This window comes from Mesocricetus auratus, unplaced genomic scaffold (genome assembly GCF_017639785.1).
Source record: "Mesocricetus auratus isolate SY011 unplaced genomic scaffold, BCM_Maur_2.0 Super-Scaffold_100676, whole genome shotgun sequence".
NCBI lineage: Eukaryota > Metazoa > Chordata > Mammalia > Rodentia > Cricetidae > Mesocricetus > Mesocricetus auratus.
The window spans coordinates 21,045,725-21,317,808 of NW_024429266.1; the positions used below are offsets into that span (position 1 = coordinate 21,045,725).

Below are 272,084 nucleotides of genomic sequence, written 5' to 3' on the forward strand. Positions count from 1 at the left end.
GGGAGAAAAAAAAGAAGAGGGGATGGGGCTGCTTGCAAAAGATTCAGACCGCGGACAGAAACGAACAGTACTTTATAGGTTGGTGGAGTGGTCTGAGGTCTGGAAGTTTTTGTTAGTCATAAGGATGGTATTTTTAATACTTAGCTGGGTGTGGTGGTAATACCTACTATCCGAGCAGTCCCAGGCAAGTGAACGATACTGGCTCAGAAAAACAAACCAAAACAAAAATTCTATTTATGAAGCACATCTTTAATCCTAACACTAGGGAGGCAGGTATCTGTGAGTTCTAGGACAGCCAGAAGTACACAGTGAGACCCTGCCTCAAAAAGAAATAAAAATAAGCAAAACCTCTATTTATGGTTTAATTTGACTTCCCCATGTAAGATAAAGATCCTTGCAAATACCATGGAGACATTTTGTCCTTGGGTTTTTTCCTCTTGAGATAAAGAACCAAGTACATTCCACACATTGTTGGCAAGGAGGGAAAGACATTTGCTGACTAACAGACTGTGGATTAAGGCAGGTGAACCGGTGTCTCTCTCCTCGATAGTTCTCGTTTCTACACTGGGTCTTATTCCAGGGTGCCTAAGGTCCTTATTCCTACTTAATGGGTCTAATCAAACGAGAAGCTCTCCAGGTGTGGCGGTCCACACCAGCAATCACCGCCGAACTACACAGCAAGATAGCAAGTCTCTTTTTCTTGTTTTTTTAAGACAGGGTTTCTCTGTGTAGCCCTGTTGCTCTGTAGACCAGGCTGATCTGGAACTCACAGTATGAGTGTTTTGAGCCATCTATCTAACCGCTTTTGTTTTCTGTAGGTAGGGACGAGTATATGTGGGGGGGGTCAGTGCATACATGTGTTGGGTCCCAGTACACACGGATTTCTGTGCACTGCTTGTCAGCTGATAACTACAGTTGCATCCTGTTCTCTAGTCCTGGCTTACAGCCCACCTGACATCAATATCTAGTATGAGGAAAACATGAGCTCTTACACCTGGGGTTTCTCCACTGTGCTGTAAATCTGTATAAAAGGCTGCTCATTCCTCACAGCACACACACAGGCAGACACACAGATGTGGCACATATACACACGCATTCTCCTGGCAATAAAGGCAGCAGACACATTCTCTTAGTACAAACAACCGGACGTCTTGGCTATCATTTCCCGATATCTCGGACTTGCTGGTGGCACGGACGCCACACCCATGCCCACCCCATAGGCCAGAGGACACTGGGCATCTTCCCCTGTCAAACTCTTTTTTTTTTTTGGTTTTTGGAGGTAGGGTTTCTCTGTGGCTTTGGAGGCTGTCCTGGAACTAGCTCTTGTAGACCAGGCTGGTCTCCAACTCACAAAGATCTACCTACCTCTGCCTCCCAAGTACTGGGATTAAAGGCATGCGCCACCACCGCCCAGGAACATCTGGCTTCTTGTGTGGACTCAGGATTCAAACTTAGATTAGATCCTTGTGTTTGCCCAGTCAGCAGTCTTAACCCACTGATCCCCATCTCCCACCCCAATTTTTTTTTCACCTAATTTCACCTTTCATTTTTTAGGCTGTTTTGTTTTGAGAAAATGTCTCAAGTAGCCCAGGCTGACTTCAAACTTGCTGTTTAGCTAAGGATGACCTTGAGCCTCTACCTCTAAAAGGCTGGGACCACACCTGATTTTATGCAGTGCTAAGGATCCAACCCAGGGCTTCAGGCATGCTAGGCAAGCCCTTTAGTAACTTAGCTGTAGCTCCAGTCCAGGAGTCCCAATTCTTGTACTGTAGAACTTCAGGATTTAAACAAAATCAATGTGAAAATAAACATTTATTACAAAAATTAAGTTTTGACACTGTAAAATGAAAGCAGACATGGCGTTTCCAAGGGATGTTGTAACCAGGCGAAGTGAACTCCAAGAGTGTTAACTGATCCAAAGCCCCTCAAGGGGTGAAGTGGCAACGAATCACCTCGGGTCCTTTAATCTATTCTTACCCTCCCGCCATCCCACCTCCAACCATGACAACAAACTGAAACATACCTGAAAAGGTCTTATCCTTACTGAGTTGGTTCAAGTTTTGCTGTTATTGATCAATTGGATTTTTTTTTTTTTGGTTTTACGAGACAGGGTTTCTCTGTATTGTTTTGGAGGCTGTCGGTCCAGCCTGGCCTCAAACTCACAGAGATCCGCCTGCCTCTGCCTCCCGAGTGCTGGGATTAAAGGCGTGCGCCACTACCGGCCGGCGATCAATTGGATTTTATTTCCTTCAGAAAACTCTTTATTGGTGCAAGACCCTTAGGTGAGTGCTTGGTTTCCAAAGGCTGAAAGTGGCCCAAATGAAAGAAAAGCAATGACCACCAGACTCATCTTGCTAATTCCTGCTGTCTCAAACATTTAAAGTAGTTCTTCAAATGACCAGGGGGACCCCCCTTAGAAGCCTGAGGGGTGTCCATTATCCATGGGGGGGAACAATAGATGGGCACTTTGTCCCCCCACTTGACTAAATGGTGGAGTAGCCCACCCACTTCTCCCAGCACAGCACCAGCTTCACCCTAGCAGGAGGAGGCTGTTCACTCACTTCTGATTTCACAAGTGTCACCTTGAGCTAAGAAAATACTCCTGGGGGCCAGCAGGGAAACAGAAGTTCCCGACATTTTCCTGTTTATACAAAGGAGCCCCGAGTCCCTTAAAGATCTGTCCCCAATTTCCAACAGAAACAAGTTTCACAAACCAAATTTTTATTTCCAACAACATCTAATATAAACACACAGAAATACAATCTTGCCACAAGAGCTGGGAAGCCCTTAGTTCTCATTCTCTCTCTCTCCTCTCTCTCTCTCTCTCTCTCACACACACACACACACACACACACACACACACACACACACACACACACACACACAGTCCACCACAGAGCCAAGACTATAATACACACATCTCCACAACCCATACACATCTTACAAGGGTCTTGTGCAGTTGTTCCAGTGAAGGGAAGAGTGATTGCCAGCCACCAGTCCCAACCTTTTCTTTAGATCAGTAGTTTAAATCTTTCTTACTCCAAGTGTCTTGGTTGATACTAAACTCTCCCACCTCGTGAGGATGCGGTGTCAATTTGCTTGTATCCAGGAGAATCCCAGTGGCACATTTTGTGGGGACAAAAGGCTCCAGAGACTGAAGAGCTGAGGTCACCAAACAATTCAGCCCCTCCTTTCTCCAGTCCCCACTCTAGAGAAGCTGGCACCCATCCTCACCAGGGGCGGAGAAAGCTGGGGAATTAGGCTTAAAGTCCTTATTCAGTGCAGTCATTTCTGCTGTCTAGTCTAGGACTCTCGTCCAATCCCACAGGGAATGAAACTTTGTAACTAGTCTCAAGCCACCCAGTGGTGGTAGGCAGGAAAAAGGAAGGAAAAAATAGCTGGTATTGAAATCACATCCTAGCTAAAATAAAAGGGGTCCTGTGGGACCTAGAAGACTTTGAAGGCATCCTGTGCAGCTACAGCCAGCAGGGGCTGGAACCTGTAGCACCCAAGTAAGGCAAGAGGAGCAGAGATGAGCCCCAGCAGGTCACACCAGGAATGATGAGGTCTGTTTGAACTCCCCCTAGGGAAACAAAACATCCAGTCAACTCCAGTCTCATTTTGCCATCAACATGCAAACTGGCTAGAAACTTCTACTTGATATGGAAGGCTCCCCCTCCTCAGGGGAGGCGCACTCACCTCACTTCGAGCACTTGGCTGGCTGTAAATCACCTTTTTACCTGGTGCAGTCCTGAGGGAAAACCAGAAATGGGAGACACTCAGGCCCTGGAAATTAATGTATCCTTGCCCATATAAGGGACCAGAATGTAAAACTTTGCAGACAAACTGAGTGCAAGGTGAAGTTATCATTCCCTCCAACACCACTGCTTGCACGCCACACCCAGGGCTCAGCTCAGCTCCAAACCACACACATCCATGCTTTTATGAGAACCCCGGGACGGCATCGCGCTCACCCTTTCTTTGTTCCTGAAAAAGAAAAGCAAGAGAAAGAAAGAGACCATGATTACTATCAGAATAGAATGTAGCGTGGCATGGGAACTAGGGGCAAGGAGTATGTGGTTTTTGACATGAGCTATATCAAGCCATCCATGCTCCCTGGGAAGATGGCGCCAGCACATGGAGCATGCGTGGTATCAGGGTCCATACTCAGACGGCACCCACAAACTATGCAAGGACAAAGAACTTCCGGCTGGGTACAGCAAGTAGCACTTGCTCCTGTGTTCAGCACTTAAAAGGTTGAGACAGGAGGATCAAGGCGAGTTGGAGGGCAAAGCTTCAGGTCAGCCTGGGCTATCACAAACAAACAAGCTTCTAAGGTGGAAATACTTACTTTCAAAGTATCCTCGGCTATAGGCGAACCAGACGCCAAAAACCAGAAGTCCAAGGAGAATCAGTGTTACCAGGACAGCTGCCACGATGCCCCCCACATTCAGCTCCACTGTTGAGACACAAACGAGAGGTCAGGTGTATCGATACGCAACGGTGCTGCTGACAATGCTATCGATAACCACTTGAAAACTCAGCCTCTGGGAGCCAGGCGTTTGTGGCGCACACCTTTAATCCCAGGGCTTGGGAAGCAGAGGCAGGCAGATCTCTGTGTGTTTGAGACCAGCCTGGTCTACAAGAACTAGTACCAGGACAGCCTCCAAAGTCACAGAAAAACCCCGTCTCAAAAAAAAAAAAAAAAAAGCCTCTGATCACACCCCAGCTCTGATCTCAGGCTGCGGCCACACTCTTACTCACCAGCATCCATGCGCACAGCCTCCGACCTCGTGGCTGTCCCAAACCCATTCTGGGCTTGACAGTAGTATTCGCCACTGTCAAAGGCTGTTACAGGATCAAAGATCTAGTAGAGGGAAGAGAATAAGTTGGCCTCTTGCTCGAACTGAGTCGAGCACCTATCCTGTAGTTCTGACGCTGTTAGCCCTGATGTTCGGGGATCTATGGCTGCCCCCCCTCCACCTTTCACCTCTCCCATTTCGTACCAGGTCCCCCGACTTTGGATCAACCGTGTATGAAGAATTGATGAAGGCACGGGTTTTCTTGGAGTCCGTAAGCATATCTATCCCATCCCTGAACCAGGAATACTCAGAGGGCGGGGAGCCATCTTGTTCGGAGCAGGTCAGCACTGCCCTGTTCCCAATGGTGAGCGAGGAGGGGATATTGACCGTCGGCTTGGATGGAGGCACTAGGGAGGGGACAAGAAAAAGGTGCTGAATACAAGGGCAAAAGGGTTACATGAGTGCAGGTAACAAACTAGGATGCCTCTCTCAACCAATCAGCTACAAGTGCCACCCGTATGCCCTTAGTTCCCATCAAAGGGGGCGGGTGTGTGTGTGTGTGTGTGTGTGTGTGTGTGTGTGTGTGTGTGTGTGTGTGATTACCCCCTCTATATCCTCAGCACCGCAAGGCCTAAAGCGTAGCAGTCTACTATCAGGTTTTAAGCCTACACGAGGTTACACGGCACATACCAAGCACGGTGAGCTGGATGCTGACCTCCCCATAGTTCTGGCCACCGTCCTCAGAAACCATACAAGTATATTCTCCAGTGTCTTTCCGGGTCACAGACTTGAATGTGATGCCACTGGATGAGAAGGTAACACGGTCTGCATAGGGCGCTACCAGGAGATGGGAGAGGAGACAAAGTAAACCGGGCAGCAAAGAGCAGATGAAGGCGACACCCAGGGTGCATCCTCCACCCTCCACTAAAGGGAAGGAAATACTGAGAGCCCTGAGCTCCAGGAGTCCAGGCGGGGCAGTGTCAATGACTCCACAGTCTTCACAATTAAGACAACTTACCCGTGATCTGGCTGTTATAGCAAACAAGCGTGGTAGTGCCACCCTGGACGAACTTCCATTCCACTCGGGGATTAGAGAAGCCAGAGTAGGTACAGGACAACTTGATGGCTGCAGACAGGATCAAAGTGAGAGAGAGAGAGAGTGAAAGAGAGAGAGAGAGAGAGAGAGGGAGGGAGGGAGGGAGGGAGGGAGGGAGGGAGGCAGCCCCAAACCACAAGCCATGGCCTCCCAGCCCCCACCCTGATGCCCTCCACAGCTCTGCCCCACTCACGGTTATTCTCGGGAACTTGGACGTCTGTTTGAGAAGTGTACACTGAACCCTTGCCTTGTACCAAAGAGCCTGGGAAGAGAAAGACAGGGTTCCCATCAGAAGACAGAGCTGCAGAGAGAAGGAAGACCAGAGCTGGGAGACGAGGGTGCAAGGTGAACGGAGAGTCAAGCAGGCTTGTTGGGATATTTTCTTTGGGTTCTGGCAAATAAAGCTTGTCTGGAGAACAGGGGCGGGGCTTAGAATCACGCTTCACTGGCCAGTGTCCAAACTATGTGTTCTGTTACAACGTTGGGCAGGACAGTACTACTATCAATGGAAGTGAAACATCCCTTTCAAATACAACTTTATTTTTAGTGGTTTCCTATATGGCTCCCAATACTCCTAATTACATTCCTACTCCTACTGGTCAAAAGGGAACTTGCAGAATGCCATTTCATGATTCAGAGAAAACTCCACAAAACACTGCAGCCACTTGTCCAAACAATCCTGGAAGGAAGCCAGTGAGCTAGAGGCAAGTCAGGCAGGGGAAGGAAGGGTGGGCAGTGGGGATAAAACCACTACTTGACATTTGTAGAACATTAGCTGTTTCTAAAAGTGTTTTCAGAGATGGTACATTGTTTGATTCTTGAAACAAGCAGGGTAATAGCAAGAGTTATTACCTGATTTTCACATGAGGAACTGAGACTACAAGTAAAGGCAGGTGCACAAAAACACTTAGCTGGCTGCTTGTTGAGACTGCGAAAGGACTAGAACTGAGCTCAGATCGCCTCATCAGAGTCACATAATTGCCAAATGGAGAAAGAACAGAAAAGGTAGTGTGGGTTGGGGGAGAGACATGAAGAAGCTAATTAAATAACACAGGAGCAGGGGAATTAACAGGGTTCACAGGAAAGTCCCCAAACTAGTGGCAAGAGTACTCTGTGGATGGGCGTGAGCACAAACACACACAGACACACTACAGACACAAACACACACAGACACACTACAGACACAGACACACACAGACACATACTACAGACACACACACACCTTTGTGTTTTCAAAGTTCAAATTTACAAAGACTGTGTTTACTTTTAGCTCTAAGTCAGAGTCCCTAGGTAAGTGCAGAAAGACACACAGTGTGAGCATGTCTACTGCATCCAAGTATGCTCACTCTCCTTTAATTACATACCCACAGAACCCCTGAGGTCTCATTCCTTGTGTGAAATGTAAGAATTTGAACTAGACAGTCTCCAAAGCCCTGTTTTTCTCCATACTCTCTGACATCACTGGTTAAAGTACTCTGTTTCTGCAATGCTGCAGATCAAAGACAGGGCCCCGTGCATTACTACCAACCCACGCTCTCAGCTGGGTCTACAGAATACTTTATATGTATTGATTTCAATCAGACAATTAGCACAGATACTTTTTTTTGCTGAGTTTTGTTTTGAGAAAGGATCCCACTGTAAACCAAACTGGCCTTGAACTTGTCTATCATCCTGTCCTTACTTCCCAAGGGGACTCTGTTTCAAATCTCCCTGTACAGTAGGCAACTCTCCCTCTGCCAGGCCTCATACCCTTCTCTTTTCCACAGGTGTGCATCCCAAGAGCACTCCCGAGTAAATGACATCTCAGACAGATGAGTGTTTTGCCTGCATGGATGTATGTGTACTGTGCCAGGTCAGAAGAAAGTATCAGATCCCCCCGAACCAGAGTTACAGACAGCTGTGTGCTACAGAATAACCCTTTTGTACACTGTGTAAATATACATAGCTAAGATTGGTTTATAAACAAGCTGACTGGCCAATAGCTGAACAGGTTAAAGTTAGGTGGGAGAGCCAATCTGAGAATGATGGGCGGAGTCGGGGGAGTCAAGAAGTCATCAGCCAGACGCAGAGAGAGCAAAACGGACATGCTGGACTGAGAAAAGGTACTGCCACATGGCCGAGTGTAAATGCCAAATATGGGTTAATTTAAATAAGAGTTAGCTAGTAACAAGCCCAAGCTATCAGCCCAGCGTTTATAATTCATACTCAGCGTCTGAGTTGGTTATCTGGGAATGGAGCCTGGGTCCTTTGAAAGAGCTCTTAGCCTCCAAGCAATCTCTCCAGTCCCTCAGATGCTACCCTTATTTCTAACACTATCACTTTACATATTTTTAATTATAGGCTTCATGTTTGTCTGTTTTTTGAGACAGGGTTTCTCCCCTATAACAGCTCTGACTGTGTTGGGACTCATTATATAGACCAGACTGGCCTTGAACTCACAGGGATCCACCTGCCTCTGCCTCCCTAGTGCTAGGATTGAAGGCGTGCGCCACCACCTGGCTCATTATAGTTTTAATGTTGAATTCATACTCAAGTGTAACAACAGATCTGGAGATTAAATCAAATAGCACTCACTAAACTGGAACGTCTTCCAGGGGATGTGATTAAAAGCTCAGGGTTAGGCCGGGTGTTGGTGGCGCATGCCTTTAATCCCAGCACTCGGGAGGCAGAGGCAGTCGGATCCCTGTGAGTTCAAGGCCGGGCTGGACCAACAGCCTCCAAAACAATACAATTTCTTGTAAAAACCAAGAAAAAAATTTTTTAATCCATCTGTAATCACAACATTGGGGAGGCAAAGACAAGAAACCTAATGCAAGTTCCAGGCCAGCCTGGTCTACACAGTGAGTTCCAGGCCAGGGTCTGGTGGCCCACAAGTCATCCCTGGCTGAATGCTGGGAATCTTGTTCTACAAAGGCTCTAAGGCTTTGCAATTTTCCTTCTGTGATGTACACTGCCATGCCTGGACCAGGCATCTCATTAGGAATGAAGAACTCATTGCCCCAGTGGCTGGCAGTACTCCCAAAAGAAGGCCCACAGGCTCATAACTACAGAACACTACCCTGCCCCGGGACCTGCTTACCATCGGGGTAGGGGCCACCAGAAACCAATTACTTGACAATGACAGGAGGGGAATGATGGAAAGCCCCGAGTCTACTCCCCAACTCTCCAAAGCGCCCTGAGTAGCAGGCAGACATGTCAGTGCCCCTCACCCCTCCCTCTTCCCAATCCTGTGTCCTGCCCCTACTCTCCATAGGTGTGTCTTGTGATAATTGATACCTCAGCTTCCAAAGAACCCAACCTATGATACCACCCAAATTATGAGCAAACATCTAATTAAAATGAAATGCAGTCTCTGAAATTCATGCACCTGCGTGCACACACGCACACAAACTACAATGTGTGTTAGCTACTCCTCACTACTTTCAATGCTGAAAAAAACTAATTAATCAACTAACTAATTAGGAGTGTGTGTGCACGTGGCGTGGTAAGAATGCAGCGGAGGTTAATAAACAACTTTTTGGAAACCATTTCTCTCCTTCCACCTTGCAGACAACATTTCTCGTCTGCCACTGTGCTGTTTTTCCAGGCTAACTGGCCAAATCTGGCTTTTTACATGGGTCTGACCACTGAACTCAGGTCAGGTTAAGTTCAAAACAAACAATAACGAACTCCCAAAGTGCCTAGTGAATGGTAACAGAGTTTCAAACCAAAACAGCCCAATTGCAAGGCAGCTCTATTCTATTCCCTCTCTACACTCTACAGCCCGGCGCCCAAAGGTAGATCCAATCCTACCTCCTCTTTTTGAAGATTCTACCCTGCCTAGGTGGCAAAAAGCAATTTTCAGCAAGAAAATCCCAGCACTATCTGTGATAAGCTTCCCATTTTTCACTCACTCTCCTGTTGCAACTGGCCCACTGACAACACAAAACCACTTCCCAGCTGTTTGCCAATCCTTGCCTTTGCTCAAGCCATTTCTGCTATGTGAAACACCCTTTCCCCTCTTTGTCTGGTTGGCACCTGTCCCTTCACTTCCCCCACTCCCACCCCCGCCCCGAAATGACCCACCACACCCCAGCGCTCTTAGAGCCTCTTTCCTGGCTGAGCTTTTTATTAGCCGCTGCACAAACACCATTGAAGCATTTCCCGAATTATGTGCTATTCCATATAAGCACTCCCATGTCTCTCCAGGACATGGCTAGACAGCAAAGACCATGCCCCATTTGTACTGCTCAACTCCTAGGCTAGTGCTTGATACTATGTACCAGATATTTGCTGAGAGGCACAGAACTCAAAACAAATTAGGTCATGGCAGAACATTCACTTTAATACCCACTTGTTGAGGGTTATCTTCAAAGTCCAGTTTTTAAATGGGCAGGACAGACAGCAGTATGGCCAAACAAAGAAAAAACAAACTTGTTTCAAAATCCAATCTCTGTAATATTTTAATACTAACACAATTCTTTTTTTAAATTCTAGTTTGGGGCAGGAAGAAAACTAAAATTATTTATTTGTTATTTTGTTTGGGACAGGGTCTCATGTAGCCCAAGCTAGCCAATTTCTGTTTTTCCTGCCTTCACCTCCTGAAAGCTAGGGTTAAAAGAGTACTCCATCATGCATGGTTTTCTGCATCACTGGGGATTGAATCTAAGACTTCATACATGTTAGGCAAGCATTCTACCAATTGAACTACACTCTCAGCTCCTAAAACCTAGTTTTGTTTTTTGCTTGTAAGATTTTATTTGTATTTATATGTGTGTATATGCACATGCGTGAAGGTGTCCACCAAGGCCAGGAGAGTGCAGCAGATCCCCTGGAGCTAGAGTTGCAGATGGTTGTGAACCTCCCACTGCTGGTACTAGGAACCAAATTCAGCTCTTAACTGCCAAACCCTCTTCAAGTCCTAAAACTTAGTTCTCTATTTTACAAACAAAGGGGTTTTTGGCTTTAATTTGATGTTTTATTTTCTGAGATAGAATTTCACTATATAGCCCAGACTGACTGTTCTTGAATTGGCTGTCTAGAACAGGCTGGCTTTAAACTTATGGAAACCCTCTTGCCCTTGCCTTTTGAGTGAGTGCTGGAATTATGAGTGAATGCTTGAGATTACATGCTTGCTCCACCACTCCAGGTTTTAAATTTAGTTGTCTTGAAACAATGTTTGAGTTCGCTTCCCGTAATTCCCACTTACTGTTTTGTAAATGGGACTGAGTTCTGCAACTAGGATGAAGTGTGTCTGCAGGTGTTCCAGACACAGTGGCAGATGCATCTAAGTTGTGTACATTGGTGCCTGCAGACCTCTAGGGAAAGAACAAAGAGCCAGAGAAACCTCTGATGCTAGGTCTAAAATAGCAAGCGGTGGGAGAAGCCCCTGTGACTGGCTGTCTCAAGTCAGGGGAAAAAGAGAAGGGAAGGGTGAGGCTTAGGAGAGTGCTGGAGAAGTCACCAAGGACTCAGAGCATTCGGAGTCAGACTTGGTCATTCAGGTAAAGCCATTACCAGTAAGTCACATGATCACCCTCACTCATTTGTGGTTCTAAGTCAAGTGAAAGCCAGTCACACTTGTAATTAAAAAAGAAAAAAAAAAAGGAGAGATGCCATTCCACAGAGTTCAAGTGGATCAAGTGGATTTTTTTGCTTTTAATTCGGGAAGGGATCATAAAAAGGGGAAAGGGGAGAGGGGAGACCAGTCTCTGGGGACAGGAGCAGTGGGAGAAGAAAGAGAGGCAGAGAGGCTGGGCGTTGGTGGCGCACAACTTTAATCCCAGCACTCGGGAGGCAGAGGCAGGTGGATCTCTGTGAGTTCAAGGCCAGCCTGGTCTACAGAGTGAGTTCAGGACAGCCTCCAAAACAATACAGAGAAACCTTGTCTCAAAAAAACAACAACAACAAAAAAGAGGCAGAGAGAGCGGGTGGGGAGGATGGGAGGTAGGCAGGGCCCTTTTAAAAGAGAATGTAGTAACTGCACAGGTGCACTACAGCCAAAAGCATATCCTATCAGAACCCCAGGGGCAGGCCAGTACAGATGCCTGAGAATATTAACACTGACACACCTGTAATCAGGTACTCGGGATAGAGGTGAAAAGATAAAGAGTTCAAGGTCAGCCTTAGCTACTTGGTAAATCTGAAGCCAGCCTGCACTTCCTGGGGCCTAGACTCAAAGACTACAAAACACAAATGAGAACTTTTGCTTTCCTACTCCCAAGGGATATGTCTTCACGACTTCAAAAATGGGTGTTACTTGGGGGAAAAATAGCAGAAAGAGGTGAATCCATTCCCAACACCTTCATTATTTTCATGACCACAACAACAACAAAAAGTTTATGTAAGCTCAAGTCAACAGAATAGGAAACTGTAACTGTTGGCCAGTCCATTGCTTTTGAGGTCAGCTCCAAAAAGGTTTGTGTTGTGATGGGCTGTGCTGTTTCCCCCAAATTCTCATACTTATGTCCCAAGTCCAACACCTCGGGATGTATTTGGAGATAGGACCGTTAGCAAGACAGTGAGGATGTTTCAATCCAACCCAGACAGCAAAGGAGAGAGCAATCTGCCAGTCAAAGAGAGGTCTCACAGCGAACAAACCCAGCCAGTAGTTCATTGTAGACTTCCAGCATCCAGAACTGCGAGAAAACTTTTGGCAAGCTATCCAACCCATGGTGTCTGTTAGAGTGGCCCTAGCAAACTGACACAATGGCCCTCTGGAGTCTATGTGTACCCACACCAGCATACCACATAGGTAAAATGGCCCTCTGGAGTCTATGTGTACCCACACCAGCATACCACATAGGTAAAATGGCCCTCTGGAGTCTATGTGCACCCACACCAGCATACCACATAGGTAAAAGAAGGCGTGAGGACACATCTGCACAAGGAGTCAGCTTGTCCTGTGCGAATTCATCACACACTGTAGGATCAAGAAAGCCACTGGACGGGGCTGGAGAGATGGCTCAGAGGTTAAGAGCACTGGCTGCTCTTCCAGAGGTCCTGAGTTCGATTCCCAGCAACCACATGGTGGCTCACAACCATCTGCAATTCAATCTGGCGCCCTCTTCTGGCATGAAGAAAGCCACTGGACGAAGCCAGCCTGGTCTACAGAGAGAGAGTTCCAGGACAGCCTCCAAAACAATACAGAGAAACCCTGCCTTGAAAAAAAAAAAAAAAAAAAAGCCACTGGTATCCCAGGACTCAGGAGGCAGAGGCAGGAGGATCTCTGTGAGTTGGGAGACCAGCCTGGTCTACAAGAGCTAGTTCCAGGACAGCCTCCAAAGCCACAGAGAAACCCTGTCTTGAAAAACCAAAAAAAAAAAAAAAAAAAAGCCACTGGCAAATATAACAATGATCACTAACCCCTTTTTTTGAATATTCACTATGTGCAAGATACTCCAAGTCCTTTAGTGATTTAATTCATTTAATCTTAGACTAATGCTATGAGACGATACAATTATACCTCTCATCTTTTATAATGAGTGGGGCACAGAAACTAATTTGTTCAAGGTCACAAAACTAGTGAGTGGCAAAGCTAAATCTGTAACTCACATGATATGGTTCTAGAACATAAAACTGAATCAATTAAATGCTGTAATACCGTATTCTGCCCCCATGTATATTTACTCTGCTCTGCTTCCAATATGTGATCCCAGAAACCAAACCTAAACTGACAGGCACAGCTGTAAGCATCTTCACCTACTAACCCATCTTGCTGGCACTTTTGTTTTGGAGACAAAATCTCACATAGAACCATGGACGGCCTGAAACTCCTCTGTATGACTCATGTTTTGGAGAGAAAGATAAATCTTAAAATTGGCCTCCCTTTCTTCTGCAAATGAAAACAATAAACGAAGTGGCAAATGTAAAAAAAAAAAACCATAAACATGCCAGGCATAATGGCACACACCTGTAACCACAGCACTTGGGAGTAGAAATGGGAGTATCACGAGTTCAAGGTCACCCGTCTTCATCTACATAGTTACAGGCAAATCTGGGCTACATAAACTCCCACCCTTAAGAAAAACAAATACGACCCGGGCGTTGGTGGCGCACGCCTTTAATCCCAGCACTCGGGAGGCAGAGGCAGGCGGATCTCTGTGAGTTCCAGGCCAGCCTGGTCTACAGAGCGAGTGCCAGGACAGCCTCCAAAACTACGCAGAGAAACCCTGTCCCGGAAAAAACAAAAAACAAAAACAAAAACAAATACGTTGCCATCCCCAAAGCCAATTTAAGTCAATCTGAACTGGTACAGAAATATTTCCAGAACATAAAGTTAATATATAAATTGGTACCCACAGCCTTTTTGAGTCTCACTATGCCTGACCTGAACTTGCCATGTAGATAGACGAGGCAAGCTCTGCCTTGAATTCACAGAGATCAGTCTTCCTGAGGCTTCTGAGTGCTACCATTAAAAGCATGCTTCAATCTATATAAATAATTTTTTAAAAATAAATAAAATTTACAAATAATAAAAATAGCCCAAGCACATATATTTTAAAATCTTTAAGAATGACTCCACTTGGCAGTCTCTATTATCTCCCCCACCCCATACCCTGTAGTTCTGTAATAAACAGGTGTATCTGAAATACCGTAACTTAGAGGAAAGAGGAGCGGTCACATTTGCAGTGTCAGAGCGTGGAAAGTCAAGCAGAAGGTGTGAGGTAAGGCCAGTCTGGACTACAGAGTGAAACCCTGTCTCAAAGCAACACGAGGGAAGTGGGCGTGGAGATCAGATAAACTACAAGAAGAAACATGGCCAAATAAAGAGGAGAGGAAAACACGGAGCCCGAAACTAGAGGGCACGGGCGGGGAGCCCAGCCCAGGGAGCGGAGCACACGGCTCTGGCTCCCACACTCAGCACGACAAGAGGAGAGAAGAGAAAAGCAGGAGGGGGAAGTAGTGGGTACCAGTTAGCAGTGGTCACCTGTATCAGAAAGCGAAGAATGCTCAAATAAACGGTAAGGTGAACTGAGGTAACAGCGGAGGAAGGCGTGAGCTGCTGGGAAGCCTACGTGAGCGGGGAACAGAGCAGCAGAGCACAGATGTCCTGGAGGCAGGAGGACATGCACAGGAGAACAGGAAATGGTTAAAATAACCACAAGATATTAACCACTGAGTCAGTCAGTCTCCACATATTTTCATAAGAGCTATGACTTCTTTTGCCCCCCCTTCCCCCAATACACTGAGTTTTTGGAGACAGGGTCTCGGTACATTGGCTTGTCTGAAATCAGTAAGTATATCACTCTAGTCTCGAACTTTGGTAATCCTGCCTCTGTTTCTAGAGTACTGTTATCATAGGCATGTGCCACCAGGCTGGGCCTAAGAGACTTTTTTCAAGAGAGCTGGTGGGCACTCGAGAGGCTAGCGGATCTCTGTGAGTTTGAGGCCAGCCTGGTCTACAGAGCAAGTTCCAGAACAGCCCCAAACAATACAGAGAAACCCTATCTCGGGGGAGGCAGGGGGGGGGGGAATGATTAGCCTGTAGGCAAGCCTGAGGAGCATTTGCAACACAGTAGTGACGCATGCCTTTAATCCCAGCACTCAGGAGGCAGAGGCAGGTGGATCTCTATAAGTGCGAAGTTAGTCTGAGTTCCGGGACAGGCTCCAAAGCTACAAAGGAACCCTGTCTCAAAAAAAAAAAGATTTGTCTCCCTCAGCCAGAAAACACTGAAAGTGTGTGGCTGCAGACTCAAAAAAAAAAAAAAAAAAAAAAAAGCCAGGTAAGCACACACATACTCTCTAAAAAGGTACAATATGCTTTGAAAGGAGCCGGCGGTGGTGGCGCACGCCGTTAATCCCAGCACTCAGGAGGCAGAGGCAGGCGGATCTCTGTGAGTTCGAGGCCAGGCTGGACCGACAGCCTCCAAAACAATACAGAGAAACCCTGTCACGTAAAAAATCAAAAAATAAAAATAAAAAATAAAAAAATAAAGACTTTAAAGAAGGAGTTAAGTAATATTAAAAATATGAGTCACATAAGGATAGGAAATATAACACGGGGAAGGAGTTTGGACCTTATATGGTGCTTCGTTAATTTTGAATTTTTGAATGCTAATGAACAGAGAATGAGAGCCATTGAGAGACACTGGATTGCAAAAGGGACTGCTAAATTAAACCAACCCATATACTTTAGAGATGTCTTGACTTTCAAAATGGAAGTTGAGAAATGTGTTGCATTAGGGGAGAGGTTGTGTTTTGTTTTGTTTTCCAGAGGAAACAAAAAGCAATGGATTCCTTCATAATTAATAAAGATCAGATGTAAACGGGGGAGACCTCCTGAGGATCTTGGCTACAGACATGAGGAAAAAAGCCAAGAAAGACCACAGGACAGGTGACGTATATGCTGATCCCTCAACATGGGAACAACTCTGATACTGGATGAGACATGAAAAATCTTGTTGGTTACAGGGTCCTCACAACTTATTACTGCTTGGATAAGTAGTCCAAACAGACAGCTGACAGATGTCTTTTACCTACTCAAACATAACACACACAGCCGGGCGTTGGTGGCGCATGCGTTTAATCCCAGCACTTGGGAGGCAGAGGCAGGCGGATCTCTGTGAGTTCGAGGCCAGCCTGGTCTACAAGAGCTAGTTCCAGGACAGCCTCCAAAGCCACAGAGAAACCCTGTCTCGAAAAACCAAAAAAAAAAACATAACACACACACAAAAGAATCATCTGCTGACTTGTGCCCACCACACATTCCACACTTGTGTTAATATAGATATGTTACCTTTGAAAGTGTATTTTCAGAAATTAAAAAAAAAGGACCATGTGCCAATAAAGACAAGTAGCCCAGGTGATCCACTCTCTCAGAATACCTGTCACAGTTTCCTAATTGTATCCAGAACAACTTCAAAGCTGCTGGCTGAGATCGTCCAGCCTCACAGACTATTCCAGGCAAGACTTCAGATAAGCTCTACACTTTCCCATCACACAGACTGGACAACAAATGATACAGCTAGCTCTCCCAAGACTTGATCATTATCCCAGTTTTCTCAGGGTTCCCTAAGGATGCCATTGCCCCCAGACAAAATGAAGCAGTCTAGAGAACACAAATTCCCACATCCCCAAGACGTGGGACAGGTGGTTTCTGACCAATGAATGTTTATCATTGCTGGGGGGGGGGGATATTAGCTTTCTCTGAGCGATACCTTGGTATGCCATCAAAGGAAGAAAGCACTTACCAGGTAACTAATACAAAAATAACAACAAAAGAAAAGGGCACTTTTTTTCATCATAAAGATTAGGTTGAGGCCGGGCAGTGCTGGCACACGCCTTTAATCCCAGCACTCGAGAGGCAGAGGCAGGCAGATCTCTGTGAGTTCAAGGCTGAGCTGGACCAACAGCCTCCAAAACAATACAGAGAAACCCTGTCTCGTAAAACCAAAAAAAAAAAAAAAAAAAAAAAAAAAAAAGGATGATTCAAGAACCTCCATAAGGAGTTTGCTTTCAATGTGGCAAAGCTAGCCATCTGGGCAAGAAACAGCCCTTGTTTCAACTGTTGACAGGATGCTATCCAAATTTGACAAGCAGGACACAAAGACGGCAACTGCCACACTTTACCAAGACAGGGTAGGATAGCCCTTCAAAAATCCCTGCTTTACAGAAAAGTCTGTCAAGTATTCCAGGACTCTAGGCCGAAGATGGATGCCCCAACATTACAGAGGAACCTCGGGTGACTGTCCAGGCAGCCAGCTGTCTCTATTGTTTCTATAATTTTGGAAGTTGTTTGCTCTGCACTTCCTGTTTACTCCTCAGATCTTTGACAGGGTTGAAGATCTGTTATAGTTAACAGTTTTCCTTGTTACCAAACTCAGAAAAGAACTCAAAAAAAGAGGTTTAAAATGTATAAGGTTGAGAGATATAAAAGCTTGAGTTGTTTATCTAAGAAAATGCCTTAAGGTCTAAAAAGATATTTTTAGGTTTGTAATACAAGCTATGATAGAAGTGGCTTAGGGCCAGGCATTGGTGTTGCACGCCTTTAATACCAGCATTCAGGAGGCAGAGGCAGACAGATCTCTGTGAGTTCAAGGCCAGCCTGGTCTACAGAGAGTGCCAGGATAGGCTCCAAAGCTACACAGAGAAACCCTGTCTCAAAAAAACAAAAACATAGCAAAACAAAAAAAAAGTTGTTTAGGTATAAACTTTGGGTTCACTAATAAGAGAATACAGTACTTTCTCCAAATTTGCCAAATGCAAAGGGACTGGACACTGTGAATGTAATTCTTACCTGATAATTGTTCTTATTGTAGATAGTTTTCCTGTGTTAAAGAGTTAAAAACCTTCCTTTTATTTGCACAAAAAGGGGGAAATGTTGTGTGGTATTTGTACACTGTGAAAAAAATGTATTGCTGTGATTGGTGTGATAAAAAGCCGAACGGCAAACAGCTAGGGAGGAGGGTTAGGTGGGACTTCCCAGAACAGAGAATTCTGGGAAGAAAGGTGGAGTCACCAGCCGGACATAGGAAGGAAACAGGAGATGGAAGAGAGATAATGTCATGTGGCAGAGTGTGTATTAATATAAATGGATTAAGCTAAGGCGGAGCTTTCAAAATTACTAATAAGTCTCTGAGTCACTATTTGTGAGCTGGTAGCCAGCCCAAAGGAAAATCCGACCACAGGTATCACTCTGTGTTGTTTCTGCTTTGAAAGTGAGTCACTTTGTAGCCCAGACAGAACTCCAACTCAGGAATTACCACAACCAACTGTATCTCTATCACTTTAGCATGGTTTTCATCTTTTTCTTCCTTCCTTCCTCCCCTCCCCCACCCCTACAAGTTTAGGAACGAGAGAGACTGTTAGGAGAACTTACTGCTCCTGCAGAGGACCCAAGTTCAGTTCCCAGCACCCAATCAGATGGTTCACAACTGGCTGTATTTCCAGCTTCAGGAGATCAATGATGCCCCCTTCTAGCCGCCTTGGGGACTCAAACATATATGTTAATAAACACATACATGGGGCTGGAGAGGTGGCTCCAAGGTTAAGAGCACTGACTGCTCTTCCAAAGGTCCTGAGTTCAATTCCCAGCAACCACATGGTGGCTCACAACCATCTACAATTCAATCTGGTGTATATGTAATAAAAAAACCTTAAAAAAAAGAAATGCATTTAAAAAATAAATAAACACATACATATATACATAAATAAAATAATTTAAAAAACTGAACAGAGGTTCACCACAAAAAAATGGATAGTACTCATCCCAGAAGCCATGGGTTATTTTTTTTTCTTTCTTTTTTTTTTCTTTTTTGGTTTTTCGAGATAGGGTTTCTCTGTGGCTTTGGAGACTGTCCTGGAACTCGCTTTGTAGACCAGGCTGGCCTCGAACTCACAGAGATCCGCCTGCCTCTGCCTCCCGAGTGCTGGGATTAAAGGCTAGAAGCCATGGGTTATTAAATAAAAATAAAAATAAAAAAATCAGGCAATGAAATTTAATCCCACCACTCAGGAGGCAGAGGCGGGTGCATCTCTGTGAACCTGATCTACAAACCAAGTTCCAAACAGTCAGGACTGTAACACAGAGAAACTCTGTCTCCAAAAACCAAAACCAAACAAAGAAAGAAAAAGAAAACAATCTCGGTGCCAAGTGTAGGATACTTCCTTATGAATGCTGGTCAGAGACCCTAGAACATACAGGATGTTTCCATTTCTCTTAGCTGCCTACCTGTAACAGACTTTCTTTTGGGCCACCAACCAACTCTCATCTTATGCTCATTTCTTACTAGTTCTTATAATTTATATTAACCTGTTTCTCTTCATCTACACTTTGGCTGGCTGGCTGCCTGGCCCCAGATGTCTCCCTCTCTTTCTCCCTCATTCTCTCCTCGTGTTGTTCTCTCTGTGTGCCTGACAGCCCTGCCTATCCCTCTATTGCTAACTACTGGCTATCCAACCTTCTATTAGACCTAACAGGTGCCTTAGGCAGGCAAGGTGAAACAGCAACACATCCTGACATAATTAACAAATGAAGCACAAACAAATGTAACACACCTTTACACAGTTAAAGTAACAGTCCACAACACCTACCAGAACTAAACGGTAAGATACAACTGTTAAAGATACAACATACTGCCGGGCATTGGTGGTGCACGCCTTTAATCCCAGTACTCGGGAGGCAGAGGCAGGCGGATCTCTGTGAGTTCGAGGCCAGCCTGGTCTACAGAGCTAGCTCCAGAACAGCCTCCAAAACAATGCAGAGAAACCTGTCTCAGAAAAAAAAAAAAAAGACACAACATACTTTAGCTGTAGTATACACAGAAATCAAGCTGGAGCTAAGCTAGAAGCTTCCTCCTTGCTAGCTAATTTTCACAGTTCTGAAAGGTGTTATCTAGACAACTGAAAAGCAAAGTAATCAGTGGTGTTACACAGCTGGGGATCTTACGTGCTATCATACCAACATGCCAAACAAACCATGCCCACCGGGCAATAGAGGCATAACTGTTATAGGAATAACCAGCTGCAATCTGGGTAGACAGGCCCACTCCACTGGAGGGGAATTCTGGGTAGACAGGCCCACTCCACTGGAGGGGATTTATGGCAAGTACCAGGGACCTGGTCAAAAGCATGGCCTGGGGAGATTGGAGGTTATATATAGGTCACAGGCCATGAGCCCTGCCGCTTCATTTTGCTAAGCGGACATGCTACTCAATTGCCTTCTAAATATTTATATTAGTCAAACAAGTTTCCTTGTTGCACATGGTGGTTAATGACTTATAAACGATCAAGATGATGAAAACAAATGATTATTGAACGTTCATGCCTACATGGGACATCTGTATCACCCCCTCCAAGGCTCTGAGAACATCACAAAAGGGGAGTAGAAGGAATGTAAAAACTGATAGGCTGGAGAGATGGCTCAGCCTGTAAAGGCGCTTTCTGCTGAGCCTAAGGACCTAAATTCAATCCCCAAGTCCCACATGATAGGAAGTCAAAAGCAACTCCCAACTGTCACAGATTAAGCAGCTCGGGTGTGGGTTCACAGGGGTCTGTGAATTTAGCCATTTCAACTGCAGGGAACATAAGCTTCGAGGAACTGCCTACGTTCGGGGCATTTTTATTTTTCTCTATATTTACAGTTTAGCCAGTTGATTACCATATCTTAGAACAACTTGAATGAGGCTTCCAAAAAGACAATGCCATGTGCAAAGACTTGATTATAGGTACTACAGTTTTCCTGAACCAAGTTTTGCTTAGGCCTTTGTCTCCTTGGGAAATTCCCAAACAGGTTCTCTAAGAGGGACAAAAGGCATCAGGCTGGGTGCTAGCTATCTGGAGCCTGGCCAGGGCACTCAATGGTTCCTATCGCTGCCATCACTTCGGCGCCAGGTCAGCAGGATGTCACTACCCCCCACTAGGTGGTCTCTAACCTCCATACAGCACACATATACATACAGATTACGATAAATAAATACAATCTTACAAATTGGTTTTTAAAGACTAGCAGCCAGACAGTGTGGAGGCTAAGAAAGACTGTCTTCTGGGCATGGCACAGCTATTTCGGTCATAACCTGAGCAGCTGTGGTTGCCTGACAAGACCAGACCCATTGCAATTTAGTCAGGGCTGGAAGAGGGGCTTCTGGGCCCCCCCCCAGCAGCTACTGGCAAGTGATAGCCATTGGGGAAGCAGGGAGTCACTGCTATAGTGGTGTAGCCACAGCTGAGTTACTCAAGAACCACTAGTTCTGGGGGGTTTTGGGGGGTGGTTTTTGTTTACTTTGGTTTGGGATTTTTGAGACGGGGTTTCTCTGTAGTTTGGAGCCTGTCCAGGAACTTGTTCTGTAGACCAGGCTGGCCTTGAACTCTGGGAGATCTGCCTGCCTCTGCCTCCTGAGTGATGGAATTAAAGGCATGCGACACCATCACCCAGCAAGGGCCAGTAACACCACACCCAAGGTCTTGGTTAAACTCAGTGGGTCACAAAACAAAAGCAAAGCAGAGGGCCAGCGAGATGGTTCAGCCTGCCTCCAAGCGTGCCGACTGCAGTTCAATCCCACGGTAGGAGAGCCAATTCATACAGATTCTTCCCTGACTTCACACACACACCACACACACACACACACCACACACACACACACACCACAAATAAGATTCAAAAAACTTAGTCCTAGCCGGGCGTTGGTGTGCACACCTTTAATCCCAGCACTCAGGAGGCAGAGGCAGACATCTCTGTGAGTTCGAGGCCAGTCTGATTCACAAAGTGAGTTCCAGGACGGCCAGGAATGTTACACATAGAAACACCATCTCGAAAAACCAAACCAAAATAAATAATAATAATAACAGTAATAAAATGAAAGGAAAGATGTGTAAGTGGGAAGGAAACTTGTTGAAAGGAAAGGAGATCATTAAGAGGGGACACAGGTGTGTGTGAGGTATGATCAGAATGTATTGTATCCAATGGCACTGTCAAAGAATTATTTGAGAAGTCCTGCCTCAGCATCAGTCCTGGCATTACTGACACATGCCACCACACCCAGCACAAAAGTCACTGCCTGCCTTTTGCTCCCAAAACATTCTGTGCTTTGTTGATGGTTGTCTGGTAAATTCCAGCTGGGACACATGCTTGCAGCTCCTGAAAACAAGGACAACCAGCTGGCTTCAATCTTCCCAGTCCCTGGCTGTGGATGTTCCCTGAGCCTCCGAGAAGCTATTGCCATATGAAGTTGACACACACAATGGTGACCCCAGACACTGGACAGAGCCCCCCCAACAACCTATGTTTCTGAACATGAGGGTCCAGCCCACAGCAGAACAGCTACTTCCTTCTTCTGTTTAAATCGGAAGCCCTTTGTTTTCTCTTTATACACATCCTGTTAGCTGTCAGAATATTCCTCAAGATGCCTTTATGCCATTAGTTTGATTTTTAAAAAGGAAGGAAGGACCAAGACAGCCTCCAAAGCCACAGAGAAACCCTGTCTCGAAAAACCAAAAAAAAAAAAAAAAAAAAAAAAAAGGAAGGAAGGAACAGGAGGGAGGCCAGCCAGCCGGGTCTGCTTTTCTCTAAGAACACAGCACTTCCCATCTGGGTGTAGGAACTTCAGAAGACACTCTGCACATAATGAACAAAAGCTTTCTGGAGGTTGAGGCGATGGGATACAGAATGCCTGGGCAATAGGAAGGCTGTGTGGGTCCTGCTACAGAGCAGGCTCAAACCTCTGCCGATGGAAGGAATGGGTGATGGCAGCGGAAGGAGGGGGCTTTCCCTCCACGGCTCCCTCCTGCCCTCTTCCACTTTCCAGTTTTACCTGTTCCGTCCCCTCCCCCACTGCAAAGGACAGTCACTCCTGTCAGGACAGAATTCACCCCAGAGACCTGGCATCAGCTTCCTGCCAGCCAGCTGCTTCCTCTAACCCCACCCCCACACTGTAAAACAAATGACACAAGCTGGACTTTGGACAGAAACTCTGCTTATCAGGGAGTCCCAGGCAGACAAACTCCAGGGTTTCAATGTCTGGAAAATCCCAACATGCATCTGTCCATACTGCTTCCCACAGCCTCCTCCCAATTCCGAGAAACTTCTTTCTCACCATTTGCTTTGGTCACCTAGCGAAACCTGTGAAGCGGAAATAGGTATGAACTCTTGAGATTTCCTAGTCTCAACGCCAACAGATGTGAGAACCAAGCCCCACTGTTTCCTGATTTGCCACATAAAATGTGTGTAGTATTTCAATCTATCTGTGACTGTTGGGAGGGGTCATGTCAGCACCCTCCCCCTTAAATCCCAGCCATGTGTGGAGGTTGGGCAAATCCAAACAGCCAAGGCCACAGCCCCTATAATACCAGCATGGGGAAAAAAACAAGAGCTCTGTGAGTTCAAAACTACTAGCAAATTTCAGGCCAGTTAAGGCTACACAGTGAGACCCAGTCTCAAAACAACAACAAAATGAGAGCGAGAGAGAGACAGAGACAGAGAGACAGAGACAGAGAGACAGAGAGAGAGCGCGATTACTTCCCAGACTATATTAAGCAAATAACTAAGATATAATCTAATGCATACTCTAAGCCTCTTTAGTGTAAGAAAACGGTGAGAAAGCAAATATACATTAGTACACATGTGTACTTAACAAAACACTAGAAAGACAGACATAAGAAACCGCCAGGGACAGCTTCCGCAAGAGCAGAGTGGGGTGAGCCACTCCACCCCTCCCAGGTATTTTGAATCTCAAATCCTGTCAACCAATGCACTTTGAATAAACAATTTTTGGAATCACAGCATCTCTGCCTAAAGCAGAACTAGGCTGGAGGCACTGGCCAAGCCCGGGTCTGAAGAAGCGGCCTATCACAGGTGAAAGCATTCCAGAGCTAAACCTAGCCTGCTGGAGGCTGGCCATCACTCATTTCCTCCTAGCAACTAGTTTCAAGAGAATAATTAGTTTCCCGGGAGGAAGCAGTGGGCATGTCTCACCGATCCACAGTTTTGAGCGAAGTCTGCCCCCTGAACAGCACTTGGGAAATATTCAAAAGGGACTTCCTCAGAAACACCAGCAGGAACATCGGGGCTCTCACCAAAAGCCATGGTGTCGTCCACCCCCAAGTAAGAAGAGGCAGAAAAAAAGTCAGCATTCCAACCCTGGCTTACTTTCCTTCCTTCTGGATACAATAAAAACTGCTAGTAGCTGAACTTTCCCAAGTCCAGGTTCTCAAGAGAAGGGCATGCAGCATTCGGGCTCCCTAACCTCACATTCCCCAAGCTCAGCTCAGCACGCCTGTGTGTCCCTTAGGCTGGAGCTATCTTCCGCTCACCTAGCTCATACTTAACTACCTTGCCCTTCCTTCTCCCTCCCTGGCAGATGAGCCCATGATGGCGAGTGACTCAAGAACAGGACCACAGTGACAATGTTTATGATTCCGACCAGATGGCCCTCAGAGAGCCCCTTCCTTAAAAGTTAATAATAGCAAAATAAAGCCTCGCCATTGGGATTTTCCTGCTTCCTTTGACCTACTCTTATAAGAACAGCCTTCTTGTACCCAAAGGGGTAATAGCTGTGTAGTTGTAATCCCTTCATGTCCATGTGATGTAGCTATTACCTCCATTGATCCTCACGGCAAAGGCAGGACCAGTGTTATTACTCCTGTTTATAGCCAAAGAGACTGAGCCACTAGCTTAAGGTCACAAGACAGAGAAAAAAGGCAAAGCCAGGAAGACTGGCAGGGTGGCCAGGCTACCATTTCATTTGCACTGACCAAGCCACTCCCCTCCCCCAGGTCTACTTTGATTTCAAAGTTGCTCAGTCCATTCCTCCACCCCCCACCCCAACATTAATCCCTAGGAGCTACTGCCCCCCAGGCATATGCAACAGCACCCCAGACTCCCGTGAATGGTGGTAGCTAGCTCAAAATACCATTGTCACAATCCATTCAGAAGTAGTGTGCCTTAGAACCAATACAGGAAATTAGGGGAAAAGAAAAGGAAGGAGGGAAGGAGTCAGAAGGAAGCAGCTCCAGGAAGTTATAAACCTAACAAGTGCTGTCGATGATCCAGAAGACACTGTACACAACACAGGAATATGGGCGTGGCTAACATTTCTAAGACAAGAACAAAAATCAAATAAGTAATGGCTGGGCCAAGAAAGGAAGATGAGGAAAGCAGAACTGGACGAGTACAGTGCAGAAGAAAAGAGAAAGGAAGAGTCGTGGAAGATCTGTTTTTAATAAGACAGCAGCAGCGCAAATAGTTCCAGCGCCTGCCTGCCTCAAGCCGGAGACACTGGATCTCCAGGAGGCAGGACAGAGGACTCTGGTTCCATCCCCAGCTTCTACCCCCTTGTAAACTGGAAAAGTCATTTCCTCTCAAGACTCATGTCCTTATCTGTACAATGGAGAGAAGTGGGATCACTTATTGTCTAGTCCACCCCAAGGGTTTATGGTTCTGTGACGAGACAAAGGCGTCATCTAGCCACCTTGGGTGCTTTTCCCAAAATCCATCACAACGAACTGCCTTTAGAATACACCACTACTGACTGTAATGTTCCATTTCCTTTATCCCTGGGAAACGGAGTCAGAGAACACGGTCCGACAAAACTACCAACAGTAGTGTATGCACACCCAAGTCCCTGGTTTTGGTCCTCAGCTCTGCAGGGTGGTGGCGGGAAAAATCAGACAGATAAATATACAGGTGCTGACACACAATGACCAAGGCACAAACCAACCAACCTCACTCTCAGCCTCACACAAACACACCTCGAGACAGTCATGCCCCAGCATGCGAGCCTGGTTGTTTCTCAGGAAAGGGAGTCTACAAAGAAACAAAAAAACTCTCTTTCCGGACAAGGGGGAGGGCAGAGTTCTGGCTCTGAGGAGATCCAGCCAACCAATAGGCCCAGGCTCCCCCAGGGAATCGTCACTCAGTCAACAACCTTAATTGGGGACTCCTCGCTATTTATTCAAGAAAGGAATTCTGAAAGCTATGATCTGAGACATTTTTTAGAGGTTTCATTTCTTCCTCAGACGCTGAACCCCGCCATTAACCCCAAAAGGTCCACAATGTAACAAGAGCGAGAGACCCCTTCTGGAAAAGCCAGGAAGCATTCCCTACCCCCACCTCCACTGCATTTCCTCCTGGGACACTTGAGCCAAGGGAGTCCGGGTGAGAGGCTCTGAGTCCTCTGAGATATCGGAGGACGACCTCCCAGGTGCATATGGAGGGGAACGGGTAGCTTACGAGTTGGGTGTGGAAGGGGTCCTCGGACCTGAAAGGAAGACCCAGAACCGTGGACCCTCCGCGTTAAATTTTAATGCTCCCTCCCGGCCACGGTGTAGAAGGTGGGGGTCACAGATCACCCTCTTGGGGGAAGGGAGCCAGCCAGCCTCCATATGGGGGAGGGGAAAGTATAGTGACCAGATCGGGACGGAAAAGTGGACTCCAAGGGCGAGGCAAGCGAGCGAGCAGGTTTCTGGGCTCCTCCCTTCCCGTTGGCGCGTGGGGTGCGCCTTCGTCCAACCTCTGACCGGACCCATCTAATCCTCCAAAAACTCCGGGAACTCACCAAGGATCACGGACGTGAAGAGAAACAATAGTTTCCTCCCGACTTTCCCCTCGGTGCCCATTACAGTTACAATTACCACGCGACGAGCGAGCCACTGGGCTGGGAAGAGCTTCGCAATCCACCGCGCTGGGACTGGACTCCAGCCGCCAGGTTGAGCCCTGCCCGCCTTTCTCTCCACGCCCAGTGGGCGGCGCCCGGCTGTCCCGTGTTCCCATTGGTGAAGAGAGAGGGCGCTCCGCCGACGGACTCACCGTACGCAGGTGCAGCCCGACTTTCCTCCTTCTTGAGTCCGATTGGTGCCATTCTTTCCTAGAGACCTCTGGTTGGCCCAGGAGACAGTCGCTTAAAGAAGCCAAAGCCGGCTTCTCAACAGGTAAGGGCATCCGGATTGGCAGCGGGGTTTGCAGCTACAGCCTTTCTGACTGGCCCGGCTCTTGATAGGTATCTCGGTCACAGGACTCTAAAAAGCAGAAATTTGCTTGGTCGATTTTTCTCCTTTTACTTTTAAATTGCTTAATGCTGCAGAATCCCTCCCCCGACCCCCAACCCTTGGTAAGTGAAAAACACCTTAAAATGAGAAGGTGTAGGGAGAGGTTTGGGAGAATAACCCAAAGTGGGTTACTCTGTCCTGGTTACAGTCTCCCCAAAAGAAACCTAATACACAGACACAGAAAACATCCAGATTCTAAAGCTGACCCACAGTTCCCTCGATGACTGGGCTCATGCCTTTTACACGGATACGATCTGTCAGCTCTTTTGCTGGGCCTTACATTCGGCTTGGCTTTTGTTTTCTTAGACCAGGGCTGGCTATGTAGCTGAGGCTGGCCTCAAACTGTGGATCTTCCTATAGAATGGGCTATCCCACACCTTAGCACATGCCTGTGATTCCAGCATCCAAGAGGTAAATGCAGGAATATTGGGGGTTCAAGGCCAGTCTTAGGTACCTAGAGAGTTGTAGACAGCCTGGGCTTCATGAGACCCTGTCTCAAAATTAGAAGAAGAGGAGAACGAGAAGGAAGGGCAGAAGGAGGAGCAGAAGGCAGAGGGAAGGAAATAAACCAAACCCATAGTGCCTGTAGTCCAGCACTTTAAAGACAGAGGTGGGAGAATTAGAGTTTAAGGCTATCCTTGACAAGGTAGCAAATCCGACAATAGCCAGGGTTAATAGAGACCCCATTTCAAAACTGAACGCCAGGCTGGAGATTGCTTAGCAGTACAGAGTGCCTGCTGCACTGGGCATTGTGACCACACTGGCAGGTGGGTAGCTCTGTTGAACAAAATGCCCGCCTGACCTACATAGTAAATTCCAGTACATCCAGAGCCAGTAATAATAACAACAATAGCAACAACATGTCTACAAGCATCTACTAGGTGAGACAGGGAAGTACAAATAAATAAAAACAGCAGTTCTGCTAAAAACAAACAAACAAAAATTCTGACTTCAAGGCTGGCAAGCTACAGTAGAGTACACAGGACCATATATAACCAAGAGAGAAACTTTTTTTAACTTTATTTTTATTTTAGGCGTGTTGGTATTTTGTCTATGTCTGTGTGAAGGTGTCAGAAATCTTAATCACAGTTGTGAGCTGCTATGTGGGTGCTGGGAATTGAACCTGGATCCTCTGGAAGAGCAGACAGTACTCTTAACTGCTGAACCATCTCCTCAACCCCAAGACAGAAACTTCGTACTACTAAATTGAAACAAATATCTGCGTACCTGCCAGGTTCAAACTTGTTATTCACTCTGGAATCTAAAGTCCTAAAGAGAAAGACTTATACACAGTTTTTTTTTTTTTTGGTTGTTTGGGATAGTCTCACTGTAGCCCAGGTTGTTCTAAAACTCACTAAGTAGCACAAAATGTCTTTGAACTCCCTAAATACCAAGATTATAGTGTGAACTATACTTAATAAATATGTGAATTTTTGAAATTTTCCAGCCACTATGCTCTGGTATCCCTGGTAGTCTTTCCTTAAAAAAGAAAAAAAAAAAAGGCCAGGTGGTGCACGCCTTTAATCCCAGCACTAGGGAGGCAGAGGCAGGTGGATCTCTGTGAGTTCAAGACCAAGCCTGGTCTACCGATCAAGTTCCAGGACAGCCTCCAAAACAATACAGAGAAACCCTGCCTCAAAAAAAAAAAAAAAAAAAAAAGAAAGAAAGGAAGAAAGAAAGAAAGAAAGAAAGAAAGAAAGAAAGAAAGAAAAAGTCTGGCAGTGGTGACACACACATTTAATCCCAGCACTCTGGAGGCAGAGACAGGAGTATTCAAGGCCCGGTCTACAGAGCTAGCTCCAGGACAGCCAGAGCTACACAGAGAAACCCTGTCTCAAGTAAATAAATAAATAAAACCACTAAACCACTGTTCTATTGGGGAGGCAGAGGCAGGCTGTTCTCTGTGAGCTCAAGGCCAGCCTGGTCTTGAGTTCCAGTACAGCCTCCAAAGCTACAGAGAAACCTTGACTCAAAAAAACAAACAAAAAAATTTACTTTATGTATGAGTGCCCTATCTGCATGTACGCCTTTATGCCAGAAGAGGGCATCAGATCCCACTAGAGATGGTTGTGAGCCACCACATGGTTGGTGGGAATTGAACTCAGGGCTAGTCCTTTTAACTGCCTAGCCATGTCTTCAGCACATCAGCTTAATTCTTTTGGGTCCTTTCTGAGTTACCTTAAATTGTGGCAGTTGGCAATGGCTGGAGTGTATTCAAAAGCAAAGTCATATCTCAAGCCAGGATGCAGAGACTGGGTAGGGTTTCCCTGTGACAACCTCCAAAAACCATTAAGCAGTCATACAAGAAACTCCTGAATCTCTTTTGAGGATCTTCTGTCAGCCCCTCCCCCCATGTATATGCTTGCTTGTGTGCAGGAGTCCGTGTACTGACATGCTGAGTCAGAGGAGGATACCAGTGTCCTGCCCTGTCACTCTCTACCCCGTTCTCTTGAAATAGAGTCTCTCACTGAACTTGACGCCAGACTAGTAGCCCGCCAGCCCTAGGATCTCCTTCTCCACATACCACAGCACTGAAGTTACAGGCACACACAACTAATCCTGACTTTTTAATGTGTGCTCTGGGAACTTGAACTCAGCACTTATAAAGAAGTGAAGACAAAGCCGGGCGTTGGTGGCGCACGCCTTTAATCCCAGCACTCGGGAGGCAGAGGCAGGCAGATCTCTGTGAGTTCGAGACCAGCCTGGACTACCAAGCGAGTTCCAGGACAGCCTCCAAAGCCACAGAGAAACCCTGTCTCGAAAAACCAAAAAAAAAAAAAAAAAAAAAAAAAAAAAAAGAAGTGAAGACAGGTGGATCTCTGAGTTTGAGGCCAGACTGGTCTGCAGAGCAAGTTCAAGGATATCCAGGGCTACATAGAGAATCCCTGTCTCAACAAACAAAACTAAATTAAATAAAGACAGTTTCCCTATTTAGTCCTGGCTGGCCTTGAACTTGCTCTGTAGACCAGTCTGGTTTCAAACTCAGAGATTCACCTGCCTCTGGATCCCAAGTTCTAAGATTAAAGACATCCACCACAACACCCGGCCCTAATTCTTAAAGACCTGTAGAACCTTCAGTCACCTACCCTGGTGACCAAGTCCAACACGTGGCCCATTAGGGCACTCCCAAACCTTATACAAACTGTAGCAGGATAATTGTCTTTTTTTTTTTTTTCTTTTTTGGTTTTTCGAGACAGGGTTTCTCTGTGGCTTTTGAAGGCTGTCCTGGAACTAGCTCTGTAGGCCAGGCTGATCTAGAACTCACAGAGATCCACCTGCTTCTGCCTCCCGAGTGCTGGGACTAAAGGCGTGCGCCATCACCTCCCAGCAGTCTTTTTCTTTATATAGTAAATGAATTAGCCCTCCTATGTATACTATCAGTTAAATTTCCCACTGCTGTTCCTCCTGATTTGTGTCTATGGCATGTTTACCAGTGCAGCCATATAACATGTAGAAGACTTTGCTTGGCTGTTTAGATTTACTTCATCAGATTTTTGTTTTGTTTTTTGGGCAGTTGGTTGGTTGTTGGTGGTTGTTGTGGTTTTTGAGACAGGGTTTCTTTGTGTCCCCTGGTTCTCCTGGAACTCACTCTGTAGACCAGGCTGGTCTCAAACTCAAGGGTCTGCCTCCCTGGGCCTCTGACCACCGCACCACATTTAGGTTTTGAGAAAATTTCACTACAAAGACTAAGTCGGACTCAAACTCATTCCCCTGCCTCAGCCTACTGAGTGCTGGCATTAAAGGTATGCATCACCACGCCTGGCATCATCAGCTTTTTCTATGGCTTCTAGTGTTGAGTCATAGTCATAGGGCTGTCTTTACCTCTTTAAGGTAATAAATGGTTCTTGGTAGTTTCCGTATTTTCAACCTTTGATCCATAGAAGCATATATCATATATTACATGAAGTATGGAACTTGCTTGTTTATCCACTTGCACTGTAGTACGTAGTGCAGGACTTTTCCTGTTGCTGTGACAGAATACCAGACTAGAGAAATCTAAGGAAGGAAAGGTTTATTTATTTATTTTATGTATACACTCTTCTGTCTGCATGTGCTCTGTAGGCCAGCAGAGGGCACCAGACCTCATTCAAGGTGGTTGTGAGCTGGGCTTTGGTGGCGCACGCCTTTAATCCCAGCACTCGGGAGGCAGAGGCAGGCGGATCTCTGTGAGTTCGAGACCAGCCTGGACTACCACGTGAGTTCCAGGACAGCCTCCAAAGCCACAGAGAAAAACCAAAAAAAAAAAAAGGTGGTTGTGAGCCACCATGTGGTTGCTGGGAGTTGAACTCAGGATCTCTGGAAGAGCAGCTAGTGTTCTTAACCTCTGAGCCCGGAAGGAAAGGTTTATTTTGACTTGCAGTTTGAGTCAGACTATTGTGCTGGGGAAAGCATGGTACAGAGAACAACTTCAGCTGTGACAGCAGGTGTGCAAGGCAGAGAAAGATGAATGCCGGTACTCAGCTTGCCTTTTCCTCGTCGTTCGCTCCTGGACCCCAGCCAAGGGGTCCACGTTTAGGGACCTCAATTAAGCTTCCCAATTAAGTCTCACAGATGTACCTAGAGGTATGTCTCCCATATGACTTTTTTTTTCCCCGAGACAGAGTTTCTCTGTATTGTTTTGGAGGCTGTTGGTCCAGCCTGGCCTCGAACTCACAGATATCCACCTGCCTCTGCCTCCCGAGTGCTGGGATTAAAGGCGTGCGCCACCACTGCCCGGCTCCCATATGACTTTTTAAGTCGAGTTAACATCAAGATTAATCATCGATGGCACCCTTCTTGAAACAGGAATTCTGTAGGTACCCCAGGCTAGCCTTGAATTCATTATTCTCCTGCCTCAGGCTCCCCACTGCTAGAATCACAGGTGTGTGTCACTGTACCTGACAACATATCCCTTTTAAGTAGTCGTGGATGATGAACAAAAATTCACCACAAGGCAAGGCTCACCTTGTTTTATGAAATCATACAGTGTATATTGTCTGTCCCAAACAGTACGAGTCAAATGAGTACATCCATTTGTAAAACTTTATCATCTGCATGTGTGTGATGCCTTTTGTTTTTCTCTGTGTAGCCCTGGCTGTCCTGTAGATAAAGCCGACCTTGAACTCAGAGATCCTCCTGCCTCTGCCTCACTGGTGCTAGGATTAAAGGCGTGCGCCACCACTGCCTGGCCACTTTTTTTTGGGGGGGGAAGGGGCGGTCAAGACAGGTTTCTCTGTAGCTTTGGAGCCTGTCCTGGAACTTGCTCTGTAGACCAGGCTGGCCTCGAACTCTTAGAGATCCACCTATTTCTGTCTCCTGAGTGCTGGGATTAAAGGCATTTGCCGCCACCACCTGGCTAAATCCATATGTTCTATGTGAGATACTTCATAGGGATTAAACTCTCAGGACAAGCGACAGAGGAAAATTTGCTATAGTTGAGGCTGGCCTTGAACTCATGGCAATCTTTCTGCCTCAGCCTCCCAAGTGCTGGGATTATACACATGAGCCTTCATACCCAGTATGGCCATAAATCTTGTAATTCCCATTTTACAAATAATGAAAGAGATGAAATAGTTGAAAGTGACTTGTGATAACTACTCCGTTATGGTTAGCCAGACCTAGAACCCAACATTCCCTTCCACAAGAAACTGCTGCCACTCATTAATATTTCCAACTTTCCCCCTAGAAATTCCTAAGCTCCCTTACTGAATGTATGCTATGTTCTGGTTTCATGGTTAGCTTATAACAATGAAATAAAGAGCCCTCTCTGTAAAGAGCTAAGTCTGGGGTGGGCTGGCAAGATAACTCAGCGATTAAGAGCACTGACTGCTCTTCCAGAGGTCCAAGTTTCAATTTCCAGCTCCCACATGGCAGCCCACACCTTTCTGTGACTCCAAGATTGACACCCGCACCCTCACACGCATCCTGCGGGCAGAACAGCAAATGCAGACAAAATTAAAATAAATAAATTAGACTTTTTTTTAAAAGCTAAGCCTAAATAGAAAAAAAGCAAGTGATTATGCTTCAGCTGTGACCGCAGGTCTATGCTTTGTGTACTTCAGGGAATCCAGTTATACATATTCATCTGCTATTTTTCATCCTTCCTGAGTTCAAAAACCCTCTTGAGGAGAACCGCAAAACTCCTGCCAAGTACATTCTCCTAATTCTTATGAAATCCAGAGGGTTTGAAGGTCTGGAAGCTTCCCAAGCAGAAGAAATGAGTGAAGGCCAGGGTCAAAAAGAACTACAGTGTTTGGGTCACTGAGGACACCAGGCTGGTGGGAGTAAGCCCCGGCAGGACAGTTTGATAAGGCAGGGTGAAGCCAACTCTGAACCACAGACTGTTCCAAGAGTCAGGATGAGACATGTCCTAGTCACTAGGCAGCAAAGGCCTGCGGTAAATGATCAACTCTGACTGATAAAAAAAAAAAAAAAAGTTGGACAGCCGGGCTGTGGTGGCACATGCCTTTAATCCCAGCACTGGAGGGAGGGGGCGTGGAGGCAGGTGGATCTCTGTGAGTTCGAGGCCACCCTGGTCTACAGAGTAAGTTCCAGTGGGTGGAGGTCAGAGGACACTTGCAAGAGTTGCTTCTCTTCTTTTACCCTGTGTGTCTTGGGACTTGAACTCAGGTTGTCTCGGCAGCAAGTGACTTTATCCTCTGAAGCAGTCTACCAGCCAACAATGCTTTCTAAAACAACCTTTGGGCCGGGCGTTGGTGGCACACGCCTTTAATCCCAGCACTCAGGAGGCAGAGGCAGGCGGATCTCTGTGAGTTCGAGGCCAGCCTGGTCTACAAAGTGAGTTCCAGGACAGCCTCCAAAGCCACAGAGAAACCCTGTCCTGAAAAAAAAAAAAACCAAAAACAAAACAACAACAACAACAACAACAACAAAAAACAACCTTTGGGGGCAGGTGGTGATGGCACATGCAGGGGAATCTCTCCAAATTCCACCTGGGCTACAGATCCAGCTCCAGTCAGGGCTACACAGAGAAACCCTGTCTCGGAAAAAAAAAATTATGTCTCACTGAAGGGATCAGACCCACACCTAGCCCCCTGAGCCCCCTGCTTTGGCAGCCATGACAGACTGCAGAACACATATGCTTAGTTTCTGGCCTTCTGACCTTGCAGGAGCTGCCCTACTTACTAGGAGGTCAGATACCTGCCACATGGCAGGGAAGTTAGCTGGCGGGCTCTGGATGTGCTTTATGGTAAAAGTGGTGTAAAACAGTGACATGCAGAGCATAGCGACCGCCCTGGGAAGGCCTATTCGCCATAGCAACCAGTTGACTGATAGACACAGGACAGGTCGGCCAAGCCGGAAAGCGCACCAATCCTGAGGCTGTTGCGTATCCCTAGACACTCCCCTTGCTCATCCCAATGAATTCCTGCCTTGAAGTTTCTCCAGGCCCTTTTCACTCCACCAGCAGTGATGAACAGATGAGTGGCCTGAGTTAAAGCAGTTAACTCGTTAAATAATAAGACTCCTTGCACTGGGTGGCGGCGGCGCATGCCTTTCATCCCAGCACTCTGGCAGAGGCAGGTGGATCTCTGTGAGTTCCAGGCCAGCTGGGTCTTCAAAGAGAGTTCCAGGTATTCTGGAAGAAGAGCTTTTAATTGCTTAGGAGCTCAGTGCTCTTAATTGCTGAACAATTAATTTCTCCAACCCCAAGGACTATTTTATGCGTTTTATAAAAATGCATTATATTTATTTTGTGTGTTTGTGTATGGGCACAGGTCACATGTGTAAGGTCAGAGAATTACGTGCAGAGTTGGTCTGTCTTTCCTTCCACCTTATGGATCCTGGGTCATAAAGCCTAGTGGCAAGAGCCTTTAATTGTTGACCCACCTCACCAGCCCATGTGTGAGTTTTTGTTCATCTTCTGATTGGTTTTTCAGATAGGGTCTCACTACGTAGCCCTGGCTGACCTAGAACTCACCATGCAGACCAAGCCGGCCTCAAACTCATAGATCGAACTTCCTCTGCCTCCCAGTCCTGGAATTAAAGGTGTGTGCCACCACAACCAACAGCTTTTTTTTTCCTTTGGGACAGGGTCTTGCTACGGTGTCATGGCTGCATGGAAATCATGTAGCCAGGTTAGCCCAGAATTCGGTGTAGCCCAGCCCAGGCTAGAACCTAAAGAAATCCTGCTGCCACTACCTCTACCCAAGAGCAGGACTTACAGGTGTGTACCACCACACCTGGCTAAAATATTTTTGCATTAGAACCGGGAAAGGTCTTGTTGCAATCCTGAGGACCTGCATTTGAATCCCCAGGTAAAAAGCCAGGGTTGAGGGCATGTGCCTGTAACTCTAGCCTTTGGGGGACAAAGACAGGTGAATTCCTGAAGCTCAGTGGCCAGCCAATAGACCACCGCCCGGCTCGAAAGTTGCTTTTTTAAAATAAAGATTTTTGGCCAGGCAGTGGTGGCGCACGCCTTTAATCCCAGCACTCAGGAGACAGAGACAGAGGCAGGCGGATCTCTGTGAGTTCGAGACCAAGCCTGGCTTGGTCTACCGAGTGAGTTCTAGGACAGGCTCCAAAACAATACAGAGAAACCCTGTCTCATAAAAGCCAAAAAAAAAAAAAAAAAAAAGAAGATTTCGGTGTGTGAATATCTTGCTTGTATATATGTGCACCTTGTACAATCCTGGGTCTCAAGGGAGTCAGAAGGCATCGGGAACTAGAGTTTCACAGGTTGTGAGCTACTGTCCATTTGGGTGCTGGGAACCAAATGCAGGTCCTCTGCAAGAACAAGCGCTCTTATGTTTTGTTGTTTTTCGAGACAGGGTTTCTATGTATTGCTTTGGAGGTTGTCCTGGAACTTATTATATAGACCAGGCTGGCCTTGAACTCACAGAGATCTGCTTGCCTTTGCCTTCTGAGCGCTGGGATCAAAGGCATGCGCCACCACCTGGGCCAGAGCAGGCTCTTCATGTTACCCAGACTGGTCAGGAACTGAACTCCTAGGTTCAGCCTCCCTACTTGCTGGGACTGAACACACCTAGCTCCAAGATTTTTTTTAAAGCTATCAGGTGATTATCTGATATGCATTCTGGGCTGGAAACTGCTGTCCTAGGTCACCTTCAATTGGGTGGTGGGGAACAGATGGACAAGGATCCTGAGAAAACACTGAGAACTAGATTCATACTGGAACCATTTTTTGTTGTTGTTCACCTGGCAAATTAAATGCTTCTAATGCTTGATTAAATGCTCTTTATTTGAGGTTTTTTTTTTATGTGCACAGCACAACAAGGACTTGTCCAACCCAGCCAGGTGGGCATGAGAAGGATCACAACCACTAAGCCTTCTACCTAGCTCTCTTTCTCCAGCCATTCCTTATAGGCCCCAGCATAGTTTCGAGCCCTGTGGAGAAAAAGAATATTGAAGAACAGGTCCAGTAGGCAGTCCCCAGTCAGTTCCCAGTTAGCAGGCCTTACACCTTTCATACCCTGTGTACCCAAGACTTTGTGCCAGCTGTGTGGCCTGGAATCCCCGCTTGCCCATCTGACAGAAGAAAATAAGATTCTTGTCTTCAAGCTTTGGCTTCTCAGCACTGTACAAAGCATGGAAAGCAGCTGGGTCCATGGTCAAGGCGGCTTCCAACTCAGACACTGAGAGGACAAAATGGAGAGCCAGTGGCACATTGGGGTTCACAATATGGGCCTAAAAGAGCGGAGTCCTGGCCACTCTGCCCAAATTGTCCAAACACATGGTGGTCACCCTATACCCCACACCGACCTCCAAGACAAGCAGTCGCCTACCAGTGCAGGGAGTTAGACCAACAATGCAGCCAGCCACTTTGAGTCCTAAGGAGGCAGTAGAGGACTAGGTGGCTTAGGGAATCCAGCTTCAGGCAAGTCAAGTATACAGCCGCTGATCTGCCCCTCTGGCTGCCTGTTATCCCCTCAGACTGGATAAGCTAGTTCCACTGCCAGGAGTCTCCATTCAGCTTTTCTCTAGGGAACCTGAGGACTGGCTGAGCAAATAGAAGGCCACCCCTATTGTCTCTACCCTTTAGCTGAGACCATCATGGACTGCCCCTTTGCCAACACAAGAAATCCTATACCAGGGATGTTGAGTGCCCCAGGGATGGTACCAGCTTCTGCCTCCTCCCGAGATCGAACATCGAAGAGCCGGGCCCTGCCTGAGGCTAGGAGTGAGCGTAGTTCAGGGAACGAGACTGTAGGCACTGAGAAACAGGGCATGAAAGAATTGAGAGCTGGGGCCACAAAACACCTGTGGCCTGTTCCCTCCCCAGGAGAGCTGTTTACCAGGACCACATCCACACCCCTGTGCTTCTCTCTCCACAAACAACTCCACCCAGGAGAGCAGCACACACAGGCTCACCCCCACATGCTTCTCAGGTACCTCCACAAACTCCACCCAGCGGAGCAGCACACACAGGCTCACCCCCACATCCTTCTCAGGTACCTCCACAAACTCCACCCAGGGGAGCAGCACACACAGGCTCACCCCCACATCCTTCTCAGGTACCTCCAGTCATGGTGCCAGCAGCAGCAATTGTGTGACTGAGACGCAGGAGTGCAACCCGAAGCATCTCCCTTTCCTCCCGGAGCCCAACCAGGGAAGCCGGAAACGGAAGCAAAGGTGTGGCCCTGGCTGGCACACACCCAGAGCCCCGTAACACCTGTTGGTGATACTTTAACACCAGCCCAGAGTTGAAACCTTTAAAATTGCCCAGTGAAGGCCAGAAATGACATCCAGGTTTGGCACAGGTACCAGGACTCTGGGTAATGAGTATAGGAATAGTAGCACCCCACCCAAAGGTTGACCCAGCCCTTACTGGTCAAAGGGTAATATGCATCTTCCCTTCCCCCAGAGCCCCACAAAAGAAGGAAAGCAGACAACTGTGGCTCTAAACAATTTTTATCTTAAAAAACAAAAAGGAAAGAAAGAAAAGAAATAAAAAGAACCATCCCCAGAAGGGAAAGCTCTCAGTGAGCCCCTGCCTATCTTTCGCCCTGGCGTCAGAGACTTCTGCAGAGGCCCCAGCTGCTCACTGGCCTCTCTACTGCTTATGGGATAGCAGCCACCCAGCACCCTTCCCCACCTCTTGAATAAGCCTGCTCCCAGAGTAACCCGGTGTGTATCTTAACCTCTGCTCCAGGGAAGGGAGGAACCGGTGGAGTGCTAGACCCACAGAGTGTCCACAGACCTCTGCTGGGCACTCTGTGCAAGCACAGGGCAAGTGTCCAGTGTCCATGGATACAGCACATGAATGTGCGAAAGGAGCACACGGGCCCAGGGCCACACAGTGGGAGCAGGCAGAACGTCAGTACCGTCCGCTTCTGTCTCCCAGCACTCACTGCAGACTGCCAACTACAGGGCTCAGTTCAAGGACACGCGTGCCAAACCCCCAGTCCCATGCCAGAAGCAGGCAGTGAGGGAAAGGGGCGTGGGGTTATTAGTCTGTTGCTCCTGGGATATCTGCAGTTCTAGGGCCGGAGGCCCCTGGATCCCCACAGTTAGTTGCTGTCATTCTTGATGACGACTTCTAGTCCATGGTGCCGTAACTGAGCTCGCAGCAGCAGGTTCTTGTTTTTAAGATCTTCCACCTGCACAGAGAGGAGGAGGCAGTAAGGAAAATGACAGGGAAAAAAAATTGATATTGCTAAGCCACGAACTTAAGTCACACACCCAGTGCTGAGGACAATGTGGAGTGTTTTCTAGGGAATTCAAACTGGGTCAGTGTCTACAGGGCTGCCAAGGGGGCCTGCCTGGCATTTGTCTGACCTGCTGTCGAAGCACATCATTGTCTAGCTGCAGCTGATCTAAGCCCTGCAATTCTTCAGACAACCGGTGGTTGCTCTGCCGCAGCTCCTGGATATAATCGCAGGCTTTGGATAGGATTCCACCTTTACTCTGCAAGGCAAAGTCAACAACATGAGGACAAAGGCTTAAACCCCGATACCTTCCAAGAGCACTTTCAGTTTCAGCCTGTTTCCCCTCAGAATCGGGACACGGTATCTCAGAGAGTACTGCGAAAAAGAACGTCATGAACACTGCTCGCCACCGTTTCTGAAAACAGTGCCAGGAGACACAACTCTAGCCCCTCCCTACACCGGGGTCTCCCATGACCTGGCCTGACTTGGTGCTCTCCATAGAGCAGTCTGGGATGATTTTGGAGAGCTGCACAATCCAGTTGTTGATCTTGTCTCGGCGACGGCGCTCCACTGTGGGACAAATGGAGGACAAAGTGACTCCGAGAATGATGAGCAGCGCTTCCTGCCCTCACACATCACCACAGCTCCCAAATCTACCCCGTTCCTCCTGGCTTCACGCCTGGATGTCCCTACCTTCATTGTGTTGAGCCCTTCGTTTCTCATCTCGAGTTGTCCTGGGAGCCTCTGACTTCCTGACAGGAGAGTACAGGGTGACCAGACCAAGGAAAAGACAAAAAGCAAAAAAGACTGTTTAGGGTGAAGAATTACACAAGACTTAGCAGGCATTAAAATCACTCAAAATAACTAGGAGATAAAGCCACTCACGGGGAATAAGGGTGGGTCCTGGGGGCAATTGAACGCTGGCTTCCTCCCTGCAATACTTCTTGTGGTGACATCATCACAAAGAACTGGCCTGCGAAGATGAGTTAGGTTTTTGTCAGGACTTGGGACTAGGAACCTCACCAAAACCTTAGGACCCATTTGAGAACATGCTCCCATCTGCTGGTACAGCAGCTCAGACCCACTATATGCCCTGATTCTTTTTTTGGGGGGGGGGGGGGGGTTAAGGTGTTGGACATTGTTTTTCTGTAAAGCCTTGGCTGAACTGCAATTCCCTCTGTAGATCAGGCTGGCCCCAAACTCGAGAACAGTCTGCCTCTGTCTCCTGCGTGCTTGGATTCACTGACACCACCACCGCCCAGCATACCCTGATCTTAATAACAACTAAAAGTCAAGCACTAAGTTCCAGAGCCCCCACCCCACCCCACCCCACCCCCGCCACGTCCCCCAGTCTAGCTCTCCTAGCTCCCGCCCTTCTACAGTATCTTACCAGTGCTGGGAGGGGTTGCCTGCCCCAGCAGTGCCTCCGAGCCCTGGGTGGTAACAACAGCAGTTGTACTTCCAGATGTGGTTCCCCCTGCCCCATCTCCCACCGCGGTGCTGGGAAAGTAAGTGTAATGCGTTTCAGCAGCTGTTCCCTCCGAGTCAACTGCATCATCACTGGTGAAAGCACCCTGGATCACTGCCTGAGAAGGGAATTGAGAACAGACTCCAGTCAGCCAGGGACATATTCCTACGCCGCCCCCCCCTGAAGTTTCCATCCCTTACCAGAAGGGAGGGGAAACACTGAGAACCGTGTGGCCAATGACAGCTATGAGTGTGACCCAGCACAAAACTAAACTCACTCAAAATATTAGTTGGGCTTTTAAGTTCAATTGTGGGGAGTTTTTAGATTTATTTTTATACATGAGTATTTTGCCTGCATGTATGCATGTGCCTATGTGTGTGCCTACTGCCTAAGGAGGCGTGAGGAGGTTATTTGATAACCTGAAACCAGATGGCTGTGATTCACCATCTAGATATTAGGACCTGAACTCAGGTCCTCTGTAAGAGCAAAAAGTGCTCATTAATCTCTCCAGCCCCAACCACGCATGGTTCATGGGCATCTCTGTAGATGACAGTATCATGCCTCAATGACAAGAGGTTGAATACATCTGAACTTCGTGCTTTGAGTTAAAGCCACCCAAGATGCACCCCACTATTCCTAATCCCACCCCTCCTTCCCATTGGCTCCCTAGTTTTTCTTATTGCTAAAAGCTCTCTAGTCCTCTCACAGCCTACCCCCTGTACCTGGGTCATAGACTGAGTGGCAGGGTAGCCACTGATGGCACCAGTGCCCTCTGTCTGGCCATCCAGCTGCCCCTCAGACACCTGGATCACCCTGTACATCACCTAGAAGCAATGAAGAGGGGGGAGGGGTGGAAAGAGAAGACAAGAGTTAGTGCCCAGAATTCTAGGCCCTCTCAGAAAGTGCCTCTTGGAGTCTCCCAAAAACAGAATCAGTTATCTCTCCCTTTTTCCCCATTTTGAGTCTTTAACACACCCAGCCCCACACCAATTACTGCTACTTTTAGTGCCTCTTATTAGCATTTCATCCCAACAGTACACAGTTTCATCTCATTATTCAAGCCACAGCTCCCCGGAATATGTTCAGGCACCTCCCTTGATCCCAGCCCCAGGTGACATCTGCCGCCACCTGGCCCCTCCCTTACCTGGCCCCCATTCTCAGTTCGGAAGACGTACTTGACGTTGGGATCAGGGAAAGTAGCAGCTGACTGGATGCTGGCGATAGCTACACTAGTTGGGTCCTCTCCAGTAGCTACTGCACCTAAATTAGAAGAGGCACAGAAAGCTCTGACTTAACTGCCTTTCTCCCTGTTCTACTTGCATGCCATTTAAAAGACACATGGTATACAGAAGATGGGCCAGTCGGCTGAGGAAGGAGGGAGGCTGACGGGCTCTTGGTCTTGATTTTAGCATTCACCTTCCTGAATCTGCACTGTCCCCTCTTCGGTTTCAGCTGTTTTCTGCTGCCTATTTGTGGTAAAAACAGAACACAAAGGGAAGATGTGAGAAGCTCACTGGCTTAGTAACATGGTTCCCAAACTCACTGGCATTCAGGACACACATAGGTTCTGTTGGATAATGACAGTGCTTTACTGCCAGTAAACAACAGATAATTACTGTCAGTCATGGTGGTGTATGCCTTTAATCTTGGCACTACAGAGGCAGAGGCAAGTGGATCTCTGTGATATTTGAGGCCAACCTGGCCTATACAGTTAGTTCCTGGTCTACATAGCCAGGGCTATATACAGATATATTCTGCCTCATAAATAAATAAATAAAACAAAGACTAGTAAACTAAGTGTTTACCATGTACACAGACATTAGGTTATAAGCACTTTTTTCCTTCCTGTCATCTTGGCTATCCTGGAACTTATTCTGCAGATCAGGCTGGCCTCAAACTCAAGAGATCATCAGCCTGCTTTTCTCTCCTAAGTGCTGAGATTAAAGGCATGCATCACCACCACCTGGCATACTATCTTTTTTTTTTTTTTTTGAGACAGGGTTTCTCTGTATTGTTTTGGAGGCTGTCGGTCCAGCCCGGCCTCGAACTCACAGAGATCCATCTGCCTCTGCCTCCCGAGTGCTGGGATTAAAGGCATGCACCACCAATGCCCGGCTGCATACTATCTTGATACTAATAATGACACATGAAATCAATAGGGCTATTTTATAGATAAGGAAACCAAATCACATGGCTATAAGTGATGGAGCTGGGGGACCCAAATCCAGTTCTGCCTGTGTTTAACTCTTACGCATTTTGCATTCTCCAAGGCCATCCCTCTCTCATCCCAGGGACCACTTCTTCACTCACCCCTTCATCTCTCTGTGAGGGGGCTCATCCGAGGAACTGGTCTTCTTTTGGAGGTCTTCGTATCTCCTGATTCAAAGGCCTGAGTGCTAAATCCTGGTGGAAATGATAGAGTTTACAGTGAGGCCAGGCAACTGAACAGCTTTACAAGTTCTGGAACATAGGCTCCAAGAAGACAAAGCCAGGAAGATAAACCAATCATCTGCAAAGGTCGATCAACTTGCCCAATTCTAGCGGCAAGGGCTGGCCCACAGTGCCTGAAAAGCAACTCTTCATGAGACATGGTGGCTTGCTCCTGGAATCCTAATGCTCAAGGGACTGAGACAGGAGGACAGGGGCATGTTTGAGGCTAGTTTTGGCTACAGAATGAGACCTTGGAGAGAAAAAGAACCAGGTGTGCTTGCCCACGCCTGTAATCCCAATCCCTCCGAGGTAGAGGCAAAAGAATTGGGAATTTAAGGCCATCCTGGGTTGCAAAGCAAGTCTTAGACCAGGCTGGGTTACAAGAACTTGTCACGAAAACCAACAAACAAACAAAACCCAAGATCAACTGGGGAGATGACTCAGGGGCAAAAGCTCTAGAATGGAAGCCTGACACCTGAGTTCTAAAGCCTGCACAAGAAAGGGATGCAGTATGAGGGTACCTGTAAGTCACAGTACACCTCGATGGACAGATGAGCAGCAGAGATAAGAGAACCTCGGGAAGCTGGGTGGCAAATACAGCAATGAAGACTGTCTCCAATAAGGTAGAAAGGCAAGGACTGACTCACCAACGTTGTCCTCTAAGCAAGAGAGAAAAATCAGGCTATTAAGATAGCTCAGAAAACTGAGCAGTAGCAGTGCACGCCTTTAATCCCAGCACTGGGAAGATAAAGGCAGGCAGGATTTCTCTGAGTTCAAGGCCAGCCTGGACTACAAGGCCAAGTGTTGTGGAATATTACTTTAACTAGGCAAAGATGTGTTACATTCGTTTATGTTGCATTTGTTTAATTATGTAAAGATGTGTTATATTTGCTTATGTTGCATTTAACTATGTAAAGATGTGTTGCTGTTTCATCTTGCCTGCCTCAGGCACCTGACTGGTCTAGTAAAAAGCTGAACAGTCAATAGCTAAGCAGTAGAGGGACAGGCAGGCTTTTGGCCAGATAGAATAAGGAGGAGGAGGGACTCTAGGCTTAGAGAAGAGAGAACAAGGGAGAAAGGGAGGGACAGCCCAGGGCCAGAAGCCAGGCACTGCCAGACAGACACAGAGGAAACAGGAAAGTAAGACATACAGAATGAAAGAAAGATGAAAAGCCCCTAGGCAAAACATAGATGAAAAGAGACAGGTTAATAAATTATAAGAGCTAGCAAGAAACAAGCACAACCCCAACATGCACCCCCATCCATGATCTGCTGGAGCATGTGAAGACCTGACCCCAGACCCAAAGCTGCAGGATCTCACAGCACAGGGCAACAGCAGGATAATCAAGAGGAGTCCAGGGAGCACCCAGCATCAAGTGTAGCAGAAACCAGAGGCCTCAAACCAGACCAATGACTCTTTGCAATGAACACTTGCAAGTAAACATATATGGAAAAGGGGTAGCCGGGCGTTGGTGGCACACGCCTTTAACCCCAGCACTCGGGAGGCAGAGGCAGGCAGATCACTGTGAGTTTGAGACCAGCCTGGTCTACAAGAGCAAGTTCCAGGACAGCCTCCAAAGCCACAGGGAAACCCTGTCTCGAAAAACCAAAAAAAAAAAAAAAAAGAAAAAGAAAAAGAAAAAGGGGTTTATGCCTGATACACTGAAGCTTCCTTGATGATATATATATATATGTGTATATATATATATATATATATATATATATATATATATATATATAGTTTTTATGAGACAGGGTTTCTCTGTATTGTTTTGGAGGCTGTCGGTCCAGCCCGGCCTCGAACTTACAGAGATCTGCCTGCCTCTGCCTCCCGAGTGCTGGGATTAAAGGCGTGCGCCACCACTGCCCGGCCCTTGATGATATTTTTAACCCCCCCTTTTTTCTGTGAAATTTTATTTTATTTGGGGAGGGGTGCAGGGTGGATGTGAAGGGATAGGGAGATGAATGGGATCAAGATACATGATGTAAAAGATACATAGGATAAATAAAAAGAAAGTAAAAACAAGTATAAGGCCAAACAGTCATAACGTTAAGTTTTAAATTTCTGTGTCATGATTTGGGGGCTGGTGGTCAAAGAAAGCCTGCTACAATCTAGAGCTACAGAGAAACCTTGTGGGGGGGGTGGGAGAAAGAAAAAGAAAACCAACTCCTGGATGCTGTCCTCTGACCTCCACAGGTACCCAGCCCACATGCACGTATGCACACACCATAAAGTGTTTGGGTTTTTTGGGTTTTGTTTTGTTTGTTTGTTTGTTTTCAAGACAGGGTTTCTCTGTGGCTTTGGAAGCCATCTTGCAACTAGCTCTTGTAGACCAGGTTGGTCTCGAACTCACAAAGATCCGCCTGCCTCTGCCTCCCAAGAGCTGGGATTAAAGGTGTGCAGTACCACCGCCCGGCCACCAGAACATTTTTTAAAATCATTTTTTTTTTTTTTTTTTTTTTTTGGTTTTTCGAGACAGGGTTTCTCTGTGGCTTTGGTAGTCCAGGCTGGTCTCGAACTTACAGAGATCCGCCTGCCTCTGCCTCCCGAGTGCTGGGATTAAAGGCGTGCACCACCAACGCCCGGCTTAAAATCAGTTTTTTAAATAATGTTCTTTACTCCTTATTTATTTATTTGTTTTGGTTTTGAATGGGTTTCTCTGTGTAGCTCTGGATGTCCTGGAACTCACTTGTAGACCAGGCTGGCCTCCAACTCCGAGATCCTGCTTGCTTCTGCCTCCCTGAGTGTTGGGATTAAAGGCTCGCACTGCCACCACCTGGCTGTTCCTCTGTATTCATTCCACCTCCAAGAGGGGAAGGAGATAATTATACTAGAAGGCCAAGAAATAACGTCGCAAGGTGGATTATTGAAGCAATTATAGGTTATTACTAAAGCTATTATAGTTTCATAGGAATAGCTAGAGCCATGTTTAGACCACCACTATCAAATAACACCCACCATGGTCCCTGATGCTCCTTCCCCCCTTCTTAGACACAAACTGTGCAATAAGTAATTCTAAGCAGGCGGTGGTGGCAGATAGAGAGGAGACAGAGACAGGCAGATCTCTGAGCTAAAGACCAGCCTGGTCTACAGGGTGAGTTCCAGGACTACACTGAGAAACGCTGTCTTGAAAAAACAAAGAAAGAAATTCTAGTCTTCACCAGGAGTTTTGGTCCGTTAGTCCCAACACTCAGGAGGCAGAAACAGGTGTATCTCTGAATTCCAGGCCAGCCTGGTCTACATACTGAGTTCTAAGACTGCCAGGGCTGTGTATAGGGAGATCCTGTCTCAAAATAAAATAAAACAATAACAACAAAAAAGAAATTCCAGTCCTCAATCTCAAAAGGGAAAAGCTGGAGCCCTCTTTTTGCCATTGGAAAACCATCACTAACCACAAAACCTAGATTTGGCTCTTGGGCACGACTCTACTGCCACGGATCTTGTTTTGGAGGGGGGGTGTCCAGATTTACAGCATCTGTTACAAACTCAAAGCTCAAGTGCATCATATTCAAGTCTCCTTTATTTTATTCATCAAGGCTTCCTGTAGAGAAACACAGTTGCTAAAATGTTGCCATGACAACTCCAAATCAACTAAGCCTCAGGAGGAAGGGGGAAAAAATCCAGGCTCAGGGTTCTGGAGGAGAAAAGACAATGGGGGAGGAATCCATCTACAATGTTTCTGCCTTAGGACTCTTGACACCCCGCCAGAGACCAGAAAAACAAAGAACTGAGCAGACAGATGCCTCCAGAAAGAAACGGCTGCACAGTACAAAGCAATAAAATAATCTCAACAAGAAAGGGCAAGATTTTTGTAAAATTTTCACCCATAAGATCCTCCAAACCTTTCTAATGCCAAGAAAATCGTAGTTTAGGGAATAAAAAGCCTTGGAAAGCCCGCGAGCAAAGAAAATGGTAACAAAAATAACAACAAAAAGGAACCGAAAGTGAAACTGACCGTTCAAAGTAATGTTGCAAAGGGAGGCAGCACCAGAGTTTGGGGACCACCTAAGTCTCTAAACTCCAACGCAGGAGGAAGAGCCCCTCCGAAGCTTGTTGCACGGCCTTCAGGAGCAGGCAAGGAAGAGAAGCAACTGCATAACCCACAGCTGTCAAACAGAGCAACTTCTGAGGCCACCCAGCAACGGCGTTAGGCTACTTACTCAAATCTTGGTTGTACATCCGGAAGCGTTTCCTGAGCATTAAGGCTATGTGACACGGAAATCAGCATAGGATGTTGTGGTTTGCACGCGCAAAAGGAGGGCCAAGCAAACACCCTCGTCAAGCACGGACGCAGAGGCAAAAAAAGAGATCAAGTTCTGAAAGAATGCAGGCGCTCGGACCTTGCCTGAGAACGAGGCGTCTCCCTGCAGGCCCACCAACTAGCAGGAGGCGCTCGGGGAGCTGAGCACCCGCCAGGCGCGAGCCCCGAAGCCCACGCGGTGACCCCGTCGGCCCCAGCTGCTCCGCAAAGGAGACAGGAAAGGACGCCGGGATCCTCCCCAGGCCCGCGGCTGGCAGCTGCGGCCCGCGGCGGGACAGCTCGGGAGGGTGGGACGTGTGCACCCCGGCCGGGGAGCGAGCTCGGCCCACAAAGCAGGGCTGGAGATAAAGAGCCAGGCACGGCCCCCTCCCCCAAAACAAAGGCTTCGTGCCCCGGCGTTGCCTGCCCGGAGAAGACGAAGCAAAGCCAAGCTGCCCCGCCTCGCCGCTCCACCTCGTCTCCAGACCCCGGCTGGCTCCCGCGCACTCACCGACCCAGGCCGCTACAGTCGCCGATTTCCCCCGGCTGCGTTCTCCCTCTTTGGAGCTAGGTCTCTCCATAGACAGCTGCTCATGCGCAATCGCAGCCTGCGGACATGTTGGTGAAGGGCGGAAGTGTCTCCTCGACCCGCCCTGCCTACTGACGGCCCCAGAACCGCCCCATTTCCGTTCGCTTCAAACTTGGATGCGCGCTAAAGCCGACGTGGGTATGTGAGTTTTTACAGGCCCCGAAGAGAAACGGACGTCGCTGGAGTTCTAGCTGTTTTCAGCAAGAACCAGAAAAAAAAAAAAACACGACTAAATAGTACTTCCATCTTGGTGCTAGGCGAAGCCTTTTTAGTTCCACTAAAAGGATGTAGGGGCCGTCTTTAACAAGGGCAATTTGGGACGCCATCTTGGATCAGGGCATTTTTGAGAGGTTTCTAAGTGAACATTGGGATATTTCTGGCCATATGTAGATCTGGGTATATTCCTTTGTACTAGCGTCAGCAATCCCCAAAGACCTCATATCTTCCAGTTTTTCTGAGGCTCATGTGTGACAATTTTGATTACCATTTTTCTCATTTAGGGTATATACCCATAATGGTTCTGGAATAGTGAAGAATAAATAGCTAGAATTCAGACTCTGAAACCATTCAGACACCGATCTTAAATCCACAACTGACATTTTTTTTTGGAGACAGGATCACTATGTAGTTAGTTCTTAACTGTCTTATGTAGATCAGGCTGTCCCTGAAGTCACATGGATTACCACCCCCCACCACCATTACCCCCTACACACACATAAACGTACACACCGACCATGGCCTCTACCTCCTGAGAGCTAGGATTAAAGGACCTGTGCTACCAAGCCCCGGAAACTGCCACTTCCTAACTCTGAGATCTTTGATAAGCATTTTTACTTAATTACATCTTATTTCTCATCTGTAAAATGGAAATACTAATACCAACTTCACCAAATTAAGTGGACTAAATAAATCCAAGGGAAAAGTCTTTATGCACACTCCAATTCCTGGCATTAGATGAACATTATGTAAATACAGGTTTCTCTTCCCCATTTCTTGACCACCACAAACCCAGTTCTACTTTCTAGCTACAGGTTTCCATGACAACTAAGGAAGAAACTCTAAACAAGATACATACTTTTTGGCAAAATTCAAATGTGATACCTTTCCCCCAAATAAATAAATAAGAGTAAGTCTATACACTTATTTCAGTGTCAAACAATCAACTTTATTATCAAACAGTTATCATTGCTAAACGGGGTCTGTAGCCTCCACCTATGCAGAGAAGCAGTGCCAGGGCCGGAGTGATGACCAGACATCCTCTTTTTTGAAATGGGAGGAGGTTATTCTAATGGGAAAAAGAAAGACCAGAGAGATCTGTACAGGACCTCTTCTGCAAAATAATAGAAGACAGAGGATGTCATCTATTTCCTTCAGTGAGTATTGAGGACTTTAAGAGCTTCTTGGACATGTTTCTCCTAATTGAGCTAAAAGGGTCAGGAGACAGCCAAGGATCTGGGAGCAAATCAGGGATGAGCAATTCTTTTTTTTTTCAAGACAGGGTTTTTCTGTGGCTTTGGAGGCTGTCCTGGAACTCACTCTGTAGACCAGGCTGGCCTCGAACTCACAGAGATCCACCTGCCTCTGCCTCCCGAGTGCTGGGATTAAAGTCGTGCGCCACCACCGCCCAGCAGGGATGAGCAATTCTATATCTAGCCCTGTGTTCTTCACATCTACCCTAGGCTTCTATGAGGAGAAGTTCACAGCCTCAGAAGAGGGCAGGAGTTTGGCTGGAATTCCCCCTCTGTATTTAAATTCAAGAAAAAAAAAACGCATAAGTTTCTACCTACCCTATGTTTCATTAATAATCACAACTTCCTGGGTAACAATGCCTTCCTATATTTCTTAAGACTCTGCTAAGAGATAAGTGCTTTGTGTCTAACACAAACTCAAGGTGAACCCACCAAGGCAGTGCCCCCATGGTCAAAACAGGTAGCTGGAGGACCCAAACCTGTGGGACAAAGCACTTCAGCTACTGAGGGTGCAAAGACAGTTAGGCAGGGATTCCAGAGACTGGTGACCATTTCTGGTTCCTCTTGTCCCATCCTAATCACAGCCCTTCTTCTTTCCCACGGTTAGTCTGTGTTTCAAATGCATATGTCTGTCGCTGAGGGGACGTAAGAGGGACAAGAGGCTGAAGCTCTCTAGGTGGCAAACTAAACCGACTCCTAGGCTCAGACCCTTCTGTGCCTTCAGGTGGGAGTTCCAGACAGCTAAGGGGCCGGGAAGAATGGGCAGGAGTCATGCTGAGAGGAGAGGTTCTAGAGTGGAGGCTATAATCACCACCCCCAGTACAAGTCTGGGTTCGTCGAACTCCCTGAGCCTCAGTTCTCTGTCGTTCCCGGGCCAGGGCCACAGCAGCATCAAAGGAAAGACTACCCCCATTCCTCCAAGAAGCACGAGACCCCCAAGCCCTTTCTCCAGGAGTCCCATCAAGCCTACCAGGTCTAGGACACGGGCTTGCAGGTGCTACATGGATCTTACTACACATTGCACTGGGCATCTTGGCAAACTGTGGTTTGGGGGGCACTACAGGAACAGAGCGGACCTGTTGGACCTGAACTAGGGTGGAAGCCAGACGCATGCCTACACCACCAGTTGAACCACAGGGACAAGAATAGAGGTCACATGCCTCAGGACTGAGCTGTTCCTCAGCCTCCATCCCCTCTGGCTCAGATGGCTGTGGAGGGCCTTGTTCCATCTCAAAAGACTGTTCATTGACTTCTGTACTGTCAACCTCCAGGAGCTCTACACCTGACCTGTCAGAGAAGGCCCCCTCTTCCGAGTGCTCACCGACAGCTCTCTTGCCTTCAGTCTCTATATCTATACTTTTTCGTTCCTTGCTGACCTCCCCTCCCTCCCCATCATCTTCTTCTGGACTTCCACTAGCTTCACCATGTCCTTGGTCTTCTCTTGACTTGGTGTCACTATTCCCCCTCAGTCCTTTGATCTCATCCTTTTTGCCTTTCTCGGCCTCTTGTGTGTGTACATCTTCCCAGCTCTCCCCACGAAGCAGGTTTTCCTGGACCGGATGTTCTGGATCCATTCCAGATTCTACAGGGATGTCCTCTCCTTTCTCAGTTCCTTCTTTTCTCCCAATCTCACTTTCCTTCTCGTGTTTATCCTCTTCTCCTCTTGTTTCCTCCATATCCTTAGTCTCTATACTTTCAACCCCCTGACCTTTGGAATTCTCTTCCATGGTCTCTATCTCTTCACCACTGCCTTCTTCAGAACTACCCATCACCTTTTGGCTTATTTCAGCCTCCCCTCCTCCCTCATCAGCCTTTCCGGCTTCCATATCAGTCTCTGGAATTGCCTCTGCATCTTCCCTGTTATCTGATGTGCTTCCAGGTTCAGCCTCCTTGTCCTCTTCAGCTTCCCAGCATACCTGTTTCTCTTCAGCCTGTATTGGAGGTTGTTTCCCACACCTTGCTGCCTCTTCCTCCAGACTCCCTACACCCTCCCAGTTCATGGGTCTAGGTCCCAGAAGGGGACTCAGATCATCATAGGCACTCAAGAAGACTTCTTCCCCATTTTCCTCTTCCACTTCAGGTGTGGGGCCGTCAGAATCGGGGGAACAGCAGCTAGGAGCCAGGACGTACTGTGCATCATCCAGAGACAGATCATCCAGGGGTGGTTCCACAGAGAACTCTTCCACCTGTAGGCATAGCAATGGGTAAGGACCAGGTAGCCCTATCCACTCTCTAAGCTACACACTACCCTCATACCCAGCATGGCTCCTCCTTACCTGAGGCCCAACTCCCAGGAGCTCCTCCAGGTAGCCCATCCCAGGGTCGTCCTCCCCAAGGGAGAAAGCTGCTGCTCCTGCTGCTCCTGAGGCTCCTGCCTTGGTCACTTCCCTAGCCTCTACCCCCACCCACTCAGGCTCTGAGCTGCTCAAGTCCTCTAGGAAGGAGAAGGAATCCTGCACCTCCTGGGACAAGGAGTCTTCCAGGGCAGGGGTCGTGTCTTCTGGGCTTGAGTCAGTCAGGGGGCCTGGGACTGATCTTGCCTCCGACTTCTCATCTGTTGAAGGAAAGGTAGTTCCAGAAATCCAAAAGTCAAGGTCAGCCCCAACCCTTTCTGATATGGGTATTCCTCATAGTCATATGCTAGGGGCCCAACACTCCCAGTACTTAATAGTCACCCTGGTCTAAGAGGATGAGCCAGGTGGACTAACTACTTACAGACCTCTTTATTAATCCTCCCTCAAGGGCCAAGCATTGTGGATTGTTTGTGTATTTCTTTGGTTCTTGGGGATTTTGTTTGTTTGTTTTTCCAGGCAAGGTGTCACTACCCAGCACTACTTGACATGGAACTGACTAGATAAGCCAGGCTGACCTCAACTCACAGAGATCAATCTATCTCTGCCCCCTAAATGTTGAGATAAAGACATGCACCACCAGCACTTGGGAGGCAGAGGCAGGTGGATCTCTGTGAGTTCGAGACCAGCCTGATCTACCGAGCGAGTTCCAGGACAGGCTCCAAGACAATACAGAGAAACCCTGTCTAAAAAAAAAAAAAAAAGACATGCACCACCATGACCCAAGACAATACAGAGAAACCCTGTCTCAAAAAAAAAAAAAAAAAAAAAGACATGCACCACCATGACCAGCTCTAAGATTATATATATTGGTCTTTTGAAACAGGGTTTCTCTGTGTAACTTTGTAACTCAGGCTGGACTCAAACTCACAGAGCTCCGCCTGCCTCTGCTTCTCAGGTGCTGGGATTGAAGGCGTGCGCCACTGCCGCCGCTGCCGCTGCCACCACCACCACCTGGCTTTGTGTTTTATATTTTTATATTGAATTTTTGTATTTTCCCTACAGAATAAAATGTTATAAGGAGAAGTTGGATAGATGGTTTGGTTCATAAAGTGACTGTATGTAAATATGAGGACCTGAGTTTGGTCCCCAGAGTTCCTGTAAAATAACTCTGGGAAAGTTGGTATACTTTCGTAATCCCAGTGCTGAAAAATGGGGACAGGTTGGTCCATGGAGTTAGTTGACCAACCACCCTAGCCTACTTAACAAGTTCCAGGCCAGTGAAAAAAATGTCATAGAAAAAAATGTGGACATCATCTAAGAACAGCATCTAAGGTTGTCCTCTGGTCCCTACATTCATGTGCACACATGGACGTGCAATTCCCTTACACAGAAATACACTCAAAAAATAAAGACAACAGAAATTGAGGCTCTCCTGAACTCGTGGCAGGGTGGGATAGATTTCCAAATATACAGACCCCGACACTAAATCCCTTGTGTATCTGGCACAGACCCCTATTCTTGGGGCAAAGCCTGGCAGAGATACCTTCTCCATTCACTTCATATAACATAATGATATTACCGGATCCCCAGACCCCAAATCTAGGCAGTCAGGGTAAAGGGCTGAAGCCTCTGACCTTCCAAGGCTATGTCCTCAGCAACAGAGCTTCAACCTAAAATTCTAGATCCCCTTCCAGCCCTAGGCGATCTGCAAGTTCTCACCTGGGGGGCCAGGGCCTGGGCTGGGACCTGAGGCAGGGTTTGGCCTGGGATGTAGAGCAGGGCACTCAAGGCCACGGGTAAGCCTGACCAAGGAGACGTTAGAGATGATGTTTGGAGGTACACTGAGGATAGAGGTTATGTGTAGAGGGAGGTTGACGTTGTAGGGGTCTGAGATATGGACACCAGCACAGCGCTCTGCACGACTGCTCCCTGAGACCCGAATAGCTGATCGCCCAGCTCGTGGAGTTCCTGGCTCAGAATTTGCACTGCCCGATGCCTCTAACTCAGGCTCCTGTTCACTCTCTGCTGCTTCCATAGAACTATTCTCCAAGCTCTCAGACACCAGTGAGCTTGGCTGAGAACTGCTGGTTCCTGCCAGTCCCTCGGGCTCTGCAGAAGAGAAACAGGGTCACGTAGTTAGTAGCCTCAGCTCCAAAGGGCGTTGACAGCTCCTAAGTAACGCTCAACAGCTCTGTTTTCTTAGGTTTTAGTGGTAGGATGACTGGAAGGTACCAGACTGAGCTTCCTTTGGCCACTACTGCAAATTATCCATCCTGTCAGCAGGTCAAAGGTCACACATACCTGACCTCTCCATAGATACCATCACTAGCTACCAGTAACGTCTGTGTGTGTGTGTGTGTGTGTGCACGCGCGCGCGCTTATAGCCTCCTACACACATACTCGAGAGTCTCCAAGTACAAATACTCATGAATTTACCCACAGATTAGGCAATAGGCTAATCTATTGTAAAACTTGGTATCTGTCTTCAAGACTGGTATATAATTATTCATTGATTGTTAATTATGGACACAGTTGGCCACATTTGTAGACACACAAGCCTGCATTGTTATGGTCACAGAACGTACACATACACATTACCACTAACACCTGTACTCACCGTCAATGGCCCCAGCTGCAGCACTCAGTGAGTCCATGCTCTTAGCAGGCCGCAGTGTCCCCTTACTGGATTTTTCTTCTAGAAATAGGAATGTACATAGCACCAAGACCTTGCACACCCTCAGCAGAGCCCAATTCCCTCATTATCGCAGACCTACCCCTGTCCTCAGCCCTCAGTGGAAGTTTACGTTTTGTCTCATGGCCAGAGCGACCCAAATTGAAGATAGATCGCCATTTCCTGACCTTCAAAGATCCCTTTCGCCTGTAGATAATGGAGATACAATTAGGAGTGGAGTCTGGGTGATCAGTGCAAGGAAAGCGATGTCCAAAAGGAGGCCTTACTTGTGTTCTGCGATCTCAATGATCGTATGGTAGGGCCGGATCTGTGGAGGTCCATCGCCAGCTTGCAAGATGCTGGGCAAATGGTAGGGAAGAGACCTGGGCATGATATCTTCAGAACTGCCTGATGCCCGGGCCCCTGGAAATGATTTCCACCCACTCTCCAAATCTGCACCAGCTAGGAAAACAAAAAGAATTGACCAGCCAATAACAGAGCCAAGTCCCCAGTCCATCCACCCTCACCAACTACCAAGCTAAGGCTCTTGGAGCTAGACCCTTTTTTTTTTTTTTGGTTTTTCAAGACAGGGTTTCTCTGTATTGTTTTGGAGACTGTCCTGGAACTTGCTCTGTAGACCAGGCTGGCCTTGAACTCACAGAGATCTGCCTGCCTCTGCCTCCCGAGTGCTGGCATTAAAGGCATGTGCCACCAACACCCAGCTTGGAGATAGACCGTCTCTATCCATTTCATAAGGGTATTCTCAAGAATGAAGAGAGCCAGGAGATCCCAAGACATTAGTCTTGGCATCGAAGGTGATGATACAGAGACCAGGCGCTGTGCCTGAATGCTGATAGAAGAGGCCTGCTCAAGCCTCAGCTGTACTGATATTTCTCCAGTGTTCTCTGCATGTGATTATCACATACCTCCCTCTGTGAGAGACACAGTCTTCCTTCCCACAAAATGAGAAAACTGGTCTTAGTCCAAACCATAAAACAACTAAAGCTCACCCCAGCAGAGAGCAGTGGCTGGTAATGGGCAGAAAGGACACTAACCAGAGAGGGAAGCACCCCCAAAGAGCTGGTCCACATGGGTGAGGATGAACTCCACAACAATGGACTGCACACGCACCTCCATGAATGCTGCTGTCCCATTGAAGCCTGAGGCCTCTATGTCCTTAGACCTGCAAATGTGTGGAGTTAGTCCCTCCCAAGTCTCAAAACACTTTCCCATCTAAAGTCTTCTGAAAACACACACACACACACACACACACACACACGAGTTCGTGGATGACAGACAAGGTCTCATTATATAGCTGTGGCTGTAACTGGACTAGAACTATCTGGGTATACACACAAAGATCCACCATGAACTCACAAAGATCCACCTGCCTCTGACTCCTGGGTGCAGGTGTTAAAACCGTGTTACAAAATGCCTAGCCTCTGAAACACTCTATACGCTCTGCTCCTAGTCCTCACTTCCATTTTTACCTCTTAAACCACAGGTATTATTTAAGTTCAAATATCACCTCCCCCAAAAAACCATCTTAGACACCCTCAAATAATCTCTACTTTCTTTTTTGTTTGCTTATTTCTTTTGTTTTTCGACACATGGTTTCTCTGTGTAACATCTCTGGCTGTCCTAGAACTAGCTCTGTGAACCAGGCTGGCCTTAAAGTCACAGAGATCTTTACTTTCTTTCATAGTTGTTATAATTATGAGAATTGTTTATAATTAATAATGCTTTGTGTCACAGTGAGTGATACACAGCCTAGTTCTTGAATAGATCGTGAGATGTTTGCTCAGGAAATGTTTTGCAAAGACCAATATTCTGTCTCCAAAGTCCACAGTACAATGTAAGGAACAAAGGCCTTGCTCTTAAGAAATTCACTTGGTCTCAGAAGGCCCATGTTGATGGACTTTTTTTTTTTTTTTTTTTTTTTTACGAGACAGGGTTTCTCTATATTGCTTTGGAGGCTGTCGGTCCAGCCCGGCCTCGAACTCACAGAGATCCTCCTGCCTCTGCCTCCGGCGTGCTGGGATTAAAGGCGTGCGCCACCACCGCCCAGCGTTGATGGACTTTATAGGACCTGACTACGCTACTGCTGAACCATTCTGTCTTGCTGAGTTGACACGATCCCCACACAACGGCATCCACTTGGATAATATCTTTCTACAACAAGGTAAGTCTCCCAGCAGCTACACACTGCTCACGCACGCACCCACCTCAGCAGGTTGGGGGCCCACACAATCGCCAGATTTCGGGCATGCATGTTGGTTTGGGCACTAAATGAGGCCATGTGGACCAAGTGCCTCATAAGGAACTCCAGCGTCCTGCAGAAACGAAAAAAAGAATCACCTAAAAAACAATAGAGGCAGGGATGGGCTGAGACCTGAAAGCTGAGAGAGACCAGCAAGTCCTGGGCCATAGGTGGGGTGGGAGGGGCAGCGTCTCTGGAATACAGAGGGTGGAACCCCACACACCTGTAGTTTGGGGCAGGGAGTTCTTGAAGCACTTCAAGGATCTTGATCAAGCGTTCTGGCTCTAGCTGTACTGCCACTGCCTCCTAGTTGGGGACAAGGGTATAAGGAGACATTGACTCAGAGATGACCCCCTTGCTCCTCAGAGGTCCAAATTACACTCAGGGACAATCTACAGCTGCGTTCCACAGTGGGCTCACCTAGATCTTCAAGGCATCGTAAAATAGTGGAGACACCTCAGGCTGAGCATGGTAGCACATACCTATGACCCCAGCACTCTGGAGGCAGAGAACAAGGGCTGGGATGCAGCCCAGTGGTAGGGTGCTGCCTAGCATGCACAAGACCATTGGTTTGATCCCCAGAATCACAGAAAGAAAGCTTAGGATCTTCGGGCCCACAAATGACGGCTGAATCTTGTGGATACACTTAATAGTCTGTCTTGTGACCTTGAGCAACTCACTGCAATTCCCCTGCCCCAGTGTCTACTTTGTCTGCTTCAGTGTCCACCTTGGTACAGCTCTGGAACTAGACCCTTGAAAGGTGTCTGGGAAAGTGACCCACCCAAGTTAGTCTGGATGGACTGAGTAGGCGATGGTTGTTATTCAGAGTCTCAGTGTTGTTGCACTCGGTAAAATGCAAGCTCTTTTGGCAAGTAGACAGGATTTTGCTATGTTGCCCAGTCTAGGCTCAAACTCTAGGCTCCAGCAATCCTTCTGCCTCAACCTCCCAAGTAGCTAGCTACAACTTTACTTTAAAAGTATTACTCAAATCAGGACACCATTTTTGTCATATGCTTTCACCTCCGGAGCTGTTTAAGATACAGTTACATTTGACGGAGGGACATTCCTGAAAGTATTTCTGTTATATAACCAGCATTTTGTTCTCTTAAGTGTAGGGAAACTCTGAGGGAGGTGCTTTCCAAGGCTCCCAGCTCTGAGACCTGCCCTCTAGCTCCCAAGCCTCACCGCGGTGCTGCTTGCGGTCTTCAGGGTTAGGGGAAATACACCCTAGGGAGAAGACAAGAGGGACAGGGCTTGGCAGAGGTGGCAGGGCCCTGAAGAGGTCTGGGAAGGAGGGCTCTTCTTCTCAGTGACGCTTTGCTGTCACTCAGGATCACTAGGCTGGCGTATGACACCCATGGGATGTCAAAATTGAAGTGGTGGCCCTTGAACCCTGTCTTCCACCCCTCCCTCTGCCTCTCAACTCACAGCAAATTTGTCATAGAGCCGGTAAGTGAGGAGGGGGTCTGGCAGTTCTCTGAAATAGGCCTTGCACAAGGAAGAGACGCAGTGAATGTCCTGGAGGTAAACGTCCCGCCGAAGATCCGGCTTCCGCTCTGCCTCGAATTCCTGCCTGGGGAGGTGCAGAGTGGTCAGGAGTGGTAAAGGTCAGACAGAGGATGTGCAGGGAGAAGTAGGACCTATGCAGGTCGGCTGCAGGCAGGGTCATGGTCTAACATGTGTGAGACTTGGAAGGAGAATATTGGAATGTACAAATATACACATGTACATAATAATATACATACATACATACATATTCACTGGCCTACTTACATATAATTCCTATGTATGCCAAGAAATATTGCCTGGCATGGTGGCACACACTTTTAATCCCAGCACTTGGGAGGCAGAGGCAGGAGTATCTCTGTGAGTTCAAGACCAGTGTGGTCTACAGAGTGAGTTCCAGGACAGCCTCCAAAACAATACAGAGAAACCGTGTCTCGAAAAACCAAAAAAAAAAAAAAAAAAAAAAAAAAAAAAAAAAAGAAAGAAAGAAAGAAAAAGAAAAAGAAAGAAGAAAAATTAGGAACTTTATATGTGGATATGTAGATGTGAATGTAAAGATGGGTGTAGAGACAGGTAAGTGGATCTGTGCATGACTAACCAGAGATATACGACTAGCAGCAGACAGGTATGTAGGAATTAGTAGTAGACACAGGCAATGGACTTAAACGTGCCTTTCATTTTTTGAGAAAGGGTCCCACTACATAGCTGTGGGTGGCTGGACCAAGTTGACTTCTGACTCACAGAGATCCAGATCCATCTGCCTCTGCCTCCAAAATGCTGGCACCCAAAGCATATGTCACTATGCCTAGCCTGGGTGTGATGCTTAAAACAAACATGGTAAGTCTTAATAGTCTTAATTAGATTAGCCAGCAGTTGCTAAAGTACCAATAACCAAAAGAAGAAGATAGATAAATTGATGATGCAAATTCTCCTGAGAAAGGAGAATTTCCATGAATTTGGGATTAGCCTATGCTATATAATAAATTCAAGACTAGTCTGAGTTTAAGAGTAAGATTGGGAGCCGGGCGTTGGTGGTGCACGCCTTTAATCCCAGCACTCGGGAGGCAGAGGCAGGTGGATCTCTGTGAGTTCGAGGCCAGCCTGGTCTACAGAGTGAGTTCCAGGACAACCTCCAAAGCCACAGAGAAACCCTGTCTCGAAAAACCAAAAAAAAAAAAAAAAAAAAAAAAAAAAAAAAAGAGAGAGAGTAAGATTGGGGGAGAGGGTGGCAGGGAGACACTCAGTTAATAAAGTGCTTGCCCTGTAGGCATAAGGATCTGAGTTTGGATCCCCAGCACCCACAGAAAAAGCCAGACACGGCAGCAGAGCTCAACACTGGGGGAATCCCAGGAGCTTGCTGGCCAGTCTGTCTAGCCAAATCTGAAAGCTGCAAGTTCAGAAGATACACCGTCTCAAACAACAATAATAATGGAGAGGGGACTGGAAAGATGCTCAGTGGCTAAGAGCACTGACTGCTATTGCAAAAGATCTAGGTTCCCTTCCCAGCACCCACATGGTGCCTTACAGCCATTTGTAACTCCAGTTCTGGGCCTCGTCTTGCCTCTGTGGGTGCTAGGCACACACATGATACACAGGCATGCAAGCAGACAAAACAACCATACACACAAAATTAAGATATCTTAATAAAAATGAATTAATTTTAAAAATAAGATGATTGAGGAAAATAAACAGCATTGACTTCTGGCCTCCACACAAATGCGCGTAACCACACAAACATATACAGGCATATGCCACACACAAAAGAAGAAAAGAAAAAGAACGTTTGTCAAAAGACACTATGAATAAAATGAATAAAAGAAGAAGAGGAGGAGGAGAACAACCCACAAACCCCAAATGGGGAGGGGGAAACACTGCTCATCACACATCTGATTAAAATTTAGTACTCAGCCAGACTGTGATGGCACACTTTAATCCCAGCACTCAGGCTGAGGCAGGCAGATCTCTGTGGCCAACCTGGTCTACAGAGTGAATTCATCCAGGATAGCCATGGCTACACAGAGAAACCTGGTCTCAAAAAATCTAATATTCAGAACATATAATCTTATTACAACTCAAAAATATTAATTAAAAGGCTAAAATCTGAATAGGCATTTCCCAAAAGACGTACATGAAAGGTGTTCAACCTCATCTGTAGCTGAGGAAATGCATACATAAATCACAATGACATATCATTACACACCCACCCGGATTGCTACAATCAGAAAGACAGTAATAAAGGTTGGCAGGGCTTTGGAGGAATTGGAACGATCATACATTGCTGGCAGGGATGTAAATGATACAGCTGTTATGGAAAACAGTTTGGCAGTTATTTTAAAAAGTTCAACATGAAGTTACAATACAGTTCAGCCATTCCACTCAGGTATACATTGGCAATAACTGAAAATACAGCCATAAAACTTTTGCACCTAATAACCAAAGGTGGAAACAACCTGAATAGCCATCAACTGGTAAATGGGGGGAGGAGGAGCATGTTATATAGCTATGCTGGAGAATTGTATTCATCTATAGAAAGCAATAAAATACTAGTACATGCCACAGAATGCATGAACCTTGAAAGAACTCAGTGAAGAGCCAGACTTACAAAAACATGTATCATTTGGTTTATATGAGATGTCCAGAACAGACAGATCCATACAGACAGAAAGTCAAGTTAGGTGAAGGGGAAATATAGAGTGTTTTTGGAGAATGGTGCCATGTTCTGGAATTAATGGTGATGGTTGCAGTGTTGTGGATATACTAAAAATTAACTGATGCAAACATTTTTAAATGGTGAATTTTATAGTATGCAAATCATGTATGTGTATGTGTGTATGTGTGTGTGTCTTAAAAACAGACTGTATATGTGGGAATGGAGAAAGTTGTGTGTTCTGGGGGAGTAAGCTTGGGATCCCCACCTTACCCGACTGGACTTTAGGGCCTCTCCCTGGAATAGTACCTAATGTCTGTGCTTCCTTCTCCCACTTCCCCTTACCCCTCCTCCAGCCTTCCCCAGCAGCTTCTACCACGGCTCCCTGCCCACAGAGGCTGTCCGCTCTGTCTGACTCACCGGAGCTTCTGGATGTTAGAGGAGACCCCTGAGAGGCGGTAGATTCCATCCACCACGCCATACTCTTGCACAAACTCTGCACAGCTCCTTAGCACCTGGGGCACTGGGGACACAGATAGGCAGAATAAAGAAAATCTGAAAAGCCAGAGACTGTAAGGGGGTCTGAGAAATGGGAACATCCAGAAAGAGGGGTCACTGAGATTAAGGGCAAAGCTTATGAAATGAAAAAACTCATTAGAAAGGTTCTTATAGGTGATCAGACCCAGCCTACCTATCTATGTATAATATTTTCATCCCATGGTCCTGGAGTCTCAGCATAAACCCCTGTACCAAAGAGGAATTCACTGCTATTCAATGTTAACTTCAGTTCTATCTCTTTTTCAAAGAGTAAAAAATTAAAATTATGTGTGTGTTTGTTCAAAGGAATTTGCATAGTGCTGGTGCCTACAGAGGCCAGAGGCATCAGATATCCCTGTAGCTGGAGTTGTAGGACCTTGTGAGGTGTCCAACATTGGTGCTGGGAACTGAATTTGGATCCTCTGCAAGAGTGGTAAGCAGTTTTAAGCACTGAGCCATTCCTTCAGTCCTACCTCTGTAACAGGCTCTCTTTGGCCACCAATCAGCTCCCAAGTCGTGACACAGAGATTTATTAGCTATGAATGCTCCGCCTTATCTTATGCTCGTCCCACCTCATTACTAAATTTCATGCGTTTCTCTTCATCTACATTTTGTCTTGGGGCTTTTCACGTCTCTTTCATTCTGTATGCCATACTCTGTGTCTGACTAACTGGCCCTGGGTGTCTTTCTCTTTTCCTCCCTTATTCTCTCCTTCTCTCTCTCTTCTCCAACTTATTCTCTCTGTCTACCAGCCCTGTTTGTTCCTCTACTGTCTATCTATTGGCTGTTCAGCTTTTTGCTAGGCCAATCAGGTGTCTTAGGCAGGCAAGGTGAAACAGTAACACATCTTTGCATGTTGAACAAATGCAGCATAAACAAATGTAACATCTTTGCATCATTAAACAAATGCAGCATAAACAAATGCAACACATCTTTACATGGTTAAAAATGCACCAGAAACAAATGTAACACATTGTTGCCCAGTTAAAGTAATAGTCCCTAACACAGTTCTACCTCTGCTTGTTCATTTGTTTGCTTTGCAACAGGGCCTCATCCATCTTGGGCTGGCCTTCACCTTACTATGTAGTTGAGGAAGACCTTGAATTTCTAATCCTCCTGCCTATACTTCGTGAGTGCTGGGATTATAGGTGTGTACCATCACATTCAATTTGTTTGTTCTTGAGAGTCTCACCGAAGCCAGGATAAATTTGTTGTGTAGTTGAAGGTGACTTTGAATTCCTGATTCTCTGCTTCTGCTTCCTGAAAGCTGAGATGATAAGCATGTGTCCTATACTGGCTTTATGTGATACTGGGATCAAACCCAGGGCCTGGGTATGCTAGGCAAGCACTCTGCCAACAAAGCTACATACTCAGTCCCCCTTTTTGTGATATACTCAGTAGTATCTTGTTTATTATATAAGATTTACTCAGAAAATGATGGGCTAGGGTTGTAGAACGACAAACCATTTGCTACAATAACCTTACATTCTGTTTTCACAGTTTATATATATTTAACCTCTTATATATAAACCCAGATGACAGGCAGTGTGTTGGTGGCACACACCTTTAATCCTAGCACTTGGGAGGCAGAGGCAGGTGGATCTCTATGAGTTCGAGGCCAGCCTGGTCTACAGAGCAAGTTCCAGGACAACCTCCAAAGCCACAGAGAAACCCTGTCTCAAAAAAACCAATAAATAAATAAATAAATAAATAAACCTAGATGACAAAACCTTAAAAATTAGTTAGCTTAAAGATAAATAATTAAGCTGGGCATGGTGACTCAAGCCTTTAATCCTAGCACTTGGGAGGCAGAGGCAGGTGGATCTCTGTGAGTTCCAGGCCAACCTGGTTTACAGAGAGAGTTTCAGAACAGCCAGGATTGTTACACAGAAAAACCCTGTCTTGAAACAACCTCCCCAGTTCCCCTCAAAAAAGAAACACACATAAAAGAAAACCACCTCAATGCAACTTTAAATATCACTATCTATATTACAAGAAAATAAACCGGGCAGTGGTGGCACATGCCTTTTGTCCCAGCATTTGGGAGGCAGAGGCAGGTGGATCTCTGTGAGTTTGAGGCCAGCCTGATCTACAGAGCAAGTTCCAAAGCTACACAGAGAAAATCGGTCTCAAAAAACAAAACAAAAAAAAGAAGAAGAAAATAAAAATAAAATTATTAGGCCAAATCACAACATAAAATGGAGATGATAAACTATATTTATTCGTTTGTCTGTTTTGTTTTTCAAAACAGAGTTTCCCTGTGTAGCCCTGGCCTCCTGAGGGCGGAAATTAAAGGTATGTGTCACCATTGCCCAGCTAAATAAATGGTATCTCGTTAATAGTTGTGTGTGTGTGTGTGTGTGTGTGTGTGTGTTTACAGAGGTATCCCAGGATCCCTGAAGGGCTGGAATTACAGGCAGTTGTGAGCTGCCCAACATGAGTGCTGGGAACCAAACTTGGTCCTCTGCAAGAGTAGTATGTGTTCTTAACGACTGAGTCATCCTTCCAGCCTTGCATTCAGCTTTCAATGCTATAGTTATGGGAAGAATAGATCTCAACTTTGGAACTGAAACTTCTCTTTGTCATCAGCTGTCACCCCAGAATTTTTAAAGGGGCAGCAATTTTCTGGGGCCGGGGAGGCAGAGTAAAAGACTGGTTCCAATATTGTGTTTATGTAACACTCCACCAGCTGTGATAAAAAGAACCCTGGTTATCCCAACTGAAACAGAGCCCAGCTGAAGGCGGCTACTTGAGGCGCTTTCTTTGGTAAGAAAGCTTGCAGTTATGTATAACACTGGAAAGTACTATGCCTGATCACACCGTCAGGCATAGGAAGAGAGAACTGATTTCCACAAGTTGTCCTTTGACCTCTGCATGCCCTTCATGGCACCTGTGTGCCCACACTGTATACACAAAAAATAAACAGTTTTTTAGCAGGGCAGCGGTGGCGCACGCCTTGAATCCCAGCACTTAGGAGGCAGAGACAGGCAGATCTCTGTAAATTCGAGACCAGTCTGGCTTACTGAGAGTGTTCCAGGACAGGCAAGGCTACACAGAGAAACCCTGTCTCGAAAAACCCAAAAAAAATCTCTGTATTGTTTTGGAGGCTGTCGGTCCAGCCCAGCCTTGAACTCACAGAGATCCGTTTGCCTCTGCCTCCCCAGTGCTGGGATTAAAGGCGTGTGCCACCACCGCTCGGCCAAAAAAACTTTTTTAAGTGCAAAAACTCGTATTATCTCTCCCAATCTTAGGCCACCACTGTGGTGCTAGATTAATCCCCTTAAAGATAATATCATGGTATTTCTCATATTATCTTGATGTAGTATCAACTGTGATACAGTCTCAAAAACAAGTATTGAATTCCATAGAGAAAGTCCTGCAGCCAGGTGGTGATGGCTCATGCCTTAAATCACAGCACTCAGGAGGCAGAGGCTGGCAGATCTCCCTGAGTTCAAGGCCAGCCTGGTCTACAGAGCTAGTTGCAGGACAGCCAAGGCTACACAAAGAAACTCTGCCTTGAAGAAAAAAAAAGAAAGAAAAAAAAAAAGTCACGCAGCCAAAGATAGCTGTGAATGTAACCTAAGTTAAAATTATAAACTGACACCCTTTCTGCACTTTAAATCCTAGGCTACGCCGGGCGTTGGTGGCGCACGCCTTTAATCCCAGCACTGGGGAGGCAGAGGCAGGCAGATCTCTGTGAGTTTGAGACCAGCCTGGACTACCAAGCGAGTTCCAGGACAGCCTCCAAAGCCACAGAGAAACCCTGTCTCGAAAAACCAAAAAAAAAAAAAAATCCTAGGCTACATAAACACCCACCCAGCCTACCCTACCCAAATACACATTGCTTATCTTACAGATACAGAATAAAATATGAGCTCCTCAGTCTGAAATATAAGACCTTCACAAACCAGGTCCAGACAAAGTCTATAACTAAGCCAAGCCCTTTGCCAGTCCATAAAGTCCATAAGCAAGCTTGGGTACCATTATTCATTGATGTGGCTTGGATATACTTTTACTCTCAAAGGTTCACGCCCTGGAAGCCTGGTTCCAATGTGGTGATGTTGAGATGGAAAACAGTTAAGGAAACACCCAGTGAATGATAATTAGAGAATGGGGCTCTCTCCTCATGAATAAATTGTTACTGTCTCTTGGATTTTGTGGGGGTTTGGCTATTTTTTTAAAAGATTTATTTATTTATTGTGAATATAATACCTTGCCTCCATGTATGCCTGCAAGCCAGAAGAGGTCACCAGATCTCATATATAGTAGTGAGCCACCAGCTAGTTGCTGGGAATTGAACTCAGGACCTCTGGAAGAGCTCTTAACCTCTGAGCCATCTCTTGAGCCTTTGGCTTTTTTTTTTTTTTTAATGCACGTCACTATCCTGGTGACTGACCGTGCCAGAAAGTCCACAGCCAGTGAATAAGGTCAGCAGTTATTCTTCGAGGACTCTAGCACACTAAGACAACAACCAATACCTGAATGTGACTCTAGCCTCGGACGCTTTTTTTTTTTAACTGTATGCATGTTCTTGTCCATTGAGACATGGTCTTTATTACTAGTTCAGGCTAGCCTTTGAAGACGCTCCTATACTCCTCAAGTACTGAGATTACAAACATGTGCCAGCAAGCTTACAGTGCTACACCTCTTTGGGTTGGAGTGGGTCTTGTGTGACTGGATCAGAGGGTGGGTTATCACAAGCAATGCCACCCCATACTCCTGGTCCCTTCTGTATGCAGAAGGTTCTCGTTCCACCTCACCATATTGTAACATATCCAGGGGTCCCTTACCAGGATGCCAACATATGCTCTCTGAAACCCCAGTCACTACAGTCATGAGCAAAAATCAACTCTTCATAGTTTCTCCATTCAAGGTATTTTGCTGGAGCAGAACAAATCTGACTAAGGCACTTGCTTTATTCTCCTGTCTGGAAATACCTTCCCCTCCAATTGCCTGGTAAACTACTGCTCAAAGCATCTCAAGCATTACCTCCTAGCTGGGTAAAGTAGCACATGCCTGTAGTCCTAGCTCCTTGGGAGGCTGAGGCAGGAGAATTACTTGAGCCTTGGAATTCAGGGCCAACTACAACATAATGAGACCATCCTAAAAAATAAAATAAAAATAAAAAAACAGGGGCTAGAGAGATGGCTCAGAGGTTAAGAGCACCGACTGTTCTTCCAGAGGTCCTGAATTCAATTCCCAGCAACCACATGGTGGCTCACAACCATCCATAATGAGATCTGGTGCCCTCTTCTGGTGTGCAGGCATACATGGAGGCAGGATGCTGTATTCATAATAAATAAATAAATAATAAACAACCTAAACAAGAGCTCAGCAGTCAAGAGTGCTTCCCTGGAAAGCAAGAGGACTGGGGTTCAGATCCCCAGAACCCATGTGAATTCATGTAAATGCATTCCAGCATTCCATGCCATTCCAGGCTCACAAGGTAGAGACAGGAGATGCCCCAGAGCAATCAGGCTGGAGATATTAGCCATCTTGGTTGGCAAACTGGGTTTGATTGAGAGACACTGCCAAAAATAATGTGGTTGAGAGCAATGGAGTATGATCCCAAATATCAACCTCAAATTACCACACACATGTACACACACACACACACACACACACACACACACACACACACGGGGAGAATAAGACAAAAATATATTTAAAAGATCACTATTGGTCCTCCTGAACCTTTTTTTTTAATTTATTTATTTTTTGAGACTGGGTTTCTCTGTAGCTCTGGAACTAGCTCTTGTAGACCAGGCTGGCCTTGAACTCACAGAGATCCACCTTCCTCTGCCTCCCGAGTGTTGGGATTAAAGATGTGCACCACCAACGCCTGGCAAGTCCTGAACCCTTTTCATATATCTGTATTACAGTTCCCATAGTCCTTTGCTCACCTCAACATTTTTTAAAGATGTATTTAATTTGTATGTGTATATGCGTAATCCTGTATGTGTACCATGTGCATGCAGGCACCTGAGAATTCCAGAAGAGGGCGTCAGATTAAGGTGGAAGTGGAGTTACAGGCAGATGTGAGCTACACTATGTGGGTGCTGACAACTAACCCCAGGTCCTCTGCAAGAACAACAAATGCTCTCAACTATTGAACCATCTCTCCAGGCCCAGTATTATAGTACTTACCACACTTTATTGTAAGTGGTTGTACCTACACCTCCCGACAAATGGCACTCTCTTGTTAGAGAATCGTATCCCTCACTGTGGTGAAACATGAAGTATTCAAATATTCGTTAGAATTTACACAATGAATCGATTCAGAATTCGGTGAGAATCACCGAAGTCCCTTAGAGATTTGATAAAGGGCATTACCTTTGACAAAACACTTAGTCCTATTGACGGGAACTCACCAGTGAAATTCCTCGCCTATGTCAGTGTCAGGGAAAGCTGTGTTTCTTCTCAGCTACCTATTTTTTGTTCCCTAAAAGCCTTGTGAGTTTCATATGACCTTAACTGCTGTGCAGTTCAAGGCCCACCCCTAGCAGCCACATAGAACTATCTGATAAGCATTTCTGGGTCCTATTCTTGATTTCTCTTCAATCCAGTTTTCTTAGTTATTTATTTGTTCATTGTGTTGGGTATCAGAAGTCACCCCAAGATTTTTGTTTGCTGTTTTGTTTTGTTTTGTTGTTTTGTTTTGAGACAGGGTTTCTTTGTATAACAGTCCTGGCTATCCAGTCACTCTGTGGACCAGGCTAGCCTCAAACTCACAGAGATCCACCTGCCTTCCCAAGCTCTTTGTGGAGCAAATACAGCAGAAAACCAGGGTAAACCATATAGATAATGATCCCACCAAACACCGGTTTTCATTTCCTGTGACCTGGTTTTCAGATTCTTTGCATTTTTGCTCATAACCAGACTTGAGTAGGACAACAAAAGGAAAATGGAAGGTAAAAAGTCTTTTTTTTGGGGGGGGGTTATGAGACAGGGTTTCTCTGTATTGTTTTGGAGGCTGCCGGTCCAGCCTGGCCTCGAACTCACAGAGATCCGCCTGCCTCTGCCTCCCGAGTGCTGGGATTAAAAGGTAAAAAGTCTTAAGGAAGTCCTTCTTAACACATGCACACCCTTACAATGAGGGACCTTCGAAGTTTGTACAATGTCCCTGGAGTGAACGGTTCCTAAATCACTCTGGTGTCAGCCTTGTGGATTATGGTTCATGCCTTTATAACCTGCTCCTGTCTTTCCATGGTCCCCCAGTCCTTGGTTCTCTGCCCTGAATGCAGAGATGAGGCAGTCCTCCTTGTTGACGCTGCTGCTCTGCCATTGCGTGCCTACTGCTGTGTCAATGCAGAGGTGAGGCAGTCCTCCTTGTTGAAGCTGCTGCTCTGCCATTGCGTGCCTACTGCTGTGTCAATTTTCCCCACCACATTTACTCTGCTGATTCATAAATAGTCTGCTGGCGGAGACTCGTTATTGCACACTTGTAGTCCCAGCACTCAGAGCTACATAGCAAGACCATATCTCAAAATAAAATAAACAAATGCCAATATCCCACCTTCATCTAAACTCCCAGGTTTAATATAAGCCAGGTTTTCCCTGCCCTGGTCTTTCCAGCTGGTTTTGAGCCTCGTTAGCAGGTCTTTACGGAGACGGAAGACCTTAAGGAGCCTGAGCCATAAAGGAAATGGGCTGAGAGATAAGAGGGTCAGAGAGATGGTGGAACTGCAGGTAGGAACCAGAGAAATGAAGTCAGAGATGCAATCTAGAGACAAGAGTGGAGTGATGGCGTCACCATGATGTGAAGGATGTGGGTGGAGTCAAAGAAGAAGGACCTACAGTGAATCAGAAACTGAAGCAAGGGATCAAAGTATATGTAGGGCTTAGGGGAAAGAAAAGATCCATGTTGGGGATGAGGTCTGAAGTCGAGCAAGGGCATAAAGATGGAGAAAACCAAGATGATCAGGTGAGGGAGGGTGTATCAGTTCATCAGAGCGGATGACCTCTCTGGCCTGGGCCTTCATTTTCTTGCTGGGTCCTGGGATATGGAGAGAAGCTGTCATCAGCCAGCCCCACGTATCCCCAACACTTTCCACCTCTCTATACCAGGATGCTTTGTGAAAGGGTAATGGTATCGAAGATCCATCTCTCAAGCCTAGGGCTCAGGTGAAGTTCTGGCAAGGGACAGAAGGTATTTCTCAACTGCTCTGGGATTCACCTGCAATGAGGAGCCACTGGCCTTTCATTATCCCTGGATGTCTAGAGAGAATCCCTTCACCTGCTGGGAATGGTGGGTCTGGTAATCACAGAAGGGGAGTCTGGGCTGTCTGTAGCTGATGGCAGTCACAGGAAAGGGCTGAACCAGGATAAGGAGGCCAAACTGAGGGCTTGCCAGGAGCTACAAGAACATCATTCCCAATTAAGTCATATGGTTCTCTGTCAAGAATCATTATCTAGTGCTGACTAGATGGCTCATCACTTAAGAGAATTGACTGTTCTTCCAGAGCACCCACCCACACAGCAGCTAATACTTGTAACTCCAGTTCCAATGAGAATCCGATGCCCTCTTCTGGCCTCCATGGGCACTGCACACACATGGAACACAGACATTCCCACAGGCAAAACACTCATGCATAGAAAATAAAAATAATAAATCTCAAAAATTTTTTTGATCATTTAGTGCTGCTGAGATGGCTTGGAGGGTAAAAGATGCTTGCCACCAAGCCCTAAAGCCTCATGGGACCCACATGGTAGAAAGAAAAAACGTGCTTCCAAAAGTTGTCATCTGACTTCTACATATGCACCATGGTACATGTGCCCCCCCATACACACACTATTAGTAATAATAATAAATATGGCCTGCCAGACAGTGGTGGTGCACACCTTTAATCCCAGCACTCAGGAAGCAGAGGCAGGCGGATCTCCATGATTTGAGGCCAGCCTGGTCTACACAGCAAGTTTCAGGACGGCCAGGGCTGCACAGAGAAACTCTGTCTCAAAACACAACAACAAAATATGGCCTGTTAGGTGGCATAGTGGTTAAAGGAACTTGCCACCAAACCTGATGACTTGAGTTTGATCTCTGGGACCCACATGATGAAGGAGAAAACAGATTCCCTCAAGCCATCCTCTGACCTTCACACCTGCGCTGGGACTAGTGTGCCCTTCCCCAACATGCCTACAAAAGATGTAGATAAATGGTGCGATAGTTTTTTGTTTTAAAGAATCCTTATTGAGAGTGGAATGGTTATAAAGGAGCCAGGCTTGCTCAGTGAGAAGAGGAAGGCCCAGAACACTCTTTCTTGGGGCCTGGGATTTCCCTTAATGGAGGCTGGTAGGGATGGGGCCCTCTGATGGGAGAAAAGGGGAAGGAGGTGTCTGGGGACACAAGGGCGGGGCTAAGAGCAGGAAATGAGCTGGGAACCACCATCACCCTCCAGTGCAGGCACCACAACCAGAGAAGGGGACAAAGAGGAAATGACAGATTGGGGTGGGGTGGGGTGGGGGGGCAGAATCATGCCCTTTTTTTGTAAGTCACTCAGTGCTGACAACAAGCTGGGCAGTGTAGTCCAGATAGCTCAGGGTCAAATCAAATTAAGACATGGTTCTGAATGCGTGCTGGGCAGAGTGGGGAGCCAGGGCTGACTTCCAAGCCCACTGCAAAGTAAGCCAGGGAAGGAACTGAGGAAGCTCCACACCCCAATATCGCAGCTTCTACTCCCAACTTCAAACCAGGGCTTGAGCTAACTCCTTCACTTTCCCTGTGCTCCCCACATTGGCAACTTCTCCCCTTGCCTTCTACCGCAAACCTGATTCTTCTTTGCAAGGGACCTAAAGAAGAGAGCCCCTCCTTCCCCCACACCCTCCTGTGACCCAGCCAAGGTGCGGAAGGCCCAGGTCCTCATCCTTTGGTGCTCTTCTCCAGTTAGTATGTCTCCCTGCTCTCTCCCCAAGCTATATCCTCAGGCCCGCTGGGCCCATTCCCTCCTATGTCTCCATTTATTCTCCTACCAACGATCCCTTCCCTGCTCTTCTGACACAGGATCTCCATTCCCACCCTCTGTCCCTGTCTTTATCCCCTAACCTGATTCATTCGCATCTCTAGACTTTCCAAAGTCACCATCCCCCTCTCAGCCACCTGTCCCCTGACTATTACAGAGGCCAGCTGCTCTGCCTTCACTGAGTTGGAGTTCGCATCCTGGCCCTCTCAGCCACCTGTCCCCTAACTATTACAGAGGCCAGCGGCTGCCTTCACTGACTCACATTTCCTGTCTTGCCTGTGCACAGGTTTCACGGACGGTGATCCTGGGCCACTGGGCCCTAGAAGCTGATTCTGCCCAACAGACCAAATCAAGCTGGAGAAGACAAGCGTGGTGACTTCGTGGCAGTCCGGTCACCCACCCACCAGCTGCCCCCTGCTCCAGTTAGCCTCCTTACCGTCCTGGCCTGAGTGCTGCAGATGCTCCTGTAAGTCACACCCAAACACTCGCTCCTTGGAGTAACCCTTCTTCTTTCCTTTCTGCCGAGACTTCATGGCCAGAGCCCCAGGGATCTGGCCCCGACAGCTCTGTCCCCCCAAGACCTTTGACCTACCAGTCCCCCATGGAATCCCAGTCAGTAGTTGGGTTTGGCCCAACCCCAGAGGGGCAGGGCTCCAAACTGGAGGTGGACGGTGGCCTGGGCAACAGACAGTAGCACTTGCCTCTGGGGTCCCCAGGGCCACACGGAAGTGGATATAGAAGAGGAAGCTACCAGAACCCTGGCATGAAGCTGTGTCTCGTGGCCAAGCAGAGCACTAGCCCTTCTCGCCCTGTGCAGCTCTAGGGGGGCCGGAAGCTGTGCAGCTCCTCAAACCCGCTTCCTGTTAGAGCATCTCTGCAACCACAGGGCCTGGGGTGGGGGAGGTAGCTGACATTCACATCCTCATCATGGCTGGGACTCCATCCATTGGTCACAAAGGGAGGTGATGTCAGAACGCTTGGGTGGAGTAATGGTGCCTGGGGTGTGAGCAGGTGGCTGGCATTTCTAGAGACCAAAATTCTTGGGTGGGACAGAGACCTGCGGCTTGCCGGTGAGCAAGGCAAGAAAGTAGCGTGCAGAATATACTCAGGATGGAGGATGGCCATCTTTTGTCAAGCCACATTACGTCACCGAACCTTAGTTGCCATACCTTTGAAAATGAGGACACAGACCAACTGGCCTTTGAGTTTCAGTTTCTTTGTCTGTAAAAGGGTACATGGCTGTCCCGCTCACACAGCTGCTGGAAGTTTCCATTACAGTCAAATTTGAAACACTTTGCAAACGAAGGCACTGGCTTCCCCTAAAGGAGGTCATGCTTACCCTCTCCTACCTGAGGGCACTCAGAAATGGCTAAAAGTATTTTGAAAGCTATTTGCTTCCTTCTCAGCTGCAAGTATCTGGGTCCTCACTCTGCCTGGGAGCAAAGAAAGAATGACACAGAGACTGCGTGGCATTGGTGACTTACCCAGTTCAAGGGGCAAGACAGGAGTCAGACGGAAAAGGTTTTATCTGTTTATTTAAAAACAGAATATCATTTTATATACAAATTTACATATATTTACATGAAATATACACACTAGGACCCCAGATCCTCAGGGTCCACAAGTCCTGGGTTGGTTGGGGACAGCATGAGAGCCTCTCCTTTAGACCAGATTGCAGGACACACAAGGTTTGGATACCAAGTCTCAGTACTCAGACTGAGTAGGTTTTGGCAGGCTAAAGAAAACAAACTCCTAACCCCAGGCCCCACACATAGAAAGTGCCAGAAGAGCCCCAAATTAATGATTCGGAAAACCCTGGGGAAAGGAGCTATTGTCACCCTCACCCTCAGCAGCTGTTTCTCCTCACCTGAATGTCCACTGTCCCTCGCTACCCTCTGCCCTCTACACAACTGAACCAGGGCCCTTGACACCAAGTCCCAGCTCCGTGAAGGCACAAAGAACTGCAGACACAACTAGGGGCGGGTTTGCAGACCATGGGAGCCAAGCACCCAGTCTCTCTCCTCCTCTCCCAGTGTTTATACCTCACAGCACTGGTTCCAGACTCCTCCAGCTGTCAGCTTCCTCTGCAGAGCCTCTTTGGGTGAAGGTGCCCTAGGAGGAGAACTTTCCAGAACCATGGGAATTAGCCCCTGCTGGGGGGTCTGCTAAACAGTTGGGCTGGCCTCGCTTACACAAGCCCAGTAAAAAGCATACATATAAATCGAAAAGGGTTTTTTTGTTTGTTTGTTTGTTTGTTTGTTTGCTTGTTAAGTTTCTTTTTCTTGGCCAGGCATTGGTGGTACATATCTTTAATCCCAGCACTCGGGAGGCAGAGGCAGGCAGATCTCTGTGAGTTCGAGGCCAGCCTGGTCTATAGATCGAGTTCCAGGACAGCCTCCAAAACTATACAGAGAAACCCTGTCTCAAAAAACCAAAAAAAAAAAAAAAAAAAAAGAAAGAAAGAAAGAAAAAGAAAAAGAAAAAAAAGTTTCTTTTTCTCGAGTTAAAGGAGACTGAGCAGAACTCAGGAGGCTCCTTGGAGGTTAATGTACAGAAGGTATGTATGTCCATGCAGCAGGTAGCCCACAGGCCACCAGAGGGTAGAGGGCTTCTGTAACAGTTCAAGCCTCTGGCAGACCCCTGGGTGTCTGTTTCACACTTGCTCCCAAAGGGTGGGAACACAGCTCCCCCACTTTGGAGGTCAGACTCTAGCTCCAGCTATGCCCGCACACCTGGATCTGGCCCACAGCCTCCACGCCTCACTTCCAACCTCTGCATCACTAATACTGCTCTGGGGTCTGAGGAAAATACCTGCATCTGCAGGCAGAGGTCACACATGAACACACATGAAGCACACTACTAACAGGCTACACCCAATCAATGTTCAGCACACAGCCACAAATCCTGTGGCACACACACCATTCACGTGGGCTCTTAACATGACGGCACAATGCACACCATATGCCATGGACAGTCATGCCTCCGTGCACATACAGTGGAGTGCCATGCACGCTCACACGCACACACACACACACACACACACACACACACAACGGTGGGAGGCACTCAGCCAGTGGAGCCCTCCTGATGAACAGAAGGATTGGAGGTAAAAGTGGAGCAGTCAGTGGGTGGGAAGTATCTGCCTAAAGAAACGCAGGCATGCTAAGGAGGGTTGCCCTAAGAAGAGTTGAAATCTCCCATGGAAGCAGAGGAGAGCAGGCCCGGGGACGGAGGCCAGCCGGGGTCAGACCAAGTGCCCTCGCCCGTTGATGTAGATGCCATTGCCTGTGGGTTTGGCCCTCAGGGTCCCGTTCTCCTGAACAAAATGGTTCATGGCCTGTTTGATGCCTTCATCCTGATCCTCCTCCTCTGTCTGCCCAGAGCCTGGAGACAGTAGTTCAGTCTGTGTTTCAATCTCTCTCACTGTAGTCAACGTGGAGTAGCTACGGCCCTCTGGCTCTTCACTCTGGAGACCAAGGGCAGAGGATAGGTCAGGAGTGGAGAGCAAACAGGCAGACACAGTGGGGTAGGGCTGGGTTGTGATGGGGTCAGAGGTCAGGTAAGGCATGGACAATGGCTGTCCCAGAGGCATGGCATGGGGCTTGGGGGTTGGGGGTGGGGAGGGCAAGGATGAGTGTTATACATAGGGGTGGAGAGACAGCGGACAAAGGCACAGCAGAAATGGGGGGCAGGGATCGCATGTGAGTCAGGGACAAGATGCAGGGACTGGCGTAGGGGGCTGCTGTCACACCACATCGGGGGTTAGGAGAGGGGCCTGAGGAGAGTGTTGGGGACACCGGTGGGGCCGGGGGGGCCTCACCATCACAGAGCAGCTACTGTTGTCCTTGAGACTATCAGGGTGGCCCTCCGCTCTCAGCCCTACACTCTCCTCCGGCTGCAGGGGCCCAGACATAGGGGAGGAGTTAGAAGAAAGCTCTGCCTCCTCCCCTCAGCCTCCTCCCTGATCACCTTTACCCCAACCCATAGGTCCATGTGTTTCTGACACAATCATCTTCCTCCCCTCATCGACTCCCCCAAGGCCACCCTGGCACCACCAGGGTGGTGGATTCCTAGAGCAGCCCCCAACCCAGTGCTAACAGGGCCTTGCATGGAGGAGTCCCAGCAGCCCCAAAGCATCTAGCCCCGGCTAATGGTCCAGCCTCGGCTCAGCTCCAGCTGTGAGTAAGCAGCCAGACCTGGGAAAGGGGCTACACTCCTAGCTACAGAGGCACCCAGAGCCAAGCAAATCCGTGTCCACGCCCCACACGTGCGCCCAACCTTAGCACACACCTGGCTCCTCGGGTCCGTGTGATGAGAATGCAGCCTCCGGATGGAATTCTCCCTGGTCAAAGTCAGCTCCTCCTCACTGGGAAAGACATCCCCTTGTCAGGAACTGAGGGCAGTGGCAGCCTCCTAAGGTGAGTCTAGCCTGGGTGAGCCTGAGTACCACGGCTGGAGGGTACAACTGCCAAACTATGTCTGCAACTGAGTTTATGGTTGCAGACCAAATGTGGCTAGAAAGCGTGGGTGAGCCACGAAGTGCATGGTAGAGGATGCCTGGGGAGTATGAATCTGTGCTTCTCTCAGGCACGCCTCTGCCCATGCAGCTGTGGTCCAGGTCCCAGGCTTCCCTCACTTTCCCAAAGACACCAGCCGTTAGGCTACCCAGTCTCCTTTCTCCTCGGTTCAGGTTCACCTCCCGCTCCGCCCACTCCCGCTCCGCCCACTCCCGCTCCGCCCACTCCCGCTCCGCCCACTCCCGCTCCGCCCACTCCCGCTCCGCCCACTCCCGCTCCGCCCACTCAGTGTAGCCAGTACTCACTATTTCTGGGTCATCTGCTGTGCTTTCCGCCGATGGTATCGGGACATGAGCACCACCACCACCACCAGCAGGCAGAACAAGAGCGCGGCAATCACACCCACGACCACCACTGAGGCCGACACTAGGTCCACTTGTTTTCCTGGATCTTGAGGGTCTGCTGGAGACAGGCCAAGTTCTGAGGCGTGTGCCCAGGACCTTTCTGGATCCGCCCTAGGCCCCATTGCTACCCAAATGTTATCCTCACAGAACACATCCACGGCTACCTACTCAGCTTAACCCTCTCCAAAAATACACGCTCCATCATCCCCAAAAACATTCTTTCCCATTTCTCTCTCTGCCTTGCTTCCTGTTGTCCACCCCCAGCTCAGGATTCAGCATCTCCATCATCTCAGGACTCAGTATCCCCATCATCTCAGGACTCAGCATCCCCATCATCTCAGGACTCAGTATCCCCATCATCTCAGGACTCAGTATCCCCATCATCTCAGGACTCAGTATCCCCATCATCTCAGGACTCAGCACCCCCATCATCTCAGGACTCAGCATCCCCATCATCTCAGGACTCAGTATCCCCATCATCTCAGGACTCAGCACCCCCATCATCTCAGGACTCAGCACCCCCATCATCTCAGGACTCAGCACCCCCATCATCTCAGGACTCAGCATCCCCATCATCTTAGGACTCAGTATCCCCATCATCTTAGGACTCAGTATCCCCATCATCTCAGGATTCAGCATCTCCATCATCTCAGGATTCAGTAACCCCATCTTTGTTCCCAGCCACTGTGTTTACCAAGAACTTCCACGGTGACCTGAGAATCCCTCGAAGCAAGATCATTGCTGACGCGGCAGACATAGATGCCACTGTGCTCCGTAGTCAGCGCCGGGAAGCCCAGAGTGTCCCCTTTCACTCGCACCCCACTGGGCAGAGGTCCATCCAGCCTGAAGGACAGGGAAGCTGAAGGGTGCTGGCTGGGGCAGGCTAAGGCGCCACCACCCAACATGCCCAGGCAGCTCTTCACCCCCCTCCCCATGACGTCATCCAGAGCCCCAGGCTGTTCCCACGGTGCCCCTCCCTACCCTAGGCAGGTCTAGGCAGAGGCCCTTTCTCCCTGCCGCCCAGCCTGACCCGGGCACCCCCACACACACTTGGGGAAGATCCACACGCCTGCCATCCCACATGCTACCACAGGCATCACGTCATCCAGCACCAGGTAACAGGTATACATGCTACAAAGTCCACACAACAGGACTCTCCACTCCTAGCTGGGCTCAGAGGTACTTGGAAACTGTGACTGCATGCTCCAACACCTATGGTAGCGCATGGTGGAGTAAACAAACCCAGCCCCAGGCACAAGGCCTCATGTATTGTTCATACATCATGTGAGAACATGACTATCATAGGCTCGCATACATGGATATCCTACCCCTTCCCAATTCTCTGGGGGGAAAAGGCAAGAAGTCTTGAAGGAGCTGGTGGAAAAGTGTGGTTGTCTCTGAGGGGCTGACAACAGGATGGTCATAAGGAGTGTTGGTATAACATAAGGAGTGTTGGTATAACAGCGTGTCTTTGTCTCACACACTTTTAGCACTCATAAATACATAAAAGATTAGTGTTTAATATAGCTCAAAGTTAGTTACATTTCATAGTTTAAAGTTAGTTTAAAAAAGAAAAAGTAAAGAAGATATCTACATATCCCCTGTGGTAACCACGCATTCCCTTGAACAAGCCAGTAAAGTTTGCTGACTGTGCAAATTTTTATATTGTTCAGAATATGTGGTCCTAGCTCCCAATGAGCTCATCCTGGTCCTGGAAAGGAAATGATGCTAGTCCCAAAGTAGGCCTTTCTCCAGGCAGAGGTCCTTACCGCGTCCAGTTGTATGAGGGCGGGGGCTGTCCTTCACTCAGGCATTTGAGTGTAGCTCCTTCTCGGCCAACATGCCATAAGTTTTGGTCCTCAAGGCCCCTCACAGAGGCCTCTGCAAGGACTGGAGTGGGGGGGTTGAAGATGAGAAGATGCCTCAGTTCAGGATTCTCTGAAGACCCTCTGTCTACGGATATCCTCACCCACGGCTCCTGGCCACACTGTTCCCCCTCCCCCATCTCAGAGGCATGAGCCAGCAAGTCCCTTGGGGTAATGGAGTTTCACACTCTTTCTGAATCTCCTATGACACTAGCATAGTGCTACTCACAAAACTCAGCTAATGCCTAACAACCCAACGAGCTTGTTCATTTTCCTAACAAACATTTGTCCATTTCTAACAAGATTAAGTAACTGTTGGTAAATAGCAGAATGGTGACTTGTCCCAAGTCTGTCTCCAAACCCTTAACTGTATTTTTTGCAAACACCTTCAACTCCATATTTTATTCTCCCATCAACTCTGTAAAAATAAGGCAGTCTTTTCCATAAAGCTCACAGAGATAGCAGGTGGCGGTGTCACACGCCTTTAATCCCAGGACCCAGAAGGCAGAGGCAGGCAGATCTCTGTGAGTGTGAGGCCAGCCTGGTCTCCAGAGTGAGTTCCAGGACCACACAGCAAAACCTTGCTTCAAAACAAAACACCAAACAAACAAACAAAAGCTCACAGTGATTTTCCCAGGACATCTAGGTTGGCCAAGTGGTCTGCCTTTGGATTAGACTGTGAACTCCAAGACTCAGGTTCAGGGTCACAGTGTCTTAGCACTATTTTCAGAACGTAGGGACATCTTACCCATATGTCCCAATACTCACAGGCCACTTGGAGGGTGTGGGTGATCCTCCGGTCCTGGAGCAGGCCAGGGTGAGACACCACACAGGTCAGCGGCTGCCCGTTCATGCTTCGGCTGGGCACCAGGTGAAACTCTGAAGTGACGGCAGCTGATCGAGAGTGCTTGAAGGAGCGGTTGGACTGTGTGCCCTTGACCTCTGTGTCCCAGGTGACAATGGGAGCTGGGCTGCCCTCAGCAGTGCAAGAGGCTGCCAACGTCAGGCCCTGGCCCTCTTCTAGTGGTGGGCCCGGGTTCAGTGAGGGCAGGGGAGGTACTGTGGGGAGGGAGGGGCGTGTGAAAGAGCTGCACGGTCTGTCAGGAGGCCACTCCCAGTCTTACCCAGTTGCAAACTTCAGTCCCCTTTCCTCTCTTTCTCTTTATTATTATACTGTGTTCTGTCTGCATGTCTCCCTGCAGGCCAGAAGAGGGCAGCAGATCTCATTACAGATGGTTGAGAGCCATCATGTGGTTGCTGGGATTTGAACTCAGGACCAGCTAATGTTCTTAACCACTGAGCCATCTCTCCAGGCACACTTTTTTTTTTTTTTTTTTTTTTTTTGGTTTTTCGAGACAGGGTTTCTCTGTATTGCTTTGGAGGTTGTCCTGGAACTCGCTCTGTAGACCAGGCTGGCCTCAAAATCACAGAGATCTGCCTACCTCTGCCTCCCAAGTGCTGGGATTAAAGGTGTGAACCACTAGCCCGGCTGAAGCAGGGTTTCTCTGTGTAACAGTTCTGGCTGTCCTGGAACTCACTCTGTAAACCAGGCTGTCCTTAAAGGCACAGCAATCTGTTTGAGAACAGCCTGCCTCTGCCTCCCAAGTGCTGAGATTGAAGATATGTACAACCGCAGCCCAGCATAGGTCATTGTTTAAAAACATAAAAATAATTTTAGAACTAATTGGATAGTATCTATGTAATAATAGCAATAATAATCACTACTTACTATGTGTCAACTATTATGCTAAATACTTTGCATACATTATCTCATTTAATTTTGCCAACAAACTAGTGAGGTGAGCATTATTATGCCTGTTTTTCAGATGAGGAAACCAAAGTTCAGGGAGGGCCAGTGATATGTTCCAGGTCGTCAGCTCTTGAGTGACAAAACCTAGAGTCACAGATTTTCTTTAGGGGTGTGTGTGTGTTGGTCTTAAATTTTCCATCCTCCTGACTCAGCTTCTGGAGCAGTGTAAGTATAAATATGTATCACTATGCCAGCTTTTTTTTTTCCAGACAGGGTTTCTCTGTATTGTTTTGGAGGCTGTCCTGGACCTTGCTCTGTAGACCAGGCTGGCCTGGAAATCACAGAGATCTGCCTTCCTCTGTCTTCTGAGTGCTGGGATTAAAGGCATGCGCCGGACCCCCCTTCTCCCCCTCCCCCTCCACTTTTTTTTAAAGAAACATTTTAATGACTTATTTTTATTTTATGTGTATTAGTGTCTTGTCTGCTTGTATGTCTGTGGAGTGTCAGATCCTCTGGAACAGAAGTTACAGACAGTTGTGAGCTGCCATGTGGGTGCTGGGAACTGAACCCAGGACCTCTTCACAGCTGGGCCAACTCTTCAGCCCTATGCCAGCTTTTTTATTTTCTTTCTTTCTTTTTTTTTACACTCAGGTTTTGTTTTGTTTTTTCCCTCCAGTGTTGATGTTTCTAACTTCCACCCAGAGCAAAACCATGAAGACTTTTAATTCTAGCTTCAAAACAGCCCGAAGCACAAAACTAAAAAGAGAATTTGACCATAGGTCCAGGTTGGCTAGCACCACTGTCTATGGCCTCTGTCTTAGACCACATTCACTGAAGGCCCAGTCAAGGACTGTCTTACCCCGGTTGCTCACAGATAGCCACATCACAGCTGGACCTCACGTCCACGTTTGGGACTCCCACATTTTAAAACTATAGCGCCTGGGATGGTGAAGGAGGCTTTGCATTGGTGTCTTTCAGTTAAGTGCAGCTTGGAAAAGGGGATTTAAGTAGAGTCTGGCTAAGGTTCTCTACTCTTTGAAAAACTGTTCAGAAGAACAAGCCCATGCCCCAGAAGCACAAAGGTGCACAGAGTGAAATTCGGACCATCAGGACAAGCTTTCTAAAATATGTATCATTCACCAGTGCTTTGGGAGAGAATTTATGGGTTGGGTGGGAGGGGCCGGGTAATCTTCCCTCACCCCTACAGGGCCTTATCTTTTTTTTTTAAGATTTATTTATTTATTATGTGTACAGTGTTCTGCCTGCATGTATCCCTGCAGGTCAGAAGAGAGCACCGGATCTTATTTCAGACGGTTGTGAGCCATGATATGGTTGCTGGGAATTGAACCTCTGGAAGACCAGCTAGTGTTCTTAACTACTGAGCTATCTCTCCAGCCCCGGTCCTTATCTTTTATATCTGCCTATTCTGCCTCTGCCCCAAGGTTCTCTTCAGTCTTATCCTGCCCTCACTTACGAATCCTGATCATGCCCAGCTGGTCCTACTTACCCAGAACGCGGAGCCGCATCCGTGCCTGGAAGCTGCCGGCCGGGAAAGTGCTGACTCTGCACTCGTACTCGCCCTCATCTGCTTGCACAGCGTTGCGCAGGAGCACAGAGCCGTCCAGAGGGTCTCGTGGGGGCGGGGGTTGCTCCACGCGGTCCTCATAGGCGGGACTCACATGAAGCCCGTATTTGGAGTGCAGTAAGGCCAGCTCCCGAGTGCCCTCGTTTGGGTCCACCCGAGCCCATGCCACTTGCCCCACCTGCTCGTCCGGATCCCCTCGGTAGAAGCAGGGCAATTTTGCGTCCTGGCCCAACACCACGGTCACTAAGTCGGAGGTCTCCAGCTCCCCCGCCGGGCATCGGCCTGCAGGGGGCAAACAGAAGCGGTCAGGATGAGGGGGACTGCCTGGACCAAGGGAACGCAATCAAAATGATGACAACAAAGGCCGCCGGAACTGCCTTTGTGCTTGCAAAGCGCATTCACTCTATTACCTCATTAGATCCACACAACATTCCCAAGAGGTGGGCGTTATTATCGCCATTTAACAGAGGAGGAAACTGAGATCCAGAGGGAAGTGGCTTGCCTAAGGCCACACAGATGATTTATGGAAGACTCACCCTTTTGCAGTCTGGGATTCTATCTGAGCAAAGAAACTATAACAGGACCAGAGTCCTAGCTCTGGTCATCAAGGAGCTGACAACCTATCAGGAAACGACGAAATCTCTGCACATAGAACCAGGAAACCAGGGACAAATTTCACAGGATGCTCAACCTACCAAGCAGGGTAAAAGTAAAAGTGAACGCTTTGGGAATGAATGGTGAGGAGCAGCTGAAAAAGTTCAGATGTTTGGTGCCTGGCGTGAGGCATTTGGGGAGGGTGTCCATCCTGACAGGCCCTTGGGAACATTTTTCACATGGTTTGAAGATGAGAGACCTGGAATCCCAGAGAGAAGGAGGTATCCCATGTGGGAGGAATGGCATGAACTGAGGTTTAGGGGCAGGGACCAGCAAGTCACTGAAGACAGAGAGCCCCCAGGTCAGGGGCCTGGAGAAATGAGGTCAGGGCAGGCACACAGCAATTGGATCAGAATGTTGAGACAGGATCAGATGACCAGGGATGAAGGACTAGTGTTTTGATAATCGATGAGCAGCTATACAAAGCATTTGGAAATTTTGAAATTAGATACATCCATTATACAACCTCATTGGCAAATAAATATCCATTTCCTGCCCTCACGGAACCCAAGGTCTGTTTAGGAGGAACAAATACAAATGGTAGACATCTATCCATCCATCCATCCATCCATCCACCCATCCATCCATCTGCCATCTATCTACTAACAGATAGGTATGGAATCACGCAATGACAATTTCTTTTTCCTCTCTCTCTCTCTCTCTCTCTCTCCTCCTCTTCTTTCCTTTTAAGACAGGGTCTATCTATGCAGCCTGCCAGGCTGGCTTCAAACTCACTGTTCTCCTTCATCAGCCTTCAGAGTGATTGGATTCCGGGATACGTCACCACACCTAACTTGTAATGGTAGTTTCTGACTTAGTGTTTGGTGGCTTGTTGTCGGTTGTTTGAGGCATGTGGGAGTCACAGGGAGGGCTTCATGTATGAGTTGGGTGGGATCAGGAGGCCTGGGAAACCTAGAAAGGCATTGTGGGTACAGGAGCAAGGTAAGCAAACACTAGGAAGTGGAGAGGCTGGCTGCTGGTTCAGGAAGCAAAGAGAAGAGGACCCAGCCTAAGGGAGGGTGTGGGGGGGGGAAGGGGGAGAGGGTGTGTGTGTGGAGCAGCAGTGGAAATACAGCTGGGGTAGGGTGGGTCCAAATAGCCCAGGATGTCATGCCAGGAAAAGGAATTCAAATTTGGTCAAGAGGAAATGGAGTCACCAAAGTCTCTCCAGCCAGCCAGTGGCATGAAGCAGGTGACAGCATGCAGTCTGACCAGAAAACAGGTCACGGAAAAAGACCAAGGCAGATACCATGAGGCTGTAGCTGCCTCCCTGGCAAGGTGGTGCTGGGCAGACGAGAAGGGACATTTGCTGGGTCACGGACTGGAGAGAGGTGAGGAACAGGAGAACTTCAAAGATAACTGGATGTCTGCAATGAGTAGCTTATAAAGGAGGTTGGACCTGGGAATGCTTATTGTTATGAAAATATAAATAATACCCAGGGCCAAGCGCTGGGCCAAGGCAGAAGAGCTCTCTGGGAGAGCAAGAGCTCCAACTTAGAACATCCAACTGCTTCTAATCCCCGCCTCTAGCCAGTACCCACACCCCCTGTCACCTTTGCACACACTATACCCCTGCCTGGAATGCTCTCCTCCCTGTGTCTGGCTGCTCCTACTCATCACTGTCTGGAGCACTCCTACTCATGCCTGAAGACTCTGCTTAGGTATCATTTCCTCCTGAGTCCTCCCTCCCTTCCCCCCTCAAGCAGCTTCTTTGGGTGCTCTGCCCTGTGCTTCCTCAGCTCTCCGCTTTAACCCAATCATAGCCCTTCAGCCTATAGATCGGGTCTTCCATTTTCTCGACCTCCTTCCCCAAGGCCTCGAACTCTATGAGAATCCAAAGAGGGTCATGTATCACATAGCAAAAACACGGTTTCTGATTTCATGCTCAGTCAGTGGTATGTGGCCCCCTTCCTGTCACTTAATTGGACCTTGATGAATGTCTATTGACTGACTGACTGAATGAATGAATGAGTGAGTGAATGAGTGAATGAATGAATGAATGAATGAATGAAGCCAGGCATGGTAGCCCATACCTCCTAATTCCAACACTTGGGAAGGTTCAGGCAAGAAGATCTAGGGTTCAACGCCATCCTGGGCAAGAGGGAGACAATGTCTCAATCCCCACCCCTCAGAAACAAAAAGAATATACAAATGAGTGAACAGATGCATGGAAGAGATAGGCAACAGGAAGAAAGTAGACTCAAGAGGAATGTACAGTCCCTTAGTCGGACTAGGCAGGGAAAGTGTTGGCACGGCAACCTTGAAGTGGGGGTTCACTGTCTGGGTTCACTGCCAAAGGGAGTGTCTCTGGACCAGACAAAGGAAGAAGGGAGGAGGAAATGAAGCATGGAGGAGGGCCCGAGGGTCCCAGGGAAACAAGCGAATGGGTCTTGTGGCCCAGATAGGAGAAGCAGGGGGGACGGGTGCTGCTTCTGGGAGTTGGGAGGGCCCCAGACCGGACGGGACAGACCTGCAGGGCCAGATACCAGGGCCCTGACCTGCCTAAGCTGACATTGGTCCCACCCAGCCCAGCCTGGGAGTCCAGCTAACCACTTGCACCCCTCCCAGGTGCCTCCTCCTAGCACTAAAGGGAGTAAGATTGTCAAGGAAGGCTGGGGGTGAGGTGCCATATGGGCTCTTCAGCTCACTCTGCTACAAAACACTAATGTAGATTTAAGTCACAATAATGTGGATGCAGGTCCTGGCCCACTAGGAGACACAATCCTTCCAAAGACTATTTCTGTGATACTGTCACATCTGACATTTCCACCCTTGAATTTTACTTTTATTTTATGTGTATGGATGTTTTGCTTGTATATATGTATACTATTGCTTGGTGCCCATGTAGGTTAGAAGAGAGCATCAGATGCCTTGGAAGTGGAGTTACAGGTGGCTGTTAACTACCATGTGGCTGCTGGGAATTGAACCCAGGTCCTCTGCAAGAACAAGCACTCTTAAATGCCATATCTCAAGCCTGTATATTTCCATCCTCATCCCTACACTGGTCCCTGCCCCGCCTATAAATCACCCATGTTCTGTCTCCCCAAATACCTCCTTAGGGCACAGTAAGATATGGGTACCCATCATATACTTGAGTCTCCATCCTCAATGTCCCTAACCCATGAGACCAAGATCCTCATCCTGAAGGTACAAGCCCCAGTTTTGCAGACTGAGGAACTCAGCAGAACAGAAAAGTTCCTTTGGAATTGTCCCTACAAAACTCACACTGTCCTACAGCCGCTATTTAGTGGAAGTATCTCAAGCTTAGAATCTCCACTTCCAATGGCCTTCAGCTCATCTTCTAAATCAAAAGAGATGAGTTAAGAGAACTTGGGCCCAAGTGTCCTTGTCCTGGGTTAAATGGACCCAGGAACCCAGGCTTCCAAGCCAGGGCAGGCCAGGCTTGTCTCCTCCTCTCCCCCACCCAAAGCCTGCCTGGCGTCAGCATGATGATGTCACCAGACTGAAGGAGACACACCGCCTGCCCGGTGAGGTCACCTCATGGGCATGTAGTAGCCAGGCTGGGCCAAGCCCACAGACCCCTCTGCTGCTGCACGTTGTTTGCTGAGGCTGGTGGCCTCCAGCTTCTGGGGCACTCCTCCTCCTCCTCCCAACTCTCCCCACCCCTCCTCTCAAGGAGCACCAGGACGCTGGTCAGGAGCCTTAGTGACTCAGAAGCTGCCACACAGCAGCAGGCCTAGCCACAGCCACTACCACCTTGCGCAAGGGAGAGAACAGGCCCAACTGGCCAGACGGGATCCCTGCCCTCAGCCTCCCCCACCCCTGGCCAGGCCCCCTCAGGCCTCTTTGGGGCCCTGCCCTTTGTGTACCCCGCCTGCTCCCAGACAGGTCCTCCATTCCTGGCTTGGGCTAGCTGGCTACACCCTACTCTGTTCTTTGGCTCCAACTTTCCTTTCTGTGTAAGGCTTGGCCTCTGAGCTCAAAAGGGGAAACTGAGGCTGACCCTCACAGATACTCAGTTATAGCAACATGTTCAAGAGCAACATCTTTTCTCTCGAGGGACTTTTCTTCATCAGTATCTTCTGCTGGTATGTAAAAGAATATACACATATAGGGGTCCTCGAGGTGTCTGTGTGACAAAGGCAGTAACTGCTGAGACTTTTGTGTCTGAATGTCTGGTATCTTTGGATGAGGGCTAGGCCACTTTTTCTAGTTCATGTGCATATGAAGCTATTTTCTTGCAAGAACTTCATACGTATGTGTGTTCATATCTCTGTTCGGGGAAATACACATCCTAACTTTTCTATACCCAAAGCCGGGTGTCGGTGGCGCACGCCTTTAATCCCAGCACTCAGGAGGCAGAGACAGGCAGATCTCTGTGAGTTCGAGACCAGCCTGGTCTATAAGAGCTAGTTCCAGGGCAGCCTCCAAAGCCACAGAGAAACCCTGTCTTGAAAAACCAAAAAAAAAAAAAAAAAAAAAAAAAAACCAAAAACAAAAAACAAAGAAAAAAAACACCTTTTCTATACCCAGAAGGGAGAGCTATGTGTTAGCACATGAACATATATGCACGCACCATTACATATGCATCGCACCCTCTGAACACACAGTCCACATTCCCGTCCTGCAGAACTCCACACACATAGTAAATATTTTGATATCGTTTATCTTGGCTTCCGTATGTCTGGCTCAGCTGCCTTTGGTCAGTGTGTAGCTCTGGGCTTCTGCCCATTCTAATGTTGCCCCTGGCATCCCTCCTCATCTCACCCCAAGACTTCAGGGCAGATTCATCTCAGGCACATGGTGGAGGCAACCAGAGATGAGGTCACTGTTCCTCCAGGTGATGGGAAATTGCCACCAAGCCTCCCTGACAAACAAAACAAAGGTTCCCTCTCTCTTGCTCTTTGGGTTCTTATGAAGAGACTCCCACCCTTTTTGCCCCCTATGGCCACACCCCCGGGCCCCCCAGTACTTCTGGCCCCCCAAGCAGAGATTCTTCCCTGGGAATCTCTGTCAGGGCTTTGCTGCTTGCCACCACCAGAAAAACCAGCTCTGGCTCTAGGCCTGGGGTAAGAGCTGTCTGGTGGGAAGCAGTTGGGGGGGGTTGCCGGGGGCTAGGGGGAGGGGTCCAAGCTGTCTAGGGTCTCATTCTTTTTGTTAACTCTTGCCTCCCTTCACCAGCTTCACCAGAGGAGGCTGGCATAGGTGTGTTAGTTTGAGGTAAGGAAGACATGATAGGGAAGCATCTAGACCCCCATCCACCCAGGACAGGTGACATAAACAAAGCAAAACGGGTTTGGTCCTTTCCCTTCCCATAACCTTGGCCTTGGAATTGAGGAACTTTGGAAACCAAAACTTTCCCTCTGCCTTCACCCACCTCCCTCACTTACCCCCCACTTTTCCTAAGCCCCCCAGCTTAATGAGAGCTTCCCAAGCCGGGCAAAGCGCCCACCCACAGATTAATGGAGGGGGGGCACCCAAGTAAGAGGGTAAGAACAATGGGGAGGACGGCCCATGAGGCAGCCGACTCTGCCTTAGACACAGCTCTCAGCACAGATAAGTCCCCTAAACCCCCCGGAGCCAGAGTCTGAGCCCTGCTGAGTCACCACTGTGGGTGGGAGACCTAGAATTCAACTTCTCTCAAACTCCTGAGACCTAACCTCCCCCCAGTTCTGCCTACCCCTCCTCCGTTGTGGCTAGCTCTGCCTCATTTCACATCACAGCTGCAACCTTAGCCTTCAGAGCAGTTTTAGGGAGACCTGCTGGGGTGGCGGTGGCATGGAAGGCCATGGGAACAGCTCCTCAGACCACAGGCACCATGTTGGCGCCTGTTCCAGTGAAAGAATGGAGTGTGATACCTCCATTCCCCTCCGGAAAGCAGGTGGGCGACTTCCCATCTAAAACTTAATTGTTTTACATTCTGTACCCAGATCTAGACCCCAAAGTTCCTCTGCTCTCTGTGATCCATTTTCACTTCCAGCCATTCTCTGCCTCATCTTTTGGATCAGTGTAAGTTTTGGAGACCAGATTATGCAGGTATTCCCTCCTTACAGGGCTTGCTCCCCTCTGGCTGGTACCCATTCACTTTTCTGGAGGACCCCTGGATTCTGAGGTTATGATGCTCTAGAAGATGACACTGAACACACTAAACTCCTCATTGCCCAGCTTCGTGCACCACCACAAAACACTAGGATGGAACCAGGGTCACTGGGGCCAAGGGCTTCCCTGGGATTCTCCTAGTTCTCCACATTTGGGCGGGGAAGCAAGCCTCCCTTTCTGGCTTCTCTGGGTTTGGGGTAGGTCCTACAGGAAAGGGCCTGCCCACCTCTGTCATCAGGATGGGGCCCCTCCCTTTCTAGGAAATTAATCTCAACAGAAAGTTGATCTAACCTTCAGAAGACAGAGTTTAGAACTCACAGAACAGCTTACTCCTAGGTTCTGAAGGACCGGAGGAGTTAGAGACTATTGGAAAGTAGTTTGCAGATTCAGGCCCCTCAGCCCCAGGGCAAAAGATGGGGGAGGGAGGAGGGATGGGACCTCACCCGGAAACTCATCCCATTAAGGAGAAACAAAGAGCTGTGGTGTTGGAGGCGCCTCCCAAGCCTGGGCTCCTCTCCCTGTCAGGGGTGGGGCAGGGCCCTAGGGCTCAGTGTTCTAATGGTCCTGAAGTTGGGGGGCAGGTGTCACTTTGCAATTGTGCCAAGAAGGCTGTGTCCTTGGGTCCTTTCAGCCAGCCACAGGGAAACTGATCAATTCTTCCAACACCACAAAGACCCCACTTCAAGCTGGACAATCACAGTGGCATACTATTTCAGAGTTCAGAAGGTCTGCAGAGACCATCAGTCCTTCTGGGTCTCCTGAAGTACTCTCTCAGCTGTTCAAAATTCCTAACAAATTAATGGAAGAAATGGGATCAGAATTCAAGGCTCCTGATTTCCAAATCTGCGGGGTGCTCAGAGACAAAAATTAGCCTAGGCCCCTAGGGCCACTAGGGAGATGCCTACACATACACAAAGGAGAGCCAGAATGGAGGGGATGGAGCTGTCTAGTTCTTGGGCTGTGATGCTGCAGTCCAAGTGTCCAGGAGTCCCCAGGAATAGCCTTCATCTCTGTGCAGGTCATAGCAGCAGAAGTACAGTGACACCCGATTAGTTACTAGCTTCCGGGGCAATCCTGGAGACAGCCTTTCTCCTTGGCATAGCTTCTCTCAGACCTCTGTGAAGTCTGGGGTCATTTTCTAGCCAGGAGTTCTTTATCTCCTCTCTGGGCTTCTATTAGCAAGAACAGTTTTGCATCATGGAAAAGGAAGGCAGGGATAGTATCCTTACCATTGTCTTGCCAACATCTAGTACCATAAGCACTCAACTATGCTGTTTTTTTTTTTCTTTTTTCAACAAGGAGTCAGGTGACCAAGACACTAACCCTGGTTCTGCTTCTTACACTGAATAATCTTACAGATCTCGCCTGCCTATCTGTTTCTCTCAGTTTTCCCATCTGTAAAATGAACGAGTTGGATCTCTTTGATCCTACCCAAGATCTGAGACAGCATGACTCCAATCTTCAGGTGTGGGTAGATTCTCCAGGAAAGTGTCTGTTGGGTTCCCTGGCCCAGCAGGAGGCCCGCCCTTTCAGTTTAAACAAGTGAAAAGGGCTTTCTGGAAGATGGGAATTAAGAGCAGGGGTTGGGGGTAAGGGGGAAGTGGCAGAGGTTAAAGTTTAGAATCCTGAGATTAGAGAGTGGACCACTGCCCCTTCTGTTACAAGACCAGAGTGAGGACACCCTTGAATGCTGCCAGCCCTGGCATCTACGCCTGGCCTGGTTCGCCTCTTGCTCTTCAGCTGAGATTGGGGGTGGGGAGAGAGAGTCACCCAGCGCTGCTGAACAACTGACAGTCCCTTGCTACTGTTTCTTGGGCTGGGGATCCTACTGTCCTCTGCAGACAGGGCCCTGTCTTTCTAAGAAAGAGTTCTCAGTTCCTCACTCCCCAGTAACAGCCAGTGGCATCTTACTGTGGTCCCATTATGTGCATATTCCCTCCCTCTTGCCCTGAAAAAACGATACATTCCGATGATTTATATGTGCTCTGATATATTAGGCAGGCAGAACGTATACGTATTGTATAGGCATCCTACAGAGGAAATGGAGAGATAATAAATGAATAAAAGTGGGTCATATCCCATCTAGAGGGCCCTTTACCTTCTAGCCTCCCCCTGGTCATGTAAGAAACACATAACACTATTCTCCACCTATTAATATGTGTGCCAGGGAAGGAAAGGGGCTAGGGAGAGAGGAGTTTCCTGGCTTTCCTGTAATCCCTCAAGGAACAGGTCAATCCTGCTGCTCAGAAAATTATCACGAGAGGAGAAGGAGGCAGAAATGCTCACCCACTCTCCAGGCACCAGTTTTCTGCACCTTGTGAACACTGAGGCAGTTCTGAAGCCTAGGCCACAAGGCCTTCAGGGAGCCCTGGGATGAGCAGGGTCCTTGGGTTCCACCTTTGAGCCCACTTGCACTGTATGCGTGAGTGTGTGTGTGTGTGTGTGTGTGTGTGTGCGCGTGCGTGTGCCTGTGTGCGTGCGCGTGAAGCAAAGCTTAGCAGAGGTAGTTAGGGACTGCAGACATTAGGGACTTGGCCTTGGGGCAGAGAGGGGACTTGAGAAGAAAACGACATTGGTTCTTCTGAGGGCACTGATGGCAAGTGGAATGAACAGAGTCCAAGGAAAGAGAACTTTTGCTTATGTGCTGAGTTCGTGTGTGAGTTTGCACGCGCGTGTGTATGCGTGTGTGTGTGCGCGCGCGTGCGCGTGCGCGCTCCTGTCTCTGCTAGGTAGGGCTCAGAAGCAAGAGTCCTGATGGTTCAGGCAAGTCCTACCTGTAAGCGATGCCAGGAACAGCAGCAGCAGCAGCCAGGCTTCAGGGCCCCACATCTCGGCTCCCAGGGACAGGGGCATTGGCTGAAAGGCAGACCTCCCCAGTGACTTTGAAGTTCCACCGAGTTCTCCCTGGGAGCCGGTTCTGGAGCTGGGTAAAGCTCTGACCCAGAAGGCAGGAAGTCACGGAGTCCCCAGGCACTAACGTACCTGTCCCACTTGGGTCTCCACTAGGGGACCCAGGCCCCAGTTCTACCCACCCAGCCGTGGCTACCCCCAAGAAGCCGTGATCGGGAGCCCTGAGCTCCCCCAGCTCTGCTTCCCACGCCGTGGCCAACAACGAAGGCAGAAACCTGGGAACCTGCTAAGCAGGTCAGAACAGGTGCGTCTCCGGGGGCCGGGCCTGGCACAGAGAGGAGACTCCGCAGCCACCGCCCCCACGGCCTGTGCTAGCTAATGGGCGCCAGGGAGGGAGGGAAGAAGGGAAGGATCTGGGTGGGGGCAGTGGGATCTCATCAGCAACAGGGGCTTTACCTGTGAGGGTATTGACGGGTCTATGACACGGAACCACTAGTAGGGGTGTGGTACAAGGAAGCCAGGGTGTCTTAGAGAGGGAAGCGCCAGACGTGTGAGAAAAGGAACGAACCCCTCTCATATGTCAGCCAGGTCAGCTGTTTTCTGGGGTCCTTGACAAGTTCCTCAAACTCGCAAAGGGCTCCGCTTTGGTGCCACAGAATCAGAGGAGAGCTGAAGAGGTCCCTACCTGGCAGAGGCAATGCTAGATGATGTAGTCAAGTTAGCTTAGTGGTTTTCTGGAAGCAGAAAACTAGTTCAGAGACCCCCTGAAAAGAGCTTTCCTCTGGTCCATCCCTGCATGGGAGAGGCGAAGGGACTGGCAGGGAATTGGCCCTGTGGATTCCTGGTTTTCCTCTCGGGAACTCCGTCTCCACAACTTGACTCCTGACCAGGAGTTTTAATAGTGCATTAGCAGAGCCTGAGGTGGGTCGTGGGGGACGATGAGCCTAGACTCTGCAAGGATGGTACTAATTTCACGCTATCCTTGCACCCCTATGACACATACTCATCTGATCACATAGTTCTAAGGGACAGCTGGGGAGTCAAAAGAAGGGGTACCTACACATCAAGCCCCTGAAAGACAGAGGCAGACATTTCAAAGGCAGGTAAAAGCCAGACATGCTGGTGCCTATCTGTGGTCCCAGCCCTGGGGAGGTGAAGGCAGGAGCATCAAGATTTCTAAGACAGTTTAGGCTACGTAGAAATCTGGGTTATCCTGGGCTATATGAGGATCTACCTCAAACAGCAACAACAACTTTTCAAAGGCACATACATGCGGAGATACCCCGGGGAAAGAAACTATAGAGATTACATGGGGGGATTATCAATGTCTTCCATTTTCCATCTCTATGCCACCAGCTCTACCTGTTCAGGATTTTTGTTTGTTTGCTATTTGTTTTTTTTAGGTGGAGGCCTAAAGCCAGCACTATGTGCTTACAAGCTCTCTGCCCACTGAGCCTCTTCCGCAGTCCCCTTACCTGTCCATCTTGCTCATCTCTCAAAACGGACCTCAAAGTCCACATCTCCAAAGTCCACATCTCCAAAGTCCACATCTCCCAGCCTTCTCAGCTCCTCCCACTTGAAATTAACCTTTCTCCTCTTCTTCCTCCGTTCTTGACAGTTTCTTTATTATAGCTTGTGCACTCGTAATTTGTGCACATCTTATCTCCTTAACTAAATTGTAAGCTTTGATTCAAGAGCCATTGATTGAGGCCTTTTGCATGATAGAGACTCTGTAGGCTTGTTAAGCTGAGGGAAAGGACAGCAGCTGTCCGCTGTGAAGTACTTGAAAGTTGGGCTTGTTTTATAATTTTGCCCAATCAACCATGCTAGGGCAGTTCACAATCCCTAATGGGAACTGAGTGCATTTTTGTTTTGTTTTGTTTTGTTTTTGAAGCCCTGCCTTTCTGAATCAACCAGTGTCAGTATGGAGAAGATGGGGAGGAAGGGTCAGGTCGGTAGGCGGAGATCTCAAATGATCATGTTACCATCCTGAACCTGGGTTGCAATCTGGCCTCTAACACGGCCCATAGAGCAGCAGACCCCTCTCTGGACACCACCTCTCAGCAGTGATTGTGATAGTGACCTCTTCCTCAAGGGCTATTTCCTGGGTCAGGCAGATTCATGGTTCAGGCTAGATGCCAAATCTCCTTAATTTCTCTCCACCTCCGCCTTGGCAAACCCCTTCCCCTCTTCAGGACTCAGGTCCCCACCTATGCCAGGGGAACAGCCCCACCCCGATGCTGCTTTGAGATCCAGTGTGGCTGGGGTGGGGTAGGGCCAGGGGGGTGGGAGGGGGAGTATCCTGTGTTATAATTATAATTATCACACTTTGGATCCTATCACATGCTTTCAGCGGAGCTCTTTGCTTCCCACGGATTCAGCCCTCTAGGTACAGGAAACCACAGGAGAAACTGAGGCATGGGGGTGAGAAAGCAGCTAGATCACAAATTCAGTATCCAGTCTGCTTTGGCATTTTCATTCAAAGTGCTACCAGGCAGAATATCTCTGAGCCCCTGGATGGTGGGACCCTAAACCACTTGTAGGGAACCCTGAAAGGGAACAGAATTTCTCTGAGGGGGAATTAGGTAATGAACACACTCACATCTTTATGGATATGGTCAGGCCCTGGTAAAGAACCTTAAAATGGGGGTTGCAGGTGCAACTGGCCAGAAAGAAGAAGGCAGCATTCACACCTGTAAGTGAGTTAGGGATTTTTCTTTCCTCATCTAATAAATATTCATCTTCAAGTCCTCTCTTTTCCCTCAGTCCCTTAGTCCTATAAAGTCTCATGTGAACCACACTCCTGAGGAATATGCTTTATACTCAGGCCCTTTCTATCCGCTTCTGAGATGAATCCCAGGGAAGTCATATTTCAGGTCAAGGGCAATTCTAAAATAATGGTTATGAAGGCCTTTCAAGGGCGATGCCTATATTCAGAGCTCAATTCTTTCTTCAACACTGACTCCCCATTCCCCTCATGCCTCACAACCTACCCTCCTCCCACTTCCACTCTGAGCTCTGAGAATGGGGACAATTCAAGTTGTGATAGATGGCACCCTTAGCATATGCATCTGTCTGTGGGGTGTCACTGGGCATGACGGCACGTGCACACTCACTCAGCAGAAAATCACTGTGTCAGGCTCAAGGGAGGCGACAGAGATACAGGACACATGATCCTTGCCCTGAAGGGCCCCTCAGTCAGGAGAAGACAGATACATATGTATGTATGTATGTATGTATGTATGTATGTATGTATATATGCAACAAATTATATCTCACCAGCACGCATTTCCTGTGTGTCTGTGTGTCACTAATACACAGGAGGCTGCCTCTGTCCACATCCATGTGGGTATTATCTGCATGTGTCCAAGCATCCACTTAAACTGGTCTCAGTCCCCATGGAAGGCTGCACACCTAAGCCAAACCGGTTGGAGAGGGTTATGCTGAAATTTCTGTTTGTGACAATGGGACCTGAGGTGAGTCAGGGAGGGACAAGGCCGGGTGGAGTGGTGTGGGGGAAGAACAGTGAGAGTGAGGGTCAGATTGAGCGATCAGAGGGAGGGAGGGGCCACAGTGGGAAGGGGTGGGTGGGGTGCCAGGAGAATGGGCCTGGGGTAGGAGGAAATGAGACAGCTCTTCAGTGACTGATAGCCTGTTTGTCTGCAGTGAGATTCCAGGTCAGAGAACAGACATGAGCTTGAAGAGAAACCCTGGTGTTGGGAGAGGAGGGTGAATAATAAATCAGAACGCAACTGGGCAGAAGCTTGGGTGTGGATGAAATGTTGTCGCCGTTTCTGCGTGGCTTTGATAAGCTGTCCCTCATTTATTCATTCTCCGGCTTCCTGCAGCGTTTCAACAGAAAGCCGCGGGTGCTGACTGGCATAGTAGAAGAATTCTGATCGTTGGACTTGATTCTATCCCCGGGACTGAGGCTACAGCGGGTGGCTTCACACTCACTTCTACTGCTCCTCCATAGGATGCTTCTCCACTTCCGGAGATTTAGAGACATTCCCCCTGTCCCCCAATACATAACACAGGGCCTCCAGGAGCCCTTCCTACATTGAAAATGCCTTTGCTCCCCCACCCCCAGCTTAAAACCTCAGTGTGCTCAACATTGGAATGGTGGCATCTGTTTTCCAAGCTATTCCATCTAAATGTTGATATGTGCTGGGCTGTTCTTATCTGCCAATCATGCAGTCTCGATACTAGGCTCATCTCTGAATGACGACCGCACTTCCTGGTTGCCTAACAACATCGCTCCAGCTCAGGGGGCTGGGCCTACTCGTTCCTCAAGGGCTCTAAAGCTGGGGTAAGCCACCCAGGAAAAGAGAGGGTTGAACACAAGGCATATCTGGGTCCTGTTTCTCAACAGAGCGGGTTGAATGCAGAGCCCTCCTCTTTGCTCTGGCTCAGCTCTTATAAACACACTTCCGCAACATCAGGGGCAAGAGCACGGGTTAAGGGACAAAAGCCTTTATTATTTTACCCCGTGTTTATGGATGGGCTGCCACTTTTAGAAGGCTGTTGGATTGTTGGATAGGCCCTGGCTGGCACTGGATGAGAATAGGAACGCTCATGGAAATTGGGCTTCTGAGTGGTGACAATAGCAGCAGATGTAAGGGCTGGGTAAGGGCGGGGTGGGGGTGGGGAGGGTGTTAAGGAAGCCAGAGCCAAGGGAAGAGGGAAGCCTGAGAATTTCGTGAGAAAACGGATTCCAGCAAGGACCTTGGCTGTGTTCTCTCTGTCTCCACTATCCATCATAGAAAGAGCTAGTTTCCGCCTGGGGAGCGCACTGTGTACGGAGGCAGACCCCAGAGGTGAGTCTAGTCTTCCTTCCAGGTTTACCTTGAGGTCTTCCTGAGCTGGTTTCTCCTTCATTTCCAGAAGCAGCAAAAAGCATAAAAGGGTTAGGCATCAAGAATGCCCACTGCCACTGATAACTAGCAAGGTCAGCAGCATCCATCCGTCTAGGAGCTGTAAGAAAGGGTAGAGGAGCAAGGTCTGGCATCTAGCCTCCCTTGCCAGTGCTTCCCTCCCTGCAGCTAGGCTTACACTCTGGGCTCTTCTCTGGCGAGACTGTATGCCTGGAAAGTCCTACGGGTGCTCACTCAGGTCTCAGCGATCACCAAGGTCTTTTTTTTTTTTTTTTTTTTTTTTTTTGGTTTTTCGAGACAGGGTTTCTCTGTGGCTTTGGAGGCTGTCCTGGAACTCGCTTGGTAGTCCAGGCTGGCCTCGAACTCACAGAGATCCTCCTGCCTCTGCCTCCCGAGTGCTGGGATTAAAGGCGTGCGCCACCAACGCCCGGCCACCAAGGTCTTAAGACTGTGCCGAGGGGTTCCACACTGTGGTGTAGTTCTAAGATGCAGCTAAAGGGAATATGTCTAGTCATTCCTGGGGAAGTCAGGCAGTGGCTCCATTCGACAGAGAGGAAAAGGCAGAATCCTAAAAGGAAATCAAGTGAAAACAGAGACAGATGCACAGTAGCAGAAAAAAGTTAGCACTGGGAAGAAAGAGAAAGTAAACAGGCCTTGGATCTGGCATACCCAGGAGGCTGGGGCATTTTTCAGTGAAGGGAAGTCTTCTGCAGGGCCCATGTTCTATATGGGAGTCCCAAACTCAAGCTGTTTCAAAACATTTTTTTTTGAGGGTTGACAAAGGCCAGGAATGGTAGCACATATCTGTAATTGTAGCAAAGGCATGGGGAATGTCCTAAGTTCAAGGCCACCCTGATCTACACAATGAGTTTCCAGCCAACCAGAGTTACATAGCAAGAACCTCTCAAATATGTGTGTGTGTGTGTGTGTGTGTGTGTGTGTGTGTATGTAGGGGGGTGTGCAGTTCCCAGCAATGGAGCTCAAGAGTTAGAGTGCCTGTCTAGGACCTAGAGTCCATTCCTAGGTTTTGGTTTGGGCTTATAAGACAGAGTTTCTTTGTGTAGCCTTGGCTGTCCTAGGATTAGTGGCAGGTCTCTTTATTTAATGAGCCATCTTGCCAGCTCCCCAAAAAAGAATTTTAAAAGCAAAAGCCACGCCTTTAATCCCAGCACTCTAGAGGCAGACGCAGGCGGATCTCTGACTTTGAGGTCAGCCTGGTCTACAAATCAAGTTCCAGGATGACTAGGGCTGGGCTGCACAGGAAAACCCTGTCTCAAAAAACAGAAAAGCAGAAGACAATCACTAAAGAATGGAAATTACGTTTTTTCATTGTGAGGGTTGGAGGTGGGGTGGGTGGAGATGGTTCATACAATGGCCCTCATTGGAGCTCAGAGGACAGCTTGCAGAAGTCAGTTCTCTCCTTCTGTCGTGCGGGATGGGAGCATCAAACAGCTCATCAGGCTCAGCTGCAAACAAACACCTTTCCCTGGTGAGCTATCCATCTTACCAGCTCCTAGAGAGGAAATTCAGAAACAAGATCTGAATGAGAGAAAGCCATTAAGAGAAAATTCTGGATGCCGACTGCCCACTGGTGGGATGTATTAATTAGCCACTCACAATGTTTGCTGTCAGTTCCCATATTCAGGGGCTGGTGATGCTCTCCTGTTAGACATTGCTTTCCTCAAGAACACAAGTCCCTTCTCGTAGCCCCTTTATCATTATTCTCTAACTTGCCTGATCCCCACTCTTCTCCATCCTAAATGTGCTTACAATTTTATCTTTCTTTCAGATAGTTCCTTTGTTTGTTTTTCAGAACAGTGTTTCTCTCTGTAACCCTGGCTCTCCTGGAACTCACTCTGTAGACCAGGCTGGCCTCAGAGACCCATCTGCCTCTGCCAACCAAGCGCTGGGATTAAAGGTATGGGCCACTACTGTCTGGCTTCTCTCAGATACTTTCTAGATCATGTCCCATCAAAGGAGCTCTCAAGCTCTGGCCTCACGAAATTTATTTTCTTGGCTACCCCTGTGATCTCGCTTGTTCATGTCTTCTTTGTCTTTGTGCTAGGAACACAGCTTGGTGCCAGGCTAGCTTGAGGTCATTGAGGTCAAGTGTCCAGAATGGGCTGCAGGAAATACGTAGACAGACCAGGGACAATAGAGGACAGCTAGAGAGAGGGGCTGACAGGTGAGGCGGCCTAGAGGACACTGGGGGAGTCCTGGGAGTGTGACAGAGACTCCCTGGTCTGAGTGTTGACTTTTTGCGTGCACTGAACATTCCCAAGGACCAGAAATGACTCAAGGGTCAGAAAATGACTCAGGGCCAGACATGGAGGTACATGCCTGTAATCCTAACAGTCAGGAGGCTAAGGAAGGATTGTTGTGAGTTTAAGGTCTGCCTGGGGTACCAAGCAATGTGCTGTCTCAAAAGAGAAAAGAGCATGGGAAAGAGGCAAAGAGAAGATTTAAGTCAAGGCTTCGGTTTAGCGCTGGGACAGACATCTCGGCCTGGACAGCATAGGCCACCTCAAGCGCCATGGCCGGTCCCCGTCACACAAATGTAGACTAGCTGTGCCCACTTCCTCCTGTCAGCCCTCTGCTTTCCTGCCTTCTTTCCTGCTTCCTTGGTTGGTTTAGAATAATCAGGAGAAATGGAAATCCTACACAATGCCTCTCTTGGGTCTAGAGTTATTACAGAACTGTAGTGCAAACAGCTCAAGTGTGTGTGAGGCTTAGGCTACATAGCCAGGTTCGATGCAAAGCACTCGGCATTAGAGTCCAAGCTAGAAGAAAAAGAAACAAAGCAGGGAGAAACTGGAAAGGCCCCTGGGATGGGGAGTTACTATTTCTCATAAGGAAAGGCAGAAAACCAGCTCAGCTAAAAACAGGCAAAAACAAGATCCTAAAATGAATAGCAGACCGATGAGGTTTAAGTAAAAACGATCCTAACCACTCTCATCAGCGCCTCATCGAATCCAAGGAGTGTGTGGGATCCACGCCCTGCTGTTGGGAAGTGAGGCAGTGAGAAGTCTTAGGAAGGTTAGTTCTCAACTACAGATACAAGAAGTGTCTTTATTTAACTTTTTGTTTATTTGTTTTTCGAGACAGGGTTTCTCTGTATTGTTTTGGAGTCTGTCCTGGAACTCGCTCTGTAGACCAGGCTGGCCTCGAACTCACAGAGATCCACTTGCCTCAGCCTCCTGTGTGTTGGGATTAAAGGCGTTCGCCACCAATACCCAGCTTATTTAACTTTTTTTTTAAAGCTAGGACCTTTCCCTGTAGTCTTGATTAGCTTCGTTCTGTGTAGCTTGGGCTAGCCATCCTTCTACATCAGCTTCCCAAGCACTGAAATCAAAGGTGCCATGTATTCATGTGTGGGTGCCAGAGGACAATCTCAGGTGCTATTTCTTTTTTTTAAGATGTATTTATTTATTACAAACAACACCCTGCCCCCATGTACGTCTACACATCAGAAGAGGGCATCAGATCTCATTACAGATGGTTGTGAGCCACAATGTGGTTGCTGGGAATTGAACTCATGACCTCTGGAAGAGCATTCACTGCTCTTAACCTCTGAGCCATCTCTCCAGCCCCCATCAGGTGCTATTTCTTGGATGCTGTCCACTAGTATTTTGAGACAGATCTCTGACTGACCTGGAGCTCACCTACCAAGCCCTAGGGATCCACCGTCTCTGCCTGCCAGCCCTGGGATGCTCTGCCCAGGTATTTTCATGAGGGTTCTGATGAGGAAACTCGGGTCCTGGGACTTGCATCGCTGAGATATCTCTCTCTAGCTTTTGATGTTTGTTTTAGAAGAGAATTTTACTGTAACCTTGGAAAACCGAGGCTCTGACTTGTCAAATATGGGAAATGATAATTGGATGGGTAAAGACATGAAACTGTTGTTGAATTTCAGCTTAGCACACAGGTGGGAACAGGCCTGGTGGGCAGGCCTGTAATCTTAGCTATTCAGGAGGCTGAGGCAAAGATTACCTGAGCTACAAAATGAGTTCAAGGCCGTCCTGGGAAACTTATCAGGACCCTAACTCAAAGTTAAAAAAAAAAAAGGTTGGAGATACATCGAAGTAGTGGAGTGTTTGCCTAGCAACACACTAGGTTTGATGCTTAGTACCACACATTTTAAAAAAGGGAGGGAGGAAGAAACCAGCAATGTAGTCAGTCCACGACTGTGCCTTCCTGTGCCCGCGCCCCGCCCCCCCGTACTTTTCTCTCGAGATCTAATTGGGATGAAGGGCAGATGCCCAGTGTGCTCCTGGTCCCCTGGGTCACATGGCCACCCATTCCCACTGAAATCTTGGACACTATCTGTGGGGGAGCAAGCTCATGTTTGGAAACCAAAGGTCAAAGACACAGCTGTCTTTCCCACATAAAGCCCAGCCTGAGGGACACACACGTTTCTGCTCCTCCCCAGCTGGGCTAGGATTAGAAATCTACAGCTGAAACCAGTCAGCCTTGATCTGGGCCTCTTCAATCTGCACTGGGTCCTGTGGGGACAGCGTTAATGCCTTCAGTAACTCGGCTGGAATAAGAGAAAAGGGCAGGGAGGGGTAGGAGTGGGTCTCCTCCTCGTCTCACCCCCACCCACAGGACACTATCAGGAGAAACTCCCTGCCCTACCTTAATCCTGAGTCTCACAGTGCCTCGCTCTGCACGTGTCATATGATTCTAAAGAGACGAGGAGAAATAATCATTCTTCCCAGGACTCAGTAGTGAAAAGTCGCCCGAGATATGCCTAAGCTATTTTTCCTCCCCCACTTCACGCACTCCAACCCATCTCCTCCTCCCCCACGTCTCTTTTCTTTCCACGGCCACCCATCACTACCTTTCCGGCCCCACCTTTTCTCCTGCCTCTTCTCTCGGAGACTTGACTCTACTGCCCTCTAGTGGCCAGAGGTGAAGAGACAGTTACATAAATGGGAACGCTGGAGGAAGTCTACCCAAATCTCTGACCCCCAAGCCACTTAGTCCACGTTCATTCCCTCAACCTCTGACCTGTGACTTCTTTCTTACCTCATCTCTACAGGGCGCCATGGTCTGCCTCCACAACATCTGCACCCTCCCCCCCAAGTGTCACAATCACAAACTCATTTACCACTATTAGGTTTGTCTTTTTCTTTCTTTTTTGGTTTTTCCGATTTCTCTGTGACTTTGGAGGCTGTCCTGGAACTTGCTCTTGTAGACCAGGCTGATCTCGAATTCACAGAGATCCACCTGCCTCTGCCTCTGCCTCTGTGCTGTGATTAAGGGCGTGAGCCACCACCGCCCTTCAAGGAAACTGTCAGCTCCCAGCCTTTTAGGATATTTACTGGCTTTCCCCACATCTCGTTGCCCTGGCAACATCACTGCAAGATCGCGGTAGCGAACCAGGTCTCCTGTTTCCACGGTAACAGGCGCTTTGCGACTTCCTGTTTGCAGCGGTCGCACTGCACGCCCCGCAGTGGTTGCTGGGCGACAGCAGTAGAGAGAAGGGATATCTTGAGTAAGGACCTGGTGTGGTCTTGGAGGAGAAGCTAGCCCATGCCTGGAGGAAGTGCCGGGCCCCGCGTGAAGGGGTGTAGTCTAAAGCGACCCAACTGCTCTCCCCTCTGCTGGGCCTATGGCTGGGGCGGAGTCTCCGGGTCGAGTCAGGGGCTCGGCCTGGACGTGGCGGCCAGTGGCACGGGACGCGCTTCTGGCTCGTGCCTTCCATTCATGCACCGAACTGCAGGGACGGTTCTATCTGGTAGGGGGTCTCCTAGAAGGTGGTGCAAGAATGCCCAGCAGCGATACTGTAATCTTTGACCCAACTAGGGGCCAAGCGGTACAACTGCCAGCCCAGGGTCCCCTTCGCAGTCACCACGACGCGGCACTGGTGGGAGGCCGTTGGTTATGCGTGGTGGGTGGCTGGGACGGGTCACGTCGCTTAGCCACGGTGTCCGTTCTGGACACGGAGAGCGGCGTTTGGGAGGTATGGAAAGCGAACCCTAGCAGCTGCCCTCCTGCTGGCCTCAGCAGTCACACCTGCACTCGCCTGTCAGACCGAGAGCTGCGAGTGTCCGGCAGAGAGGGTGGTACCCGCACCCAGCGACGCTATGGAAGCATCTACACGTTAAAGTTGGACCACAGCACCCGAACTTACTGGTACAGCAACCTTTGTCCCAAACGTTTGTTTTCTCTATACCCCACAAAGACAAAATTTAAAAAAACGTACTGGTAATTGATTCTTGCCCTCCCCCAGCACCTCCCATCTTGGAATCTACCATTTCCAAGATGACTTAAAGCTGTCTGCTCCAAGCCTGACTTTTCTCTCCCACAAGGGCACTCTGGCAAAGCTGGAAAACATTCGAATCGTTTCAGAAAACCCAACTTAGGCCTGAATTTCTGTGTGCCAACAGCTACAAGGAAGAAGGCTACCACACGGTCTCACGATCGGGTCACTCTGCTGCCCTGCTGCCAACTACTGGACCCCACCCGGGTCATCAGCTATTGCTCTTTGGGGGCTGCAACTCTGTTGAACCCGAAGTAGCAGGGCAATGGAGCCATGGGAAAATTAAGGTATTCACCATTTCAGAGTAGAAAGGGACTAAGTGAGATGAGCAAACCCTTCAAACAATCCCCTTTTCTCCCCAAAGGAGGAAACCCCTGTCGCCCCTCGTTTGGTGGAACAGCTTGCAAGGCTTGTGAGCAGTGGGCAGGGGTTGCAGCAGGGACCCCAGAGCCTGCGACATCATTCCTGTTCGGTGGTGGGACCTTTTGCTGTTCTGTTTGGTGGTGAGACTCTGACCAGAGCTAGAGACACAATCTGCAATGACCTCTACATCTATGACACCCGTGAGAGCCACACTAATGTTTGGAGGAAGGGAGGATGGAGAGGTGGAGGACAAATTAGCTGACAAGAGTTAAAGAAATGCAGACTGGGTGTGGTGGTGTATGCAGGAGAAGCAGAGGCAGGAGGGTTTCTGAATTCTACACAGTGAGTTCCAAGGACAGCCAGAGCTACAGAGACCCTGTCTAAAACAAGAAAAAGAAGATCAGAAAGATAGCTCAGGACCCAAGCCATCAAACAAAATATACAGAGCCAGGTATGGTGGCTGTCACCTTTTACCTCGGCACTTAGGAGGCAGAAGTCAGGCAGATCTATGTAGTTCAAAGCCAGCTTGGGCCAGGCAGTGGTATCTTATGCCTTTAGTCCCAGCACTTGGGAGGCAGAGGCAGGTGAGTTCAAGACCAGCCTTGGTCTACAAGAGCTAGTTTCAGGACAGGTTCCAAAGCTATAAAAGGAAACCTTGTCTCCAAGAGGAGGAAAAAAAAAAAAAAAAAAAGGCAAGCCAGCCGGTCTATAAAGTGTTGTGGCAAGGATGTTACATTTGTTTATGCTGCTCAACAATGTAAAGATGTGTTGCTTTGTGTATGATACCTGATTGGTCAATAAAAAGCTGAATGGCCAATAGTTAGACAAAGGAGGGATGGGTGGGGGCTGGTGGCAGAGAGTAAATAGGAAGCTAGGGTAGAGGGGAAGAAAATGAGGGGAGACAGAGGGAGATGCCTGGGGCCAACCAAGCAGCTGCCAGCCAGACACCGAGCAGGACATACATAACGAAAGGAAACCCCCAGGGAAATACAGGTGAAGAGAGACAGGTTAATAGTTTATAAGAACCAGCCGGGCATTGGCGACGCACGCCTTTAATCCCAGCACTCGGGAGGCAGAGGCAGGTGGATCTCTGTGAGTTCAAGGCCAGCCTGGTCTACAGAGCGAGTTCCAGGACAGCCTGGAACAAAACAATACAGAGAAACCCTGTCTAGGAAAAAAAACAAAAAAGTTATAAGAACTAACGAGACAAGCATAAGATAAGGCCGAGCATTCATAACCAATAATTCTCCATGTTTTTATTTGAGAGCTAGTTGGTGGCCCAAAAGAAAGCCTGTTCCAATATAGTGAGTTCCAGGTCAGCCAGGGCTACACAGAGAAACCTTGTCTTGAAAACAAACAAAAAACAGAACCAAGCATGGTGGTTCACACCTTTAATCCCAGCACTTGGGAGGCAGAAGCAGGCAGATCTCTGGGAGTCTCCAGCCTGGTCTACATAGAGTTTGAGACCAGCCAGGGTAAACATAGCGAGACACTGTTTCAAGAAACAAAAAATAAAATAGACAGCATACACAGAATATTTGAAAAGGTCAACAAATCAAAGGAGGAGAAAAAGAACAGGCAAGCATTTGACGTGTTGAAGCGAACGAAGTGTACCCTCTAATAACCACCCTCTGCTCTCCACCCAACAGGCACATCCCCACCCCAATGGTTCCACTTCCCCTGCCCAGACCGTGGACTGAAGCGTGTGGGCCATCGCACTTGCCTTTGGAACGACCAGCTTTACTTGGTTGGGGGTTTTGGTGAGGACGGCAGGACAGCTAGCCCACAGGTTTGCATCCTGGAACTCTTTGTCTAAAGAACAGCAGAAAGGCACATGGCCAAGCCTCTGTGTTGGCAAAGCCACACGGAGTTCTCATCAGAGCTACTGCCCCACTTCAAATACTTATTAAATTCCAATCTGAGAATCAACATTTGATCTCTGAATCCTTTTTAGGAGGGCACTTAATAAGTAGACATCTTTACTTGCAAGAGAAAGGCCAAAATATAAGAGAAAGGCCTTTCTGATACTGGCAGCCATTGACCTGGCAGAAACAAAACCTGCAAATCACATACTATCTTCTTGTTTTGTTTGAAACATGGACTCACTATACGTAGTCTTGGATAGCCTGAGACTCCTTATGTAGATCAGGCTGGCCTGGAACTCAGATCTGCCTCCTGTTGTATCCCAAGCACTAAATATAGGGCACATGGGCCACCATGCCCAGCTTATGCTATCTTTTGCCCTTAATGTGGCTGGCCCTAAAGAAGAGGAAGTTTCAGGCTACCACTAAGCATTCTGACTAAAACTTTTTTTTATTTTTTTGGTTTTTTTTCGAGACAGGGTTTCTCTGTATTGTTTTGGAGGCTGTCCTGGAACTCGCTCTGTAGACCAGGCTGGTCTCGAACTCACAGAGATCCACCTACCTCTGCCTCCCGAATGCTGGGATTAAAGGCGCGTGCCAACCCTCCCCCCCCCCCTGACTAAAACATTTAATTAACAAAAAAATATTACAATAGCAGAGACAATAATAATAATAATAACAACAATAAAAAGAAATTAGAGGTGGGAATCAGGGAAAAAATGCAGAGACTTTAGTTCCTAGGAGACCAGCACTCCTGCTGAGCCGGACTTCGCCCCAGCCCCTTCTGAGTTTTCCTTGGCTGCTGGCTTCTCATCTTCCCCCATAAGACGAATGTTGTGCTTTTCCCGAAATTCATTGAGTTCTTTCCCCTTTGCCTGAAGCTGCTGTGACAGTGTCTCAATGATCTTCTGTATCTAGAAGGTAAGGAAAAGAGGTTATAGAAGGATTGCACGTCTCCCTACCCGACCTAGAATGGACGATGATCAGAGGAAGTGAAACAAGGTAATACTCAGCCTTACCTTTACCCAAGAGTTAACAAAGCCCAGACTCTCAAGAGATTTCTCAAACACAGTATCTTATACAAGGGAATCACCTGAGCTACTTTTGTTATTTATTCTTTGACAATTTCATAAATGTATATAATATATTCTAACCACACTGTTTTATCCACCTCTCCCATGAGTCCCCCATCTCATAATCATATCTCTGCTTTGTTTTGTAACTGATTGTGTTTAACCAGAACCATCCTTGTGGGCATGGGTCTGAGCTGTCCATCAGAGCAACTTACCAGGGCCTGCATCACTGAAGACAATGACAACCCCCCAACCTTTAATTGTCAACAGCTCCCCAGGGAGAGTGAGCTGCTTATTTTTAAAATATCATTTATTCATTATACTATGGTTTCTTCTCTTAGGTTACATTTTTTAAAACATGGATTTATAGCTAGCTGGAGTTGGCTTCAAACCCAAGATTCCCTTGACTCATCATAGCAATCACCAATGTATGCCACCCCAGTCAGTATACTCCTTCTCCTTTTAAAATGTCTCTCATGGTATCTTTAAGGGTCTGGTTCAGTTATCCAAAGAGAGCCTAAGAAGTTGCATTTTAAACTGATTCTTGGTATAGCTCAGTGGCAGAGTTCTTGGCCCATTATGCATAAGGCCCTGAATTTGATCTGCAGCACTGTTAAACAAGTTCTTCAGGTGATTTTGGTTCTGGTATCCATGGACTACACTGTGAGAAACATTGTTCTACCCATCCTCCTCCTAGCTCAACCACATCAAAGAGACTATGGAAAGGGCACACAGCCAACAACTCGTCATGTAAGGAGTTGGGACTCTGCAATTGTACAGAGCGCACAGACTAACAGACTGTATACTATCTTCAACAGGAATTTCTGCCTGGACTTTCCTCCCTCACATCCCCTAAGTCCCTGGTCACCCGTTTAAGCTCTTGGTTACGCAAACACCTACTTGGGCATCCTTGCTCACCTGCTCTTTGTTACCCTCCAAGGCAGGCAGCACCTCTTTGACAGTCCGTTCTACCAGCACACCTCCAACCATTCGGAAGCACTTGCGGGTCTCATCCACTTCCTTCAGGGTATCAATCACTAGGCTAGGGGAGGAGAACAAGACCTCAAATTCCAGCACCCTCCCTCAAAGAGGCCCATCCAACTGTTCTGCTGTTTCTCTGACTGTCTTACCTGTGTTCGTTCAATTCCATCTCCAGCTCAGCAGCTTTGGATGCCAAGCCCCTCTGTTCCTGCCGAAGGCGATTAAAGCCAGCAATTACCTAAGAGCACGAGAGAGCAAAATGAGAGATGAGACAGTAAAAATGCCAGAAAGGCAAGGCAGCCCACAGGACAGCAAGTTTTACACAGTTGCAGTAGTGAATACCTATCTTAGGGAAGGAATAGAATACAAGTTTGCAATTGCTTAGTCTGTGAAATCCCTTTCCCAGTAGGCATTTACTCAGTGCCTATGTGTGAGACATTTGCTAGGTATGAAGACATTTAACAATAGATCTGAATAGGGGGGTGGGGTGGGGTGGGTGCTGCTGGAATACCTACAAGAGACTGAGTCATCTTGCCAGTTTCCACCCACCCCCAAGATGTTTTTATTTTTAACTATATGGATATGTGTGTGTGTACGCACACAGAGACCAGAAGACGGGGTTGGATTCTGAGGAATTGGAGTTGCAGGCCTGATATGGGTGCTGGGAATCAAACCTGGGTCCTCTACAAGAACAGTATGTACTCTTTATTTTTTTTTAAGATTTATTTATTTATTACATATACAATGTTCTGCCTACGTACCAGAAGAGGACACCAGATTGAATTGTAGATGGTTGTGAGCCACCATGTGGTTGCTGGGAATTGAACTCAGAGCAGTCAGCGCTCTTAACCTCTAAGCCATCTCTCCAGCCCCCCCGAACAGTATGTACTCTTAAGCACCAAGTCATCTTTTCAATCTTTGCCCTCTTTTTTTTTTTTCTGAGACAGGGTTTCTCTGTAGCTTTGGAGGCTGTCCTGGAACTAGCTCTTGTATACCAGGCTGGTCTCGAACTCAGAGATCCACCTGCCTCTGCCTCCCAAGTGCTGGAATTAAAGGCATGGGCCACCACCACCCAGCTTATCCATGCCTTTTTTGTTTTGTTTTGTTTTTTCGAGACAGGGTTTCTCTGTGGCTTTGGAGGCTGTCCTGGAACTAGCTCTTATAGACCAGGCTGGTCTTGAACTCACAGAGATCTGCCTGCCTCTGCCTCCCGAGTGCTGGGATTAAAGGCGTGCGCCACCAATGCCCGGCTCATCCATGCCCTTTTTTAAGACTTAAAAGTTTTACTTTTGGGCTTGAGAGATGGTTCAGCAGTTAAGAGCATGGTCTGCCCTTCTAGAGGTCCTGAGTTCAATTCCCAGCAACCATATGGTGGCTCACAACCATCTACAGTGGGATCAGATGCCCTCTTCTGCCATAAAGGCAATAGAGCACTCAAGATACATAAAATAAATAAATCTTGAAAAAGAAAGTTTTACTTTTATATGTATGTGTGTGCGCCTGTATGTGTACACGTAGGGAGCCAGAAGAGGGTGCCAGATTCACGTGGAGCTACAGTTCCAGGTAGACATGAGCTTCTGGGTGTGGGCACTGAACTCCGGAAAGAAAGGACAACTCCGGGAGGTCCATTCTCTCCTCCAACTGCGAGTTCCAGGGACCAAACCCCAGTGGCCAGGGTTATGCAGCAAGTGCTTTACCCACTAAGGCACATAAGCCTTTTAATAACAGTTCAGGGCTGGAGCTACAACTCTGTGAGAGGTGCCTGAGCATGCAAGAGGCGCTGGGTACACTCCAGCACCACTGCCCACAACAAAAAGTGACTCGTTACATGGTACGCTATCCCCCATCCTCCTCTTTAACTTGGTTAAAAGGGTTTCTGCGGGCAGCCAATCACAGAACCCGTGCCCCCTAGACCCTACAGGTTAGTAATCTATGCCAGCTGTTCTCAGATATTTGAGTTGTGGGTAGAGACAAAGGAATAATGAAAGCAGTTGGAGCTACAATACTGTGCTTACAAAGAGGTGACTTTCCGCTTCTATTCCTGGGTTCTTGAACTTTAGTCTAATTAGCCCCTTTGTGCTCAATTTTCGCAATAATGTCGCTCTTCAAAAACACTCATTAAAATGTTTTAAGGTATGACTACTCACACCTGTAATCTCAGCACTCCCAGACATCATGTTAAGTTCCAGGACAGTAATAAACTGTCCTGAAAAACTAGGAAGAAAAAAAAAAGGACAAACAAGTTGTTTAAAAAAAAAAAAAAGAGCTTGGCCTAGAGCCTCAAGCCCATAATCTCAGTACTGAGGAAGCTAAGGCAGGAGGATCATGAGTTCAAAGCCATCTGGGATAGAAACCCTGTCTTTAAAAGGAGGAGGCGAGGAAGCCAGCGGGGAGAGGATAACAGAGGAAGAGAAGATGTGAGAAAAAAATAAATGGAAAAAAGGTGGTGTGTGTGTGTGTGTGTGTAAGCAAATCCTGGTACTAAACCAGACTCTAAATGCTCTCCCAGCACCAAATGGCGCATCTTCTGGATATGTGTGGCGCCACACTCTAGCCAACATCCTTACTAACAGCAACCTGAGTCCTTCACATACACATCTCCACCCTTCACTGCAGTACCAGAGACAAGGCCGAGGGCTTGGAGTATGCCAAGAAGGCGTCCACCAGTGAGGTATCCCAGCCCCTATCCAATTCCGTATTCTAGTATAATATGAACTGCTTTCTGTTGTTGTCTCTCAGAATATGAACTAAAACAAATCTACTGACATGTGTGAATTATCCCCAGTTGTAGAAAAATTCAGCTGTAACTACAGTTAAATCGCCGTTAACTTCAACAGAACTCTAAGTGGGATGCACAATCTGCCAATTTGAGGCTGCCGTCTCTGGGGTCTCCAGGAAATGAAAACAGTCTAGCTCCATTCCCACTCCTCAGAATCCCCATTGTTCCTTTTAAAATGCAAATTTTCTAGTGATCTTCTCCTCTATGCCTGTATCTAATTCTTCTCTTTCCCTTATTCCCTATTGTTTTTTTTTGTTTGTTTTGTTTTGTTTTTTTCAAGACAGGGTTTCTCTGTATTGTTTTGGAGGCTGTCCTAGAACTCGCTCTGTAGACCAGGCTGGCCTCGAACTCACAGAGATCTGCCTGCCTCTGCCTCCCAAGTGCTGGGATTAAAGGCGTGTGCCACCAACGCCCGGCCTCCCTATTGGTTTTTTAAGATTTATTTATTTCATGTATGAATGCTCTATCTGCATGTACAACTTTAAGCCAGAAGAGGGCATTTGATCCCACTATAGACAGTTGTGAGCTATGTGGTTGCCAGGAATTGAACCTAGGGCCTCTGGAAAAGCAGCCAATGTTCTCAACCACTGAGCCACCTCTCCAGCATCTATAAAATATTTAAAAAAAATTTTAGATTGACTTTATGTGATTTTGTTGTTGGGTTAGTTTTTTGGGGTTTTTCTTTGGGGGGGTTCATGACAGGGTTTTTCAGTGTAGCCTTGGCTGTCCTGGAACTTGTGCTGATGAGGCTGACCTTGAACTCAGAGAGTGCTGGGATGAAAGGCATGAGCCACCACCACCCAGGACCATCAACATAGCTTTTTTTTTTTCCTTTTTAAACACAAAATCTTTTCTATTTCTTTTCTTTACTTTTTTGTCCCATATAGTCCGAGATGACCTCAAATTTTCTACGTAGCCAAGGATGACTTGAACTTCTGATCCTCTTGCCACTACCTCTCAAGTCCTGCTAAGAATCCAGAGTACTCATTATACCGAGCATGAGATTCAATGCTAGGTATTCAACCCAAGGCCTCTTGAATAGAAGGCAAGCACTCTACCAACTGGGCTACACCTCCAATCCCAAAACTTCTCTATTTATATTGGTGTTATTTGCCACTATACACCCTGCCTTCTTTGCTGTTACCTCTCAGAAAAATTTAAATATGCAAATATAGCTTATTTGTAAACAATTAACCCCTTCATGACCCTACAACTGCTTTCCACAGTGTGGAAAGTTAAGAACACCTACTGTGAATGGTAGCCTAGATGCTCTGCATCACTTATTTCTAACAAATGAAAACAGATTGCGGTACAGCTCAGCGGTACAGCACTTGCCCTTTGTATGTCAATTTACAGCCCGGTGGGGGGGACACAACTGTAAAACATGTACCTTAATTTATGAATCCAGAGCCCAATGCCCTGGGTGGAAGGAGGTGGTTTTCAGAGTGAACTGCAGAGCAGGCACTTAAATACAGGCTTCTCAGGCCGGGCGTTGGTGGCGCACGCCTTTAATCCCAGCACTTGGGAGGCAGAGGCAGGTGAATCTCTGTGAGTTCGAGGCCAGCCTGGTCTACAAGAGCTAGTTCCAGGACAGCCTCCAAAGCCACAGAGAAACTCTGTCTCGAAAAGCCAAAAAAAAAAAACAAAAACAAAAACAAAAAACAGGCTTCCCTAAAACAAAGAACCTTTTCTATTACTATGTTGTTTCTGGCTATGTTACATGCTCATTTCTTCTTGACTGGATACTGGAAAATCAAATAGGGAGAGAATTCTAACTTAATGCATCTGAAACATATTTCCCCAGGACTGCTCCCTGCCTTTCCTTTCCAGCATCCATCCTTCCTTGGTTTTTATGGTTTGTGAGACAGAGTCTCAGGTGGCCAGGCTGCCCTACTACTGCCACATAATCAAAGGTGACCTTGAACTCCTGAGCCTCCCACCTCCTCCTGGATGCTGAGATTACTGGTTTCAGTGACCTCCTTATAATAAAGGTAGCTAACTACCAAAGAAAACCTTTTTTTTTTTGGTTTTTCGAGACAGGGTTTCTCTGTGTAGTTTTGGAGGCTGTCCTGGTACTCGCTCTATAGACCAGGCTGGCCTCGAACTCACAGAGATCCGCCTGCCTCTGCCTCCTAAATGCTGGGATTAAAGGCGTGCACCACCAAGGCCCGGCTCAAGAAAACCTTTTTGATCTTACCACTCTATCCCTTCTCTTCAAACTTTGAGGACCAGTCTATACTCATTGCCTCCAATTTACTTTAAATTATGTTGTCTTTTGTGTGGTACTATTGCTCACCAAAGTATTTTCCCCAAGATCTCGAATAGCCTACTCTGTAACTGCATAATCCAACTGTCTTTTGTCAAGGCTCACTCTGCTTCTTTAACACACAGCCAGACGGTGGTGGTATACGCCTTTAGTTCCAGCACTTGGATCTCTGTGAGTTCGAGACCAGCTTCGTCTACAAGAGCTAGTTCCAGGACAGTCACAAAGAAACCCTGTCTTGGGAAAAAAAAAACTCAAAAAAACTAACAGACAAAAGCCAGTGATGGTAGTGCCTTCAGTCCCAGCACTTGAAAGGTCAGGCAGCTACCAGCTCCCTAATAGTACAGCAATGGCCAAGTACACTGTCTTTCTGGGAAAGCTGCAGGCATCTCATGTACCTCTAGCCCAAGAGCACGAAGCATGGTCTGAGCCCAGCAAACTCAAGTGGATTTGCGTTGGAGGCCAGAACAGGGCACTGGATTCCCTTGAGCCAAGGTGATAGGGAGTTGTGAGACAACCAGCGTGGGTGCTGGGAATCAAACTTGGGCCTCCGCAAAAGCCACCTCCCGAGGCCTTTACTGGCGTTTGTTTGGTTGTTTATTTCTCTGTATAGTTTTGGCTGTCCTGAAACTAAACTAGCTCTGTAGACAGGCTGGCCTCAAACTCAGAGATTCTCTGGCCTCTGCTTCCCAAGTGCTAAGACAAAAGGTGTGCACCACCACCACCAGGCCCATAAAATGTTGTTTTTAACTCTCACTGTTCTTTCTGTCTTGTTTGTTTTTGTGACTGTTTCATTCTGTAGCCCAGGCTAGCCTGGAGTGGACATGGTAATCCAGTGGGATTACAGGTATGAGCCATCACACTCGGCTGTCTTGTATTTCTAGGGAGTCTTTGACCAAGTTGAAGATAAGGTCTGTTTCATTTACCAGTTTTTCTGTGTTCAGCAGAGTCTAACACAAGACAGACCCTCAAAAAAGCATTAGGTTCTTGTCCTTTTTTTTCCCACTATGTTGGAGGCTACCTCCAAATTTCACTGCATTTTACTTCTCTTAGAACATGTATTTTCTGCCTCGAAGTAGAATTATGAAAAGCCCCCTTTTGTCCCAACAGATATACTCTTTGATAGGACAGGTTTTAAACTCTTTATTCAGATACTGTTACCTGCCTGTATTGATTATTCAACAATTAATTAACAAATGTACCTATGGTTGAAATAACTGTTCAATACACACACATACCCCGGCCCCTGAGCCTCCAACTCCCTGAACACCCTCCCATATCCTACACTTCAGGGCTTTCCCATTTGGCCCACTAAGCTAAACCCCTAGCCCCAATTCTTTTCATTGCAATTGTGTGTGTTTTCCCCTAATATCGATTAACAAAGCACGGTTCCCATACCACAAAGGGCGTTCTGATTAGTCAGATGCATTCCGATGTTATGTAGGGCAGGGGAGGCAAACTTAGATTAGAAAAGGGTTCCCGGTCTCTTCTGAAAAGTCAATCTACACTCCGAGAACACAGTGAGCAAGTTCGAGGCCAGCCTGGGATACTTAGTGAGACCATCCTGGCCCAGCTTAGTGGTATACGTTATTAACCCCAGAATTTGAGAGGCAGGAGCAGGGACAAGTGGATCTCTAAGTTCCAAGCCAGCCTGGTCTACACAGGTCGCAACCTCCACCCCCGACCCCAAGACCAAAAAACAAGCAAACCAAACCAAACCACAAAGCCAATCTACTAAAGACTCCTTAGTTAAAATAGTTACAGAAGGCCACAGAGAAACCCTGTCTCGAAAAACCAAAAAAAAAAAAAAAATAGTTACAGAAGACTAAAGTGGTCGAGCCTGAGTCACGTGGTTTTGCAGAGTGGGTGAGCGCGGTTTCAGGGTCACAGACTAAACAATTCATTGACTAATAACCCTCTGGGGCTCGTTACTAGATGCCAACGCCAAACCATACCCGCTTTATAGTACCTCGGAGAAGGGAAAAAAGGCGACCCATCACCTTGGGGACCCGGACACCCTCCCAGACCCCACTGGGCTCACCCTCCAGCCTTTCGGACGTGGCTCTCCTCTACATGCCCACCTACTCATGCCTCAGGGGGGGTCCTGATCACCTCCGAGGACCTCCCGCCCCCGGGTGTGACCACCGAGAACGTGGAAGGGGCTGAAGGCCGTACAAACCGCAAACCCTACTTCCTGCACGAACTCGACACGAACCAAGCTGCCCTCAGCGCTCGCGGATTCTCACCTGTTCGGCAGACACCGCCCCCTTCCCGGTGCTGCTCCCGCTGGTCTTGTTCACACGACCGCTGCTGTCCGCCATCTTCGCCACCTGAAAGCTTTCCGGCCTGCGCACTCGCACTGCGTCACATCCGGTCTGGTAGTTACCACCCACTTGCCCCTGCGCTTCTGGCTCCCAGGAAGCTCCTCAGATCGACCCTGCGAATGGTTTTGGCCGTGTCTTCATGTAGGACCTACTCCCCAACCCTGCCCGCTGCGGTGAATTCCACCTACGATGCTTTAACTTGTGCAACAGAGATTCTTGCCCCAGGGAGAGGCGGGGAAGGACGCGCTAATCAGAGGGCGGGGTCTAGGGTTGGGATCTGGTCCTGTGCCCCCTACCCGCCCCGAGATGGTGGCGATCTAGGGAGCGTGAATTCCTTTCGCGGTACTGGTGTAAGGGGAAAGATGTGTTGAGCCTATAAAGCTGTGCAGGTGGCACAGCCGAGAAGAGAGGATTGGGGAAACGAGGAAGGTTCCATGAGATGACTTGAACCGCGGAAACCTTTGGCAGAGGAAAGGGGCTTCAGTTTTAATGTGAGATCACTGGAAGTGGAGGTATTGAGGCACGGATCATAGTCTTCTCTCCCAGCTTCCCATTTTTCGGTTTCTTTCCATAGCTAATAGTGAGGGGGCAAAGCTTTTGAAGCCTTGGGGGAGGGGATTACTGGCCAGGCCTGGAAATGGCAGACAATTCTAGAAACTTACTACATGAAGGAAGGTTAGGTGTTCTGATTTCTCACCTTCAGGCTGGGCTGCATCACCAGGCCACCTCGACAACTCCTATCCCTTTTGTGTACCGGAAACCGGTTGCCTCGAATCTCAGTACTTTGTACTCAACCCAGGTAACATATTTTCTTGTTCTCTGCCTGGCTCATTGCTGCTCAGTCCGTGTTTATGACTTCAGGGTGGGGAGACAAATGTGTCTGCCACCCACCAAACATTTAATAAGTGAACACCAGTAGCTCTGGAGCTATTGTGCTCTGAGAGAATGGAAGGAAGTTGCTAGGGATGGTGGGACACAGGCTGGAGGAGGAACAATCGGGAGTTTAGGGTCATCCTCAGCCACATAACAAGGCCTGTCTGGGCTACAGAACACCTTGTCTTAAAAAAGAAAAAAGTCTAGGTTTGCGGCCCCATCGCATTTGAGCCTCTGGGCTTCTCCATGGTAGCAAATCTGAGGACACTGCCTGTGTCATTCACAGGCTTAGAGCCATGGCCCGGTCCTCCTCAACTTCCTGGGAGCTGCCCATGGTGGCTGTGTGCCAGGTAACATCAACACCAAACAAGCAAGAGAACTTTAAAACATGTGCTGAGCTGGTTCTAGAGGCGGCCAGACTGGGTGCCTGCCTGGCTTTTCTGCCTGAGGCATTTGACTTCATTGCACGAAATCCTGCCGAGACGTTACAGCTGTCTGAGCCACTGGATGGGGACCTTTTGGGACGATATAGCCAGCTTGCCAGGTACAAGGGTGGGAGGGAAGTAGCATCGTTACTGGGCACTGTTCCTGGATTGCCACATAGAGGGGGTAGAGCCTTGAGTTGTCAGTGTCCCCTCCCCCCAGGGAATGTGGAATCTGGCTGTCCTTGGGTGGTTTCCATGAGCGTGGCCAAGACTGGGAGCAGACTCAGAAAATCTACAATTGTCATGTGCTTCTGAACAACAAGGGTGAGACTTAATATTTTAGCTTGTCTCTTTCCAGGCTTTTCTACCTACAACTCAGATGCTTCAGCATTATTTTCTCAACTATTTAGCTTTAGTGGGTTTTGTACTTCTGATCTTACAAATGACTCTTTGGGAGGAGAACTAAGCTGGGCTCCTAGAGTGTCTGAGTATTTTCTCTCTATCTCTTACTCTAGGATCAGTAGTGGCCAGGTACAGGAAGACACATCTATGTGATGTAGAGATCCCAGGTCAGGGACCCATGAGGGAAAGCAACTCTACCTTGCCTGGGACCACTCTTGAGCCGCCCATCAGCACACCAGCAGGCAAGGTGGGATTTGAAAAGGAAATAGGAAATCATTAAAAAGTGGTAACATCCCCCTTAGGAGTTGAATGATGAAGGTACTGGGTGTTATGATGAACGGGGCAGGGAAGGTTGAGTGGATTGTTTTTCATTTCAGGTTGGTCTGGCAATCTGTTATGACATGCGGTTCCCTGAACTTTCTCTGAAATTGGCTCAAGCTGGGGCAGAAATACTGACTTATCCTTCAGCCTTTGGATCTGTCACAGGCCCTGCCCACTGGGAGGTAAGAGAATGCCTCCTCAAAACATAAGGACTCCTTTTAATCTTATTCTTAGTAGAGTGGCGACACAAAGCTAAACTCCAGCACTCTAGAGGTTTGCCACAGGTTCAAGGCCATCATGCTCTACATAGTGATACCTTGACTCAAAACACAAAAATAGAAGCCAGGCAATGGTGGCACACACCTACAAGCAGAGGCAAGGGGATCTCTGTGAGTTCAAGGCCAGGCTGGTCTACAGAGCAAGTTCCAGGACAACAAAGGCTACAAAGAAACCCTGTCTCGAAAAACAGAACAGAACACACTGGGGCTTGATGGAGCATGCCTTTTATCCTAGCACTTGTGAGGCACTGGCAGGAAGACCTCTAGGTTCAGGCCAACCGGGGTTACACAGTGAGACCTTACCTCAAAACAAAACAAAACAAAGCAACCAAACCTTACTCTCCTCTGTTCTTCTTACTTGAAAGCTTTTTTCTTCCCTTCCCATCCAGTGGGGAAATTCACTCCTCAGATAGGTGTGTCATGTTAATGTAGTCACATCTTCCAGTTGACTAGCAGAATGCTCAGAGTAGATTGGCCTGGAGATTGTCACTTGCCTGTTAATTGCTACATGTACCTGAATGAACACTTCTTATTCTCAGGTGCTGCTGCGAGCCCGTGCCATCGAATCCCAGTGCTACGTCATAGCAGCAGCACAGTGTGGACGCCACCATGAGACAAGAGCGAGTTATGGGCACAGCATGGTGGTGGACCCCTGGGGCACAGTGGTGGCCCGCTGCTCCGAGGGACCAGGCCTCTGCCTTGCCAGAATTGATCTCAACTTCCTACAGCAGATGCGCCAACACCTGCCTGTGTTCCAGCATCGCAGATCTGACCTGTATGGCAATCTGGGTCAACCACTGTCTTAATTAAGCCTTTTAACTTTTGCTGGTTTGCTGGGGTTGAGACACACACACAGACACATGCACAACTGGGAGATGATGCTACTGTGACTTGTAGGCAGGACCCAAGCACAGTTCCTTTCACTTGCAGAACCTTAAACTCTTAATGGAACACAGGTTCAAGTTCGTGGGAAAGAAGAAAATTTGACCTCACCTCAGATTTCAGTTTCAGAAAAGTAAAATTTTATATAGTCAGTGTTTATTTCATGAAAACTGAAGTTATGCTGAGGGCTGAGCAGCACTGGCATTGAAAAAAATATATAATAATCATAATGTCTGTCTGGGCATCTCCTTTGGGGACTGGGAGGGGCGGTGGTATGGTACCTGCTTAAATAGGCTCCACTGGTAAGCCTCCTGGCTCCAACATACCTCCCTGCCTAAAAAGTGCAACAACGCTCAGTGCGTGTCCATTCCATCCTCCGGAGGAGGAGTTGGTACTGAATACCTCACTTTCAAGCCAGAAGGAAGCGAGGGCAAGGGGCTTGGGGTAGGTTAAGAGTTTGACACATCCCACTCCCTCCTCTTCCTTCCTCTTTTCAGGGAAGCTGCACTTTAGCCCGCAGCTTCCCCTCTGTCCATCCTGTGCATCGGTCACACAGGCGTCACAGGTGACAGGAGTACGAGGCTGGCCCCATGGTCTATGCTGGGGAGGACCTGACAAAGGGGGAGCCACACCAGGCAGCGGTTTCAAGCCGTGGAATGAAAGAAAGGCAGAGAGGAGCAGCACCAGAGGCCAGGAGAGAGTGGAGAGGGCCACAGCTTCTTTGTTTTTAAAAAATTCTATAATTTGGAAGAAGGTGGTAATTAATTTCCAAAATACACTTCAGAGTCCCACCTTCCACATAGCTCCTTTACTCACAGCCCTTTGGTTTTTCAGACAAAATTTAAGAGCCCTCATAAAGCCATAAGTATTGATTACCCCTCAATGCACCTGAAAGCAACATTCAGTCCCTTACAAAGGCTATGCTCCATAGACTGTCCCTATACACTGTCTTACGGCTCAGTGGTAACGTGGCTGCAGAGACACATAGGGGTAAGTGGCAACAGGAAACAGAGGGGAAGCCCAGGCACATGGGTGCAGGGAGGGGTAGGGAACACCATTTCCACTTTCCTTTGTCTTTTCCTTTAAAAAAAAAAAAAAAAAAAAAAAAAAAAAAAGGTGGTGTGATTGGTTGGAGGGTAGAGAACAAACCCAGAACAGAATGTAAGCTCCAGCGGCGATGGAGCCAGCAGCCCCCAGAGAGGTGGGAAGGGTAGGTCAGGGCAATGCTTGCAGCATCAAGTTCCTCAGGAGTTTCTGTCGGCCCAGCTCATAGTCCTCCTCATCCACGTTCACCAGCAGCTTGATGGCCTCATGGCCCACAGCTTGCTTGAGAGAGTCTGTGATGAAGACACCTTTCAGTGCCTCTAATAATGAGCCATTGATGTAGTCGCGCCAGAATGCGTCGAGGTAGGTGAGCTCAGAGAACTTGATGTCACAGATGATTGAGCCCAGGTCCCGGGACTTGAGGATAGTGTTGGCCTGGTTAAAGCGCTCAAACTGGCGCTCAAGTGGGTCCTGCTTATTGGAGAAGACATTGCCTTGCAGAGCAGTCTCATGCTGGCAGTATTCCGCCCGAACGCGAAGCCTGATGTCTGTGAGAGATTTAAGGAGAATGGCTTACAGTAAGGATGTGTTTACGTCCAAAGCTAGAAAAGCAAGCAAAACCAGCAGAGTAGAAACCCTCTTCTCAGCTTCTCCATCCCTTCCCAGAACAATGCTTCACTGTGTCCCCAAAGCCCACGTCTCAATGATGGAGCTTCCCCACAGGAAATATGCTCAGGGCACTCACAAACAGCATCTTGCTTATATCAAGTATTTTATTAAAAATGTGCAGAAGCGTATCCGAGCAGTCTTCTCTAGCGGATACCCCACAATAAAAAAAAAAAAATGTGCAGAAGTGCCGGGCGGTGGTGGCACACGTCTTTAATCCCAGCACTCGGGAGGCAGAGGCAGGCAGATCTCTGTGAGTTCAAGGCCAGGCTGGACCGACAGCCTCAAAAACAATACAGAGAAACCCTGTCTCGTAAAACCAAAAAAAAAATAAGTGCAGAAGTTTATTTTAATTGTGTCTTGACTTGGTTTGTCCTGTAATATCGGAATTCCTTTGACTTAGTAGTAACTAAAAAGAATTGTTATATAACATGGCCAAGAAGATAATAGTTCTCATAAAAACCACACCGACCAACAACAGCAATCAAAGAGTGGCCCGCACTGAACAACACATTGTCCATTATCCCAGAAGCTTTTTTGCATTTTCCCTCAAGTCTACATCTCTAGATTCTTTGGATTTCCTTACCGCATGTCTGCTTTTCCTTGGGATCTGGTGTCACTGACTTCCGGCGTTTTCGCTGGCTCCCAAGTGTGGCTCTCCCTCTGGCTGGCCGCTTACTACACATCTGAGATCCTGAAGTGGGGCAGCACACCACAGGATAGTGGGGAGGCACTGACCAGAGAGTAAACGGAAAACACAACAAGGTTTTAAAAGCACAACTTAAAATACTTTCCTTGGAATATGCAAGCGAATCGTTTACACAAATAAAAGCAGTATTGATGATGTCACCTGAAGGCTGAGGGGTATAGCTCAGTGATCAAACGTCTGCCAGCATTAATGAAGATCTGGGCTCAGCCCTAACATGGGGAAGGAATACTAAGTATGGTGGCAGAAATCAGTCATCACAGCACTTAAGAATAAAGGAAGGAAGTTGGGCAGTGGTGGTGGACACCTTTGATCCCAGCACTCAGGAGCTACAGACAGGCAGATCTCTGAGTTCGAGGCCAGCCTGGTGTGCAGAGTTCCAGAACCCTGTCTCAAACAAAGGAAGGACGATGAAGTTCAAGACTAGCCTGGGACTACACACAGTTCTACAGTTCTACAATTACCTGGGCTTAAAAAGAAAAGTATTCGGAGGAGGTCAGGCAGTGGTGGTTCACGCCTTTAATCCCAACACTTGGGAGGCAGAGGCAGGCAGATCTCTGTGAATTCAAGGCCAGCCTGGTCGACAAATTGAGTTCCAGGACAGCCAGGACTGTTATACAGAGAAACTCTGTCTTGCGGGGCGAGGGGAGTTGGGAGAGATGGCTCAGTGGTTAAGAGCCACATGGTGGCTCACAACCACCTTGAATGAGATCTGGTGCCCTCCGCTGGCATGCAGGCAGAAGACTTTATACACAATAAATAAATAAAAATATTTTTAAAAAACTATTTTATAAAAGAAAAAGAGAGACCTAAAAGGGGGATCTGATGTGAGAGCCAACATTGGACCGAGACAAAGCATACCTCATCTGATTTGTGTGTCCATGTTCACAAGATGTGCTCAACAAGGGTGTGACTTCAAAGGCCAAAGGTGAACCTGGCCATCTTCCTCATTACTTTTTAGACAGGGCCTTTCACTGAACCTTGAGTTCCCCTATGTGCTGCAGCTGGCTGGCTGGCTGGTGAGCTCCAGAGATCTGCCTCTCTGTCTCTCGTTTTGTTTTTGGTTGCCCAGCTTTTTCTATGTAGGTGCTGGGACTCTGAACTCAGGTCCTCATTGCTGATGCAACAAGCACGTTACAGACCGAGCCATCTCCCCAGCCTCTGAGTTTTTCAATGGGTAGATGAAGAGGGACTACATCCTTTCATCCATGTTGGCCCAACCAGGCATGTGATGGGATCAATATCGTCTTGCTTATGAAAATTACAGGTAATACCTTCTCACCTGTTTTAGAGGACTGGGGAGGCCTCGGTTCTGGATCACTGAGGGCTCTGGGGGTCACATAGCGAATTGATGTTTCCTCCAGATACTTGTCTACAAGATCAGGGCACACTGCAGGAGGAGAAGGAGGCACTCAAGAAAAAGATACACATCTGCCTTCTCCCAAAGGGTCTCACCGCTTCTTCCCTAGGTCAAGACCACCTCCCTTTTAGACTCCTGTGCTGCTCACTCCGTCCTCCCACAAGTCATCTTGTATCCAGCGCTCCCAGACCCCAGTGCCCTCACCAGCCCGTCTCTTCTTGAGAGTGACATAGGGCAGCAAGTCATGGCGAGTGATGATGCGCAGCAGCTGCAGCACCTGGCGAAAGTTACTCTCATCACAGCGGCCCTGGCGCTCCAGCGCCAGTAAGAAGTCACGTCCGTTTCGGATGAGTCCACGCTCATGATCATCAATAACATCGACGAAGAGGAAAGAAAGCACACGAACATCTCTGTGCGTTAGGTGGGTGCCCACGATGTCAAACATCCGGTGGAGGCTGTAGAGCCCATGTTCCTGCTCACCCTGCTCTTCGGGCCACGCCTGGCTTGCCCGCCGCTTCAGGCCCGCCATGCTAGAGGCTCAAGGACAGAGCGCTTTCCAGAATCTCTGCTCAGCAGCTGCAATCTCCAGTGTCCTGTAAGACAGGACAAGAACCCATGAGCAAGCCACACACTGGTAGCAACTAATTTTATTTCTGTATTGTCTTAACATGTCACTAACAGTACACTGCTTAACGTTCATCAAATATCACATGTTTACTGAAAGAAATAAACCCATGCTGGATGTGTGGCACATACTTTCATCTCAACCAATACCAATACAGGAGACAGACACAAACAAATCACAGCGTTCAGGACAGTCAAACAGTCAAAACTACAAAGAGACTTACTCTCGGAAAAAAAAGGCAAAACAAAAACAACCCCAAAGCTCCTTATACCCAGCAGATGACACCCTAAGTCTAGATCCCAATGGAGGGATACAGTTACTTCCTAGCATGAGAATATTTTGTGCAATTTTAGTGTGAGCGCAGACACCTGTAATTACAGCACTCAGGAGGCAAAGGCAGAAGGATTGCCCTAAGTTTGAAGCCATTCTTGTCTGCACAACAAGTTGCAGTTCACCAGGGATACATAGGTAGACTGCATCTCAGACAAAACCAGCCAGTGTGGTAAAGCATGCCTAACATCCTAGCACTTGAGAGGTGGAGGAGGCAAGAGAGTCAGTTTAAGGCCATCCTCCGCCAGAGCACAACTACAAGAAACTATCTCAAATTTTGTTGTTTTATTTCATGTTATCCAGATTGTTCCTCTTGCTCCCCCCAAACTCTGCTTTTGGTCCCTTGAAACCCTGATTTGCTGGGCATGGAGACATCCTGTAACTAGCAGTGAGGAGGCTGAAACACTAGGATCTTATTCCAGACCAACCTGTCTACTTACTGAAACCCTATCTTATAGAAACAACAAAAAATACGGTAAGAGAATAACATCTGGGTGTGGCAGTGTGGCCCTTTGATCCCAGAACTCAGGAAGATCTCTGTGAGTTTGAAGCCACCTAATGGTCTACAGACAGAGTTCTTCTAGGCCAGACAGGGCTAAACAAGTACAATCCTGTTTCAAAGAGAGACAGGGGAGGGTTGGGTTTTTTATTGTTTTTTGTTTGTTTTTTTGTTTTTGTTTTTCGAGGCAGGGTTTCTCTGTATTGTTTTGGAGGCTGTCCTGGAACTCACTCTGTAGACCAGGCTGGTCTTGAACTCACAGAGATCTGCCTGCCTCTGCCTCCCAAGTGCTGGGATTAAAGGCATGTGCCACCAACGCCCGGCCTTGGAGAGGGTTGTTAATGGTTAACAGCACTAGCTAGTCTTCAGATGCCTGAGTTCAATCCCCAGCACCCACATAAATAGGCTACATCCACTTGTAACTCCAGCTGTAAGGGGGATCTGATGCCTCTGACCTCCAATGACACCTGCTGTCACACACACAGAATTAAATAAAAATGAAAATTATCTTTTTTTGAGTGGTGGGGTACACCTTTAATCCCAGTACTCGGCAGGCAGAGGCAGGAGGATCTATGAGTTCCAGGCCAGCCAAAACTACACAGTGAGAGTGTCTCAAACCAACCAAACAAACAAACATTTTAAATCTTTTCTAAAAAGCAACAAACTCAGTGATCGGCCTGCCTCTGCCTCCTGAGTGCTGGGATTAAATAGAAACTGCTTCAGATGAACAGTTATAAGTCACTAGCTAGAACTAGTTTAAATTCTGTCATTACAAACTCTAGCTGTGACTTTAAGCATGTCCCTTAACTTCAAAGTCTCCGTGGCTAAAGTGTGTGTAGCGGCACAAGCCATATTCCAAGCACTGTGAGAGCCTCATGCAACAGGAGGATTGAGAGTTTGAATCCACTCTGGGTCACTGGATCTCAAAGACAGAATAATAAAACAAACAGAACAAACATATCATCAACCAACCATCTAGCTTCATCTCCACTTTATAGTTATTTACACTGATTGTCTTTCAAGACAGTACTATTGAGTACTGTCCGACCCTGACCAAGACCTCCAACCATACAGTCAGTTTTGGGTTTTTTTGTTTTTTTGTTTTTTTTGTTTTGGCTTTTTCGAGACAAGGTTTCTCTGGGTAGCTTTGCAGACCAGGCTGGCATCAAAATCAGAGAGATCCATCTGCCTCTGCCTCCCAAGTGCTGGGATTAAAGGTGCGCGCCACCACCGCCTGGCTATGCAGTCAGTTCTTAATTCCTACTGTACAATGCAAAATATTTCTTAAATGTGCTCTTCCTTTTACTGCTAATACCATTACCATGGTTCAGATTCCAATCATCGTCTCACCTGTACTACTGCAACTGACTCCATTTTTTTCATTTGTATATTTGTGTGTGTGTGTGTGCGTGCGCGCGCGCACGCATATACACATGTAGGCATATGGCCACAGTGTACCTTTCAGGGGCCAGTTCTCTCTTTCCACCAAATAGGTCTCCAAGATGGAAGTCAGTTTGTCAAGCTTGGTAACACATGCCTTAACCTGCTGAGCCATTTCACCAGCCCCTGCAAATGACTCTTTCAAGAAGTCTCTGTTCTCGAGGATCTCAGTGAGTTCGAGGCCAGCCTGGTCTACAGAGCTAGTTCCAGGATAGCCTCCAAAACAATACAGAGAAACCCTGTCTCGAAAAAAAAAAAACCAAAAAAAGAAGATGTAAAAGAAGTCTCTGTTCTCCAAATCTTTTTTCTTTTTCTTTTTTGGACACAAGGCCTCAAGGTGTAGCCCAGACTAGCCTTGAACTTGCTATGTAACCTAGATAAGCAATGAACTTTCAATAATCCTACCTTAGCCTTCTGAATGCTAGGATTTCAGGCATGTGCTACCACGATCAACACTAGGGGGAAGTGGAGGTTTTTTTGAGACAAGGTCTCTCTATGTATTCCTGGCTGTAGACCAGACTGACCAACTTGAAGATCCTCCTGCCTCTGCCTTCAGAGCACTGGGGTTAAGGGCATGTGCCACCACACCTAACCTGCTACCATCCATCTCTTTATCTTGTGGTTTGTTTGTTTTTGTTTTTGTTTTTTTGCTTTTTTCGAGACAGTGTTTCTCTGTATTGCTTTGGAGGCTGTCCTGGAACTAGCTCTTGTAGACCAGGCTGGCCTCGAACTCACAGAGATCCACCTGTCTCTACCTTCCGAGTGCTGGGGTTAAAAGGCTCCTGCTACCACCACCTGGCTCCATCACTCATCTTTATATCCTAATACCTAGTAGTAGACATCTGTAGGAGCAACCTGCTGAGAACTGAACTCAATTTCTAAGAGGTCAACAACACAAGCAATAGCAGTTAAGAAACAAACTTACAAAGTCCAAGAGTGAGAGGGGACCCCACCAAAAAGACACAAGTAAACCAGGCATGTGCCTGCCTATAATCCCAGAATTAGGGAGGCTGAGACAGACAACAAATTCAAGGCCAGTCTAAGTCAAACAGCAAAACCTGTCTTGGAATGGGGCCGCTGGGGACTGTACACAACTGCCCATGCAGCCGTCAGTAACCAAGCACATACCCTAGTTAGCCAGAGCTGCCGCCATACTGTAAAACCTACCCACACCAAACAACCCTACTCAGCAAGGTGGCATCTGACCATGGCTAAACTTCAAGACACAAGATGAGAAGCTGTGGTAGAGAGATGCTCAGCCCTCACCAGGCCTTGAATCCCATTTCTAGCACCAAAAGGAAGAGAATGGTAAGCTACTTCAGAAGAACCATGGTGGCTGGGTTAGCTGAAAAGCAATAGAACCTGGTCCTTTCTTCTCAGTGAGCCAACAAGGAAAGTGCAGGGAGACTCCTTCCCTTAAAAAAAAATCCCAGCACTCCAGAGATAGGCAGGACAGCCTGGTCTACAAAGCAAGTTCCAGGACGAACAGTCAGGGCTACAACGAGAAACCCCATCTCAAGAAACTAAAGATAAACAAATAAATTTTAAAAAAAGGAGAAATCAAAGTAAAAAGGCAATGTAACCCATATGTAGTTTTGAGAACCCAGGTATCCCATCCAGAGTGTGGGAAGCAGCTGAGAAATTATTCACTACAGACTGCTTTCCTCGTCTTTTCCCCTTGTTCCAGCTGCTGTCACTGGGCACAGATGGGGCTGCTGAGGAAAAATAGCGCCCTACTCTAGTAGACAGCAGGAGAAAACCGAGCTTCCTCAGAGCCCCTACAACTTTCTCTGGTCCCTACCCCACCTGTTCCCTTGGCCAGCTGCTGACTATAAGGATCCCGGAGGAAACAGATGGGCAGGGTTCACGTCCAACCAATCAGAGGAGCAGCTCGTTCCTTGGGTCCCTAATTCAAAGTGTCCTGAAACCCAAGCAATTAAGAAAAACCACCCCCACATACTCTGTCCCTGGAAAATGAGGCAAAACAAAGGAAAACAGTATAGCCCTAATTATATAATCAATGTAATTCTACAGCAGGCCTCAATCCTCTGAGGTTAACTCCCTTCACTTGAGAGGAGGGGAAAAGAATCACTTTTAAGTCCTAGAGCATCTCAGGTACTAGGGATTAGGAATCATCAGAACATCTAAGTCAGTGGTTCCCAACCAGGAGCAATTTGCCCCCTCAGGGAACATTTGGCAATGACTGGGCCAGTTATGATTGTCAAGCTTGGTGAAGACTACACTAGCAGCATACAATAAAGCTAAGGTGCTGTTATACATCCTATAAAGCATGCGACAATCACTACACTAACAACAAAATTTTATCTGGACCAAAATGTCTATAGTACTAAGGCTGTGAAATTCTATAAGTGTAACATGATGAATGGCCAAAAGGATGCATGTCGCCGGGTGTTGGTGGCGCACGCCTTTAATCCCAGCACTTGGGAGGCAGAGGCAGGCGGATCTCTGTGAGTTCAAGGCCAGCCTGGTCTACAGAGTGAGTTCCAGGACATGGTCTACAAGAGCTAGTTCCAGGACATGGTCTATAAGAGCTAGTTCCAGGACAGCCCCCAAAGCCACAGAGAAACCCTGTCTCAAAAAACCAAAAAAAAAAAAAAGCCGGGTGTTGGTGGCACACGCCTTTAATCCCAGCACTCGGGAGGCAGAGGCAGGCGGATCTCTGAGTTCGAGGCCAGCCTGGTCTACAAAGTGAGTTCCAGGACAGCCTCCAAAGCTACAGAGAAACCCTGTCTCGAAAAAACAAAAACAAAAAAACAAAACAAACAAACAAACAAAGGATGCATGTCACTTTCCTTATTAGATCTAGAGAAAGAAGCTATTAGGTCTCTTCAATCCCAAACAATCCAATCACATTCTAGAAGAAAGGGAAGGCCGGGCAGACATAGCTCATTTAACTCATAAATCCAACTAGCACAAAGGAGTTTCATCTCACTCCAGCAATGCCTCCTCTGTCACCTGCTGTTGCCATTCAGGTGAATAGCAGGTGGTAGAGACATACTCCCTTCTGGTCCATTCCAGGAGGTCTACTTTGACCTAGTTCAATCTGGAATTGTGTAGGAATAAGAAAATGTCATCCTCTTCAAGACTAACACAAATGATCCTGATCTTTAGCCTCAGTGCCATTTATGAAGTCCTGAAACAAGACTAAATAGCAGGCCCTTTCTTGTTCACTAACCAGACTTATACTAGTCAAGGAAGCAAAACACAGAAGCAAGCATTTCCCAAGGTATGTCTTCCAGAGTAATAGCAAGAGGTTGGCATGCAGGTCGGTAGGCAGCTCTCCCCACTTAATTATCATCTAGGATTGTAAGTTAACTCAGCATCCAAGCCTGGGTGTCTTAAGAATCAAACTTCAGGATAAAAAGAATGTCACCAACTTCCTCTTAATCCAAATTATACTCGGCTTTCAGTGACAAAGGAGCTCAGCCTAGACAGAGCTCCTAGATGGAAGACATTAGTGACTAGAACACACTCCTCCAAACAGAAGATTAGAAAGAACTCTTGTGTTGGTATCTAAGATACGGCTAACTACCAAGAGACAGAAAGCAACAGGCAGCCAAGCACTGTGGCACACCTTTAATCCCAGCACCTGGGGGGCAGGGGTGGATGGATCTTAAAATTCACAGTGAGACCCTACATAGAAACAAAAAAACCACAGCTATAAACAAATGTACTGATCCACTGAATGATCTTGCTATATTTCAGACACTAACATCCCCCTTTTTTTGTACTAGGAATCAAACCTTGGGGCCTTGGGCCTAAGTAGGTAAGTTCTCTACCACTGAGCTACATCCCTAGCACAGAATAATTCTAGATTCGTGTGAACCCCTGAATTTCCTTGGGTTCTAGTTTGTTTTCCTTTAGGGAGGTCTGAAATTACCAAGAGCCAATCAGAGTCTATATGTACCTAGACATTTCTTCCTGATAGATTATTTTCTATTGGGTTCCCATGCCCAAGCAGTCTAGACTCTTTGATCCAGAAATGACAACCTAACGTTTTAAAGTACTTTGAGTTATCGGAAGCAAAGAATATGTAGAAGAAATATCTTGAAATGAAATGGTAGATCCTTCCTAACAGAAATAGCATCTATATTTTCATAAGAGAAAAAGAAATATTTGACTCAGAAGTCCTTAGAAGAAAGTCATGTGGAAGAACTTTAAAAAAAAGTGACAATAGTCAGGTGTGGTGGCAAATCCTTTTAACCCCCACACTTGGGAGACAGGGGTGGATGGATCTCTGTGAGAATGAAGCCAGCCTGGTTTACACAGCAAATCATGGGCCAGCCAGAACTGCACAGTGCAAACCTGTCTAGAAAAAAAGAATGGCTTGCCAGGCAGTGGTAGCACACGCCTTTAGTCCCAGCACTCAGAAGGCAGAGGCAGATGGATCTCTGTGAATCTGGGGCCAGCCTAGTTTACAAACAGAGTTCCAGCCAGACTGTTACACAAAGAAACCGTGTCTGGGGGATGTGGGGGGATGGCTTGAACCCTGAAACTACAACATTACATGAAAAATCTTCAAGGCAGTTAAGAGTAAGTTATTGAAGAGCTTTCCTGCTGGTGGAACTAGGAAAACATAACCAAATATATCTGGAAGGCAGAATTACACAGTATGTTCTCAAAAAATCCCAAGAACTCTCAACAGCTGGGAGAGACAGTAAACTAGAAGCAAAAGCCTTCCCACTAAAGTACCTGAGCCACCCTCCAAGAGAAATACTTTGTAGATAATGTACAGGAGCACAGCTTTCCATATGTCAAAGGTCTGTCACTCAGGGATGATCAGAAGGCAAGACAACAGCAAACCAAAGCTGGGACCCTGTCCCCAGACACTTAGTATCCGTTTTCCCTCCTATCTATCTCCAGTTACCACTGCGACAAAACTTAATGAACTCAGATGAGAGAGTGAAACTCATTCTCCCTAGCATCTACCTCATTAATTAGGCTCAATCCCGATGCTTTTCATACCATCTCCATTCCCTTCCAGTGTTTGAAAACAATAAATAGTTCCAGACTTACCTTTTCAAGAAATTTAATTTCCCAGGTCTCTTCCTAGCACAAGTTTCAAAGCCAGCAGAAAAACAGAAACAAAAACAAATAAGGGGGGAAAAGAATAAAATTTCAAGCTTTATTTTGAAACTTCCAAGGTCCACAGTTAGTCAATGTCCATGGCAAAAAAAAAAGTCATTGGAGCTTAAAGTCATTTCACTGAACGAACTACTGCACGCTAAAGAACTCAAACATTACAAAGACCGGAAGGTTCCCTCTCGGATTGTCAACTCACAATATAGTATCAAACCCAAGAGCTTCCAGTCTCAGTGGCTCTCATAGCAAGGACAGTCCCAGCTCAACAACCTCTGGGAAAAGCCATTGCCCTGATACTGTCACACTTTTCTCCCCAATTCCTTATTCCATCTATTTTCTTACAACACGAGTGCTTGGAAGGGAAAAAGTTACAGCTCAAGAAAGTACTTCCTTTGCATCACTTCACTCATCAGACCAGAATCAATTTCGAACTTCACCTTTTCCTTTAAGCACACAATGAGAACAAAATAGCCACTAAGGCAGCATTCACTCATGCCTACGCTTCAGGAAGAAACATGCTTCTAAATATGCATATTGACCCCTCCTTCCCTCCTAGAACCTGAAGAGCAAAAGAAGGGTCTGTAAGAGAAAGCATATTTAATTAGCCTGATTACCTAAATGCCAGCCTGTCTCTTTATATCCTCCTCAGGCTTCCAGAACCTCCACCTCGGTAATATAGGCTCCAGCCATGTCTCTCTCCTCATCTTGTATGGCTAATTGCAAAAAAACCTAGAAAAGTGCTTTACTCATCTCCCTATTTGTAACCAGGAAAAACAAGGAAGCAGTAAGCAAGCGAGTGTTTTGGAAAGCAAATCCGGTTGAACCCTCATTCAACCCCAATTCTCCAAACCCACATGACCATTTCTTTCTGCCCTTCCCACCCTATTAAAAGCTAAGCGCCTGGCAATTAAAATTGGCTGCAACTGATACTGCTTAACTCTGCTGTCTTTCCACAGGGGAAAGGGAAACCCCCAAACCTCTATCCTCCGTGCAGATCCACTGCCCTATCTCCCTTTCCTTCCAAACTTTCCTCCGGGTCTCTCACTTCCTACCTTACCTCGTCACGTCTACACTCTCCCCATCCCCAAGCCCTCCTCTCCCTTTCCACCCAAATTCTCCCCAAGGCCCTTCCGCTTCCACTTCCAATTCTAACACTTTGAGAACCTCCCTTCACAAAATGTCTTAAGTCCAATTCTCCCCCTCTCCCACGTCCTCACAACAGCGCTCCCGGGAGTCCAGTGCTTCCAGCAGCCGCATGCCACAAGCCCCTTCCCCTTCACACCCTCAGCCTCTCCCCGCTGCTCCTACCCCTCTCAAGGCGCTGGATCGCAGCCCCACTCCCCACCTCGGCCTCTTTACTACCCCTGGCCTGGCCCAGCCTGGGCCCTTGTTTACGCCCCTCCCCATGCTCGCACTCCTGCGCCGCGACCCCTGCCCTCTCCCACAGTTGCCACCTCCCCTGCACGCCCCCCTCGGCTGCTCCCCTCCCCCACCTCGCAGCGTCCCGTCACCTCCCTCTCTGGAGGTTCTCAGGCTGGACGTCGCCACCGCCTCCCCCTTCACTTTCCTTCCCCGAGCCCTTCGCGGCCCCGCCCGGCCCCGCCCCGTCCCGCTCGACTCCCCCTCCCCACTCCGGCCGCCCCGCCGCCTCACTCTCGGCTCAGGTTCGGCGCCGCCATGTTGGATCCATCCGCGCTGCTCTCCCGGGCCTGTCTCACGGCGCCGCATCCGGGCTCCAGCCGCCACCGCCTCCGCCGCCGCCGCCGCCGCCGCGGGCGTGGGGGAGGGGAGAGACGGGCGGGGGAGGCTGCATCCTGAACAGCGCCTCCCGGAACCTGGCCGGTTAGTGTCGGCTTCGAGACCATAACGAGGCATGAGCGGAGTAGCCATACTAGGTGAGGGCAGCCTGGCAGCGGCATTGAGCAGGGAATGGATAGCTTCACGGTGAGAAGAGAGAATGGAGACTGGCAGCCATCTTGCTTTGGGGCAAGCTGGCAACGCAGCGTTTTCCCAACGGCGGTTTCGGGGCGGTTCTAAGAAGCGGAGAGAGTAACGTGCTTGAAAGTGGAAGCCTCGGTGGCGCCGGAGCTGGCTGGTATCGGACTTCAAGGCCCATTGGGAGACTGGGACTAGCAGCCATGACACGTAAGGGCGGAATAGGACAGGAGTTGGACGGCCCGGTGAACTTGGGTGAAAGTTCAAGATCTGGATTTAACCTTTGCTTTGAACTTCCTGTCACCCGGCCCTTGCCGCGCTTCGCAGAGCCTCTCTCGGGATTCACCCCTTCAGTATTTTCCTTTTGAGCTCCCACGTCCTATCGAAAGGGTGTCAAGCTGAAGGACTGTTGAGAATTGAATTAGGTGGGGGCGGAGGGGGGTCACTTTATTCTGAAGCTGCCAGCAGCCTAATGTGGCTGAAGAAAAGGTAATACATAAGGTCTGTGAGATAGGGAGGGGCCTGATGACGCAAGACATTGTAAATTTATTTTATCCTAAGGGCCATGAAGAGAATTTGAAGGGTCTAAGCAGGGTGTGAGCAATTATATTTGTATTGTAGAAAGATCACTGCTTGCCAGCCTGGGCATGTCAGTGCCGGCCTGGAGCCTGAGGGAGGAAGATTGTTTGAGCTCTGGTGGAGATGTCGACCAGTTGGGGCTTAATTTAAGCGACGAAGATCACTAGGATATTAGCTCAGAGGTAGAATGCTGTCTTAGCACAGGTAAGCCTGGTGTTCAGTCCCCAGGGAGTGGGGCTGAGTAGAGAGATCACCGGTTGCCGTGTAAAGGATCGTTTGGGAAAGTAGACGAGGGAACAATTATGAAGACAAGGAAGAGACAGTGGTGATGGGTGGATAGGTAAATAAACGTATATATATATCAGTGTTCTAACGTGAAGAACTGGGTTACATGATTTTTAATTCCAAAGGAGGTATGTGGAGACAAGGGAGATGCTTTTAGACAAGTAAATATTAAATAATGTGGGTTGGAAACCAAGAAAATTTAAAGTGTGCGTCTGTGCATCTGGATACTTCGTGGATCCACAAAAGAAAATAATGGCCTAGAGAGGAAGATTAATGCGTTTGAGGGACGAGATGAGGGAAGGAAGCTTAAAAGAGGACAGGAAGAAGGGGCAGAGAGGAAGAAAGGAGAACAGGAGGAAAGTGCCGGGTAAACTTGTTTAAAGTATTAAACATAACAGATCAAGTAAGATGTTGACTAAACTATGTCATTTAGACTTGGAAGAAGAAAGTCACTAAATAAAAGCCGTTGCATAGATATGTGGGATAAGAACCAGATTGAGATTGGAAGATAATTATGTACAGAAATATTTTTGTGTCTAGGCGTGGTAATCCCAGCACCCAAAAAGCTGAAGGATATGATTTGAGGCAAAGCTAGACCTATGTAACAAGTAACAGATGAGCCAGATGTTGCAGGATATTGGATCACGCTGTGAACCCCAAGACTGAATTGTGTTTTCCTTTGGCACAGCCGCTGCACCTGAATCTACTACTGTCTTAGGCAGTAATTGCAACTCTGCTTTTTCCGGCCCATTTCTCAGGCAGTGGCCCTAGCAGGACTTTTACTTCCTGCTGTATCTGCCTCCTGCTGCTGCTACCAAATGGAGTTCTTAACTAAATCTCTAGTGTTCTATTTGTCAGTAGACTCGGGAGTCAGAGGCTGAGGTAAAATCCTGCTAGCTCAGAGAGGTTGAGGAGCAACTAGCTTACTCTTTGCCAGAATCTCAGAAAGAGAACATCCTTCTGCTCTGCCAAACCAAAAAAGACTGTCAAACTCAAAGTCCCTCCCTACTACTTCAGGTTCCTCTCTCTGCACATCTTCCAGACTCCTCCTAACTCTCTGACTACTTTCTATCAACTAGTTGCTGGCTCTGCCTCCTGACCCAAGATTGGTTTTATTTAATTAATACAAAAGCAAATTCAGTGTGATCAAATATCCCACAGTATTTCCCCCTTTTTGTTTAGATAAAAAGAAGTAAAACTAAGTACAACAAAAACAATTGCCAGGCCAGGTAGTGGTGGCACAAGCCGTTAATCTCAGCACAAGAGGCAGAAGCAGATGGATCTCTCTAAATCTGAGACCAGCCTGGTCTACACAGTGAGTTCCAGGACAGGCTCCAAAGCTACAAAGAAGCCCTATCCTGAAAAACAAACAAAAAAAAGCAATTGTCAGGTAAGAATTGCATTCACAATGTTACTCCATTTGTATTTGGCAACTTTGGAGAAGATACTGTATTGTCTATCCTATCTTGGTGGATCCAAAGTTTTATACATAAACAACTTTTTTATTATAATTTGTATTACCAACCTAAAAATATCTTTTAGACCTTATAGTTTCTTAATTTAATCAATTAAGCTTTTATATTTATCAACCTTATAAGCTTTGCTTCTCTTTTGTAAGTCTCTTTTCTGAATTTGCTAACAAGTAAAACTGTAAACCTCCCAACTATCTAGTCTTCAATTCCATCAGAGACCCAAGAAAGATAAAATATTACCTGAGTAAACAGGAAGTGCAGAGCAAATAAACTTCCAAAACTATACAAATGACATAGACAGCTGACTGCCTGGATAATCACCCCAAGTTCCTCTGCAATGTTGAGGCATTCATCTTGGGCTTACAAGCCTAGTGTATCTGACAGACTTTGCTGTAAAACTGGAATTTTAAAGGACTGTCCTATCTTGTCTTGGCAAAGTTTGACAGTCACTTTCTTTTGTGTCCTGCTTGTCCAATTTGGACAGTATACTGTCAGAATTTGAGGCAAGGGCAGTTTTTTGCACAGTGGTTACCTTTGCAACATTGTATGACGTAAATATCCATCCTTGTAACTGTTTAGTCTTCCCAGCTGGGTCCTGTTGCCACTTTCAGCCCCCAAATAACACACAATATATTAATTATGAAGCTGTTGGCTGTTTGCTTGGTTTCTTATCGGCTAGTTCTGACTTGATTACTAACCCATAATTACTAACATATATTTTATAAGGACTTATCCTTTTGAGGACACACTCCTGAGCGCTTGTTGCTCCTGGGAGATCACATGGTGACCACACTCTTCACTACATTTCCCAGAATCCTCTTAGACTCCTAGTCCCACCTGTCTTGCTTCCCTATTGGCCAACAGTGCTTTATTGACATATACATGGAAGGACTTTCCCATCATCTCCTCTTTTCTGTCTAAATAAAAAGAAAGGTTTTAACTTTAACATAGTCAAATTATATATAACAAAACAGTTATCAAGTAAGAACTATAGCTACAATATTTTGTCCATTAACGTTTAGTAAGATTTAAAGAAAATATTATCTATCCTATTTGTGTGAGTCTAAAGTCTTATATGGAGCTTATCTTTTATCATAACTAAGGAAAACTAATTATCTGTCTTCAACTACATCAAAGACCACAGAAGGATAATATATAAACATTAGAATTGACAGAGACATCTCGATACCTGGACAGTCACCTCTGTAATGTTGAGGCATCCATCTTCAGCCCATAGGCCACAATGTGTCTGGAAGACTTCTCAGCAAACCAGGAAATTTCAAACTGTCCATCTGCATTGGCAGTCTGTCAGTCGTTTTCTGTGTCCTGCAGAAAGTCTCGTAGACTCTTCCATGAAGCAGGAACCCTTTATGACTGTCCAAGTTCAGCAGTCACTTTCCTGTGGGTCCTGTATGTCCAGTTTATACAGCAACAGTCAAGCAGTCCAGGCAAGAGCAGTTTCTTGCCCAAATGGCTAATCTTGCCAGGTTGAAAGCAGACTCCACAATGAGTTTCTTTGATGCCCATCTTCCTCTCAGACATAATTGATGTGCCAGGGGCAGACATTTCTCATTGTCGAGAAAAACCCTAAACCACTTTAAATGCCATTTTCTGAAGGTCTTTGAAAGGTTTGAAGACTATGTATTTCAAATATATCTGTATATCTAGGAAACCTAACTTACTTAACTATAAGTTCTGACTATTATAGGTAACTATAATTTGTATTTATTTAGACACAATACCTAAACAAGAGGAGAAATATACATGTCACAAAACTGACCTTAAATTTGTATCAACAAATGAAAAACCATACCAATACACAGTATTCATTTCCATACCATGCATCCTAAAATATCTTTTCTTTGCGTAAGAGTCCCTGTGGGTGAATGGTACAAGGTAAAACAAGAGTACAGTCAAACTCTGGACTCAGTTGGCCCACATGTACATCCTGTAATGATTTTTCCACCAGAGCCAGTTCTCTCAGCTTCACCTGATAATTTTCTTGGACTTTTTAAGTCATTACTATTGTAGGATATTTGGCCACACTATGACACTCTGAGACTGTTAATAAAGTTAACTTTGAATGGGGGGCAGAGACAATAGCTAACTGAATGGAGTTAGCCATAGAGAAGCCTGGATTATACATGGAGAAGATGCATAGGAAGGAAGAGGGAGGGACTTGGATTTTGTGCAGTCTCTTTGATCTGGGAAGTGTGGAGAGGTCAACTGGCCACTCCACCACCACTTCCTTGATGTGCCAGGTTTTCTCCTTGATATTTGGCTCCCAGGTTTTTATTGATAATAGAACAACATAGGTAAACACTTCATCTTATCACTTTGTAAGGTTTGAAATAAATTCCTTAGCTGGTAAGTAGTTTGTTGTGGGATATTTGATCACACTGGGTGAAAGGTGCCTTCTGATTGGTTTAATAAAGAGCTGGATGGCCAATAGCTATACAGGTCAGAATAGGTAGGACTTCCAAACAGAGAAGAGAGTAACGTGGGTTGAGTCTATGCACAGAAGAGACTGAGGAAGGAAGACACCGAGGAAGTTGGACACACGCAGACATACGATACGAGGAGAGGTCACTGAGCCACGCAGTGGAACATAAAACAGGCTCATTTGAGCTATAAGAGCTAGTTGGGGAAAGCCTAAGCTAAGGCCAAGTTTCATGATTGATAATAATCCTCCATGTCATTATTTGTGAGCTAGCGGCCCAAAGAAGTTCGCACACCGTAGTTAATCCAGTTGTGGGCTGTGGCCAGTTAATATCTCCCAGCAATTTTTGAAAATCATTAAGAGTTTATAATTAATCTCTCCTGACTGATTTGTACTTTCTGTGGTTGAATTTTCTATAAACCTATCTTATATCCTAAATAATAGAATCTCCTTGTATTTTTTTTTTTCAGGAGTAATGTGTAATCCTCAAAAGGCAAAATTCTCTTTACTTCATCAAACATTCTTTGTAAGGTATCTGTATCTGAATCAACCAGTAAGATATTATTCATATACTGTTAGATTTTATATTAGGAAGCTGTTTACAATTTTTTTTCTTTCTCTTTTTTTTCTTCTTCTTCTTTTTTTTTTTTTATTGAGACAGTTTCTCTGTGTAGTTTTGGAGCCTGTCCTGGAACTTCCTCTGTAGATCAGGCTGGCCTTCAACTCACAGAGATTTGCCTGTTTCTGCCTACCACCACCAGCAAGCACTTACAAATTATTTCTAATGGCTGTTGTACAAAATATTTACACAAGATGGAGCTGCTTAACATTCCTTGTGGAAGAATTTTCCAATGACACCTTTTAACAGGCTGGGAATTTTAATAAGTAGGCACTGTGAAGGCAAATTTTTCTGTATTCTGTTCTTGTAAAGGCATACTTAAAAAGCAGTCTTTTGGGACTGGAGAGATGACTCAGCAGTTCAGAATCTGGCTGCTCTTCCAGAGGTCCTGAGTTCAATTCCCAGCAACCACATGATGGCTCACAACCATCTGTAATGAGATCTGGTGCCCTCTTCTGGTCTGCAGGGATACTTGCAAACAGAACGCTATATACATAGTAAATCTTTTAAAAAAAAAAAGCAGTCTTTTAAATCAATCACTATTATAGCACGTTTTCTTGTGGAACTTCTTGGACAACTGGGCTGTAAATAATTATTATATAATTATTAATTATGAAATTTGGCCTTAGCATAGATTTTTTTTAAATAAGCTTTTTTTTTTAATGTATACAATCGTCTGCCTGCATGCCAGCAGAGGGCATCAGAGCTCATTCAAGGTGGTTATGAGCCACCATGTGGTTGCTGGGAATTGAACTCAGGACCTTTGGAAGAGCAGTCAGTGCTCTTAACCGATGAGCCATCTCTCCAGCCCCTTAGCATAGGTTTTTATCCCAACTATCTCTTATTACTTAACCCATAAGTTTTAATCTATGTTATGCCATGTGGCTCGAGTATGGCACATCTGACTTGCTTTGAGTCTATAGGTGCCCAAAAGTCCTGCCTATCCTTTCCTGCCTAGCTATTAGCTATTTAGCTCTTTGTTAAACTAGTCAGAAGCTACCTTCGGCAGACACATCTTTACAGTATAAACAAATATTCTGCAAAACGCTATAATATACCATCCCTTCGGTGATAAAGAAAGCAAGGGAATTCCAGACTGTAAAAAGCCCATTGGCGGGCTGGAGAGATGGCTCACAACCATCCATAATGAGATCCAGTTCCCTCTTCTGGCCTTCAGGAACACATGCAGGGAGAATACTGTATACTTAATAAATAAGTCTTTTAAAAAAGCCCATTGGTTTTTTTTTTATAAATAAATCACCTTATTTATAGTTCTCAGATGTTACCATTCTCCATTTTTTCCAGATTATTTATTAGTAACAAATATAGAATTCCAAGGGCTGGTCGATTCTTCAATATGTTGAGTGCTTACCTGCTCCTTTACCAGCTGCCCCACTGCCTATAATTTTTGTGATGTCAAAGACAATTGTTCCACCCACACAGGTTTGTCATTTAGCCATTTTAAAGGTAGGTCAGTTGGCGCCTGTGAAAGACCAACAGCTGTTGTGCACTGCTTATTTACAACCTGAATGGTCTGTGACTGTTCTTTTTTTTTTTTTTTTTTTTTGGTTTTTCGAGACAGGGTTTCTCTGTGGCTTTGGAGGCTGTCCTGGAACTCGCTCTTGTAGACCAGGCTGGCCTCGAACTCACAGAGATCCACCTGCCTCTGCCTCCCAAGTGCTGGGATTAAAGGCGTGCGCCACCAACGCCCGGCTCTGTGACTGTTCTTGAAAATACCTCTTAATAATTTTTTCTGAAGTATTTTTTATGGTTTGTCTCTGAGATTGAAGGAACATTAGTCTGTGTTTTCCACAAATTCTTTGCTATGTTAGCCACATATGGCTTTAATTTCACATTGCACACAGGGCTGTTCCACAGCAGGCGTGCGTGCGTGCGTGCGTGTGTGTGTGTGTGTGTGTGTGTGTGTGTGTGTGTGTGTGTGTGTGTGTGTTTGTGTGACTGCAGGCATGCACGTGCCATGGTAACTGTATGGAAGTCTTCAGTGTCAGTCCTCACCTTCTATCTTATTTGAGACAATGTTCCTTTTTTGTTGTTGTTTTGTTTGTTTCAAGACAGGGTTTCTCTATGTAACAGCCCTGGCTATCCTAGAACTCACTCTACAAACCAGATTGGCCTGGCACTCAAAGATTTTCCTGCCTCTACCTCCTGAGTGCAGGGAGCAAAGGTGTGCACCACCACCTAGTGGCACGGTTTCGTTTTGGTCATTCGCCTCTGCAAACAGGATAGGTGGGCTGTGAGCATCTGAGGGTTCTGTCTGTGCCTCCATCCCCTTTGCAGCATTTCAGTTAGCACTCACACTGCCACATCTGACTCTGTGGGTTTTGAAGATTCCAACTCAGGACTTGGTAATTGTGCAGTAACCTCTTTACCCTCTGAGCCATCTTCCCAGCCCTTGGTTAGTTATTTATTTATTTTTGGATGCAAGGTATTGTTATATACTATAAACTGACCTGAAATTCACTGTGTAACCAAAAGTAAAGCTCCTACTTCAACCTCCTGAGTTCTGGAATTATAGATGTGTACCACCATACACAGATCCCTTGAATTTCCTTTTTTGTTTGTTTTTGTTTTTTTCTCTCTCTTTTTTTTTTTTTTTCCCGAGACAGGGTTTCTCTGTGGCTTTGGAGGCTGTCCTGGAACTAGCTCTTGTATACCAGGCCGGTCTCGAACTCACAGAGATCCACCTGCCTCTGCTTCCCGAGTGCTGGGATTAAAGGCATGCACCACCTCTCTGTCTCTGTCTCTCTCTGATTTATTTATTTATTATGTATATAGTATTCTGTCTGCATGTATCCCTGCAAACCAGAAGAGGGCATCAGATCTCACTACAGAGGGTTGTGAACCATCATGTGGTTTCTGGGAATTGAACTCAGGACCTCTGGAAGACTAGCTAGGATTCTTAACCACTGAGCCATTTCTCCAGTGCCTGAATTTTTTATTTTATGATAATTATCTTCATATCAGCCCTTTCCTCAAAGATTTTCTATATCTTTGTAAACCAAATCCTCTGGCACCCCAAACCCCATTACCAGGTTATAGCAGGCTTTCTTTTGGGCCACCAGACAGCTTCCAAATCATGCAAGGGAGACTTATTATTAGTTGAGAATTCTCAGCTTTGGGGGGGGGGTTCGAGACAGGGTTTCTCTGACTTTGGAGGCTGTCCTGGAACTCACTCTGTAGACCAGGCTGCCCTTGAAGCTCGACTTTTTCTTCTACTTGTCCCACTAGCTCTTATAAACTTAATTTAACCTGTTTCTCTTCAAATCTGTTTTGTCTTGGGGCTTTTTCCCTTTCATTCTGCATGTCCTACTTTTCCTGCTTCCTCTGTGTCTGACTGTCTGGTGGCTGCCTGGATGGCCCTGGGCATCCCCCTCATTCTCTCTCTCTCTTCACTTGTACCTAGGTCCCTTCTATTTATTCTCTCTGCCTGCCTGCCAGCCCCAACAACCCAGCAAAAACAAATGTAACATATCTTTACATAGTTAAACCAATATCTCACTAGCCCCTGGCTAAAGGTGAAGTCACAGTGAAGGTTAAATTCATCCAGCCTTTCAGCTGTGGTAATGAATGACTGCAGTTCCTGCATTCTAGAGACTGAAGCCAAAGAATCAAAAGTTTCTAGTTAGGCTAAACTGCCCGGAATGTCACCATTCCCAAACCCTTTGATCCTTGCTGCTGATTAGGTCTGCAGGTGGTAGAAAAGTTTACCAATTGATTAAGGATATGAACTCTAGAGGCAGGCTGTTGTGGACTATTATTTTAACTAGGAAAAGATGTGTTACATTTGTTTCTGCTTCATTTGTTTAATTTTGTAAAGATATGTTGAATTTGTTTCCCCTTGCCTGCTAAGGCGCCTGATTCACCTAATAAAAGCTGAACAGCCAATAGCTAGGCAGGACTACCAGTCAGATAAATAAGAGGAGGAATCTAGACTCAGAGAAGAAGGAGAGAATGAGGAGAGAGAGAGAGAGAGAGAGAGAGAGAGAGAGAGAGAGAGAGAGAGAGAGAGAGAGAGAGAGAGAGAGAGAGAGATATGCCTGGGGCCAGCTAGGCAGCCACCAGCAAGCAGGCACAGAGTAAGATATACAGAAAGAAATGCAAATGGCCGCAAGACAAAACATAAATGAAGAGGAATAGATTATGAGTTAAGATAAGGTTCAGCGTTCAAAACTTGTAAGTCTCTGTATCATGATTGGGAGCTGGTTGGTAAGGCCAAAGAAAAAGCCTGGTACACCAGGCTATTCTGGGATTGAATACCAGGTCTGTCATTCAGTCAAACTCATAGAAATCTACCCGTCTCTGCCTCCCGAGTGCTGGGATTAAAGACTTGCACCACCACCGCAGGCAGTAATTCTTACTGATATCCCCAGGATAATTACAAGAAATTACAAACTGAAGTTGCTGGAGTTTCTTCCCAGTCTGGTTGGTCCCACAGCCAGTTTTGCCTCAAATAAACACATGGACAGTTATATTAATTATAAAAATGTTGGCCAATGGGTAGGGTTTCTTATTGGCTAGGTTTGTCTTAAATATTAACCCATTTCTGTAAATTTATGTATTCCACGTGGTCTTGGCTTACCTGTTACTCCTTTGCTGGTTGCATGGCTTCCCTTTTCGCACCCTCTCTGCCTACCTTTCCCAGAATTCTTCTCTTTCCTAGCCACACCTATCTTCCTGCCTCTATTGGCCAAACAGTGTTTTATTCATCAACCAATAAGAGAAACATATGTGTATACTTATATTCTAAATCTCTACACTATAAAGAGCATTTCTCTGACCATCTTCAAGAATTTTCCAGTGCAATAGGGTCCAGATCAATGCCTTCAAGTTCACAAAGACACCTCTCTCTCTCTCTCTCTCTCTCTCTCTCTCTCTCTCTCTCTCTCTCTCTTTTATTTTGCCCCCAGTCCAATGTTTCTTTCCCTGATATAACAGTCATTTCTCCTTCTATACCGAAAACTTGTCTTCCCTGTGATGTCTGATAATGGACTTAACAGAAGCTCAGGAGCTTCCCCATTCACCAGCTGTACTATTCAGCCAAACAGTAGTAGTCTTCCATCAGAGACTTTTTAGTACTGAGGTATCCAACCGGACCTGCTCTGCCACTTTGCTTAATTGTGTTGGGGTCATTTCCATGAGGTCTCTTGTGCACTAATGTTTCCAACACCTAGAGAGAAGTTAGCTTCTAATAAGTATTCTATAGGAATTACTTAAAAAAGAATAAACTAGCTGTGTGGTGGTGCTGCATTTCTTTAATCTCATCACTTAGGAGGCTAGGCAGACCCAGATCTCTCTGAGTTCCTGGCCAACCTGGTCTACAGAGTGAGTTCCAGGACAGCCAGGGCTACACAGTGAAACCCTGTCTCAAAAAAGCAAAAACAAAACAACCCAAGAGGAATAATCTAAATTCATATATAAGAGACTATCTGAAAAAACTAAAATTGAAAGTCCACTTCCTGCTTTACCCTAGTTTGCACTCCAAAGCAATGAATAACTTTGTCCTGCTAAAACGGCTCTTTGTACCTTTTGTACTGATTAATGGTCTAGATTATTTGTCTATAGACTGACTGAATTCTAGCTCCAGGTCAGATCCTCTTACATAGACGAGCCATTTCCCCATGCTTATTAGTTGTCTCCAGGGATAGGCTTTTGCTGTGAACAGAATCCTGCCTGACTTCTCTGAGTGTGGCTTTAGGAATTTTGTTTTTCAGACGTGGGGCACGCTAATTGAAAGTTTAATCTCATATGGATCAGTGATTTTATTATCAACAGTTTTGTGTGTGATGCATATGCATGTGCATGCACAATGTGAAACTTTGTGGAGTCAGTCCTATTGTGGAATAATTTTTCTATACACTGTGAAAGTATGTCCCTCTTATTGTTCATTAAAAGTTGATTGACCAATAACTAGGCAGGATTTTGGGGGCAAAGAGAATGCCCCCCAAAAAAGATGGAGTATGAACAAACTGAGGTGCATTCAGTATGAACTGAAATACCCTCCTGTCAGGAGGGTATCTTTTTTTTTTCCAAGACAGGGTTTCTCTGTATTGCTTTGGAAACTGTCCTGGAACTCTCTGTAGACCAGGTTGGCTTCAAACTCACAGAGATCCACCTGCCTCTGCCTGGAGAGTGCTGGGATTAAAGGTATGCGCCACCAACTCCCGGCTGTGTTTCTGGCTCTTAACTTTCTTAGCTAGCCTTTACCTCATCCACACATCCACATACCCCCATTCAAGAGGGGAGTTGCTGATCTGCTGGTCCTGACTGCAGCCCCACAAACACCAGTCTTCCACAAGGACGTCATGTCAGATCCTCTGGAATTGAAATTATGGAAGGTGAAAGGTGGTGAGCCACTGTGTGGTGCTGAGAATAATCATACTATATTCAAAACAAGTTAGATTCACTCTCACAAAAAGAGAGGCAGAAGGTTTGAAGAGATGGTTTATGGCAAGTCTTCCTCTATATTGGCAGCTCCCAAATAATAACACAGAGACTTATTAATTGTGAAAACTTGGCCTGTAGATTTAGGCTTGTCCCACTAGTTCTTATAGCTTAAGTGAACCCATTTATATTAATCTATACTTTGTCTCATGGCTTTTTAACTCTCTTCCATCTTGCAACTCCTGTTTCCTCTCCATGTCATCAGGTACCTTCCCTATGCCTAGAAACCACTCCTCCACTCTCTCTCTGTCTAGAAGTTCTGTCTAACTTCTTCCTGCCTTGGCCACTCAGCTCTTTATTAAAGCAATCAGAAGGTGCCTACATCTTCACAGTGTACAAAAATATTATTCTACAACAATGGCTCAGCAGTTGTCGGTCTTGCAAGGGATGGGAGTTTGCTTCCCAGCAGCCACATGATGGCTCACAACTATAACTTGAGTTCCATGGAATCTAATGTCCTTTTTTGGCCTCTGTGGGCATCAGGCATGGATGTAGTGCACATACATACATACAAGTAAAACACTCGTACACATAAAAGTCCTTAAAGAAATATATTTCCTAAAAGAGGTTTTTAGAAGGTAGGGGCTGTAGAGATGGCTCAGGGCTTAAGAGCACTGACTGTTCTTCCAGAGGTCCTGGGTTCAATCCCCAGCCACCATATAGTGGCTCACAACCATCTGTAATCAGATTTGGTGCCCTCTTCTGGTGTACAAAGCATACAGGCAGACAGAACACAGATAATAAATAAATCTTAAAAAAAAAAAAACGGTAGCAGTACATGTATGGATCTAACCAGGAATGTTAGGAAAAGTTATTTCTTTCTTTTTGGGGGAAATTTCGAGACAGGGTTTCTCTGTGGTTTTGGAAGCTGTCCTGGAACTAGCTCTTGTAGACCAGGCTGGTCTCAAACTCACAGAGATCTGCCTGCCTCTACTCCCAAGTGCTGAGACTAAAGGCATAGGCCACAACCGACCAGTAAGTTGTTATTTCTTTAGAGATGCATATTACAGAATTAAAACAACTAAGGACAATTTAAAAGCTTCATCTCAAATCTCTGTTCTCAGGGCTGGAGGGATGCCTCAGAGGGTAAGAGGCTGCTCCTCCAGAGGTTCTGAGTTCAATTCCCAGCAACCATCTGCAATGAAATCTATTGCCCTCTTCTGGTATACAAGCATATATGCAGGCAAAACACTGTATACATAATAAATAAATAAATAAATAAATAAATAAATCTTTTTAAAAATATGTATAAAAAATCTCTGTTCTCTGACCACAACCCCTGTGCCTATATGAAAAATGAAATAGTCCTTTATTTACCTTAAGAGATCTCTACAAAGCTGTGTCTTAGTTATATCTAATACCTTTGTAAAGAGATTAATATCTTAGTGCTCCTAAGATAAAAGCCCTCCAGGTTTTGTGGTGTGCCTGTAATCTCAGTACTTGGGAGGTGGAAGCAAGGGAGTAAGAAACTCAAGCTACATAAGAGCAGTCTCAGGAAATACAGCAGCAGTGAGAATGAGAGGTTGTAGGCAGATGTTTCTTTCCCACCCGCCAGTTCCCAAATAACCCACCCAGAGACTAAATATTACAAATGCTCAGTGGATAGCTCAGGCTTGTTACTAGCTAACTCTTACATTTAAATTAACCAGTATTTCTTATCTACGCTTGGCCACACGGATTGGTTCCTTTTCTCAGTATGGCATGCCCATCTTGCTTCTCTCTGTGTCCAGTTGCTAGTCCAGACACCACCTTCTTCCCAGCATCCTTCTAGTCTGGCCCTTCTGCCCAGTCTCTTCCTCCCCAGCCTGATCTACACAGAGAATTCTAGGATAGTCAGGGCTACACAGACCTTTTCTCAATAAAACAAATACTCTTCCAAGCTACACACGGAAAGCATCTGGAAAGGAAAAATCCAACATCCTTTTTTGTAGCTTAGGCTGGGATGACACCATCAGGTCTGGTTTATATGGTAATGGGGATCCAACTCAGGCTTTGTGAAGGCTAGACAAGCAAGACTACATCCACAGCCCTTAAAAATACATCTGTGTGCCCGGTGTTGGTGGCACATGCCTTTAATCCCAGCACTTGGGAGGCAGAGGCAGGAGGATCTCTGTGAGTTCGAGGCCAGCCTGGTCTACAGAGATAGTTCCAGGACAGTCTCTAAAACAATAGAGAAACCCTGTCTCAAAAAAAACAAAAACAAACAAACAAAAAACCCAAAAACAAAAAACAAGAAAATTACATCTGTGTGTTTACTTAATTTAGAGGACTGAAGAGATGGTCAACAGTTAGAACACTCCATGCTCTTGTAGAGGACAAGTTTTTAGTTCTCAGCACCCACATGGAAGAAATGGCTGTTACTGTAATGTCATTTCCAGGGCATCTGTTGTCCTTTTCTGGCCTCCACTGGCACTGAATGTACATGGTACACGCAAGCAAAACACTAACATAAAATACAAATAGGCCAGGCATAATGGTGCACTTCTTTAATCCCAGCACTTGGCAGGCAGAGGAAGGCAGATCTCTTGTTAGTTCAAGGCCAGACTGGTATACCAGGATGGCCAGCTCTGTTACACAGAAAAACATTCTCTCTAGAGAAAAAAATTAAATTTTAGTTGGAGGGGCACACATGCCACAGCACATATATGTAGGTCAGATGACAACTTGTGGAGTCTGTTCTCTCCTTCCATCTTTATGTGGGTTTCATGGATGGAACCAACTTGCTAGCCTTGTGCTACAAGCACCTTTACCCACTTGAGCCATTTTCACATTTGTTCAACTTGTTTTCTTTGAGACAGGATCTAACTGCTTCTAGAGACTCAAACCCACCAAGATCAGCATGACCTCTGCCTCCCAAATGCTGGGATCAAACATGTGCACCTACCACATAAGGGGTTTGTTTTTGTTTGTTTGTTTTGGATTGAGTTGCAGCAATCTTCCTGTCCTGCATCCTCCCCCCTATAACACACACACACACACACACACACACACACACACACACACACACACACACACCTGTGCTAGGATAACAAGTGTGGGCCACTATACCCTACTGAGATTTCTTAGTGTCGAATGAGCTTTAGAAATTACCTGATAAGACAGGTAGCTCTGTGACTTGGAGGCCAGCCTGGTCTACATAGTGAGAACTTGTCCCAACAAACAAACTCCAAAATGCTGGGCAGTGGTGGAGCACACCTTTAATCCCAGAACCCCAGAGGCAGAGACAGGCATGGATCTCTGTGAGTTTGAGGCCAGACTGCTCTACAAAGCCAGTTCCAGGACAGCTGGAGCCAAACAGTAAAAACCTGTCTCGAAACAACAAAATAAAATGTTACCAGAATGATAATAAACATTCAGTGACTATCCTCTAGCCATTTGAGAGATTCATCCAGGATCGAATTATGTCTGTATGCTTTGTGCATAGCACACAAAAGATATTCAGTAACTCTTTGCAAACTGTTTTACAGTTGGTTTTAAAACCTACACACATTAATTTTTTTAGCATAAGCAAGCGTAGCTCAGGCTATCCCGTTTGAATTTGTGGCCAGCCTGGGATACACGAGACCTTTCCTCTTTAAAAACAAGGAAATCATCCTGAAGCACAAACACAGTTCTTTGAAGAGTGTCCAGAAAAATCTGAAATTCTAACAATTTTCCGATTTGGGAAGGTCGTGCGGTTTCCCAAGTTTGCTTCTGAGCATGAGCGGAAGTCACTCTGAGCAGTCTCCGGTGATTTAATGATAGGTGCCATATTCCTGATAGTGTAACCCAGCTTCATTCTGTTCTTCCGGACGCTCACACCAGTGGGCCAATTTTATTTTCTTACCAAAAAAAGAGTGTTTTCAGAGACGGCTTTAAGGCTAGACAACGCCTCATCCTCCCATAGTAAAGATGGCGAAGCCCTGAGTAAGTTACGAGCAACTCCACTTCCGCATTTTTCTTCTGCCCTGGTCCAAGATGGCGGATGAGGCCACCCGGCGGGTCGTGTCTGAGATCCCAGTGCTGAAGACTAACGCCGGACCCCGGGATCGGGAATTGTGGGTGCAGCGACTAAAGGAGGAATATCAGTCCCTTATCCGGGTCAGTTTTGCTTCTGTGGTTGACCGCGTAGCAAAGGGGTGGCGGGTAATCAGGTGTCCTCAGGAATTGGCTCCGTGTGGAAGCCGCTTCCGGTTTTTAAGTTTATAAATTCATATAAATTGTGACTATTTGGGGGCTGGGAGATTACGGAGGGAGGTTGCAGAAGAGATTCTGGTTAGGAGCACAGGAGGGCTAGACCTTAAAGGAAAAACCAGCAGTGCTCCAGGAAGGTGACGTGTCTCTTCCCCGCCAGGTGTTTGCTCTACTGTACGTAGGAGTGGTGCTGGGGGTCAAAAGCACTCCTCAGAGCCTGAAATCTCAGCCCATCGCTCTCATCTCTCATTCTTGGTGATGAAATGAACGGAATGAATGAAAGGAATGAATGTCAGAGCTGAAAGCTTCAGGTGTTAGATGTAGAGAGTTAGAGATTGGTGCTTTTAGTTATAAATTAGCCATTCTTTCAGCTAATCTTGCTGTTGTGGGAAGAGAAAGATTACACTCCTTATGGTGGTTTGCCTCAGCTTCAAAGACTAGCAGATCTCCTGTCTTATATATTGCCCCACTGAGAACTTGGCTGAGTGCTTGCTTAGCTTGGGTTCTACCCCTAGCACCTCATAAACGATGCGGCTCATGCATTGTCAGCACTCAGGACGTGGAGGCAGGAGGATTGGAAGTGCAGGTCATTCTGGACTACATAATGAATTCCAAGGCAGCCTGAACTACTTGAGACCCTGCCTCAAACACAACAAAAAAAGCATGATAGTGTTCCTACTACCTAGGACAGGTGTACAAAACCGAATAAGAAGGGACCTACTGAGGTTGATGGAAACAGTGTGGAGAGAATTTTCAGAGTATGGAGAGAGATGTGTGATTCAGCTTTAGTTTGCTAGGGTAAGGCTTCTTAGAAGTGGTAAACCTTGAGTTGAAACCTAAAAGTATAAACACACGGGCCAGAGAGAGATGGCGAGTTTGTAAAGCACCTGCTACTAACTGACAGCCTCCATTTGACCCCTGGAGCCCATATAGCAGAAGAGGAGAACTGACTGCTTCGGTTGTCCTCTGGTCGACACACATACACACACACACACACACACACACACACACGTTGGCACGGGTACACACACACTATAGTAGCATATGAAACGTAAGGGTAGGAAAAAAAGATGTTCAAGACATAAGGACAGGAGCTGGAGAAATGCTCACTTACTGCCCTTGCAGAGGACCTAGAGGTTCCCAGCACTTAATATGGTGGCTCACAGTCATTCATAATTCCAGTTTCAGGGGATCAGCTGTGCTCTTTTAGTCTCCTTGGGTACCAAGTGTACATGTGTACATACAGGCAGAAAAAAGCCACTCACACACATAAATATTCTTTAAAGTTTTTTTTCATAAAAAAATAAACCAATGGGGGCTGGAGAGATGGCTCAGAGGTTAAGAGCACTGGCTGGTCTTCCAGAGGTCCTGAGTTCAATTCCCAGCAACTACATGGTAGCTCACAACAATCTACAATTCAATCTGGTGCCCTCTTCTGGCAGAACACTGTATGTGTAATAAATAAAATAAAAAATCTTTAAAAAAAATAAATAAACCAAGGCCAGGCGTTGGTGGTGCACGCCTTTAATCCCAGCACTTGGGAGGCAGAGGCAGGCGGATCTCTGTGAGTTCAAGGCCAGCCTGGTCTACAAGAGCTAGTGCCAGGACAGCCTCCAAAGCCACAGAGAAACCCTGTCTCGAAAAACCAAAATAAATAAATAAACCAAGGACAGCAAGAGCAAAGGAATATAAGCTAGAAACAGCATGGTATGAGCTGGGAGCCTGTAATTGCAGCAGTTGGGATGCTTAGGCAGAGAGACTGCTGGCTTGAGACCAGCCTGGACATTTCAAAGCCTTCCTGGGAGTTCAAGGCCAGCCTGAGCAATTTAGTGAGACCCTATCAAGAAAGAAAAAATAAAGTAAAAATTGGGCCAGAGCTAAGGCTGGGTGTCATGGTACATACCTATAAACCTAGTACAGGGGAGGCAAAGGCAGGAGGGTTTCAATGAGTTTTGTACCAGCCCTGGCTACAGAGACACCTTGTAACAGACAAACAGCAGAAACTAAGGTCAGCAGGACATGAAATATTAGTGGGGAAAAGGAGAGGGGAGGTCAAGGATGAAGGCTGGTCTTTGGCTTAGTGGTTGAGTGAGATTGCCATCTGCAATTGAGAATGTGCTGATGGTTCACACCTGGTATTTCAGCACTCAGGAGAGGCAGGGAGATCAAAAGGTCAAGGTCATTCTTAGTTCTATAAGGTCGGTTGTGGCCAACCTAGACAGGAGTCCCTGAAGAGGAAGAGGGGAGAGATATGGTATAAACCCAAATGGAAGTTGTAAGTCTCTGTTTTCTGTTAGATAAAGGTGTAGACTGAACCCGGATGCTGGTGGCGCACACCTTTAGTCCCAGCACTGGGGAGGCAGAGGCAGGTGGATCTCTGTGAATTCAAGGCCAGCTTGGTGTACAGAGCGAGTTCCAAGGCAGCCAGTGCTACGTATAAGTTAAAACATGCAGTTGGATACTAGAATTTGAAATTCTGACAAAAGACTTGAACTGAAGATAAAGATTTGAGAGTTCCTAACTTGTAGCTGCTAATGAAAGCTAGCACAAGGTCCTAATGTGTATGGTAAAGTGAGTTTCAGGCTAAGGACAGACAGCAGGAGTGAGAAAATAACCCTTGAGTGTCCAATAGTTTGTGCTCGCTATACTGTAGGGAACCTGGGTATTTTATTCTCCGTTCCGGGCAAGCACCCAGCTTGCTTGTGTTGCCTTTTCTTTCATTTTGCTTATGTGTGAAAAGTTGTGAAAAACAGGCTAAAAACAATCACAGTTTTGAAGAGGGGCTACTCTCGGCTGCAGCTCGCTTTTCTTTTCTTTTCTTTTCTTTTTCAAGACAGGGTTTCTCTGTATTATTTTGGAGATTGTCCTGGAACTCGCTCTATAGACCAGGCTGGCCTTGAACTCACAGACATCCGCCTACCTCTGCCTCCCAAGTTCTGGGATTAAAGGCATGTGCTACCAATGCCCTGCTTCCCTTTTCCTTTCTTATTTATTTATTTATTTATTTTTTGGTTTTTCGAGACAGGGTTTCTCTGTAGCTTTGGAGGCTGTCCTGGAACTCACTTTGTAGACCAGGCTGGCCTCGAACTCACAGAGATCCGCCTGCCTCTGCCTCCCGAGTGCTGGGATTAAAGGCGTGCGCCACCCTCTTCTTCTTCTTCTTCTTCTTCTTCTTCTTCTTCTTCTTCTTCTTCTTCTTTCTTCTTCCTTCTTTCTTCTTTCTTCTTTCTTCTTTCTTCTTTTTGGATAGGGTTTCTCTGTTTAGCCCTGACTGTCCTGGAAACTGGCTCTGTAGTCCAGACTGGTCTTGAACTCTGAGTTTCTCCTACCTGTGCCTCCCAGGTGCTGGCATCATAGGTGTGGCTCCAGCTCCCTTTTCTGAGATTTCATTTTCTTCTTTCAGTATGTGGAGAACAACAAGAATTCAGACAATGATTGGTTCCGACTGGAGTCCAACAAGGAGGGCACCAGGTAAGCAGGCCGTCTTGAGAGGTGTGAGTAGGATCCTCACCTGACTTAAGCAATTTGGTATCCCATAACCAACCTAAAGCTACCATGCATCAGTTTAGAGTCCCCAAAGATGTCATTTGAGTATGATAGGGATGGTCTGACTGGATTGCGGTTTGGTCTTTGTTACAGGTGGTTTGGGAAATGCTGGTACATCCATGACCTCCTCAAATATGAGTTTGACATCGAGTTTGAAGTGAGTGTGATAGAATGGGAAGTATGAAGGTTAGTGGAAAGGAATTGATTAGATCATTGTTAACATGCTAAACTTCCTTGAAAGGACTAAACAGAACTTTTAAAGTGGGTGGGGAAAGCTGAGGTTTGAGGCCAATGTATAACGGTTGCTAATCTCTGTGTCTAGAACCCTAGCTGAACATGCCACTTGGGGAATCTGCTGCACAAGCAATTCAACCAGGAAATATATATATGTTTAATTAGACTAGTTCATTTCTCTCAGGTCTCTGTTTTATTAAGGCTTTGTAATTTCTCCAGATTCCTATCACATATCCTACTACTGCTCCAGAAATTGCAGTCCCTGAGCTGGATGGAAAGACAGCAAAGATGTACAGGTAGGACTGACTAGGAGAGGGGAAAGGGCAAAGAGAACCTTAGGGAGGAGCTGAGAATCAGAAGGGTTCTCCAGAGGGTGCTGTCCAGAGTCTCAAGGGAATCAGCTTTCCCTGGGTAGAGCTTATTCGAAGTGCTCAACTGACCTTGTTCTCGGTTCTGAGCACTACTCTTCCTGTGTTCCCAAGAAGCTGCTATACATCATGGCTAGTTTTGTGTGTCAACGCCTTCCTCTTGTCCTTCTCATAGGGGTGGCAAAATATGTCTGACTGATCATTTCAAACCTTTGTGGGCCAGGAATGTGCCCAAGTTTGGACTAGCTCATCTCATGGCCCTAGGGGTAAGTTTGTTATTCTTGGTGTATGAGAGGAAGAGGGAGGGTTCACGACCTAAGCAGTACCAGAAACGTGGCTGAGACTAAGGGAGTAGGAGTGTTGTCCCTTGGGCATGTTCTCCTGGAGCCTCTGAGGAGGTTCAGGTGGAACAAGAGGTGTTGACCATGGTAGTAACCTCACAGGGTCTCCTTTGTATTGCAGCTGGGTCCTTGGCTGGCAGTGGAAATCCCTGATCTGATTCAGAAGGGTGTGATCCAGCACAAAGAAAAATGCAACCAGTGAAGGATCAAGCCGCTGAGGCAGGACAGGGCCTTTTGATAGGCTGTGTTCCTGTTTTCTTTCTTTCTTTTGGTTTTTCGAGACAGGGTTTCTCTGTATTGTTTTGGAGGCTCTCCTGGAACTTGCTTTGTAGACCAGGCTGGCCTCGGAACTCACAGAGATCTGCCTGCCTCTGCCTTCCGAGTGCTGGGATTAAAGGCGTGCGCCACCAACGCCCGGCTGTATTCCTGTTTTCTTGTGAATCGTTCTCCTTACTCAAGAATCTTTCCCGGATCACCTCTGGTTGTTACAAAGTAGCTATAGCTGGAGGTTGGGCGGGGAAATAAAAAACCCAACAATAGGGTAAGGTCACAAAGTTTCTAAGTTAAACTGTACAGGGAGGTGAAAAACTTGGGCCTTGAAATAGGCAATCTGTATCCCTTCTCCAAGTGGAACCCCGGAGGCATCTGGAGGCATACGACGTTAACTGACAGCACATAGCTTTTTTGGTTTCTGGAAACAACCTATCAATAAAAGCTGCTTCCTATGTATGTAGCCTGTGGTTCTCTTTGATGGCTGTTACCAAGGTGTGCAAGTAAAATATGGAGGTACATGCACAATTACACTAGGCTGGGAGGGGGAAATGAATGTCCTTTCAAGGGCTAACAAATAAGAGAAAATCTATTTCTCTTCCCTGTTGTTGCTATTTGCTTTTATCCTTTAGCAGTGAGCCATACTTTCCTTACTGCCTGAGCCTGCAAAGGAGCTTGAAGAATGGGTTTTACAGGTCCAGAGTTCTATTCCCACTGGGAATCTCCCATCCCTATGTGGAATGCTAAATGCTTCTCTGTTGGTTCTCAGGCTGTACCCGGACCTGCGTGCAGCTTTCCACGCTGCATCCTGCTTGTTTGGAAAGACTCTCTGTTGCAAGTTCTTCCGTTATTCCATTTTTTTTTTTTTGGCTCTTCATCCCTATGAGCCACGTGACGGGATGAGGGACCTTGACCTCAGGGACTTGCAGCAATGGTTTAAAGACCACCATCCGGCAAGGCCGGGAACTAGTGGTTCTAAAGTTGGCTGCGTTTCCATGGTGTTGGTCGGGGAGCCGTGGGGGCGGGCTCACGCAAGCGCCGAGGAGGTGGGTGGGAGGGTTCCGAGTGTGGGCGCGCAGGCGCCTTAAGAGACTGTGAAGCCGGTGGCCGGTGGCCGGGCCGCACCATCAAAGATGGCGGTGGCCCTTGCGGCGGGAGCAAGCTGGGCTACAGCTGCCGCTAAAGCTGCAGCCCGGCCTGCGGGGAGGCTGTTCGGGGTTAGGAGGGGGTGGCCCTGAGCTGGAGCTGGACCCCGGCTGGCCTCCCCCGCCGCCTCACCGGGGGACAGGTATGGGCCGGGACGTTATGGCGGGGTGGGGTGGGGTGGGGGAGCTGAGGGAGAACGGATCCAGACCCCAGAGGACGGTCACCACAAAGGGAGAGGCTCGCGGTGCCCAGCGGGACCTGGGAGAACTAGGCTGGAAGAACAGCATTCTCGGACCGCGGGGAATATGCCGCCGGACACTGTAGCCAATCAGCGGCTTCGGCCTTTCTGCCCTCGAGGGGGGGCGGACCCGGGTAAAACCCTGCTGTGGTGGGAGAGGTGCCGAAATTAGGGGTCAAGTAGTTCGTCCTCCACCCCAAACCATTGCTCTCTGAGCCCAAATATCAAATGGGAGCCCAGAACTGGAGGAGGGAGTGGATTGCAAACCACCCATTTAATCCGCTTCATTTGCACCCAGAGGGGCAGGGGTTGAGGTTGGAATGCTGATTCCTGCATCCAGGGTCCCTGGTCTGGGGCATATCACACTTGACTAGCCAGATATGAGGATTTTTAGGAGTTTGTAAATTGTAAAAGCAGCTGAGCTTGGAACTGCCAGTGCTTTTCAGTAAATCTATAGTCTATAGAGAGGGGGTGGGGCATGAAAGGTCAAAATGATGGGCTATATTCAGTCATTTGTTTATTAAAGGGATACTAAGTATTTCTTTGTGTCAAACATTGCTAAGTTCTGGGGATGCCAGAACTGATTATATAGACGTTATCCATGCCTTCAGTACATGTAAAAGCCAGCTTGCATGGTAGCCTATGTCTTATCTCCCTTACTAATTCAAATGCTGACCCTCTGTTCCCAGGTCCAGCCTGCGGTGTCCACAATGCCCCAGGCTTCTGAGCACCGCTTGGGCCGGACTCGAGAGCCACCTGTCAATGTACAGCCCCGAGTGGGAGCCAAGATACCATTTCCTCCCCGGGCCCGCAGCAAGGAGCGCCGAAACCCAGTTCCTGGCCCAAACTCTGTGTTACGACCTTTGCCTCCCAGGCCAGGGCCCCCAGACGAAAGGCTCAAGAAACTGGAGCTGGGTCGGGGTCGGACCTCAGGCTCTCGTCCTAGAGGCCCCCTTCGAGCAGATCATGGGGTCCCCTTGCCTGGCTCACCACCCCCAGCTGTGGCTCTGCCTCTCCCATCCCGGACCAACTTAGCGCGTTCCAAGTCTGTGAGCAGTGGGGACTTGCGTCCAATGGGAATTGCATTGGGAGGGCATCGTGGCACTGGCGAGCTAGGGGCCGCACTGAGCCGCCTGGCACTCCGACCTGAGCCGCCCACTTTGAGACGCAGCACTTCTCTCCGGCGTCTTGGGGGCTTCCCTGGTCCCCCCACCCTGCTCAGCATACGGACAGAGCCCCCTACTTCCCATGGCTCCTACCACATGGTATCTGCCCGGCCCTCTGAGCCGTTCTACTCCGATGACAAGATGGTGAGGACTTGCCAGACGCGTTGGTCTCCCATGCTCGTGTTCCTCTTGCCTTCAACTCTTGTCGCCATGTGGCTTTCTTGTTCCCTGCTCCAAGTCCCTTTGTCAACCCCTCATTACACCAGCGGACTCTTCTCCTCTCCAAGGCCTTCTAGTCATTATTTTGGGTCGTATGTGATTCTCCAACTTGGTGTGCCATTCTGGTCCCTAGGGAATTAACTATTTAGAATTCTTCTTTGGGTCCTTAGGCCCGCCCTTTCAAGGCAACTTCTCTCCTAGGACCGGGCCTAGACCTAATTAATCCCTGGGCTGAGGAGGGGCGGAGCTAGAGCACCTGCTGATGTAGTTACCCATTTCCCCAGCTAAGTGAGCTAAGCTGCTTGCCGTTGGAGCCAGCAGGAGAGGGTGCAAGAAGGGGCCACGGGGGCAGGAGGGGGATTTGGGGGCAGTAAAGTGGGGGTGGGGAGCAGCTGGGCAACCATGCCAGTGCTTGAGGAGTTGCCTCAGGAGCTGCAGCGCCGGCTAGCTGGCCAGCGGAGTAAATGGGGAGTAGGTGTGACAGCCATGGCTGAGTCTGTGGTACACTCAGCTGTGATGGGTCTACTACTCATGACCAATGAGGTAGGAAGGCCAGGGAGGGACGGAGGGTCGAGTTGGGGCGTGAGCAGGGTTGGGGAGACGTTCAGCAACATGTTACTGAAAGTGCCAGTCGAATGTGACTGTCCTCTGACCTTCCAGGCTCGTCACACGCTGCTCCTGGGCTCTGGTCATGTTGGCCTCCGAAATCTGGGAAACACAGTAAGAGCCATCTTCCTGTCCTTTCTCTGTAGAAGGAACGTGAAATGGTGTTGGGGGTGGAGATAACCTGTGGATTGGGGAAGAGCCCTGATGCCCTCTCGAGGCTTATCGGGCACCAGACGGGAAAGGTAATAGCAGTGTCCCTACCGCTTCCCCAGTGTTTCCTGAACGCTGTGCTACAGTGTTTGAGCAGCACTAGGCCTCTCCGAGACTTTTGTCTTCGAAGGGACTTCCGGCAAGAGGTGCCTGGAGGAGGCCGAGCCCAGGAGCTCACGGAAGGTGAGCAACAACTCCTGCTTCTTCTGTTTCCGTCCCCCAAGCCCTTCAATTCTGTCCCCCAATACCTGTGATTCCCAGCCCTCCAGTCTGACAGCTACATGCATTTCCCCATTCCTGGAGGCTTTCCCTGGAATCTGCTTTGCCTGCTCCTGTAGACATTAATCCTTGTATCCCCTCCCCCGATGTCACACCAACAGCCTTTGCAGATGTGATTGGTGCTCTCTGGCACCCTGACTCCTGTGAAGCTGTGAATCCTACTCGGTTCCGGGCTGTCTTCCAGAAATACGTTCCCTCCTTCTCTGGATACAGGTGGGGAAACTGAGAGGAAAGAATGTCTTTCTGACCAAATCGGGGGCTGGGACCAAGCAGCGGCTACAGCACCATGATTCTGAGCCTTGACATTTCCTACACTGAGGAAGTAGGGACCCATATTTGGGCAGGGAGCACTGTTCGTGGACTAAGAGGGGATCAGTTATCCATATTCTGTCTGCCTGTAGCCAGCAGGATGCCCAAGAGTTTCTGAAGCTCCTCATGGAGAGGTTGCACCTTGAAATCAACCGACGAGGCCGCCGGGCACCGCCCATCCTGGCCAGTGGTCCCGTTCCCTCTCCACCTCGCCGAGGAGGGGCTCTGCATGAAGAACCTGAGTTAAGGTAAGGGTTGCTCCCCCTTGCTCCTCTTTCCTGTGGTTCTGTCAGTAGCATTCAGTCTTCAAAGAACTGAGCTAACAAACTGAAAATGTAGGGGTAGAGGGGAGACCCTTTAGCATGGGGAAAATGGTTTGAAAGTACGAGAAAGGATGGAGGAAGGGGGTGGCTCTGAAGGGTGAAGATAGCAGGATAAAAGTGTTAGGAATGTCACTAAACTGGAAAGGAGGAGCCTTTTGCAATAAAACATACCAACGGGGCTTGTAGAAGGACGACATTATTCCCTCATATGTATTCTTTTTCCTCTCGTCTTGGATTTCCCCAGAAAGTTCTTGAAAAAAAATTACTCCTTTGACTAGAAATCTTGGGAAGGAGCTGGTATGTGGGTAGGGATCAGGGCTCTGTGGATAGTCTCAGTGGTTTGGGGGTACCCGGTATTACAGCTGTCTCACGGGCACCCCCTCCCTTCCCTTGATCTGTGGTAGTGATGATGATCGAGCCAACCTAATGTGGAAGCACTACTTGGAGCGCGAAGACAGCAAGATTGTGGGTATGGAGCCGGGCAAAGCAGTGGGGTTCGGGCTTGGGAGAAGGAAGAACGGGAGTAAGGCTGGGTGAGGAAGGTGTAGGATGGTGTGTAGAGTTGGGTGGCAGCCAAGAGTGGGACGAGACGGGGTTCTGAGAAAGCACCTTAGGCACCCAACAGTGACCTTTTCCCCTGCCCTTTTGTTTTACCTAGACCTATTTGTGGGCCAGTTGAAAAGCTGCCTCAAGTGCCAGGCCTGTGGGTATCGCTCCACGACCTTCGAGGTTTTTTGTGACCTGTCCCTGCCCATCCCCAAGGTGGGATTCCAGAAGATTCCAGGGGTGAATGGAACATGGGTTCTGTGACCCACCCCTACATGTGGGTGGGAACTATGCGGGGTCTCTGAAGCATAATTGAAGCCTGGATTATGAAAAGATAAAAGATAAAAAAAGGAAATTCAGAAGATGCTAACCCTTACTTCCCCTTCCCCCCCAGAAAGGATTTGCTGGGGGCAAAGTGTCTCTGCGGGATTGTTTCAGCCTTTTCACCAAGGAAGAAGAGCTGGAGTCAGAAAATGCCCCAGTACGTGGGGGTTTACAATGGTGGGAGACCTGGGGGGTCTGTCTGAATAAAAGGAGATGCATGTTCCTTAGCATGGAAATAGCAGTTACACATGTCTGGGTGTGTGTTAGTGTCTCAGGTATGTTGTAGTATACCTGGGCTAAAGGGGGTGGGGGGGGGCACGGGGGAAGCAATGAGAAACATACTAAATTTATGTGTGTATTGGGGTGTCAGAAAAACCAGCTGAGCCGCCGGGCGTTGGTGGCACACGCCTTTAATCCCAGCACTTGGGAGGCAGAGGCAGGCGGATCTCTGTGAGCTCGAGGCCAGCCTGGTCTACAAGAGCTAGTTCCAGGACAGCCTCCAAAGCCACAGAGAAACCCTGTCTCGAAAAACCAAAAAAAAAAAAAAAAAAAAAAAAACCAGCTGAGCCAAGAGCACATTGACCTAAGACTGTTTGCTGTTTATTTAGGTGTGTGACCGATGCCGGCAGAAAACACGAAGTACCAAAAAGCTGACAGTACAAAGGTTCCCCCGGATCCTCGTGCTCCATATCCTAATCTTCCAGTTCTTATTTCTTTTAGGATATCTCCCATACATTCTGTTTCCTCTCCTTCACTGAGTTTTCCTTGGGAAAAACCTGCCTCCCCAACTCTCTTTGCCATCCTCCAGGACATGTTGGGGGAATGGAGGGTACTGAATTTCTTACCCTCAGCCTCCCAAATGCTCCTTAACCAGGGCTTAGATCTGAATCGATTTTCCACCTCCCGAGGCTCTATCAAGAAAAGTTCAGTGGGTGTTGACTTCCCATTGCAGCGACTGAGCCTAGGAGACTTTGCCAGTGACAAAGTGGGTGAGTCTGGTGGGGAATGCCCCAAGTTACCTTTAGGAGGGGGACATAACTCTTGAATGTAGCAACTGATGTTGTCTAACCCACAGGAAGCCCTGTCTACCAGCTGTATGCCCTTTGCAACCACTCGGGTAGTGTTCACTATGGGCACTACACAGCCCTGTGCCGGTGCCAGACTGGTTGGCATGTCTACAACGACTCCCGGTGAGCCCAGCCTCTTAGTCAACCCCTGCCCATCCCACTGCAGCCCTGGCGCCCTCCCCAGAAGATGAGATCCTGACAAAGGATAGGTGGAGTCTTTCTCCTAAACTCAACCTGGGTTCTCCGAGGTTGACTCTTGTAGGAAGGAGGGAAATACACAGAAATGACTACAACCATTCCCCATTTCCCTTCTTCGTAGTGTCTCCCCTGTCAGTGAAAAACAGGTGGCATCCAGTGAGGGCTACGTGCTGTTCTACCAACTGATGCAGGAGCCGCCTCGGTGCCTGTGACACCGTCTGGAAGCCCTGGCACCTGTGAAAACCTTCTCAACACCCTCAAGCCCCCAGGCTCCCCATTTACCTCAGAGACGTCTATTTTTGTGTCTTTTTAATCGGGGAGGGGGGTTGGTTGTAGCTCCCGTTATTTTTTTTATTATGAAGCGCCCTTCCACCTTGTTTCCTGTCCCATGTACAGAGCTCACCAGGCCCGTGACCATGTACAGCCCCCGGAACCTCTGCAATCTCACTTTTTGTGAATAAATTTATTAAGAAAAGAGTGATGTTCACGTTTGTATTTGCGGGTGAGAGTGAATGGCTATCCAGACTGGTTCAAGTGGAGCTTTCTGGGACCCAATTCCGTCCCTGAACAGGCGGGGGCGCTCTCGGAGCAGAAGGAAAAGACCAGGGACTGCGTAGGCCTCGCGCTCACTTGTGCCTTATCAGAGTTTAGTGGTACTATGAAGACAAACCTTGAGACTTGTGAAGCCGCCGAGAGGCCTAAGACTAGAGAGTAGGCATTGGCATGCCGGGTGTGGCGGAGAGGGGAACTGCCCCTCGAGAGCAAGGCACCCAAGAACCCCTGTTGACAAACACTGGTTTCGTTGCTGGGTGGCCCTAGCTCCCGTAGGCCCTGGCTGTTGCTAACATCAAAGAGCTGTTTGTGGAGCCACCTCCCCACGGACTGGCCTCCAAGTGTCTCTCTCCAACCAAGGCTCAGGGGGCCCTGCCCCCAGGGTTCTCACACGGGCCTAGGAAGCTTGAGCTGGGGAATGCTAACTCCGGGATTCGGCTTTTCTCTGTCTTGGCCCTGGGGAAGGCAGTACCGGTTATGACAACTAACTCCGCTTAGGCAATGAACCAGTTAACCTGTTCCGCCGAGCTGACTCGGTAAGCGGCTGCTGGCAACGTCACTGCTAAGTCGGTGTTCTCATTGGTGGATGTATCCAGAGTTCACCAATCCAGAACCTGCCTTCCCAGGAGCCACCAATCCTGAAGCAGCAAAGCGAAGCGCAGCTGCGGGCCGCCAGAATGGGGTAGACGGCGAGTCGCAGGGACCTGAAAAGTTAGGGGCGGGAATAGCCGACTAGAACCTGCCCACCGGCTGAGGCTGGGAAAACCGTGTGCTGCAGAATTCTGGCCCCTGGCGGGTTTGAGCTGGGGAGATAGCGTGGGCGTGGGCCTTATCTGCACACCGCCAGGAGAGACTGTCCCTGGGCCTCTATATCATTCATTTTCTCTGGTTCCCCCTATCTCGTGGCTAAGCCTCTGAACGAAGATCTCTCTTCCACCAGCACGTTCATGCGCGCCCTGCCTTAGGTGCTCACAAGGCAGTAAGTGCCCAGAAGTGGGGTACTGGCTCAGTAGGGTTTCTGCAGTTGTAAAGCAGGGTGCCTCCGGTTCTGCCGGGGTATCTCGACCTTCCCCCAGGCCTTACAATGGGCCGGACTGTGATCGTGCTTGGCGGAGGGATCAGTGGATTGGCTGCAAGTTATCATCTGATCCGAGGCCCCCGTCCCCCTAAGGTGAGTCCCCACTAGAGCCAGAGAAAGACTGATCTAATACTCTTAACATTTTCAGCAAAAACTGGATAGATTCTGTCCCATGGAATGTGCAGCGCCCCCCCCCGCCCCGTCCCCAGTCCCTTTCCCCTGCACCCACAGTGTTTCACTTTGGGAGCCAGGTGATTTTAGTGGAGGGCAGCAAGCGTTTGGGAGGCTGGATCCGCTCAGTCCGAGGACCAGATGGTGCGATCTTTGAACTTGGACCACGAGGAATTAGGCCGGCTGGAGCGCTGGGAGCCAGGACCCTGCTTTTGGTGAGCATCGTGTGGAATGTGTAGGACAGGAAGTGGAGGGGAGTTTCCCAAAAGGATAGAGTTGCAGAGCGGGGAGACATTTGTTGGATCAGTTTTTCCTTAGTGTGTCCTCTTCCCGAGGGCTTGTGGAGAACAGGTTTCTGAGCTTGGCTTGGAGTCAGAAGTCTTGCCTGTCCGGGGGAATCATCCAGCTGCCCAGAACAGGTTCCTGTATGTAGGCGGTGCCCTGCACCCCCTACCCTCTGGCCTCAGGTAACGCCTCACCTAACTGTTCGCTTCTATTAGCTCCCTGTCAGCCCTTCCAGCCACAGAGGTTAAATGAATGAATAACCCCCAGGAGCTGGGAAGGTGACTCAGGGAGTTTTCACTATGCCTTCCTCCATGCAGGGGGCTACTCCGCCCTTCACCCCCCTTCTCGAAACCTCTGTTTTGGGCTGGGCTGAGGGATTTGATGACGCCCAGGGGCAAAGAGCTTGATGAGACCGTGCACAGTTTTGCCCAGCGCCGTCTTGGATACGAGGTGACATTACTCAGGGGTGGTCTCCCCTCCCAAACCAGCTGCTGCACCTAGGAATGTTCTTTCTATTGCTGAAATCTCCAAAACTCGGTGTTGGGAATAAACGCCTTCCTTTCCTTCCACCCTTTGTTACAGTGGGAACACCCCCAGCACAAACTCTTTCCTCCCCTCATCCCCTCCCGAGCAGGGCCAATGGAAATCAGCCAGGGTGGCTTATTCCTTGGCCCCTCAGACCTAGTGTTACCCTGAAGGTGGCATCTTTAGCCATAGACAGTCTTTGCCGAGGAGTGTTTGCAGGCAACAGCCGTGAGCTCAGTGTCCGGTCCTGCTTTCCCAGTCTCTTCCAAGCTGAGCAAACGCATCGGTCCATATTACTGGGGCTGCTGCTGGGGGCAGGTGAGGGGAGGCATTGGTTCAAAGGGTGAAATGTAAAGCCTGACAAAGTGAGGTACTTTGTATAAGGGGTACCATTTTGATGATATATTTTTTGCCTCCTCGTAGGACAGAGTCCACAGCTGGATTCCTCATTAGTTCGTCAGGCCCGGTCTGAGCAATGGAGTCAGTGGTCACTCCGTGGAGGGCTGGAGATGTTGCCCCAGGCCCTTCACAACCACCTAACTAGCAAAGGAGTCACTGTCCTCAGAGGTCAGCCAGTCTGTGGGCTCAGCCTCCAGCCAGAAGGACGCTGGAAGGTAGGAGAACCCTCTGGAGTAGAGTGAACTATCAGTGGTTTTGTTGTTGCTACATTGAGTATAATGCATTTAGCAAAAAGTTTCATATGAAGATGTGCATGCCCTGCTTTTTTACCATAGTAAAACAGGCCCTCGGGGAGGGATGTGGGCTTCTCTGCTGAACATCCATTTCTTTAAACTTGGTACTGTTAACTCGTATGACTGTCATTCTCATGTTGCCCACTAGTTCTACACCCCATCACTCACAAGACTCATAAAGGCATCAAAGCCCCGCAGTATTCCTTGGACATATTTGCCACCTTTTAATGTCAATGAAGTTATCATCGACAGGGAGCTGAAGAGATAGCTCAGCAGCTAAGAGCACATACGGCCTTTGCAGAAGACCTGGGTTCAGTTCCCAGAACCCACATCAGGTGGCTCACAACTGCTTGTAACTCCAGCTCAGGAGATGACCTCTCCTCTACTGAACTCTAAAGGCACCAGCACTCACGTGTACACACACACACACACACACACACACACACACACACACACACACACACACACACACACACCCTGCGTCACTGTCTTTGTCTGAGTGGTTTAACCAGGTCAGGACTGGTAGCACTGGACTTACTGTTTTCTTGTCTTAGAGAAGCTATTTAGATGTTGGCTAACTCAGGCCCCTAAGCGGTATTCATGAACCTTCCTCCAAAAGCCCTTAGGTATGCAAATAGAAGTGAGTATCTGGGGACAGGAAAGGATACCCACCTTCACTAGACATCTCAGAGCAGGCACACTGGCCTCTTCCTGGCTCACTTTCTGGATTATACAGAGGATTTTTTGTTCAGATGATTGTTCCTCACCCTGGGTCAGCACCCAGTCTTTCCTGTCTCTTGGGTACCTGGGAAACTAAGAGTGAGGTAGCAAATCTCACTTACCTATAAAGTCCTCATATCACTGTTTCTCTCCAATGTTCTTATCACTCAGGTGTCTCTAGGGGACAGCAGTCTGGAGGCTGACCACATTATTAGTGCCATTCCAGCTACAGGTAATGGGCCAGTCCCTCCCTTTCCCTAACCATGAGGAAGCAATAGTGTGCCTTCCTGTACCAGCGGTGCCACAGCAGGTTCCTGAACTGGTCACGCCTGAGGAATTCCTGAGACAAAGCTAGCCTGGTATGAACGCCTCTGTCTGATCCCCAGTGCTCAGCAAGCTGCTCCCTGCTGAGGCTGCACCGCTAGCGCATGTCCTGGGTACCATCACTTCTGTGTCTGTTGCTGTGGTGAATCTGCAGTACCAAGGAGCGTGTCTACCTGTCCAGGTAGGAGGAAGAGGAGGTGGGGGGGCAGGGAGACACAGGCTGTGAGAACCCTTCCCTCATGATCCAGACACCTTCCTCTCCAGGGCTTTGGGCATTTGGTGCCATCATCGGAAGACCCAACTGTCCTGGGAATCGTGTATGACTCAGTTGCCTTTCCTGAGCAGGACGGGAACCCCCCAGGCCTCAGAGTAACTGTGAGAGGAGGAAATTTTGCTTCTTGTGGGGTTTCTGAAGGGCTTCTCTGGGCCTTAACATAGGCAAGGGCAGGATGGTCAATGCTCTGTTTCCTCATAGGTGATGTTGGGAGGCTACTGGTTACAGAAGCTGGAAGCTAACGGCCATCAATTGTCTCCAGAGCTATTCAAACAGCAAGCACAGGAAGCAGTTGCTACACACTTAGGACTGAAGGAGCGACCAAGTCACTGCTTGGCCCATCTACACAAGGTGAGTTAAATTCTTTTTAGTTCCCTATGGAAAGTAAGGACTACCGTGTTTATCAGTGTGTCAGTCAAGGTCTTGAAACTTTCCCTTGCATCTTATCTCTCCTTAGAACTGTATCCCTCAGTATACACTAGGCCACTGGCAAAAACTAGGTAAGTTGGGAAAGTGGCTGGGCTGCGGAAGTCAGACCCTAGCTATAACATTCCTTTCATCCTTCCTTCCTTTCAGAGTCGGCTAAGCAATTCCTGACCACTCAGAGGCTGCCCCTGACTTTGGCTGGAGCGTCCTATGAGGGGGTCGCGGTCAATGACTGTATAGAGAGTGGGCGTCAGGCAGCAATTGCTGTCCTGGGCACAGGACCTAACAGCTGATTCCCCAGCTCCCGTTCAGGAAAATAAAAGTTGCTCGAACTTAGTTTGGTCTTGCCATTCTGTCAGCCTACAGGCTTATCGGGGCCAGGGGTGGTGGGAGAAGATGGAGTAGCCTGGAAGGCAGAAAGCGCGAGAAAGATGAGACAAAGTCCTTTATTAGAAAAGTTATCAAAATCCCAGCTCCTTGGGCCAAGACCAGAGGAGCTGCTCCAGCACTGGCAGGGCTGCCCTGGCAGAGGCTGCCTCCACCAGACAGCTTCTTAGGAACCATAAATAGAATAAATATTCACAGGAGTCCCAGGAGAAGCCAGGTCACTCTTGGACAAGGAAGGGGCTTGGGATCCAGCCCTGCTCCTACCCTGGGGGCAGAGGATTCCCAGGATTCGTCATATAAAATGACATCAAGGATTCACAGTCATAAGCCCTGAGAGGTGGCCCCTAAAAAGAGAAACCTCCAGGTCTAGAGGAGCCCAGCTCCAGTCTAACAGTGAGGAGAGATCCCTGCCCCCAGCACAGTACTAGAATTTAGTTCCCTCACATCCCTCTGAGAGCAGCGAGGAGCAGAAGGTGTGGGGGATACAACCCCTCTGGTTCAGCTTCATGATTAAAGTGGGCAAGGAAGAATCAGTGTGAACCATGGGGAGCTGTGTGGTTGGCAGTAGGCAAAGGCCCCGGCCTAGATGGGGGCCGGCGTTGCAGCATCTCTTGTCGGAAGGCCTGGGAGGAACCTGGTGGGTATCGGGGACCAGAGGGAACCCGAGGGCCCCGAGGATCAGTCCCAATGTCTGCAGTGATGTTGGTATAGAGAGGACCCAGCTCTTTAGCCAGCAACTGGTATGTCAGTGAGTTCATTCCATCTTGTGTCCAAGAATTCTGGGTACGGACCAGGAGGTCAAATCTGAGGGTAAAAGGTTTATTTAGGACTAGGATCTAAAAGGAATAGCCTGGAGTTTAGGGACATTCAAGAGTTTCCTGAAGAGAGGAAGGTGGGAGTCCGATAGCGATCCTTTCCTACCTGTGGGGATTTTCCTCATTGCCCTTATCCCCTCTGTGCTTCACCATCTTATAGTGCCCCACAGAGGCGGGTGGTCGGGAGATCTTCATCCCAGCCAGGCGGACCCTACGAGAAAACAGAGGAACTCTTGGAGGAGCTAGAATGGAAAAAAAAGCTGCTGGTAGGTGAATGAGAAAAGTAAAGACCATCAAGGGAGCGATAACATACACCTGTACACAAAGAACAATGCTCTGTCTGGGAAGGAAAAACAAACAAAACTGCCACATGTGAAAAGGCAGGAGAAAATCAAACAGAAGGCAGAGCTGGCTGTGTCTAAGTAAGCAGCATCTAATGCCAGGTGCCCCGGGGCCGTACAAGAACTGGCAGAGGGAGATTTGTGACTCTTATATCTCCTTTCTAAATGGCTCCTAGGAGTTGCCCTTGGAGTCTTGGCAGATCCAGACTAAGCCACCTCAGCCTCTTCCCCTGCCAAGCTAGGCATCAGAAGTGGAGCTAACCTATGCTAAACACGGAACTCCCGAGCTGCACCCCTAGCCCAGCAAGTCTGATTTAGAAACAGTGTCTAAGCTACCCAACTCCTTTCCAGCAGCAGAAGCAGAAAGACTGATCAGGATCTTAAACAAGCCCCAATTCTGAAACATAGAAGCAGTTTGGAGGCAGTTTGACAAAGAACTGAAAAAAATACATCTAAGATTTTCAGGGTATGAAATACACACGCAGAGATGAGAATTCACACAAAGATGTCATTACAAGGGGCAGAAGGGGAGGGGAGGCAATGGACCCAGCACACCAAGTTCAAATACACTTCACCCGAAACTGGTTCATTGAAGGCTACAGGCAAGAACGTTCCACATGCTAAGAAATGAACTGGCATCATGCCAATCAGGATCCTCCCCCACCCCCCCTTTAAAAGAAAAAAACAAAGAAAGGGTGATTCTGGACTATATAGAACAGAACCCCCCCCCCCCAACACACACACAGAAGTAGTTTCTAAGTAAGCCTATCAAAATGAAGAACTAACCTGTCTTTAGGCCCCTTCTTAAGATCTGGAATTCCACATTTCCAGTTCATCTTACCCATTTTCCCAAGAATATAACCAACCAGATCTATCTAGAAAACTGAAATCTGACAGAATGGGAGGCAGGGGTTAAAGCCTGTCCTGCGTAAACTAAGGTCAAAGGAAAGGAATGGGCTTAGTGCAGAACCAGAAGCTAGGTTTGTGTTGAAAGATTGTAGCCAGGGTTTGGGGAAAAGGTGTTGCAAGAAGTCTGACCTGGTAGCAATGTCATCATCCTCACCACCCCAGCCCCAGTATTCATTGGGGAAGCCATTCATCTTCAGGTACTGGTCAGGAGTGAGCGCTGAAACCCCACCAAAGTACTGGGGGTACGGGAGGCTAAGGAGAAAAAGACCTTGTATTTCACAAATTTGGAACATCAATCCTACCCACAACCCCCTTAGTTCTCCTCCTACAAAACTGGTTTCCCTGCCCTTGCATGCCCTCTACCTGTATCCAAACTTGTTCATGGCAACAGCAACATGGCGGGGTCCCCGGGGGTCACACACATACAGGTTATGGTCATTTTCTGGAAGGAGGTCCACATCATGTAAGAACAAGCAGTCCCATTCTTCATCTCGAAGGGCTTCCCGCACCCCAACATTCAGGAGCTTTGCCCTGTTAAACATTCCATTTCCAGCCTAGAAGACAACGAAAGGGACCAGGCTGTGCATGGAGAAGGTAGGTAGCATGTGTGCCAAAGTGGAAAGGGGACATCTAAGCGGAATGTGGGGCCAGCAGAAGGAAGAACAAAACAGCCAGGCGAGCACTGGGAGACTGAGACGCGAATCTTGAGTAGGCTATGAAGCAAACAAGGGCTGGAGATGTGGCTCAGTTGGTAGAATGTTATCTAGCTTTCATTAAGCCCTCGGTACAGTCTTCAGCACCAGACAAAACCAAGTACAGCAGCATGCGCCGTGCGAAGGGAGATGCAGGAGGATCAGAAGTTGAAGGGCGAGCCGGGCGTTGGTGGCCCACACCTTTAATCCCAGCACTCGGGAGGCAGAGGCAGGCGGATCTCTGTGAGTTCGAGGCCAGCCTGGTCTACAGAGTGAGTTCCAGGACAGCCTCCAAAGCCACAGAGAAACCCTGTCTCGAAAAACCAAAAAAAAAAAAAAGTTGAAGGGCATTCTCAGCTACATAGTAAATTCTGAGGCCAGCCTGGGCTACATGAGACCCTATCTCAAAAAACAAAACAAATACATATTTGTTTTGCATTCATACATGCAGGCAACACACACACATACACACACAAAATAAATCTAATGCAATTTTTTACAAAACTGCAGAACTAGTATTTTAGCTCTTTCTTGACCAAGTCCAAATTTGCATAAGTCACTCAACAAAGGAAAAATCAGAGAAAAATACAGGAGAGTAGGAATACCCTAACAGAATAGGGAGACAGACCTAACAGCATAAGCATGGGACTCACAAGGTTGGAAGAACAAGGCTTCTCCGTTATCTATTGTCTAACCCTCTTACAACAGATGAGAGAAGATGCATTTATTTGAGGCTTCCCTAACATCAAAAAAGTAAGGGGTTGGACACTGGTGATGCAGAGCTTAATCCCAGCACTCGGGAGGCAGAGGCAGGCGGATCTCTGTGAGTTCCAGGCCAGCCTGGTCTACAGAGTGAGTTCCAGGACAGCCAGAGCTATGCCACAGAGAACCAACAACAAGCGAGCAAGGTGGGGAGCGGGGTACCTGGTGGATGACGTAGATGCCGTAGGCAAGCTGCTGGCGCTGCAGGAAGGGGTGCAGGTGGTAGAGCAGCAGGCGCAGGTGGTGCTCCCTGGCACGGTGGGGCACGATTATGGCTGTCCGGGAGCGGGCCTCACACCCTGCAGGATGGTACCGGCCCCCTGGCTCCACTAGGGGGTTCCGTTCCACAATCTCTGCTAGTGATGGCACTGGGCTGAACGATACCGACACAGGACCCACTGTTGATAGGGAACGGCAAATTCAGAAATTGGAGGCACAAGAAGAAAATGGATATCAGCCTGATTCTGGGCTCAGTTTCCCCAAGGGCTCACTCAAAAATCTAAGAAGCCTTGGGTTTCCCTTCATTAGGACGGCTCCACAAGGCTGCTGCTGGTGGCATCGGTAGTGCATGCCTTTAATTCTAGCGCTCAGGAGGCAGGCGGATCTCTGTGAGTTCAAGGCCAGCCTGGTCTACAGAGCGAGTTCCAGGATAGGCTCCACAGCTCCACAGAGAAACCCTGTCTCAAAAAAACCCCAAAGACAGCTCCACAAAACCTAAATCTGCAGGCAGGCTCTTACCTTAGATTACTTACTTTTTTTTTTTTTTAGAAATGTAACATCTTTTTTTTTAGATTTATTTATATATTTCATATACAGTAGTCTGCCTACATGCCAGAAGAGGGCACCAGATTGAAATGTAGATGGTTGTGAGCCACCATGTGGTTGCTGGGAATTGAACTCAGGACCTCTGGAAGAGCAGTCAGTGCTCTTAACCTCTGAGCCATCTCTCCAGCCCCTAGATTACTTACTTTCTTATTTTAGAGTTCTATATAACTTTCTCTTGTCCCACACTGATGCTACAGGAAAAGAGCAAAAGGACTTCTACCTAATAAAGCCATAACTCATCTACAAGAAAAATAATTCCTACCCTAGGGCATGAGGAGCCCATAAAATGGGCAGGCAGTGGAAAGCTTGTGACCCAAGAGCCTATTCTAACCTCTGAATTCACAGGCCACTCTCTCTCCACATCAGCTCGTTTTAGTATATTAACTTAAGTCTCAAGTCATGCCTGCTCAGGACTCCCTGCCCCCACACCTCCTTCAGTTCATCACCTTCTTCCCTTCATACTCACCTAAGAAAGGAGATCTCTCTGGACAATAGGGCAGAGCTTGAGCTGGAGAAGCCCCTGCAGCAACCGGGGCCCCAGGCAGGTGACTGAGGTTACTATAGACATCACGGGGATGAGAATAATCAAACGTTGGGCCCTGATCTCTACCAAACAGGGCACTAAGGCTTCGGAAGCCCCCTAGTGAAAGGTACATCATAACTGCCAGTTGGGAGCCCACAAGCAGGGCCAATGTGCAGGGCCTCTCCAGCAGCCTCCGCAACATCCTGACTGGAGGCCTAGGGACAGAGTGGCAGGATTTCTGGAAGCAAACAGAAGGGAAGACAGCAAGCCAGGTAGAGATGAAAGTGGTGCCGGGGAGAGGAAGACAAAAAGGCAGAGAACAAAGTCACAAAAGGAACATTAATGTAATCAAACAAGGAAAATAAAAAAAAAAAAACCCCAAGATAACCAGGTAACAACCACCAGCAGTCCTTATCCAAATCAATAAAGCTCAAATTTCATTTTCATCACTCACTTTCAGTCTCCACCCTCAAGAAAGCTTACATCATTCAAGTCCCAAGTCCATTTCAGAAGTCTTTATCTCTCCAATCTTACAAAAGAGATAGACACACCTGTGTTCAAGCTGTCTTCTTCCGGATCATGGGGGCTCCAGGAGGTCCCCGGGGAGCAGAGATATGAGGCATTATCTAAAATTGGAACTGCCACAGAAGACAGAAAAAGGCATTCCAACGACCAATCTGGGACCAGCGGGAGCAGAAGTGATCAAGGAGAACCAGTCACCTGTACAGCAGAGACCAAGAGACCAGGATCAGGAAGAAACAACTTTCTCATCATGGGAAGTGCGGGAAAGTGATTGGAAAAAGAAAAGACGCCAGGTCAAGTCTCTTTGGGGCTACCTCCAGTAGACTACTAAGTGACAGGTCTGTATCTAACCCTCTACTTCGACAAAACGAGTTTGAGGAGTGGGGACAGGGAAGTGAATGTAGGCACCAAAAACAAACAAACAAACAAAAAAAACCTATTCAAGAGGCAAGACAGTTGTGATAGGACCTTGGAGTGGCCTAGAAAACAGTAGAACAGGAAACAGGTTCTTTCTGTTCTACACGTACCAGGGAGCGCCTCCGCAGGAGCAGGGTGCTTGACCACCTGGGAACCGCAAGCGAGTAACCCTGGAGCGTGGCCCGGAGAAGGGGGGGGGGTGTCCTTAACCTTCTTCACCTTTCTCCAAGCCTAGTGGGGGTGGGGAGCAGAGTTCTAGGTGAAGCGATAAGCAGAGAGGGAGATCTAGAGCAGAGTCCGGCTCACCTGGAAGGGCGTGGTCAGCGCTTTGCGCGCGCGGGGTGTGGGATTAGAATTCCTTTCTTTTTTCGGGCACGCCCATCCCACCTTAGTCTCTTGTTTGTCCCTGGCGTGCAACGTGAAGGCAATCGGCCCGCATCCACATTTCCACCCGAGACTCTTGCCTGTGCTCAATCTGGCTTTCCAGCCTTTACTCAGAACTTTTCCTCCCCCCGATCTCCCGAACCTTGCTCCGAGGATTCTCTCCGAGGTCCCAAGCCCACCATACCTGGTCACCGCCACCCGGACAGCCGGGCAGGTAACGCCGCCGCCATCTTGGAAGCGGGCGCTGGGGGCGGGGCCCGCGTCACGGGGCGGAGCCTCCGGCGGGCAGGCGCAAGGACCCAGCACCGCCCAGCCTGCTAGCCCCGGGGCTGGTAACCCGCGCCGCGGAGAAGCTCGCTGGGGTTGTGGAGGAGCCCTAGACCCCCTAGACCCCGCGCTCCCTCTCCACCTCACAGGTTCCGTTGCTCACCTCAGGGCACCGCCGCTCAGAGCCCTTGTTTCTCAGTAGGGCTGAGAACCAGTTTCGGATGCATCGGAGGACCTCACCCCAGGGTATGCTGAGCCCTTTCCCAAGTGTGTCACGGGCGCCCCCTGTAGCCTAGTGCTACTTAGTATCGAATTTTTTTTTCTAAGGTTACTGTACACGCATTTGTATCCGCATGGTTAGTTAACAGTGAAGCAGAGCATGTGGACCGCAGAGCATGTGGACGGAAAGGCAGCGTCGGCTCTGATGTAAATATGCTTTCCTAGGTATTAGACTAAAATGGACGCTACAACGATGTGCAGGATACTTAATCCTGTGGCTTCTACCAGCCCAAAGCAAATGTTCATGCCGAGGAAACAATAAAAGACCAATTACTTACAGTGTTTGCCCGTGGGGTGAGAGGCTACAAACAATATAACGCAATGATAATGATGACCTGAAAGAATCCTCAGTCACATGTGGTGATCCTGGGTTAGCTTCTCAAAAGTAGTCACGTCTGTTGGGAAGCCTGGAGGACTTATGTACAGCATATCCTGCTTTAAACATTGTTTTCATGAAATTACCTTACAACTCAGTATAGGTGAGTGACCTGCTTGTAAATTATGTCTTGTCTAGTAAACACCACTTGGAGAAAAACAAAACAAAAACGAAATATTTGTCTCCATTTTCTCATTCAGTTTTATATTCATTTGAAGCAAAACTCTAATTAATCTTATTAGTAAAAACCCGGAATCAAATATCAGGGTAATAGCCTGAAAGATAAGAGAAACAGAGGAGCAGCCACCAGTGACCGCTTACCTCTCTGGACCCTATGATCAAAAGGGCCCAGATCCTGTCTTCACCCCCCCAATCACTTCCTGTCTCCACTTTCCTAATGCTGGGTTTAAAGGACGAGGCACCACTGCCTAGCTAAAACAGAACTCCAACCTAGTTTTCTTTTTTTAAATAATTTTTTTTTTGAGACAGGGTTTTTCTGTGGCTTTGGGGTCCGTCCTGGAACTAGCTCTTGTAGACCAGGCTGGTCTCGAACTCACAGAGATCTGCCTGCCTCTGCCTTCCAAGTGCTGGGATTAAAGGCGTGCGACACCACCGCCAGGCTCATGTTTATTTATTTTTAATTTTTCAGATTTATTTATTTTATTTTGTGTGAATGAATGTTTTATCTTGATGATGTAAGTGCATGCTTGGTACCCACAGCAAACCAGAAGAGAGCACTAGAAACCCTGGAACTGGAGTTGCAGGTGGTTGTGAGCTGCAGTGTTGGGAGGGCACTGGGAACCAAACCTGGTCTTCTTCAAGAGTGGCACATACTTTTAACCACTGAGTCATCTCTTCAGCCCTTCACCTTGTTTTTTGAGACCGAACTGGAAATTGAGATTTGCTGCTTAGGCTAGGCTGGCTAGCTAGCTGCTCTCAGAGATCTACCTGTTCCCACCCCCAGTGTTCCAATTTCAAGTACATTGTGGCATGCACTTTGTCAACTGAACTTCCTTGGTTAGACCCTTTTTGATTTTCAGCTTTTGAGGTAGAGTCTTCTTTTTTCTTTTTTTTTGGTGGGGGGCGTGTTTGGAGACAGGATTTCTCTTTGTAGCTCTGACCGTCCTGGAACTCACTTTGTAGATCAGGCGGTCCTGGAACTCAGAGATCCACCTGCCTCCCGACTGCTAGGATTAAAGACATGGACAGCCACTACGCCTGCATCTTCTTCCATAGCTAAGCTAAGCTGTCCTCAAATTCCTGGCAAGTCTCCTGCCTCAACTTCCTGAATGCAAGAATTACAGTAATGTACCACCACTCCCAGCAGGATATTTTAAAAAGACTCATTTATTTTACAGTGCTCTATCTGTATGCCCTTATGCCAGAAGAGGGCATCAGATTCCACTAGAAATAGTTGTGAGCCATCATGTGGTTGCTCAGGAAGAGCAGCCAATGCTCATAACCACTGAGCCATCCCTGCCGTTCCCCGTCCGTCCCCTCCCCCTCCTCTTTCCCCCAAGCAGCATTTTTACCTTATTGTTGAGACTCATGTTCCTGGTCTCCCCTTCCTCCTCCTTTTTTACTCTTCTCCCCCTCCCTCCCTCTCTTGTGCATATTTGCATGTACATTATCAAGAGAATCCACCTAACATGTTTCTCTCTTTCTGTGTGTGTGTGTGTGTGTGTGTGTGTGTGTGTGTGTGTGTGTGTGTGTAAAATGTGTGTCACTGTTTGTGAGAGCTCATGGGACCTTTTGTTAGTTGAAGACTATAATGGATGCTTAGATATATATTTCCGCCACCCCTCCGCTCCTTCCCAGGGCTAATTAAGTCCTCTGAGCCTGTCCCCATATAAGGTCCTGTCTGAGGATGTTGTTGAGCACTGCTGCTCCCCCACCTCCTCTGACTCCCCTCTTTCCAAGCATATTTAGAGCTCGTGGTTTCCCCCAGCTGTCAGCTGGTTACTCTTGCTGCCAAACATTTTGGCTTGCCCCCAGCAACAGTCAATGGGGAAGGTATTCAATTGGCTCAGAAGCATCATTCTCTTAGCCAATAAAATGTTAATGCTTTGAAACCATTTTCTTGCCCCTTCCTCCCTGACAAGCTCTGACCAATAAGATGTTTCTTTGTCACTGTCAATCTCGTATTTTAGGAAGAAAGAAAACTACAGTATGGAGAGGAAAGAAGTGGAGCTAGAGTTCATGTAGAAAAAAATAAACACCCATTCCACAGCACTCTCCAGAAACCCTGGCTCTCCCGCCACTGCCACAAAAATAGTGATTGGACGAAAGCCCAGATTTCCTCTGTTCTAACCACAGAAGTTTGAATGTCAGGGCCAGGCCAGAGGGGTTTGAAGAAATTGGTCCAACTCGTGTATTGCCTCAGTCTCCTTCCCAGCTCAGATGAGTCCTTAGGGATAGCATCTGCCATCTCATGAAATGAGACGGTCCCAACTCCACTTGAACTTCTTTTAAGGAATGCACCCCTTGTCAATCACTCCTCTTCTTTTTCAAGTCCCTCACTGGTCCCTCTTTTTACCTTTACAAGCAGACACTTAAACAATTTCAGTGCCTGTTTTCTCCTTTCTACTCCTACTTCTTCCTTTTTAAAGATGTATTTATTATGTATGAAATGTTCTGCCTGCATGTATGCCTGCACACCAGAAGAGGGCACCAGATTTCATTATACATAGTTGTGAGCTGCTATGTGTCAGCTGGGAATTGAACTCAGGACCTCTGGAAGAGCAGTCAGTGTACTTAACCGTTGAGTCATCTCTCCAGCCCCTCTACTACCTTTGTTTTTTTTTTTTTTAACCACATCATAGTTCAAACCTAAACAGACAATACTTCGACTGGGTAATTTAAGCTCATCTTGATCCATATATAAAGAGCTATATTTCCGGCCGGGCGGTGGTGGCGCACATCTTTAATCCCAGCACTCGGGAGGCAGAGGCAGGCGGATCTCTGTGAGTTCGAGGCCAGCCTGGTCTACAGAGTGAGTTCCAGGACAGCCTCCAAAACAATACAGAGAAACCCTGTCTCGAAAAACCAAAAAAAAAAAAAAAAAAAAGCTATATTTCCTCACCTCTATTTCTAGCAAGAGCTTGTTGGACTCAACTTCAGGATGGGTATTATGTGAAGATTAAATTCCTGCCCTGGAGGGGTAGAATATGGAGGATCGTTCCTGAAAGGGGTCAGGGGTTGACTGACATTGAGGGCTGGGATACTCATCTTTTTGAAGGGCTAGCTGTTTCTGACTCCCTTTCACTATACAAATCTACCTACTCACTCAAATCACAGAAGTAATATTTAAACTCAATTCTTTCTAAATTTTATTCATTTGTTTATTTTTATTTTATGGATATTAGTGTTTTGTCTGCATATATGTCTGTGAACCACATGCATTCCTTGTACCCACAGAGAACATGTTGTAGGATATTTTGATTGTACTCTGACACTCCCAAGACTGCCCAATAAAGTTATAGCTGAATCAGGGACAGAGCCAGAAACTAGCTGATCAGAATTGGCCATGGAGAAGCCAGGAATTTGAATAGAGAAGATGTACAGGAAGGAAAGAGCTGAGACTAGAGTGTGAGCTCTCTTGGTTCTGGGAACAGGGAAGAGACATTTCTTGCAGTGTCTCCTGCAAAAAGCAAGATCAGCTGGTTTCTGAGCTAGCCTTATTGATAAATAGAACAATAGAGACTTAATTTTTTTGAAGATTTATTTATTATATATATACTGTTCTGCCTGCATGTCAGAAGAGGGCACCAGATGGTTATAAGCCATCACGTGGTTGCTGGGAATTGAACTCAGGATCTCTGGAAGAGCAGTCAGTGCTTTTAACCTCTGAGCCATCTCTTCAGACCCTACAGACTTAATTTAAACCTATATATCACAGCTGTGGCAGAACTGGGGCTGAGGGACTGGAAGCCCCACCAGGCTGCAGTCTAAGTGGCCAACAGTCATTGATTGAGGGGCCATGGGCCACAGATGATAATTAAAATATCAGTAGATTCATGTGCAGCCGCTAAGATGACAGAAAAACCTCAAGACCAGAAGAAAGAATTGGATTCCATGGAAGTGGAGTAGTAGATTGTTGTGAGCTGCCATATGGGTGCTGGAACTCAAACTCAATTCTTCTAGAAGAGCAGCTAGTGGTCTTAACTGCTGAGCCACCCCTCTAGCCTTGAATACATTTTTGGCAAAAAATTACATTTCTCCTCCTCCCTCCTCTCTCCCATGACAGGGTTTCTCTGTGTAGCCCTGCTTGTCCTAAAACTCTCTCAGGAGGCCAGATTGGCCTCGAACTCATCAACCCACCTGCTTCTGCCTCCCGAGTGCTGGAATTAAAGGCATGTGCCACCACTACCACCTAGCCCTCCTCTTCTTTTGAGACAAAGTGCCATGTAGCCAGACTGGCCTAAAATTTACTATGGTGTAGCAGCAGAGGCTGGCCTTGAATTCCTGGTCCTCCTGTTTCCACCTTCAAAAGAGAAAATTTCTTTGTGTCAGTCTAGTGAGCAAAGTGGTTTTTATTTTTTTTGTTTGTTTGTTTGTTTTGGTTTTTCGAGACAGGGTTTCTCTGTGGCTTTGGAGGCTGTCCTGGAACTTGCTTGGTAGTCCAGGCTGGTCTCGAACTCACAGAGATCCACCTGCCTCTGCCTCCTGAGTGCTGGTATTATAGGCGTGCGCCACCAACGCCCGGCTTTGCAAAGTGGTTTTTAAAAACAACTTATCACCGGGCTTTGGTGGCGCACGCCTTTAATACCAGCACTCGGGAGGCAGAGGCAGGAGGATCTCTGTGAGTTCGAGACCAGCCTGGACTACCAAGCGAGTTCCAGGACAGCCTCCAAAGCCACAGAGAAACCCTGTCTCGAAAAACCAAAAATAAAATAAAATAAAATAAAATAAAAACAACTTATATGAGAGTGATTTACAAAGTAAATTGCCAAGAACCCTAAGGAAATGTGAGAAGGGCTGTCATAATGACCTATCTTCCAAAGCCCATCCAAGGCTCCTTTTTCCTGAGCCCTCGTGGTGCTTAGGTTCCAGGCTCAATCCCTACAAAGTCCATTTTGCCTTTATCATATAGTCCCTTGTACTGTCCCATTGTTTCACTTTGTGCACATGCAATGTACAAACTCCTCCTCCTTAGGATGCAATGTGAGCTCCTTTTTTTTTTTTTTTTTTTTTTTAGTATTTTACTTATTTATTATGTATACAATCTTCTACCTGCATGCCAGCGGAGGGCACCAGATCTCATTCAAGGTGGTTGTGAGCCACCATGTGGTTGCTGAGAATTGGACTCAGGACCTCTGGAAGACCAGTCAGTGCTCTTAACCACTGAACCATCTCTCCAGCCCACAATGTGAGCTCTTTAAGACACGGTCATATATCATTTGTGTTTTTATTTCTCCTTCACTTGAACAGAGCTCATAGTACTACATTCCATAAACATAGGTCCAGTTTTACCAGCTAGACAAAACAACTGAAGATCACTTTAGTTTCTTCCCACTCTCCTGTCCCTGCCTCCTCCTGCCTGGTTGGTAGGAGTCCACACGACCCACCAGAGAACAAGACCAGCAGTGGGATCAATGCTTGCCAGCTAGAGGAGTGTAGCCAGCCCTTCCCTCACTGCTGCAGTGAGCAGGCCCTGTGCTGGGTGGTGTAAAGCTCTGCCTCATACAGAATGTGATCAGCAAAGCCTAACTCTGTAGCAGACTTTTTTGGACTGCTAGCCCCCAAATCATGACATAGAGATTTACTACTAACTATGAATGCTCTGCCTTAACTTAGGCTAGTTTCTACCTAGCTTTTTTCTTTTTTTGTGTGGGGGGAGGGTTTTCGAGACAGGGTTTCTCTGTATTGTTTTGGAGGCTGTCCTGGAACTCAATAGACCAGGCTGGCCTTGAACTCACAGAGATCCACCTGCCTCTGCCTCCTGAGTGCTGGGATTAAAGGCGTGCGCCACCAACGCCCGGCGACCATTTAGCTTTTTATTAGGTCAATAAGGTGCCACAGGCAAGCAAAGCAAAAAAAAAAAAAAAAAACCATAGCAACATATCTTTTCATAGTTAAACAAATGCAGCATAAACAAGCGCAAAACATCTTTACATAGTTAAACAAATGCAGCACATCTTTACATGGTTAACCTATTATTCTACAACATAGCTCCGCTGAATATAGCACAAACAGCCACAACCTCCGTGGCTGCCCCTCTGCCTCAGAGCCCCTGCTCTGCATCTCAAGTCACAGCTGAAGGTGGCATGGCAGAGAAGATGCCTTCGGTTTGTTCACGGGCCACCGTCATGTCAGGGCCTCCACCCACAGCTCCTTCCCACTTCAACATTCAGTCCCTTCCCCAAACCGAGCAGTTCTGCGTTTGCCACTTAAAACCCTCACCGTTGCCCACCCATCTGCAACACACCCAAGTCTGCCTAGGTTATTCCTCAAGGAAAGGAGGTCCATTTCAACACAGTGCCACTCCTCCGTTCTCCCCCACTGAACAGAAGACCAGATGGCTCTACACTCTTCTTAGATCCTTCTCCATGCCTTTTTTTTTTTTTTGGCTTTGCTTTGCTGTTTATTGCTTACCAGACCACATCCTGTTCCTCTCATTGAATTCCATTCTAACCTCGCATCTTCCAAGAAGTCTGCTGGGTCTACATTGATTGATTCTGGAGTCACTGTCTCAGTCAGTCATCACAAAGGTCACCTCTCATATTACGAATCCTGGAGCACAGAGCAATGCTGTGGGAACGATTACTATTGGCCCCGTTCCACATACTTGTAGTCTAAGGTTATGTGACTTGCCCAACATCACCAGTTAATAAGATGCTGAATCCTAGCTCAAGTTCAGATCCCTCAGCTCCTGGAGTGCCAGGATCCCACTGCAACATCCCTTTTCCACCCCCTCAGCCATCACTCTGACAACCAAGGCCACTCTGGTTTCATCCCAGCATTTGTTTATGTTGAGGGAGTTGGGTTTTCTTGTTTTGTTTTTGTATTTTCATGTTCTTACTGGCTATACTTGCCAAGTGTTTATTGTGTCTGCTTCAGGTGATTATGTGCCTACAGACATGATGGACATGATGGCCTTTTCTGACAATCTCTTCCAGTCTTAACAGAGAGCAAGTACTGCCAACCAAAGGATCTGGCCTGGCCATAAAGATAGGCATGAGGGACACGGATCCTTGTGGACTTTAAGTGCATTGCAGACCCTCCATGGAGGGTGAGTGTGGACAGAACAATGATGACAGTGACACAGTTGCCATTGTTGAGCACCTATTGAGTGTGAGGCATTACGCTAGCTCTTTATTTACATTGTTTAACCCTTACAACAAATTTCTAAGGGAGGTATTATTATTGGCAAACAAGAAAACAAATGCTCAAAGGTGTGGGGCCAAGGTGCAACCCACATTTGTCTGCCCCCAAAGGAGCATATAAATAGCAGACCTCAATATGTATATTTAAAAATATGATAATCCCTCACTCCCTGAAGGCCAATCCTACCTTTGGCTCTCCCTTCCCCAGAAAAAAAAAATCAGGGAGAGGAAAGCAGGGCAGGTTGTACCTCATACATAAACACACACACACACACACACACACACACACACACACACACACACACACGTGTTTGTCACCACCACCCTGGATTTCATAGCTAGGGTGGGGCTATAAGGGGTGAGTTTCCCCAAGACCCTAGTCCCCTTCCCTGGTGCTAAATAAAAGTGAATAAATACTAAATAAATACAACTGGGACCCAGGACCCATCCTGTCTTCCCCTCTCCCTCCTGTGACCTGCAGGGCAGAGGGGGCAGTTTAGATAGGGAACTGTCTCCTAGCCCCTTTCCATTCACCTACACATCACTGCCTCCCAGGGCAGGAAACCAGGGCAGGGCCAGCCTGCAGCTTAGGGCAGAGAGACAGGGCAGGTCTCACCCTCCGCAGCACTTCCCTACTGTGTTTTAGCATGAGGCAGCTGCAGAAGCCCCCTCATTCTCTCAGATGAGTCCGAGGCCCCGGCACCCCCAGCAGGGCAGCCGGGACAGTGAGGTTATTTCCTGCCTGCCCAAGGACGCTTCCGGATGATCTCCAGAATCTGTGCCCGGCGGTGCAGCCAGTCTAGGGGAGGAGGGCGTGGTGTTGAAGGCACTGGCCGTGGAACGAAGAAGCTGTACCGCAGACGTGCATTCTGTGGGTTGCCGGCCACTAGGACTTGCAGCGTCAAGGGCTGGGTCAGCGGGCCATGTCCCGACAGTGTCTCTGAGGCTGCCGTGGCTCCGCTATAGCGCAAGCTGACTGCCCCAGAAAGCACCACATCTGTGGGGGAGGGCATCAGTGTGTATTCACCATTGAGGGCATAGGAACCATCTGGAAGCTTTAGGGCCAGGTAGATGCTCCTGGGGCCTGAACCCCCCTGCTGCCGAACAAGGATGTGGGTGGCCCCGGCAGGGATGGTGACCACATCGCTGTATCCGTATCTGTGAGGAAAAAGTAGATGAAGAACTCAGCATCTCCCGAATCCCTTCAGCTTGCCCTACTGTGTTTGAGTGTGTATGTGTATGAGGGGTCGCCTCTTCAGGCCCATATGAGGTACATGCCCACCTAAGAAGAGAGAGCTACCAGCAAGCGTGCCTTCCCTACTCTTTGGACACTTCCTACTGCTGCTTCTTACTGATGTGTCCTTTCCAGTCCTGGCCTCTTCCGGGCCTGTCCAATTCCTACTCATAGCTCAGAGGTCATCACCCAGGAAGCCTTCCCAGATGCCTTCGAGGCATCCTGGGTCCTCTCTGTTCAGTGTGTGGAGCACAGCACTGTAGCTGTCTCCTGGTCTGTCTTCCGCTTTACCTCAGAAAGAGTTGCCCCACCAGGCACGCATTTAGCCCCAAGACCAGAACAGCCAGGAAGACAGAGGGGAAAAGAACCAGCGAAGGCACCTGAACTTTTTGAAGGAGCCTGACTGCTTGCTGCAGCTAGAACCATTCCCACCGCACACCATGCATTTGTCGAACTTCTTTTTGGAGCCAATGATCCGGTCACAGCCAGCGTGGATACAGCGCCCCTGGACACAGACTGAGGAGCTGTCTGGGGAACAGGGAGTTCCATCTGCCACCTGAGGAGTAGAGGAGGGACATGGCTAAGGGAACTTGCTAAGGCTGCAGGGGTTTGCAAGCTAAACATCTGGAAAGTGATATCAGGAATAAAAGAAATGGGTAAGGAAGGGGATGAGCTTTCACCTATGTGGCGCTGTAATGATGGCAGTGATACAGTCATTTTTCCAGCATTGACTGGGAGTCAGGTGATGGGCAAGATGCTTTGTAAACATAAACCTAGGTCCCACAATTACTGCATGAGGTTTCTAAGGGTGAATTTCTGAGGTTTACAAAGACCACAAACTGAGAAGGCAAACGAACTCTAAACTTAACGGCACAGCCTCCAGACGGACACTAGAGGGCACCAAACCTGTAGGAATTTTCTGTAGCCTACCGGGGAAGGGAGGGAGTCTAAAGCTGGCAGGGCTTTGTTTAGCCTTGAACAGGCCACTCTGTGACACAAAGGGAGTGTCCAGATGTCAGTGACTTCAGGGAAATCTATCCATTGAGGGACTGGCTGTCCAGCAGTCAAGACTTTGACAGAGGACTCCATGGAAAGGAGTCAAGAATCTCCCCCAAAGGCCACACACATGCTTCCGTTCTCACCAAAGGATGGAGGAAAGGGGAGGAATCAGAGCTGCAACAAGTCCCAGCAGCTTCCCAGCCACATATCCAGAGTCGGGCATTTGTCTTCCTAATGCTGGTCACCCATGGGCGGACAGACTGAGTAAATCTGTAGGCTCACATGGCGATATGAACGCCAGCAATGGTCTGGAGGGACTTTTTCTCTTTTTAAATTAGGAATCAGAGGAATCACTGGGAAGTAACTAAGCCCTGACTGGGCCTGAGGGTTTCTGGTCCTCACCCGTGGCTCCAGTACGTAGTAGTAGCCTAGTGCCCGGGCCTGGCAGGTGAGTTTGCACTGGTCTCGAGGGGCTACACCTGTGTAGCGTGGGACCCAGTCCATGGGCCCCGGGAAGCTCTTGAAGAGGTCAGTCCTGTGGTTGTAGGCAGCACACTGCTCCTCGCGGAATGTCAGTGCTGTCGGGATGAAACAGACAGACTGAGCCTCTCTCTCCTCACACTGTCCAACACACCCTTCACCCAGCCTCTCAGAACGTTACACGGATTGCCAGGGACAGTTCCGGAAAGATAAAGGAACTCCCCCCAGCAGCAGAGTCAGCCAGCACCTTCGTTTCACGCTCAAGGAGCAGTCCTTGTCCGCCATCCCTTCCCAGGCTCGCAGCCTTCCCAGCCCTCACCTGAGCCGCTTGGGCAGTTCTCAGTGTTGCAGGAGCGGAAGCGGGTACGGCGACCCTCGCAGTACTTGCCACCATTCCTGGGGACAGGCCGTGTGCAGTCCCGGGAAGAGAACTGGACACCGCCCCCACAAGTCCGAGAGCAGTCACCCCACGGTCCCCAGGAGCCCCAGCCTCCAGCCTGTGGAATCTGCGGGGGCACAGAACGGAGGTGGGATAAGCACGCTCTCCTAGGTTTAGGGCCGTTCTTCCTGTAGGCCTTTTACCCAAGCCCTGAGCTCTCACATTGAACTCCTTGAGCTGATCCACGTGAAGACAGCGGCCGCCCATACAGGCCTGCGTGGGTCCGCAGGGAGTACCATCAGCCCAGGGCGAATGCTTAGTCTGACACATAGCATGACCGTTGAGGTGGCCGGAGCACCAGAGGGCAGCACAGGGTGGTGGCAGCTGTGGACAATGGTGTGAGTCAGGCCCAAAGGTCAGTTGGCACTGGCGGTCAGCATCATAGTCCTTGCCAGGAAAAGTCACTGGCAGATTCAGGGGAGCCTCTGGTTTGTCTAAGAGACAGTGCCCTGAAAGGGGGTTAAGGTACAAGGTTAGCAAGGGCCTGGGGTGGGCACTGAGGATTGCCAACTTAATGCCGGGGCTCCGTAGTGGCTAAGGTACCCTCGGCTACACTGATTAGATGCCTATCATGTGATCTGACTGGTAAATCCCTGATCCACACTATCTCACTAATCACAGTCTGTGAGGTACTGACTATTAGTATGTCTAATTTATCTATTAGCTAACTGCAGACACAGGAAAATGAGTTAAGTTAAGCCACATGTCCGAGAGTAACAAAGAACTCAATCAGCATAGGAGCCAAAAGCACTTCTACCTGACATTTCTCATAATAAGATTTATTATTATGATTTCTAGTATTTAGGCTTTTAAAACTTTCTTTCTTATAGTCACTTACTTAGCTCAGGGGAATGGAGTCTGCACATTCCACAGCACATGTATAAGAGGTCAGAGGACAAATTTCCAGGGGTCATCAGGTCATCAGGGTTGGCAGCAAGTACCTTAACCTGCTAAGCCATCTAGTTGGCTCTATTTGGAGCCTTGGGGACAGAGTTTCACTCTATAGCATTAGATAGCCTGGGACTCATTAGTACATAGCTCAAGCTTGCCTGGAAGTCATGTGACAATCCTTCTGCCTTAGTCTCCCCAATACTAGGATTATAGGCATATGTTGCCATGCCTAGCTCCACTATACATTTTTTTAAAAAATTAGATGTGGTCTCCTTATATAGTCCTGAAATTCACTACATAGACCAGGCTGGCCTCAAACTCACAGAGATCCACCTGCTTCAGAGTGCTGGGATTAATGGCATGTACTATAGAATTCTTGAGAATGCTTCTAACCAGCAACTTTGGGGAGCTGGATAGATGGCTCTACAGTTAAGAGCACTTGGAGAGGTCCAGAGTTCAGTTCCCAGCACCTGCATCAAGTGACTCACAACTTCTCTAACTCCAGGGGATCCAATACCCTTTTCCTGGCCTCCAGGGGCACCTGTAAGCATGTATACACACACACACACACACACACACACACACACACGTAAAATTTTTAAAAAATAGTTGGAAAAAGTTATTTTGCTGTCTTGTACACTTCATCAAATGACAGTGTAATTACATGATTTATAGCCAGTCCATTTCAACATTGAACAATTCTAGCCCTTAAAAGGTCAATTCTTTTTGTCTTGTTTGGTTTTTTGCTTGTTTGTTTGTTTCAAGACAGGGCTTTTCTGTGAAGCCCTGGCTCCTAGAATTCACCCTCCCCCCAGAGATGCTCAAGACCACTCCTCCAGGGTATTTAAACTGCCCCCTAGAGTACAGACTCATGGTTTTTCTCTAACTCAAAGACACCCCCCACCCCCCCACCCCCCCACCCACCCCCCGCCACGAGCCTCTGCCTCCCAGGCACTGGGAAAAAAGGTGCACACCACCTTTATTGTTGTATGGAACCAACATTTGCCTCCCTTACCTGTGCTACTTGTTTTCATAGGAAGTGGGAACCACACCAAGACAGCAGTATTTCTCACCCCATCACATACAACAGAGGCAGAGGAGAATGTTCCAGAAACAAGAGCACAGAAGGAATTAAGTCTTGCTTTGGGGAAGATGTTACCTGCTTACCATAGCCATTGTCCAGGAAGTCAGTGATGAAGCGGGCACTGCATGGGGACCAGGGCTCCTCAGGGTCCACATGAGCCATGACAGGAGCCATGACATGGCGAGAGGAGCCCCCCGTGCCCATTCAGATTGACACATAGCTTGGAGTTATCATGGAGCATGTTGAAGACATGGCCTGTAAGAGAAGAGGTCCTGCTAGTGTCCAAGAGTTCCATCCCGTGTACTCGGGGGTGGGGGTGAGGGAGTCCATCATCACCCTGGCTGCAGCTCTTGGTCAGATCCGCCTCCCCTCCCCCATCTCATTCCCGGATAGTTCTCTGAATGTGTAGTAGCTCTTGTTGCTCTGTCCTCTCCTCTGGAGGAGAGGCCCCTCTGCTTGGTTTCCATTGTAGCTAACGTTCCCAATCCTCAAGCCCCGCCCCCTTACTCTCGCCCCTTCCAAACATGAATATTCATGCGCACGTGCACAGTTCAAAGTAGTTCCCACCTGCTACTTTACTTAATAGAAAAATCTGCGTTTCTCTGCACCCAGCACAGAGAAGGATGTTGACCTTGGACCTACACCTGGGGAGGAGGAGAACACCTCGACTCCCCCATCTGCACTCTGGTGAGCCCCTGGTCTCCTTACAGGATCCTCAGGACCCCTCCCATCCACGTGACTACTTACCCAGCTCGTGAGCAGCAGTGAAGGCGGACTGTAGCCCGTCATCCTCCACAACAGCGCAGCTCCGAGCTGGATCGCACACGGTGCCCACATCAGCCATTCCCAGAGTGTCACAAGTAGAGACCCCACACAGGTCCTGTGGAGAAGGAGCACAGAGGACGCTTCAGGCTGGTGCCCTAGATGCCGAGTACCCAGCATGGTCAGGGCCCAGGTAGCTGTTATGGTGGAAGCGTCACCCCAGTCCATGTACCCAAAGAGTGGAACGTTATGGTGGAGGTTCCACCCGAGTCCCCCTTCCCCAGTTCCCCCCAAACCCTGCTGCATCTCAGAAAGCCCGTCAAATGATGGCCCCTCCCCAGAGATGCTCAAGACCACTCCCACAGGGTATTTAAACTGCCCCCTAGCGTACAGATTCTAGGTCTTTCCAGTCTCCCTTTCCTGACTCCTCTCTGGAGGGCTGGAAGGCCGTTTGGATTTGGGAGCACTGTAACCATTAAACTTGGACTTTCTCTAATTGGGTTTGGTTGGGTGTGACTTGGATTGCTGCATCGGCGGAGAGACTTATTAGGTGTAGAACGTTTTTAATAGCCACCCCACGGCAGTGTGGTTGACACTGGACGAGCGTCACGGCTCTAGGGGCACCCTTCCCATCATGTTTGTGTATCGGCAGGGTTTCTGTATGTCGTGGATCCTTGCATGTGGTGCTGGCTGGGGCCTTACCTGACGGGTGAACAGAATGGCTGTGTCAAAGTGGTTAGGATCTGAGTCCTCAGGGGTGTTGAGGCCCCGCTGCCAGGTGCAGAAGCTGCGTAGGGTCTGGGCTGCACTTGGCCCCACTTGGGGCCCTTCCTGGCCTGACCCCAGGATCACTAGCCGAGTCACCACCAAGCTGACAGGGTTTCGGATGCTTGGGTGCTTAAAGGCCTTGGCTGCCGCTGCCATAACTGTCAACAGGTAGCGCTTTAACCCTGTCCCGTGAAATGCTGCCATCCTGTCATCCGCCACCACCAGCGTCTCCACGAATCTACTCAGAGAAGCAAAGCGCTGGAGAGGGGGAGAAAGAGAGAGAAGGGCGCTGAAACAGCTTCTCAGATACACGAGGATCCCTTCTCCGTTCCCTCGCCTGGGTCCAGAACTCAGCAGAGTCAGCTGGCCCTTCCATACCCCACAGGATTCCTGAAGTGACTGGTTTGGACCCTCCCCCAGCCCCAAATCGCAGGGCTTTTGTGGTAATGTTGAAGAATCAGCTGTTGTTCTGAAAGAGGAGAAGGCTTGCCACGTTTCAGGGCTGAGTGGGCCCCAGAGGTGAAAAGCAGCTGGGACTGCTTCAGGGAGGGGCACTGGGACCGGGGTCCCTGAGGGTGGGGGGTTGTGGGAGCAGAGCTGGAGGGCTGGGCTGTGACAACGACGTGTCTGCCCTGTGTGGTTGAAGGAACAATTCAGTCAGCAGCCAGATCTCAGCGTGGCGGGTGTGGAAGGAGCGTCTGGTCTGGATTAAAGCTAGAGACGGGGTGGGAGAGGAAAAGGGGGAGACCCAGGAGTGGGAGGGAGGGAAGGACGGCGCCTCAGGCAGCCCCGCAGTCAGCCCACAGTGTGGGAAGAGGGTTGACCCAGAGCACGGGATGCCTCTCCTCCGCTGCCTACCCCGGTCCTAGTTTGCAGTTCGCCAGAGCAATTTTAAAGGCAAAGTCAGAAGCCAAAAACCCCAACCCCTCATGCATGCCTCAAACTTCACTCCTCTCGCTGGGGGTGGGGGTAAAAATCACTGGGGCAGAGAAAAAAGCCTAGGCCAACAGGCTGTTAGCAGAGCTTTACTGCTGGGAACTGTGTCAGCAGGAGACTCCATAGCCAGGAAGGGGCGGGGTAGGGAGGGGGAGAGGTCATTCCAGCCCAGAGAATCTGACTTACCTCAGGGAATCCTCAGAGCAAAGCAAATGGCTAAGGCTGGGAGAAGCCAACACTTTCCAAAGTCAGGGTAGTGGACGTAGGAAAGGTAGAGAAGAGAAAAGTGAAAGGCTAAAACTGGAAGCGGGAGGAGAAAGGGTGGATAGGGGTCAGTAGGACAGACGCGGCGGGAGGATGATTCAGGAAAAAAAAAACTCCAGGGCTGCCTACCTTGGTTCTTCGGGGAATGGGGTTGGGGCTCCCAGAAGGAGCCTTGACGTTGCACATGGGACCTTGGCTGCTGGCAGGACTCTTCCGGCGTAAGATGTGAGCCCCTGGTCCTCCAGCAGAGTTAAGGTTGCCTCCCTCCAGAGGCTGGAGGTGGAGTTCAGCGCCCCGGTACTGCAACACCCCCAGTAGGGCTCCCCCGTCCCAGTGCAGAGATGCCACCGACTCCGGATCTCCATTGATGGTGCCAGTCAGGTAGGTACCTGGCTCCGCCCCGCCCAGCATCTCAGGTGCCTTGCCCAAGTACTGCACGGTCAGACCCTCCACCTGCACCCCAGGGTCCTGCTCTAGTTCTAGCAGTAACACCTCCCCAAAGGCTGGCAGTCGGTACAGCAGCCTGGCAGGGGTACCTGAGCCAGGCAAGATGCTCCCATTGAGCTTCTCCGGAAACACGATTTCCTCCTCCCGGGGGAGGGGGCTGGCTGACCAGGCCAAGGGCAGGAGGGAGGCCAGCAGCAGGAGCAGCCACCACTCCAGCCCAGAGAAAGGCACAGTGGGAGGCTGCAAGCGGAGCTGGACTCTTTGCAGCCAGTGCCCAGTCAAGCCCCTCCCGGGATGCAAGCCCATCTGGGACATGGTACCCGTGCTGCAGCTGGGATGGATTGAGGCCATCTGAGGCACCAAATCCTCCACACCCTAACTGTGGAAAGCTCCTCGTTAAAGCCAGAGGGCTCTCAAGACTTGTGCCAAAATCTGAGGCAAAGCTTTGAGAGGGGCTAAGGATGTTCAGAGAAGATGAAGAAAAGTGCCAGGGACCTCTCTCCTGCAAAGCTTCCTCCTCTGCCCTTCTCTCCTGGGTCTCCCTGTCTGTGTCTTCTTCGGCTTCTCTGGCTTCTCCCTCTGCCCAGCTGTGTGACTTTGCCTCAGTGCTGCTCTGCCTCTGCCTCCTTTGGCTGTCTCTTTGTCTCTGTCTCTCCTCGACAGTCTCTTTCCTTTCTGTGTAACAGTGGGTCTCCCCCGGGTTCTCCCCAGCCCTCTCCCCGCCAGCTCTTTTAAGCGTCCAGGGCCTCCCTCTGTGTGTGATTGGCTGATCTGTAAGCCACTCAGTCAGGAGCTCGGGCAGTGGGACTCAGACAGACGGATGGATCATTGCTTACCAACGACCTTAGGTTTTTTTCCCCTTCCTTTCTTTTTTTTTTCTTTCCCTTAAAAAAAAAGAAAAAAAAAAAGAGGGACTTGCCCAGTGAAGGGAATCTGTAGCAGCCAGATGCATTATAGGCAGTGAGCCAAGTTGATGACACATCCTTTTTCCCAAATCCCACCACCAGCAGCCCTCAGCTGTCTCTTTCCCTTTTTGGTGGGACAGAGCCCCAAGGGACGTAGAGACTCGGGAAAAGGGCCTGGACAATGCGCACACACGAGATTCCATCCTGGGAGAATTCATGTCCCTACCGTCCAGCCTGGAACAGTCCCACAGGTGTCACCTCCGCTGCCCTCTGCCCCAGAGGCAGATTTCTAGGGTCAAGCTGTCTGGGTTTAAAAGGAAGTGGGGAACAGGTAAGGAAGTATTGAGAGAGAAGAGAGGATGGGACCAAGAAGAAGAGGCAATAGAGACAGGAAGGCAGGAGACGGCAGTCAGGACCTTTCTGTTGGAATGCTAACAAGAAAGGGACATGACAAAGGAGGCAGGCCAGCCAGGAGGCTGAAACTACTTTTCTTTTTATAGGAAGAAGACTCAGAGTACCCCCTCCCCCCGCTATGCTTTCCTGGGTTACCCTTACTCTATCCAAAGCATAGAACAGCCATTCCACCCTAGGCCTCCTCCTCCTCCCTGACTGCCCATTCCCCTGGCTCAGCTCCCAGTAGCTTTCCCTAGGCCCTTGGCCCTGTTCCTACCTACTCCCAACTACCCCAAACCCTCCCCTTTCCTCAACTCAGCTAGCCCCTCACCTAGACAAGACCTGCTCTCTTGGGAACCCACAATTACTCAAAGTCAATCCCTATCTCCCCCACCTCCGCCTTCTGAATCCAATAGTTCCTGGAATATCCAGTAATCTTTGACTCCTCATTCTCCATGGAGCAGAGCAAAAGAGTGCAAATAGCATTTGAGGGTACTAAGAGGAGCCGGAGGAGCCTAGAACATGGGATGGAGAGAGGGCTTGGGGGGAGCATGTGTGGGGGTGTTAGAGAAGGGAGCTAATGACTTCTCTGATTCAGAGTTCACAAGTGGGGCAATTTCTGTTCACTCCACCCTGTGGCCACTTGTTTCCCCAGGAAATCCCCAGGAAGGAGACTCCACTCAGCAGTCCCGTCCCTTTCCCAGAGAAGCACCACCTGTCCTGCCCCGTCCCCTTTATTCATTCTGCCTTGTCACCTCCTGTCTCCCACATCATACTCATCAAAATGCTTCCTCTCCCTTCCTGGCCGACACCTGCCCTGGTGCCTATCACTTCCCGAATATTCCACCCAGTCTCGCCTCCTGGCCTCATCAAATGCCCTGACCCTCACTGGTCCTGAGCAGAGCGGCTGAGGCTGGAGGACTCACACAAGGGATGTGGGACCAGAAGGAACAGGGGGCCAAGAGGAGCTGTCACCAGGGTACTCTTACTGCTCCTTTCCATCCCCCATCTGAGAGGAGAACAAAGAGGGTGACTAAGCAGTGACAGAAACACAAAGGGCCATAGAAGGCAGCCACAGCACGCGGGGTGCCGGCAGCAGGGAGAAGGCACAAACGGTGCAGTGTCCTAGGCAGCCCCCCAAGAGCCCAGCTTCAGCTTTCACTGCTCCCGGGCCAAGCAAGCTAGCGTCCATCCTGACTCTTCATAGGCTGTGTTAACACAAAAATGAGTACCCCCTCATTATCACACGTAGTACTTAAACTATACTTCAGGGAAGCAGGCCTAGAAGGGGGGGGGTATGCAGGGGGTAAGGGGACCGAGCCAAGCCTCTACCCCGGCTTTCTGGAGGTTGCCTTGTCCATACCAGGTCTTGGTCAGTTCCCACAGCCGAGGGATCTGGCCCCACCCTTTGGTATGGTTCCCATTAGGTCAATTTTCAGCCTAGAAATCTGGCTTTCTCCTCTTCCTCTGTAGCTAAGAATTCTCAGTGCCACTCCCCTGGTCTGTCTGCTCCACCCAGATGCACTGCTGGTGGGCTGTGTCCCAGGGACCCTGTCTGGGGGAGATGTGGGGGAGGCCTCTTTCCAATGAGAAAATTGTAGAACCTCAAAGAGTGGGTGGCCCAGCTGGAGCTGGGCTTAGAGACAAAAAAAAGAGAGAGAGAGAGAGAGAGAGAGAGACAAAAATCAGCCTCCAGGGCAGGAAAACTCTTTGTCCATACAGAATTAGGCCCTGGTGTTATTACATTTCTATGTTATTAGGCATTTCTGAGGAAGACTCTGGCAGGGTGAGAGTGTCCTGATGGAGGTGGGGTACCAGGTATCTCTAAGAATGCTGCCTGAGGGTTGGAGAGATGGCTCAGATGGTTAAGAGCACTGAGTTCTTCCAGAGGTCCTGAGTTCAATTCCCAGCAACCACATGGTGGCTCACAACCTTCTGTAATAAGATCCGGTGGCCCTTTCTGTACTGCAGGATTACACGCAGAGCATTATATACATAATAAAATAAATCTTTAAAAAAAGAATGCTTCCTGAGTCTGTGATTCTATAACGGGCACTGACAGAGGATCTCCATTTGTAAAAAGCTGGCTCCATACTCTTGCACAGACTCTACCAGTGTTGGTGGTCTTGGTCTTCTATTCCTTTTTGTTTTGGTGAGCTCTCAGATTTGCCCAACTGCACTTGAGGTCCTTTCCACAATCCCAATTTCGGACATTTGGAAATTAACTCTTAGGTTCCGTAAAGAAAACAACGTTATCGAAACTTGAGCCTTCAGTCGGAAAGCAAGAAGGACTACCGCAGGAGGATGACCAAGATGGAAAGCAATAGTGAAGGTACACGCATGCAGAGTGTGTGCAACGGGATCCCAGTGGGAGGGCAGTTTGTAAGGTAAATTCGAGTGCAGGGAGAAGACTCAGCGCGAGGGGTGGGATTCACAGCCGAGTTGCCTCAGGAGAGAGCAGTTAATTTCTCTAACGCCTAGAAAAGCCATGGGAGGGACGCCCTTACTAAAGATGACTGCAGTGGTAGTTATTTAAGCCTAAGTGAGGCGGAGACGCGGAATCCGGATGTTGTCGCGTTCACAATTGATCGCCTTGCCAGCTTCCAAGATGGTGGCCTCATTGTGCCAATATAAGAGAAGCCCACAAGGAGGCGCACGGGATTCACTTCCGCCCGGTTCTCCTTCTTACGGCCTGCAGCCCGGGAAAGATGGCGGCGCTGAGGGCTGTGTGCTGCCTCCGCGGCGTCGGGACCCAGGTGCTGCGGCCCGGGTCTGGGATCCGACTGCCGAATCAGCCCAGCAGGTGAGGAGGAAGCCACTCCTGCATGCGTTCTCCTCAAAAGTAGGATTTCTCGAGCCTGAGGACATTTCAAGGGCCCTGTGATCCCTTAGGAAAGAGTGACCCAGGCCTGTGACCCTCCTTGCGCAGGCCAGATTTCTCAGGTCCCTAGATGCAGTGTCCTTCCTGTAGCGGAGGATGGGAGAGAGGGGGATGAATTTGCCTTGTCAGAGGCGAAATAGGTGAGGTGAAAGACACTACCCTTCAAATGAATGGTTTGAGCGTACCTCCCCTCATATCCGAAGAAGGGAGATCCCTCTTCCCCCGGTTCCTCGCTCTCCCTCTTTGGCCCGCGTATGTGTGTTTGCTCTTTCTGTCTCTCCTCCCTCTCTCAGTAATCTTACCATGAACAAATACTTGCTGTTCTCAAGTATTCATGCAGGAGCTTGGATCCCAGCTTTGTATGTCCAAAACTGCACTGTGGCATTGAGGAGTACAGGGTGTGTAGGATATTTAGGAATATATATGCATATGCAAATACATGTACGCATGCAATAACAATTAGTGAAAAAAGTCCGTGGATCTGAAGGAGAGTGGGGAGGGTTTGGAGGGAGAACAGGGAAGGGAGAAATGTTGTGATTAAAATAAAAAAGAAAAAGTGGATGGGAGCAGGGGAAGCAAGCACACTCTTTATGCTGTTTGTATAGCTCTCTCTTTAATTCCTTAGAGGTGCCCGGCAATGGCAGCCAGACATAGAATGGGCACAGCAATTCGGAGGAGCTATCATGTACCCCTCCAAGGAGACAGCCCACTGGAAGCCCCCTCCATTTAATGGTGAGTGCTCAGAGCTGCTGTCTCAAGTCATCACAAAGTTTTGCTGATTTTTTTGTTTTGTTTTTCGAGCTAAGGTTTCTCTGTGGCTTTGGAGGCTGTCCTGGAACTTGCTCTTGTAGACCAGGCTGGTCTTGAACTCACAGAGATCCACCTGCCTCTGCCTCCCGAGTGCTGGGATCAAAGGCTTGCACCACACCACTGCCCGGCTGTTTTTTGTGTTTTGAAACAGGGTCTTGTGCTGGAGATATGGTTTGGTGGTTAAGGGCACTTGCTGGTCGTGGAGAGGACCTGAGTTTAGTTTCCAGCACCCACATGGCAGCTCACAACCATCTGTAACTCTAGTTCCAGGGAATCTGATGCCCTTTTGTGTCCTCCAAGGGCATCAAGCATGCATGTGTTACACACACACACACACACACACACACACACACACACACACACACACAATGCTCATATACATAAAATAAATAAAATTTTTTTAAAAAAAGGAAGAAAGAAAGAAAAGAAAAGAAATAAAGAAGGTCTTGCTGTATTAGCCAGGCTGGCTTCAAAATTAAGATCTTGCTCCCTGAGCCTCCCAAGTGCTGGACTTACTCTTCCTTTTGATCCTAGTGGTACCAAGATTGTCCTTTTTGTTTGTTTTTTGAGACAAGGTTTCTCTGTGTACCTATCCTGACTGTACCGGAACTCTCTGTAGACCAGGCTGGTCTCGAACTCACAGAGATCTGCCTGCCTCTACTTCCCACCTGCTACCACCACCACCTGGTGTCCTTTGTTGTTTTTAACAAAATTTCAATCGTTTGATTTTACCATAAAGACTCGGGAGCCAGATGCTGGGGTGAAGGTCTGCTAGCTCAGAGAGGCAGAGAAAGCACTCATCTAACCTTCCTTCTCAGCAGATGTTCCAGAAGCCTCCTTCCTTCTCGTCTCAGACCAAACTCCTCAAACTGAATGTCCCTCCCTCCTACTTCTCTCTTGTGCATCTCTCTCCATCCTGACTCCCTTTTTTTTTTTTTGGTTTTTCGAGGCAGGGTTTCTCTGTGTTGTTTTGGAGCCTGTCCTGGAACCTGCACTGTAGACCAGGCTGGTCTCGAACTCACAGAGATCTGCCTGCTTCTGCCTCCCAAGTGGGATCAAAGGCGTGCGCCACCAACGCCCAGCTTCTCCTGACTCCCACTTACTCTGTCTGTTTTTTTCTTAATAATCCTATGCTTGCTGTTGGTTTTTTTTCGTCAACTTATCTGCTGCACTTGAATCTACTGATAATTTTAACTACCATCTACAGCCACACAGCTCTCCACAGTCAATGCCCTGCTGGCCAATCTAGCTGCGGTCTAGAGCAATGCCAACAGTGTAGGGGTTTCTCTGGCTTTGGAGGCTGAAAGCTGACCTGGAACTAGCTCTTGTAAACCAGACTGGTCTCAAACTCACAGAGATCCACCTGCTGGGATCAAAGGCGTGTGCCACCACCGCCCAGCTAGCAGTATAGGTGTTTTTTTTTTTAAAGATTTATTTATCACATATACAGTGTTCTGCCTACACGCCAGAAGAGGACACCAGATTGAATTGTAGATAGTTGTGAGCCATCATGTGGTTGCTGGGAATTGAACTCAGGACCCCTGGAAGAGCAATCAGTGCTCTTAACCTCTGAGACATCTCTCCAGCCCCCAGCAGTATAGGTTTTAACAAAGACTCTATTCTGTTTTTCAACAAAGACTCCAGAGTAGGTATTGGGATGAAAACCTGCATGATCAGAGAAGCCGAGAAGCAACAAGCTGACGTTTTTTGACTAGAGACCCAGCAAGAGAGTGCCCCTCTCCACAGATCCCAGATCAAGAGAGTGCCCCTCTCCACAGATCCCAGATCAAGAGAGTGCCCCTCTCCACAGATCCCAGATCAAGAGAGTGCCTCTCTCCACAGATCCCAGATCAAGAGAGTGCCCCTCTCCACAGATCCCAGATCAAGAGAGTGCCCCTCTCCACAGATCCCAGATCAAGAGAGTGCCCCTCTCCACAGATCCCAGATCAAGAGAGTGCCCCTCTCCACAGATCCCAGATCAAGGAGACCACAAAGTCTCTAAGGCCCTCCCTACTGCTTTCTGTGGGTCTTTATTCATCTCCCTGGGTCCTCCCTTCTTAAAAAAGGCTAATTTTTGTCACCTGGTCAATGGCTCCACCCTGATCCAAGGTTAACAATTAAAAGCCAGGCATATGTAAGTTCTGCAACCTTTAGGGGCCTAGAATATGTAAGTCCTTTGTATGTATTTCTGTCCACCATGTCCATTCTTTGTGACCAAGGAAGACAGAAAAGGACATTGAAATTTTCTGGAACTGGAGTTACTAGTTGTGAACAGATATGTGGGTATTGGAAATTCATCCCAGGTACTCTGGAAGATTAGCCATTGCTTTTAATCACTGAGCTATGCCTCCAGTCCTGTTAGTCCTATGTAAATATTATTAGCATTATTAATAATTGATCACTAACTCCCTACTAGCTTTGTAGACCAGGCTGGCCTCAAACTTACAAGAGATCCACCTGCCTCTGCCTCCCAAGTGCTGGGATTAAAGGCGTGGAACACCACCTCCTGGTGTGTAACAACTCTTTCTTTTTATCAGCCAGCTCCCAAATAACGACATGGAGACTTACTAATTTTGAACACTTAGCCTTAGTTTAGGCTTGTCCCACTAGCTCTTATAACTTAAATTCACCCATTTATTTTTAACCTACATTCTATTGTGTAGATCATTTCCTCATCTCTCCTTACTCCTCATGCTGCTTTCTCTGTCTGACTGACCACCCTGCCTTTCCTCCCCAGACCCTCTCTGTCCCCAGAAGTCCTGCTTAACCTCTTCTTGCCTAGCTATTGACCTTCAGCTCTTTTGTTTTTGTTTTTGTTTGTTTTTCTGTGTAACATTGGAGCCTGTCCTGGAACTTACTCTATAGACCAGGCTGCCCTTAAACTCACAGAGATCCGCTTGCTTCTGTCTCCCGAGTGCTGGGATTAAAAGCGTGGGCCACCACTGCCTGGCGTGGCCATTCAGCTCTTTATTAGCCAGTGCTTTAACCACTGGGCCATCTCTCCAGCCCCCAATTCAGCTCTGTATTTAACCAATCACAGTGATACATCTTCACACAGTGTAAGGGAGTATTCTGCTGCATTCATGGTGATCTTTAAATAATTGACAGCCAAATCAGCTACAGCTAATTTGACTTCTGTTACTACTTGTTTCACATGTAATTGTTTCCCAAAAGTATAAGTTTCTTTTTCTTTTTTCTTTATCTTTTTTTTTTTTGAGATAAGGTCTCACCATGCATCCTTTTTTTTTTTTTCAGATTTATTTATTTATTATGTATATAGTGTTCTGTCTGCATGTATCCCTGCAGGCCAGAAGAGGGTACCAGATCTCATTACAGATGGTTGTGAGCCACCATGTGGTTGCTGGAAATTGAACTCAGGACTTCTGGAAGAACAGTGAGTGCTCTTAACCTCTGGGCCATCTCTCCAGCCCCTCACCATGCATCCTTGATTGGTCTGGAGCTCACTATGTGAATCAAGGTGGCCCCAAACTCATAGTGGTCTGCTTGCCTCTACATCCTGATTACTGAGATTATACTAGCCTTGCCTGGCCCCAAAGTGTAAGTTTCTTGAGGGTAAAAAACTGTCATTTGGCCGGGCGGTGGTGGCGGCGCACGCCTTTAATCCCAGCACTCGGGAGGCAGAGGCAGGTGGATCTCTGTGAGTTCAAGACCAAGCCTGGTCTACCAAGCGAGTTCCAGGACAGGCTCCAAAACAATACAGAGAAACCCTGTCTCGAAAAAACAAAACAAAACAAAATAAAACTGTCATGTGGGGCCTGGAGAGATGGCTCACTGGTTAAGAGCACTGGCTGCTCTTCCAGAGGTTCTGAGTTCGATTCCCAGCAACCGTATGGTGTGTTACAACCATCTACAGTGGGATCAAATACATAAAGATGTATATGCAGATAGAGCACTCACAAAATAAATAAATCTTCAAAAAACCAGCCTTGTCATGTGGAGGACAGGCATGGTGTCATATGCATTTAATTCCAGAACCTGCAAATCTCTGTGAGTTCAGCACCAGATTAATATACATACTGAGTTCCAGAACAGCCAGGACTTTGTAGAGAGAACCCTGTCTCCAGAAACAAAAAGAAAGAAAGAAACTGCTGTTTGGACTGGGAATGTAGCTTAGTTGATGGAGTACCTTCTTAGCAATCACAAGGTCCTGGGTTTGATACCCAGCATAGCATACACCAGAAGTGACTGTAGACTGTCTCAACACTCAGGAAGTGAGGACAGGAGAATCAGAATTTCAAGGTTACCCCCTTCAACTCTGGACTACTGAGTGTGTTCAAGGCCATCTTGGGTAACCTAGTGGGCTCCTGTCTGAAAGTTAAAAGGAGGTGGTAGAGCACTTGCCTAGGATAAGTGCCCTAGGACTAATTCTCAACACAACAACAAAAGATGTTCTAGTATGATGGTTCAACCCTTTAATACAGTTCCTGGTGTGGTGACCCCCAACCATAAAATTATTTTCGTTACTACTTCATAACTGTAATATTTCTAGTTGTGGCTGGGCGTTGGTGGCGAATGCCTTTAATCCCAGCACTCTGGAGGCAGAGGCAGGCGGATCTCTGTGAGTTCAAGGCCAGCCTGGTCTACAAAGTGAGTTCCAGGACAGCCTCCAAAACAATACAGAGAAACCCTGTCTCAAAAACAACAACAACAACAAATATATATATATGTGTGTGTATATATATATATATATATATTTCTAGTTATGAATTGTAAGTATCTGTGTTTTCCAGTGGTCTTAAGTGACCCCTGTGAAAGGGTCTTTCAGATCCTAAGGGGTTGAGAACCACTGTTGTAGGGGCTGTAAGTGGACTTCATGATCCCTCTCATTGGGAAATTTAAATCTTCCTTCCCTTCCTTTTCCCCACTTGTGGGCCAGCTTCCTAGTTATATCAGAATGAGAGTTCTAACAAGGTGTGGAATGGCCAGCCAGAAGATAGGTAGCGAGAACTAATTCCTTGCTGTCTCTTGGGGATGCCCAAAGGAATTTCCATTTGGCTCTGAACTATTTCCCACTTCTCAGATGTGGACATTTTGAAGGACAAAGTGGTCTCCAATGTGACGCTGAACTTTGGGCCCCAGCACCCAGCAGCCCATGGAGTCCTGAGACTGGTGATGGAGTTGAGTGGAGAGATGGTGCGGAAGTGCGACCCTCACATCGGGCTCCTGCACCGGGGCACTGAAAAGCTCATTGAATACAAGACCTATCTGCAGGTGTGGAGGTGAACAGGGCCTATGATGGGGTCTCAGCTGTAGTTTTGCTGCCCCGGAGCTGGAGGGCAGGAGGGTAGTTAGGGTTAGTCTGTTGTGGAATATTATTTTAAGAAGTGTTACATTTGTTTATGTTGTGAAATATTTGTTTAATGGCACAAAGATGTGTTGCATTCTTTTATGTTGTATTTGTTTAACTCTGTGTTAACTTTGCCTGTCTAAAACACCTGGTTGATCTAATAAAGAGATGAACAGCCAATAGCTAGGCAGGAGAGGGCTAAGTGGGGCTGGCAGGCAGAGAGAGAGGAAACAGGAGGAGAAATCTGGGAAGAAGGGAGGGGAGGAAGATGTGGCAGTCCAGCCAGCCACACAGCCGGCATGGAGTGAGAAGGAGAAAAAGGTATAGAGAACAGAGAAAGATAAAAGCCCAGAGGCAAAAGATAGATGGGATAAATTGAGAAAAGCTGACTGAAAATAAGCCAAATTCAGGCTAAGCATTCATAAGTAAGAAAAAGTCTCCTGTGTTTGTTTGGGAACTGGGTGGCGGCTCCCAGGAGTAAAGAGCAAATAACCGAGTACATTAGACTTGGCGGTCACTGTTGGGCCGGACTTGGAGCAGGGTTAGAGGATGCAGGGGTCTTTTGGGTTCCTCCAGCGTCAGTACTTTATCTTTGCTCCCAGGAGTAAAGAGCAAATAACCGAGTACATTAGACTTCACGATCACTGTTGGGCCGGACTTGGAGCAGGGTTAGAGGATGCAGGGGTCTTTTGGGTTCCTCCAGCGTCAGTACTTTATCTCTGTCTGATTCTTACCTAGCCCTTTTATCACTACTTTAGTGCCTCAGTTTCCCTCCTCAAAATGAGTGCGTCAAAGCTAGTGTCCCTAGGGGTTGAGAAAGAGGAATGAGACATCAGGTCTTCAGGATTAACAGCTGATTCTCATGGCTTCCCACTCTCTTAAATTTGTTTTCAAAACACTCAATGAGTCAGAGTGACCGGAGGAGGCTTGTGACAGAATTTGCAGTGTTTAGAAGAACTTTGTGACCTAAATAGTTGAAGGGCCAATTTGAAGGATTTGGATCTGGAATACGATTCCAAATTTTTTTTCTGTCTGGTTGGCTTTTTTTTTTTCCCCTTATTGTTATGAATAAAGGGCCCTGAACAGTGGAATCAGGATCAGGGCTTAGACCCAGCCCTGGTAACTATAATGTGCTTCCTCCAGGGAGCCTAAGTAAGCAGTGTGGCTTCTGCTCAGACTTTCATGGGTTAACCCGTGTAGCATCATCCTGCGTCACAAATGACATCAGGACCAGAACAGACTATCCAGTGAGAAGCATTTTAACTCCGCCTTCTTCCTGGAAGCTGGAACTGTCTTGGTAGGCAGCTGGGACTTTGCTTCTTGACATTTTGGGGGAAAACAACATAAAACTGATTGCTTTTCTCCTTCAAAGTCTCAGTTTTAAGGGACTAAGAGGAAAAAGACATAGAAGTCCAGAGCACTCTTTGAGGAAGGTTACAGGGCTGAAGTCAACTTATACCGGCTTGTAACAGCCTGAGAGTTATTATTAGAAATTAGATTATGTGTGTGCTTATTTGTTTTGTTTTGTTTGTTTGTTTTGGTTTTGGTTTTGGGAGACAGGGTTTCTCTGTATTGTTTTGGAGGCTGCCAGTCCAGCCTGGCCTCGAACTCACAGAGATCCGCCTGCCTCTGCCTCCCGAATGCTGGGATTAAAGGCGTGTGCCACCACCGCCACCTGGCTTTGTTTTGGTTTTTTGAGATAGGGTCTCACTATATAGCTCTGGCTATCCTGGAACTCACTATGTAGACAAGATTTTTGATCTGTGTTATAAAGATCCTGGATAATGCTGTGTCGTGTGTCTCAAGGGTACATTCAATTACATTTGATAGCTTAAAATGAACCATGGTGGGAGGATTTTCACCATGGAAATTGCCCAAGCCAAGGTCTTCTCATCATTTTAGAGAGCCAATTTTTAAACATTTTATGCTAATTTTATATAAGCTTGTCATGGGAGCTTTGGTTTTGCTTTGCTGGGACTCCTGAGACTCTGAAGGTTAAATACCGACTTCCAGTACCTGACAAGGGGAAGGTTTCCAGCCGCAGATGGTGCACTCCTGGGCCTGTTAGATGTGATCTGCATTCCTCCCTTTCACAGGCCCTTCCATACTTTGACCGGTTAGACTATGTGTCCATGATGTGTAATGAACAGGCCTATTCTCTAGCCGTGGAGAAGCTGCTAAACATCCAGCCTCCTCCCCGGGCACAGTGGATCCGAGGTAGGTTGCTTCTTTTTCTGCTGGCAGCTGTGAGCACAGAACAACTTAAGTGCATTGAACTCAGCTTTGATATTTAGATTCCAGATTCCACCCACACTGATCTGCAGGATGAGTCCTTGGCTCCTATGTCTTTCTTTCTTAAAAACAAAAACAAAAGCCACACCCACAATATAAATATTTATTTTGTATGTTATGCATGTGGATGTGTGTGAAATGGCATATGTCAAGGCATGTGTGGGGAGGTCAGAGGGCAACTTGGGAGTCAGCTCCAGATTTGTTAGCAAGCCTCTACGAGCCCCGTCCATCACTTCTTCTTTCCGACTCACAGTGCTGTTTGGAGAGATCACGCGGATTTTGAACCATATCATGGCTGTGACCACACATGCCCTGGACATTGGTGCCATGACTCCTTTCTTTTGGATGTTTGAAGAAAGAGAGAAGGTATACGAGGGAGGTGTGGATAGGAACAGGGAAGGAAGTGCAGGAAGTAGAGAGGGCAGGAAGGAGACAGATGGAAACGTTTTGTTGGATTGTATTTGTAGGAATTCTGTGTCATGAGGCGTCTGACTAGCCGCAGGAAGTCAGAGTTAGGGCAGTGGACTACCTACCATGTTGCAGGACTTGGGTTTCCAGGGACTTTGTTTCTAATTCCCAGTGGGTTCTATCTAGATGTTTGAGTTCTATGAGCGGGTGTCTGGAGCCCGGATGCATGCTGCTTATATCCGACCAGGAGGAGTGCACCAGGTGAGTGGCTCTCCTGCCTCCACACTTCCGGCCCAGGCCTCTTTCCTCTTTGACCACTGGAGGGCAGTATGGGCTTATGGAACAGAGCTCTGTCCCCATGGGAAAGGGGTGCTGCAACAAGAATCACCACTTGGTTTCTAGGACCTTCCTCTTGGGCTTATGGATGACATTTACGAGTTTTCTAAGAACTTTTCTCTTCGGATTGATGAGGTGGAGGAGGTAAGATAGAAGTCAGTGGGGAAAAAAATCTTTATCCCCCAAAAGGGTTGTCATGAAGAATATTAGCTCCCTGGATTTCTCCATCCATAGATGCTGACCAACAATAGGATCTGGCGAAATAGGACAGTCAATATTGGGGTTATATCAGCAGAAGATGCCCTTAACTATGGATTCAGGTAGGAGAATACAACTTCTTTCTATGGGGTTGGTAGATACTGTGGAGAGTTATAGCCCAGTGTCTTGGTTTCAAGCATGTTTGGTATTCTTCTCTCCATACCTTGAGTTTGTATTCCATAACCAAAGTGTTGGGGAGGGGAGGGAGCAGGAGATAGGAAGCCTGTGTGTCCCTTCCTATTTTTGAGGAGGGTGGCCCTTATGCACTTTATACCTACAGTGGAGTGATGCTCCGAGGCTCAGGCATCCAGTGGGACTTGCGGAAGACCCAGCCCTATGATGTCTATGACCAGGTCGAGTTTGATGTTCCTATTGGTTCTCGAGGGGACTGCTATGACAGGTAAGACCCGAATGTTTGCTCAGCTCTTTGTCCTTAGTGGCTTCTTTGCTCTGTGTCCTAGTATCTGCAGGAGCCTGTAAAATTTATTAAATTTGGTAAGAGGTGTGCTTAGTATTCTCCCCACAACACACACACACCAAATAACAATGCTATTCATTTGTTTTTTGCCCTTATCCTGCCATCCTGACTTAACAGCTGAAAAAGCTGAAGCATAAGTTAAGGATTAACCTGTTAGTGATTGAGATTGGAATCCTCTGACCCAGCGATCTTCCCACTTGAGTCTAAGCTTCAGTATCCACTCCTGTTTACTGACCTTGAGTAACATTTACTTCTGTTCTCTTTGTTTACCTTTCCATTCGACTTCCTTACTTTGTAGTCCAAACTGTGTTTAAGAGGGTAGGAAGGGAAAAACTACATGTTCTGAGAAAAAAAAAAGATTTGGAGGAACCAATGATAGGCTCCAAATACTACAGGGTGTATATGGGCAACCAAGGCAAGCAGAGAAATTGTTCCAGGAGAAGCAGGAATGTTTACCTAACACCTTTGAGGTCTCCCAAAGGACATCATGAGACCCCTGTGTACTCTGTCTGCTTTCTCCTGTTCTAAGTCCGTCTCATCTACTTGAGGTACCTATGTCGTGTGGAGGAGATGCGCCAGTCCCTGCGAATCATTTTGCAGTGTCTGAACAAGATGCCTCCGGGGGAGATCAAGGTTGATGATGCCAAAGTGTCTCCACCTAAACGAGCAGAGATGAAGGTGAGCTGCAGGGAGAGGAGAGAGACTGGGCATGGGACAGGACCAGCGTCCCTAGATTACATCCTGCCTTTCTGTTTAACTTTGACTGAACTTTTGCCACACTCGTCTTTTAGTCTGTCTTCAGTGCTTCCTGATTTACATGTGGTTGTTGTCTTCCAAAGGGCAGAGATTGTTATCTGGGGGGGGGGCTTGGATCTGCCTCTTTCCTTTTTCTTGTCTTTATTTTTTATTTTTTTGTTTTTTCAAGACAGGGTTTCTCAGTATAACAACCCTGGTTGTCTTAGAACTCACTTTGTAGTCCAGGCTGGCCTCAAACTCAGAGATCCGCCTGACTCTGTCTCCCCAGTGCTGGGATTAAAGCCGTGCACCACCACCCCTGTCTGGATCTGGTTTCTTGATGTTCCCTTTTCCTCCCCACAGACTTCCATGGAGTCACTAATTCATCACTTCAAGCTGTATACCGAGGGCTACCAAGTTCCTCCAGGAGCCACATACACTGCCATCGAAGCTCCTAAGGTGAGGAGCGGAGGGGAAGGAGAAGTCTGTGGAGGTAGACAGTGAATGGAGTGCGCCTCACTAGTGCCAGAGAAGGTATAAAGATAACCAGAAGAGAAGAACACTCTCCCTACTAATGGGGCGTTCAACTTTCTTCCTCGGACAGGGAGAGTTTGGGGTGTACCTGGTATCTGATGGCAGCAGCCGTCCTTATCGGTGCAAGATCAAGGCTCCTGGGTTTGCCCACCTGGTAAGACACTCTCAATGGTTCTAACTGCAATCATTAATAATTTACTGACTTTGAGGGTTTTTGTTTATTTTCAGCTTATTTATATATGTGTGTATGTATGCTTCATGAGTGCAGGTGCCTTCCAAGGCCAAAAGAGGACATCAGATACCCTGGGGCTGGAGTTACAGGCAGTTGTGAACTACCTGTTGTTGGTTTCAGGAGCCAATCTCAGGTTCTCTGCAAGAGCAGTACATGCTCTCAGCAGCTAGGCTGTCTCTCTCCAGCACCTTGCTTTTTGAGATAGGACTTTGCTATACAGTCCTGGCTTGTCTAGAACTCCCTATGTAGTTAAGGCTGGCCTTGAACTTACTGTCTCCTGCTTTAGCTTTCCAGGCACGGGGATTACAGGTATATACCTCCACACCCAACTCTTGGATGAGATTTTGTCTTGTTCTATTTGTTGAAACAGAAATTTGCTACATAACCTAAACTAGCCTTGAGCTCACTATGTGTGGACCATCCTTGGGATTCGGTGACCCTCCTGTCTTAGACTCCCAAGTGCTAGAATTACACACATGTGCTCCTGTGCCTGGCTTGGATGAGGATTTTGGCTTGGGGTTTTTGTTGTCATGGTGTTCTGTTTTGCTTTATTTTTGAGGTAGGGTCTCACTATATAGCTCTGACTGTTTAGAATTCTCTAGACTAGGCTGACTTCAAACTCAAACACCCACCCATGGGCTGTACTTAACTGTATATACTATCACACCCTGTCTTTGGATGAGATTTTTAAAGAGCTCTTCTCTGTAAACTTATATTAACGTGTTGCTATCCCCATCCCCATAGGCTGGTTTGGACAAGATGTCTAAGGGACACATGTTGGCAGATGTCGTAGCCATCATAGGTATGAGACCTATTATGCAGGGGTTTGGGATTCTGTTTGGGAACAAATCCAAATGCTCCCTGTTCAGCATAATCTGTGTCTTGGACACAGTCATGTGCTCTGACCCTCTGGCGATGACACTTCATCTCTAACCTTCTAGGTACCCAGGATATTGTATTTGGAGAAATAGACCGATGAACAAAGGCATAGCCTTTGAGCTCCTGTGCCTGGCAGCTTCATCTGCAAGGCCTGTCCTTCATAGGAAATGAGGCTGTGTCTCTGTGTGTAAACAAACATGCTGACTTAGCTGTACAGGCTTTCTGTGCATGTACTAGAAAAAGAGAAATTATAATAAATTAGCCGCCTTGCGGCCCCTACGCTCAAGCGTCTATTGAGTCTTTCTTTTTTCTTTTTTTGATTTTTCGAGACAGGGTTTCTCTGTATTGTTTTGGAGGCTGTCCTGGAACTCTCTCTGTAGACCAGGCTGGCTCTCGAACTCACAGAGATCCGCCTGCCTCTGTCTCCCGAGTGACGAGTGCCACCACCGCCCGGCCTAATGAGTCTTTCTTGATGTCTTACTGTCTTTCACTTTGTATTTCCCTGTTCTATTTTCCCAGCTGAGTCTCCACCCCCTCTGACTCTTGCCCTTTCCACTTCTCCATTCCCCGTTTCCCCTTTCCCCTCAGTTCCTCCTGCCCAAACCCTCTTAGCATCTATACAAACTGGTAAACTCAAGTGAATAAAGTTTCAGAAAGGAAGGTAAGGGCTGTGGTGGGGTCTAAGGGCATCTCAAGGGGCAGTTTGCCACATGTATATGACTTGTGTCTGAACGATAGATGAGGGGTTGTTAAACATGGCCGATACAGACAGCCTTTCCCAGGCGTGAAATTCTGTTCATTCTGTGGGTTAGGAGATTGGTCCCTGAAAGGGCTGAGGCGTAGAGGTCAGATCGTCCAGCTCCCCTAGTTGGCCCTTCCGGAGCCGCCTGGTCTGTAGTGCAGGAAGGGGAAGGGGCCAAAGTGTGGGGGGGAAGGCGTGGCAGGAAGGGGGGAACTGTGGTCAGGGAACTGTTCGTGGGCACAGCTGCGCAGTTCTGTCAGAGCGTCTGATCGCCACCTCCCAGCCCCGAAGCCCCTGTCCAAGATGATTCCAGCCGTGGTCTTGCTCCTGCTCCTTTTGGTCGAACAAGCAGGTGGGTGAAAGGGTTTGGTGGGGATGTTAGCTGTTCTTGAGTGGGAATCTAGGGCGTGAATTGGGAATGGAGGAAGAGGCTGGTGCTGGGCGCGTGGGCACAGAGCTGAGGCAGACTCCGAAGTTAGCCCTGTTGGGTCCCCCACCCAGGTACCACTCACCATTTCCATCTTTATTGCCCTTTTCTTAACCTTCAATACTGACTTCAGGACCAGTATGAAGAGTCAAGCTTGTCAGGGGTGGAGACTACAGCATGAAGAGCTTGTCTAGGAAAGTTCCACCTCTTGATCAGCAATACCGTGGGATGCTCTCGGTCTCTGGGGAGGAGATCTCTAGTTATATACAAAGCCCTCTAGCTAGGCTAGGGCCTGTCTGTGAGCTTGGGAGTAATGCAGGGGAGTCAAAACAGACATGAATACCTTTTCTGGGGATGAGTTGGGCGGTGGTGGCACACGCCTTTAATTCCAGCACTTGGGAGGCAGAGGCAGGTGGATTTCTATGAGTTTGAGGCCAGTTTGGTCTACAGAGCTAGTCAAAGCTACACAGAGAAACCCTGTCTCAAAAAACAAAAACAAAAACCTTTTCTGGGGCTGATCAGGACCATAGCACTCTGTCAGCTGACATGGTAGACAACGGTGCAGAGTCCTGTGTTCTCAATCAGCTGAGAAGTAAAAGCAACAGCCCTAAGAGCCAGTGGCTCTCAGGTTCTAGGCTGCCCCAGAAGTCCCCTCAGCTTTTGCTTATTTTGCATTCTATCAATGTGAGGCAATTATCTTGTTTTGGGGATACAGGATATTATGTAGCCTAAGCTAAGCTAGAAACTCCCTATTTAGCTGAGACTAACCCTGATTTCCTAATACTCCTGCCTCCACCTCCCAAGTGCTGTGCTTATGGGCCTGTACCTATAAGGAAGGAGCTTGGTTGGGAGCACTGGTGGGGAGCTGGCCTTTACAGAGGGTGGCGTAAACCCCTAGGGAACCAAAGAGTGGCTGGGAAGGAGGAGCACAAAGGAAAGCATGGGCTTGGAGGCAGAAAAACTGGGGTTTCTTTTCTGTTGCTTAACTCTGGTTCTGAGCGTTTCTAAGCATTTCTGAGTACCTGTTTTTCATCATCCGTAAAATGATGTTGATGCTTCTTTCACAAGGTAGTTTTGAGATTTATGCAATATTGTGTGGGAGTGTTGTAGATTAAAAAGCACTTTACCAGTCTTGGCAACTTGACTTGTGTGGAAGAGGACAGGGCCACACCATTTCATTAACTGGTAGGAGGATGGGCAGCATAGGGTGCCCACTCTTAGAGACTCGCACATCAGATGAGAAATGAAGGCAAAAGTAATCAAGGTCCCAGCAGCAGGCTAGCGTTCACCTGATAAAGCTTATAAAGCGGGAGCAATCTGGAGCCGAGCTCCTGTGCGATCATTTGAAGCAGGGTCTCATGTAGTCCAGGCTGGCACTATCCACACTCTTCTGCCTCAGCCTCACGAGATTGTGAGGGGCCACCATATTCAGTTCCTATGTCCTTTGTTGATTGTGGAGTTTCATTTCTTGGGTTTTTTTGGGGGGGGGCAGGGGTTGTTCGTTGCCAATTGTTTTGTTTGTTTGTTGGTTTCTCTGTGTAGCCCTGGTGTCAAACTTAGAGTTCCACTGACATTTTATTTTTTATTCTGTCAGGATCTAACTCTATATCCTAGGCTGATCTGGAACTCATTATATAGCGCAGACTGGCCTCAAACTCATGGTAGTACTCTTGCCTCTGCCTCCCAAGTGCTGGGATTATAGGCATGACCTGACACTCTCAGCTTCTGTGTGATTTTTTTTTTAGTTGCACAAACTTCCCCTCTTAGAGGCCTAGCATGATTGACAGGGCAGAGTAGCAGGAGGAAGAATCCGTATTTTAGATTTAGTTTGTGGTCATTCCTTTGAGCTGTGCTCACCATCCAGCTTTATGTGTTGAATCAATGGTTTCCATAGAGCCTCGAAACATTGTCACTTTGGGTTTTGTCTGGTTGGGTTTTGGTAAAGTTAAGTGCCTCATGAGGCAAAAAGCAGTGAGGCTGAGAAGATGACCAATAATAGAGTAATTGCCCTTCTTCCCTTCACCAGCTCACATCCTTCCTGTCCAGCCCTCAGCCACAGGTCACAGGACTTACAGAGACACACTCTTGTGGTTTCTTTGCTGAAATTTGCCACTGTTTCTCTCTCCCCTCCCCCTCTGGGCTGAGGTTTTTGTCTCAGCCCAGTAAACTCTGATGGGTCCTTGAGGTAGAAGAAGTGTTCAACGATGCCTGAGGAACCACAATACTGAAAGGAGAGTCCTAGGGCTGACAGGGAAGTCTCTAACCCTCAGTGAACGCAAGTCCTACCACAACAGAACTCTTCATGCTTCTATCCAGTTCTTTCCATGGTCTGTGAGGGAAGAGAGGAAAGTAAGAGAAAGGACAGTCTAAAGGCAGGGTTAGTTTCTTCCCTCAGAAGGACCCCCACAGGGCCCTATCCCACCTCCCTGATCCCTTTCCCTTCATCTGAGCAACAGCCTTCCCCTTCCTCGTGCACCGGGTCCCATGGGTACCTTGTATCCCTTCAGCTGCCCTGGGAGAGCCCCAGCTCTGCTACATCCTGGATGCCATCCTGTTTCTGTATGGTATTGTCCTCACCCTGCTCTACTGCCGACTCAAGGTAAGGTGGGATGGTCTAAGAGCTGGACCCAGAAATGGGAGGCTGGCAGGAAGGGGAACCAAAGGGGTTCTCCATGGTTTAGAGGGGGAGGAGATGGGCCTCCAACTTCTCCCTTCTGATTGCCTTTCCCTCATTCCAGATCCAGGTCCGAAAGGCAGCTATAGCCAGCCCTGAGGTATGGAGTCTCCCAGTCTTTGAGTAAACAGTTTTCTTCATGCACTCAACCTTCCTGGGTTACTAGCCTTAGGTTTGAGGCCTCTAGGAAGGCATGTGTTTTGGGTATTAATCTGTACCGTCCCTCACCTCAGGGTGGGTAGCACCCTGCTATCTAGTTGAGCTACAAATAAAATATCGGGACAGGAAAGAAGCAAGAAGAGTGACAATACATGAGACTTGTATGTTGTGCTGAGGTGTGTTTGTAGCCATATGGGTAAATAAGCAATCATGTGAGTGCTCCTGGCTTAAGGAAGCTAATGCTAACCTTGACCCGGATGGGAAAGATGACGGGAGGGGAGCCTGAAGAAGGTGTAGAACTCTAACCCTTGTTTCTTCCATCTGTACAGAAATCAGATCCTGTTTACACGGTGAGTGAACCTCTTTACCTTAGGGGGTCAGAAAAAGAGGTTGGGGTTTAAAGTGACCTTGATAGAAATGGGGGTCTGTAATGTGGGTGGGGGCCCTGTGATGAGCTCAAACTCCTCATCAGCCTTTGACTCTCCTCCAGGGCCTGAGCACCCGGAACCAAGAGATGTACGAAACTTTGAAGCACGAGAAACCACCCCAATAGCTTTAGAACACACGGCCTTGGTTGCATTCTGTTTCTAGTTCTCTCCTGGCCCTCATGGTCCTTGTCACTATGCTACCTCCTTGATTTTGATGCTGGCTCACCTAACTCCCATAATGACACTGGACTCTAAACTAATGCACACTGGCAGTTCCTCGTCCCCGTGAAAGACTTACTCGCACATGTTTGTTTTCCTACATGTCCCTCCCTGTGCTTCCTTCCTCTTGCCTTCCCTGACCCCCAGCTCGGGCTAAATGCTGGAAAGGGATTACCTTCTAATAAAGCTGCCATAGATCTGACTACTCATTTTGTCATTTATCATATAATTGGTTCAGCTTGCACTAAGCATTAGGCTGCATATTGAAGATACAGTTCTGAGTAAGGCAGACTCAGCTGCTGGGAACACAGGACTTTAGGGCTACTTTACTTTTTTTTTTTTCAAAACAGGATTTCTCTGTAGCCCTGCTGTCTTGGAACTCACTCTGTAGAACAGGCTGGCCTCAAACTGACAGAGATCTGCCTGCCTTGCCTCCAAGTGCTAAGATTAAAGGCACCACCATTGCCTGGCTATTTTGCTCTTTTGAGGTATGAATGCTGACTATATCTAGATGAATGATAAGATACTTGGTCTCTGGGTGCTCTGAGATGAAACTAGAACAGGGAACATTTCCACACACTCTCACTCTGTGTTGGGGACATGGATGTATTTGAAGACATTAGAACCTAAGAAATTAGCCGGGCGTTGGTGGCGCACGCCTTTAATCCCAGCACTCGGGAGGCAGAGGCAGGTGGATCTCTGTGAGTTTGAGGCCAGCCTGGTCTACAGAGCCGACCAGGACAGCCTCCAAAGCCACAGAGAAACCCTGTCTCGAAAAACCAAAAAAAAAAAAAAAAAAAAAAAAAAAAGAACCTAAGAAATTACTTCTGTACTCAGGGTGGCTTTTTGTGTCTGAAAAAATGAATCATGATTGGTTTGTGGAGAAGCCTGTATGTCTAACCCAAAATAGTCACCAATCTAGATAATACCAATTCAGCTTATGCATGTTTTATTAGCGTAACTGAAAAGCCAAGCATGCAGAAGGAATGTGATGACAAGGATCATGTGACCCTCCTAGTGAAAGACTTTTATGAGAACAATGAATTTTTAGGGGATTTGGGAGCAAGAAGGACCTTCGAACCTGATAGAGGTTGGAGGTAAGAAAAGCCAAGGGAACAAGTTGGGTCCAAATGGGAAGTAATTTCCCATAAGATGGGTAGTCAAGGAATCCCCTTCCAGTACCTGTCTCTTCCCAGAGTCACCGGGAAGTTCTTCGAGGAGATATTTAAGCCATGTAGTGTGCAGTGAGCTCTGTGTCTGATCTGCCTTTCTTCTTCCAGAAAGGGCCAGAATGTCCTGGCAATCCCCTGTGCTGGATAGCACAGCACAGCACTGCATAGTGATTTATATTTTCAAAATGTTTTCCCATTGTATCATTTAATCTGTTCACTAACCTATGTAAGAAATTAGGCTCCTTGAAATATTAACTCGTCTGAGGTCATCTTGAAAGTAGGGACACTAACTTGCTTGTCTGTATACATTGTTCTACATAAAACAAAAAGGGTTTTTTGTTTATTTTACACTGGTTGTTCAAATGCTAGGGATTGAGCCTAGGGCTTCCCATATGCTAGATAAGGACTCTACCATTAAACTATATCCTTAGCCTTTCTGTTTTGTTGTCTTTTTCCTTTGGGGGTTTGTTTGCTAGCTTGCTTTGCTTTGAGACAGTCTATTTTGTAGCTCTGGTGGTCCTGGAACTCCTGAGTCCCGGGATTAAAGGCAGGTATGTGCCACCACACCCAGCTAAATGAGAGGTTTTGAGTGAAGAAACTAGAGTTCTTTGGGAGAAAAGAGTTAACCTAACTTTTTATTGTGGGGTGATGGAAACACAGTGTTCCTCAGGTTCAAAACGAAAGATGAGGTCTTGAGTCACACTGCTGGGCTTGATCTCTCTCTCTCTCTCTCTCTCTCTCTCTCTCTCTCTCTCTCTCTCTCTCTCTCTCTCTCTCTCTCTCTCCTTCCTTTCTTTTTTGTTTTTGTTTTTCGAGACAGGGTTTCTCTGTGCAGCTTTGAAACCTGTCTTGGAACTCACTCTGTAGATCAGGCTGGTCTCTAACTCACAGAGATCCACCTACCTCTGCCTCCCAAGTGCTGGATTAAAGGTGTGCACCACCACTGCCCAGCTGGACTCTCTTAAAAAAACAAAACAACAGCAAAAAACCCAGGATCTTTTCACAGAAAGTTTACAAAGAAATTCTGAAGATTACCCTTGTTTCCTATGACCCCAAGTCAAGGGGTTTTGTCCTTAAGTCCTTCATTCCTTTCTTAGGTCCATGCCCTTCATTCATGCTGCAGAGCCACTCACGGGGGACACTCCTTAGATTTGGAGACTTATCACAGACATCTATCATGTCCATCACGTATTTCTTCAGTCCTTTTTCCACAGGTCACACCAAAACTCTCATCGCCTCCCCCTTTTAGAAACAGCTTGATCTGTTTCCTTCCTCCTGTTCCTCCCCCACTCCGTCACTTCTCCCAATCACCCAAAGACACGAGGCACAGTTTGACTCCTTCCTCGTTTATTGCAGAAAACAGGCAGAATACAGGCGAGGGGCTCTGGGCAGTGTGGCAGCTGGGATGGGAAGACCGTGTTTGACGCCTCACTTAGTAGCAACAGCAGCCTTCTCACGGTTCATAAGGCTGCTGAAGAGATTCATCAGCTCAGTTCCAGCTTGCTTGACCCAGGGTGTCAGCTTCTCTTGGGTCTTATCAAAGTAAGCCCTGGGGAGGGGAAGGACCAGAGGTTAGTGTGAAGGACCCTACTCACCCACAGGGTCTTTGTTGGTGGTGAAGGTCAGAGCAGACTGACCCAGGTTCTCAAGTGATGTGCCCTGGGATATCAAAGTCTGTAAGAGGAGCGGTAGACCTTCCATTGAGCAGAAGAGCAGACACTAGAGACTGGAGTTCAAGGTCCACTTCCTGGTGCCCCCATCTGCCTGAAGAATACACTGGATCTATGGGGGTGAGGGAGGAATTTTTCTTCCCAACATAAGCCTCATCCTCCAGAACCCTAGCCCCTGAGTTAAGATTCCGTGAGAACTCCTAACTTCCTATCTCTGGAGTCCTGGAACCCCTGGAGCCCGCCTCTCCCAGAGACTTACCTAGCTTGGGTATGAATCTCCGAGGTCTTGGCCTTCTCCATCAAGTCCTTGCTATAATCAGTCACGGTCTGAAAATACTGACTGACCAGGCTCTGCAGAGCTGGCTCCTCCGCCTGTCTCCGAACCAAAGCCCCTACACAAACACATAAGCAACCATCTTTTCATCTGGATTCCCAGCAATGAATCCAGGGCACCCCTCAGATCCCGCAAGATCCACCTCAGCTTTCAGCCTCTTCCCCAAATTGGTGTTCTGCTGGTTTTTTTTTAGACTTTAGAAAGGGAATGATCTTCCTCTTGAGTTGTGGTTGGCACACTCAGCTATACAAACATAAGAAAGTTGGGGAGCCAAGCCTCCCCTCCCCCCCCACACCTTCTTTCCTTTGGCTTCCTTTCTCTGTATCATGAACTCACCTTCTAGGCTACAGATGGTGACGAGCAGTGCAACCATTGCAAGCAGCTTCATGGTGACAGGAGTGGGGACGTGGCCCAGGAGCAGTGAATGCTGCTGGTGGGAAAGGACACTGAAGTCAAGGGGCTTTAGCTCCTTCCAGGGATCCCCACCTGAATGCCCACTCTAACCCAACTCTTTCCCTTTCCACCGTGAGGCCCCATCCTCTTGGCTTGTTGCTCGCATCTCTTGCTCCCTCGTCGTACCTGTTCAGCGTGGCTGTCCTTGGCGTGTACTCTGGGCCTGACAGGAGACAGGGACTATATATACATCCGCTTTCCCACCCCTGTCAGGTGACACAGAAAACGGCAAGTCGGGGGGGGGGGGGGCAGAGATCGTGCTGGAGTAAACAAGCTGCAGAGATGGACGAGAGAACAAGCCAACAGGACTCTTGGTGTTAGGAGGGAGGCAGGGGTATACACTCTAGTGAAGACCAGGACCCGCTTATGATCTATTCTTTTGGGGTCGAGGGCTGAAGTTGATGGGTCATGTGCATCAGGGACTCAGAATTCTAAGTTATTTCTCTGGAGAGCTCTGACGTGAAGCTCTTAGCCCTTGTTATCTTTACCTCAGTGTGGATAGACTTCATTCCCCACCCTTCATCCCTTCAAAGGAACTTGATTGACAAAGAGTTATTTGAGAACTGAAGGAAGAAGCTAGGCATGGTGGTGCACGCCTTTAATCACAGCACTGGGGAGGCAGAGGCAGACAGATCTCTGTGAGTTCGAGACCAGCCTGATCTATATAGTGAGTTCCATGGCTGCATAGAGAGACCCAGTCCAAAAAAGAAAAAGAAAAAAAAAAAAGAAAGAAAGAAAAGAAAAGGAAAAAGAAGTAGGAGGTGGCAGGGAATGGGGCTTAGGGGAAAACAAGTCAGAGCAGGTACAGCTGACTCTGTCCTTTTTTGAGTTAATGTGTAATGAGATAGCAAGAGGGGCATGGGCATGCAGAATAACACTCCTGGGTTCTCACTGATGAGTATACTCCCCCAAAAAAAACAAATTCAGAAAAATAGCCTCTGCCCTCCTGCTCCCAACTGTGATAGTCAGGAGGGCTCCATCCAGATAAAGGTCAAAGGTACCTGGTCATTTGACCACCTTATCAGTTAGGTCCCGGCCCTTGGCCCAGCTCTAACTGTGTGGGAGGACACAGGCACATTCCCTAGACAAGAATTAGCTAAGCAGATCCCGAAAACATGCCTACCTTTCACCCTTTGAACCCCAAAGCTTACCCTGTGTGCCCTGGAACACTACTGAGAGATACAGGGATGGAAGTGCGGGAGCCAGTGAGGGAGGGCGCAAACAATGACCAAGAAATCTTGCCAAGTTCCCGTTCTCTTGGGAAGCAGCTCTGGTGTCACACTACCTCCTGCCCCTGGCCCCGGGAAAAGAGTCTAAGTACAGTCTGTAGTCGCCTTCCTGGATTTCACGAATTAGTTCTGCAAGGAAGGACTAACTAGAGACGGCAGCTGCTTCAGGAGTTAGTTCTGCCCATAACCCGCTCCCCTCCCACAAGCGCACAGCCATTCCTATTCTAACAAGAAAGCCAGGCGTGTAGAACTCCAGAGGACGGAGGTAGTGGTGGTAGGGTTCTGTTTTCTAGGGGAGAGCTGTGTTTGTGAGCAACAGTCCATGGGGGGTGTACGGTGGAGGGCTGTGGGTATTCCCCAGAGGATTTCAGGAAGGTGGAGAGATACGTGAACTAGTGTGTTCACTATCCCTAAGCGTCTCTTCATAAAATACATCTCCAAACTCGAACTGCAGTTTCGCTTTTCTCACGTCCGGTTTTAGGAGCTCCAGTGGTCCAAGCGACAAAAGGCTCCCTCTAGTGTCCTGAGTGCTCTCACAAGTTTATCTCGACCTTGAAGAGGCTGGGCGATCTTAGTAATGTGGCCTTCGACTTAAGTCTGAAGTGCCACCCACAAACTCCCACTCGCCACTGCAGCACCGGACTGAAGTTCTGGGGCCGTCAGGCCTGCCACTCTTCTGTCTTCTTCCCTGTCATTGGTCACTGGGAAACTGAAGCACCTTTTTTCATCATTGGGTGGGTTGGGTCTTTGAGCACTTCCTTTGCCCATTTCCAAGATGGCGCCTTATAGCCATGCTTGGAATGCAGGTTGAAGTTATAGTTCTGCCCTTACTCAAGATGGCTGCCCCCATCAAGATGACCGGGGTGTGCCTGGGGGAAAGGGGCGACAGAATGGTTTGAGATGGTAAGGGCTAGTGTTCCATTGCGGGCAGAGCCCTGGGACGTGGGAATGAAGAACAGAGAAACTAAGGGAGCTAGCTGAAGCCTGTGGTGGTGGTGATAATGGCAGAGCGGACAGGGGTGACAGGTGGGGGTGAGGGAGCAACGATGGGGCGGGAGTGTGCCTGAATTCAATTTTTCCATCGGTCCTCTCCCCCTGCTGTTCCTTGTTGCAGGTCTAGCATCGAACCATATGGAAGTTTCTGAAACTGGGGAGCCTGATGATGGGGGGTGGAGCCCGTGGGGGATAGAGGGAGCAATAGATTGTTTCCCCAGGCTAACCCCGAACTCTCCCTGTCCTCTGGACTAAAATGGGGAACACCCTGGGCCTGGCACCGATGGGGACTTTACCCCGCCGGAGCCCTCGTCGAGAGGAACCTCTGCCCAACCCCGGGAGCTTCGACGAGCTGCACCGACTGTGTAAAGGTGAGGATTGGCATTGGGGTTTCTCAGCTTGGAGGGTAGAGGAGGGAAGGGCCTTGGATGCTGATGTCCAGTGATGGGACCAGAAAGGAGAGATCCAGCTGGAGCATCCAGCAGTCTAGAAGGATCAGATGCCCAAAGCAGAGCGATTTGTTGCAGGATTTGAAAGGAGGTCATTTCCTTCATTGCTCTCCTTTGGGACTGAACGGGAAGTCTACCTCCTTGATTGGGGTCCTTGTCTGTACTTATCCTCCCTTCCCCTCACCTCTTCCAGATGTATTTCCAGCTCAGATGGAGGGCGTGAAGCTGGTTGTCAACAAGGTTCTGAGCAGCCATTTCCAGGTGCTCCCACGTCTCTGGCCCCTCCCTGCCTGTCCCCCGATCCTCTTCCTCACACCCTTTACTCCAGCCTTAGCCAGACTGTGTGGGACTTTGCCTGTGGGACTTGTTGCTTAGAATCCAGTGACCCTCTGCACATGTTGGGATACTTGAGTCTTTTAAAAGCACCCCTGGTGAGGAAAAGATCCAGGGTGGGGTAAGGAATTGAAGTGGAACGTTATGTCCTCTACCGTCTCCTCTTTCCTCAGGTGGCTCATACTGTGCACATGAGTGCCCTGGGCTTGCCCGGCTATCACCTCCATGCCGCCTATGCAGGGGACTGGCAGCTCAGCCCCACCGAGGTGAGGGCTCCACCACACTTTCGTCAACTCCCTAGAGCCCTGCATGGACGTGGGTCTTGAGAAGGAGGAAATGTGTATGTTGTCAGAAAGGTCATTCAGAGACTCTGTCCTCTGTGCCTCTTCTGAATGGGAGAGGGTAGAGAGAGTCCTGCGCAAAGATGCCAGAGTTTGTCTGGGACGTCCACGAGGGGGCGCTGTGGGATGTTCCTGAAATCCCTTCGTGTTCACGTTTCGGTGAATACACCTACCCATCTCAGCCTTCCTGTCTACACTCTACACAGGTGTTCCCCACTGTGGTGGGAGATATGGACAGCAGCGGCAGTCTCAACGCCCAGGTCTTGCTTCTGCTGGCAGAGCGACTGCGAGCTAAGGCTATCTTCCAGGTGACCCACAGTTCCTGCCTCCACCCACCGAGGCGCTTCCCTCTCTCTTCCATGGGTACCCTGCCTTGGGGGACCCAGGGGGAGGAGCAGAGGCAATATTGAACATAAAAAGAGGGAAGGGTGTTTTCTTTCTTACTCTCCTCACCAGACACAGCAGGCCAAGTTCCTGACATGGCAGTTTGACGGCGAATATCGGGGAGATGACTACACAGCCACTCTGACCCTGGGAAACCCTGACCTGATTGGGGAATCAGGTGGGGAACTGGGACAGAGTTCTTCCTATCCATTTGCAAAAAAAAAAAAAAAAAAGAGAAAAAGAAAAGGCCAATCATGCTGTTTCATCTTCAGGGCAGTTTGGGGATTAGAAAAGGAACTTTCTGGGCAGGTTGGAGTGGGAACGACCGATGTGAATCTGACTCTTGTCCCCTCACTCCCCCGCAGTGATCATGGTTGCCCACTTCCTGCAGAGTGTCACTCATCGGCTGGTGCTGGGAGGAGAGCTCGTTTATCATCGTCGACCTGGAGAAGAGGGGGCCATCTTGACTCTGGCTGGGAAGTACTCAGGTATGGTGTCACGTGGGGGGTGACTCCGGGTTTTTCTGGGGTTCCTCGCTGGTATCTACTACAGTAACTGTCTTTTCCCTCTGTGCTCCCCCCAGCTCTACACTGGGTAGCCACGTTGAATGTTGGGTCAGGTGGGGCCCATGCAAGTTATTACCACAGGGCAAATGAACAGGTAAGATTACTGAGCTGATCCACTCTCCTAGTAAGTCTTCCAGAAACTCCTGCCCCTCAGGTCTCCCCAGGCTCCTGGCCCGTTATTCTTCCTACCATCACTTTGGTATACATTTTCACACGTGTTCAGCTTGCTGATACTCTGCCAGGATTCTTCTGGCATTCATGGTAACGGCTCCCCCTCTCATTTTTGTCCCTGCTCCTCAGGTTCAAGTTGGAGTGGAGTTTGAGGCCAATACAAGGCTACAAGATACAACCTTCTCCTTTGGTTACCACCTGACTCTGCCCCAGGCCAATATGGTGTTTAGAGGTGAGGGTTGTTGTGACATTTGGAAGTGGTGAGGGATTTGAGGATGTGCAGGGAGGGAGGCTCTACCTTACTTCCGATGACTCCTTACCCCAAGTCCTACTAAATAGCCTGACTGGTACTCCTTTCCCTGGCAGGCTTGGTGGACAGTAACTGGTGTGTAGGTGCTGTGTTGGAGAAGAAGATGCCTCCCCTGCCTGTCACTCTAGCCCTGGGAGCCTTCCTCAATCACTGGCGCAACAGATTCCATTGTGGCTTCAGCGTCACTGTGGGCTGAAGTTGTCCCAGAGACAGCTTCCACAGCAGCTGGAACCTTTGAGTCAGGTGCCCTAGGGCCAGAGACTACCTAAGGTCCCTCTCCAGAGCCTACCTTGCTGATGACTTCTGGGTTCCATGGGCAGAGTGGGGGGACAGGACCATGTCCTCCTCAGAGCTAGGGCTTGCCACACAGTCACTTTCCAATGAGGCAGTGGTTTGAGGTTCCTGATTCTGCCATCACCCCCACTGTAATTTTCCACAAGCCCTATGGCTCTGGACTGAAGGAGATGTGTCTGGCTCCTCCCACCTTCTTACTTTCTTCTTTATTATTTTTATTTCATGAAGGTGTTAGCTTCTTCTTCTTCAGAGCAGGAAAATCTGCATGGGATCTGCTCCCTATCCCGTTTCTCCCAGTTTTTCATCCCGCAGCCTTCCAAGGTTGGGAAAGTAGTGTTAAAGATAAACCTTTGGCCATAGAAAGACCAAAGAATGGGCCCCGCCCATTCCCAGAAGGAACTTGACCTTCTAGCCCCGAGGCCTCCTCCTTTCCCATCTTCTGTGTTTCCAGAGAACAGCTTTGTCCTTATGGTCACCCCAAATCCCTACTCTCTTCCCACTGCTCTCTCCACGCCCCACCGATGACCACACGAAGAGACAGTTACTGTCCAGTGTTTTTTTGCTGTCACTGAGCTCCTTTTAGCTCAGCAATTTCCCCTTTCCAGTCCAATGAATCCCAGGGGCCCTGGGGAAGGAGGCAAGCCTGAGCCTCAGCTGCAGATTTCCCCAAGTAGTGGCATCATAGCGGACAGTCCCTGGATGCGCCGTATTTCATATGAGTATGCATTGTTTATGCTCCGGAGCTCAGCCAGCAGGCCCATCAGCTTTGCGTACAGAAACCTTTGGAGGGAGTAGTAGGGTTACCAGGGAAAGAAGAGGGAAATAAGGCATTTGGGAGTCTTGTCCTGAGGCTCCCTTCCCTTGAACTGTCCCTTAAGGAGGTTAAGTCTGAACATTAGAAAATCATGCTGTGGATGGTACATACTATATTTTGAAATTTCAGAGATCCCTAAGAGGGCCACTATCAACACTGTCTTCCTTCTTTGTGGCTAGTTTTTCCTGAACCCAGGGCTTAGAGGTCAAGTGTAAAGGAAGTGCTAGACTTGGCCACAACTTCAACTGTATAGAACCTGGAGGTGGAACCTTCTAGATGGAGCTCTAGAATGTGGGTGTGTTTTTCTATGTATGAAATCCCACTCTTAGGAAACTGATTTATCAAGGGATGAGCAGAACAAAAGTGTCATGAACTTCAGGGCCTGGACTGTTGGACTAGGGACAGGCTTTGTCCATAAAGCTGTGAATATGACCATGACTTCAAATGGAACTGAAAAATTCGAGGAATTGATCCAAGGGAGAGGAAGAGGGCCAAAAAGAAAAATGAACAAGACTGAAAATTTTGCTTTAGTTTAGAAAAGTTGGAGAGGTGAGGTGATATCACTGATCTCAGGAATACTATCACACACAGGCTATGAGCTACTACTTTGCATCTCTACTGAATAAAACAAACAAACAAAGAACTTGGAAAAGTGAAATGGAACAGCATTGTGAGCAATTCAGATACTGGAACTGTGTGTGACAGGGAAGGTCTAGATTCCTAAGTACTTGGTTTCCCAAAGGAAACAACAGTAAACTGCATTCATCCAGATTCCAGTGTTCTCCCATCCCTTCCTTCCCATGCAGCCTCTGAGCACCCAGCCTCCTACCTACCGACTCTGGGGCCTTGGCTGCTGTTCCATAATGTAGTTGTTCAAAATCAGTGCCATCTCCTCTTGCAGCTGGTCAATCTCTTCTCTCTGGGTGATTCCAGGCCTGTCTGAGATAGAAACCAAGAAGGACGAGGTGGCAGGGGACACCGGTGAGGAGTCTCACATTGTACGGGGCTGAGACTGGTATAGACCCACTCTATGGGCTGGGAAGCTGGACGGTCAGGGGTAGATTAAAGGGGCTGAGGGTTTCGGTAGAGGTGGCAGGGTCAGCGCTCTTTGGCTTTTGGATGATTCTCACCAGGAGAGAAGAGGGCCATGGCAGTCATGAGCACATACTCAGGCTCTTGGAGCTGCAGTCGCTTCAGTGTCCCATGGAAGCGAAAGATCAACTCCACATATTCGTACCGGAACCCTGCTGTGAGAGACGGGAGGTTTGGGAGCCTCCTGGCCATTGCTCCATGCCTTATACCACAAGGATACATACCCTTTGCTGGTCTACCATCTCACCGTGGGCTGCGTCTTCCATTTTGTAGCAAAGTGGCCCACAGAAGAAATTCTGTGTTTGAAGACAGAAAGTAGTGTTGAGTGAGATATGCAATATTTCCACAGCTGCTCCCTTGAGAAGGGAGATCTGGTCCTCCACGGGTAGGGACCTGTGCGGGGGCAGAAAACAAGAGCACCTTAGACTTAACTCTGCGCGTCGAAACGCCTAAATGACACACTAGTGCTCGGAAAGGCTAAGGGATAAGTGACTTTTACCAGAAGCTGGCATGATTTATGAAGCATTTACTTCCCGAAAGACCATGCGATACTCACCGAAAAAGGGGCAGTTCCTTGGTGAACTTGATAATCTGCTGCACCATGAAAGTGTTGACATCTGCAAAGTGTGTGAGCAGTGGTAACGCGGGGGGGACCAGCGGGGAGGAGGGCCGGTGATGGGTGAACAGGTAAGCTGGAGGCTGTAGAGTGGGTTCAGAGTGTGAGTACAGGCCTCAGGGGACCAGCGGGGAGGAGGGCCGGTGATGGGTGAACAGGGAAGCTGGAGGCTGTAGAGTGGGTTCAGAGTGTGAGTGACAGGCCTCAGCCTTGGTTGTCCTCATCAACCTTAGAGGGGGTTTTGGCTGGGGTACCTGCCCACTCTGGGATTCTGGAGACCTGCCCTGTCAGAGCATGGCACGTAGCCCTCTCCCTCAGGCCACCTCCTCAGGCACCCAAACCAAATCCTCTAAGTTCTCACCCTGAGCTTCACAAACTGGTCAAACATGGGGCCCATGTGGCGGGTGTGGGCCCCTATGAGGGTCTGGACCAGCTCCTTCCGCTCCTGAGTCATCTGCACGGAAGCTTTTTGTGCCCGCCGCTGTGCCTGCCTGGCTCGCCGCAACGACAGGGCTTCTGCTGACAGTATCACTGTTAGACAAGAGAGAGCCGTGAGAGCAGCGGAGAGCACCTTTCTGCCACTCCTCGAGTCGGGGCTACTCCGTCTCCTCGTATGAGGAAAGACTGAGGAAGAAAGGGAAGTTTCTGAGGCTTCCTTGGACGTCACTCAACTAGTGTCTCCAGGTAGCCTGAGATCCCGGCACTCCTCTACCAACCTCATGCCCATCCGTGATACACAGCCCATGAAACAATGCACCATGGGAAAGAAGGGAAGGGCGCAGAGTACAGTGGGAAGGGCGTAAGATGTCCTTGGGAACATTGAAGAAGGGTCTTAATATTGAAAACATCATTTTATATTTGCATAGCATTGTAATTTCAAAGGTTCTATGGCTAGATTTCACGAGATACAGTCAATTCTGACTTGGACAGGGCAGGCTTCATATTTTTCAGAAACGCAGACTCCAGTAACACTTCCACAGTCATAAAATAAGTGATACGGGTGGAACTCAAATCAATGTCATTTGGCTTCTACAGTGTCCTGTTGAAAAGTAGTGTGAGTCAGGCGATGGTGGTGCATGCTTTTAATCCCATCGCTTGGGAGGCAGAGGCAAGTGAGTCTCTGTAAGTTTGAGACCAGCCTGGTCTACACAGGGAGTTCCAGGACAGGTTCCAAAGCTACACAGAGAAACCCTGTCTTGAAAAACCAAAAAAAGAAAAGAAAAGTAGTGTGACAGGAAAAAGCAAGAGTTGGAGAGGCAGACAGGCTGATGTTGAAGTGTGACTCTGCTTCTTAGCTGACTGACTTAGGGCGTGGGAGGCCAGTTTCATTATCTGTTGGGGGCATAGCACAGTTACCTGGCACAGAGAAAGCAGCAACGCATAGCTAAGAAGCAGCCAGGAGATGACAGGTACGATGTACTCCAGAGATGGAAGGGAAAAGGCAAGCCATGTGAATATGTAGGGGAGGGCTTTTCAGGTGGAGGGAATGGCAAATGGGGAAGAAGAAAAAGGACGGAATGGCTGGGGAGGAATATGCTTGCTAAGGTCAATTGAGCCAATGTGGCTGGGATGCATTGAAGGGGCTTAAGAGACAAAGTCTGAAGTGGGATGTGTGTGAAATCATGTACCTTAAAAGAGATTGGAGGGAGGAGAGACTGGAGAAATGGTTCCGATCAAGCACTGGTTGATCTTACAGAGACCCTGGGCTCAATTCCCAGCACCCACATGGCAGCTTATAAGCCACCTCTAACTCCAATTCCAGGGGATCCAACATGCTCTTCTAGCCTCTGGACACCAGGCAACACATGGTGAATAGACATACTTTAAAAATGAATTTTTTTTTTTTGGTTTTTCGAGACAGGGTTTCCCTGTATTATTTTGGAGGCTGTCCTGGAACTCTCTCTGTAGACCAGGCTGGCCTTCAACTCACAGAGATCCACCTGCCTCTGCCTCCCGAGTGCTGGTATTAAAGGTGTGTGCCATCAACGCCCAGCATAAAACATATTTTTAAAAAGAGAGACTTGAAGTTTTGGAAATAGCAGCATAATCTGATCAGTGTCAAAAAGCTTACTCTGCCCGCTATGTGGAACATGAGCTATTAGGTTTACAAAACAGCAAGGAAGCATACTCAATGGATTCCTGGGGCCGTAAGGGGTCAACTCACTGTCTTTCCTCATGCCAGCGTTTAGGCACTTCTGCAACCTGCAGGCTGGGCAGTGGCGTCTCTGGGCTCTGCTGATCTCACAGCTTCCAGAAAATGGACAGATGGGACTAATGGTTTTGCTGACAGTTCGTCTGTGAGATAGAGAAAGACTCTGTAGGATTTGAGACGGCAGTGGATAGGTAGGTGGGTATAAGAGGAGGCTGAAGAGATATGGCTTAACAGTAGGCTAATCTGAGTTGTGCCCAGAGGTCTTCAGAGATAGCTAGAGCATTTTTATGGGGACACAACGTCACTCAGGAGCCTTCATTGTGTAGTACTAACTTGGTGCTTTGCAGGTAGAGTGTACTAAGCAAGTGCTCTTAACTAATAGGCTGTGCCTCCAGGGCAAACGGTTGGCCTGCTCTTTTATTGTCACTGTGTGATACCCACCAAGATTGAATGTGGTAGACACGGGATGGTTTAGCTTAACTGTGGGAGTATCATAGCCGGATAAAGCTTGGAGATGTGCCAGTGTTTCAAGGCGGGCTGAAGGAGTGTGGGGGTTGTTTCTGCTGGGGAGAAGCATTCACCTGAAGAAGCCTTTGCAGCCCTCACAAGTCAGGGCATGGAAATGGTAGCCCGTGGCTCGGTCTCCACACACCACACAGTTCCTCGGTCCATATTCCTCTCCACTGGCCTTGGTTTCGAGTGTTAGCGTAGCTGTCATGGTCTCCTGAATGTGGGAGGGAGTCAATGGTCAGCTCTGGACCACGCTAAACTCTCTTCTTCTATGGAACCCCTTCCCACACTACCCTCCATCTAATTCACAGCACTGTCTACACGAAAAGCAAAACTGTTGTTTTCAGTCTCTGGCTTCCAACAGATTACCTACCTGTTTCTCTTAGGCAGTATGACACACGCAGGTCACAAAATCTGGTATGAGATGCCTGTCTCCAAGCCTCCACGATGACCCTGCTTTCCTTGTGGTCTCAGGAACTGCAGGAATTAGGGATTGTCCTTGGTCCCTAGAAAACAAGGGACTTGTTTCTAAGCCTCTTGCATGTGGCCGCCAGGCACTCTCCGTGCTGTGTGTAAGTAGGATACAGACTGTGGACCCAGGGCAAAGGCCTGGGGTGGGAGGTTTCTCTAGTGTGCCCCAACTGTTGGCTGGTGGCAGATGGGGAGGGGCTGTGGCAGGTGGGGACCTAACAACTCATTAAAAGCTCTCACTTATCAAGGAGCTTTTCTCTGTTGGTGAGCATTAGGCCAAATCTGCAGTTCCCTCTTTAATGTGGGCCCCGGGGAAACTTAGGAGAGCTAAAGAGAGAGAGAGGGCAAGTTTTTTTCACATGGAGTATATCAGTAATAAAAAGACAGCTGTCAACAACTATAGCAGGCTCCCAAAGGATTTTGTTTCTTTCTTTTTCTCTTCTTGTTTTATTTTTCCAGACAAGGTTTCTCCCTCTGGGTATAGCCCTGGCTGTCCAGGAACTCACTCCGTAGACCAAGCTGGCCTTGAACTCACAGAAATCCACCTGTCTCTGCCTCTCCAGTGCTAAGATTAAAGGCATGTACTATCAATTGCCTGGCTCGTTCTTTTTTTAAAAATTACTGATTTTTTTCCCTTTTAACGTGTACACCTAGTACCACAGAGGCTGTAGGACAGTGTCTGATCTTCCTGGACTGGAGATACAGGCAATTGTGAGCTACCGTGTTCCTTCCGTACTAGGAATCGAACCTGAATCCTCTGTAAGAGCATAAGTGCTCTTACCCTCTGAGCCTTCTCTCAGCCCCAGAAACTTGTTTAAAAACGACTTCAGAAGACTAAGCACTTAGGCATAAAGCCAGAAGAGATCCCACTTCCTCACTTGGGACGACTGAGGTATAAATACAAGCGACCTCTAGGTGATAGAGCAGAGAAAGGCTCAGGCAGGGAAGTACTTACTGATGAGCATAGGACCTGGGTTAAACCCTGGAACCCACTTCATTTAAAGATTTATCTTCTGTTTGTATGCATTGGTGTTTCTGCCTACGTGCATGTCTATGTGAGGGTGCCAGATCTCTTGGAACTGGAGTTACACAGACAATGTCAAGATGCCATGTGGTTGCTGGAAATTAAACTCGGGTCCTCTGGAAAAGCAGCCAGTCCTGTTAAGTGATGAGTCATCTCACCAGCCCTGTACTCACACTTCTTTTAAAAGGCACAGTGGGATGTTGTGGACTATTACTTTACACTGTGTGAAGATGTTTCACTGTGATTGGTTAAAAAAAAAAAAAGCTAAATGGCCAATAGCTAGGCAGGATTTCTGGACAGAGAGAACTCTGGGAAAAAGAGAGGCAGAGATGCCAGGAAATACAGATCAAGCAGGATGTGCAGGAGGAGAGGTAAGAACCACGAGTCACGTGGCAGAACATAGACTCATGAAAATGGGTTAACTTAAGTTGTGCAAATTAGTTAGGAAGAAGCCTAAGCTGTAGGCTGATCTTTCATAATTAATGATTAGTCTTTGTGTCATTCTTTCGGAGCTGGCGGGACAGAGAAACACTCATTACAGTGGGACACACTTGTAATCCCAATGCCAAGGAGGCAGAGACAGGCAGATCCCTGGGGCAAGCCTAGCCTAGTCGGCAAATTCCAGACCAGTGAGACATTGTCTCAAAAAACAAGGTGGGGCTGGGGTAATGACTCAGTGAGTAAACGCACTTGCTGCCAAGCCTGATGATCTCTTTGATGCCCAGAATCCACATGGCGGAAGGAGAGAATTGGCCCCTGCAAGTTGTCCTCTGACCTCTATAATTGCTCAGTGGCATATGTGTACCCCTTCCCAAATAAAGGGATGTAACAACAACAACAAAAGCCCTCACAACAAAATGGATGGCACCTGAGAAATGAACCATACCCATCCCAAGATGGTCCTCTGGTCTCCACATGTGCCCACACACACACACACACACACACACACACCACGCACACACCACACACACACACACACACCACACCACACACACACACACACACCACACCACACACACACACACACACACACACACACACACACGAGAGACCCCTAATAAATTAGAGGCAGTTGAAATTGATTTGGGAACTCTTGTCCTAGAGCTGAGCTTGTGGATTGTGACTTGTGCTCACATGGGACCTGGCAATCAGGATTCTCATGCTTGGCTCAATTTTGCTGTTGTCACGCTGATATTTATTTATAACATCAGAGGCAGGAAGGTCTCTGTGAGTCTAAGGCCAGTCTGGTCTACAGAGTGAGTTCCAGGAGAGTCAGTGCTGTTATACAGAGAAACCCTGTGTTGAAAAACCAAAGAACCAACCAAACAAAACCCCAACAATAGCAAATACTAAGACCCTACCATGTGTTAGATATATGACAAAAAGATGAGTAAGACACTCTTGTATTCGTGAGGTTTAAACATATTAGGGAGACAGCCCTTTTAACAGATATAAAGAAACATATTCAGACCCATGATGATGCTTAATTCAGAGGATTATGTGGTCAAAAGAGAGGCCCTTAATTCTGGTTTGACAGACTAATGCTGTTTTCCATCTCCTTCTTGGATGTGTGGCAACTGAATTGATTTTCTTTAAAAGACAATGAAGAATTAGCTAGGAGAGAATAAAAACAAATCCAAGCAGAAAGTGTAACTGAGGTGTTCAAGAAGAAGCCAGAAACACAAAGGCAGATATGGTGGAGCCATGAACAGGCTTCTTGCTGTCACATTGGACTTTGCTGGGAGTGAGAAGGGACAAGGGGCTAGAGAGAAGTGATATGAAGCTGAGATTTGGCAGGGCCAGACTGGGGACATCTCGTGTGTCAGACAAAGCAGTTGAATCCATTGGGAAGCTTTAATTATTTATTCTTTTGCAATGCAGCCCTTGGCTCTTGCTGTGCAGCCCAGGCTGAAATTCTTGCTCCCTCAGCCTCCCCAGTGCAGGGGTTACAGGAGTATAGCATCACAGCTGGTTTTTCAGAGAACTTCAGGTGGTAAGCTTGAGACTGGAGAGATGACTCCATATTAACAGTGCTTTCGACCAAGCCTGATGACCAGAGCTTAATCCCAGGGACTTTGAAGACAGAAGGAGGGAACCAACTTCTGCTAGTTGTCCTCCAACTCCTACTCATGCCCTGCGGTAAACATGCATAAACACAAATAAGCCAATATAAGAAAAATTAGAGTGAGCTGGGAAAGATATGGCCAGATCTGTATTCTGGATAGCTCACTTTGGCAGCTGGCTGACAGGCAAATGTGTGAATGGAGACCTGGAAGCAGAGATCAGCAAGCTATTACCATAACACAGATGGTTAAGCCTACTCTAGAATAGTGGTAAGACATTTCAGAAAAGGGTGTGTCAAAATACATAGGAGTGAAATCACTGGATTGAAAAATGGGAAGAGAAGCTAATGATGACTGTGGGTGTCTGGCATGGCTGATTGGGGGATGGTGGTACCGACGGTGGAGAAGGACTAATGCCCTCCAATTGGTCCCTGATCCTCTTTTACAGTGATAATGCATTTCAGCAACATTCTATCGAGTGCCTGTTCTGTGGGTAGACACCGTGAGGAGGAGGAATGAAAGAGAGAGGTCCTATTACAAAGCAATTTAATTATGGAGCCGTTCTACTTCTTTCTGTTGCTGTGATAAGATACCCGGGCAAAAAGAAAGCAGCATAGGGGAGGAAAAGATTTGTTTAACTCACAATTCCAGGTTACAATTCATCATTTCAGGGAAGGCAAGGCAGAAACTCCAGCAACTGGTCACCTCACACCCACCCTGGCTTCCCCCAATGATAGTCTGTAAAGTGTAAGCTGAAGCAAAACCCTTTTCTCCTCGATTTCTTTTTTTCATCGCAGCAATAAAATCCCTAAAGAGCCTAGCATACACTCTCAGTCAGGAGTCCCAGCACTCGGAAGGCAGAGGCAGGTGGATCTCTGTGAGCTCAAGGCCAGCCTGGTCTACAGAGTGAGTCCCAGGACGTCCAGGGCTACACAGTGAGACCCTGCCCCAAACAACAGCAACAAAACCAAACCAACCCTGTAGTTGGAATTTTCATTGTGCTGCCAACCAGCTCCCAGATAAAGATACAGAGACTTATTATTAATTATAAATGCTCAGCCTTAGCTTAGGCGTGTCCCACTATCTCTTTTAACTCAATTTAACATGTGTCTATTCATCTATGTTTTGCCTTGACCTTTTTACATTTATTTAATTCTGTATATTCTTCTTTCCTGCTTCTGTCTGACCCCTGCTATCTCCCTGTCATCTCCTTTTCTTTCTTCTTTGAGTCTAAATTCCTCCTCTTACTTACTCTCCTTGCCCACAAGTCCCACCTATACCTCCTCCCTTGCTTTTGACCAATCAGGTGCCTTAGACAGGCTAGGTGAAACAGCAACACATCTTTACATAACTAAACGAATGCAACACATCTTTGCATAGTTAGCCAGATATTCTGCAACAAAACCCTAAGAACTTAAGTTCACGTTCTGACTCTAGCTCTTTAGCTCTTACTAGCTGAATTAGTGGTTTTGGCCTTTTATTGCTTAACACATTTAAAGCCCTGTTCAATGGACCCTGAGAAGCAAATCTTGTCATCCTGAACCCACTGTAGAATTGGAAAAGAAGACTTCTAGGTTGGCACCTGTGGTTATTTGAACAGGAATGGCCCCCATAGACTCATATATTTAGGTGAGTGGTCATTAGGGATGGCACTACTTGAGATGGGCTAGGAGGTATGACCTTGTTGAAGTAGGTATGACTTTGTTGGAGGAAGTGTGATACTGGGGAGGGGGGTGGGCTTTGGAATTTCAAAAGCTCAAGCCAGACTCAGTATCTCTGTCTTCCTGCTGTCTTCAGATCCGGATGTAGAACTCTCATCTACTTCTCCAGTAATATGTCTGCCTGCATGCCACCATGCTTTCCAATATGTTGATAATGAACTAAACTGTAGCTGGTCATTCTTTGGACTGCCAGCTCCCAAATAATAACATGGAGACTTCTAATTACCTATGAAAGCTTGTTCTTAACTTAGGCTTGTTCCCAACCAGCCATTAACACTTGAATTAGCTTGTTATGTTAATCTATGTTCTTTCACTGTGGTTCATAACCTCTCCTCAGTACCACACATCCAACTTCTTCTGTGTCTGGCTGGCAAATCTCCTGCCTTAAATTCTTTTTCTTTTTCTTTTCTTTTCTTTGTTTTTTTGAGACAGAGTTTCTCTGTGTAATAGTCCTGGCTGTCCTGGAACTCACTTTGTAAAACAGGCTGATCTCAAACTCACTGAGATCCACCTGCCTCTGCCTCCTGAGTGCTGGTATCAAAGCTATGCACCACCACTGCCTGGTATCTGCTTTAGAATTTTTTCTAGAGTTCTTCTCTGCCTGGAAGTCCTGCCTATCCTCTCCTGCCTAGTTATTGGCCATTCAGCTCTTTATTAAGTCAATCAGAAGTTGCCTTAGGCAGGTGAGGAAGGTCAGACATATCTTCACACAGTGTACAAAAATATTATTCCCAACACTAAACCTCTGAGACTGTAAGTCAGCCCCAATTAAATGCTTTCCTTTATAGGAGTTGCTGTGGCATGGTGTTTCTTTTCTTTCTTTTCTTTTCTTTTTTCTTTTTGGCTTTTCGAGACAGAGTTTCTCTGTTTTGTTTTGGAGGCTGTCCTGGAACTAGATCTGTAGACCAGACTGTTCTCAAACTCACAGAGATCTGCCTGCCTCTGCTTCCCTCATGCTGGGATTAAAGGCATGCGCCACCAATGCCCGGCTGGTATGGTGTTTCTTTACAGCAATAGAACACTGACAAAAACAGCACAGGATGCTTATGGAGAGGTCGGATAGAGGAAAAATGTTTGATCCTGGGGCCGTTCATTCACTGGGGTCTAGGAATTATACTGAGCCTTGTTCTTAGTCTACCTTGTACTTCTGTTGTTGTTGCCACTGCTGTTACTCGGGACAGGGTCTCATGCAGCTTCAGCTGGGTTGGAATTGGTTGCTGACACTGGCACTGGACTCCCTATCCTCCTGCCTCTGCCTCCTGTGTGCTTAATTATAGACATGTAGCACCACACATAGGAAATCTTGTACTTCTTTGAGATCAGGCTGCCTTGGAAACAAACTTCTCTGAGCCTACTTTTCTGAGCGTCTCCAGCCTTAGGAACTCTTCTGTGGAGCAAATCAAGAGTGGAATCTTCTGCATGGGTCATTGGAATCCTTCAAAGGTCAGCTTTCAGTTAAATGATGTGTCCACCCTCTCCCTACCCACCTACTTCAGGCCAGGATCTGAAAAGACACCTGTGCTGGCTGAGACTGAATGGTAAGCTTTCTGAATTCTTATTCCTTTTACCTGGGGTTGGGGAACTACTTTACTGTTAAGAATAAAGTAATGTGTGAAGTGAAATTCTTTACACAGTGCTTAAAACATGGGAGGCGTCTATAAGTATCCCCCCCCTCTTCCTTTTTTGCCCTTCCATTCCCGCCCTCTCCTAGATGCTAAGGTGGAACCCGGAGTCACCTGGCCTCGTTTCTCTCCCTAAAACTGACCAGATGTCACAGTTTGCCATTGCTGTGCCCTGACCTCTGAATGCCCACTGCTCTTAGCTGAGTTCAGGCTCTCATCATTTTTCACTGACCACTGCAGTAGCCTATTAAATTATTCTCCCTGCTCTCAGCGTCCTCTCCTAACCCATCCTCCATGGTTGCTATTTCTAAAATGCAAATTTGATCATGTCTCTTCCCTGCTTAAAATTCTTCCTTTGATTTCCATCACCTTCAGAGGGGGGAAAATCCAATCTCTTTAGCATGTAACACGAAGTCCTTCGTGATCTGGCTCCTACTTTGGCCACTTCTATTCTGTCCCCACGTCCCTGCCCTGACCTTGTACATCACACTTGGCTCCAGATATACTTAAACATTTACAGTGCCCTGAACAGACTGTGCTCACTTCCCTCTGACATCCAGCCTTGTTGTTTCATGTGGATGGAATCACCTCACATACCCCGCCCCTCCCCACCCCTGCCACTTTCAGTCCTCCTAGCCCTTCAGCCTTGAGTATAGCAGATCACCTTTAGGAGCCCATGTTATATCTGCACACAAATTTGTCACAGCTCTGTCTGAAGAGCAATGGTAGGCTTGTGACTATCAATCAATTGCAAGTTGCTGGATAAAAGAACTGCTTTTTTTTCCTCTGTGAGACAGGGCTTCTCTGTGTAGCCTTGGTTGTCCTGGAACTCAGTTCTGTAGACCAGGCTGGCCTTTAATTCATAGAGATCCACCTGCCTCTGCTTCCCGAGTGCTGGGATTAAAGACTTGGACCACCACTGCCTGGCAGGAACTGCTTTTTAAAATAGAGCTTTAAAAAACATTTTCTTGAAAAATAACTATTATTTATTGCATGTGTGTGTGAGAGCATGTGTAGGAGGACAGAAAGGTATCACATCCCCTGGAGTTCCAGTTACAGGCAGTTGTGAGCTGCCTGATGTAGGTACCAGGGAACACATATGGTAAATGTATACAGATGAAGGAAAAAGCGCTGATACATATAAAATAAAACATAGTCTCATTTTAAACTTACACTCTTTCCATGTGGAATTATTTGTGCAATTGTCTGTTATTCATTCATTCATTCATTCTGGAAGTACTGAGGGAATGCACCCATTCTCTCAACAAACGTTTAATGGATATCTTGTCTGTGTGGGGCACTTTGCTACAATGCCATCCCAACATGTCGTCTGGAAGCATTCCTGTTTTCCTTTTAGCTGCTGTCTTTCAGATCTGATTATGCTTTCTTGTTCCGCCTCTCTGGCCAGACGCCTATTACTCTCTCATGTTGATTCCCGACTCCTCTCTGACTTCTGAACTGTTGCTACACGCTGTTCCTACCTTTGTGTTTGCATTTGGTATTGGCTGACCTTACTCAGGTGTCCCTCGAGCCAACTTTCCAGTCTGGGCCTGCGCTGTTTGACCTCCCAGGTACTGGCACAAACACCCTGAACAGGAAGGGCTTCTTTCATCTGAGTCGTATAATCTGATTTTAATCTTTTTTTCCCCAATTCACCAGTGATCTCTAGCAGTCTCTTGAATTCAGTGGGCTTTCTCTTCTGATTTTCTCCATCTATATCCCTACTGCTTTTAAGCCTCTGATAGCCACGTTCCCTTCTGTGACACTTTTGTTCTCTAACCTCTATGGTATTAATCTTTCTTCATTGTCCCCCAGTGCTGGGGACTAAACTATCAGAGAAGCACCCTGCCACTGAGCCACACCTCCCTATAATCTAACAGCTCTGTTTTCTTCCTCCTTTCCCAAGACTCGGAGAAACTGTGAGCATTCTCTACTTGGGCTCAGTGTCAACCATGCCTCCTCATCCTCCATGTTCCCCTCTAACGATTCATCTACTCACAAGGGACTGGTAAGAAGCGAGAATATCGAACAGCTTAACATAACCGTTTGCAAAGTACCTTGATACGCTTTATTTATTTATCCTCATTTTAGCATCTCCAAAATCTATGACTAGTTCCACAGAATCTTGTTATTTGTTTGTTTGCTTGTTTTTGAGACAGGGTCTCACTATGTATCCTTGTCTGTCTGGAGATTGATATGTAGACCAAGTTAGTCTTGAACTTGATTGGTCTGAGGCTCTGCAGTCCTCAGCTTCCCAAGACAGGGATTAAAGGCATGCAATGCAACACTTGACTTTTTTTTTTTTTTTTTGGTTTTTCAAGACAGGGTTCTCTGTATCGTTTTTGGAAGCTGTCCTGGAACTAGCTCTGCCTTCCGAGTTCTGGTATTAAAGGTGTGTGCCACCAACGCCCAGCACAACGCTTGACTTTTTTTTTTAAGATTTATTTATTTATTTATTATGAATACAACATCCTGCCTCCAAGTCTGTCTGCACACCAGAAGAGGACACCAGATCTCATTATAGATAGCTGTGAGCCACGATGTGGTTTCTGGGAATTGAACTCAGGACCTTTGGAAGAGCAGTCAGTGCTCTTAACCTCTGAGCCATCTCTCCAGCCCAACACTTGACTTTTAACTTAAAAAATTTTTTTTGCTATTCTTGCCAGCACTTGGGAGGCAGAGGCAGGTGGATTTCTATGAATGGTATGCCTGCTTGGTCTGAGTTCCTGGACACCTGGGGCTACAAAGAAAGCCCCAACCTCAAAGAACAAACATGTTTGTTTGTTTTTTGTTTTTCGAGACAGGGTCTCTCTGTATTGCTTTGGAGGTTGTCCTGGAACTCGCTCTGTAGATCAAGCTGGCCTCGAACTCACAGAGATCCACCTGCCTCTGCCTCCCAAGTGCTGGGATTAAAGGCGTGCGCCACCAATGCCAGGCGATTTGCTTATTCTTAATAGTGAGACATTTCTGGTGCTTTCTCAAGTTAAATCCCCCCCCTTTAATTGTTTGGAAACAAGGTCTTACTATGTAGCCCTGTCTGACCTTGAACTCTTAAGAGATTTGCCTACCTGTGCCTCCTAAATGCAGGGGTCAAAGGCCAGTGCCTGAACCACCACGCCCAGCAATTTCAATTACTTTTATTACTTTTATGGGACCCCACATTTCCCTAGACTTCTTCCACAGCACTTATAAAAATATGCCTTCTTGTATCTTTCCTATTAGACCATAAAGTCTAATATTGCATGAGGATTTTTGTTTTTTGAGAAAGGATGTCTTCCTCCTCTCCATTGCTGGAACTACAGGCATGTACTCATTCTTGACCTGTTGTTTGTTTGTTTTAATGGTTTCTTTTTTTTAAGATTTATTTATTAAGTATACAGACAAGGGCACCAGATCTCAATATTGATGGTTGTAGGTCATCATATGGTTGCTGGGAACTGAACTCAAGACTTTTGAAAGGGCAGCCAATGCTCTTAACTCTGAGTCACCTCTCCAACACCCTCTCGTCTGTTTCTTGATGCTGTTCTTTCTTCTCCTTACTGTCATCTAGGCTCTTATACTTTGCACAACAGGGCCTATCATGACCTTCTAGCTATTAGTGCTTTTCTTGTAAACCCAATTCTGTTCCCTTTGTAAAAAGTAATCTAGAAATGCTATTTGTTTATTTATTCCATTTACTATTGTTATGTATGTGACGGGAGGAACTCATGCCATGACACACATGTGGAGGTCAGAGGAAAACCTGTGGGGTCATTTCTCTCCTTCCACCTTTACGTAGGTTTTAGGCTTGTGTGATGTCATAAGCCTGACATAAGTACGTGGCAAGTATTTTTTGTGGCATGTTATGTGACAAATACCTTTAGCCACTGAGCAATTTTCTCAGCCATAGCATTGCTATTTATGTAGGGAGTAAGTTAAAAAATTCCTCTGAGAATCAAAACCCTTCTATGTATCTTTTGCGTATCTACCCTAATGGCATTTTTGTTATTACCCTGATTTCCTTCTTCTATTCATCTATATTCTTTCCTTTCTTTAAGGCTCAGCTTCAATTTCACCTTTCCCAGTAAACTTTTGACTTTTTTTCGGTTCTAACTAATGTCTTTCTTCTTCGACCTATTACTATTTATCATTATATGACTTACTATTATAGCACACTTAGGTGTATTTATATTATTATATGAACCATCTATGTCAGGGATTGATTGGTAAGCCAAATATAGGTAAGAATGGTTTTACTGGGGTAGAGAGATGGCTGGGAGTTAAGAGCATGGACTGCTCTTGTAGAGGACCAGAGTTTGGCTCCCAGTGTCCACAGCAGAGTGGCTCTCAATTAACAGCAGCTGCAGGCAATTCAACGCCCTCTTCTGGCCTCCACCAGCACCTGCACACACGTATAGTGTCCCCTTCCCAGGCACACACATATACATAGTTAAAAGTAAAGTCAATCAGGGGTTGGAGAGATGGCTCAGTAATTAAGGGCACTGGCTCCTCTTCTAGAAGACCCAGGTTCAGTTCCCAGCACCCACATAGCTGCTCACAACTGTCTGTAACTCCAATTCTAGGGGATCTGACACCCTCACAGACATACATGCAGTTAAAACACCATTGCAGATAAAATAAAAGTAAATAGATTATTTTAAAAAATCAGTGCTAAAGGGTTGGTTAAGAGAACTTTCTGTTCTGTCAGAGAACCTAAGTTCAGTTCCCAGCACCCTTATGGAGGCTCACAAGCACCCGTGGCTCCAGCTCCCGAGGACTAGCGCCCTCTTCTGGCCTCTTTCGGTACCAGACACACATACAGGGTATATACATATATGCAGGGAAATACATTAAAATTTTTATTTTTGGCCGGGCGTTGGTGGCGCACGCCTTTAATCCCAGCACTCGGGAGGCAGAGGCAGGTGGATCTCTGTGAGTTCGAGGCCAGCCTGGTCTACAGAGCGAGTTCCAGGACAGCCTCCAAAGCCACAGAGAAACCCTGTCTCGAAAAACCAAAAAAAAATTTTTTTTGTTGCTGTTGTTTTGTTCTGTTATTTTGAGAGAGAGGGTCTCTACTATGTAGCTGTGGCTATCCTGGAACTCACTATGTAGACCAGGCTGGCCTCAAACTCACAGAAATTCACCTGCCTCTGCCTCTCAAGTGTTGATATTAAAGGTGTGTATCACCATACCCACCAAAAGTAAATCTTGAAAAGAACGAAACATTGAAAAAGATCAGTTCCTACAATTAGATCATTGTTTCCCATCATGTGGTATTGTTAGCTGCTTTGGGAATTTAGCTTTTAAAAAAGAAGAATGCTTTTGCACTGAAATTTATTTAGTGTATGTGTGACTATATGCCATGTTGTCACGTGTGTGCAAGTACCTGTGAAGGCCAGAAGAGGGTCCAGGTACCCAGGGGCTGGATTACAGACAGGTGGGAGCCACTGGATGTGGTTCTAGGAACTGCACTCATGTCCTCTGGGAGATCAGCAAGTGAGTCATCTGCTGAGCCAACTCCAGCTCTTCCACTAAAACTTAAAGACGTTTTGTAGCTTGTGAAGTTTATATGAAATGCAAATGTCAGTGGTCACAAGCACATTTATATCAGACACAGCCTAATCTGTTTGTTGGCGTAATTGTTTGTGTCTGTATTCAAGCATAATAGGGGATGGCTTAGAAAGAGTACGTGTGTCCCTCAAAGACAAAACATTTATTAATTCGGTTGCTATCTGGAAAGCTGGATGATCCCTAACCTAGAAGCTGAATTCTCATTAGCATCTTTTCATAGCAGCTTAAGAATTGAGGACTATTTCACTAATGACTACCCTTTCAATGCTAGTTAATTGTTCATTAGAAGAATTCTCAAGGAGTAGGCTGCATGAAGTGAGTAGGAGCTAACCTAGTTAGAAGTTTAGTAACTGAGGCAACCAGATTCCTCCTAGAAACAGAATTGGACGATCTCAGGTGGGCCTGTCTCATTTCCAACTGGAAAGAGGAGATGTGTAAGTACAGAGGGCCAAGCTAGTAAAAAAAGACTACGTGAGTTCTTATTTGAACTTGGTTGTTGAGAAGAGAGCAAACCACGGAATGGTCGAGGCAGTGCGGTTACAGTTTTAACAGGCTGTGAAGGCACCACCCAAAGAATATATCTGTGAAAGCAGAAAGTACCTGGGTTTGGCTGACTGAAGCTGTAAGAGAGTTTACAATGCCAACAAGTATGGAAGGCATGAAAATGTAAAGAACTTCCTAGCCGGGCGTTGGTGGCGCACACCTTTAATCCCAGCACTCGGGAGGCAGAGGCAGGCGGATCTCTGTGAGTTCGAGACCAGCCTGGTCTACCGAGTGAGTTCCAGGACACGGTCCAAAACAATACAGAGAAACCCTATCTCGGAAAACGAGAAAAAAAAAAAAGAACTTCCTTAAAGGGATGAAAACTGTATAGATAAACAGAACTACATTAACTAAAGTTATCAGAAGGTTCATGCACTTACCTGTGTCCTGTTTATTTTCTTCCTCCCTATTTTTTTCTTGCCCTAAAACATATATACAACACATGGGGTTAGAGAGATAGCATAAGCCTCAAGAGCATTTGCTGTCCTTCCAGAGGACCAGAGTTCAGTTCCTTCGAATACTACTTTCTATTTCTCTCTCCTTCACCGTTTTCCCACTTCGTTTTCTGTCTTCTCATCCCCCGACGGTCTCCCCCTCCTTCCCGCTCTCTCTGTCTTACCCTAGTTTGGAAATGCAGCAGATTTCTGAGCCTGCCACCACTGGGTTCGAGGAGCCGTCAGTCTGCGGTAGACCGAATTTCTATTGGTTGATCTGGAGGCGGGGACCGGAGCTCACTATAAAAGATGGGGCCGGTCAAGGCGCGAGGAGCTGCTGACAGGACCTGGTCAGAAGGGGTCCCCTAAGCAGAGCTTCAGGCAGAGCGCCCAGAACATACCAAGCAGCGGCTCCGGGCGATCACTTTCTCCTCCGAGCCCGCTAGGGCGCCTGCCCCGGAGCCCCGCAACTCTCGACCACGGTCCACGCATCCCCCGAGGACCCTCACCTCACCTGAGCCTGCCACGCCTCGTCCGGCCGCCGGGATGAGCGAGGTGAGCGGAGCCGCTCCTATGTCGCCCCTCCACCCCCACCTTGCACGCGCTCCGGGCCAGGGCTGCGGCGGGAAGAGGCTGCGGCTCTAGGTCCCCGGGAATCGAGGGGTACTCTCTGGGTGGACGCCACTGCCCCTCTAGGACAGCCCCCAATCTCCTGGCTCCCTGAAACCACTGGAAATGGGGTGATTTAGCTTACCAACTGTCGATAGCACTTTGGGGAAGGGGTGACTGGTGTCAGCTGTAGGCGGGAGCCGAGCTCTCAGGGTGATCAGCTGTCTCTTGGGATGCTAGTCCTCTGCATCTTATGGCCCCGAGGTTACCGTGGCGTTCCTTGCTGCCTGCCCTCACTTCGGTTCTATCCAGCCTCCCCTAGGCAGCAGCCAACAGCTCCATCCCTGGCCACCTAACCCCCTTCAGGTGGCACTTTTCACTCATTCAGTGAGGAACGTTGGGGTTACCTGTCCTGTCTTCCATGAGCATTGTGGTAGAAGCAAGTCCAACCCCTGGGAAGATGGTCCCTTCTAGAGTAGACCTCTTACATCGAAGTCTTCGGACGGGTTCTGAGGCCAACCCAGTGGTTTAATTGGTTGACTCTTTTCAAAGAACACTGTCCATGGTAAGACTTTGAGAAAACCTGTCCTATTGTCTGTCTCATCGGTGGCACCCCGGGCACATCGTCGTAATTTGTGGCAAGGATTCTTGTTCCCAGAAGATGTAGGTATGAACAGTGGCATCTCGTGCTTTCCTTCTGTGGTCCCTTTCCTAGTGAGCATGTCCTTGTGTTCAGTCCGTTTCTAAGCAATCTGCCAGCCCCTTGTTCGGTTATGTACTTGTAGCCAGGCCTTAGGAGTATCAGAGAATTTGTGCTTCTGCTTTCTATCTGTAATACGAGGGCGATGCTGGTTGTTCTAAAAGATTAAATTATATGTGCAAAGTACTTTATACACTAGCTGCTCTCTCTCTCTCTCTCTCTCTCTCTCTCTCTCTCTCTCTCTCTCTCTCTCTCTCTCTCTCTCTCTCTGTGTGTGTGTGTATGAAGTCAGATGGTTACAAAAAACCAGTATAAGATTTCCCAAGGATCGCTTAGTGATAGAGCACTTGCTTAGCATGAGTGAAGTTCTGGATTCAATCTCCAATACTGAAAGAAGAGAGAGAGAAAAAGAGGTAGGGGAGGCAGAGAGAGGCAGAGAAAGAGAGAGATGGGAAGAATGAGAGAGAGAGAGACACACACACAGGGACACACACACACACACACACACACACACACACACACGCTGAGACAGAGACATACAGAGAGAATTCTCTGGAGTCTGGGCCCTAGTTTAGATAGGGAAGACGATTATTTTCAGTAGCTCTGCTGACTACTGCTGACCCAAAGTCATCACCTAGGGAGTCAATTAGTGCCAGCTGCTGTGTTGTCGTGGTTGCCATGCCCACTGAGTTTATTCTGGAAAATCCATCGAGTCTGGTGGCTGCAGGGAAAGAGAGTAGCTTCCAGTGCTTCTGCTGTTTGCCACTGTGATCATGGCAATCCTGTAGATGGAAAATAATAAAAGTAAAAGGAGTGACCTTTCTCTGGCCTTTTAGCTCTACATGAGAAGAGAGGCTCTCTTTGCCCGCCCCCCACCCCATCACCAAGATCTAGGGTTCAAATCACCCCTCCCACCATCAAACTACTAAATATGACCATTTTATTTTGTTTTTGTTTGTTTCGAGACAGGGTTTCTCTCTATTGTTTTGGATGCTGTCCTGGAACTCACTCTGTAGACCAGGCTAACCTGGAACTCACAGAGATCCGCCTGCCTCTGCCTCCCAAGTGCTGGGATTAAAGGCGAGCGCCACCACCGCCCGGCTTAAATCTGACCATTTTAGTACAAGCCACCCCCTGGGAATTTATCCCATGGCTACGCTGATATGGCCTGTGGTTAGTTTGTGTATGTAAGGTACACATGGACCCTGGGTAGGACAGACCATTAGAAGATGTAAAAAGGTGACATTTAGGGGAGTGGCAATGCTTTTGTACGGTAACCTGGTGTGTTCTTGGGGAAGTCAGATCTTGGGGTCCCTCTAGACAGCAGCTGAATTTGATTAGCCTTAATTAGGGGCTCTGCAGAGTAAGAGTGGGATCCTCCAGTGGGGACTCTGTGTGTAAGAGTGCCTCCAGCCTCCTAAGCTGCCACAGCAAACTGGTCCTAGCTAGCAATTTAGCCATCCAAGCTGCCTCCTAAAACAGAGAGGAGCCTTGCTTCAGGGATGATTATTTATAATATCCAGAGGCAGCCACCTGGGTGTACACAGAGACCAGCTGTTTCTAAACCAGAGCCCCAGGGGGGGATCTTGGTCTCCCTGCAGGCTAAGAACCAGTCTGTTTTCTTCCGCTTATAAAAAAAATATATATGATAAAAGCGGAAGTGTTGCCCGGAGTTCTGGAGCTCCAGGGAGACTCTGAATGGCTTCACTTCTCTACCCCATGGATCTCATTTTTCAAGTTGATGCACCCAGGCTGGGAAAGTCCTGTACCCTGAATCTTATGTAATTTCACCTCCCCCCACCTGCTTATTTCCTTGCTTCAGAGACACTGCTCAAAATGAGAAGATTTGGGATGTCTTTAAGAGATTCCATTTCAGTTGAGGAACGACTAGAGGTGGGCCCTCTGGACCAGGGCAACTGCAAGTGTAAGGGTTCTGGCAGGGCTGCTGAGCGGGGCTGCTAGCTCTGCCTTCCCTTGGTGGCTCTCCGCTGTCACCCAGTACTGCAGCAGAGCATTACCCTGAGCTGCGGGGACTCATCGCCAGCTTGTCTGTGTTCATAGCTGGAGGCAGGACTTGATTGCTGTGAATCACCGTCTGTCTCCTGTAGTTTAATAACTTTCCCCTGGTTCCTGTGAAGCTTGGATATAGGAAATACATCAGTCTCCGAGGGCTCTTCCCTACAATCCCTTTTTATGCAGTTTAGCTGGTTGTACAAAGCAGAACTGCAGGGTTTTGCACGTTGCATTTCTCATCTGTGAGAGACTTAATTGGAAGAATCCTTTGGTCCAGCAGTCACTCTGCTGAAATGGGAGTCACGGATTACTGGTGACAGTCCCCACAGTTCCTTTCCTGAGTTTTAGCTGGCAGGGGACAGAGCAAGGAACAGATTATCTAGATCATTAGGAGAGGACTTAAAACTGCTGCTCTCTCCTTTATCATTCTTTTGATGTGTTCTTACCTAGTGGAAACAAGATACTGCTCTTTAGGGATCCCCCATCCCCAGCCATGCACATCCGCCTTTATTTGCAACCTTCCCCACAAATGATATCAATCAGAGTGATAGAGTTCTATTGTGTCTTCTGTGAGCCAGTTGTTAGGGAACTTGCCATCCAAGTCTCTCTCTCTCTCTCTCTCTCTCTCTCTCTCTCTCTCTCTCTCTCACACACACACACACATTGATGGTGTATTATTATTATGGTTAAGATGAACATACAACATAGGACTGTCTACTTATTATTAGAATGTCTTCTAACTCTGGAAACCTGGTTTTCAAAACAGAGAAGCCAGAATTTGTTTTTCAACTTTGTTCATCCCACTTTGGCTCACCCATCTAAGTTGCTGGCTTTCGCTGCTTGAATAAGATTTTCTGGTTGGTAAGAAGTTGATGGTTTTGTCATTTTCTTTTTTGGGGGTATAAAGATGACTCATTCTCCCAAATGGAAGCCACAATAAGTTGTCCCATGGAATGTCAAGTTTCTGTGGGGCAGGTGACTACCGGGAGTGTGGTGAGTGAATCTGACGCATCACTCCTCCCTGTCTGTGGAGGGGCCTGCCTCGTGGACACCTTGGAGACTGTAACCCTGGTTAAGGGGGGAGGGGCGATAAGGCAACAGCTGTCTTTTCAAAGTGTTGATTCTGTGAATGCTTACCTTTTTTTTTTTCATTCTACTTTTCCTGAGTCTGGTTCATCATAGAAAAATTAAACTTTGTTTTGCAAAAAAATTCTAGGTAGAAAGTCGAGTATGCGCCAGGTGGTGGTGGCGCATACCTTTAATCCCAGCACTCGGGAGGCAGAGACAGGTGGATCTCTGTGAGTTCCAGGCCAGCCTGGTCTACAGAGTGAGTTCCAGGACAGCCTCCAAAACAATACAGGGAAACCCTGTCTTGGAAAACCAAAAAAAAAAAAAAAAAAAAAAAAAAAGAAAGTCGGGTATATCTTTTAGCAGGATAACCCCCAAATGAGACATCAAGACATTCTAGTGACAGAGTTTTAGATTTGCTGAAGCGCTCTAAAAATCATCTGGTTGAGTTTGTACAGTACTAAAAGACTCGGGCACGGTGCTGCCGCTGTCTCTTTCCAAATGAATTTTCTTCAGGGCTCTTTCAACTTGTTACTCCATTGAATACAGAGGAGTCTCATTTACATGCATATTTTTAAACAATATGGCACAGGAGATGGAATCCAGAGCAAGCACTTTATCACTAAGCTATCTTTTCCATTTGAATTCTTATTTTTAATTAGTTTATATATGGAGATGTATGCTTGTACTTTGATATCCTCATGTTATGGACCTTTGCCTCCCAAATGGCGAGATTACGGGTACTCACCAGCATCCCCAGCTCCTTTTGTATGTTCTTTTGAGACAGGTTCACATCAAATGGCCCATTCTTGCCTTAAACCAGCAGTTCTCCTACTTTTGCTTGCCCCCCCCCCCCCTTCCCTCAGTGTCTGACCCAGGAGCCCACTATGTAGCTCAGGCTGGTCTGGAACTCTCTATCCTCTTTCTCTGACTCCCAAGCACTGAGATGACAGATATGTGTCACCATGCCCCCCCCACCTGTAGCATTCTGTGTGTCTGTCTGTCTGTCTGTCTGTCTGTCTGTCTGAAGACAAGGTCTACTCTAGCCCAGGCTAGCCTCAAACTCACTTATGACCAACGATGACCTTGAACTACTGATCCTGACTCCACCTCCCTAGTACTAGGATATACCACTATGCTAGGTTTTATACAACCCTGGGGATCAAACCCAGGGCCTTATACATGCTAGGCAAGCCCTCTGTCTACTGAGCTACATTCCCAGGCCTTATCTGTAACTTTTTTTTTGAGACAGGGTTTGTCTATGTAAAAGTTCTAGCTGTCCTGGAACTTGATCTGTAGACCAGTCCGACCTCAAACACACAGAGATCCTCCTGCTTCTGCCTGCCAAGTGCTGGGATCAAAGGTGTGCACCACCACCAGGATTAATTTCCAATGAATATATTATAAATACGTTCTGTAAGCAACAGAAGCAGTGTGATTTAATAAAATCTGAGTAAGAAGATAGAACTTTTAGAGCCCCACAAGCCTACATATTTACCAATAGGGTGCATTTTGGTAGAATACTAGATGTCTTAGTCACTGTTCTATTGCTACAATGATACTCTGACAGAGGCAACTCTTGCAAGAGAAAACATTTAATTGGGGCCCCACAGTTTCAGAGGTTTGGTTCATTATCATCATGGCAGAGAGCATGGTTTCTAGGATGCCATGTGCATGATTTTTCAAATTCATATACAAAACTTGATCCTCAAAATGGTTTGAATATACTGCAAGAACAAACTAAGGGTGGAGGTAATAGGGAGATTGCTCAGTTAGTAAAGCATTTGCCTATGACCCAAATTTCATCCCCCAAACCAAAATGGGAACACCCCCCCAAGAGACCCCAACAACAACTTGTGCAGTTGTCAGAGGCTGCGCTTGTGGGGGCTGCAATCGGAGCCAGCTGAGCAGCACCAGGTTCCTACCTGAGTCAGGGAGTGTGGATGAGGGAAAGGCTAGCTAAAAGGGGCAGGAACAGAGATACAGGACAGCTGTCGGGAGGGCAGATTCAATCCATGCTGAACGCACCTTAGTTTATTCTTACCCCATCTTATGCATTCAACCAACAGTGAGAACAAAATGGCAGAAGACTCCTATTATCATGTATACGGGGCAAAGAGATTTACTTCCTTAATCCTCCAGGTATCTGGTAGCCACACCTGCCATCAGGTCTTTAGGGTCTATGCACCTGGGCCCAAACCTATTATTTAGATAAGAGACATCCACCACCAAGGCTATAGATTTAAGGACATAAGGACATTTTTGAATTCTCTCTGACCATTAGTCAAAATGAAACAGACTCCTTTTCACAGGTCCTGACATGCAGTGGTGTGCATTTGCAATCTCAGTATTGGGAAGGCAGAGATAAGTGGATCTCTAAGCCTTGCTGATCGGTCAGGTCAGTCTAATCAGCAAGCTTGAGACTAGTGGGAGACCCTATCTTAAGAAACGAGGTGGCCAGCACTTGGGAGGCAGAGGCAGGCGGATCACTGTGAGTTCCAGACCAGCCTGGTCTACCGAGCGAGTTCCAGGACAACCTCCAAAGCCACAGAGAAACCCTGTCTCGAAAAACCCAAAAAAAAAAAAAAAAAAAAAAGAAAGGAGGTGGACAGCTCTTGAAGAACTGTGTTGAGGCTGAACTCCCTCCACTACATGCACTACTCACATGTGTACACATCCCTGCCACACGCATAGCACACACACACACACTCACACACCCATATACACACTCACACACATACACACACTCACATACACACACTCACAAGCACACACACTCACATACACACACTCACATGCACACACTCACATGCACACACACTCACATGTACACACGCACACACTTACACACATACACACACTCACATGCACACACACACACACACAGTAAGCTAAATCAGATACAGACTCATAACTACTTTGTGAGGTACACATCTGTAATCCGAGTATCCAGGAAGTGGAAGCAGAAGGAAAAAGCGTTTGTGGCCCCCTGGGTTATGTAACAGTTCAAGACCAGTCTCAGCTATGAAGGAAGATGCTTCATCAAAAAATAAATGAATAAACACACAAAGGCTGAGGCTGTCTGTAACTCAGTTGTTGACTTGCTTGCCTAGCATGTACAAAATCCTCAGTTTGATCTCCAGTTCCACATAAAACAGGATCCTGTGATCCCAGCACTCAGGAGTTGGGGTGGAGGTGGGGGCAGGGATAAGAAGGTGGAAAAGATCTGAGTTTGAAGCCTGGCTGTGTTTCATGAGAGTTTATGGAAAGGGAGACAGAGAATACGAGAATGAGGAAGAGTAAACAAATAAAACAACAAATGCCCCTCCTCCTTTTTTGTACAAAATCTGCATTCCTCCAAAGTGTCTTTAAATAAATGCCTAGAAGCCCAGACTTTATTATGTCTAGGTATGGTGCTGTGTACCCATAATCCTAGTACTTAGGAGGCGATAGCAAGAAGATTCAGAGTTCAGTGCATACAGAGTTCAAAACCAGCCTGAGCTACATGAGACCCTGTCTCAAAACACGGAAACAATACAAAAGCCTAAAACAGCAACAACAACAAAACCCAAACAAACAATGAACTTAGACCTTGTGATCTTCTCACTAATCACACCTACCCAAGCCAAGTTCCCTCCCGAGCTCCCTCCCTTCCTAGCCCAGGCTGTACCCAAGCCAAGTTCCCTCCCAAGCTCCGTCCTCCCTAGCCCAGGCTGGTCTAGAATTCATTGGCTCAGACTGGCCTCAAACTCAGAAATCCTCCTGGTTCAGCCTCCTGACTACTGATGTTACAGGGGTGAGCTGCCACAGGGGTGAGCTGCCACAGGGGTGAGCTGCCACAGGGGTGAGCTGCCACAGGGGTGAGCTACCCTCATCAACTCTGTAGCTTGATTTCTGCTTCCCACTGGGTGACTCCTCCTGAGGGCTGTCTCACCTGGTTCCCAACCAGGGGAAAGTGGTGCGTTTACTGTGTTGTGTGCAGTGCTGCCTCCCTCCCACACAAAGCCCTCCAGCTGAGTGTTTGCTTTGTAGGCTGTGGGGGGATTAATACGTTTATTTTAGAACATTAACACCATGGGTGGGATGCACATAAAGATTATAGTAATAAATGAAGCTTTGGCTTTACTCTCTCTCTCTCTCTCTCCCCTAGTCCTCAGTATGGGGTAACGGCACAGCTCCAAGCTGTGCTCAGAGGGCTACAAATAACCACTCATTAAACTGTGGCAGCCGGGGCTGAGAGGAATGGGCAGGGGCTGTTGACTCACTGCATACCACGGGTTGGCATGGGCAAGGGACTCTGCCCCTGACTCTAATGGGGGTACTGCTATTCCAGGAAACAGTGGAGTGCCTAAGGGGAGAGATACAGAGCAGAGGACTATTCTAGGAAGCAGGGTTGGGTGGCTAAATGGGGAGAGACGGACAAACCAGGGGACTGGGACTGTTCAGGGTGAGGGGCGTCTGAGGTGTCAGGCATCTGGCCTATATTCTCTGAATTAGGAGAGGAATGTGCTTATGGAGGAACTAGAGTAAAGGTTCCTAGTTCTCTTTCTGTTATTTTCTTGAGGGTGACCTTGAGCAAGTCTTTCTGAAGCTGTTGGAGGACTGCAGCTGGTTGCTGAGCTGAAGGAGTTGAAACAGTTCCAACAGTTTTCCAAAAACAGCAGTCCAGGGTCGAACAGGGGCACTTACTTCTGTAAGGGCCTTTAGCAGTGACTTTCATTTAACACTGGGGGAGAACACGGTGGGGGTAGGAGCAGAGTCTACCACCTGGAGAAATATCCACTAACTTGTGCCCCCTTTAAAATATCCACTACTTTAGTTCCTGAAAATGGAGTTTGTGAAGTCTCCAATTCATGACAATACAAAGACAAAAGGTGCCTCCAAAGCCACAGAGAAACCCTGCCTCAGACCTCCCCCCCCAAAAAAGATAAAAGGTGGGGCTCTTTGAAAGCTCATAATTTAGAATATTTTGGCTTCAAGCTCTCTTTAGGTTTCTCTGCTCTGGTCTGCAGAGACAGAACTGTGGGTAACCGTGGCTGTGCATCGAAGCTTCGTGATTGGGGCAGTACTAGAATTTGTGTTTTCACCTGCATAGCCCAAGTCATGTCGTGCAAATGCAGGATGCAATTGGCCCCAGTACAATGATCTGATTATCGCTGCTATTAACCGTCTGTGATCCCTCTTTAAAGAGACCCAGAGTGTGAAGAGTATGGAAAAAGCCAAATAGTTTACCCTTCCCCAAACTGGTTCTTAATTTGCTGCTTGAAAAAGGGGTGGGGGGCTACACTCTCCTCCTCTTCTGGTGATGATGGTTGCTATGGTAACACCACTAAAGAGGAAATCAACAAGGAAGAAAAGGAACAAGGGAGCGGGGCAGGGTGAGCTGGTCCTGTATAACACTGAGTTTTAGGGTACCTGCCCCCCAGTAGTGACAACTGGGAAGGAGCAGCTAATCTGCTGCTGCAAGGACTGCCTTGGGGTGCTTTGCCAAGACAATGATGACTCAGACAATTATTTTTGGATCTTGATTTTTTTCTTCTTTCTGTGTTTCATTCCTTTTTTATTTTTAAGACAGGGTTTCATTATATAGCTCATGCTGACTTCGAACTTATGGTCTTCTTGACTCATTCTTTTTTTTTTTTTGGTTTTTCGAGACAGGGTTTCTCTGTGGCTTTGGAGGCTGTCCTGGTACTCGCTTGGTAGTCCAGGCTGGTCTCGAACTTACAGAGATCCGCCTGCCTCTGCCTCCCGAGTGCTGGGATTAAAGGCGTGCGCCACCAACGCCCGGCTCTTCTTCTTCTCTTCAAGAATGGTTTTTCTATTATGTAGCTCTGGCTGTCCTGGAACTTGCTATATAGACCAGGCTGGCCTTGAACTCACAGAGATATGCCTTACTCTGCCCCCTGAGTGCAGGGATTAAAAGCATGCTCCCTAGCACCCAGAGGTAGCAATCCTCTTAACCACTGAGCAATCTCTCCAGCCAGGTAGTAATACTCTTAACCACTGAGCAATCTCTCCAGCCTCGCTCACCCCCTTTAAGATTTATTTTCATGTGTGTATAACGATTTTGCTTGAGTGTATGCAAGTGAACCGTGGGCTTGCCTGGTGCCTGAGGAAGCCAGAAGAAGGCACTGGAACTGGAGTTAAAGATGGTGATGAGCCAGCATGTAGGTTCTGGGAATGGAGCTTGGTCCTCTGGTACAGCAGCAAGTGCTCCTAACCACTTAGTCTTCTCTCTAGCTTTAATAAGAAAATCTTTAAATTTTGTTTTAAGCCGGGCGTTGGTGGCGCACGCCTTTAATCCCAGCACTCGGGAGGCAGAGGCAGGTGGATCTCTGTGAGTTCGAGGCCAGCCTGGTCTACAAGAGCTAGTTCCAGGACAGCCTCCAAAGCCACAGAGAAACCCTGTCTCGAAAACCCCCCCCCCCAAAATTTTTTTTGTTTTAAAACCTATTCTATGGTGAATCATGCCTGCGATCCCAGCACTTAAAAGGTTAAGGAGGATTGCCATGAGTATGATATAAGCCAGGATCACAAGACCCTCTTTCAAAAACAAAACAAAACAAAAACAACAACAACCCCAAACCAACCCCCCCAAATCTTTTTTAATATAAGTTATTTATCAGATATGTGATTTGTAAATATTTTCTTTCTGCCTTTAGCTTGTCCCTTTCTTCTCTTAGGAAAAAATCAGTTTATAATGTTTTTCTGAGTTTTGCTTTAGGTATACCTAAGATTTTTTTTTATCCTAACGTTGCAAAAACTTTCCCCCTATACTTTATTCTAAAAATTTACACTTAATTGTAGCTGTTTTATTGAGGCAGGATTTCTTTCTTTTCAGTTTTTCAAGACAGGGTTTCTCTATGGAACAGCCCTGACTGTCTTGGAACTCCCTCTGTACACCAGACTGGCCTCAAACTCAGAGATCCACCTGCCTCTGCCTCCTGAGTGCTGGAATAAAAAGGCGTGCGCCACCACACTCCGCTTTGAGACAGGATTCCTATGTAGTGCTGGTAGGCATGTAGCGCTGTGAAACCAAGATCTCAAACTTGCATGAGTCTTCCTGCCTCTGCTTCTTGAAAGTGTAGGTTTTGTGTATATTTGTAGTTAATCTCTGCAAGGTATAGTTTGAGGTGGGCTTCTTTTGTTTGGTTTTGCAAGTGACTGTCCAGTTGTTCCCTTACTCTTTATTGAAAAGAAGATTCCTCCTCTCTTTCTTGCCCCAGAGTCCCCCTTCTGCTGTTTTGTCACATGTCTTCCATTATTTTCTCCTGTTTCTCAACATCTCTTCCTCCCCCTCATGGTCCCCTCTCTATTTTCATCTTGCTCGTGCTCCCGAGACATCCTCCCCTCCCGTCTAGAGTCTGCTATTTGTCTTTCTGAGTCTGGTTTAGTTCTCTTACCATCATGATCTTCCCTATCCTTTTAATGTTATTGCTCCTCAGACCTTGGTCCCAGGCCCACCCTGGTTCTTTTCGTTCTAATGGTACTCGGAAAAGAAATTCACGTCAAGGGGAGGGCCAAGCAGACACAGAGAGGGGTTTGAGAGTAAAAGGAACTGATTGTCCTGACTTGTAGAAAAGAGAGGGGATGAGACTGGGAGCTCAGATAGGACAGGATCTCATCTGGATGCCGATAAAAGTTCTAGGAAGGTTGAAATGGGCAAGTATGTGGTGTTTTCCTGTGCTGCAGCCGGACGAACAGGGTAGACAACTTACTGGAGGGAAATTCTAGAGAAAGGGAAGATGGCCCGATCTACATCTTAAAGCCTAAAGGAAAAAGTCCCCTAACCCAGCAGGCCTTTTGTCTTCCCCCCCAGCCCCCAAAGTGGGAGAGGAAAGTACACAACTTTGAGCTGCAGAGAAAACAAAAGAATACTCATAGGGAATTGGCACGCATTGCCAAGATGATGGCATGGAACATTGTTGGGATCCATTGGGCCCAGAGGAGAGAGTGAAGGAAAGAACTGCAAGAAGGTAGGCAAGGGAGGAGACTAGGGCTCTCTAGGGAAAGCAAGGGCTGATGGGCTTCACGGTTGCTAATTAGTGTTTGGTACTGAGAGGAATGAAACAATTAGTCCTATGTGGGCAATGACATTGAACTGAGCCGAGCTCCAAGCTCACTAGAACTGGAATAATGGTTTTGAATGCTAGCAAGGGAGTCATTTGCTATGGAAATGAGTGGGATGATCCTGCACATGTAATTCTCAGACTCTGAAGGGCCGGGATGTGGCCCTGTGAGTGAAGACTATGACTAGTCCCCAGAGGTCAGTTTGGTGTGTCAGGAGGCCCAAGGAGCAAGCACTGGGAAGCAAGCCGGATGGTCAGACCCCAAACAGAGCAGGAATCTGAGTGAACATTCATGGTCTGGGATAAAGTCCTCACAGAGCATCTAAGATTGCACTTTAATGAGAAGGCACGGTCCAGCTCTCCAGTGTTCCCTGTGGAGTATATGTGAAGAAGATGTTTTGCATGTGGATTGGAAAGCTAGACTTTGGATTCAGCTACTAAAATGTGGGTATAGAATTAAGTCATGATTCCTGAGATCTTTCTTTCCTACCTGGGGATTGGTGTGCTGTATGTAATAACTTGTATAGTCGCATGGTTCACACTAGAGTTCTCCCTCACGTTCATGTGGGTGAATGTGAGTGCACACACATGCACACTTTAGTTGGCAAACTAACTAGTTATCACATAACATAGTGTGTTCAAGAGCCTGGACTCTAGCTGGGCAGTGGTCATGCACACCTTTAATCCCAGCACTCGGGGAGGCAGAGGCAGGAGGATTTCTGTGAGTTTGAGGCTAGCCTGGTCTACAAAGCGAGTTGAAGGGCAGCTAGAGCTGTTATGCAAAGAAACCCTATCTTGAAAAACAAAAACCAGCCCGGCGTTGGTGGTGCACGCCTTTAATCCCAGCACTTGGGAGGCAGAGGCAGGCGGATCTCTGTGAGTTCGAAGCCAGCCTGGTCTACAAAGTGAGTTCCAGGACAGCCTCCAAAGCCACAGAGAAACCCTGTCTCGAAAAACCAAAAAAAAAAAAAAAAAAAAAAAAAAAAACCACCCAAACAAGCTAAAAAACCCCAACCAACCAAACAAAAAAGCCTGGAGTCTAAAGTTAGACTTTGCCTTTCTGGCTTCAAATCCTGACCTTGTGGTTTAAATCTATGATCTTAGGCCAAAAAAAGTAATCACTCTTGACCTCAGTTCCTGGTTTGGAAAATGGGAATAACAATACCTATTTTATGGAGTTATCAGAATAACAGCATGTTGGTGTTCTCAATGTTCATACAAAAGTAACAGATTGATAGAATTATCTATGTGATAATAAGCAGCAGGGTAAGATAACATGCCCAAGTCTTTGGTTCCTGTCAGTTCTCCTAGTTGGATCCTGTAAGGAGAAGGAAGGCTTTGCTGAAGTATTTTACCATTGCTATTTCTGACCAGAAAGGAGCAGAACCCCTGAGGGGTTTGCGATCCACACTTGCCTAGAATGAGGGGCTAAGAAGAGGCTGAGAAGCAACGATCTCTTACAGCTCTTGAGCTGTCATCGCGCCTTTGGAGATATGAGTGTTTGTAAGGTGTTCTCTTATAGAGCACCGGATGACCTTGAAATATGGAGCCTGATGCCTGCCCGTACATGAACCAGACCACCCTGATTTATCTATAGCCGATGACTTTCCAGAAAACAACCAGAACGCTGAGGCAGAGGACCAGTGAGCAAACTGAGTGTCGCGTAGAGGCTGTCCAACTGTTCCTACCCCCAACAGATCACAACAGCCGATCTAGAAGTGCCGTGATCCAGAAGTGCAGTGCCCACAGTGGCTATTTTGAGAACCGGCTAGAAAGAATGGAGTGGGGGAGGGGCGGGAAGAAGACCCTCTAGCACTTCTCAACGGATGTCGTGAGGGAGATTTCACCGTGTGCTGTGAGCAATGGGGCCCTTACAGGACTCCTTTCTGGCCTCTCCAGTGGAAACTCTTGATCTTAGGTTATGACCTTTCATAAATATAACCCAAATGGAGCTGGGAACCCTGGGAAGCCAGATCAAGCCACTGCTCTATTCCGAGGCCAGGCCAGGCTCAGGGAAGAGGGAAGATGGCAGCCTGTGTGGTTCAGCCCTGACTCATATCTTTTAGAGAGTTTTTCAGCTCTAGACCAGGTGCCATGAGAAGGAAACAGCCCGTATTAATTATTTTTCTAGTGTTGTGGTAAAATATGTTGACCAAGGCTACTTACAGAAGAGAGTTTGTTGGGGTTTACAGTTTCAGAGTTTACAGTCTGATAGTGGCATGGAGACAGCAGGTGTTAGGAATTGATTCTGAAAGCAGAGGCTGAGGGCTCACATTCTAAATCAGGAGCATAAAGAGAAGAGAATAAGCAAGAAAATGGTGTTGTCTTTAAATTTTCGAGAGCAGCCTGCCTTCAGTGGCGCACACTCCCCTCAAGGCCACACTCCTTGAGTCTCCCCAGGCAGCATCACCATCTGGGGGCTGTCTGGTTTGAATGAGAATGGCCCCAGGAGCCATTCCCTGGTGACTCTGAGGTGTGGGCCACACCCACTATAACAATGTCACACCTCCCAACAGTGCAAAAGCCAAGCACCCGAACAGGGACTTGAACCCTGGACCCTCAGATTAAAAGTCTGATGCTCTACCGACTGAGCTATCCGGGCTCTTGAAAATCTTCCTTCTAAAAGGGCACCACCAGGCAGGGGTGGCGCACGCCTTTAATCCCAGCACTCGGGAGGCAGAGGCAGGCGGATCTCTGAGTTCGAGGCCAGCCTGGTCTACAGCGCAAATATAACAAAGCATGTTATGTTTTGAAGGCTATCTTGAACTCCTGATCCTTCCGCCTTCATCTTCCAAGTGCTAGGACTAGAGCCTGTGTTTCCAGATCCTCCTAACATTTTATTAGAATAGTTAACCAGTGTTGAAAGTATACTTCAGTGTGCATCTCTGTGCCTGAAATAGGACAGTCATTATTAACACACTATTGTACTGTGTCAGCATGTGAAGAAACTTGGTCTGTGGAGCCAGGAGTCAGTCTTCCTGTGTTCCAAAACCAGGTCTATCATTTTCTTTCTTTCTTTCTTTCTTTCTTTCTTTCTTTCTTTCTTTCTTTTTTTTTTTTTTTTTTTTTTTTGGTTTTTCGAGACAGGGTTTCTCTGTATTGCTTTGGAGCCTGGCCTGGAACTAGCTCTGTAGACCAGGCTGGTCTCGAACTCACAGAGATCCGTCTGCCTCTGCCTCCCGAGTGCTGGGATTAAAGGCATGCGCCACCAACGCCCGGCCAGGTCTATCATTTTCTATTTGTATGACTTGGCTTTGGGCAAGATATAGAACATTGTTCTAAGGTTTGTTTCTTCACCTATAAAATAGGATGACCTCAATGAATTAAATAGGGTAAGTTTCACACACAATAATAAATACTCAGTAATTATTGCTTAGTCATCTCCTCACTGTGCTATCTAGTTTTATGTCAACTTAAAACTATCTGTAGTCATTTTGAATGAGAGAGATTCAATTGAGAAAATGCTCCCATCACATTGTCCTGTGGGCAAACCTGTATTTTATATTCTTGATTGATGTGAGAGGGACTGGATCACTGTGTGTGGTGTCACCTCTGGGCTGGTGGCCCAGGGTACTATAAGAAGGCAGGCTGGGCATGCCACTGAGCAGCATTCCTCCATGGTCTCTACCTCAGTGTCTGCCTCCAGGTTTCTGCCTCAAGTTCCCGTCCTGACCGTCTTCAGGGATGGACTGTGATGTGGAGCTGTAAGCTGGAATCAGCCCCTCCCTCCCCAGGTCGATTTTGTTCATGGTGTCTATTACAGTACAGACCCTAACGAAGACACTTTCCCTGGAAGAGAGGGACGGACAGCATCTTCATTGATTTCACTTTAAATCCACAGCCAGTAACCTCAAGTGGCTCTCACCCTGCTGTGTCGCACAGTCACTCACTTTCTTAGATGGCTAGGTCACTCATTCTCGTCTTTTCTCAAACCTCTAACGTTTCTTGCTGTAGCAGCCTTACTTTTGGGCCACCAGCCAGCTCCCAAATCATGACACGGAGACATGTTTTCCTTATGAGTGTTGGACCTTATCTTCTGCCTGTCCCGCCAGCTCTTAGAGATGTAATTTGACCTCTTTCTCTTCATCTCTGTTTTGCCTCATGGATTTTTATGTTTCTTTCATTCTGTATGTCCCACTCCATGTCTGGTTGGTGGCTGCCTGGCTGACTGGCCCCAGGTGTCACCCTCTCTTCCTTCCTCCTCTTCTCTCTTCTCATTCTTCTCTCTGCCTGCCAGCCCCGCCCATCCTTCTACTGCCTAGCTATTGGACACTCAGCTTTTTACTAGACCAATGAGGTGCCTTAGGCAGGCAAGGTAAAACAAATGTAACTGATTTCTCACATAACTAAACAAATACAGCATAAACAACTGTAACACATCTTTGCCTAGTTAAAGTAATATTCCATGACATCTTGCCCTTAACTCCAATGACAATTGCCCTTCTTGTTCACTGAGAAAATAGGAACACTCAGTAGAGATCATCTGTACATTCCCATCACACCTGCTACCAGTCTGCCACCATTCCTATCTGTAAATGCTGTGCGAATACTCTGTCTACAGCCAACCCTTCCACTTACACACTCTGTTTTTGCTGCTTATTCGAGATGCCACTCTGGTAATTATCCTTTCTCTCTTCCATCACCAATTTTTCCTTCTCCACTAAATTATTCCCATCAGCATCCAGATCTCCTGCTTTAACGAACACCTTTCCACAACCTCATATCCATCCCAAATCATTGTTCAGTTTTGCTGTCTTTAAAGAGAAAGCTCTTTCAGAGTTCTCTGACTCAAAGCTGCACCTGCCAATCTAGCTTGTTAGCACAAAACTTCTTGGACGTCTGATACTCTCTGTCACTTGTCACTATGACCCCAGTCTAAATGCCCACTCTCCTGCTTACAATGATGTGAAACTGTCCTGATCCCATCCCCACGGTTTACCTCTTTGTCTTCTGTGGTTTATTCTCTGCCCGTAAAAACATGGTAGAGAGGATGCAACATGACCAGTCTCCTCACACCCCTGCTGCCATGCCTCCTTGCTCATGAATCGCTTACATTGTAATCTGAAATAAACCCTTACTATGAAAAACAAAAACAACAACATGCTAGGGACAGGGGCATCATTGCACACACCTGTCATCCCAGCACTTGGGAGGTGAAGAGCTGGAGGCAGGAGGATTAATTAGTTCAAGGGCTACCCGGTCTGCATAGTAACGCCATGTCAAACAAGCTAGCAAATGACAAACAAGAAACATCCCCTCTTGGATGGTTAATAGATATCCCAAACTTGTTTTTAAAACAAAAACCAAAAGGCCTCCTGATCTTCTCCCTAAAGCCCATGCCATTAGCTGTCTTCTCGGTAGCAGGAAGAGAGGACACCTTTTTTCATTTGTCAGGCCAGTTCTCCTCCTCAGGAGCCACCCTGGACTCCCTCTTTACCACGGCACCACTTCCTTACCCCATTAGCCCCCTTGGTCGTAGTTTGAAAAGAATACGCACAGCCGCATCACTTGCTCCACATTGCCACTGTCCTGACTCCAGCTACCATCTTCTCTTGCTTGGGTTACTGCAGTAGTCCCTCCCCTCCCCCCAGGCTTCCTGCTTCCCCTTTCATTTGCCTTTTGTGCAAATCGGAGTTCTCCAGTGACTTTTGCTTCTAGTCAAAGAAATCCCTCACTCAGTCTCCCCAAGGCCCTATATAATCTGCTCCCCTATAGCTAGGTCTCCATCCCTCCTCCTTCTCTCCAGCTATGCCTGGACCCCGATGTTCTTCAAAGAGGCCAGTCATACTTCCTCTTCAGGGGTTTGCCAAGGATATCAGGTCTTCAGCACCTTACCCCTACAGCTTCTTGCTCAAGCGCCTCCTTTCTTTTTTTTTTTTTTTTTTTTTTTTTTTTGGTTTTTTCGAGATAGGGTTTCTCTGTGGCTTTGGAGGCTGTCCTGGAACTCGCTTGGTAGTCCAGCCTGGTCTCGAACTCACAGAGATCCGCCTGCCTCTGCCTCCCGAGTGCTGGGATTAAAGGCGTGCGCCACCAACGCCCGGCCAAGCGCCTCCTTTCTGAGAGACGCTTTCAGGGGTGGTGATATAGTTCAGGGTTAAAGCACTTGTCTAGCATGCATGAGGTCCTGGTTCAATCCTCAGTACCAAATAGTAATAAATAAATAATAATAACAACAACAACTCCACAGTTGGCCCGATAGACTTTTCCTGACAGCTATGTAACGGCCCATTCCTCTGGCCTTATCAAGCCTCCATTACTCCCTACCTTGCCTTTTCTCTAGTACTTTTTATCATCCTTACATCATAGTTGCCTTGTTTGTCTGAATATCCCTCGAATGAGCTCTGTGAAGGCAGGGTTACCTTATCTGTTTTGTCCTTTACAATTACTCTGACATCAATAAATACTCATTGATTACATTCTTTTTGAAAAAGTCTTCATTAAATAGCTTGCTATGTGGCCCAAACTGGTCTGGAATTCACGACAATCTTCCTGCTTCAGTCCCATGAATGCTAGGATTAGAGGCATTCTCTGTCACGCTGGGCTTATTGAGTGAATGTCGATGATTTTTCACCTGATCTCAAGACACACTGCTTGGAAAGGTTTGGGAAATATGCCTGGTCATGGGAAGCTTGAGTGTACATAAAAGATCCAAGGCAGGGGAACCTTCATTCTTCCATGCATGTCTCATATTGTTATTCTTTTCTTCCAGCTTAACACAAAAACACCCCCGGCAACCAACCAGGCATCTGACCCTGAGGAGAAAGGTAAGTGAGGCTGGGCTAGGCTGTTAGCAGAGCTAACGGAGGTGGAAACATGATACTAGAAGGACTGTGAATCTAGAAGCTCCCAATACCAGATATCAAAGGAATAAGGGGTGGGGGCAAGTGAAACCAGGGATTACTATAGCTCTAGGTTCTTGCTACTTTTTCCTGAGATGTAATTATATCAGCATTCTCTTGATTTTATCAAGTAAAGTCTTGAATGGTTGGGAAGGGCGGGCAAAGTGATAGGAAGGGGCCAGCAAGATGTCTCAGTGGGAAAAAGTGCTTGTTTGCCAAGTTTGATGACCTCAGTTCAATCTCCAGGACCCACATGATGGAAGACAAGAAGTGGCATTCACAATTGTCCCCTGACCTTCACACATGGGGCACATACAGATGGGGGGAGGAGTAATCTATTTAAAATGATTTGTTTATTTAAAAAAAATTCTATGTATGAGTTTATGTGTACCACAGGCATGAAGGTGCCCAAAGAGGTCACAGGGTTTCAGAGTCCCTGGAACTGGAATTACAGTGTAAACCACCAGATGTATATGCTGGGACTGTACCCCAGGTCTCTCACAAGAGCATTAAGTGCTGTTAACCACTGAGCCATTTCTCCAGCCCCACAAAACATTTTTGAGTGTTGGAAGAAACTTATCAGATAATCCAAGACACTGTTCTCCATTAGAAATTGAAGGAAGGAAGTATGCTTTGGGATTTGAATGGCAGGATTTAGGAATAAGTGATGATAGAAGACATTTGTCACTTGAGCCAAGAATTAGCAAAACGTCTTATGGTAACAATGCTAATTCGAAGCCTAGCACCCCAACCTTCAGAATCGTCAGTCTGTAGTCCTTGAGAAGACTGGGGGACCTGAAAGTCCAGCTCAGTGTGGACTCACAGCACTGTACTTGAGGTTTGGAGGAAAGGGCTGGAATTGGTTGGGCTGACTCACGAATGTGTCTCTAACTGTCCACAGGGAAGGCTGGCAGCATCAAGAAGGCTGAGGAGGAGGAAGAGATTGACATTGACCTGACAGCTCCAGAGACAGAGAAGGCTGCCCTTGCGATTCAGGGCAAGTTCAGGCGATTCCAGAAAAGGAAAAAGGATTCCAGTTCCTGAACAGCCAGCCTTCCCTTGTCCTTCCAATTCCCCTCTGCCCTTCACAGCTCTGACTCTCCTGTGTCCCTTTATCCCTCTGGCCTCTCCTAGAGGCAAGCTTAACCTTTCTATATTCTCTTCTCAGGCTCCCTTAAGCCATCACAGTTGTAGAGACACAAGAAGACTGCAGTTGGTAGTCTCTAGGCTAAGGGTGGATCAGTCCCTTGCAGAGAACAAATGGCTTTGAGGTTTGCCCTTCCTCTGCCCCCAAAGCTAAGGGCAGGATGGGAACGCCTTCAGAGTGCAGCGCCTGAGGGTGGGGTGTATGTATTCTGCAGGTTGCAGCATTCACACTCCAGGTAACACTTTCTGGTCCTTCGGCACCATCCCTTCCATCTCCCATGACTGAGCCACAATGCCGCTGCCCTTTCCCCTGGGCAGACATAAATCAAGGAGCTTACAGAGTGTGGTGGTGCATGCCTTTAGCCCCAGAACTTGGAAGACAGAGGCAGGTGGATCTCTATATGTTCAAGGCCAGCCAGGGCTACATAGAGAGAGACTCTGTCTCAAAAAAAACCCTGCACCCCCCCCAAAAAAATCAAGCAGCTTAACATATTAGTGCATGCTGAGTAGATTCCTTCCAAGGAAAGAAAGCAGGTAGAGAGGCAAGAAAACTCTTCCTTCATTGTCCAGGTCTGAAATCAGAGGAGCCAGAGATGGCAGAAGGTTCAGAGAAAACTAGGAAACATTTAAGAAGGAAAGGAAAGTAGAGAAGGGTGAGATGTCTGAAGCTGCAAGTTATTGTTAAACGCGTATCACACGAGGGCCTCTCTGGCCTTTGCTGATCTGCCTACCTCTTAATCTACCCCCATCTCTAGTCATCCCCAGAGCCACGAGAGCCAAGTGACACCCTATCATTCTCAGCCACCCCACTGTGGAGTCAGGGCAAAAAAGTCACTGTATGTGATTTTAGCATGTTTAGTAATCATAACAATAAAAAGACCTCAAATGGGACCATTGAATCTCTACTAGTCGTTTTTCCCCCTTGGGTTAAACATGAATGTAAGCCCACTGGCTTGGGGAGGGGTAGAGAAACTGCCTGAGTTTCATGGTGTCTCAGGAAACTAATCCAGCCTGAGTAAATTTCAGCTGAAGCTAACTAATCCAGCCTTCCTTCTCCTGACCTTGGCCTCACCTTGATGCAACACCCACACCGAGTCTCTCTGCCGCTGTCACCACCCCCAGGGTGCACCTGCCAGGATGATGTCTTCCTGCGCTCCTGCCAGCTATGAGCACACTTGGTACATTGCATGTCTCTGGAAACAAACCTATTCTTCCCTGCTTCTTATCCACAGATGGCCTATTCTAGATTCCCCCGTTTGGTCTTCCTCCCAGATTCTCTCCTCCCCTGCTAGTGTTTATAAAGTTGAGATGGAGGCAACAACTCTGGACACTAAAGAGTACCATTCTTGCCGGGCATTGGTGGCGCACACCTTTAATCCCAGCACCCGGGAGGCAGAGGCAGGTGGATCTCTGTGAGTTCGAGACCAGCCTGGACTACCAAGCGAGTTCCAGGACAGCCTCCAAAGCCACAGAGAAACCCTGTCTCGAAAAACTAAAAAAAAAAAAAAAAAAAAAAAAAAAAGAGTACCATTCTTACACGGAGGGTTTTAACCAGGAATCAAATAAGAACAGTGATTTTCAGGTGAGCTAACATTGCTGAGAAATGAATGGTCTCTACACATGAAAATGACTCAAGACTGAGCAAAAAAAAATCATCTGTACTTGCCACATTTCTCTTCCTTTTTTTGTGGAGAGTGATGATTGGAGCATTTTCACTACACTAATCAGGCACAGAAACACACCCTTTTAATCCCAGCACCGGGGAGGCAGAGGTAGGCAGACCTCTTGAGTTCCAGGTCAGCCTGGTCTACAGAAAAAGTTCCAGGACAGCCAGGGCTATACAGAGAAACTCTGTCTCAAGAAAAACATAACAAAATGGTTTACTTTGTAATCCAGGCTAACATAGAACTTGCTATGTATCCCAGGCTGTCTTTGAACTCACAACCCTGCATTAATTAGCCTCCCTAGCAGCTTGGATTACAGCCTTGTACCATTATCCCCAGTTAATGCTTTTTATTTTGGTAAACTTTGTAAAGCATAAATTTTTAGCATTTTTGTTATTCATTTTTATTTTATGTATACCATGAGTTGGGGATTTTGAGTTAATTATTTTTATCTGTGTTTTGCTTGCATATATGTGTGTGTACCATGTGTGTGCCTGGTTCCCATGGAGGTCAGAAGAGGGCATCAGATCCCCAGGAACTGGACACGGTTGCCAGGCATCATGTAGGTTCTGGGAACCAAACCCGGGTTCTCTGGAAGAACAGCCAGTGCTCTTAATGGCTAAACCATCATACTAGTCTTGAGTTGTTTATTTTTTATGTATGTGAGTGTTTTCCTGCATGTATGCATGTGTACCATGGGCATGCCTGGTGTCTGTAGAGGCCAGAAGACTGCATTGGATTTCCCTGGAACTGGAGTCACTGGTGGTTATAAGCTGTCACGTGGGTCCTGGGAAGTGAACTCGGGTCCTCCACAAGAGCAGCTTTATCTCTCCAGCCCCCAAATTTTATCTTTTAAACAACTCCCATCCTCTATTCCTAACCTCTGTGAATTTAATTGCTCTACCACCCATATCTATAGTTTCATTTTTTAAGCACACCATGTGGCTGGTGTCCTGAAACTCAAAGATTCCTCTGAGTGCTGAGATTATAGGGGTGTACCACCATGTCTAACTCTGTGGCAGGCTTTCCAACCCACTCCCAAATCATGACACAGAGACTTAATATGAATAATGAATGCCCAGCCTTAGCTTACGCTTGCCCACTAGCTCGTATAATTTATTTTAACTGTTTCTCTTCATCTATGTATTGCCTTGGGGCTTTTAAAATTTCTTTCATTCTGTATGTCCTACTTTTCCTGCTTCTTCAGTGTCTGTCTGTCTAGTGACTGCCTGCCTGGCTGACTCTTAGCATCTCCCTTTCTTTTTCCATGTTCTCTTCTCTTTCGAGCCTAGATTCCTCCTCCCACTTATTCTCTCTGCCCGCCAGCCCTGCCCATCCCTCTATTGTCTGGATATTGGTCGTTCAGCTTTTTACTAGACAAATTAGGTGCCATAGGCAGGCAAGGTGAAACAATGTTACACACCTTTACATAGTTAAACAAATGCAGAATAGGCAAATGTAACACACCTTTACATAGTTAAACAAATGCAGAATAGGCAAATGTAACACACCTTTACACAGTTAAAGTAAAGTGTTCACAACATAACACCCTTCTTTTTCTGATCCAAGAATATAGAAATCAAAACCATGCAGCGGCCATGAGTGAAAACAAGCGACAGCATCTTTGGAAGTCAGCCTATATTCCAGAGTGTATTCATGTCTAGTGAGCCCATGGCTATGGAATTTTAGTAGAAATGAATAGTAATTCATAGGAGGGCCCTCTGCAAAAGGAAGTACTTCTTCCGGATACTAGAGAACAGAAGGAAATTTCATTGTTATGTTTGGAATCTGATATGAATGCAATATAGTAATCATGGTAGACTTTCATCTCAGCCTCATGGGCAAATAAAAAGTTACCTAATTGCTGTACCTGGGCTGTGTCTAGTATGCCCTGAGAAAACAAGAACTTCCAGGGCTAGAGAAATGGCTCAGTTATAAAAGTGCTTGCTGCTCTTCCAGAGGACCCAGGTCAGGTGTAACTCCAGCTCCAAGGGATCCAATACTCTCTTCTAGCCTCTGTGGTCACTCAAACACAGACACAGACACAGACACACACACACACACACTAAATAATAACAACAAATCATTTAAAATCTATTTAAAGAGTACTGCCTGTCCTTTGGTGCATGGATGAGATGAGAATTGGCTGACACCCTACTTCCTTGGTCTGTCCCTGTGACACTGAGGCCAGGCAGGAGCTTCCTGGCCCTGACTATGTGGGAGCTGGCTGGTACCAGGCTTGGTGTTTTCTCTGTCGTCAGCCTGTTTCCTGTAGACCTGCTGCTTCGAGGGTATCTGCTGGCTCATTTTGCCACACTAATGTGGAGCCTGTTCACGCAGCCTCCATCCCTTCATACACGTTTGGAAGGCGTCATAGTGTTGATTTGGGAAAGATATTTCTGACCAAAAGGAGAGACTTGGGCATCTTCAGCTATATCAGTGGTGATTCTCAGCTCTGAGGGCTGCTTCTCTTCCACCCGCTGTTCCTCAGGGCTTGAGCTGGCTTCTCTCTGCCTACTTGGAACACTCTCTTGAGGTTCAGGGCTTTTGATGGGGCTCTTCTTGCGGCCCTTAAACTCTTCCAAAGAAATGATCTTTGAAGGCTAATCACAGAGAGACTTTTTACTAGTGTTTTGTCTTGTAAAACAAAAACCTGGAAATCTCTTTGTGCTATGGAGAGACTTACAAATAGATTAACAGAAAAGATAAGCATAAGAAGAAAAAAAAAGAGTATGGATGGGTATGCCTGTAATCTCAGTACTTGGGAGATGGAGGCAGGAATACCCGGCGTTTAAGGTCATCCTTGGCAACATACTTCTGACAACGAATGTGTTTGTTCCTCTCTCATAGAGCAGGTCGCCAAGATTTCTTATCCTATAGTTATGACACCAGGTGTCCAGAGTTAATGCCACTTGTGGCTTGCATTTCTAGCTAACCAGCTGCCAGTCAGAGCACTTCCTCCTGCTCAGCAATTTGCTGGAATGACTTGCAGAACACAGGAAAGTTCCTAAGTTACTATTGTCACTTTGTTCTAAACAGAACCCACTGGGGTGGTGAACATTTGTAATCCAAGCACTTGGGGATCTGAGACGAGAGAAAAGTCCCCTACCTATCTCCTAAGGAAGCTATGAAACGGAAGAAATAAACAGAGCCAGGGATGGGGTGAATGGAATCTTGTGCGCCGCCTTTGGGCATGTTCCTGGCACACGATATATCAACCTGAAAGTTCTCTAAACTTTGAACCCCAGCATGATTAAATTTGATTAAGTTACCTGCTGTTGGTGGTTAAATTTATCTCCACTCCCTCTCCCCTTCCTAGAGATAGGGTTGGGTTAAAAGCTCTAATCCTCAAATCACAGAGTTGGCTTTTCAGGCAGTCAGCCTTGCTATCCTCCAGGAGACATCTTGGAGTCATAACTAACATCCACTCTACTTTAGTTAAACTGGGTTCCTGAGCTAGCTGAGGTGGTGCATGCCTCTAATCCCAGCACTCAAGAGGCTGAGGCAGGTGGATTGCTTTGACTTGGAGACTAGCCTGGGGCTACACAGTGAATTTGAGGTGAGCCTGAACCACATAGGGACACCTTGTCTCAAGCAGGGATTAAAGGATTTAGGGATACTAAAAGATATTCCCCTCACCCTTATCACTCAGTAAATGCCAGGGGTTCCAAGATTCCTGAACCAAGACCTGAGGGTGAAGACCAAACTTATGTTTTTAGTAGAAACTAGTCCAAGGCTTGGGGAGTAAAGGAATTTACTAGACTAGAATTAATATAAAAATTTAATAAAGATTAGACACTTCAGGCAGAATAACAGCAGGTGGTGGGACTGGAGGGCTGGCTCTGCAGTTGAAGTTAAGCGCACTTGCTACTCTGCAGAGGACCCAGGCTTGGGTCCTACCTTCTGCATGAGGCAGCTCGCAAATGCCTGTAACTTCCAACTCCAGGGACCTGACAACCTCCTCTCATGGGCTAGGTGGGCACTCTCAAGCATGAGCATAAACACACATGCAAGTACGTGCACATGTGCATACACACACACACACACACACACACACACACACACACACACACACTTCTTAAAATAAAGAAACAGAGAGAGAGAGACAGATAGACAGACATCCAGGACTTACTGGGATCCTCTAACAGCAGAAGTTACTCAGCCTTGCTTCCTGGGCCATGTGTGCAGGGTCATACTTGAATAGAATTTAGAAAGCAGCTCACAATCCCGAGGCAGTAAACTTTAGACCAACACTTGTCTTCCTTGACACTAGGGATGAGGCTCCAAAAGCCATTAGGAGCCAGTCTCTAATTGTCTCAAGAATTACAAGTCAGACTCCAGAGAGTTAGGCTCTGTCAGCTAGAAAGTGGGTTTTGCTTTTTCTTTTTTGTCTTTTTGGCTCTATATTCCTTAGTATTTTTCTTTTTTATTCTGTATTCTTTAGAATATCACATTATCATGTCCATATCACTGACTTCTCTTGGGAGCTTTCTCAACTTTGCAGAGCTGACAAAAGTGGAAGGGGTTGGGGACCTTATAAGCAAGAGATATACTTTTAATCATATTCCCAAAGCCCAGACTTGGAGAGATAAAGGCCTGGGTAGGGACTAGGGTGGAGACAGGGATAGGGTGTGTTGGGGTAATTCGGGCAGTTAGAGTCAAGAATTCTCTCTCTGGACAGTCTTCCAAGCTGCGTTCCGAGACTTGACGTGCTGCAGGATAGAAACGCATTGATCTTGCCCGGGTGTTGAGTCAGTTCTTTCGTTTCCATGACTGCCTCTTACAGGAATCCCTCCCGTAAGCTACCCTCCCTTCTCAGCTCTTAGCTTCCCACTGCTGAGTTTTCCTTATTTCTGATATTGTTTGCAGAGGCAGTGGTTCCTGGTAGCTTCCTTGAACCTGCCACGTGTTCAGTATTTGAAAATCAGTCCTCATTGGACTCACTCTAATTAGCTGCTGTCATCCTGTTTGTCACATCCACTCTAAGTGTAGTCCCTGCTGTCTGTGCTTCTGGAAATGGGGAGTTTGAGGGTGTGGAGTTTTGCTTTTTATTTTAAGTTGGGTATCACAGGTGCTCTTCCTTCTGGTTAAGTGGCAGCTCTGACCCCAGATCTAGAAAGGCATAGGGTTCACAGTCTACAGACAGGCAGAAATTCAGCCTGTTCCCAAGACCACAAGAAAGGCATCCTCATTCCCTCCTCCAATATTTCCTTCTGCAAGTCACAGGAGAGTTCTGGCAGTCCTTGTGCCCTCTTGGCACTCCAGCTTCCCTTAGAGTTCACTTATCATAGTGATTGCTAATCAATCAATCCAATCGTTGATACTGTGAAAGCAAAGGGACTATGGGGGGGCTGTCTTAGGAAATGCAGTCAAGGAGCCAGATTTAGACAGCACTGAATGTGTGTTCTCCAAGACACGCGGAACCTGGGGGCTTACCTAGACAAGTAGTTGTGCTTTATTGCAAAGCCGTAAAAATTCCTTTCTGGTAGAAATTTCTTTCTGTAGAATGCTGGGAGATGCTTCTGTTAACTCTAGACTTTATATATTATTACCCTTCTGTGGTCTTTGATGGAGTTGAAGATGCTTTGATGGAGTTGAAGATGCTTTGATGGAGTTGAAGATGCTTTGATGGAGTTGAAGATGCTTCTGTTAACTCTAGACTTTGTATATTATTACCCTTCTGTGGTCTTTGATGGAGTTGAAGATGCTTCTGTTAACTCTAGACTTTGTATATTATTACCCTTCTGTGGTCTTTGATGGAGTTGAAGACGCTTTGATGGAGTTGAAGATGCTTCTGTTAACTCTAGACTTTATATATTATTACCCTTCTGTGGTCTTTGATGGAGTTGAAGATGCTTCTGTTAACTCTAGACTTTATATATTATTACCCTTCTGTGGTCTTTGATGGAGTTGAAGAAGATGCTTCTGTTAACTCTAGACTTTATATATTATTACCCTTCTGTGGTCTTTGATGGAGTTGAAGATGCTTCTGTTAACTCTAGACTTTGTATATTATTACCCTTCTGTGGTCTTTGATGGAGTTGAAGATGCTTCTGTTAACTCTAGACTTTGTATATTATTACCCTTCTGTGGTCTTTGATGGAGTTGAAGAAGATGCTTCTGTTAACTCTAGACTTTGTATATTATTACCCTTCTGTGGTCTTTGATGGAGTTGAAGATGCTTCTGTTAACTCTAGACTTTGTATATTATTACCCTTCTGTGGTCTTTGATGGAGTTGAAGATAGATGGTTATGCTTATGGTTTGCCCCAGTTATGATAAAAGATAAATTACATATAAAACTTTAGACTCACAAAGATAGGGTAGATGATAAAATATTTTCTTTAAATATTTGCAAAATGTTAGTGGACTAAACATCGTAAATATAATTCTTACTTGAAAACTGTTTTGTTATATATAATTTTTTTGTTTTTGTTTTTTGAGACAGCTCTGTAACTTTGGAGGCTGTCCTGGAACTTGCTCTGTAGACCAGGCTGGCCCCGAACTCACAGAGCTCCACCTGCCTCTGCCTCCCAAGTGCAGGGATTAAAGGCATGTGCCACCAACACCCGGCTGTTATATATAATTTTACTGTGCTAAATTAAAACCCTTCCTTTTTATTTAAACAGAAAAGAGGAGATGATGGGGGATGTCCTTCTGTATGCTGTGAGTGTATGTTTGTCTTATTGGTTGATGAATAAAGCTGTTTCAGACAATGGACAGGCAGGATGCAGCCAGGCAGGAAGTACAGGCAGGGCTACCAGATTAGGAGAATGATGGAACACGAGGGACACAGGGATTGAGTCTCAAGGGAGATGTCATGTAGCTGCCAAGGAAGGAAAGGTTCTGGGCATTCTCCGGGAAGCCAAGACGACGTGGAGATACATAAATAGAAATGGTTAATAATTAAGAGAGAGCTAGCCAATAAGAAGCCTGAGCCATCAGCCAAACAGTTTATAATTCATATAAGCCTCTGTGTGTTTATTTGAGACTGAACAGCTGCAGGACCTGGCAGGACAGAAACTTCTGTCAACAAACTGAGACTATGTGACTAACAGAAGATGAAGGGCGTGTATAGTAAAAATGTCCACAAAATGGGAATCTGACCTTTAGCATAGTTTATGTCTCTGAGCACAATGTGACTGTCTGGTCTTTCCAGATGCCTGCAGTCAAACGATGAAGTTGGCCCAAAGCTCACACAGCTGTTCCACAGCCTGAGAGGCAGGTGCATAAATCCTGTCCCTCAATGTCCTTCCTCTAATTCTAGGTCTAGTCTTAGTTCATGGAAAAGTTAGTGAATGTCTCTGTGGTTCAGTTTCCGCATTTGTAAGGTGGGGTGCTGTGTCAGAGTCTAAGGACATGGTGGGAAGATGAGAAAACCAGGTCACCTGCAAATACTCTTTGCTAGGTTGACCTCTGTGGACTTAGACATAGTTGGGCGTCCTCTGGGATCCTCGCTCCATAGGTCGGGGAGATGCACCAGTCTCATGCTGCATGAATAGAAATAAGGAAGCCTTGTAAAGTGCCACTGTGAGCTAGTTCCCATTGCAGGCACTTTCACATATATTAACTCGTTTAATTCTGTGTTTTCCCTCTCAAGGCAGGATTTCTCTGTGTAACAGACCTGACTGTCCTGTCCTGGAACTTGCATTGTAGACTAGACTCAAACTCAGAGATCTGCCTGCCTCTGTTTCCTGTGTTAAAGGCATGCACCACTGTGCATTTAATTCTTACAACGCTACCGCTACCGGTATCTCCATTTTACAAATGAAGACAGCAAGCCACCAAGGTACTAAATACCTCCCAAAGCAAATGAGTAGTTGAGGTAGGGGTAGAACTCAGGTGATCTACTCCACAATTTGTGCTTTTTATGCTACACGGATAACTGAAAGTTGGTTGTCAAGGATGCCATCCAGCCTAGTTTAGTAGACAGAGGGGCAGGGTGAGCTACCCTTTAACGGAGCCCCAGGATACCTATTTGGTCCTGCATACCAGACACATACTAGACCCTCTTTCCTCCTTCTCAGGAGGACCCCATCCTGACCTTACCTGACTCCCAGATTTCTAGCTGGGCCTCAACCTCATCCAAGGGCTTTCCCTGTTGCAGCAGGGAACATATAGCAAGGCTCTCTCAACTTAAAAGTGGTTGGAGCCGGATGTGGTGGCACACGCCTTTAATCCCAGCACTAGGGAGGCAGAGGCAGGTGGATCTCTGTGAGTTCGAGACCAGCCTGGTCTATAAGAGCTAGTTCCAGGACAGCCTCCAAAGCCACAGAGAAACCCTGTCTCGAAAAACCAAAAAAAAAAAAAAAAAAAAAAAAAAGTGGTTGGAAGTGAACTAGGTAAAGAAATGGGTCTCAGAAGAGTGGTTATGCCTAGAGAGAAAGAACCAATATGAGGCTCACATCAGGTGTAATACTAACTAGGTAGCAAGTTCTTTCGCTGACTCTTGGGAGGGCCTGAAGCCTTATCTCTACCTCCGAAGAGTTCTCAGCAGGAGGATGCACAGCTCTCTAGGGAAAGTGTCAAGAATCTATGGAAGGTTTTTGTTCGATTGCCTTTTTAAAATTAATTTAAAAAATAATTGTTTGTGTGGCTATACAGAGTGGAAGATCCTGGTAGTTAAGAGTCCAGGAAAAATAAGGATGCCACACAATAATACAATGATCTAGACAATGCAAGAGAATTGTCACACACCCTTTAAAAGTCTCAGTGGGGCCGGATGTTGGTGGTGCACACCTTTAATCCCAGTACTCAGCTGGAGAGGCAGACAGATCTCTGTGAGTTTGAGGCCAGCCTGGTCTACAGAGCAAGTTCCAGGACAGCCTCCAAAACAATACAGAGAAACGCTGTCTAGAAAAAAACAAAAGTCTCACTGAGTCTAGTGAGATAGCGCAACAGTTGAGGGTACTCACCTGCTGATGACTTGAGTTTGATCTCTTGAAGAGATCAGCCTAGGCTATGAAGTAAGTTCAAGACCAGCCTGGGATATAGTGTGAGACCCTGCCTCAAACAAACAAACAAACAAACAAACAAACAAACAACGTTCCATCTAAAGGGGGGAAAGGGGACAGGATAGATGGTTCAGTAGTTAAGAACACTTGCTGATCCCTAAATCCAGTTTCAAGGGATTCAGTGTCCCCTTTTGAACTCCTTGGGCAACAGGCATGCATTTGGTACATACACATACATACAGACTAAAGACTTGTGCACATAAAGTAAATAAATCTAAAAGCAAAACTTCAAAAATAACAAGTTTAAAAAATCCTTTTTCCCAGCCTTTAGGAGACAGAGGAAGGCTCCAAAGCAATACAGAGAAACCCTATCTTGAAAAACAAACAAAAAAATTATCTCTAATTGACTGTAGCCTTGTGGAAATTTTAGCATTAATGCAAATAAACATACAATGTGTGGAATAAACAAAAGCGAACATTGCAACCCCTGCTGCAAAGTTAATTCATGCATCTTCTCAAATAGATAAAAACAAATGGAAAAGCAGAATAATGTATCTCAAGGAAGCCAAGAGGTAAACCATTACCAAAAAGAGGGAATGGTTGATAATGCCGAACGCTGCTGAGAGATGACAAAGACTCAAAAGTGACCACTGAATTTGACAACAGGGGGCAAGTGATGTGGCCTAGTGGTAGAGCCCTTGGCTGAAGTGCACAAGGCCCTGTCACTCACCAATAACACAGACACACACGCACACACACAGACACACACACACAGACACACAGACACACACACACACACACACAGCATGGACATCATTAATGCCCTCTGTGAGCACAGAGGATTGATGGAGATGGAGACATGAAAGGAAATAGTAGACTGAAGGGGGAGAAAGGGTCACACAGCAGATAATACACCAGACTAGACATATCTGAACACCTTTACAGGGAGGTGTCGGCTGTACATTGGAAATCTATTCCATCCTGCCCCGAGTTCAGAGAGCTCATTACTCCTATTGTTTTTAGGATATTAGTTTAATGGCTGTAGGATGCCCTGGCCTTGGTGGTGAATGGCTCCTAGGCCCATTCAATAGACCTAGGCCCAGGTGGTTTTACACTCCCAACACTTGCTTCAGGCAACTCACAATGGCTTGTAATTCCAGCTCCAGGAAATCTAATATTCTCTTCTGGACTCCTTAAGCAGCAGCACTCAGATGTGTGTGAACACACACACACACACACACACACACACACATTTTAAAAACTTATAACAAATAAAAATTTGAAAACATATAAACCATATCCTCAAGTGAATAGACACAAGTGTCAATCATGTCTTTGACTTAACAGGGAGAACGATGAGCAGTTGTTTGCTCTCCTTGTAACCAGTGGATTCCTGTACCACCACCCTGGGAAGCTGTTACAAACATTTTTTCACAATCTAAGGATTCCAAGGTATTAGCAATATATATGCATATAAATATGCATGCATATTTACTGATATATCAACAAACTGGCTGGTCAGTTATTAATAGTGTATCTAGAATAGAGAATAAAGAAACAAAGTTGCTGTTGTTGTTTTGAGACAGGGTCTCTTGTAGCCCAGGCTGGCTTTGAACTTTAATTTGCTATTTAGTCAGAGCTGGTCTTGAACTTCTAATCCTCCTGCCTGTACCTTCCAAGTGTTGGGATTATAGGTATGTTCTGCCATGCTTATCTTAAAGTGCTATGTACGTTTGTTAAGGTGAATGAGATCTGTGTTAGTTTATAAAGTGCACTCCTTTATTTTTAATTTTGTTTTATTATTCACACACGTGTTTTGCCTGCATGTATGTCTGTGTACCACATGACTGAGGCGACAATTCTTATGAGGACTAGAAAATTCAAGATAGAGGCAGCAGTGTCTGGAAATGTCAGTGTTTATTAAACATTTAAGGTCATTTGGAGGTGGCAGAAGAAATGTACAGAATGTAGAAAAATCCTAACAATCCCCTGTGCCTGGGAGTGTAACCTCTTCCTTACCCTCCTCTTCTCCAGTGGTTTTCTTGTTTTCCTGTCTCATTATTGATTTCTTAAAGCCCCATACTCCACCTCTGACCTGTGAGGTTCCATTTTTTCTCTCTCTCCTTCCCCAAATCTTGAGTCCCAGAACTAGGCTCCAGTGTGGTCAGAAGGCATCAATCATGTAGCTGAGGTCTGAGGTTCAGGGGCTCCGACTGCCTGGGCTGGCTCTCCAGTAAAGATAAAGACTTGGTGGGGGGAGGGACTACAAAAGCCGCATGACGTCATTGGTGCTCAGTCATGGGGGCACGGGCTCAGATAAACAAACAAAAAAAGAGATGAACAGATAAAAAATACCCGACAACCTAAATAAGCCCCGGTGGAGAGTCTGATCTGGATGACGTGGATTTGAGCCCACAGACCAGAGCGTGGAGCTGGGCACTGAAGGAAGGAGAGGAGAGAGCAGAAAGAGCCAGGGGATCAACTGGGGGAGGGGGAGCGAGGCGGGGGCAGGCCAAGTGGCCTGGAGTTGGGCAGAGGCTATCAAGGTCCCTTTCTTCTCGGTGCCTGACGAACAGACACCAAACACACAGCCCTTGGGGCAGGTGAGGAATAGGGTTAGTCCCTAGGCTCCTGGGAAAGCCGAGGGGTAAAGAAAGGCGAGGGAGATACAAGAACTTGGAAAGGAAGGTTGGAATGAAACTTTACATCTCATTGGGAGGTAAGGGCAGGGCAGGGCTGAGGAGCAAGAGGAAAGCACCTAGACCTGGGAAAAGAGGAGCCTAGGTACCCCTGCTCTGACAGGGCCTGGGTGTGACGGTCACTTGTCCGAGTCCAGGCCCATCATGTTCTTGAGGGCGTTCTTGAGGCTGGTTCTACTGGGGGACTTGACTGCAGGCCGGAGCTCCGAGCTCTGCTCATCTTTCCGAAGCTCCATCTCGATGACCACCACCTGAGAGCCTTTGGAGGACTCCGTCGCAGACCCCCGACCCCCCGCCCGGCCCGCTAACCGCTATTTCTTATCCTTGCGAGACTCCCCCAGCCCTTTAGACTTCTTCTCGCTGGCGGCTTTGGCGCTTCTGCTGTGGTCCAGCATGGCATACAGCACTGGCGTCTGCGGGGACGGTTGCACACATCAGCCTCGGGCTTGACCTCGCCCACCCGTCCCTCACGGCTGTCCCCGGGTTCTCAGCGTTCTCCTCCCCAGCTTCGTGTCTCACTAACCTGCCGCCCGCGCTTCGAGGAGTCCTTAGAAGACTTGTGAAATCGCCCCTTCTCCATGGCGCTGCGGAGAGAGGGATTGCAGCGGGATTGTTCTCACTGGAATCCGCTCCTAGCGGACGCATTTCCTCTTTACTCCGGCCCTCCCACCACTGAAGCAGCCTCGGGGATCCTGGACTGAAGGCTGGGAGTCAGGCGCCGCCCCTTACCTGAGCCTCCTCTGCAGGGCCGCCTGCCTGCGCAGCCAGCAGTACCGAACCAGGTAGAAGAGCAGCAGCAGCAACAGCACCACGCCGAGGATGCCCCCGATCACTGCTCCCAACACCACCCCGTACCTGGTGGGCACTAGGAGGGGAGGGAAAAGAAATAAGGTGGTCGAGGGGGAACGGAAGCCTGCATCTATCTGTGTTGCTTCGCTTTACACCTCTTTCCAGTGGTTGGAAATGTGAGGCTTCTAGCCAAGGCTACCTTTTGCGTCCCTTCCCAGCGTCTTGGACTTTTACTATTATGCTATGTTATTTTTTAGACTGGGCGGGGTCTCACATAGCCCGGGTTGGCCTGTAAGTAGTGTTTGGCCTTGAACGTCTGATCCATCTACTTCTACCTCTGCAGCACTAGGATTACAGTCAGAACCACCGGTTTTGCTATGTATCCCAGGCTGGTCTCGAATTCACTATGTGACTCAGGCAATCATCTCCTCAGCCTCCCCAGAGCTGGGATTAAAGGTCTGCACTACCACATCCAGATGAGTTAAGGCTATTTGTCCTTCCCCCAATCTGTCAGTCCTCCATGATACCCTCCTTGAAATGCCTCCCGGACCCCTGTCCCTTGTCCCTTCTCACACCTTTTTCAAAGACATAGAGTGTGACCTGAGAAGTCTTGCCCACTATGTCAGGTGGGTTTTTGACATCACAGGTGAAAGTGCCGTTGTCGCTGTAGTCAAGGTTGTGTATGACAATGGAGCCATCCTTCCAGCGAGGGTCCCCTACCCACTGGATGCGCTCTTTGAAGGTCCCCACTTCATCGATATAAGGTTGTCCCTTGGCATAGTGGAAGATCTAAGAGGAATGAGGGAAATCGTGTGAGAGGACCCTCGTGTGAAAAGCCGCTGAAACTCGCCTCCAGTCTCAGGGTAGCAGAGCTTGGCCTGGAGAGGGCGGGCAAGTGCACACAGGTCCTAGGCAGGGTAATAAAGACTGTTCCTACCTTGCTACGGCTGAGTTTACGGTTCATGAAATAGTTTCCCTTCTGTAGCCCAAGTTCTCCTTTCTGTTGTTTGAAGCACCCTATCTGTTCCTTATCTCAATCCAGGACGTTCCTCCCTACTCCCCCCTCCCACTGCACTCACCGAAATAGCATCTCGGCCCCCTTCAGGTTGGTAGCGCCAGGTAAAAGAGATGTCGTCTGAGACCCATTCACTGGACCAGAAAGAGCAGTGCAGGGTCACCTGGGAGCCCACAGCACCATAGACTTCCCTGTCCGTGTAAACCACAATGGCCAGGGCCGGGGACAGCACTGCAAGCAGAGGGAAAAGAGATGACACATGAAGAGGCTATGAGGCCAGTCACTTGTCAAGGGTTGGCCTGGACATGGGTGAGGCCACAGTAAAGAAACAAATACTTTAAGGCCTACCTCTGTCTGGATTAACTCAGTTGGTGAATGAAAAGTCTGCATTGGCTCAAGGTCTCAGCATAAACACTGTTCTGAAGTCTACGGCCATAGACTGAGTGTGTCCAACCTTGTCGGATCTCAAAAGCTAAGCAGCAGGCTCAGATCTGTTTAGTGCTCAGATGGGACAACTTCTTCAGCAGAGAGGGAATGAATCAGTGTTTTTCTGTAGGATTCTAGAAGGTGGTGGTATCCAACTCTCACTTTCCCTTTTACTCTCTTTCTTTCTCCCTTTCTTTCTTTCTTCTGAGGCAGTCTTACTACGTAGCCTATAGCTCTCCTAGAACTTCTTATCCTCTGTCTTCTGAATGTTGGAATTAGCAGGCATGTGCCAATGGTTGATATCTTTTATTTTTTTCAAGACAGGTTTCTCTGTGTAACCCTGGCTGTCCTGGAGCTCACTCTGTAATCCAGGTTTGCCTTGAACTCACAGAGATCCATCTGCCTCTGTCTCCCAAATGCTGGGACTAAAGGTGTGCACCACCACCACCCAGCTTATTTGTTTGTTTTAAGACAGGATTTTACTATGTAGCCCTGGCTGTCCTGGAACTCAATATGTGGACCAGAGATCCACCTGCTGCTGCCTCCTGAGCGCTGGAATTAAAGGCGTGCACCACCATTTCTTGCTTGCATTCTTATAAACTGTTCAAGTAATATCAACAAAGCCAGTGTCTTCCTTATACTTACTCTAACAAGCAACTTCTTTCCTAATGTCCCCACCCACTTTGAACCACCATTACCAAGTAGCAAATATGCTTTCTCTATGTATAAAACTCAATATAAATGCAATAAACTCAAGATGTATCTGTACTTCCAACAAATGGCTAAATCTGTTTAGTGCATCGCTTTAGAATATGTACAGACAACATATTGCATTGTAATCTACCTTTTGTTTTGAATTAAGAATATGCATATCTGGGATAGTTTGCCATGCTGACTCATAGACATCAACCCTATTTTTAGCAGCTTTGTAGTATTTCACAGTACAGCAAATTCAAATTCTTGTAATAAAACAAAAGAAGAAGAAGAAGAAGAAGACAATGACTAGAGACTATGAGTCCTGTTGCTGGGCACAATTGCCCTGCCTGCCTCCTGCATCCTTGGTTGCCATTAAGTTTGCTCTTTACTGGGGAGCTAGAGGAGAAAGGACTTCATATCACTACCATAAGAAGTTAGGTACAGAGGAAGACCCCAGGTCCAACACTCAGGTGACTGTATGTGGACTTCTGTAGTTCAACCGTCTTCCCTCTTCTTGGTCATAGTGGCCCAGTGCCACCCCTATAACCACCCACACAAGAAAGTCATTCCAGGGAGACTATGTGTGTGGGTTGGTGCTGGATGGGGACAACTGTAGACCTTTCTGTTTTAGGAGGGGACAACCAAACAAAGTCTCATTGTCTAAACAGTGCTGGAGGCTCATGCTGCACCCACGCTCACCCTCATTGTCCTGAACCCCCCACCTCAGTATGCAATATCTTTTCCTTACCTCCTGGGAATTCTGCCTTAGAGCCATCTTGGGAATCCCCAATATAACAAAGAGGGTTATTTATTGGTTCTGATCTCTATTCTTCCTGTTATATCATCAGTCTTTGCTCTTCTCAACTCTGCCCAGTGGTTCTATGGGTGGAGCAGAGCTCTTTTGACCCCTTAGACTCCCTAGCCCCTCATTCCCTTTACCAAGGCTTTCTCAAACTTCCTTTCTTCACCATTGTCTTGGAGTACCACAGAACAGTCCAGTAT

General features: G+C 47.5%; 21 protein-coding genes, 3 long non-coding RNA genes and 2 other non-coding genes across 62 annotated transcripts in view; 11 read left to right on the top strand and 15 right to left on the bottom strand.

Annotated features, from left to right (window-relative positions):
- Nucleotides 1-2,704: 2,704 nt before the first annotated feature.
- On the bottom strand, nt 2,705-27,021 carry F11r (F11 receptor). Its single transcript, XM_005087784.4, has 10 exons — nt 26,868-27,021; nt 6,092-6,160; nt 5,821-5,928; nt 5,493-5,639; nt 5,007-5,209; nt 4,765-4,867; nt 4,352-4,459; nt 3,975-3,987; nt 3,700-3,751; nt 2,705-3,583 (listed from the first exon to the last, which is right to left on the bottom strand). The coding sequence occupies exons 1-10, from the start codon at nt 26,926-26,928 to the stop codon at nt 3,548-3,550; spliced, it is 900 nt and encodes a 299-aa protein (XP_005087841.1). The 5' UTR covers nt 26,929-27,021; the 3' UTR covers nt 2,705-3,547.
- A 9,517-nt stretch (nt 27,022-36,538) lies between these two features.
- On the bottom strand, nt 36,539-38,095 carry Tstd1 (thiosulfate sulfurtransferase like domain containing 1). Its single transcript, XM_005087756.4, has 4 exons — nt 37,834-38,095; nt 37,406-37,528; nt 36,788-36,950; nt 36,539-36,702 (listed from the first exon to the last, which is right to left on the bottom strand). Exons 1-4 carry the CDS (start codon nt 37,895-37,897, stop codon nt 36,651-36,653), a joined length of 402 nt encoding a protein of 133 aa, XP_005087813.1. The 5' UTR covers nt 37,898-38,095; the 3' UTR covers nt 36,539-36,650.
- A 113-nt stretch (nt 38,096-38,208) lies between these two features.
- On the bottom strand, nt 38,209-47,759 carry Usf1 (upstream transcription factor 1). 4 transcript variants are annotated; one of them, XM_005087757.4, is made up of 11 exons: nt 47,614-47,759; nt 42,742-42,834; nt 41,848-41,897; nt 41,576-41,691; nt 41,154-41,255; nt 40,354-40,549; nt 39,849-39,936; nt 39,657-39,715; nt 39,439-39,533; nt 39,094-39,222; nt 38,209-38,915 (listed from the first exon to the last, which is right to left on the bottom strand). In XM_005087757.4, exons 2-11 carry the CDS (start codon nt 42,747-42,749, stop codon nt 38,826-38,828), a joined length of 933 nt encoding a protein of 310 aa, XP_005087814.1. In that variant the 5' UTR covers nt 42,750-42,834; nt 47,614-47,759; the 3' UTR covers nt 38,209-38,825. The 4 variants fall into 4 exon arrangements, with proteins under 4 accessions (XP_005087814.1, XP_012981960.1, XP_021079577.1 ...); XM_013126506.3 differs by lacking the exon at nt 47,614-47,759 and adding an exon at nt 47,023-47,279; XM_021223918.2 differs by lacking the exon at nt 47,614-47,759 and adding an exon at nt 46,818-46,967.
- A 1,075-nt stretch (nt 47,760-48,834) lies between these two features.
- On the bottom strand, nt 48,835-71,883 carry Arhgap30 (Rho GTPase activating protein 30). 3 transcript variants are annotated; one of them, XM_040737125.1, is made up of 12 exons: nt 71,471-71,883; nt 60,959-61,061; nt 57,814-57,958; nt 56,609-56,691; nt 56,351-56,458; nt 55,181-55,308; nt 54,413-54,587; nt 54,229-54,332; nt 54,072-54,149; nt 53,174-53,563; nt 51,620-51,714; nt 48,835-51,346 (listed from the first exon to the last, which is right to left on the bottom strand). In XM_040737125.1, the coding sequence occupies exons 1-12, from the start codon at nt 71,565-71,567 to the stop codon at nt 49,739-49,741; spliced, it is 3,114 nt and encodes a 1,037-aa protein (XP_040593059.1). In that variant the 5' UTR covers nt 71,568-71,883; the 3' UTR covers nt 48,835-49,738. The 3 variants fall into 3 exon arrangements, with proteins under 3 accessions (XP_040593059.1, XP_040593058.1, XP_040593060.1); XM_040737124.1 differs by having other exon boundaries at nt 51,437-51,714; XM_040737126.1 differs by lacking the exon at nt 71,471-71,883 and having other exon boundaries at nt 51,437-51,714; nt 57,814-57,954.
- LOC121137346 lies at nt 65,447-65,576 on the bottom strand. The gene has a single exon (XR_005874600.1). It is a non-coding gene; the product is annotated as a small nucleolar RNA SNORA3/SNORA45 family (small nucleolar RNA).
- A 1,563-nt stretch (nt 71,884-73,446) lies between the features above and the next one.
- Nucleotides 73,447-90,774, bottom strand: Nectin4 (nectin cell adhesion molecule 4). Of its 4 annotated transcripts, none has more exons than XM_021223926.2 (9): nt 90,644-90,774; nt 81,078-81,437; nt 78,589-78,879; nt 77,725-77,845; nt 76,650-76,798; nt 75,857-76,013; nt 75,325-75,400; nt 74,855-74,929; nt 73,449-74,500 (listed from the first exon to the last, which is right to left on the bottom strand). In XM_021223926.2, exons 1-9 carry the CDS (start codon nt 90,720-90,722, stop codon nt 74,279-74,281), a joined length of 1,530 nt encoding a protein of 509 aa, XP_021079585.1. In that variant the 5' UTR covers nt 90,723-90,774; the 3' UTR covers nt 73,449-74,278. The 4 variants fall into 4 exon arrangements, with proteins under 4 accessions (XP_021079586.1, XP_021079587.1, XP_021079585.1 ...); XM_005087759.4 differs by having other exon boundaries at nt 73,450-74,500; nt 75,857-76,010; XM_021223927.2 differs by lacking the exon at nt 74,855-74,929 and having other exon boundaries at nt 73,447-74,500.
- A 114-nt stretch (nt 90,775-90,888) lies between these two features.
- Nucleotides 90,889-94,815, top strand: LOC121136965. The gene is made up of 3 exons (XR_005874155.1): nt 90,889-91,023; nt 94,041-94,195; nt 94,568-94,815. It is a non-coding gene; the product is annotated as an uncharacterized LOC121136965 (long non-coding RNA).
- A 361-nt stretch (nt 94,816-95,176) lies between these two features.
- Nucleotides 95,177-100,752, bottom strand: LOC121136789. The gene is made up of 4 exons (XR_005873926.1): nt 100,704-100,752; nt 100,229-100,276; nt 96,914-97,106; nt 95,177-95,693 (listed from the first exon to the last, which is right to left on the bottom strand). It is a non-coding gene; the product is annotated as an uncharacterized LOC121136789 (long non-coding RNA).
- Nucleotides 100,753-101,033: 281 nt separating this feature from the next.
- Klhdc9 (kelch domain containing 9) lies at nt 101,034-104,150 on the top strand. 3 transcript variants are annotated; one of them, XM_013126483.3, is made up of 4 exons: nt 101,034-101,731; nt 101,908-102,145; nt 102,223-102,361; nt 103,871-104,150. In XM_013126483.3, the coding sequence occupies exons 1-4, from the start codon at nt 101,208-101,210 to the stop codon at nt 104,035-104,037; spliced, it is 1,068 nt and encodes a 355-aa protein (XP_012981937.1). In that variant the 5' UTR covers nt 101,034-101,207; the 3' UTR covers nt 104,038-104,150. The 3 variants fall into 3 exon arrangements, with proteins under 3 accessions (XP_012981937.1, XP_012981936.1, XP_005087818.1); XM_013126482.3 differs by having other exon boundaries at nt 101,035-101,731; nt 102,223-102,421; XM_005087761.4 differs by having other exon boundaries at nt 101,037-101,731; nt 101,986-102,145; nt 102,223-102,421.
- A 579-nt stretch (nt 104,151-104,729) lies between these two features.
- Pfdn2 (prefoldin subunit 2) lies at nt 104,730-113,543 on the bottom strand. The gene is made up of 4 exons (XM_040739381.1): nt 113,426-113,543; nt 106,287-106,375; nt 106,075-106,198; nt 104,730-104,997 (listed from the first exon to the last, which is right to left on the bottom strand). Exons 1-4 carry the CDS (start codon nt 113,498-113,500, stop codon nt 104,821-104,823), a joined length of 465 nt encoding a protein of 154 aa, XP_040595315.1. The 5' UTR covers nt 113,501-113,543; the 3' UTR covers nt 104,730-104,820.
- Nit1 (nitrilase 1) lies at nt 113,543-116,914 on the top strand. 4 transcript variants are annotated; one of them, XM_005087765.4, is made up of 7 exons: nt 113,543-113,644; nt 114,207-114,302; nt 114,663-114,920; nt 115,022-115,125; nt 115,317-115,450; nt 115,581-115,706; nt 116,342-116,914. In XM_005087765.4, coding segments are annotated over exons 1-7 (987 nt in total). In that variant the 5' UTR covers nt 113,543-113,642; the 3' UTR covers nt 116,609-116,914. The 4 variants fall into 4 exon arrangements, with proteins under 4 accessions (XP_005087822.1, XP_040595312.1, XP_005087823.1 ...); XM_005087766.4 differs by having other exon boundaries at nt 113,553-113,676; XM_040739377.1 differs by having other exon boundaries at nt 113,605-114,015.
- A 563-nt stretch (nt 116,915-117,477) lies between these two features.
- Nucleotides 117,478-130,235, bottom strand: Dedd (death effector domain containing). Of its 8 annotated transcripts, XM_013126500.3 has the most exons (7): nt 130,111-130,210; nt 129,072-129,211; nt 128,392-128,424; nt 120,665-121,053; nt 120,383-120,490; nt 118,981-119,127; nt 117,478-118,276 (listed from the first exon to the last, which is right to left on the bottom strand). In XM_013126500.3, exons 4-7 carry the CDS (start codon nt 120,987-120,989, stop codon nt 117,900-117,902), a joined length of 957 nt encoding a protein of 318 aa, XP_012981954.1. In that variant the 5' UTR covers nt 120,990-121,053; nt 128,392-128,424; nt 129,072-129,211; nt 130,111-130,210; the 3' UTR covers nt 117,478-117,899. The 8 variants fall into 8 exon arrangements, with proteins under 8 accessions (XP_012981954.1, XP_005087819.1, XP_012981953.1 ...); XM_005087762.4 differs by lacking the exon at nt 129,072-129,211 and having other exon boundaries at nt 130,111-130,235; XM_013126499.3 differs by lacking the exon at nt 130,111-130,210 and having other exon boundaries at nt 129,072-129,548.
- Nucleotides 130,236-130,468: 233 nt separating this feature from the next.
- On the top strand, nt 130,469-151,640 carry Ufc1 (ubiquitin-fold modifier conjugating enzyme 1). 2 transcript variants are annotated; one of them, XM_040739380.1, is made up of 6 exons: nt 130,469-130,602; nt 149,826-149,893; nt 150,062-150,154; nt 150,422-150,498; nt 150,746-150,836; nt 151,033-151,640. In XM_040739380.1, the coding sequence occupies exons 3-6, from the start codon at nt 150,140-150,142 to the stop codon at nt 151,111-151,113; spliced, it is 264 nt and encodes an 87-aa protein (XP_040595314.1). In that variant the 5' UTR covers nt 130,469-130,602; nt 149,826-149,893; nt 150,062-150,139; the 3' UTR covers nt 151,114-151,640. The 2 variants fall into 2 exon arrangements, with proteins under 2 accessions (XP_040595314.1, XP_005087826.1); XM_005087769.4 differs by lacking the exon at nt 130,469-130,602 and adding an exon at nt 145,971-146,329 and having other exon boundaries at nt 150,062-150,125.
- A 627-nt stretch (nt 151,641-152,267) lies between these two features.
- Usp21 (ubiquitin specific peptidase 21) lies at nt 152,268-158,287 on the top strand. Of its 2 annotated transcripts, none has more exons than XM_040739372.1 (13): nt 152,268-152,469; nt 153,255-153,875; nt 154,611-154,670; nt 154,829-154,949; nt 155,147-155,258; nt 155,447-155,602; nt 156,082-156,146; nt 156,336-156,463; nt 156,618-156,704; nt 157,156-157,234; nt 157,429-157,536; nt 157,623-157,737; nt 157,934-158,287. In XM_040739372.1, the coding sequence occupies exons 2-13, from the start codon at nt 153,276-153,278 to the stop codon at nt 158,022-158,024; spliced, it is 1,722 nt and encodes a 573-aa protein (XP_040595306.1). In that variant the 5' UTR covers nt 152,268-152,469; nt 153,255-153,275; the 3' UTR covers nt 158,025-158,287. The 2 variants fall into 2 exon arrangements, with proteins under 2 accessions (XP_040595306.1, XP_021079575.1); XM_021223916.2 differs by having other exon boundaries at nt 152,269-152,469; nt 156,336-156,439.
- A 706-nt stretch (nt 158,288-158,993) lies between these two features.
- On the top strand, nt 158,994-163,195 carry Ppox (protoporphyrinogen oxidase). 4 transcript variants are annotated; one of them, XM_005087772.4, is made up of 13 exons: nt 158,994-159,343; nt 159,441-159,535; nt 159,694-159,828; nt 159,965-160,080; nt 160,216-160,348; nt 160,597-160,741; nt 160,847-161,037; nt 162,007-162,067; nt 162,222-162,340; nt 162,424-162,534; nt 162,635-162,784; nt 162,891-162,933; nt 163,010-163,195. In XM_005087772.4, exons 2-13 carry the CDS (start codon nt 159,449-159,451, stop codon nt 163,150-163,152), a joined length of 1,434 nt encoding a protein of 477 aa, XP_005087829.1. In that variant the 5' UTR covers nt 158,994-159,343; nt 159,441-159,448; the 3' UTR covers nt 163,153-163,195. The 4 variants fall into 4 exon arrangements, with proteins under 4 accessions (XP_005087829.1, XP_012981933.1, XP_040595307.1 ...); XM_013126479.3 differs by having other exon boundaries at nt 158,995-159,535; XM_013126480.3 differs by lacking the exon at nt 158,994-159,343 and having other exon boundaries at nt 159,949-160,080.
- A 96-nt stretch (nt 163,196-163,291) lies between these two features.
- On the bottom strand, nt 163,292-169,709 carry B4galt3 (beta-1,4-galactosyltransferase 3). 3 transcript variants are annotated; one of them, XM_040739374.1, is made up of 9 exons: nt 169,621-169,709; nt 169,163-169,283; nt 168,665-168,833; nt 168,057-168,351; nt 166,928-167,163; nt 165,675-165,865; nt 165,441-165,563; nt 164,168-164,272; nt 163,292-164,050 (listed from the first exon to the last, which is right to left on the bottom strand). In XM_040739374.1, exons 4-9 carry the CDS (start codon nt 168,313-168,315, stop codon nt 163,777-163,779), a joined length of 1,188 nt encoding a protein of 395 aa, XP_040595308.1. In that variant the 5' UTR covers nt 168,316-168,351; nt 168,665-168,833; nt 169,163-169,283; nt 169,621-169,709; the 3' UTR covers nt 163,292-163,776. The 3 variants fall into 3 exon arrangements, with proteins under 3 accessions (XP_040595308.1, XP_040595310.1, XP_040595309.1); XM_040739376.1 differs by lacking the exon at nt 169,163-169,283 and having other exon boundaries at nt 169,621-169,707; XM_040739375.1 differs by lacking the exons at nt 169,163-169,283; nt 169,621-169,709 and adding an exon at nt 169,359-169,597.
- LOC121137268 lies at nt 169,686-170,533 on the top strand. Its single transcript, XR_005874524.1, has 2 exons — nt 169,686-169,949; nt 170,031-170,533. It is a non-coding gene; the product is annotated as an uncharacterized LOC121137268 (long non-coding RNA).
- A 7,096-nt stretch (nt 170,534-177,629) lies between these two features.
- Nucleotides 177,630-186,722, bottom strand: Adamts4 (ADAM metallopeptidase with thrombospondin type 1 motif 4). The gene is given in 10 exon segments (XM_005087774.4): nt 177,630-178,841; nt 179,298-179,473; nt 180,319-180,494; nt 180,716-180,902; nt 180,998-181,284; nt 182,894-183,011; nt 183,013-183,065; nt 183,558-183,690; nt 184,275-184,598; nt 185,670-186,722. Coding segments are annotated over 10 exon segments (2,550 nt in total). The 5' UTR covers nt 186,339-186,722; the 3' UTR covers nt 177,630-178,414.
- A 3,210-nt stretch (nt 186,723-189,932) lies between these two features.
- On the top strand, nt 189,933-202,717 carry Ndufs2 (NADH:ubiquinone oxidoreductase core subunit S2). The gene is made up of 14 exons (XM_040737477.1): nt 189,933-190,088; nt 190,792-190,898; nt 196,018-196,208; nt 198,381-198,501; nt 198,830-198,942; nt 199,171-199,245; nt 199,387-199,464; nt 199,555-199,640; nt 199,859-199,978; nt 200,605-200,734; nt 201,155-201,250; nt 201,396-201,479; nt 202,302-202,359; nt 202,499-202,717. Exons 1-14 carry the CDS (start codon nt 189,994-189,996, stop codon nt 202,534-202,536), a joined length of 1,392 nt encoding a protein of 463 aa, XP_040593411.1. The 5' UTR covers nt 189,933-189,993; the 3' UTR covers nt 202,537-202,717.
- A 290-nt stretch (nt 202,718-203,007) lies between these two features.
- On the top strand, nt 203,008-207,287 carry Fcer1g (Fc fragment of IgE receptor Ig). Of its 2 annotated transcripts, XM_013126487.3 has the most exons (6): nt 203,008-203,097; nt 203,422-203,530; nt 206,113-206,204; nt 206,344-206,379; nt 206,768-206,788; nt 206,929-207,287. In XM_013126487.3, the coding sequence occupies exons 2-6, from the start codon at nt 203,482-203,484 to the stop codon at nt 206,989-206,991; spliced, it is 261 nt and encodes an 86-aa protein (XP_012981941.1). In that variant the 5' UTR covers nt 203,008-203,097; nt 203,422-203,481; the 3' UTR covers nt 206,992-207,287. The 2 variants fall into 2 exon arrangements, with proteins under 2 accessions (XP_012981941.1, XP_040593412.1); XM_040737478.1 differs by lacking the exon at nt 203,008-203,097 and having other exon boundaries at nt 203,383-203,530.
- A 2,300-nt stretch (nt 207,288-209,587) lies between these two features.
- Apoa2 (apolipoprotein A2) lies at nt 209,588-212,521 on the bottom strand. 5 transcript variants are annotated; one of them, XM_040737201.1, is made up of 5 exons: nt 211,866-212,521; nt 210,841-210,877; nt 210,598-210,688; nt 210,187-210,319; nt 209,588-209,806 (listed from the first exon to the last, which is right to left on the bottom strand). In XM_040737201.1, the coding sequence occupies exons 3-5, from the start codon at nt 210,647-210,649 to the stop codon at nt 209,686-209,688; spliced, it is 306 nt and encodes a 101-aa protein (XP_040593135.1). In that variant the 5' UTR covers nt 210,650-210,688; nt 210,841-210,877; nt 211,866-212,521; the 3' UTR covers nt 209,588-209,685. The 5 variants fall into 5 exon arrangements, with proteins under 5 accessions (XP_040593135.1, XP_040593138.1, XP_040593136.1 ...); XM_040737204.1 differs by having other exon boundaries at nt 210,598-210,691; XM_040737202.1 differs by having other exon boundaries at nt 210,598-210,691; nt 210,841-210,920.
- A 175-nt stretch (nt 212,522-212,696) lies between these two features.
- On the top strand, nt 212,697-217,369 carry Tomm40l (translocase of outer mitochondrial membrane 40 like). The gene is made up of 10 exons (XM_005087776.4): nt 212,697-212,846; nt 213,058-213,307; nt 213,579-213,646; nt 213,892-213,984; nt 214,266-214,367; nt 214,516-214,621; nt 214,809-214,931; nt 215,027-215,103; nt 215,310-215,412; nt 215,547-217,369. Exons 2-10 carry the CDS (start codon nt 213,193-213,195, stop codon nt 215,684-215,686), a joined length of 927 nt encoding a protein of 308 aa, XP_005087833.1. The 5' UTR covers nt 212,697-212,846; nt 213,058-213,192; the 3' UTR covers nt 215,687-217,369.
- Nr1i3 (nuclear receptor subfamily 1 group I member 3) lies at nt 216,326-234,361 on the bottom strand. Of its 5 annotated transcripts, XM_040737199.1 has the most exons (10): nt 234,343-234,361; nt 221,342-221,474; nt 221,040-221,182; nt 220,471-220,601; nt 218,668-218,837; nt 218,247-218,389; nt 217,938-218,083; nt 217,729-217,845; nt 217,432-217,537; nt 216,326-216,564 (listed from the first exon to the last, which is right to left on the bottom strand). In XM_040737199.1, the coding sequence occupies exons 3-10, from the start codon at nt 221,174-221,176 to the stop codon at nt 216,435-216,437; spliced, it is 1,080 nt and encodes a 359-aa protein (XP_040593133.1). In that variant the 5' UTR covers nt 221,177-221,182; nt 221,342-221,474; nt 234,343-234,361; the 3' UTR covers nt 216,326-216,434. The 5 variants fall into 5 exon arrangements, with proteins under 5 accessions (XP_040593133.1, XP_005087836.1, XP_005087835.1 ...); XM_005087779.4 differs by lacking the exon at nt 234,343-234,361 and having other exon boundaries at nt 217,729-217,842; nt 221,342-221,847; XM_005087778.4 differs by lacking the exon at nt 234,343-234,361 and having other exon boundaries at nt 221,342-221,846.
- A 339-nt stretch (nt 234,362-234,700) lies between these two features.
- On the top strand, nt 234,701-255,731 carry Pcp4l1 (Purkinje cell protein 4 like 1). Its single transcript, XM_040737205.1, has 3 exons — nt 234,701-234,951; nt 253,565-253,619; nt 254,596-255,731. Exons 1-3 carry the CDS (start codon nt 234,943-234,945, stop codon nt 254,736-254,738), a joined length of 207 nt encoding a protein of 68 aa, XP_040593139.1. The 5' UTR covers nt 234,701-234,942; the 3' UTR covers nt 254,739-255,731.
- On the bottom strand, nt 249,385-249,457 carry Trnak-uuu. The gene has a single exon. It is a non-coding gene; the product is annotated as a tRNA-Lys (tRNA).
- Nucleotides 255,732-267,355: 11,624 nt separating the features above from the next.
- Mpz (myelin protein zero) overlaps nt 267,356-272,084 on the bottom strand; it is a 5,634-nt gene continuing 905 nt past the window's right edge. The window contains 5 exon segments of the mRNA XM_005087781.4: nt 267,356-268,569; nt 268,680-268,740; nt 268,886-269,021; nt 269,521-269,734; nt 270,025-270,191. Coding sequence (XP_005087838.2) covers nt 268,276-268,569; nt 268,680-268,740; nt 268,886-269,021; nt 269,521-269,734; nt 270,025-270,191 — 872 coding nt within the window. The 3' untranslated portion in view covers nt 267,356-268,275.

What these genes read in the sequence shown, in the direction of transcription:
- F11r (XM_005087784.4), bottom strand. Translation starts at nt 26,928, where the DNA reads ATGGGCACCGAGGGGAAAGTCGGGAGGAAACTATTGTTTCTCTTCACG. An exon ending in CCAAGTTCCCGAGAATAACC is followed by an intron (nt 5,929 to 6,091) that starts GTGAGTGGGGCA and finishes TCCTGTCTGCAG; the next exon opens with CCATCAAGTTGTCCTGTACC. An exon ending in AGCCAAGTGCTCGAAGTGAG is followed by an intron (nt 3,584 to 3,699) that starts GTGAGTGCGCCT and finishes TTGTTTCCCTAG; the next exon opens with GGGGAGTTCAAACAGACCTC.
- Tstd1 (XM_005087756.4), bottom strand. Translation starts at nt 37,897, where the DNA reads ATGCTTCGGGTTGCACTCCTGCGTCTCAGTCACACAATTGCTGCTGCT. An exon ending in TGCTGGCACCATGACTGGAG is followed by an intron (nt 37,529 to 37,833) that starts GTACCTGAGAAG and finishes CCTGTTTCTCAG; the next exon opens with TGCCTACAGTCTCGTTCCCT. An exon ending in TGGGGCACTCAACATCCCTG is followed by an intron (nt 36,951 to 37,405) that starts GTATAGGATTTC and finishes TTGTCCTCTCAG; the next exon opens with TGTCTGAGTTGGAAGCCGCC.
- Usf1 (XM_005087757.4), bottom strand. An exon ending in AAGGGCTCAACACAATGAAG is followed by an intron (nt 39,534 to 39,656) that starts GTAGGGACATCC and finishes TTTGTCCCACAG; the next exon opens with TGGAGCGCCGTCGCCGAGAC. An exon ending in AGAGCACCAAGTCAGGCCAG is followed by an intron (nt 39,223 to 39,438) that starts GTCATGGGAGAC and finishes TTTGCCTTGCAG; the next exon opens with AGTAAAGGTGGAATCCTATC.
- Arhgap30 (XM_040737124.1), bottom strand. Translation starts at nt 71,567, where the DNA reads ATGAAGTCTCGGCAGAAAGGAAAGAAGAAGGGTTACTCCAAGGAGCGA. An exon ending in TCTAACATCCAGAAGCTCCG is followed by an intron (nt 57,959 to 60,958) that starts GTGAGTCAGACA and finishes GCACCTCCCCAG; the next exon opens with GCAGGAATTCGAGGCAGAGC. An exon ending in ACTGAGGGCTGAGGACAGGG is followed by an intron (nt 54,150 to 54,228) that starts GTAGGTCTGCGA and finishes TCCTATTTCTAG; the next exon opens with AAGAAAAATCCAGTAAGGGG.
- Nectin4 (XM_021223926.2), bottom strand. Translation starts at nt 90,722, where the DNA reads ATGCCCCTGTCCCTGGGAGCCGAGATGTGGGGCCCTGAAGCCTGGCTG. An exon ending in GATGCGGCTCCGCGTTCTGG is followed by an intron (nt 78,880 to 81,077) that starts GTAAGTAGGACC and finishes CCCTCCCCACAG; the next exon opens with TACCTCCCCTGCCCTCACTG. An exon ending in ACAGTAGCTGCTCTGTGATG is followed by an intron (nt 74,501 to 74,854) that starts GTGAGGCCCCCC and finishes CTTGGTCTCCAG; the next exon opens with AGTGAAGAGCCAGAGGGCCG.
- Klhdc9 (XM_013126482.3), top strand. Translation starts at nt 101,208, where the DNA reads ATGGCTGGGGCGGAGTCTCCGGGTCGAGTCAGGGGCTCGGCCTGGACG. An exon ending in CACAGCACCCGAACTTACTG is followed by an intron (nt 101,732 to 101,907) that starts GTACAGCAACCT and finishes CTCTCCCACAAG; the next exon opens with GGCACTCTGGCAAAGCTGGA. An exon ending in CCTCTACATCTATGACACCC is followed by an intron (nt 102,422 to 103,870) that starts GTGAGAGCCACA and finishes TCCACCCAACAG; the next exon opens with GCACATCCCCACCCCAATGG.
- Pfdn2 (XM_040739381.1), bottom strand. Translation starts at nt 113,500, where the DNA reads ATGGCGGACAGCAGCGGTCGTGTGAACAAGACCAGCGGGAGCAGCACC. An exon ending in GGGCGGTGTCTGCCGAACAG is followed by an intron (nt 106,376 to 113,425) that starts GTGAGAATCCGC and finishes TCGTGCTCTTAG; the next exon opens with GTAATTGCTGGCTTTAATCG. An exon ending in ATGGAATTGAACGAACACAG is followed by an intron (nt 106,199 to 106,286) that starts GTAAGACAGTCA and finishes CTCCTCCCCTAG; the next exon opens with CCTAGTGATTGATACCCTGA.
- Nit1 (XM_005087765.4), top strand. An exon ending in CGATATAGCCAGCTTGCCAG is followed by an intron (nt 114,921 to 115,021) that starts GTACAAGGGTGG and finishes CCCTCCCCCCAG; the next exon opens with GGAATGTGGAATCTGGCTGT. An exon ending in TCAGCACACCAGCAGGCAAG is followed by an intron (nt 115,451 to 115,580) that starts GTGGGATTTGAA and finishes TTTTCATTTCAG; the next exon opens with GTTGGTCTGGCAATCTGTTA.
- Dedd (XM_005087763.4), bottom strand. Translation starts at nt 120,989, where the DNA reads ATGGCGGGCCTGAAGCGGCGGGCAAGCCAGGCGTGGCCCGAAGAGCAG. An exon ending in TCCCCAGTCCTCTAAAACAG is followed by an intron (nt 119,128 to 120,382) that starts GTGAGAAGGTAT and finishes CTCTCTGGTCAG; the next exon opens with TGCCTCCCCACTATCCTGTG. An exon ending in CAAGGAAAAGCAGACATGCG is followed by an intron (nt 118,277 to 118,980) that starts GTAAGGAAATCC and finishes AATCTCTCACAG; the next exon opens with ACATCAGGCTTCGCGTTCGG.
- Ufc1 (XM_005087769.4), top strand. Translation starts at nt 146,207, where the DNA reads ATGGCGGATGAGGCCACCCGGCGGGTCGTGTCTGAGATCCCAGTGCTG. An exon ending in AATATCAGTCCCTTATCCGG is followed by an intron (nt 146,330 to 149,825) that starts GTCAGTTTTGCT and finishes TTCTTCTTTCAG; the next exon opens with TATGTGGAGAACAACAAGAA. An exon ending in CTCATCTCATGGCCCTAGGG is followed by an intron (nt 150,837 to 151,032) that starts GTAAGTTTGTTA and finishes TTTGTATTGCAG; the next exon opens with CTGGGTCCTTGGCTGGCAGT.
- Usp21 (XM_040739372.1), top strand. Translation starts at nt 153,276, where the DNA reads ATGCCCCAGGCTTCTGAGCACCGCTTGGGCCGGACTCGAGAGCCACCT. An exon ending in CTTTGCCAGTGACAAAGTGG is followed by an intron (nt 157,537 to 157,622) that starts GTGAGTCTGGTG and finishes TCTAACCCACAG; the next exon opens with GAAGCCCTGTCTACCAGCTG. An exon ending in CATGTCTACAACGACTCCCG is followed by an intron (nt 157,738 to 157,933) that starts GTGAGCCCAGCC and finishes CCTTCTTCGTAG; the next exon opens with TGTCTCCCCTGTCAGTGAAA.
- Ppox (XM_005087772.4), top strand. Translation starts at nt 159,449, where the DNA reads ATGGGCCGGACTGTGATCGTGCTTGGCGGAGGGATCAGTGGATTGGCT. An exon ending in AGCCAGAAGGACGCTGGAAG is followed by an intron (nt 161,038 to 162,006) that starts GTAGGAGAACCC and finishes CTTATCACTCAG; the next exon opens with GTGTCTCTAGGGGACAGCAG. An exon ending in TAGTGCCATTCCAGCTACAG is followed by an intron (nt 162,068 to 162,221) that starts GTAATGGGCCAG and finishes TCTGATCCCCAG; the next exon opens with TGCTCAGCAAGCTGCTCCCT.
- B4galt3 (XM_040739374.1), bottom strand. Translation starts at nt 168,315, where the DNA reads ATGTTGCGGAGGCTGCTGGAGAGGCCCTGCACATTGGCCCTGCTTGTG. An exon ending in GCATCTACGTCATCCACCAG is followed by an intron (nt 165,866 to 166,927) that starts GTACCCCGCTCC and finishes GTTGTCTTCTAG; the next exon opens with GCTGGAAATGGAATGTTTAA. An exon ending in AATGAGGAAAATCCCCACAG is followed by an intron (nt 164,051 to 164,167) that starts GTAGGAAAGGAT and finishes TTTTACCCTCAG; the next exon opens with ATTTGACCTCCTGGTCCGTA.
- Ndufs2 (XM_040737477.1), top strand. Translation starts at nt 189,994, where the DNA reads ATGGCGGCGCTGAGGGCTGTGTGCTGCCTCCGCGGCGTCGGGACCCAG. An exon ending in TGTTTGAAGAAAGAGAGAAG is followed by an intron (nt 198,943 to 199,170) that starts GTATACGAGGGA and finishes GGTTCTATCTAG; the next exon opens with ATGTTTGAGTTCTATGAGCG. An exon ending in CGAGGGGACTGCTATGACAG is followed by an intron (nt 199,979 to 200,604) that starts GTAAGACCCGAA and finishes CATCTACTTGAG; the next exon opens with GTACCTATGTCGTGTGGAGG.
- Fcer1g (XM_013126487.3), top strand. Translation starts at nt 203,482, where the DNA reads ATGATTCCAGCCGTGGTCTTGCTCCTGCTCCTTTTGGTCGAACAAGCA. An exon ending in CAGCTATAGCCAGCCCTGAG is followed by an intron (nt 206,380 to 206,767) that starts GTATGGAGTCTC and finishes CCATCTGTACAG; the next exon opens with AAATCAGATCCTGTTTACAC. An exon ending in AATCAGATCCTGTTTACACG is followed by an intron (nt 206,789 to 206,928) that starts GTGAGTGAACCT and finishes ACTCTCCTCCAG; the next exon opens with GGCCTGAGCACCCGGAACCA.
- Apoa2 (XM_040737201.1), bottom strand. Translation starts at nt 210,649, where the DNA reads ATGAAGCTGCTTGCAATGGTTGCACTGCTCGTCACCATCTGTAGCCTA. An exon ending in CACCATCTGTAGCCTAGAAG is followed by an intron (nt 210,320 to 210,597) that starts GTGAGTTCATGA and finishes GTGTTTGTGTAG; the next exon opens with GGGCTTTGGTTCGGAGACAG. An exon ending in GAGATTCATACCCAAGCTAG is followed by an intron (nt 209,807 to 210,186) that starts GTAAGTCTCTGG and finishes TCCCCTCCCCAG; the next exon opens with GGCTTACTTTGATAAGACCC.
- Tomm40l (XM_005087776.4), top strand. Translation starts at nt 213,193, where the DNA reads ATGGGGAACACCCTGGGCCTGGCACCGATGGGGACTTTACCCCGCCGG. An exon ending in GAGCTAAGGCTATCTTCCAG is followed by an intron (nt 214,368 to 214,515) that starts GTGACCCACAGT and finishes TCTCCTCACCAG; the next exon opens with ACACAGCAGGCCAAGTTCCT. An exon ending in GGCCAATATGGTGTTTAGAG is followed by an intron (nt 215,413 to 215,546) that starts GTGAGGGTTGTT and finishes TTTCCCTGGCAG; the next exon opens with GCTTGGTGGACAGTAACTGG.
- Nr1i3 (XM_040737199.1), bottom strand. Translation starts at nt 221,176, where the DNA reads ATGACAGCTACGCTAACACTCGAAACCAAGGCCAGTGGAGAGGAATAT. An exon ending in GGCTGCAAAGGCTTCTTCAG is followed by an intron (nt 220,602 to 221,039) that starts GTGAATGCTTCT and finishes TCTATCTCACAG; the next exon opens with ACGAACTGTCAGCAAAACCA. An exon ending in AAGGAACTGCCCCTTTTTCG is followed by an intron (nt 218,084 to 218,246) that starts GTGAGTATCGCA and finishes GCCCCCGCACAG; the next exon opens with GTCCCTACCCGTGGAGGACC.
- Pcp4l1 (XM_040737205.1), top strand. An exon ending in ATCTGACCCTGAGGAGAAAG is followed by an intron (nt 253,620 to 254,595) that starts GTAAGTGAGGCT and finishes AACTGTCCACAG; the next exon opens with GGAAGGCTGGCAGCATCAAG.